The sequence below is a fragment of the Polyodon spathula genome, chromosome 2, assembly GCF_017654505.1.
Source record: "Polyodon spathula isolate WHYD16114869_AA chromosome 2, ASM1765450v1, whole genome shotgun sequence".
In the NCBI taxonomy this organism is placed as follows: domain Eukaryota; kingdom Metazoa; phylum Chordata; class Actinopteri; order Acipenseriformes; family Polyodontidae; genus Polyodon; species Polyodon spathula.
The window spans coordinates 80,637,364-80,925,721 of record NC_054535.1 but is presented as its reverse complement, the minus strand read 5'-3'; the positions used below and the strand labels follow the sequence as shown (position 1 = coordinate 80,925,721).

The window sequence follows — 288,358 nt, the reverse complement described above, 5'->3', positions numbered from 1 at the left end:
CTATTACCTTTTATGTAGTTTTTCAGAACTGCAGGACTAAAAGTACTACAATGCATTGGATACAGTGGATATGTCAGGTCCCTGAAACAGTATTTGCTCCATTTACTATTCTTAAGAATAATAGGCCTTAAGTCCTGGCCTTTCTCAATCTCCCAGATCCACCTAAATGCAAAGAATTACTGAATGAGTTATCAAAACAATGAATAAAATACAACTTGCATATTCATGAAATCTACATATGTTTTTATTTTATTCTTCAAAACTGACTCCAAATAAAATCAAGTAACAATATAATGAAATAAAGCTTTGTAAACAGGGCCGGTTTTATTAAAAGGCCTGTTCATTTATTTATTTTAATAAGATGGTTACCTTTGACCTTTGAATGACCTACCGACAATGGCATGAGTTTTTCATTTAGAAATTGAAGCTAGAAGCTGCAAAGCTACAAGTCTTGTTTTTATGTTTTCTTTTTAACACATGCATTGCTAAACTGAGATAGAACAGTTTTTAAAATAGCATCAATGAATCTAAAACTCAATGAGGAACTTCCAAATAAACCACCATGTTGCACCTGCAGTGAGGTCTGAAGGGGAGTGTGGACGGGTGGTGGGTAATTCACTGACACACGAGACAGAACAGTTGTATTTGGAACACCACCCAGGTGCCCAGTTTTATTTTCAGGACAGTTTTTACTTTTCACCGGCAGAGGGCACTGTTGTCCGTGGGCTGCCTATCAACGATGATAGACAGCACCACGGAAATACCAAAGCTGGTAAGTGAATTCACTGCAGGCGTACTCGCAGGTGCTCAAAGAAATAATAATGAAACAGAAGGCGAAAAGAACAAGGAAAAATAACACAATAATAAAACTACAAATAAAAGGTGCTACACTCGGCAGCGTTATCCCAGTCGCCGCTACCCGCACGACCCAGATCACCGACCTACTTTAGCGGCTCCCTGCCTGCTCTAAACAATGCTTTGGGGATCTGCCCAAGGGTTCCCCGCTGTCACTCTCTGCCTTGTTCATTGCTGTGTTTCTCCCAGCTGGTTTCTCGGTCCTCGACCAGCGCTTCCATATACACAGTGTATCTAAGAGGGCAGACCTGAGGAAACAGCAGAGCATTATTTTATAGGGCTAACAATCTCCTCGCCTCTCAGCCATTCAGAGTGGGGGAAAGTCCACACACCCACTTTCCCACCTCCCCGTGTCACTGCCATGACTCACAGGCGGTTGTTGGACGACTGCCGCCCTATTCCTGCAGTACTGTGAACACTCCAGCAGAGTCAGCACAGATCTCCACCTGCTACAGGGACTTTTGGTTATCTAAACATGAATTCCATTATTTCTTTTTAAATTACTTATTTTTAAATCCAAACGCATACATCACTATTGTTTAAAGTTTTAACAATGCCTAGATGTATTTGTTGCCTAATATACTTTATAGCAGAGAACGTTAGGTTACTTACCGCAACCCTGACTCAGCCTGTCCACCTCGGTGTGTTGGACCTTCAGAAAAAAAAAAAAAAAAAAAAAACTGTGTTCTCCTCCCTGTTGTTTTTTTCAACTCGCCCACCGCGGTTTCAGCCTGTGTGTCTCCCTGGTGTATTCTGCGTGCTGACCAGGTGTGTGACTACATGCGGTCAGGGTAGGCACCACTCCATTAGCTGCCCCCCCACACACACACACAGCGCTCGGTGCACTCGATGCACATGGTCTCGGTGCTCAGTACAACTCAGGTGCATGCGGTGCCTCGATGCCTTCTGCCTGTACTCTACGCTCTGCTCTGGTTGGGCATAGTCCAGGCTAGACACCCATGTCCAGTTGTTGTGATCGAGCCTGTGTGAAACAGCTCTCTCTTGAGTTTTCTGGAGTTCCCCTGCAATTTTGTTTCTGGAAGCCAGCTTACCCCTCCCCTGGAATCAGAAACTCGTGTTGCGATTGTAGTCTGCTTTTCTAACCTTACAGCGCTTGCTGGTTATGTTTGTTTTTCCTCTGCTATTGCAGCAAAAAAAAAAAAAGGAAAAAGGAAAGAAAAAGAGACGTCTGATCCTCCACTGAGCCCTGGCTCTGCCACATCCCGCTGTGGAGTTGACTCCAATGAGTTGTCTAGAAAAAATAAAGAAGTACACTTTTTCTTCCCGTCTAACACACCGCAGCTCTTTGAGCATGTGCTCCACTTTGGTATATGCTATGCGCTGCCCCATTGTGTGACTGAATGCAGTTCAGAACGATAGGTTGCGGATGCAACCCTGGTTCCCTGAAAGAGAAAATAACCATCAAGGTATGGGATATTGCCATCAGGAAGTAGGATTGGCTGAGCTTTATAGCAAAGCTGCCAATAGGCCTCCGCAAGAGCTGACATGTAAGCCCGCCCCCCTGGGAGCTTACTATATGCAGCGTGCGGAGACTCTCTTCCTCTTTTGCTCTTCAGGCCGTGAAGGCTTCCGAAGCGAACTCGCGGCTTGATGGTTATTTTCTCTTTCAGGGAAGCGGGGTTGCATCCGCAACCTATCGTTCCCTTTCAATTCGAAAATAACCATCAAGGTATGGGAACAGTGTACCCAAGCTGTCGTGAGGGAGGATTCTCAGCAATAGGACAGATTTACGTCATAATGCAACTGCGTAGGCAGTACATCTAGGCATATGCGGAGCTGCACCTCAGCGTCTATGCTCGCAATGACACCTGTCCTAATGTGGAGTATTAAACACTACGTTGGCAACCTAAGGTGCCATAGAGTGTAGTACAGATGCTCCAAATAATGGAGCAGAGGAATCCAGCACGTTTAATCTGTAAAACCTCATAAAGGTATGCAGTGTAGCCCAAATGGCTGCCGCGCAAATATCAGACACTGGCACCCCTCTAAAGAGGGTCCAGGACGTTGCCATACCCCTAGTGGAATGCGCCTTCAACTGCCCTGGCGGTGGAAGGCCTGCAGACTCATAGGCTAATTTAATAGCATCCACTATCCAGTGGGAAAGGCGTTGTTTTGACAACAACTGACCCAAGGTCTTAGAACCATGGCATATGAATAGTTGTTCTGTTTGCCTCATGGTCGTTGTACGGTCAATATAACACCTCAATGCCCGCACAGGGCAGAGCATGTGTAACCGTTGTTCCTCTGGAGAGGAAAACGGAGGAGGATGGAACACCATCAACTCGACCGGCTGGTTCATGTGGAACGGAGATATAACCTTTGGTAAAAAGGCTAGATTTGGGCGCATGGAGACCTTAGAACCGTCTCCTGCAAAGCGGATACATGAAGGATACACTGGCAGTGCATGTAACTCGCTGACGCATTTTGCTGACACTACTGACAGCAAAAATGTGGTTTTTATAGACATGAGCTTCATACCCACTGTGTGGAGAGACTCGAACGGTGCCTTGGTAAGGGCTTCTAGCACCACGTCAAGGCTCCATGACGGTAAGTTGGTCATTCTTGGAGGCCGCAAGCATCTTGCGCCTTTAAGGAACTGAGATGCCAGAAAATGACAACCTGGTGATAATCCGTCAATTCGTATGTGGCAAGCTGATATGGTGGCTAAATACACTAAGTGTAGAGGGAGACTTCCCTTCGTTTTTGAAGAAACTGTAATATCACTGCCATAGGACAAGAGATTGGGTCATAGCCCCCTGCCAGACACCAATCCTGGAACAACTACCACTTGTACGCATACTACGACCTAGTAGAGGGCACCCTAGCACTCTGGATGGTCGAAATTACTGCTGTCGAAAGCTCTAAGGCTGACAGGCGCTCCCGCTTAGGGGCCAAGCCCATAGCTGCATGAGCTTGGGGTTCGGGTGCCAAAGCCATCCTTTGGCCTGAGACAATAGGTCTGCTCGCAGGGGAAGCTCCCGCGGTTGACCGTGCAGTAACTGCACCACACTCGGGAACCATACTCTCCGAGGCCACCGAGGAGCGATCAGAATCACTGTCGTTTGCTCTACCCTGACCTTCTCTAAGAGGGTGGGGAGCATCGGAATTGGTGGAAACGCATATAGGAGGACTGGCTGCCATTCATGAGCCAGTGCGTCGACTCCTAGGGGGCTGTCAGGGTCCCTCACCGAGAACCATAGGGGGCAGTGCGTGGTCTCTCGCGAAGCGAAGAGATCTACCTGCGCTCTGCCGAACCATTCCCAGATGCGCTCTACCACCTGAGGGTAGAGACGCCATTCTCCTACGAGAGGGCCTCCTCTGGATAGGTGAACCACGCGCAGAGAGGTCAAGCGCAGCTGTACCCATAGCAACAGCCGTGCTACCATTCCGTGAAGGCGGGGGGACCGTAGTCCGCCCTGGCAGTTGATATATGCCACAACCGTGGTGTTGGCCGACCGCACCAACACGTGCTTGTCTAGAAGCACCGGCAAGAAGTGCCGGAGGGCGAGGTCCACTGCCCTGAGTTCCAGAGCATTGATGTGGACTGACCTCCAGGGTCCTGACCACACTCTGCGGGTCCCTGAGCCATTCCAGACTGCTCCCCAACCTTGGTTGGAAGCGTCGGTCGTAACCACTTTCCTCCGGAAGATAGGAGCGAGGCGAACGTCCCGGTGGATGTTTGCCGGAACTTTCCACCAGCATAGCGCTTCCCAGAAGGTTCAGGATACCGTCAACCTGCGGTGTTTGTCTCTCTGCGGATGTAACGCAAAGGCATTGAACCAGGCCTGTAGAGGTCTCTGGTGTAATAAGCCCAAGGTAAGGGCTTGTGAGGCGGCAGCCATCAAGCAGCATGCGCTGACACAGCTCCATGCTGATTGTTTCTCTCAACCTGAACAGGGAGAGACACTGTTCCAGCCAGGCAACTCTTTGTGTCGACAAGGTCGCTTCCATGGACACTGAGTCCAGATATAGACCCATGAATTCGGTCTGTTGGCTTGGCACGAGGCGGCTCTTCTCTGAATTGACCTTCAGACCCAGCTGCTGCAGATGGTCCGTAACCATCATTGTGTGCTGTGCCAGCTGCTCCTTCGACTGCACGCAGATGAGCCAGTCATCCAGATCAGTAGTCGGATGCCTTGAGCCCGCAAAGGAGCTAGAATAGCATCCATACACTTCAAAAAGGTTCGAGGAGCTAGTGACAGACCGAATGGGAGGACACAAAACTTGCACACCCTGCTCTGGAATGCGAAACGCAGATACTTCCTGTGACCCAGGCAGATGGGAACGTGAAAGTATGCATCTGTCAGGTCCACGGTGGTAAACCAGTCGCCGTGTCGGACTGACTGGATGATGTGCCTGTGCGTAAGCATCCTGAACAATAACCACCGTAGGTATCTGTGCAGTACTCGCAGATCTAAAATAGGGCGGAACCCGCCGTCCTTTTTGGGCACTAGGAAGTTTTTGGAATAGAACCCCTGGTCGATCAGAACAGGGTCTACTTGTTGAAAGGCACACTTCCTGAGCAGTGCCTGTATCTCCACATTCAGAGCTGAGGACTGAACCGAGTCCTTCACTGCAGTTACGACTACCCCCCTGAAGGGGGGAGGCTTTAACTGGAACTGAAGGATGTACCCGGTGGAAATGGTCTTGTGCACCCAGATGTCGTTGGCGCACTGTTGCCAGAACTGGAGCTGTGGAACAGTGTAAGGGTGGGTTAATAGCTGCCTGGATGTCTCAGGGCTGCTTTGGCTGAGCTCGCTCACGAGGGCCCTGGCCAGAGCCATGAGGGCGTGACCTGCCACCTCCTCTAGGGCGCCATTCTACGCACCACGGTCCAGAAGATGGGGCTGCGCGAGCTGCTGCAGCTGAAGGAGGTGTCTTCGCACCCCGCGGCCGCGGTAGGTGCTGTGGTGGTGTTCTACGCCACTGATGCTCCTGTTGGCACTTAGGCTGGAAGGGCTTCTTCGCCATCTGCTGAGATGCCTCCCGGGCTTTAGTAGAGCGCTGCAGCATCTCCTCCACCGCTGGGCCAAACGTGTGCCCCGGTGTGATGGGGGTGTCTAGTAACGGGGCCTTGTGAGGCTCTTGGACTGCCAGAGCTGCCTGCTGGCAACTACTAGAGATGCAATACTCCTGCCCTGGGCCCGAGCATTTAGCTAGGCTATCTTAACAAGGAATTGAGCGATCAACGCCAATTCCGCCCTCAGAAACGCCGAAAGGTGTTCAGGGAGGTCTTTCACCAGCGACGCCTGGTAGACTGACAGGAGGCTGGCCACATTGGACAGTCTGACTGCCTCTGTAGCCGCTGCATAGCGCTTTTTTAAATGAACCTCCATGATCCTGCACTGCCGATTAGGATGTGCAGGGTCCTTAGTTAGGCCCGAGAGCATCAGTGTTTTGACCAGGGCCGCGAAGGCAACATCGACTGGTGGAAAAGACGCCAGTCCCGCCTCACTCGCTCCCTGCATGGCAAACGTGGAAGCTTTCAGTGAAGTTGCCGGTGAAGAGGATGGAGCCCCCCAGGTGGATTGCACCTCCTTAATAAAGTAAGGAAAGGCTGGGAACGTCCTGGGCTGTGGAGACCGCACAGACGGTGACTCAAACAGCGACCTCTGAGGTAACTCTACAGCTGGCCACTCAATTCCTAAGTGGCGAATTGCTTGCTCCACCAGTGACCACAAGAGGTCATTGGTGTCCAACACCTTCAACTCAGTGTCCTGCTTTAAGTTGTGAGAGATTAGTTCGGCTTCCAAACTATCCTCCTCAACGAGAGGCTCACTTTCTGATGCATCCCTGGAGATGGCATCTGCGTCCCAAATCCCCTGGGGTTGTTGGGCGACTGGGGCGGGCAGAGCTAGTTGGACGGCTGTCAGCCCGGCCGGAGTCAGTGGTCTCTGGTGCCCTGTTAGTCAGCAACATGAGAAGTGATTGCTGACCCATCATTACATCCATAAACTGGGACATCTTGGACGTGAGCTCAGCCATGTCTGACCTGTCCCTATGGCGTCTGTCCCAGCGAGGGGAACGAGAGCGTCCCCTATGACGGGATGAAATGGAGCGAGAACGCAACCGGCTAGGGCGTTCCCTGCGAGAGAAGAGGCCTCGGTGTCGGATAGGCGGGCTACGGGAGCGAGCACGTCTATGCTCTGGGGATTTCTGACCAGCTGTAAGCTGGGGGGGCGCTCCTCGATAGCTGCAATTTTACAGGTGGTGTAGACGACAGAGGAGCAGACACCGTGCAGGACGACCCAGAGGAAAGGGAGTGGCTCCCCACTGCTTTCCTCGCCCTCTGGCAACTTAGCCTGGCAGGTGACGCAACAATGAAACCCAGACATCTCAATGGTGGGATGTGTCGTTGTGTCTTGATCAATGCGCCAAACGTCAAGGTATATGTACTGAGCGGCTAGGCATTGATGAACCGAGCGTCGAATGCCGAAGCGTCGAGCGTTCCGGTGCGTGCGCTGAGCGGCGGAGCGCCGAACATTGAGGTGTGTGCACCAAGCGCCAAGGTATTAATGCACCGAGCTTCGAGTGCGGGAGCTTCGAGCATCGAGGTGCGTGCACCGAGTATCGAAACGACGAGCGTTGAGGTGCGTGCACCGAGCTTCAAGGTATTAATGTACCGAGCGTCGAGCGCAGGAGCATTGAGCGTTGAGGTGTGTGCGCCGAGCGTCGATTTCAGGAGCATCAAGCGCTGAGGTGCATGCACCGAGCGTTGATTGCGGGAGCGTCGAAGTGTCAAGCGTCGAGGTGCGTGCACCGAGCATCGAGGCGTCGATGCGCCGAGTGTCGAACGCGGAAGCGTCGAGCTTCGAGGCGCTTGTGCCAAGCGCCAAAGCACCGAGCGTCGATGCACCAAGCATCGAGCGCCGAAGTGCCAAGTGTCGAGGTGCGTGCACCAAGTGCCGAGGCACTAAGTACAAGCGCGGAAGCGCTACTCCGAAGCGCCGAAGCGTGTGTACTGAGCATAAAGACGCTATGCACTAGACGCCGAAGCGTCAGCTGACCCGCAGAGAGGAGATGCTAAGTGCTAGTACAGTGTCTTGGTCTTAAAACACAATGGAGTTGTGCTATACTTACCTGTTGGTAAGGGGCAATGAAGTTGTCGTTGGCGGTAGTCTTCCTTATGTATTTGTATGGGAGAATTTTTATTTTTAATTTTATTTTTTTCGAGGAATTGCAGCCGCAGTGAGTGCAGATATTAGTAGTGTAGCTACCGAAGACAGCAACCACGCGGTGAGATGAACACAATCTGCGGGTGGTAGTTTTAAGACTGGCTGCAAGTAGCAGGCTAAACTCCGGGTCTGGCGAGAAGCGAGACCGAGGCTGCAAATTGCGTGGCCTTACAGGTGTCCTCTAAACTCTATTCAATGCCTGTTAGGGAAGAATAGACAAGCAAAAAAAAAACCCCCCAAAAAAAATATATATATATATGAAAGAATAAGGAAGACGAAGGGCCAACGCGGAAAGAACATGATGCCGAGGCAAAGCGTGAAAAGAAGGAGAATATAATTATAAAATTATATATATATATAGTGCTCAAACGAGCAGACACTGAAATAAACTCAGAGAAGGGGCGGTAGCCAGCTTCTCAAGCTCAAGGCTGTCAAGTACAATCAGTGAAAAGTAAATCTCACAGAGAGAACTTATGTGCTCAGAGTCCTACAAAGGCTGAAGGCAAAAGAGGAAGAGAGTCTCCGCGCGCTGCGTACAGTAAGCTCCCAGGGGGGCGGGCTTAGACGTCAGCTCGCGCGGAGGCCTATCAGCAGCTTTGCTATAAAGCTCAGCCAATTCTACTGCCTGACGGTAATATCCCATACCTTGATGGTTATTTTCGAATTGAAAGGGAACCAGGTTATCGCCGCGCTGCACACTGGTGGTCCAGTATGAGCTCATTGCGTGGGAGTCATTTAATTTATCATTTGTTGTAAGTGCAGATCCTTTGTTATGGTAAAACACTTCTTAAAAGATAAGGCACTTGGTGTTAAAATTAAGTATTTATTTAGCAAAATTTGCATTGCAAGATGTTACAATAAACTAATGAACTAACCGATCATAATCTAATTTCCTATGCAGGCATAAACAGTACAGCAATCAGCTCCCATGTTCTTTGATATTCTGATACAACTGTTAAAAGCTAGCTGATGACATTATAGGTTTAAGAATCTTCCCAAACTTGGAACATATCAGACAGTTTGTGATTATATGTTAATTACAATATACAGTAAATAAACTCTTATAATTGATATACATCACATCAATAACATTGTTTGCGAGTTGTAGCAGGGGATGTAGGTTACTGACATACTTGTTCACTAAGCCCTCCTGCTTATTTCATTGACCACTTCCAATTTAAGGAATAACGTAAACCCAACTGTACATAATTCCATTAAGGGGTCCTGGTTATACAATTTCTGGACTATTATTTTTCTTCTCAGATTCATTTTGACCTGTCTTCTTTTAAGGCTGCTGTTGTTTTTTTTTTTCCTGGTGGTGTCTTCATCTAATCTTGAGTTTATTTATAAGGATAAGAATGAAACATCCTTAATAGCTGGGCATTGAAAGATAACTGGTATGTTTAACTTCACAAAAGGTTCACTTTTAATTACAATTTGAATGCAGCAATCTCCTTTTGTCATGCATTTGGGATTGGCAACCAAAAGGTCAAGGTTTAATCAAGTAAGCTTCAAGTAGCTGTTTCACATGAAGTTCCACCTCCTGAAGACCTTGCTTTGGAATGCAAAGTTGAGCGAGTTACGTCTTCACTGAAGGCACTTTCCAGTATATTTCTGAGTGAGGTTCTAATTTTGTCCTTGAAATCCTGTCCCATGAACACATAGAGGAGAGGGTTAAGGCAACTGTTGATGTAGGCAAGGCAAATGACCAGTGGGTCAAGAATTTGAACAGTGTTTGCCAGGTCAGACATTTGAGCTGCAAATGAATACAAAACTCCAATGACATGATAAGGTATCCAGCAAATAAAAAAAGAAACTATCACTGCAAGAATGATTTTTAACATCTTACTGGATTTGGAAAACTGACTGCGTCTTACTTTCAGTGTTATCAGAGTGTAACATGTTGTGATGGTGATAAAGGGAACCAAGAATCCAAATATGAACCTGGTGCTGTGTAATACCCTTTTAATTCCCACAGTGTCTTCATGCTCACGATAAACGCATATGGTTATGTTGTTCTCCAACCAGGTTTCTCTGTAGATTAAAGTAGGTAAACACATAATCACTGCCAACAGCCAAACAATGCCACAAAGTAAATTCGCCAGCCGGACAGTTCTGTTGTTTTGGGACCACACTGGTTTAGTGACTAGAGTGCACCTATCAACACTGACCAGTGTAAGTATGAAAACACTTGCAAACATATTCAAAACAATCGCTGAAGGAATAACTTTACAGAGAGCATTGCCATATGGCCATCGATAATTCAGTGCAATGTTGACTACAGAGAAGGGTAAAGACAAGCAACAGATGAAGTCAGCAATGGCCAAATTCAAAAACCAGGTTGTGTTGACTGTTCTTTTCATCTTCAGCCCAGTTATCCAGATAACAATCCCATTGCCTGGGACACCGAGGATGAAGGTTATGCTGTAAAAGACCATAGATAAAACTTCCACAGGATAACTGACGCTTGTATCCAGTTCAGAATCAGACAAATAATCAATGTAATTTGTGTAATTGTATTCGTAATCATCCAGCTCATTCATTGTGGTTCTGTCTTCAATGGAATTCTACAAGTGGTAGCCCTGAGGAGACATCATCAAATACACGTTACATTTCTAGAGATTACATTAAGAAGATTATAATTGTGCGTATCTAATTAGATACAATTGCAAGGAGACTCCAGGATGCAGATTCTAAATGAAATAGTTTCATTGTAAAATGCAATCAGCCCTTTTCAAAACTATTTTACAATTACAAATATTTTTAGTCACAAAAAACATAGTCCAATATTCTCCAAGCTCAAACAAGAAATTCTGGAGGTTCTACTGTTGATTTCAATGGGGTGGAAGGGATCCCTAGGGGAGATGTACCCAAACCAAAGTAACAATATAAAACAAAGAAAAAAAAAAAAAAACTGTTGATAACCTTATTGAAAGCTTTTGGTTTACTGGCCTTCAGCTGGTTGTATTGATTTGTGGCGATTTAAATTGAAAAGCTGTTGTAACAAGTCTATCATTATTGACAGCTCAAAATCACCACTATCAACAGCATACTGTAAAACATAAGAACATAAGAAAGTTTACAAACGAGAGGAGGCCATTCGGCCCATCTTGCTCGTTTGGTTGTTAGTAGCTTATTGATCCCAAAATCTCATTAAGCAGCTTCTTGAAGGATCCCAGGGTGTCAGCTTCAACAACATTACTGGGGAGTTGATTCCAGACCCTCACAATTCTCTGTGTAAAAAAGTGCCTCCTATTTTCTGTTCTGAATGCCCCTTTGTCTAATCTCCATTTGTGACCCCTGGTCCTTGTTTCTTTTTTCAGGCTGAAAAAGTCCCTTGGGTCGACACTGTCAATACCTTTTTGAATTTTGAATGCTTGAATTAGGTCGCCACGTAGTCTTCTTTGTTCAACACTGAACAGATTCAGTTCTTTTAGCCTGTCTGCATATGACATGCCTTTTAAGCCCGGAATACTGGTCGCTCTTCTTTGCACTCTTTCTAGAGCAGCAATATCTTTTTTATAGCAAGGTGACCAGAACTGCACACAATATTCAAGATGAGGTCTTACTAGTGCATTGTACAGTTTTAACATTACTTGCCTATATTTAAACTCAACACTTTTCAAACAGGAAATATCAGTGTTAACTTCACTACGGGATGTCTCACTGTGGACATATTTAAAGCAATAAATATTTGCACATGTAAACTATACATAATACAATATTTAACAAGAAATATTTATAATTTAATAATACAATTTAATATTGCTAAATAGATAGATAGACAGACACACAGTGTGTGTGTGTGTGTGTGTGTGTGTGTGTGTGTGTGTGTGTGTGTGTGTGTGTATATATATATATATATATATATATATATATATATATATATATATATATATCAATTATGTATAAGTATGTAAAATGTTAAACTCAGTTAAAATAAGTTCTTATCTGGGTCTGTGAAATCAGCAATTAAAAAAAAAAGTTTCACACTCCAAGGATCTGTATGTTCCATTTTTACATCATTCGTAAATACTGAATACATACTTAAAATTACTTTTTAAAGCATTAGCATTAAGTACTTTGAACCAAATGCTACTGAGTACACTTCTTTGAGAAGACTAAGTGATAAAACACACACTGCAAAGTAAAAAAAGGATTAAATCGATAAAACCAAACAAGAATCAAGATTAAACTCCATGTTAATTCAACAGCAAATCGAGTGCACTGTTGTACCACAAAACTGCTTACTGTCTAGACTAAACCAAAATACACAGTTCATAAATCCAAACATACATTAACTGCATAAGACCAAATCGGTTTAAAAAGATTTACCAAAGTATTATAAGCTTTTTTCATTTAAAAAAATTCACGATATTTAAGTTTCTTTATGTGTGTAAAAAGTAGAATAATTTTTTCTTCACATCCCATAATCCTCTAACCAACAACATTGTTCATTTAACCAGTAAACTGAAGTACATAAAAAATGTACATTACTGGAATTCTTCCCATTGACTTACTTTATTAACCATATTTTATTACTAAATATTATATTTTCATACATATTTCCACATACAGTACCTTACACGGTTCTTCTTAAACAGCTGTTAGAGTGCAGCTGAAGTAAAAAAAAAAAAAAAAAAAAAAAAAAGTAGTTATCTGAGCAATGACTCCAGGAAGGCTCTGGTGAGCTGTTTTAATAAAAGGAAGTCTAATGCAACACTCATTTTCTACCATTGACAATTCAGTGCAATATTGACTGCCAATGGTACTTCAGATGAAATAATCAAACAAACAAACAAACAAAAAAAAATACTGTCCACAGAAAAACTGGGAACAAACTGGTTTGACAGCAGTCTCAAACATGTACACTAAGAGAAGTCGAAACCAACCGCCTGTCAGAAAAGAATATTTAAAAAGAAATATACTGTAGGTCTTACCATAAAGTTTAACAAGCAAGTTATTTGAAGATTGTTGCTTTATTTAAAAGTCTAGACAAGTTTAATAAATACAAAATTGCACAAAACAAATACTTTTTAGTTAGTCAGTTGCAAACAATATTTACTGCAGATTTTATACATGGGAGTTAACACTGAAGGTTACACTAAGGGCAATTTGAACAAAACAAAATTACATCTGTCTAGAAGGCAGTGACTTTTCATTGGGTTATGAGGTTGATGTATAGTAATCATGGTACCTCATGGGGCAAGACAGACACCAGTTTCCACAATTTTTTTTCTAAGTCTATCCTATATGGTTTATTGACAGGAACTTTAAAGGAACAGCAAACTGGTGGACAGAGGTGTAGCAGTAGCAGACCCCAGTGACTGATCTCTGCAACAAACTGGGAGGCTCCTACCACTGCAAGTGCCTGGCTAGCTGTCTGTGCAGTGGCAAAAGATTCAAAAGCTTAGTTTTGGTCCACTTAAGGCATTCAACCTGTTATAGTTACACATTTACAACACCTATTAACTACTGTAGTCTGTCCATGTTTTTTTTTTTACTGTTCTGTTATGGAAACTTGTCCTCATATTATGATCACATAAGGCTGTTAAATTATAATAAAACAGTTATCAGTTAAAGGCTACAGTTCTCCATTTAACTAGTGGTCTTAGAATTGTGTAGATTGTGTTTTCATGCCTTCAGTGGACAAGTTGTATTGCCCGTTAGAGTAGCGATAATCAATTCAAACAAAGTTGAAACTTCTTTTTTACTGATCCAACACACAGTGCTAAAATGACCAAACAAATCTTTCAGACAGTAAAACAAAAAATAAACATCTACTTGTAGTTTCTTACAGCATTTGAGTCCCCTCAAATTAACTTTTCAGGTGAGAGAAGGCTTTTTTTTTCTTTTTTTTTTAAAATAAACAGCTATTTTGAATTTAAACCTTACTTAACTAAGTCATGTCTTTATTACCACACTGTACATAAGAAAGTTTACAAATGAGAGGCCGCCACTCGGCCCATCTTGCTCGTTTGTTCGTTAGTAGCTTATTGATCCCTAGAATCTCATCAAGCAGCTTCTTGAATGATCCCAGAGTGTCAGCCTCAACAACATTACATATATTCTAGATGAGGTCTTACTAAAGCATTGTAAAGTTTTAACATTACTTCCCTTGATTGAAATTCAACCTATATAACTTTCACTACATATCCGAGCATCTTGCTGGACTTTTTTATAACTTTCCCACATTGTCCAGATAGACATTTGAGTCAACATAAACTCCTAGATCTTTTTCATAGATTGCTTCTTCAGTTTCAGTTGTACAGATGGCCACCCGTTGTTTTAGACAGCACAACATTATATTATAAAAATGTTCAAGAGGAAATGCAATTTCCTCTGCCACACACAACAGCGGCCTTGGGACAGTTTCATACTAAATGTGTATCCCCTAGAGGTATTGCGTCACCTCTGTGGCTCATTTTACAGAGTTTCTTACATGGTTATTGTATGAAATAAGGTTAAAAAATAATCATTTAGGAAGGAGGACTAGTTAAAAAAAAAAAAAAATCACAATTCTGCATGAAAGTCTGCAGAAAATCATTGGTCACAGTGCAGCCACCATCTTAATCCAAGGGGACACTAGTCTACATGTTGCTAGAAAATGTAGAATGAAATCTGTTGCTTCAGATTTCAGGGTAGACTATTCTACAGCATGTAGAAATTGCAGATAGAATGTTGGACTTAAACTTAACATACAATTACAGTTTAACAAGAACATTCTAGTGCTTCACCATCAGCACCAAACAGGCTTTTTTTGTAATTTCTACTATTAGACTATAATGCCATCACAACATTATGTTTAAAATGGTTCATAATAGTAAAGACCGCCCCCCCCCCCCCCCCCCCAAGAATATAATGTTAATAATTGTTGACTTTAAAATCAGTAAGGAGAGTGTCCCTCACAATATCCCACACAGGCATCGCATTCATTCTTTTTTTTTTTGCCAGCGAAGCAGCTAGTCACATGACTTTCTACATCACTTTCACTGGCTGATTTATTCTAAGATGTAATGTTGCTTCTACAAAACAGTGGCATAGCCACGGGTGGGCCATGGCCCATCCAAATCCGCATCTATGTAAATGCCAAGTTTATTAAAAAAATAATAATAATAAACTTCAATTGTTTGCTCCGAAGGCAGGTGTTTAAGTTTAGGACAAATAGGCTATTTTCTTTTTTTTTTTAAATGTGCATGCTTTAGCCAATCAAATCAAAGTAGAAATTGTGATGTAATATTTGGATCACATCTTCCTCTCACACAACCAATCATGTGCAAGTCACGTTTGTTGACAACTGCTTGCAAGGCAGTTGGCGTGGATCTGTTCAAAAGTCACAGACGTTTATTTTAAGGTGCATTTTTAAAGTGAGTTAGTAGCAGTGCGGTGGTCAACATGGCAAAATATATATTTTAAGAGTTTATTTTAGTAGAAAGGCTTGAGCGAACAGGATTAAGAGCTGGCCGAATGCTGACAGATAGCTTAAAATTGCTGTCATTTGAGAAGATATGTGCGGTTTTCTGGAGTGTCACAACTATATAACTGCAAGCCCTGACACTTTATTCTTTGTATGGTGGAGTGGAGACGAGAGGATACTAACTAGGCAATGGTAAGTAACTGACTGACTTTCATTGTATTTAGTAATTGCTTCAAATGTAATACTGTGTTCTCACTGGTTTGTTGACGCTGCCTGTTTAACTTTTTAAAGTACATTCACTACGAATATATGTAGTTTTGCTTTGAGTGTTCTTTTTGTTTCCGGAATTAAGCCTGTATATATTGAACGCTCATTCCCAGATACAGTGCCGTGAAAAAGTATTTGCCCCTTGTCTGATTTTCTGCATTTTTGCATATTTCTGGTCCTTGAATGTTATCAGATCTTCAACCAAAATCTAATATTAGATAAAAGGGACCATGAGTGAGCAAATAACACAAAACGTTGATACTTATTTCATTTGCTTGTTAAAGAAAGTTATGCAACACCCAATGCCCCCGTGTGAAAAAGTAATCGCCCCCTTAGACTCAATAACTGGTTACGCTACCTTTAGCAGCAATAACTGTACCAAATGCTTCCTGTAGTTATTGATCAGTCTCTCACAGCGCCGTGGAGGAATTTTGGACCACTCCTTCATGCAGAACTGCTTCAACTCAGTGACATTTGGGGGTTTTCGAGCATATACTGCTCGTTTCAGGTCCTGCCACAACATCTCAATGGGGTTTAGGTCTGGACTTTGATTAGGCCATTCCAAAAACTTTAAATTCCCATTCAACCATTCTGATGTAGACTTGCTTGTGTGTTTTGGATCATCGTCTTGCTGTATGACCCAGCTGCACTTCAGCTTCAGCTCACGGACGGATGGCCTGACATTCTCCTGTAAAATTCTCTGATACAGAGCAGAATTCATGGTTCCTTTAATGATGGCAAGTCATCCAGGTCCTGATGCAGCAAAGCATCCCCAAATCATGACACTACCACCACCAAGTTTGACCGTTGATATAAGTTTCTTACTGTGGAAAGCAGCGTTTGGTTTTCGCCAGACATAACATAAGAACATAAGAACATAAGAAAGTTTACAAATGAGAGGAGGCCATTCGGCCCATCTTGCTCGTTTGGTTGTTAGTAGCTTATTGATCCCAGAATCTCATCAAGCAGCTTCTTGAAGGATCCCAGGGTGTCAGCTTCAACATTATTACTGGGGAGTTGATTCCAGACCCTCACAATTCTCTGTGTAAAAAAGTGCCTCCTATTTTCTGTTCTGAATGCCCCTTTGTCTAATCTCCATTTGTGACCCCTGGTCCTTGTTTCTTTTTTCAGGCTGAAAAAGTCCCTTGGGTTAACACTGTCAATACCTTTTAGAATTTTGAATGCTTGAATTAGGTCGCCACGTAGTCTTCTTTGTTCAAGACTGAACAGATTCAGTTCTTTTAGCCTGTCTGCATATGACATGCCTTTTAAGTCTGGAATAATTCTGGTCGCTCTTCTTTGCACTCTTTCTAGAGCAGCAATATCTTTTTTATAGCGAGGTGACCAGAACTGCACACAATATTCAAGATGAGGTCTTACTAGTGCATTGTACAGTTTTAACATTACTTCCCTTGATTTAAATTCGACACTTTTCACAATGTATCCGAGCATCTTGTTAGCCTTTTTTATAGCTTCCCCACATTGTCTAGATGAAGACATTTCTGAGTCAACAAAAACTCCTTTTTCATAGATTCCTTCTCCAATTTCAGTATCTCCCATATGATATTTATAATGTACATTTTTATTTCCTGTGTGCAGTACCTTACATTTTTCTCTATTAAATGTCATTTGCCATGTGTCTCCCCAGTTCTGAATCTTGTCTAGATCATTTTGAATGACCTTTGGTGCTACAACAGTGTCTCCTACTTTTGTGTCATCTGCAAATTTAACAAGTTTGCTTACTATACCAGAATCTAAATCATTAATGTAGATTAGGAATAGCAGAGGACCTAATACTGATCCCTGTGGTACACCACTGGTTACCACACTCCATTCTGAGGTTTTTCCTCTAATCAGTACTTTCTGTTTTCTACATGTTAACCACTCCCTAATCCATGTACATGTGTTTCCTTGAATTCCAACTGCGTTCAGTTTGAGAATTAGTCTTTTGTGCAGGACTTTGTCAAAAGCTTTCTGGAAATCTAAATAAACCATGTCATATGCTTTGCAATTATCCATTATCGATGTTGCATCCTCAAAATAATCAAGCAAGTTAGTTAGACACGATCTCCCTTTCCTAAAACCATGTTGACCGTCTCCCAGGACCCTGTTACCATATAGGTAATTTTCCATTTTGGATCTTATTATAGTTTCCATAAGTTTGCATATAATAGAAGTCAGGCTTACTGGTCTGTAGTTACCTGGTTCAGTTTTGTTTCCCTTTTTGTGGATAACGGGGCCCATGCTGGCCAAAAAGTTCCACTTTTGATTAATTTGTCCATAGAACATTGTTCCAGAACTCTTGAGGATCAACCAGGTGCTTTTTGGCAAACTTGAGACGAGCATTCATGTTCTTCTTAATGAGCAGTGGTTTCCGCCTTGCTGCTCTGCCATGAGTCATTTTTGGTGGAGTCATGAACACTGACCTTAGCCAGGGTGAGAGAGGCCTACAGATCCCTGGATGGTGTTTTAGGGTTCTTTGTGACTTCCTGGACAATTTTACGCCTTACTCTTGGAGAGATTTTGGCAGGACAGCCACTCCTGGGAATTTTCACTACAGTCCCAAACTTTCTCCATTTGGACAATATGGCTCTGACTGTGGTTTGGTGGAGCCCCAGAGCCTTAGAAATGGCTTTGTAACCCTTTCCCAACTGAGAGACATCAACAGTTTTTTTTTCCCCAGAGGTCTTCAGGAATTTCTTTTGATCGTTTCATGATGCGCCTCTAGAACCTGTGTGGTGACAACCTCACTCTGATGGTAAGGGCCAAAGTTGGTCAGATTTATACTGGGCAGGGCTGGCCCAAATCAGGCCTGATTGTTAACCAAAGTATTCAAACAGCTGACTAACTATCCCTTTAATTGGGTTGAGTTAACTAGGGGGGCAATAACTTTCACACCTGAAGATTGCATGTTTGATTAACTTGCATACCAAACAAATGAAAGAAGCACCAAACTTTGGTGTCATTTTTTCTCTCATACTCTCTCTATATACTACTACAACCCACAAAAAGATCTGACCAAATTCAATGTGAAAAATGTGCAAAAATGCAGAAAATCAGGCAGGGGGCAAATACTTTTTCACGGCACTGTACATTGATTGGGCTTCTGCCTTTGCCACATTTCGAACCCCAATTAAGTCTGTGCGGACAACAACATTGACAGCATACCTCACATAGCAAATCACTGCCTTAGTAATGGAACTCTCTGTAGAACCGTCCAAAATAACCAACAAATATTTAGCAGTTGCCACTCTGGTTAACTGGTCTAGACGCTGGATCCTCACAATAGCGTGTACACACTCCTGTGGCTGTTTAGAATTTCTATAGGTTTTCCTCACATTTAATCCATTAGCCTCCTCCAGGTTGCACATCATTCAAAATCAGAATACGGTTGTGCATGCTTTACAAGGGTGTGAGCAGTTCTAAAAAGCACTTTTAACTTTAAAATCACAGGTGTTTCGGTGTGTAGTGGCTGTTTTGCTTTTGACTGCCTTGTTTGGCAGTCTTTGCTTTCACCAGTTGCACATAATGATTGCTTGATTTTTCATTCACTTTAAAATCGACTAACTTAAAGGTAGCCGACCAGTCACAAATATACCATTGGCTTTTGTCATACTGGACAGGGGTGCCTCGGCCATCTGGGTGTATCCAGCAAAACCTGTGCTCTCTCCACCCTGATCCTCTCTAGTGTCAGGAGTAATAGCGGTAGCGGAGGGAATGCATTCAAGAGCTCCTTTGGCCAGGGGTGAGCTAGCACGTCTACTCCTAGGGGACCCCTGTCTCTCTCCATAGAGAACCATAGGGGGCAATGAGCGGACTCGTCAGTGGAGAAGAGGTTGACTTGAGCATACAAAACCTCTCCCAAATCTGTTCCACCACCTGAAGGTGTAGTCTCCATTCCGAGCTGTCTGGAGCCCCTCTGGACAGGAGGTCTGCTGCCTTGTTGTCCACACCAGTGAACCTCCCTGATGGAACGCAAGTTACTGTGCGTCCAGGACAGGAGTCTGTGCGCTGCGTGGTGAAGGCCTAGCGACTGTAGGCTACCACTGTAATGTGCCACTGATCTCTTATTCCCCTCCAATTCCAGACCGCTCCCCAGCCTTCTGTGAGGGGAGCCGAGGGGAGAATCGAGGCACAAATTGCCACCACTCCAGTGTCTTCCAGTATTGTCTGGACACTCGCACCAGTCAGTATCGATCGTGGACCGGGTGCAAGTTGAATGTATTTACCCAGGCTTGAAGTGGGCACATGCTCAGCAGCCCTAAGGGAAGGATTCTCGAGGTGGCTGCCATCAGACCCAACAACCTTTGGAATATTCTGACCTGTAGAAGAGCATCCTCTCGGAATTGGGAGTGCGTGACTTCCAACGACCGAATCCTGTCTTCCGACAGAGAGGCAAGCATTCTCACAGAGTTCAGTTTGATCCCCAGGAACACTGTGGACTGAGATGGTATGAAGTTGCTCTTCTGTTGATGTATGGAGAGCCTTAACTTCATCACAAGATCTATGACTGGTGTGCGCCTCGGTGCTTTGGAACACGTGCAAACTAGCCAATCATCCAGATAGTTCAGGATCTGAATACCCCGCAGCCTGAGTGGAGGGAGTGTAGGACGCCAGTGAGAGGCCAAAAAGCAGCATGCAGAATTCATATGCATTGCCTTGAAAGGTGAAGCGCTGATACTTTCTGTGCGTGGGACAGATCGGGACATGGAAGTAGGTGTCTTGCAGGTCGATTGATGTGAACCAGTCGCCCAGCTGGACGGACTGGAGGATACGCTGTGCGATCAACATGTTTGAGGGACATGTTGAGGACCCTGAGGTCCAAAATAGGTCTGAAACTGCTATCCCTCTTGGGCACCAGGAAGTACCTGTAGTAGAAGTCGTTGGGAGCATCACTTGGGTTTACCAAGCGCACAGAGGGTGACTCAGAGGGAGGGCACCTGTGCCTAGACAGGGAAGGAGAGCAGTACCTGCATGGTGACCGCCTGCTTCCTGGCGAATGTCCATTCGAGCGGTGCCGCCTCAGCGCAACCACCTCGCCTCCCCTGAGGTGCCTGCGCCTCTGCACCGGTGGTGTAGAAGGGGAGGGTGACCCAGGGGGTACGGGGGAGCTCCCTGGTCACAATAGCGAGAGGGGTCCTAGAGAACCTTTGTGAAGGGCACTGGACCACAGATCTCAATCTCCCCTGACCCGAGGAGAGAGACTCCACTGCGGAGAGGGCTGCTCGCCTGTGTTTAGTTCGTTTTGAGAACTATCTGCATGGAGAGTCCAGCTCGCCTGCCAGTGCCTCGGCCGCGTGGTCTGGCCCCAAGCATCTGGCACAGGACAAATGCCCCTCCTGCCTGGGAAGCTTCGACGTACACTGGTGAAAATCAGCTGATGACTCTGTGGAGCGCACTGACATGGTGCGGGCGTCTGTGCCGAGCAACGCGTCTGTGCCGAGTATCAATTAGCTCAGGCGGGATCGGTGCCGAGTGTTTCGGCGTCGAGAAGGCGCAGCCGGTGCCGCGTAGTCAGTGCAGAGTTCAATCGGCGTCGAGTCAATGCCGCGTAGAGCGCTGTCGGTGCTGAGCAGTTGATGTTGAGTCAATCAGCATTGAGGTTGGTGCCAAGGAGAGCGCTGTCAATGCCAAATAAATCGGTACCGATAAAGAGCGTGGTCGGTGACAAGCTGTAGTCAGCGCCGAAGTTGTTCTCACCGGTGCCGAGTCAATAGAGTCGGGGTCGGTGCTCGAAGGGGTTCCAAGCCGGTGCCGAATAATCAGCGTCGATGCCGAGCTGGTGTAGCCGAGTCAATCAGCATTGGAGCTGAGGGCAAACGCAGCCGCGCTAGGAAAGCCTGAGGCTTGAGAGGGGCGCGTAGGCCCAAGCTGGAAGGTCGCTGAGGCCGAGTCAATCGGCGTAGAGGATGATGCTGCGAGCCCGTGGGGTCTCCCTACAGCACCACAACAGCTTGAACAATGGTAAAAAACTACACTAGGTAGTGAAAAAGTGAGAGTAATGGCTGCTTACCAATCTCCAAGAGGGGTCGAAACTAGCTCTAATCAGTAAACTGACACGAGACTAAGGCAACAGAACTCTCAACAAATACTCGAAAGCATAATTTTACCGTGTAATTGTGAAAAAAATTGTAGGTTAGTATCAACAAATCAGCCAATTTCAGACAAACACGCACAAGACAATCTGTAACCTGTCTCAGTGAAGTGAGAAAGAAAATGGCGATATGCTACTGTGAGGATGACCTTCTTCAGCAGGAGGTGGGAGGAACTTCCACCTCACAGCTGGGCCCTGATAGGGCAGCTTTTTTATATATGCTCAGCGATTGACGGTCAGAGAGGGCTCTTCCCATTCGGTAATGGTTGTCATTCTTTTTCAGGGAACCAGGGTTATGGTAATAACCTAACGTTTTTGTAAAATTACTTACTTCAAAAATGCCATACATTATTAATTTTATTCATCACCATGGACTAAATGCAAGCTTTCCGTATTATAAACTAAATCTACTTTTTAAACATCAAAACAAAACAGCTCAAGTGAATAGCCATTTCCTCACATTGTTTCTTTGAAACTGACCATATGAAATTGTTCTAATATTTTACACTAAATCTTATAATATGAATATGTTGGTATTAAGACAGTTAAGCAATCATCCCATAAATCTATACAGTTTAAAATACTTCAATATTTTACACGGATTAAAGCTCGACCTACCAAATAAGTGTGTTGTGTTCAAACAATCGGGCCTTTTCAAAAAAGAAATTCATAATTGAAAACTAAAACAATGTGAGAAAACTGCCGTTTTTATACGGTTTTGATGTCTAAAAAGATAACTGTTTATAATGAAAGTTCAATTATACCACGCTGATGAATAATGAATAGCATAATTAATCACACGGACAAAATTAAATAAAACGCTAATGCATTCGCATAATGCAAAATTCAGCATGACAAGGGTAGATGGAGGTTTGAGTTCTGAGTGACTGTTTTGTAAGCATTATGAATGTTTGTTCACCACTGCTACACCCCGTTAGAAAATTGGCTTTTCCTGCATTTTTTAAATGTAAGCCTGTGAACATGAGAATATATCTGTACACTTTTTTTTAGGCACTCCCTCACAGAACTACTGAGACAGACATCAACTAGGCCTCATCAGTTCTAATTCATCTTGGGCAATGGGCAAGCATTTGTTTTTAATCCTTGGTCTTTCAGCAAACAATATCTTATGATGAACTGCATAACTGAAACAGCCAGAAAGGTCCATATCAATGCTCAGCATATTGAAGAATGAAGTTGTTTAAAGATAGTGCTCATATTAAAAAAAAAAAATTGACATAAGAATGTGACAGTAGAGAAGTTCATTATGGTGCCGTAAAAGGTGAAACAACTTCTTAAATATGTATATATTAAAATGTTTAGTTTTTTGGCCATGACCTGCTATATAGACTTGTCTTTTACTATTGGAAAACAAACCTTATGATAAAAGCAATTTTACAATTAAACAGTCTGATAAAGGGTTTTGAATGAGAGGATAAAAAAAAACAACTTCTACAGCCTCTCTTCTATAAACCACGGCTGCAAAACTAATCTTCTGCGTGTTGAAAATAGCCATACCCTGTCATGTGGCTGAGGACCTACTGCCACTAAAGACTGTAAACCTCAGTGTCACACTAAATGAAAGAATACAGTGAATGACTGAGCTGCGCTATGTCACGGATAATCCTCTAAAGCACAGCAAACAATTACATTTTGGTTAAGGGAAACTTTCACGTTACTGAGTTAGCTGACAACGTGTGATACAGTATACAAGTGTAAACAATATTACAAATGCTCACCATCTAAAAATAAATACATTAAATTAAAACTTAAGAAATAACTACATTATAGTATGCCGTTTATCCTTTCACAAGCAAACTGCGTTAGCACTTTGCATTGTAGAAGGCAGGGTTTATTTATTTAGATTAAGTGATATTTATGTGCCATACACTAACTATGGAATAACTATGATAATAGTAACTGGAATTTAAGTGTGTGAAATGTAAGCCACACAACAAGACATCTAAACTGCAGATTACAAAACCTCTGACCCAGCTAATTATGTACTACACAGATAAAAATGTGAATCTTGAACAGACTGCTTAGAAATAATTACACAAAACACCAATACATACAGTAATAATTTATTTTGAAATTTTCATTTAGTCCTTTAGAGACATTACCAAATGTCTCATTATTAAAAGAGCAGCCATCACACCTCAAATGACAGAATATACAACAAGTTAACAGCATAGCAAAGGGTTTACCTACTTTCTGGTAAAATCTATTTCAGATAAAATAATCTCATCCAAGGTTTTAAGGTTACAGATAACTCCTTACTTATTCTCAGAGCACACACAAATTAGTGTAATTTGTTACACCACAGCTACCTATAGACATCATGTGACCACAGAAACTGTTACTTCAGGAGACAAACCATCAGATCAGGTCATGCAGAAGAGCAGGATGGGAAGGCTGTTTTTTTTGTTTTTTTGCAACAGGATCTCCGTTAACGTCGTTTGCATGATAGATAGACCTCCTGCCGAGTTTTCATCTTGATTTTAAAAAATCAAGTTAAAATATTAGTACAACACAGTACTTTTGAAATAGTGTTTTAATGTCTCCAAATTGTGTAGTTTTTTTTTTCTTTCGTTATTTATTCAAGCCAAACACATACAGGATCATGGCAAGGATTAATTTTAAATAGCACATGAAAAACAATCTGTACAGTACAAATATGCTTGCTTTACCAACTAAATTAATCTCATTCTGTTAACCAAGTGTACCAGCCACATCTTTATCAAATATGGCTTCCAGAACAGTTACCCTCTAGAAAATAATCCATTTATTTACACTTACTTTTTTTTTTTTTTTAAACCAACAGCCTACATAACAATTGTACCAAATTATACATTAGTAGTGATCAGATCCTAGTTAATATCACAATAAGGGTGTTTTTTTTTTTTTTTGTTTCACACAGACGTCACAAGGTATGACCCAGAAAGGCGTCTGGGGCTCTGATTTCCACTAGACTCAGCACCATCACCTTTGGAGTCTCGTTTCTTTGTGCTGCTGTTTATTGGCGTTGGAATCTGTGATGGCCGAGCAGAGCCGTTATCAGTGCTGCTCTTCCTGGGGTTGGGGTTATAATTAAAAGGTGTTACTCTTGCAGCAACAGCACCACTGGGAGAGCTGTGCTTACTTGAGTTTGTAGAACTAAAAGGAGTGCGCTCGGTAACAGGGTTTTCAGAAGTCTCTGGTGTAGCAGCAGGATAACTTGCTACTGACTTGGTCTCTGCTGACTTCTCAGGGCTTTCATGCATAATACATGAATTAAAATTATCTAATCCTGTTGTACAAACAGCCACACTGTCAATGTCTTTAGGGTCTGGATCATCAACAGTCAATTTTTCTGGCACACTGTCAATTATTGGGGGAGTATTTCCAGTTGGTGATTTCCCAGACCTGGGGTTATTAATAGGACAGTCCTCAATTCTCACCCACACATCCTCCGTCTTGGACATAGCAGGAGCCATCTGATGAACCATTAAATCAGCATCACTTCCATCAACAGACGGATTTTGGGGATTTTCACTTTCTTTGATCTTCCTCCATGTTCCTTTCAAAGGGGTATGGATTTCTTTGCTCTGCTTGCTTCCTTGAGCAAAACTTGCATGTTGCCTTTCATCTTCACTTTTTCCCTTTTCACTTGACTCAGAAGATGCAGAAAGGATGGAGGAGGAGCTCCCAGTTCTTTTCCAAGTGCTAACTCTTGGGAGAGATGAAGAGTGCTTGCTATGCTCACGCTTCCAAGTGCCGGACCTGTTAATTGGGAGTCTGGATGGGCTCTCAGAATGTGAACGGGCAATGTCATGCCTTCTCAGAGACCTCTCATCCCCATTTTCAGAAGAGTTTTGGCTTTGGGAGGATTTCCTCCAACAACTACCTTGATATGGCAAGGTTAATGACATATCTGTAAGGGATGGACTTAAAACTGGTGTGTGGGACTGGGACCTGTTGGGGGAGACTGGTCTTGATGTAGGTGACAATGACTCAAATGAGGCAGACTCTTCTAGTTTTCTCTTCAGTGTTGGACTCGGAGCTTCTTTAATAAAGGTTGACTGACGCACCAGTACAGGTCTTTCTGATCTATCAGACTCACTTCCACTTGATTTTGTTGAAGACATCCTTGACAATTCTACTTTTTTAACAGAACCTGTAGCTGCACTCTGGTTCAAGCCTTTAGAAGCGGACTCACTTCTCGGAATCCCACTAGTACTTCTTGGTAAGCAACTTTGCTTGGTTGGAGCTTGCTGGCCTAAATGCCTTCCAGGGGATGTATAAGACATTCTTCCTGAGCCTGATGACTTAGTTGATGCTGTACTTGGAGATGATGTGCGAGGCAACTGTGATAACTTGTTGGGAGGACTGATTCCATTTCTTCCAGGTGATACAGAAGTACGACCAGGTGACTGCACAGGTCTTGATAAAGGCTGTTGTGCAGGTCTAGAGGGAGTTGTATCTCTTGATCCCGACCTGGATGAGCCTTTGCTTGATCCCCCTTGAGCCCCCTGTTGTCTGTTTGCAGAGCTGGGGTCAGATTTTACAGGAGTTTTAACACCTCTTGGCAAGTTACTGGAAATTTGCCCTGTGGTCGTAGCTTTTAGAGGGGTGTTTTTTGGTGGCGTCTTCTTGGGAATTGGGCTGGTGCTGGGGGAGCTGTTTCTTATACCAGGAATATGGATCATAGTCCTTCCACGAGAGATCAAGGGAACAGGAGCCTGCTGTTTTGGTATAGAAGAAATGTCAACACTGGATCGTGCTTTACCGGTTATAAGACTTTTATAAACCTTCTTTCCTCCTTTTAAAGCCTTTGCTTGTTCCTCTTCTTTCTTTTTGGATTCCGAGGTGCTCTTCTCTCCAGGCTTTAAGATCCTTGGACCTTTATTTGAGGCAACAGGCTTCTCTTCTTGATCAGACGCAAGGTGGAAGGGAGATCCTAAAGAGATGCCCGATTTAAGAGACAATATTGAATCTGAGTCCGAAGAGGCCTGTCTGGAAAGGCTTGCAGCAGCAGCCTGATGTAAGCTACTTACAATAGAATTAGCACCTTCCTGAATAGCCTTCCAGTCAAAGGTTTCAGAATCAGGAGAGTGTGCCTGCTCTGAAATAGGACTTTGTATATCTCTTAGATCCAACGTTAAATCTGGCTCTTCTGTTAAAATCCCCCCCATATGTTTGTCATCATTTGTTGCACTGTCACCTCCATGGCTTTTGGCAGGCTGTTTTTTCTTCTTGGGCATAGCAGAACTAATACATTCTTGTAGAAGATCATCTTCTGAGTCAATGCTAAGAGAGCTAAGAGAACTGTTCCTGGAAAAGCACACTGGAGTGTCTTCAACGTTAAATGCCTTTGGAGCATAACCTGAAGCCTGGGGCCTTGATCCTTCCACCTGGGCACTTGAATTTTCTTTCTGACGATCACTTTCTTTGTTATTGTTTTCTTGGTCAATATCACTTAATGAACTGAGAGATGAATTTCTTGAAAAACACACAGGGGTGTCTTCAATAGAAAAGTTCTGCATTTTTTCATCTGTGACAGAGCCTATGTTATCTTTGGATGCCTGTGGAAACATTGCTTGTTTTTGCAACAGTGGTTTTGCAGGGCCTCTATTAGGACATGGCCTCTGGTACACTTGCGTTCTACTTGCAGGCGGGTGGTTGGAAGTTTGCTCATTAACATTTCTTGTGGATACCTTTTTATGTTCTTTTTCTTTCCTAAGTTCAGCTTTCTCTTTAGAAAAGTCTAGTTCATCATCATCAAAGTCTAATGAACTCAGTGAACCATTGCGTGAGAAACAGTAAGGGGTACCCTCTACTGGACTATAGTGATGCAGGGAATCAAAAGCAAAACTTCCACGTACACGTTCTTCGCTATTTGGAGGCTTATCACTACATTCCCTGGAATTTTTGGGATCTCGTTTTTTGGCATCCTTATTTTTATCAGAGTAAGAGCCTGAAGAAAAATTGTTAGTTGGCTTCATCACTCGAGCTCGGTATTCACTGCTTTGCGGCATTGGTTTTACTGGAGAAGTAGGTTTCTTTTTCTCAATATCTTGATGCCTTGGGTTACATGGAGATGTAGATGTCTGCTTTACCTGATCTATAATTTTCTTTACTCTGAAAGGCTTATGACTTTTACCCTTTGGCATCGCTGAACTAATACACTCAGCAAGTATGTCATCTCCTTCTGCTTTTTCTTCATCCAGAGGTAAAGAGGGAGCAGCGGAGCCTTTTACTGTATCTTTGCCATCTATGCTTCTTCCCTCCATTGGAATAGTGTCTCTTCTTTCCATGGCAGATGACACAGTAGTCTGGGTTTCAATATTAGAACTTTCAGTGTTAGCAAGCTCATTTGGAGGTGACTCTATGGTTAGGTCGCTTAGAGATGTGGCTGTAGAAAAGTTAATTGGAGTTCCCTCAACACAGTATACTCTGGGCATGTCTTCTCCATGTGTGAAATTAGCAGGCTTTTGCTGCTGTCCTCGGTTTTGAGAAGGGAGGAGTTTATATACAGGAAGCTGGCTTGGTTTTCTGGCGACAGGTGGCGGCTTTTTGTTTTTTCTTGAAGACTTGGTTGGCATGGCTGAATTTATACATTCCTCCAATATATCAATGTCGTCATCGTCAGAATCATTAAGTATATCTTTTTCAGGTTCACTGGAATTAGGTGGATTATCCTGACTCTTGTGTTCTTTTGTATCTTCCTCCTTTTCAGGCTCTCCGTTATTTCCATGATCATCTTCATGTACAGGAGGCATTATTTGCAGTGTTACATCTTTCTGAATAAAAGGCTCATCAAGGCTCAGAGCACTTAAACTTGATGAACAAGAGAAGCCATCTGGAGTGCTTTCTGTTGCAAAATGTAACAGAGTATCATTATCTGGAAGAACCTGGACTCTCTGAACAGCAGCATTTACAGCGACATGTCTTGGAGCCAACTCTCTCTCATCAGCATTATTAGGCACTTTCACTTTGTTTTTCATTTGACCTGCATGAGGTGGAGGAGGGGTCTTGCTTCTGCTTGGGGGCATTGTCTGACCCGGACTATCTGGTAGATCACTTGGACTGATAATTCCACTAACCATTCCACTGCAAGGTTCACTCTGTACAGAGCTAGCAATCGAGTGACTCTCAAAGCTATCCAAAGAACTTACTGAAGTACATCTGCTAAACATTAGAGGTGTTTCTTGTACATAATGTTCTGGAGGGCTTTTTGGCGTCTGTGCCCCACTTTTGAATGGAGATTTGGCACCAGATGAGAACTCAACAGCTTTATGCCTTGATCCATCAGAATTTGCCACATTAGAGGACTGATGTCTTTGAGCTTTCATTCTGGTATACTTAGAAGAGGACTGGTCTTCAGCCATGGGCATGTCAGCACATAAAGAACCACTAGCTTCTTTGTCAGCAATAGGTAAAGTTGGGTAGTTATTTGCAACATTCCTGTGCTGCTCACGCCCTTCCATCTCATCCTCTGCAGATGACAAAGACGATAGGGAACTGCCCCTGGAAAAACAGATTGGTGTGTCTTCAACACAGTACGTCTGTATAGTTTCTTGATTGATGGAGGGTGCCTTGCCTGTGGTAGTCTTTTGGAGTATCCGAGTTGGACCTGCTCTTGTCTGGGCTGAGGATGGGTGAAGTTGGTTTTGTTGGACAGAATTTTTGGTTGATGGACCTAAGGTGCTTCCACTGCCATGTGTTATATGATCCTTGGTTGAGTTCTGAACAGAAGTCTTTGAATGTCCATATTTTTGAGATGACGGGACTTCAGAGGAGTACTTTATACTGTAGTCAATGGGTTCAACATGGTGGTGTTCCTCACTATACTTTATTCCATAATTTGTTGGTTGATCCTCTTCATCATGTTGCTCTTCTTCTGAATACCGCTCACTATAATTGGTTGGCTTATCATCATCATAGTCATCTACCGGGCAGTGTGATGGATTCATCTTTTGTTTCATTCCATGATTAGAACCAGATCTACTTTGCTCTGAGCTGTTACAGCCTCTTTGTCTGAAAGGACCAGAACACTCTGGTTGTCCAAATCGTGACGGGAATTTCATATGCTTATCAGCAGCCTCACTACTGTTTTCTGTGTAAACTGAATACCCCTGGTTTTGAGTCCTTGATGTTTTTTGTTCGTTCCTCTTCATCTCATCTTCCACAAGATGTTTAGGTCTTGGCCACCTTTCACTTTGGCTAGGGCTTTGCCTTCCTGAATTTAATTGTTCATCTGAATATTTAAGACTGTAATTTATTGGGGTGTCCATCTCTCCATCATTGTCTTCCATATGGTTGGCACTGTGTATCTTGTGGGCTAGGTCAGCTGGATACTTTCCATAACTGCAAAACTTTCCTTCATCATTCTCGGAATAGGATTCCACTGACTGCTTCACCTGACCCCTTTTACCATACCCATCATCCTCCTCTGAATAGGATTCCACCGATGGCTTCATCTGACCCCTTTTACCATACCCATCGCTGCTGCTAACACTGTTTAGGCTATCACTTGATGCTCTATATTCCATTTTCCCATACGGAATAGGACATGTCCTACTGGGAGGCTCTTGTTTGTTAAACTGATACGGGTTAGAGTGCGTGTGAGAAGCAGATGTTTGTCTCGGGCCATTCCTTTCCTCTTGCCGACAATGCAGGTCTGCTGAAGACCCCGTACTTCTGTCATCTTGGGATATATGTATGCTCTGCACCTCTTCCATGACCTTAGCAATCTGTGCAGATGTCGTAGATATCTGCATTCCAATTCTTTTAGAAGAATTTTCTGAAGGATGGAGACCACCAGATCCTGGTATTCGCCTTTCTCTTTCAGTGCTTCTGTCTTTTTCAGCCCTAGAACTTTCTGCATTTCCCCTAGTTTCACTAGAGGCTGAGCCAGGCAGTACAGTAGTGTTCACATAAGGAGAGAGAACAGTCATATTGGTAGTATTAAAACTCTCAGACCTACACATCCCATCTTCATTGTGCCGTCCAGAGTCCAAAACATATTCACTATACACACTTTGCTTGTGTCTTTGTTTGTTTCGATGGGATGCTTTGGGGCTCAAATTGTCAATGTTATCGAAAGTTTCTGATAAATGTTGTGCATCCAGTTCTTCTATCAAAGCTTTCTGTTTTCTGACATGCAGGGAAGGTAAGCTAGATCCAGGGGACATAATGTTTGCGTCCTTATATTTAGCAGGTCGGTTGGCCATTAGGTTTCGTAAAGCAGCAGCGCTGCCCATTGCAATCATTTTGTGCTTTGAATGAATAAGGTTCTTAAGCATGCTCACAGCTCCCATGTCCCATAAGGCCTCTTGGTCCTTTACATTGCGAGCTGAAAGGTTCCATAGAGTTCCACATGCATTACTAACTATTGTTAGGCTGTGAGATTTCAAGTGTTGTAACAGTGTCTGCAGGCAGTTATTTTCTCGCAGTATCTGCCTAAAAAAAAGAAAGACAAAACACACCCTGTTTAGTGCCTTTTATAATAATAATGACATGTCTTTTCAACCCAACATGTATTATCTATATAAAAACTTTAGGACTGAAGTGAGTAACACCATAATAAGAGCCTCACAATTCAGTGAGGGAATAATATCAGTCATTTTTTATATTCTCTGTAATCAATCAGTTAAAGGCTGCACCACTGAAAGACCAATCTAGTAGTTAAGGCAGAGAATATCCTACTTTATTTTGGTTTACTGGATTAAAGATACCGGTGCATACCTATGATCTTCATTTGTAGCAATGAGACTGGACACATTTCGCAAGATGCCTCCCCCACTTTCGATGATGGCTAAAGTGTTTGTTTGACTTCTGTAGGTCAAAGTGCTAACTAAAAAGGCCAATGCACCATCCACAGCGCAGATGTCTGCCTTGTTCTCGGTGCAGTGTGCCGACAAGTTCCAAAGGGCGCTCAGTACACTTTTAAGAGTAGATTCCTTGAAAAGAAAATAAAGAAAATAAGTATACAGAACCATTTAAAATGTGTACTAAAATAAATTCCTATGCAAAATGACCACAGTAGTTAAATGGGGTTAATAAAAGCAGCACAGCCGTTACCAATATTAATACCATTAAAAGGAGGCAGAAGAAGGTCTACTGCAGGGTTACTAGGGATCTGATGTGGCCACACAAAATCACTCTGAAGAACACTGACCTGGACGGTCTTAAAATGGGATACTACTAAAATGCACAAAACTCACCTTCTTCACTTCCAGAGCACATTCCATTAGTGCTTTCACACTTCCTACTTCACGCAGAGTCGTTTTACTATTAACATCAGCACGCCAAGACAAATTCCTCAAGACACTTGCAATTACCTGCAAATGTACATATATATATATATATAAAAAAGAAATCATACACACACCAGCCAGTTTATACATAGAATATGAATGCATTCCACTTGATTTAAAACGTAAGAAAAGGTGCACCTTTTCAGGTGCAGATAGTGAAAGCCATAAATAACTTGATGGGAAAATGATGCATTCCATTATTATATGACAAAGTGAATCAAGTCAACACAATACCTGCTGTAAATCTTCACTTTCGGATTTCAGTTGTGCCACCATTGCCCTCATACAACCTTTCATCGAACACAAAGTTGCCTGTTTAATTGAACCAAATATAGTAGTGAATTTTTTTTTTTTTTTACTGAACATGAGAAAAAAAGGAAAAGATTAAAAGTGCCACCTGTATTTGTGTACCTACCTTATTTGCAACATCCCCAAATGTTAAGTTTGTAAGAGCCATTCCTGCATAACGCCTCAGAGTAACACTGTAGTGGTCATTGGTAAGACCATACATTTCACAGTCTACCTGCAACAACTCTCCTATAGCCTGCAATCCTCCTGAAATGTAAAAACAACCAATTAAGAAAAAGGAAAAAGTAGTAAAAATGTCATGTTGCACTTCTTTCCTAATATAACTTGCTGCTTGTGTAATTATCAGTGTGGAACAACAAGAAGCTTCCCCCCAATTTGTTTTTTAGAATATACTAAACATTAAGATTCACATAATACATTTACACAGAATAACCGGCTGAATAAAATGCAAACATTGTAATAGTATCTCAACAGTTTAAACAATATTCAGGGAATAAATGGTGCTTTTAGGTAGCTCTCTGCCACAGCAAGTAACAAATACGTCAAAAAAAACAAAAAACAAAAAAAACAAACTCACCATCATGAACAGCATGTACACATTATCACACAAGTGAAGTTTTTGTACAGACAAGGCCCTCCATTTTCCATAAATAAATGGACAGGCACCTCCTTATATCCCAAGATTCTGATACTCTCAAAAACCATCCTAACCAAGTTTTATCACACTCTGCGTGATGTACACACAGGCCCCTACATTATATTGGTTGCCAAGGGGTATTGCATGATGAGCAGGGGATGATAAATAGGGTTCTTACCAAGTTCATTCATAGCATGCCTGTGTTCTTCATCAAATGACAGTTTCATAAGCACACATACAGCAGGACAGATCTGATGCTCCACTGGTGATGGCACTAGGACAAATATAAAAAGAAAAATACAAATCAATAAATAAACTGACGGTAGGTCTATTGAGAAAAACGTTTAAGCATGTGTGCAATTTATGTTGTTCATTATTAAAGATGCTGAAAACTCACTGTTTTAAAGTAAGTGTTCTGTTAGTGGGATAATGACATCTGAAACTGTGACCCAATTGTAGGGGGGGGTGCATTTATGTAAACCTTAGCAAATATGTTAGTTAAACCACAGTTTTCATGAACAACTTAATTTTTTACAAGTGCTTACAATATAATATTTCAGCAGTGAGAGTGGCACAAGTTACATGTAAATTAAAATGTCATTTTCATGATGTTTTACATCACAGCAGGGTAAGCACTATTACAGCTGCAAGTTTTTACACTGTGTATAATTCCTTCGACCAGGATTCAATAACTACATAAGCAGGAACCATCTAAAAACACGTACTAGTCTAGTTCTGGCACTATTTGAAAATACTTACTTGGGTTTTTGTCCTGATCTACACCACGTTCATGTGCCTCTTGCCATTCCCAGCATGTTTCACAATAAGCACGAATCTGTTCCAACAGGTGAAGCACACGTATTTCTCTCCTCCCACGTTTGTCGTCTGGTTGCGAGTGGATGATATTATGTAGGGCTGCACTTGCCCTTGCACGGGCCTCCTTGCTTCCACGGGAATTTCCCAGCAGCACAGAGTCTTTATCATTTCCATGCAACAGCTGGATCAGCAGAGGAAGGCACCCTGACTGCCGCATTGCTATACAACTGTCCTGTGAGCTAGACATCGCTAGCAAAGTGCGGGACATATCGTCCTTATCGTGGGTACCAAGCATTGACAGCAGCGAATACACCATTTCCACCTACGGTCAGAATAAAAGGGCGTCCATAAGTAAACACAATTGCAAATTGTGGCTCAAATTAAAAAATTACGATTCACATTCACAAACATTTGAGTCAGTTTGTCTGTTCCGCTTGAGCCATGTAAACTGTACATCAGTGCTTAACTTAATTTTAATTTTTATAAAGGGGGATTTTGTAAGGTTTTTTTTTCTTACAGTGATAAGCTAGTACCAGAAAATTGGTCTTCTAAGTGAACTCGATTTTGATTTGTTGACCAAATCGGAAAGACTTTGAAACTATTTAAAATCTAAATTATGTTAGAGAAATGTTAAGTTTTAACTTAAGCGTAATACATTTATTTTTAGTTTAGGTTTGTGTATATTTTAAATGTCGTTGTATTTTAAAATATTTAAGCATGCAGTTGTGATTGTTTGTTAGTAAGTCTATCTAGAAAAAAACAGCCAAAGCACTGTTATAATTAATTTATTAGTAAAAATGCAGTGTAGCAACCTGGGGCTTGGAATCTTCGGTTACCTTGGTACCCAGGTGACTTGTCAGTCTTCGAGGGACAGAATAACTACTACTACTACTACAGCTCATATCACTGGCTGTCTCATGATCCATTCGGACACTTGAACCCTATAAGGACAAGACCGGAACACAAAAAGAAAGAATGTTAAATATTTAATCAAATGTGCATTAAAAACAAATAAGCGATTATGTCAATTATTTGCAAGCTAGCCTCTAGCCTATAGGTTGCATGTGTTACATTTTGTGAATCTTTTACCATGTTTTCTTTGGTACCAAGATTAGCATCTAGTTACATAACTAGCAGAGTTCAGCAAAACTGGGCACAACCTTACCACCTTCAGTCAAAAAATTAAATATTGACATTTACACACCACAAAAACCCTCTTAAATATATGCATAAGGAAAATTATCTGATGGAGCAAGTGTTCTATTAGCTTTGAGCAAATGGGAGTGAGAAAGACACGCTGTAAATGCTGTGCATGACGGAATAAGCTTGGAGGGGGAGAAACAGATGAACATTTTCAGTAATCGATATCCTGCTACAGTTCTGATTTGGTAGGGTTATGCAGCATTTAAAGCATTTAAGAAGGAAATTAACAGTGATGCAGGACAAGGCTGAACTAAAGTAATCTTGGAACAGAACACTGATGCCAAGAAAACTGGTTTAATGGGATGACAGTCTACTGCTTCTTTAATATATTGTAGTTTACTGAAGAGTATGATTTATAAAATATATCTTATTATGCTGTAATTAAAAGTAGATCCACATAAAGGATTCTGCGAAGTCAACACCCAGGTTTGAACGATCATCACCACCCCCAACCTTGACCTGAAAGTAGTATTTTCCATCTTGCGTGAATAGAAAAAAATGCCTAGAAGTCGTTGTTCTGTGCATTAATGATTCAGACAATTGCTTACATCAGATGACAGAGTTCGGTGGTTTCAGATCAGATGATACATACTCTGCAGTCTGACTGATTACACTTTCCTGTTAAGCTACAATCCATATTTTAGGATTTTTATTTATTTATTTTTTTTAGACAATGCAAGAGCTTATAATTCAGGCATTTTTTTTGTATTGAACATATTAATGCTACAGTGCTACTATAGTAGATGCTAGTTAATTTACTATTTCGTGTTGTGTTTTCACACTGGACCCTCCAATTTCTTAAGAGATTATGTAAACCCATTTATTTTAGTGGACTGAAAATGTCACATGTTTATACATTTTTTTTAAATGTAGCCACTTTTATTGTAGTGTTTTTCACCTACAAATGTGGTTTTGCAGTGCACACTGCAGCTTTAAAGCTTAATGTTTGTTTTGTGAATATTTGAAATGACAAAACAGTAAACATACTGCAGCAACTTTAAATTGTATTTCACTCATCAATAAATCCATTAACTGCACTTCTTGATTCCTTAGTGTGACAGTGTGCTGTGCTCTACCTTTGAATTAAGCATGCCTGTAAACGTAATCTATCCACCTAATGTTAATGCCTGTAATTTACCCAGCTACCCCCCGAACTCACACTCACTTTTGCATTAACGACAACTTTAAGCCCCCCTTGGTGTTGACTCTCTCTCTCTCTCTCTCTCTCTCTCTCTCTCTCTCTCTCTCTCTCTCTCTCTCTCTCTATCTATCTATATATATATATATATATATATATATATGCACACACACACACACGCACACACACAGTGGCTCTCAAAAGTATTCACCACCCTTGGACTTTAACATTTTAATGTGTTACAACATGGAATCGAAATGGATTTAATTAGGAGTTTTTGCCACTGATCAACATAAAAAAAAGTCCATAATGTCAAAGTGAAAAATAAAATCTACAAATTGTTCTAAATTACAAATTACAAAATAATTGATCTGCATAAGTATTCACCCCCTTGAGGTTCAAAATTTGGCAGCAATTACAGCCATGAGTCTATTTGGATAAGCCTCTACCAGCTTTGCACATCTGGACCCTCCAATTTCTGAAGAATTATGTAATTTCCCATTTATTTTAGTGGACTGAAAATGTCACATGTTTATACATTTTTTTTAAATGTAGCCACTTTTATTGTAGTGTTTTTCACCTACAAATGTGGTTTTGCAGTGCACACTGCAGCTTTAAAGCTTAATGTTTGTTTTGTGAATATTTGAAATGACAAAACAGTGAACATACTGCAGCAACTTTAAATTGTATTTCACCCATCAATAAATCCATTAACTGCACTTCTTGATTCCTTAGTGTGACAGTGTGCTGTGCTCTACCTTTGAATTAGCGTACGGAGCATTTGCCTTTAAACGCGTGATTACTATTGCACCACATGTTAATGGGTCGTGGGGGGCTTGAGTGTTGAGTGAAAACATTGCTGTTGACACTTTTGCATTAACCCCAACAGCCCCCCTTGGTGTTTGACTCTCTCTCTCTCTCTCTCTCTCTCTCTCTCTCTCTCTCTCTCTCTCTCTCTCTCTCTCTCTCTCTCTCTCTATAATATATATATACATATTATATATAGATATTATATATATTATATATATATATATATGACACACACACACAGTGGCTCTCAAAAGTATTCACATCCCTTGGATTTTTTTTCCACATTTTATTGTGTTACAACATGGAATCAAAATTGATTTAATTAGGAGTTTTTGCCACTGATCAACACAAAAAAAAGTCCATAATGTCAAAGTGAAAAATATAATCTACAAATATTTATAAATTAAATACAAATACAAAACGGAAAATAATTGAATGCATTATTCACCCCCTTGAGTCACCTTTGGCAGCAATTACAGCCATGAGTCTGTTTGGATAAGTCTCTACCAGCTTTGCACATCTGGACACTGCAATTTCTGCCCATTCTTTGCAAAATTGCTCAAGCTCCGTCAAGTTGGATGGGGACCTTTGGCAAACAGCAATTTTCAACTGTTTACATATATTCTCAATTGGATTGAGGTCTGGGCTTTGACTGGGCCACTCCAGGACATTAACCTTTTTGTTTTTAAGCCACTCCAGTGTGGCTTTGACTGTATTTTTGGGGTCATTGTCCTGCTGGAAGATGAATCTTCTCCTAAGTCCCAGGTCTCTTGCAGACTTCAGCAGGTTTTCCTCCAGGATTTCTCTGTACTTTGCTGCATCCATTTTGCCCTCTATTTTCACGAGCTTTCCAGGCCCTGATGCAGAGAAGCATCCCCATAGCATGATGCTGCCACGACCATGCTTCACGGTAGGGATGGTGTTCTCAAGATGATGTGCGGTGTCAGGCTTGCGCCAAACGTAGCACTTAGCGTTGAGGCCAAAAAGCTCTACTTTGGTCTCATCAGACCATAGAATCATCTTCCACTTGGTTTCAGAGTCTCCCACATGCATGCCTTCTGGCAAACTCTAGCTGAAATTTAATGTGAGTTTTTTTCAACAATGGCTTTGTTTTTGCCACTCTCCCATAAAGGAATATTGGAACATTCATGCAATATTGAGGGGACAAATTAAAATAATCTGTGTGGTTTTCAAGACAATTTTACTCCAGCTATAAAGCCTATTTAATATGCTTAGCTCTGTGGCCTTGATGATGCCAGACACTGTACATCAAATATGTGCCACTAACACAAAGAATTGACATTAGTCACAGTTGGATAAATCACCTCATTCAGGGTTAATTTCTAATTTCTTTTGCTCAAATTTCTATACATTTTTAGAGAAATAGGTTTAATTTCACAGAGACTGGTTTTGTGTTAAATGCTTGAATAACATAAAATATAAAGCAGTATATTAAAATATTTACTGTAATAGCCCTTAACTTACCAATTAAAAAAATAAATAAATAAATAAATAAATAAATAAAATCCCAAAACAGGTTTCTGACCACTTCAAGGGTGTTCTTTCAAAACACCCTAAATAGCAATGTCTAAACCACCACCTGTGTTATGGCAGCAGTGGTGGATGTAATATTGGTTGCAGGCAAGTTCATTCCAGGTCTTAAAATGTAAGCCACAGTAAAAATATAAAAGTGCTGACTCACAAAAGAAATTCTACAGAACCTCAGCATGCTTGAAGTTTACCATGCCAGGATTCAGACTAAGGAAAGGAAACAACTATCAGCTTGCTGCTTAACATTTATCATTTAGAGAACTCAAAGCTAAAATTAGTCAGTTTGCAAAAAATAAAACCAAACAAAAAAAACAGTGTACAAGGGAATGAAGGACTGTAGGAATGGCTTGTTGCTAAGCAGCCAAGTTACCTTGCAGCATTCACATGTATCTATTAACATACCAGTGTACATTAATCATGTAATAAAATAAAAAAAACACCACAAAACAAAAGGCAGATTGTAAATATTCCTACCTGACCACACCCTGTGGTACCCATGCCCAATTCTGCAGCTGCCTGTCCTCCCTCACTCTGTCTTTCTGCATCACGTGAAGGTGGATCATGCTTGCTCTGTGATGTCTTCTGTTAAAACAACAACTTCAGCATTCAGTAAGGAGCTCTGCATGGCATCAGCATCAGGCCGATTCTGCCAGACACGAGTGTGTTACTGGGGTGGTAATTTGCGAAAGCATCTGTTCTCTTTGTGCCTTATTCCCTATCCCCTGACCTAAATAATCAGCTGCTCAAGCTGATACATCACAGAAAGGGAAAAAAAGACAAACAGTACATTTTTGCAGGGATGTTTTGCTATCATTGCAACAAACTGCTTCGTTTTGAGCGAGAATAAAAAAAAAAAAATCCTCCCCTTTCTCTGTGCGTGCTTTTAAAGAAAGGATTGAATTATAATGCAAGAGAAGAGATGCACAAAGCTGCTGCCTATGCACTCGGTCACATGATGCAGCAACATCTCGTCAGGCAGATGTACAGCACTCAAGCTGTTATTTATAGAAGATAAAGCTACTCACACAGCATATGGTCGCATGGAAATAAAAACTCTAATATGCTGGTAAAAACAATCAGAAGCGAACAAATATATACATATTCTTCAATATCAAAAGTACAATTTAAAGTGGATGCATCTGTATGAAACTGTGAATTTTGATTTAGTAAAAAGCAACTAGACTTGGACAGGATGCTCTTGAGTCAGTTAGCCTGTTCAGGTAGAAGACACAGACATGCCTTAATGCGTCCCTTCCACGTTTTTTTTTTAAATTTTTTGTATTTTATTTTTGTTTTTTACGGAAACAAACGCTGCACGGATTAATAGAAGTGGGGCCAAATACTCGAGATGCAAAAAAATAAAAAAAATCAGCAGGCACCAATCATTTATTGCCAGTTGGAAACAAAAGTAGTAAGAGTCTGACGTAAACAGTGATGTACATTTATTTACCCTGCATTATACAGCACATTCAATTAAATTCCATTGATCTAAACAAAGCAAAAAGGGGACCCATTTACAAAATCGCCATAATTCCCAGGACACATGTTTAAATGAGATGGCATTATCCTGGTAAAACATTTTGAACAAATAAAGTGTGAACACTAACCATTAAAAGCCAGTATCAAGAAGACAGGGTTTTTTTATATTCTAAGATCCTGTGTGGATGCTTTAACTGTGACCAAACCAACTAGCTGAATCTATTTTAGTTTTCATCTCATGAAGTCAAGCCCTAAATGTTCTTGCTCAACTGTTGATCCAACATGTACTAAGGGGTGAACCACTATTTCACAGCTGCAGCGACACTGGAAACGAATTCAAAACGGTCCAATTCACCTAGCTTAGCAGCCCTGTGTCAAATTCATCCATGGCCAGTCTTGGTTTGGGGTACCGAATGTATTGTGCATAGAAGGTGAGAACTATACTGTTATATTCCAGCAGGATTTTGGGTAGAACTGGTTTAGTACACAATCAAGTTTCCAACATCAGAAATACAGTATTCATACCAATCAATTCTATGCAATTATAACATACGATGATGTTAAGTCAATGGGAATATTGGGTTTCGAATTGCTTAACTGTGACTAGTTGACAGTTAATTATTAACTACATAGATTCTATATATTACATATGTATTTATTAGAAAACAGAAGTTCTTTCCATAACACAACGAATATGATGTTTGGCTCCCACACAAACGATTAGTTTGTACTGCAGCATCCTGTTTTACAAAATAGATCTCAGATGGTCCATTCTGCCACTGACATGTAAACACTTCATACCCACCTCTGATTCAGCTGTCTGAGCCTGTAAGTGCTGTCGAATGCGAAGCATGTCTTTCTCTATTTGCTGAATTCTAGCCACTCTTGCCTGAAACAGATAAATACAGAAATGCAAATAAAAAAACAAGACAATCTATTGAACTTTCATTAAAATATTCTTCAGAATAATTTAGAATGCAAATATGGGAAATTCTAATAACAGAATGCAGAGGCATGTTGAGTTACCTGTGCACGTTTCTCCATGTCCTGGCATGTCCCAAGTTGCTCCTCCATTGCAGCTCTGATCTGCCGCGCTTCATATTCCAATTGCCTTCTTGTCATGTCCGTTTGCAGAGAAAACTGTAGACACAAAAACCGTTTTAGTACTTTAGAAATAATTAGAATTTACTTTGAATTAAAAACATGACTGATTAATGTTACTGTCCCATGTACGGTATGCTTTCCCTGCAATATCAAAATATCATTTGTATGTATTCAGATACAATGGGTGATTAATCAACTGCTCAGTGAAATCCAATTATTCATATTAATATTGGTTCTGCTTTCGATTCTCTGGTTTCGCCAAAGTTTCTAGCAAAGTACGAGTGTGTATATTCAATGTCTAATTCATTTAACAATTAAAAAGACCCAAAGTACACGGAAAGTATATCAAAGCAATTGCAACACAATGCCAGATGAGAAGTTGAATGTTATAAACATTGAATGTTGTTTGATGGGACTTTAACACCACTGACGATTTCAAATCTACAAATGTAATAGAACACAATTTTTAATAGAAACTCCCAGAGATAGAAACAGCTCTCAAGGGTTACCCATATGTTGCTTGCTGGCACAATTAGAAAGTCATTCTTGTATTGCGATGAAAATCACTATAGACAGCCATCACACTACTAAAAAAAACACTATGCCTTGCTGTTTGTCAACTGGGCTGAGATTCAGAAAAGGCACTATACAGGTTATAAAAATGCCTGCCTTTGGGTTCTTCCAAGACGTTTCTTCACACAATACATAAACAAAATCCCTCGCCTTCAACACCAAAGACACCTACTTGCTTGAATGCCTCTGCATTTTGTAACATGGGATCAAAAGCAAACCAAACTAGGCTTTTCATTTTCATCATGCAAAAATGCTCGGAAGCAGCAAACCCCTGGACACTCTGCTTGAGACAGATCTGTAGAAATACATCTATGTGACAACACATAACCTTAAAATAAAAATAAATAAATAAATAAATAAAACTGGTCACAGCTACTTACATTCTCAGTGAGCGGAAAGCTGTCAATCCTCTTTGTGAGATTCTGAAGTTGTGCATAATACCAGTCTTTTTCCTTCTCTTCCTTCTCCAGTTCAGCAAGTAATAAAGATCTTTAAAAAAAAAAAAAAAAGAGAGCCATTCATGATAAAAGTAAAATAAAAGCTATATTTAATGTACATAAAAAAAAAAACCTGCACAACTGCACAAATAGTCTTTTGTAACCATTTTCTAAAAACAGGAAAACCACAGTCTTGTGAATGCTTCCTTACAGTGTCAGTTTTGATAAAGCTCACATAAACAGTGTTCACAAAACAATAATCTAAAAAAACAAAATCCCTCATATGGTGGCGTCATTAAAAATGTAAGTGCAAAAGACTCGATAAAATGAGGTTACTGCTTGGAAAATGTTTAAACTCAATAATATTAGCATCTCTACTGCAGAGTACAAGGTTAAAGGAACGTCGCGGCTTATTACCCACCTTTCCCTGATTTAATCATTGTGGTATAATTCAACAAAGACACAAGTTTAAAATGCTTAAGGATACATTAATAGGCTATTATAATTTTAGCATTTTATTTTATTTTTTGCATACCAGAGGCAAACAAATTGTTAAAAGCAGGATCCCACTATTTCTGGTAGGCTCATATTTTCTGTTTATGCCCACGGCCATGCACTGTATTAGTGGACAACCAGAGATGAAGTCAGATGATAAGGGAGAGTGGCACGTGCCTATTCAGGATGACATGACTGGAACAAATGTCGTTTGCATACACATGAATGATTCTCAACAGCAGAGGAACAACCTTCATTCTAGTGCTTCAGGCAATCCACGTGTACAGCTGTCTGCTATAAGTGTCGAGCACAGAATTTTTTTTTTTTTTTTTTTCCTGGGGGCTGAGGGGGTGAAGAAAGAAGACTGCAGCAAAAAACAAAGGTCCTGCACAGCTGCAAAATGTGTTTAATGAAGCAGTTATTACTGCACCGTTTAATCTGATTTTGTAGGAGCCAGTACAGAGACATTTATGTAGCTTTTTAAAGTATATATTTCACGTTTTTGTTTTTCATGTATTTGTAAACGTTAAAAAAAAAAAAAAAGACAGTATTACCTATGTATTCTCTTTGATCCTTTAATAATTACAAACTAATGCCCTGGGATATGGGCCTCCTTATTTCTAGTGGGGTTCTGCTCTTACAGCTACTGTAAGTGGGACTCAAGTAGGTGAAGGGGCATGACCGCAACACTGCAGTACACAGTAAATCAGCAGCTCTGCTATCATGCAAACCTCAGGCCCTTTTACCGCTAACTCATAACATGAGGATGTGCAAGCTTCAATCATGGAAATGTATTCCTTGACACAATGCTAGTGAAATCTTCTACACTTACACAAATCTGTATATACTTCAGAGACATTCTATAAATAAAAAGCCATATAGAAATGGAGACAAACAGAAGGGCAATTTCCTTCAAACTGTGGAATAGTGTGGCTGGTCTCGGTTGTACATTTATCCATCTACTTGACTCCTAATCTTGGATATATTTATTAAAAGGAACCTATTCACTATATTCCAGACACTTCACTCTAGCTGCACTGAATACTGATCAGGCAATGATGACATTACCTTAGATACAGCGGTAGAATCAATTACCCACCATAAACACAGTGCCGCAGAGGAAACAGACCACTCTGACGTTGCAGAGCATCAAACGCTCCTCTTGTGTACAGCCAATTTACATTAAATCTGTGTCTGCTGAATAGGCAACCATTTATATTGGATTAAATATTGAAAAAAATTCACTGCGAAACTCATACCAACATGTTATTTTAATAAAGAATCTGAAGAGGTTAATTAGGGAACAGACAAAAAGCTTTTTAAGATTACAACATTCCACCTATTAAATCACTGATTTAAATATAAATACTAGAACCAAAATTATGATTATTTTTTAACTGTGTTATTATAATTTTGATTTAAAACTACCTGGCATGCTGGGCTCTGAATTCAGTGTACTTCCACAAGGAAACAGCAGAAAAATTAGCCCCACAAACAGATACACATGAAGGAGATTATATAGTGGGAAAAACTGAAAACTATCAAATACAGCTAAATACCAGGTTGCATGTGATTTAGGAGTGGACCCCCAGTGGATGGCTTTTTTCACTGCATAGCAACCCCTAAGCTCAAACCTACACCTCAGCTTGAGTAAGCATTGGTGGTAGAGTCCCTAACCGCCTCATAGCTTGAGTAGTGGTCAATATGGAGATCAATGAAGAGAGCTGAACATAGGATGGTGAAAAATATAAAGCTTACCTTTCTTTCTCTAACTCCTCCAGATACCCAGTGCTTTCCCGACTGCCATTGACCAATCCCCTTCGTGGATGGGAGCCCATGGGTACAGGGCTGCTTTCTCCTGACCGCCCCGATACCGAGCCCTCTCGACTGCCGTATGAGCGTAATGAAACCTTTGGCCTCAGTTTGACCCCAGGGAAATTAGTGGGATCCAAGTTCATCTCTGAAGAGAAATGGATAATTTACCAATGTATCTTCCTTTACTAATGTTGAACAGGGATAAAACCTGTAGATTTGAATCTTGATAAATCAAAACAATATCAGAAAACGTGGTTAAACTTCACACAGCAGCACCAGGTAAAACCAACGGCTGGTAGATACTTCACCACTCAAGAATGAGTAGAATAATCATCTGGATTCACAGACCCTTTAGCATACTCATGATCAAACAAGACTAGGGTACTTTATGTTAAGTGCACAGCTGAGGCCAATTCCTGTTTTCCATGTCCAATTCCTTTATAAAATCAGTTTCCAATTCCCATTCCCTTTTAATCAATTCCAACATATTATTGATCAAAAATGCAATGAGCAGTATGCTGTTAAAAGGAGCTTCTCACAGTGGTAACAAAATTCAATTGCAGTCACTGTTAATTAATTAAACTGGCTTCGAATTAAAGCAGTTGAACAATCAAGACCATTACTATGGTCGCTAAAATATCCTTCCAAGGAATTGGAAATTGAAATTGAAAAACAGGAATTGAACCCAACCCTGGTTAAGTGATAAACAGAGAAGAAAACAATTTCCTGCCTTTTTACAACAAAGAAACAAAACTCTGGTTCAAACCACTTGTGAAATTGCCTTAATAAATGTATTGATTTCCATAATCAAAACATAAAAAAAAAAAAAATACATACATACATACATAGCTAGTAAAACATAAAAGATAATATACTTTAAAACCCAAATGAAGAATTGATACAAAAAAGTAACACAGAGATGTAAGCATAGTCGTAGAATAGTAGATTATGTTTTTACTCATTATAAACTGAATTGATATCGGATTTCAGAATTTCATAAGGTAGAAATGACGCTGCTTCATTATAAACTTCATATTTAAAAGTAATTGCTGCAATATCCTTCCATTAAAATCCTAATATCAGCATCCACAAGGATAACTTTTTTTTTTGTGGGGGGGGGGGAATAACTGTAAGAAACCTTGTTTTTCTCTCCAGAGTTCCACCTGTATTAGATTCACTACACTACATTCCTCATAGCTTTGGCAATATTTGCATACATCTATGTTACTGTACTTCAGTCAAGCCCATAATAGCCATTTATGTTTTGCTGTTTGAAAAAAGAAAATAAAAGTAGTACAATCTGAAATATAATTTAACTCAAATAGGGGTTAACGTTAACCATTACCAAAGCTGCAAGATGATAATGTGTGTACAATAGGAAGATACAGAACACAGTGCACCAAAAAAATGTGTAGGTTTGTATGTGAAAATGCTAACGTATCCTTTCAACCCGAGACAAATAGATACTAAATGTGAGATTTAAACTCAAACTCATCAACAATATATTAACCCATCCTGTATAATACAAAATAGTCTTCTTGCTTACTGCATGTCCTGAACTATGTATTCCATATAGTTTGAAATGTACAGAAACAATAAAATCAGACACTGGCAACATACTGTAGTTTTGCATCAAACTGGGGATACAGCTGGATTAAACCCGATGGAGCAAGAAAATGCCTTTCCCCGATAATGACATTAGTTAAGAATCTCTAAAATAAAGGTTAAAAACACGAGCTCAAAGCCCTACCTTTCAGCCGCTCCAACAGGTCAATTTGCCCAGAAGACCCCATGGACTCTTCTTCAATGCTTCCTTGTAACTCTTTAAGCACCTCCTGAAGCAGGGAATGGAGCACAATCAGTATCCCTATGACCATTCTGTATCTTGCTGTATAAGGAGACAGAGCTGCATGCTGCTCTACAGCCCTATTTCACACAGCTACTGTACACCAGCCCCACTGCTAATGGCCAGCACAGCTCCCCTTTGTTCTCCCGCTCTGAAAGGAATCCCAGCTCTGTGGCTGCATTACACATATAAGTATTGGCACTAACCCACAAGAACCATTTATTCTGCAGACCGACTAACAAAAGCTTATCAGCTGGCATCCTTATTAATATCTTCAATGAAATCTCTGAATACATTCCTCTCTTGGATGACATCCCATGAGTGTTTGCCCAGAGGGTGATGCACTCTAATTTCATGATGCATCAATGCTTGTGAACAAAAATAAAGCAACCCAGGGCATAACCAAGGGCAATGTCATATCAGACCACATGGTTTGTAAAGTGGATATGTGAAAATGGATATATGGGGGGTTAGAACCTGCATCATCAGTATGTCCAGAGGTTGAAACAATGTGCACTGAAATGGTTCATTACTACGGACCACCTGCTCATAGAACACTGACAGAACGAGTTGGACGATAATTGTGAATCTGTCTCACTGCATTGACAAAATGCATTGTTTGTATTATACGGCCAGAGGTAAAACAATCAAACAACTCAGGGAAACAGCTAATTAAACATAAAGTAGGCTAAATTAAAACAATTAAAACTGCTGTGTATCAAACATTAAGACAATAACTCGGTGCACTGTTACTATACAGTAGAAACTGCATTCATGTTCCGGTGCCATATTGAGAATTGTTGTGACTGTTTTCTGGATGATACAGAAAAGCCCAACATTGCAGCATGGAGGCATAGAGCAATAAACTATCAACAAAAGTGCCATCCAACTGTCTAATTAATAAAATGGGATTAAATGGCATTTTCACCAGTCACCTTAGTAAAAGCAGACTACACCAGGCTTTCTGCTAAACAGCCAGCATTAAATAAGTGGAAGAAAAAAAGAGCCTCGCTTCTGGCTGATAAATCATAACAGCCTTACTAACCTTTTCAGATATGCATTCTCTTATTGACTATATTCCATTTTCATTTAATGCTTCAACTTGCTACAAGGTGAACACAGCAATAACTTATGACTGCTCCACTTGCAGTAAAGTACGCTGAAATGGAAAATATACCCTTATTAAGAGAGGCTGGGATACTGCAAAGGTCGGGATACACAGTGGCACCCAAGGAATGACAGACTCTTTCACATTGCATTACTGTTACAAAACTGAAATACATTTCTAGTCTGCCCTTGTCTGAGCTTCCATGCTTGTGCTATAAACAAAAAAAGTTCTTCCCCCGCAGACTGGCACTGAATTATCATTGACAGTTGACAAACAAGGATCTACTGGTGCATAATGTAATGCAAACTGAATTGGTAAAGCTCAACAAGTCAACAGTACATACTGTAATATACTATCCATATACCAAAAGATTGTAATTTGCCTAATGGAAGACTCTGGGAAGGGGAATATGGATAAACACATTCAGTAACATCACAGAACGTACAGTAATATACCACCAATAGAACCAGGTCATTCAATCCAGCCACTGTTTACTAATCATGAAGCTTAAGGCAGTTGTGTATGATAACCATGATCAGCCATTGAGTGTTACTGTATCAGAGGAGGCAGTATCTACCAGTTTCTGTTATGGGGTGAATATGAAACGTCATACAGTAACTCTAATAAAATAAGAATAAAAAACACCTGATGTGAGAGTTAGTTTTGTAAAAATCTGCAGCAGATATAATGCTCCATATCCTGACACTCCAAGGAATCGGTACAATTTGCTATATATGCTTCATAATTCAGTGGTTGTCAAGTGGTTAAGATCTGCCACTGTTTAGATAATAAACAGACCTCAATCTATTGATGTAAAAATTAAAAAATCTTCTGCTACACAGTTCATGTCCCAGAAACTATTCTGATTAGACTTCACATTCAAAGATGAAAAGAATATTGAATTTGGAGAGGCCAAAAGTTCTAAGAAATATATTCAAATTACTTAAGACTTAAGTTAAACATTCAAAGGAAATAAATACTCCAGAAGTGTTAAAGGTAGTGCCCCAGAAACAGAAAGAAGGTTTTGCCTTTAGGTGAGAGCAAAAAAAAAAGCTTTGATACATCAAATTGTTCCCCCAACTGATAGAATCACAATCAGAGCTATGAATCCTACACATGTACTGCTAATTCTTCAATCTTGTGTTTTTGCATTTGATCTCCTGCAGTCTCAGAAGATATTCAAAATGCGCTAAATCTATCTCTTTAAAGTTATTTTTGTGTGTGATGTTGATCAATACCTACAGTGCCTCCAAGACAGAGTTCAGGAATTATTTTAATGTTTTCTTTTAATATTTTTTTTTTGAAAAAGACACAGGGATAGCAGAAGATTTTCTCCCCCTCAGATTTAACAAAAGTAGCACTCCCATTTCCAAAATAAATAGAAAATGAAACCCAAATGAATGGGTAGATTGTTGCACACTTCTTCCACCTAATGTATTGCTTATTTCATATTTTTGGTCTCTGAGGACAGCTGTAATGCAATACATTACTGCTAATAATCTGGTTGTATCCCTCCATTAACACAGTGAACAAGTACAGTCAATCAAAATCATAAAGTATTTTCAATGGTCACAACTTTGTGTGAATAGATCAAACTGCAGCACTGTTGGAAGGATTTGTGAATTCAGACCTTCTGTCTTGACATCTTCACAAAAAGGTTATGGTTTGCAATATGCTCGGAGCAATGTTTGATGTGGCTCTGACTTCTACTACATTTTCCCACAGGTTACCCTGCTCTTTAATCTGTAATTCCTCTTTCCAATTTCTTTTTTCAGATTCAGTGATGAAATCACCCAGAGTTCGTTCTTTTAAAAGAAATCCAATTACTTGGAGACCATGGTGTGTTTCAGTTCCTTCTTACTGAACCCACACACACAAAAGGCATCAAAGCTTGATACATTACCTACTTTTATCCACTAATAGTTCAAAGGCTTTGTATAGATGTCAGAGAGTTTTAGTGCTAAAGTGAAATAAATTGCTCACCCCTGTAACAGACGACTGCTACTTCAGTAAATGTAAATGTTATCTCCGAAGGGCCTGCTCAGTAGGAGATGGTATTCTACAGTACAGTACAGTGCATTACATTACATGAACCTTCATAGACACTACAAACTAGGGATGCACCGAATCCAGGATTCGGGTTCGGCCCGGTGAACCGAATCCTACATCCGCCCAAACACACATCCATTTTAATAAAGCTCACAGATTAAGACAAAAAAAGCAACACACACTTCAGTTAGCCTACAGTACATGGAAATCTGCATTACAGTGCATAACAATGGAAATACTGACAGAGTAAGGTCCCACCTATCTGACGTCACTAACTTGATTGGACGACAAAAAACGCACTGTAACAAAAATAAAATACATTAATACCCAATACAGCATAGTCGTACAATTCTACCAAAACAGAAAATTATTTTGTAATGAGGGATAAACAAGTGACACGGAAAATTTCTCAATGTACAGTATTTTATCGTCCCATTATTTCATAATCTAATTCCAAACTAAATATTTTAATAAACAAATGAAAATAAAATTGCAGCTTCTAAATTTTCAATCCAGCAACATTGAGCAACATCATCATTCCTACCATAATGAAGCTTTTGCAATCACAAAAACCCATGTTCATCAGAAAAGTCATCATTCTCAGATTTTAGGTAATGTGTATTCCGATATTAAATGACAGAGATACCAGACATTTTGGTGTTTTAAAAACAAAAAATAGCACAAAGCACCCCCCAACAGAAGGCACAAACGTGATTCTCAAATGGTGTCCGACACAATCTGTTTGCATGAAACTGCTTGTCATCCCACCCAAGTCAGTAAAAATCTGCCTAATGCGAGGAAGAGACAATGGGGTTGCAGCTGCTTTCCATTAAACTAATATGACACTGCCCTGATATCCCCTTGGGCACTCCAGCTCTCACTCACGGCAAGATGACCTCTGCATCTCTGCTTGAACCCTTTATTGTAACCGGACAGCCTTAAAACAGTGCCCATTTTCACCAGATTATCAGAAAAAAACCCTTACTTCAGAAACCACATAAAAACTGAGGACGTGTGTGTTCACACTCCAGCACAAGGGTCAAAGTTGTTAGGTGATATAAACAGTCAGTTCAGTGTTTAACGTGTGCGTGTAGAGCGTAGTGTTCACTATACAGTAGTTTTTGTACACATATCGGTAAAACGTGGAAGCCCATATTGCAAGGCCAAGAACTGTAGTGATGGGTTTCAAAACCAAGGTTCTCAAGATGGACCCTTTACGCTGCCCTGACCTACACTCAAAGTGAAAAGGTTTCATCAAATTTGGGCAAGCTGTTCTGAAGATACACTGCACCAGTAGCTTTCATTTCATCAAAAGTAAATCACCATAACTTAGATTATGATTAGAACCAGATAAGGAATACCCATACCAACTACATACCAACTCAGAAAAACTTCTTAAGAGGATATACAATATGAATATCTATTGTACATCTAGATACAGTACTTAAAACTTTTGGCAAAACACTAAACAGGAGTTTACCACTACAATACCATTCAATTTTTTTCAATTTGTCAGATTTTTGTTAAGTATATGGAAAGAGCAGTATGTAATTCAATATGTTAACGTAACATTATTCAGCCGGTTTTATTCGACACATGAAGCAAAATGAGTTAATTCTTTAGGGCAGGGACACGTAACCAGCGGCAGTGTATAAATTCCATTTCACTTATGAATATACCTTAAATATTTGTCTTTTTAAACTTTGTTGACTTGCCTTTTCCAATTTTTTGGCATAAAAAGTAGCACACCATTTTAATTCGTACTGCGGAGGGTAATTGCTTCTCACCAGCTTGCCTCCAACTAATTTTACGAGTCTTCCTCTCCTTTCTCAAATGCACAAACCCGCTGCATTGAAAGAACCAATTCCCAACATAGGAGGCTTGTTGCTAGGGAAGTGACGTCACTGCCCTGTGACTTTTGCTACATTGCTGGCTGCTACAACTGAACAACTCGTTGGCTAAAATAAAAACTGCTTCAGCAAGAAGAAATTTAATTTGCTTAATGTTACCGTGCAATGTGTGTTTATGGTAACACTACAATAGTCATATTTTGTATTTGTTTTGTATATTTTGTTTGTGATGTGTATTGTGCAGTACGAAATAAAATTAACAGTAATTCTAAGGGAAATTACCTGTATGTATATGCCCATATATTGCAGCTAAGGGTTAAAATCTGATTACTCTTTAGAAATGGTTGTGCACCTTTGTTTTAGGGTGATGCAAAACTTTTTGTCATAGCTGTACAGTACAGATTGTGTGCTTTATGAAGGCTGTACATTGCATTTTGGGGTATTAATTCTTGTCCACAAACTTAGTAAGGATAAGTTTTGCAGCTGGGCTTTATTTTATTAAAATGTTTAGCCACTAGAGGGAGTGGAAAGGAACCAGTTAAGCAGAAATATATTGACTTACATAATTAAAAGGTAAAAACTGGCCAATCAGACCTGCCATCTTGGGAGTCAAAAGGTGACCTGCTTCATTGTGTTAATGGGATGTAACATTTTGAATAGGGATGGCAGGATCTGTAAGACCTATTCAATCCATTCCTTGATTGGGTTAACAGGTCTGCCGCAATTATGCACACTAGCAAGATTCCCGTATTTTTTCAGTAGCTACAGTATGACGAATAGTTAAGCCTTATGTGCACTTTGATTAACCTCCCTGAACTTGGTTTAACATTCCAGAGTACAGTACACACTGTATATATAAAAATCTTAATAATAATGATGAAATGGCTTAAGCCTGTCGGAGACTCTTACGAAACAGACGCAGCCAATATTGTGTATGCTGTTATCACAGACAGAGACACACAGTTCTTGGCAGAAAGAGGAAAACACAGCCAAAAAGCATTTAAAACTACTGCATTTTGAGCTATCTAATTAACATACATTTTGCTTAAATTATTTTACATAAATGCAGGAGATTATCTCTGTCATACAGCACCAGAACTTGGTCAAACATAAGGAAATGCTGCATGTGGTTTAATAACGTTGATTACAAAGCTTCAACTGTAATTTGTCTCCACATAAGCCTCCCTCCTTAACACTTATGTTTCTCTAACTTTCAAAAGCATAATGTCCAGATATAGAATATAAAGAATTTAGGACATATTTTATAAGAGTGATTGTACCCTAGCTACAGTGGGTAACAGTGTTTTAAGAATAAGGTTTTCTGTACTACAGCCTGTAGTTGACAGTTTATGCCAATAATAAAAAAGAATAAATAAATCAAATAAAATACAATTACCAATTTGTCTACAAATATGCCCCTGACCTTGTGAGAACCCCTAAAAACTGCTGCGACGCACATGCTAAAGAACAGCCAAAGGAATTAACACGGTTGCACATGTATGTGCAAACCAGCAACAAATGCATTTAATTAGAACATAACCAACAACACCGATATAACTGGATAATGGAAATAGCTTCTCCTCTTTCCAGTCCCACACACTACCACCCTCTCGACAGTAATCTGCCCTACACTGCGATCCATCAAGGTCATACCAAAGCAGCCTGGATATGCAGTGGTGTAATTATACAGTACATTTAAGATGTTAAAAGTAAATCTGGTTTACAAATACTGCAGCTTAAAAGGGAAAAGAGAGTGCTTTAATCCTGTGCACTGCTTACCAGTCTGACCAAAGCCAGCCTAAACATTTGCTAAACAAATACACATATTAAGACCAAAAAAGGGTTCAGTATCTGGATATCTTTAAACTGTGCCTATCACTTGTTAAATAAACTACTGTCGCCAGCAAACGCAAATATACCTGTATCATAATGTGTCATGATAAACTGTTGACTGCAGATACAGGTAACCTAACCTATAATAATATTATTTTATGCTTCATGTAAAAGCCGTACAATTTATCTACGTGCGTACTATTAAATACAACAAAATTGTGGAATATCCCAGCATAGCACTAGGATTAAGAACCTAGGCATCACAAGAAAATGTTGGATACAAGAAAATGTCTGCATAGAAGGCAAAAAAAAATGCACCTTAGTATATTTGCAATCGTCATTAGTAATATTCAGCGGAATACAAATAGCCTCCGGTGTACAACATTGTCTTTCTTCCAGCATGACTAATAACCAGCAATCAATAACTACTGCAGCTGAATCAAGTTTGGCCCTAGACAAAGGGTGTTGGAGGGGGAAAAAACTTGGCTTTAATGGTTGCTACAAGACACCATGATTTGACCCTGCTTCCCGAGATGGGCGTACACGGTCGACTCCTCTAGCAGGACATTACAATGCTAGGATGGATTGCTCGATCTGGTAGCCAAGGAACTGTCTTCATAAAATCGCCTGAATCATTGCAATGACTTTCACGGCACTAAGTGATTTGAGGAGAGCATTTGGCTGGCATTCAGTTTTTCCTTGTAATTTCAAGGCCATTGGAAACGAAATGTTACATGACATCAGTCTGATGTAGCTTTCCAAAATAACCAATTAAAGAGGCCACTACATATTCTGAACTAAAGGTAAAAATGGAAGCGTGAAAGACACTTCACTGCAAAAGAAACAACGAAACATTTATTGTAGTCTTATTGCAACTATTTACAGGCAATAAAAAAAAAAATGTAATTTGATATAATTTTAGCCCAATTTACTCCAAAGTCCTGTCCTAGAAGGGGGGCTACAACACCAGTTTATGTTGCTATTAAGCTTCCTTATAATGCTTTACAAAATTAAATGTACTGCATAAAACAGTAAAGGCACTGCATGCATTCAGAAAGTGGATGAACAGTACTGCCTAATTTTTGTCTGTATATTTTCAAAAGGCTTCACTATAGATCACAGAGGAGCAACTGGCCTACCAATAATTCACAGATTGATTTTTGATTGATTGATAATACTCCAAGTCTGAAGTGTCTTTTTCAACGTGGAAGACGGATTGCTATTGGGGGGGTGGGCTTGAGAGCTTGTTTGGGAAGCATGTATGTTGTAAAAGGAAATGCAGCACTGACAAATCATTCTGTGATTCTTCTGGGAGAGCCCCCCTAATTAGACAGCTGCAGCAGACATTAAACAGTAGTAATTTCCAACACTTCATAAATAAATAGAATGCTTAAAAACCAAAACACATGGAAGTTACTCACTAACAAAAGGATGCCACAAGACTTTCTTTATTCATTCACTTATTTCACTATTTATTTATTTTTATAGCAGATTGAAACATGAATGCAATGTTGTGATTTTAAAAGGGTCTATTTTAAAGTCAGTGAATGATAAAGTACACTTTGCAACATGACACAAAGCCACCAGATTACGTTATATTTTTCATCTTTGGAACTACAAGTTACTTTTAGATAATTTCCGGTACTGTTGATGAGTCAACACATTGTGCCTGAACAGAAGCATTTTGCACAAAAACTAAACCATCTGTTAATAACCTACAGATGTATGCGAGTGTAGGGATTTGGGCACAATATAATACAGGAAAACTAAGATACGTGAGACCATGACAGACATCACCTCCTTTGCTAAGAATATTTAAGTCAAGGTCTATTTTACAAATATACACTTAAAATCGTTAGTGGTTCTTTTTTTTTTTTTTTTTTTTGCAACTACAAATAAATCATTCAATTAAATGCCATGAGATTTTGGGACAGCATTTATTTTGATCCCTCAAGCTTTTCTGCATCAGTTCTCCAGCTCTGATAACAAAAGCCTCCACTTAGGCAACGCCTTGTCTGACAAATTCAGGCCTGTGAAGCAGCTCCTCTCAATGCAGTGTGCTTTCCCTATTACCCATCGGTTGCCGTAACAACTGTAGTCAAGTCTGCACAACCTTTTGTTGTAGCAGCTGCACTAAATACAGCATAATTTATTTTATTTTTTTCAATGTGATCCACTAGATATTGAAATGTAACTGTCAATTGAAAAAGGGAGCTTTGAGGTATTGTATGTAGTTGTTTTCTCCAATTCTGATGCACTGTGAGGAGAGTGCAGCAAGAGAGAACACAACTGCTGAAAAGACTATCCTTTAAAATATCTGCTCGACAGCTTAATACAATGTTGTCACGTCAAAGAGCCACATTTTCATTATCCTCCTACTAAGAGTATTTTAGACATGTCCTTAACAAGTCAGTCTGGAAATCCTACACTATTATCAAGACACAAAATGGCTGTTGAAAAACTGTTACATGCTGTTATAAGCTTCAGAATTGATATTTGATATTTAAATTCTAAAGCAGGAAAAAGATTAAAGGCTGAACTAAAGCACAGCACATACAATTACTGACCAGCATCGCCTTGTTGTAATTTACAGAACAGGATAATCCCAGAATTGTGTGGGACAAATCTCGCTATCCTCAAAGCACATGATACACAGAAATACCCAGTTTATTATTTTCACTCAGACAAGGTTGTCCCTGATGCGCTCTGAATCCACAGTTAATACTTTCTATCCATTTTCAATATCTCAGGAGAAAATCCCACATCAGGAATTGTTCTGTTTCAAATTCACACAAAAAACCACACCTACTAATTTAAAAAGTCATTAAGGTTAGTTTCCTGCTTTTGTAGGGTGTCCAGTTTTAGTATAATATTTCCTAAACCTAAATACATGGTTATATTGACTGGTGCCTGATTGTTCTTTTTCAATTGGTTCGATGATATGTTACGTTCTAATACACTATATAAGATATGTAAAACAGTGTGTTGAATGTCTAGTACTTATTACAAAAATAACAATAAAACTAAAAGCACATCTGACCCATTGAAGATAAACAGGTGTGAAATAATAAGAATGCTGAGGAAATAGTCCAATTTAACAATTCCTGTCATATACAGGTTTCAAGAACAAGACTACTTCTAAAATATATACAACATGCAGCCTTTCCATAAACAAAGTTGTGGCAAAGTGGTTTTTAGTGCACAGGTGTAGAGGTGACGCAGTGCTCAGTAACAACAATCCAGCAACAGTTCAAATGTGAAAAATGAAGCTTTATTATTTGCTTTTAAATAATAATACTGACTCTACAAAGCAATGTGAAATGTCAGTAAAACCACAGGGTTCAGTCCTGAAATAATTATAACACACACGGTCAAGAATCCCAGCAGTGAGTGCTCCTTGCGTAAGTGGCGAATTATGCAGTAACAGTAGTGCAGTGTGTTCCGGGGGTGGTGCTGGCTGATTAGCGACAGCTCCCGGATAGTTTAGCCGTCTAACAGTGACAAATACAATTATTAATAGACCGACAAAAACTCTCACAGTTTAAATCACAGTATGTTTTTGACAGGTATTTTCAATAACCGTAACAAAGGAACAGATTGCTTTGCCACATATCCTGATATCCATTCAGTCCCGCCCCTTTGGTAGCGAGTGCAATCATGTCTCCTCCAATCCATGACTGACACATAACCTACAACAGTAAGGTGCAGACTTCTAGTATTGTGGCATCTCCCCCTTTTTGGATGGCCGACTTCTGACTGACCCTGGAATGAATTGTCAACCCATCCAATCCAGGGCACACTGTTCCTATTGTACTGTGCCCTCACAGGTCGAGAGGGAGATTGTTGACTCTGATTCATTCGCTCTCTGTCACACAAATCTATGCACAAGTTTACAAAGAAGCTGTTTGTTTAAAATTCACTGATTTAAATTTAAACTGTGTACAGTAGGCAACATGTTTTTGATTGTCTTTTTAAACAGTGCAATAAACAAAATATATACTGATGACCTACAAACAGATGAAAAGTAAAGGATTGCAATAAGGATCATTTCAGCATTCAAAAAACGTTCAATCATGTTCCCTCACTGCAGCAACGCAGCTCCAGAGAACTGAAGATTCAGTGGGCGCCCTCCATTCACACAACCGAACCAATTTCCTCATTTAAACCCAGGAATTAGTGTCTTCTGCAAGTCAAGCAAAAGTTGGGATAAATAGGATAAATTGTTGAAAAAGTGTTGAAAATATCAGTGATACACTACAACCCATTTAGTATTCATATCCTTTTAAGCCAGGCTAAAAATGTAGTACCCACCAAAATTCCAGTCGTGAAGGAAATGAAGAACTAAACTTACAGCGATCCAAGTTTGCAGTGCAACAACGAAAAGAAACAATCATGTTACTAATAATATCATTCTGTGGTTTGGAAAGGACACTGGATTCTCAGAGGCACTTGGTAGCAGTTATGGAAAAGTTTGTGGGAAAACTGCTCTAACTGCAATGTGTGACCTGTCTGGGGACAGGTACACACATACCTGTTAACATTGAGTATTCAAAATAAGGTCGCTTTTGTGAAATCTTAGTGACCTAAATTTAAAAAAGGAAAAATATCAACACAGAAAAAACACCATGACATGCTTCACAATCAAATTCTCCCAGTGATTCTTATTGTACTGTAGTTGTAGGTGGCTGATCTGGCAGCAGCCAATACAGTAAACTATCATCACACAACAAACCTAAAGGCTGAGTTTGGTACTTCACATTGACCTTGTCAAAGGTCGAGCTATGGCTCCTACTTTGTAACATGAAAAATAGCTCAATTCAATAAATCCATCATAAAAAATATATAGATTTAAAAAATCCAAAATACACAACAATATGGTACTGCAACATGATTCATTACACTGCACATGTTGTGGATCAACAATACCACTGTCAGTAACATTTAATTGTTAACTATCTTCTATTTTAAATAAACACACTATTGCTGTATATAAACATGTTATCAATCAATCTGAATTTCTAAAGCAATGTTAATGCTGAAATTGTAATAGAAACGCTTATCTTTCATTATGTGTGTGACTTTTAGACTTTCCTGCAGAATAATTTGCAATATTTGAGTCTGAGAACATGTCTACTACAGATTTGCTGAACAAGTCACGACATGCAAAGGTCTCTGCATATGCAACTTTCTTGGTCTCCATTTTTCCTTTGGCAACAGATGTTATTGAAGCGCTGGTTTTCTGAGCGGTGCTGGGGGCTTTTGTGATCTCATGCTTACCACACATCATTCTTGCTCCCACATGTCACTGTTAAAATCAATCCTGCACAGTTTACAGAAAGTATGTTGTTTTCCAACATTGCGTAGGATTATGTAAGGATATGTTGTGGTCCAATAAGCTTGATATATGGATCAGTATTTGTTTTTTTAGGTCTGTCCCGGGAGTCGTCCAGAAGACGTGTACAAAAAATGGGATAGTCCCGGCAAATAAGGGAGAGTTGACAGGTCTGTTAACACAGGAGCTAGGCAAGAAACAGAAAACCTTGAAGCAATGATCCAGGATAGGTGGTGTTATATCAAGGAGATACTGCCCCTAGCAATCCACTTAACTAGGGAAAAAAAAAAATCAAGCTTGAAATATCAACATCTTGCTCAACTGGCCACAAAATACCTGATTATGCCAGGTACTGTACATCTGTTCGCTCTTTTCAACAGCTGGAAACACTGCATATAAAAACTGTGCCGCCTTGGATCCAGAGCCAGTCAACGGGCTTGTATTCCTGGCAAACAACAAGTAAACTGTGCACATTGAAGAACACTGAATGTATATTGATAGCGCTTCTTTGGGGTTTCAAAATTTACTATTAAACCTGGGAATAAAGTTTTACTATGCTTTTTTCAAACTGGACTGCATGCCACCTGAGTTACCTGATTGATGACCACGCAAGTCAATGCAAGTACAATTATCAATATTTTTTCGAACAATTATATTGTGTGAGCCCAATTAATCGATTGCTATTCGGAGGCTTAACTGACATACCTACCACATGCCCATGCTTTACCAGGTGAGCCACTCGGGGACCAGTCATGGCAGTATTACTTAAAAAACAAAACTTGTCTGTCACAGGCATCAATTTATTCATAAATGATAGGTCTGCAATATAAGGCTTTCTGATTAAATGTGCTGCTGAAGAAGTCCATGATATATCATTCCTGTTGATCATCCAGATTCAATCTTTACTTGATAAAGAACCTTTTGACGTAAGAATATCTAACAGCCACCATAAATTTCACTTACGAAACATTTATTGTCCAGAAGAATCTCCTACAGCAGGGGTGCCCAATCCTGGTCCTGGAAGGCCGGGGTCCATTAAGTAATTTAGAGTACAGTTGGAATGAAAACCAGGAGGGACATTGGCCATCTAGGACCAGGAGTGGACACGCCTGTACTACAGCATAATTACAGCAAGCCACTCTTACCAAAAGCCAAGACAGTGGGTAATCTAATTATTTCCTTTGTTGGTTAAACTACAGCAGTTCTGAAAAAAGTCTGGTCAAGTGTTTTTTTTTTTTTTTTTTTTTTTTTTTTATAAATATTTGTGCAGCCCCTCACTAGCCCCGTTTTGCTGCCATGAAAAAAAAAAAAACACACTTGTTTCACATAATTCTACCTTTAATATGCTACTGTTCAGGTTTGGGGAATTTTGATAAGATGTCATGGCATTTAAACTAGTTACTTTCTTTTAAACTAAATCTCTGCACTAAATGTGATAGTGGATCCAATGCATTTATTCTTTTTAAATAAAACAAAGGGAGTCAATCTTTAAGGTATTGCAGTATCAGGATTAAATAAGTCAACAGTACAGTAACTTCTGTTAAGTAAAATATTCTATAAAATATTAATACATAGTTGTTTAACCATGCATGCTTTTTCGTTAGGTTTCTTACAGTTATACCACAAGGAACAAATCATTTTAAAGCTCTGCGGCACTTGCAAATAAAATGTGATGTTGAAAATACAGCATCATAACTTATTTTATGGCTCCATTAAGGTTATTTATAAACCAGCAAAACCTTCTGAAATTCAATGTTTTAACAGCATTACATTATATTTTGTGTAAGTCTACCTTCATGTTTGATGCCTCTCTCTCGAGTTTGGTCAGGTGATTTGAGTTGTCCTCAAGATCTTGACGAAGATTCGAGTTTTCCATTTTAAGTGCCTCCACTTGCTTTAGCAGCTGGTCATAAGAAGCTGCAGCCATCCTGGACTACTTCTTGACCTAATCAAGAGAAAACAGCATTGTAATTTCAGTTAGATTCTCTAGATACAAACATTGTACATTAGATGTATTTATATTAGATGTACAGATAAAATTAATCAAATTCTTATGGAAAAAAAGTCTTGTGTCTGCTACAGATCTCAGGAGTTAAATTTTGCGTCTAGCCCCTTTATGTATCATAATTAAAAGCATGTGTAACTCCTGACCAATATTATCTCAAGTAGTTCTTAAGTATTTAAGTAAATGCTTTCAACCTAACTACACCGATCACTAAAGTAATAAATGACTTCACTGAACAGTGCACAAAGACAGCTTGCATACATAAACAAGTAATAATGTACTGTAGAAATTAATAACCAGGGTGCTGGGACAAATATTTATTCAAATAATCTTTCAATACACATTAACCTATTCAAATATTCTTCTATTTTTTTTTCAAATTACCTTCCAAAACAGACAAATGTTCGTCTATATACAGGTGAATGAGTTTTATTCAAAATTAGGTGTCAGGGAGTTGGAGAGTTACTTGCGCCAGAAGCATCACAATTTTAATTAACCACACAACCCCAAGGCATTAGTAATATATTTCGCCAGGGTGATTAATTACATAAATGCCGAACGCCAAGGCGTCTTCCCACTTGCATCCTAATCCAGACTCCTGGATCAGCCTTATAAATGAGTCAGTGTTGTCAGCTCTAACACTCACGATGATTGCCAAATGTTTCAGAAAATTGATTTGGATAAAGAATCATCAAGTGAATGTTTGGCTCAATGTGACTGTCATCCCTTGCAGTATATTATCAGAAAATGTATTCCATTTCCGCCAACATCTATTTAATACAGAAAGATTCAATGTACATGTCTATCTGGATATTGAACTCCTTTCCCCAATCCTACAGAAATATTCTAGGTGTCCATAATCGGTACTGAATGCTAAAGATTTACCCTTTTCCCCAGTAGTTATCTGTATTATTTTAGTTTTATTGTAATAAGGGATGCAGGGGTGCTGGAACTAGGGGTGCGAAAGCACCCCTTGGCTTTGCATGGCTTCCATCATATACAGGGGTAACAGTTTCGTTCAATGGATTTTAGCATCCCCACTTTAAAAACTGTTCCAGTGCCACCACCGGGATTCAACAGTTATGATTATCCCAAACCAAAATTGACATCAAGGTTTTTTTGCACCAGAAAAAGCAATGGCAATTTCAGCATTATGCCAGCAGGCATTTTGGGGAGCTTATCGCACACTTTTCTGCATGTAGCCCAGGGCTTCCCAAGCCTGGTCCTGGGGACCCCATGACTCTTCTTGCTTTTCATTCAAACTGAGGTCTCAATTACTTAACTAACCCCTTAACTGAACTAATAATCTTGCTTAACTAGACCTTTTTAATCGTTCTCAGCTCCTAAAAAGTTAGAGATCAAGTTACTTATAAAATGTTACATTGCTAACTTGAAAGCTATAACTTTTTATGAGCTGAAAAACAATTAAAAAGTTCTAATTACCAAATTATTAGCTTAATTAAAGGTTCAGTTGGAATGAAAACCAGAAGACTCATGGGGTACCCGGGACCAGGGTTGGTAAGCCCTGATGTAGACACTTCATATGAATTTAATTTTAATATGTTAGCATAAATCAAAAGTTATGACATGACTATCCTGATAGACTGTGACAACCCTCAGTATGATTTGTTGATGAAAGGTACTGGTGCTACTAGCACTGCAGGCATTCGCAAGCACTCAGCCTGCATACCCTAACATTTTCTAACATTCAAGGTGGTCAAACTGTAACTGGTTCTATTTTAGGGTAGTCTGTTGCTTTTCATGCAGGTGTATGTTTTACTGTACTGATGAAAGGGTTGCAAAGATGTAGCTTCTCTGTTGAATATATGCAAACCAAAATGAAGCATATCAAGTTGTGAGACTTGGTTGCACTACTATATTTAACATACATTTTTAAAAGCTATGTTCAAATGTACAGCAACAGTAGTAAAAGCTGTGCATATCAGAAAATCCAATAGACCAGGGGTCTCCAGGACTGGTGTCCCTCCTGATTTTAATTGAACTAATTAAGCTTCTAAAGTAATTTAGGGTACAGTTGGAACAAAAGCCAGGAGGGACAGCAGCCCTCCAGGACCAGGATTGGAGACCCCTGCAATAGACTAACCTTAAAATGTCCTCTGGACACCATGTTGTATCAAGGCTCCCCGCACACTGAGTGTGTTATTTTTCTGCATCAGCGGTATTCTCATCAATAAACCCATTACCTGTACCTCAAAATAAATTAATGTACAGTTCAAATTAACTACTGAAATGAGCAGCCACTCATAAAATCGCATTTCAGGCAGGGTGTTTCTGATGAATCACACAACTGCAGATACTGGTCCCTGCATGCTTGGATGCACAATGATAACATATTTTAGTTAACCACTGAGCTAGTGGTTAACTAAAATTCCACAACTGGTCTAGAAGGCAGCTGAGCCCCCATTCAGAAATGCTTCCCCTAGGGTTTTTTTAAAATATATGCAAGAACACCATATAGAGAAAAAAGATATTGAAAAACAACCTAAACTGAATGTATTTTCTGATTGCTGTTACTGAGAGGATTGTGTGGTATTAAGCACAAGAGGTGAATCTTGCACCAATTAAAGTGTCAAACAAGTTTAACAATTACTGTAATGTAACTACCTCACTGTAGGTCACTAGAACAGCATACAGATGACAGAAAAATTAGTATAACACTATTTGAGTTCCAATAATTAATTACTGTAAAAGGTCAGACCCAACAGATAATAATCTGGTTGGAATCATAGTTCCTAAACCAGCTATAAGAAATCAACATACCAATAAAGCCAAAAATAAACACAGTATACTGGAATACACAATCTTTTCATTATTAATCTGATTTAAATGTTGCTGTATGGATAAAATAGCATGCACATAAATAGACAACAATTACCCTCCAAGAAAAATAAGTTCCAAGTGCAATATTAACTAGACCAGTGGCTCTCAATCTGTGGTCCACCGACTTCCTTCAGGTAGACTGTGGAAAGGTTACATAAACCTCCTCCATGGCCAGCACACCGCTTATATAACAGCGCCTATCAGGCTGCACTGCACACATGATTGAGTGATTGCATACTTCCCGTTGAAAGTGGGGGTACAGTAGACCAGTCAGTTCGTAAGTTTGGTGTTCGTAACTCTGGGGTTCTATTGTATACAGACAAGGAGGCAAAGACAAAGCTTACTATCCACGCATTACAAAAATACATTACTGGCACTTTTAAATGCTTGCACACAAGCCCTGGACACACTGCCTGATGCGATCAATAGCAACACGATTCTTCAGTTGCATCAGGCAGCGCATTATGCTTTGCAATGAGATTTTACAGCATCGGCCGATCGATCGCAAAGTTTAAACATGGTTAATATTTTGCAATGCGATTCACTCGCATCCGGCAGTGGGTTACATTCACTCGCAAGTCTCAGTCAGCAACCAATGGGTTCACCGCGTTCAGTCATGTGACTGGAGACAGACATGCATGTATTCTCTCTCTATGTGCTTCTTATTGCGACGTCACATCCACAGTTATCGTTGCTAGGTGGTTCCAAACAAACAGGGGAGTCTATAGCAAAAATAACTGGTGCGTTTTAAAACGTGTAAAATTGTATATAGTCAGAGGTCGTTTTTTAATATAAATTAAACTATAGCTAGTAAACAGCATGGTTTAGTGTTTTGCAGCAGACTACAACACCATTCAGAAACAGGAAACAAAAATGTAGTCCGAACACCGTTGTCATCTGCCAGCCATATCTGTAAAACACTGAACAATTCAAGGATGAAAATAACATGCCCATTTCATAGCAATTTGAGCCATTCCAGATTTTATGGTAACTTTAATCATTCAGACACAGTTAAGCTTGTTACTAACTAATTTATCTAACTAATTTATCTATTATCCAGGCCTCTTCTTCGCAATAAACTATTGTAAATCTGCTTTGCGATAAGAAATATCAATTTAACAAAGGCTTTCCACTCAAATCACGTTAATATTGCTTTCGTTCAGGGGCAACTAAAATACCTGTCCTAACCCAGTTTCCAAGGACTACTTTCAACATGAGCTTAAACGGTAACCACTTTATGGGACACTACACCTTTAAATAAAAACACATTTCAACTTTTGCATAAAAAAGGCTTTTGCTTATTTAAACAAAAACACTGAACATTTATTTAAAATATTCTGAGGTAATGTGTCCATACAGAGAACAACAAAGTGAAACTGTTAAACTGTACTGCAGAATAATAAATCAATGTCAGCTATTCACATCATTTTCATTAATATTATCTAGTACTAGTATTCTTGTTTAAAAATTGTTTTTTAAATCATTGTATATCAAAACAATAAAGACTGAGAGTCAATTTAGCGGGAAACTTACTTCAGAATTGTAGGTTTTAGACTTTGTGAGCGGCAAAAATATTGAAAGCGCTATATTGTTTGGAACCAGATATACACCATCTCTAAGGAAGTGAGTGACGAAAGCACTAAAGAGCATTGTATGCATGTATGCATGCAAGTATGTATGCATGCATTTATATATATATATATATATATATATATATATATATATATATATATATATATATATATATATATATATATACACACACACACACACACACACACACACACACACACACACAAGGTATTCCATTGGTTTCTATATGATTTCTGTGCCGATATCTTTTGAAAACAAGCCCTGACAGCCCCATAAGCGTTGTACTTTAACTATTAGACAAAACATTTACAGAATACACTACTTAAATTCTGGTGCTATAACCATGATAAATTTATTACTAATAGCATTTAATTCAATTATACCAAATTATGTTTTTATTTACATTGATGGGAAAACAATGTGTTCATATTAAACATTTGGGAGACATTACGCATTGAAGCATATAATCCTTTTTTTTTTTTTTTTACCTCTGTAAATTTGTTATGAAAAGTAAACCAGAACCATTCTTTGGAACTCCAATTTAAAAATAACTTTGCTCAGAGACACAGGCCATTGCATTAAAACAAAGAAAGGTAAGTCTACAGTTATTCTTAATATTAGTGTTTTCTTTTTCTTTTTGTCTTTTTTTATGTGCTTATTTTTCAGTTAGCTATACTGTTTATTGTGTGGTCCGCTGAGATTTAAAAAATAAAAAAATAAAAAAATCAGGTTGTCCATGAACAAAAAAGTTTGAGAACCACTGAACTAGACAATTAACTTTTGCGCAACGTAAAGTAACATCCAACATATTGACTTGCCAGAAGATCTCTGCCCCTAGGGCACAGTGAGGGTCATGAGGTGACACCATTAAAGCATGTCTGCACCAATGACAGCCTCTATAAAAAAAAAAAGATACCTAATGCCCAGAGGGGTAGTTGGTCTGCAGTTTTCACTACCAAACACTGGCTTTTCGTGGCCAATTTATCATACTTGTGACAAAAGAAATAAGGCACAAACACTGCTGCTGGTTATTCACCTAAAGTTTAGCTACTGTCCTTCAGTTACAACAGCAGGTCACCCCAAATCAGTACATGTTAGGATTGTTACATGGCAAGTATATGAAATGTAGATGTACTGTAAGAATGTACTGTAGGCATCACAACTGCATGCCAGCAACAATGTATTGCCAATTCTAAACTGGACTATTTTCAGGATGTGATGCCCTGATTAAATATTCCAGTGCACAGGGTTATTCATTTTTTTTTATGTTTATTGAAACTTCAGCTGGGGCACAAGGTTAAAAGCACATAGAACATTACTTTATCGTTCTACAGCATCTACTGGCTGAGTTTTTTATTAGTAGGCTAGTGAATATCAAAAAAAAGAAAAATGAATAATGTATAATAATAAAATGGACCCAGACAAGATTCTTTGTGGAAACAGATCTTAGGAAGGTTGAACACAATACGTCTTATTCATTAAAAGAAACATTTTATGGGGATTAATTCACATTTTGATCTTGAGAGAATGTGGGGGTACTATGTCTATATTAGGATATGTCAAGAAATAATAATGGTAATAAACTGAAGCTGCCTTTGTTAGTCACCAGATGCCTCCGAATCAAGTTTAGAAACAGACAAAGCCACTGTAAACAGACTGAAGAGTCATACATTTACTGTAATGTATAAATGAAGAGCATTGTTTTAAACCGGACTGAAACAGACTACTGTATTAAAGCCAATGTCCTTATCTAATTGATCATTCAAGAACAGTAGAGGCCACTTATGACTCATTTATGTCACTGCATGGACCTAGGCTTTATTTTTAAATTAATAGGAAGAGTTTCCACCTCACTGGTTGCAAAACAAGTAAAACCAAAGTGTCATGCACTACATAAAACATGCATTGTATTTAATACAAGGGGAAGAAAAACAAAACATTTTGGGGAAACATTTTTTGACAATCCATGTTTTTGTACAGCTTTACATAGCAGAACCAGACGATGTATGTATTTAAATAAAAAACTCTCTAACTCAGCACTACAAAACACTGATCTTGAGGGGGGAGGGGCAGATTCAAACTGGGTTGGGTTTGAAGTACAGTATACCGACAGAGCGAAGGGACAAAGGTACCCAGGAACTGGCCATTCTTATCAAATAATGGTTTGTTTCATGTACAGTTAACCGCCTTATACTATGTCAAAGGTTGCTGGATCAAAAGATTAAAATCACTGCAAATTTGTTCTTCATTTCAGTGATTACAGAATAGACAGTACTAGCCAAAAATATAGCTGCCTATTTTTTTTTTTTTTATATTATTGCAAGCAATTTAAGGAGCAAAAATTATAAAAGGTGTTTTAAATATAAGCCCGGGGAAATAAATAAAATTATTATTATATATATATATATATATATATATATATATATATATATATATATATATATATATATATATATATATATATATATATATATATATATATATAGATATATAGATATATATATAGATAGATATATAGATAGATATATATATATATATATAGATAGATAGATAGATAGAAATGAAAACTGATTAAGACAACAAGTGTCCTGTATTAATTTAATAATTTTAAATCAACACTGAATGAATGTGTGTGTGTGTGTGTGTGTACATACATACATTGAAATACAACTGCAACAGCAACCAGACAAATACATCAAAATCTGAGAAAAAAAGGTTTGAACACATGGTTATAAGACTCTAGATACAATTCAGTTATTTTTTTGTACAAAGCAATGAGCTCTCTTATTATATGGCCTAATTAACACAGTCAACACTGCTGCCAACAAAGGGTTGGGGGGGTCTGACTGCTTCATACATTATTTATTAAGATTTCCCTCAGCATTCAGTTTAAGTGCACATTGGAGCTCAGCTATTGTCATGTTAATAATTAGAAAAAAAAAAAAAAAAAACACTACGCCCATTCCTTTTTAAACTGTTCTCTTTCCCAATTTGCAAACCCTGCAAACAATATTTTTAAATCGGCAATGTTCTCCTCCTGGTAAGAGGATTCCATCTTGTACCATCAAACCCATTTTTAAATCAATTTCAGTAGCCAGCAATGCAGCACACTGGCTCGTTGCTCTGCAGTTCTGACACCAAAAAACTGCAGTCAACTGCAAACGAGGGACACCACAAAAGACACGGCATGCAACTGTTCAATTAGATACATTTGGCAGTCAACCAATATATATATATATATCTTCCATTATTATTTCCAAGATTTTTATGTTTTTACAAAGGCTTGTCACATTCTTCACAGATTCCACTGTGAAAGCATAAAAACCTATATGAATCTGGTTTGTTCCAGCCTTTACATTACAGAAACCAAAACCAAGGAAGTGTACATTTTAGTACTATGCAGGTTACCTTAAACACATTTTGTTTCATATCCAGTGTCTACAGCAGTTAATTTTTCCAAAAGCACAAAGCATGTCTATTCTGCCTTCCCTGCTACTAGATAAAAGAGGAGATACATGGAACCCTCCCTCCTCTTTTTAGATCCAGCGTACACAAAAAGAAAAGGCTTAGCCTGCAAAATATTCTAAACAACCTTATTTCTTAACAGTCTGCAATTAAAAATCATTCAAATCCTCATATAAAAAAAAAAACAAATCAAAACGCCAAGTGAAAAAAAAAAACCTACCCCATTTCTGTACCACTGTCAACCTCCATTCCATCTCCTTTCCCTGTGTTAAAGCACAAGCAAATACAGCCATTCAAGTCACATGTCCCCCCAATGGGCCAATCAGCTGGCAGTCAATCTGCTACAGTACTGGGTGATTTGGCCTGCTTCCAGCGGATTACACAGCTGCTTCCCGTAGTCAATTAAATACCCGTCTGGAAGTGGTATAAGCCGCTTGCTCCGGCAGATAACTGGCATGAGGCCAATAGGTCCGAGCAACCCAAAGGTCATGCCAGCTGTCACCAGGCCTCGGAAGTGACAGCTGAACAAGAGAGTAAAAAAATAAATAAATAAAAACCAAAAAAAAGAAGTCTGAAACACATGGCTGCTGTAATAAGCACTGAAATCACCTACCAATCACAAAGGCCCCTTAATCTGCTTTTATATTGGTCAAACTGCTTCTTAAACAGTTGAATTTCACATAATAAAAGCTTGTCTATTTTATTAACACATTTTTAAAAAGACTCTGGAAACTGATTATATTAAAAAAAAAAAAAAATACAAACCAGGGATATTTGTGATATCACTGCAGGTGGCAGAAAAAAATATGCAGGTGGCATATTTGTAGGTGGCAGAAAAAAAGGGAAAAAGCAGGCTATATCTATCAAATTAGACCCATATTGTGCATACCTCCTAATAAAGCCCAGGGCCAGATGTGTCAGGGCAGCAAGAACCATAATAATAAAATTAATAAATACATACATTACCGGTCAAAAGTTTTAGAACACCCCCATTTTTCCAGTTTTTATTGAAATTTAAGCAGATCAAGTCAAGTGAATAACCTGAAATGGTACAAAGGTAAGCAGTAAACTGCCAGAGGTTAAAAAAAAAAAAAGTTTAGGTTACCAAAAACTGAAAAATAATGTACATTTCAGAGTTATACAAGAAGGCCTTTTTCAGGGTACAAGTAATGGGTTAACAACTTACAGCTGTTCTGCAGCAATGGAAGTAAATTAAGCCTTGAAAGTTGATGCTAACAATTTCTACAGGTGTCCCAACTTTTGTTGATTACTTACAAACCTTGTCTGTATAAAAGCAGTGTTGAAACAGACTGTCTTACTACACCCTCTTAAGCAATATTTGGATAGTGTTGTACTGCAGGAAGTAGTATATTGCTATCATAATGGCAAGAAAAAGGCAATTAACAAAGGAAGATGGACAGACCATTATAACCCTTAAATGTGTAGGTCTTTCCTATAGAGAAACTGCAAAGAAAGCCAAGGTGTCAGCGAGTACAGTTCCCTACAACATCAAAAGGCACTTGGAAACTGGAGGAAACTCTGACAGGAAGAGGTCTGGCAGACCCAAAGCCACAACAGAATCAGAAGGCAAGTTTCTGAGAGTCAACAGCTTGCATAATAGGCGGCTCACAGGACAACAGCTTCAAGCACAGCTTAACACTGGTCGAAGTAAGCAAGTCTCAGTTTCAACTGTGAAGAGAAGACTTCGAGCTGCAGGTTTGACAGGTCAAGTGGCAGTAAGAAAGCCATTGCCAAGATGGCAAAATAAGAAAAAGAGGCTTGCCTGGGCCATGAAGCACTGCCAGTGGACTACTGAAGACTGGAAATCTTCGGTTCATCACGCAGGGTTTTTGTACACCGTCCAGTAGGCGAAAGGATGGTTCCTCGGTGTGTGACACCAACTGTCAAACATGGAGGAGGAAGCATGATGGTCTGGGGCCCTTTTGCTGGATCCAGTCGGCGACTTGCACAGAGTGAGTGGCACCCTGAACCAAAACGGCTACCACAGCATTTTGCAGCGCCATGCAATACCCTCTGGTATACACCTAGTTGGTCAGGGGTCCATCCTACAGCAAGATAATGACCCAAAACATACCTCCAGGCTATGTCAGAATTACCTTAGAAGAAAAGAACAAGACTGTAGGCTTCAAATCATGGAATGGCCAGCACAGACTCCAGATTGAAACCCCATCGAGCTGGTTTAGGATGAACTGGACAGAAGGGTGAAAGCAAAGCAACCTACAAATGCAACACATTTGCGGGAACTTCTGCAACAGTGTTGGGAAGAACTTTCCGAACAATATTTGATTTCCATTGTAGAAAGAATGTGTTCGGCTGTTATATCTGTAAAAGGTGGCTACTTTGAGGAGTTAAAAATTTTGACTAAATTTTGTTAAACAAAACGATTCCATGATTTCTTTTTTTATCTCCAATTGTTTATTTGTTCTGTGCTTTAATTTCAGAGTACATTGAGACATTAAACTGTGTAAATTTCAATAAAAACTGGAAAAATGGAGGTGTTCAAAAACTTGACTGGTAGTGCACATAAAATAATTACAAGCCACAATACAGTGAAGCACCAACGCTTTCCTCTTGTAAAATGGAGGCTGCCTGCTGCATTTGCTAAATTTTTACAAACTGTTACAAAACAGGCTGCTGGTTTTTCATTTTACATTAAATGTGTTGTTTCCATTTTAATAGTCTTGAGGTATAAATCTGATAGATAGCTTCTTGTGTACTTAATTTTACATGCTGCTCTAGAAAGAGTGCAAAGAAAAGCGACCACAATTATTCAGAGTTTAAAAGGCATGTCATATGCAGACAGGCTAAAAGAATTGAATCTATTCAGTCTTGAACAAAGAAGACTACGCGGCGACCTAATTCAAGCATTCAAAATTCTAAAAGGTATTGACAGTGTCGACCCAAGGGACTTTTTCGACCTGAAAAAATAAACAAGGACCAGGGGTCACAAATGGAGATTAGAGAAAGGGGCATTCAGAACAAAAAATAGGAGGCACTTTTTTACACAGAGAATCGTGAGGGTCTGGAATCAACTCCCCAGTAATGTTGTTGAAGCTGACACCCTGGGATCCTTCAAGAAGCTGCTTGATGAGATTTTGGGATCAATAAGCTACTAACAACCAAACAAGCAAGATGGGCCAAATGGCCTTCTCTCGTTTGTAAACTTTCTTATGTTCCTATGTTGTCCTCAATACCACCCAATGTAAGACATTACAAATGAAGTTCCAATCACTGGGTTACTGTGAAAATATGCCCATAGATTCAGTAAGTTAGTTGTATTTATCTCATGGAGAATGCCAAGTTAAACCATAGTTGGTGGCCTTATGAATACTGAATAGTTTCTCATGGGTTCATCTAAAAGCCCCACCAAATACTTGGATGCTTGGACGTCTCATTAAAGAAAAATAACATTGTACCTTTTACATGCAAATAAGGCTGCCTTCAAATTAAAAAAAAAAAAACTGCTTCAGAGAGGAAGCAGAAACGTTTCCCAGTTGCAATACGTCCCATTCAATCCTTCCCTTTAATTTCGTGCACACTTCCGAATTTATGTGGGAAAATCTTTTATGGATCTGATCCAGGTCTCAAGTTCTTGGCAAACAGAAAACAACCACTTAGTTTGTAAGGTATTTTCAGCTGGGAATCCTTTTAAAGGCTCCATAATTTATTGTGTGATTTAAACTTTTTATTTTTAAATAAGAAAACACTTACTACTATATACAATACCAATGTTAGGACTCAAAATAATTGCCTTTCAAAAGGAAGCACAGTACCTCCAAAAAAAGACAACAACAAATCTATCAAAGGAACCTGCCCTGAAAGTGCCCCCTTCCGCTTTTCTGGAGATAAAGAACTGCGATTTCTAATTTAATCTCCAATTCTTGCCTGGTAATTTTTCAAGAAGGACCAAGATAAATTAGGTTACTCCTGGGTTGCTACCAAGTTATCATCTTCTAATTAACTAACAATACAATTTGGCTATCAATCTTCATATCTGATAACAAATGCTTTTACATGTCAAGTTATATGAAAGTGTTCTTATCGATCAAGGGCACAGAGGAATGACTTCCAAAGCCCTGAAATAGTTAAAATCTTGAGTTGAGGCAGCACCAGTAAAAAACACAACCAAACAACTGCACAACTAAAGCCTTTTTTATCAGTCCTGGTGTGTTTCTACTTACATTAATGTAAGGTCACCTCTTCTGCAGTATAAACAACTAAATAAACTGGTTAAAAAATACTTAATATAATCAACATGGCATCAGTTACAAAAAATTATATAGTCCTTCAGTACTTTGTTGCAAGAAATATGTCTCTATTAGAGATCATACTGTACAGTCAGTGGTTACTGTAACATATGATTCTCAAGAATGTAAAGTAAGTACTCATGTTGTATACATGTGGTGTGGCGACACCAAGGGGAGGCAAGAGGTGGGAGGGGCCACACCTGAAATGTGTCAGCCTCCCCTTCCACCTCTCCTAAAACTTTCACTAACAAACTACATATCCCACAGTACAATGCCTTCAGTTACAAATATGGTAACAAGAAAAAAACAACCTAACAACATTTACCAATCACAGGCTAGCTCTGTTGTTGTTGTAGCCAAACAAATAAGCTACTTGAAGCGTAAACACCTCGCCCAGCTACAAAATCCACCTGAAAACCTCATTGGAGGCAACCATTAAGACAGGTGCCTATAATATTAAACAAACTGTTTAATACCTGTACAAATGTAACTTAATGTACTTCTTTATCTGTATCTATTTATATGTTCTTGTTTAAGCTATTATTTACAATAATAACTTATTTCAAGTTAAAATTAATAATGTAATGTAATTAATTTGCAGTCAGTGTGATACCTTGATGAAAAAAAATTCACTTAACCATAAAATTAAAAAAAATAAAAATTACAAAAACCTCCCTCCCCGTTACTTGTATTAATGGTTGTAAATTTATGCACACAGAAATGTGCTGATAAAATGCTTTGGATCAGAATTAAGATGAATTAATTAACTAAGAACAGAATTAAGAGCACCGGTATTAATGGTAGAACTCAGAACCCCTTTCTTCGCGAAACTCACTCAGAATGATTATATCAAGGCAGCACAAAAATGTACATTACATATGAATTGGCATAGTTCATTTTCTCATTTAAGAAAGAGAGGGCAGCACGTTGTAATGGTTTTACGTTTAAAAAAAAAAAACAGTTGAGTTTTATTTAAAAAAAAAAAAAAAAAAAAAAAACCTTAGAAACCACAATTGCTGGGTCAGTGTGGTTTGTTATTTCACGAAAGCTATTGAAAGTTGAATACTGCATTAAACTGCAAGCTCTTAAGGGTGCCCGTATTAATAACATGTAGACTGCATTACGTTTTATATGGAATAACTAGGTCAGCATGATTAATGAGTAAATAACTATGTTGATTTTAACAATATTTTAACACGTTTACTACTTTAGACGTGTTCTACACGTTTAAGGATTGTAGAAACAGTATTTGTTAAAATGTATTCTTAAAAACTATGTAATTAAGTAGTTCCATGAAATTCACACCATTCACTTGTAGAATTTAGAATACACATCAAAAGACAAAGTAACTTTATATATTTTGTTTTTAAATCTTTCACCTATTTATTTCATGACAGTGTTCATGTGAGAGTCATTTTCCTTATGTGTGTGAGTTTATTTATCTGTAATTACAGAGTGGTATAGGACAGAAACAGGTGAGGTGTAACTCAGGATAGAGAGGTAGTGTGAGAAGACAGAATAACCTATGAGACTGCATACAAGTCATATACAATGAGCCGCCTGATTCATGACTTTTTAAAAGCAAACGCCCCAAAATCTGATTCTGAATAAGGTGCTGTTGCCACAGCATCAAATGCTCCAACTATACAAACTGACCAAAATGTAAGTAGTGAAGATGATGATGTAGACATAAGTGATTCAATCCCTTCCTCACAGGAAATAGAGAGCCAATCTCAAGTTTCTAACTTCAAAGAAACATGGCAGACAGAACTACCTGGAACTTCTGATATTTCACAGGCAATATGTATCATTTATTTGCACTGAAAAATATTACATTGGTCTGCCACCCCTCCGCCTCCCCTCTTTCAGAGTCCTGGACTCACCACTGGTGTTGTGGTATTAATATTGCACCACAGAACAAAGCTTTAAAAGGCCACATTCTGCACTAATTTGCATTTTTCAAAAATTATCATTATCTCAAATTTTCATATACAGATAATCTTTAAAGAAACTAAATTGATGCTTTTGCAGATTATGCTATATGGGAGGCTTTGACTTACAGCCAACCCCCCCAACCCCCCCCAAAGAGATTAAAGTAAATGAAAGTAATGCTGGATTTTTTTCTCTTTTCAATCATTTCATAAATCACACTTTCACAAAAATCTTTATGCAACATAAGCCCGATTTGCACAAGACTAAAAATCACCCAGGGTTTTCAATTAGTTTGACGGTATGTGGCACTTAATAGGTAGTAGGGGGCAGAGATCTCATCGTGGCACATAGGGCTGATGAGGCAAGAGTGTGGGAGCATCAAGGCCACTGTAATACAACACTGGCTGAAATTGTGGGTGGAATCGGTGACCGCACCTTTAATTGTGTTTAGTTGTAATATGGGAAACAGCATGCTGCAGCTCCCATGATCAGCATTAGTCAAGTCCTGATCTGAACACAGACAGCTCTTACTATCACGTTACTGTTTATTTTTCAGTAAAAACAAGTTTAAAAATTGCAGTGTGTTCACTCTGTTATTTTAGATATTAAATACACAGCAAGCACACAAGCATTTTAGATTTTTTCATTAGCACAATCTTACCCCTTTCACAAAGACGGGGTATGATGACTCAGCATTGGCACTGATGCTGCATTTTGGTCTGTGCTAACTGCTTACCGTCAGACAGCCATCATATTTTATGCTGTCTCAAACACTTCACGAGGCAGTTCAACGACAGCATTGAACTGTCTGTGTGAAATGGTTTGCCGGTACTGAAGCGCTATGGTGGATTGAAAGTCAACATCCTACGTGACTGTATATAGGATGCAGCTGTTTAGCCAGGTACTCAAATGTTTCTCTTCCCATGCTGAAAATGTTTTTTCCCCACTCACTATACGAAAATCTTGGGAGCGTGTGGTTCCAAAATACATCACCATGTTGGTGTTCCACTACCCACAGTTCTCACACACGTTTGGTCACTATCCCAACTGTTGTATGAAACTGGGGTTACTGTATTCTGCTGGTGTTAATAACATACAGCACCTCTCTGCACTTAAGCATTTGTATATCAGTGGACAAGGTTTCAGCTGAAATCCCATCATTCCTTTCTTCTTAAAGGCACACAGACTTTATACATGAACCCCCAATAGCCCTGACAAGCACCTGGGTACATATTTTTTACGATTTCACTACAAAAGGAATACACTTTTTTTTTTTTTGGGGGGGGGTGCATATGTAGAGCGATAATGTAATAGAGTGTATTACAGTAGGATAATATGACAAAATGAATTGAATGATAACACCTGAAAATAATCTTAATATAGCCAGCGCAAATATAGTATCAGGCGGTGGATCGTACCGGTATTATGGGTGAACAGTATGTTACTGTTTCCAAATTCTCTGCTTCAACTAACACTACAATATCCAGATCACACTTTTCTGCCAGATTCTTCTGGTATTACTATAGCTACTATTATCTTATCACAGTATGTCTTAATTTGATAAAGCATTCTGCTTTTTTTTTCAATTAGATGACACTTCCTGATTTTAATGGGGTTCTACTTGAAAGCCAGAGTTTCCCTTATGCAGTAAAATGAGCAATTGTATTGTAAGTCAATGGAACCAAAATGGGCAGTCATGTCTTGCACATAACCTTCAATCTGGAGCTTAATGCAGTTTGTTGTTTACATATTTTTTATATTTTATTTCCACATCTTTTACTAATAAAAAACAACAGCACTTGGCCAACTACATGCCATTACTTGTAATGTCATTTGTAAATTAGACTGGGGCCAGTACAACAGTAATTAATATATTTAAATGTTGCCAATTAGTCACAATTGTGACATTCTACAATACTTGAAATACCTACTGGTCAAAACCATGTATTTGTGCGTGAATAAATGTATGTATGTATGTATTAGGGGTGTTAATCATTTAGAGTTGAAATGTCAGTAAAGTGTCAAGCATTTATGATCTTGCATAATCGTTTAAACTTTGTCAAAAATGTGCAGGTCAAATATTAACAAGAGGGTGTCTGCAAATAATGGCTACTCAGAGTTTTTGTTTGTTGTCTACTTCCTGTCTTTGTCATGTATCATCATTGACACTGGATATTCACTTCCCAATGGCCAGCATGCTTTTGGTCACATGACTAGCAATGTCCTCTTCTTCAGGAGCTTGGAATAAGCAAAGCCCAGTCTGGGCATATTGCAAATAAAAGGGAGACCAAAAGGTAAAATGTAGACTGTGCTCTGCAGAGCTGTTACAGCAGCAGTACAGGATCAATGTTAAAGCACATGAAAACAAGGTATCCTGCACATACAATGTCTGCTTCTACTACTGGTGCTGGATCTAGCATGGAGGAGGTGGGGCCCAGACAAACAATGCAAGTGTATCCTAGTGCTAGGAAATGCGATACAACTCAGGGTGAAAACATAACATGGTTGACTACTGAGATGATTGCAACTGACATGCAACCCATTTCAATTGTAGGGGACACCGGAATCAACCTGTTAATGTTTTTGTTGAGCCAGATTACAGAATGCCGTTGTTTTTTTTTTTGGGGGGGGGGGGGGGGGGGGTTTGCAGCCTATACTGAGGGAGATGCAGGTTTAGTTTGTTCTGCTATTCTGGGACCGAGACTCGAGAGATGTTTAATACGTTGTTGGTTTTTTTTTTTTGTTTGTTTGTTGGTTTTTTTTTTAAAGAGGAAGATTGCTTCCACTTTGTTTATTTTTTGGTCTTTTTTTTTCCTACTGCTGCCAGTCAGACAAGCACAAAACCTATTGCTATCAGTAAAGGACTTCTTCTTTTTGGAAAATTGATCCTGCAAGGGCTCTAGATGACATGGACCGCACACAGCAGTGGCTCACACACACACGCACACACACACACACAACCAAAACTAGTGGTATGGTCCCTCCCTGGAACAACACAGGTAACGTGATGGCAAAGGACCAGGCAAAACCAGACAAACAAAGGAGACAAAACAAAAGTCTTGCCGACCTGAACTGACAGGGTCACTACAATATATTTAACTTACGCTCACAAAGAGATATTTACATTATTTCTGAGTACTCAAGTAATAAATTAGTGCTCAAGTAATTATAATTATTTAGAGCAGTCGAATGTGCTCAGTGTATGGCCAGTAAGATTCACTGTTGCGCGATAAGAAGCAGCAATTCCTGCCGGTTTCCCATTCCCCTACTGAACAAACTGAAAAAAACAAGTGCTTTAAACTGTTACAATATCGCTAATAAAATAATTTAAAAAAAGGATTACCTTTTATATCCTACTGCATGTCAAAAATGCATTTTGACCCTGATGGTGGTGGGTGCTGCCTGCAGCTGATCCATGAACACGTCTACTGCAACATTAGGGCTAGGATAAAGGAGTAATTGGTACTTCCTCAGCTTGTCTTCTAATTAAAGTGAGACCACAGTAAATTAGTTAGCAAGCATTTGTTTAAAAAAAAAAAAAAGGGGGCACAAATGGAGAAATGTAAAAATGCATTTAACAGCCAGCAAGGAATGCCAATTACTGTAACTATTTCACAATCAAGCCTTATGACTCAGGGATCTGCCACGGCATTTAGAACCAAAACTGACAGTGCAAAATTATTTTATATATATATATAAAATTCATTATTTTCTTGTAAAAATCTAACATCACTTAGCTATGATGTCAAAATACATCAGTGGTTTCTTTTTAGTTTCCAATTCCCTATTTAGTTTGGATCAACAATCTTATTTTAAGTACAGTACTGGAAGATGTAAAAAAGTGGATCTTGTCTTGAGGTAACTGCACTCCCGAATAAATAAACATGTAATAGGCTTCAAGAACACTTTCAGTAATGCAAGTTTCTTACATCACCTGGACTTTGACGAAACTCAAAAAACAGCATGGCAACTGGAGCAAGACACTGTTAAATGAAAGAGGAGTTTCTTTAAAACATCTCATTCATTAACAACAAGGCAATATAACTTAGAAGGATGTTTTTCCCCTCCATTGTATATACTTTGTAAATAAAAAGTTAGGAGTACAACTAGCTGTCTACAGACAGTATCGAACTGTCAGAGTTCATGCAAAGTAACATGTTACAACAGCCTTGTGTTAGATCAGAATAATCTTGCATGTATGTATTTTGGGCCAGTTATTATTTTCTCTCACTTGCGACCATTTTAGTCGCAGTCCGGAGCACTGTAAAGGTTGCTACCGTTGTCTCCTTTGGCCCCAGGCTGTACTGCACACATGAGAATCGCAACATTATACCTCTTTGACAAGCATTCATGTTAACAAATGAATGTGTTTTGTCATAACACACACAATTTTAAGTTCTCTTGTTACTGTACATCAAAATGCTGTATTACAGTGTGTGTGTGTGTATATATATATATATATACACACACACACACACACACACACAAACATTTAGCTTGTTTGTTCTACATGCATCCCTGTCCATTTACAGTGCATCAGTTAACAAATGAACCATTCAACACAGCAAAAAATTACTGCTGAATCACTGTCTCCTCCAGCCTCATAACTAAATATTTGGAAGTTTTTCAGGAGCTGACTTTGGTTTCCAGAGCAGGCTAGTGGGTCTGAATTCTATCAGCATACTATCCTACAGAATATTGTAATGGTCACCTGTATGTTACTGTCAATGCATACTTCAGCCCCTCCCCCCCCCCCCCCCCCCCACCCCACCCCACAGAAATGCTTAATTGCCATGTAAAATGCATTTCTTCATCACCCTGGAGAATCATTTGAGCAAAGCTACCGTAATATTAATGTAAAACTATACTGAAGGCATCATTCATATTGGAATAGTTCTTTATAAATTTATTACTGAGTATGGGATAAGACCTTTTTAATATTGTTGACATGTGTTATTGTTATAGAATACAGTTTAATCATCCAGTTATACAGCAGTAGCAGTAATTTAGCTTTGACTTGAATTCCAGAGAAGCTCTGCACGTATATATGAAATGGGAGCAGTGCTTTGTTGGAAGAGTCATTTAGGGAACTTGAAGCAGAGGTTGATTTAGAAAACAACAAGCACCAATTGTGGAAATCAGTTTGGGTATCAAAGTGCTTCCAAAGCATTTGAACAACATATGTTTCTGTCCGCATAAATGCCTGTCAAAAACAAAAGCTTTTCCGTTACTAAGGTAACTAGCAGCTGAATGGCTAGCTGCATACTGCTGGTGTGCTAGAGAGAGAGAGAGAGAGAGGCCGACAGGAGGCTGAAATTACTGAGATGGGAGAAAGAGGCACAGAATGAGGAGTAGGGTAGGGAACTTGAATGAAGAAAAGAATAGATGCCGGAAAAAAGGAGGAATCAAAAAAGGAGATTAAAGGAAAGGAATAAGGCAGAATTAAGGAAAAAATATAAAGTCTGACACTGGACCTGACAACATGTGATGGCTTTTCATTTCATTGAGTCATCAACAAAATGAGAAAAGTAAATCATCATGACCTATATCCACCACATGTAAAGGTAACATTAGTTTTACTGTACATAAGTAGTAGGACCGTACAAGACACTCACTTCTGTTAAAATATTTGACTTGTTACACTCCTAGTCACACACTAGGAGTGTAACATATGCACTATATGCCAATCACCGCAACTGCACAACAGATCATGTATCTATTTCCTGATTTACAGGTCAGTAAACTAAAAATTAATTCTGTTTTAAGCACAGTACTCTATTTGTATATGCTGTTGTGTGTGTTTAAACTGACATTATTTAAGCTGTTGGTGCCCAAAATTATATTTTAAAAATGCCCCAAGTACTCTTGCCAGTAATTAACTGCATTTATTTTAAAGATTACAAACTGTCATTGGGCTGCATTAACAATAAATTAATAGCTGCTACATGGTGAAATACAAAAATAAAAGGCAAGGATGATATCCCACAATAATACCCACTTCCTAAATTTCTCACATGACTCATGAGTTATCCACAAGATTCAAAAGAAAGGCTCAAATTGCCACTGACTAATTCGGGTTCTGATGTGAATCTAACACTGCAGCATAATATCACTGATGTAATAAACTAAACATTTATAGCTCAAGTTATCTCTCAGTGTTTTTCTCCCTGTGTGAGTGTGCTTGTAGTACAATACAGTGTACTTAGAGTCAAATCAATCTGTAAGCTTTAACATTTTTTGTAAGTTTGAATACTTGAAATTAGATCATTCTTGAAGTACTTTCATAAATATTTGCTACTCGAAAAAAAAATCTTTAATACATTATTTCATTTGTAAAGAAAATGTCAGCATGAGCTGGTTACATCCAGGAAACACTTAAGGGACCATGACAACACAACTGCAAACCCACAAAGCTTTGCTCTGCCTTTCTTTAGACTACAGGCACCGTATTCTAAATTCCCACCCTTACTCATTACACTATGACAAGCCCAATAAAAAATTAGCCTGTATATTCATACAGCCTTATGTACAAAATGACTGCCCATAAAGTATACTGGGCAAATTAAACCAGCTGAATGCTTCCTGGAAAGATGAAAGGACATGGCCTTTACTGACCCATAACACACACCCAGTTCCCCATAAATGGTGATACTTCTTTGCCTAAGAAAATTACAAATCAGATTAGTATAATCTGACCAACTTCAAACCGTGTGGGAAGCTTTTAAAAAATTATAAAAGAAAGTGAACTGTGTTTATACCTCCATGCCTTACTTGTTGTCACTTGCAACAGAATACTTGATAACATATTTTAAATAAGACCACTGTACCTCCAAACCAATCAGTCAGAGCCAAACAACACTTATAAAGATCTGTTTACTTTTGGACAGCACTGTCTTAATGTCCACTTACAGTAACTGTCGAGATTAAAGTGACAAGTAGCGATCTATAGTAGCATTTAGTAAACTGAACAAACACCTGACAGTAAGTACAATACTGAATTCAGAATGCTTCATAGATCACTGGATAATACCTTTGTGATATTTTGATATGAGCACATACCTACTCAGCAAAAATAATGTAATCATTGCTATAGTTGTGTGTGTGTTTGAGAGAACAGTACACTAAAAAAAAATAAACAAATCTCTCTCTTCAAGAGCATATTCAATGAGAGTAATATCCACAAACCAGGACGATAATTGTTCAATCTTCATATGATGCACTCAAGTCCTTTGTCAAATGGGAACACGCAGTGACGCCAAGTTCGCCACATATTACGAACAAAGAATAAAGTACAATTAATAATACAGCACATGTACAGTGCAGAATGCTACTTGTTGCAATCTACAACATAGTATTTCAAAATATAATTGCCCAATATACACAATGGTTTTGGAAAAAGTAAATTACTATTTGAATATGTTGGCTTCATATGCACATAGCCACACAAAAGTTTAATCCGGCTTGTACAGTCAGTACACTGATGCAAGTTCTGTGTTCTACAAAGTCGCATTCCTTGACGTCAATAGCTGAATCTGGGCATTGCTTAAATACAGACACTGGGTACTTAGTCCTGTAACTCAGATATACTGCCCCTAATCTATTAATAATCACTTTCCTCTTAGGGGCAACGTGTGTAGAAAACAATCCCAATTATCACATGCTACAGCTGATTATGTACAAAACTTTCAGGTTTTCCCTTGTTGTTGAAGTGCAGTCCGCATTGTATCGTAACACTTGTTGGGATGTTTATCGTTTTTCTTTTGAAACGGTCAACACGTTCTACAACCATGTTTTTCTGTTGTTTTTTTGTTTTTTTAATCACTAAATCAGTCATATTGACTGTAACGTTCCTAAGGGTTATTGACAACTTTCCGTACACTTCACAACAGTTGAAAGTTGTTTAGCCAATCATAGGTAAGCAAGCAAAATAGTATTAGGAGCCATTAAGTATCAACACTTCCAAATAGCCTGAAAAATTACATGTTGTTCAATAACAAAACTAACGGGAGTAACTTGCGAGTCTGCTACTGGGTTCCACACTGGACTGAATAGTATTGTAACAAACAAACAAAATCACATTTATACTCACACTTACCTGAAACAACATTCAGCCCTTCCCGTAGTCTAACTTTGTTTCTCGCTCCTGAAAAGTACGTTAAACAAAAGTTGTGTGTCTTAATTTGTGCCGCACATCCTGTTTCCAATGTTCTCTTTTCCTGAACAAACGTTTTTCAATTTTTCCCTTTGTGTCTCCCACCGTTTCTTTCTTTTCAGTCACTACAATCCTTTCCTATGCTACGCCATATTGTCTCGTCCTGCAGTCCCTGGTCGCGCAGGCGCAAAACAAGCTGTTACTGTTACAGCTGCAGAGAGGGCTGTTCCACTTCCAAATGCCAACCTGCTCTGTGTGGAGTCCTTGCAGTGGCTGTCCTGGAGCTGCACCAGTAACTGTGAACGCACAGATACACTATGTCCGACAGAGTGGTACGCCGTTATCCAGATGCAATGCGTCCACAAAGAAGTTTCTGGCTTATGTTTTAAACTTACCAAACACGCATTTAAGGTGTTTAAAGATAATAAAAGGCCAGTGTCTCTTCATACTCCCTTTCATTATATATATAATGAAAGCGAGTATGAAGAGACACTGGCCTTTTATTATCTTTAAACACCTTAGATACGTGTTTATATATAAATACAGGTATGATATCCCTGAGCATTAACACAGTCATAAGAACATAAGAACATAAGAAAGTTTACAAACGAGAGGAGGCCATTCGGCCCATCTTGCTCGTTTGGTTGTTAGTAGCTTATTGATCCCAAAATCTCATCAAGCAGCTTAGACTGCTGTGGGATGTTCTGCCACTCTTCCTGTGCAGCTGTAGCCAGCTAGCGACGGTTGGCTGGCCGTGGTTGTCTCCTGTGGATGGCACTGGCAATTTACTCCCACATATATTCCATTGGACTCAGGAGAAAAAGCTGGCCACGGCAAGACCTCAATATTGTTGTTTTGAAGTCGTGCAATTGTAATCCTAGCATTGTGTGGTCTTGCATTGTCATGCTGGAAAATTGACACTTCCTGATTGGCTTGCAGGAAAAACTGGAAAAACTGTTGCCTCGAGGCTTTGTCAATGTATCTCTTAGCAGTAAGGTTGCCCTCAATCTGCACCAAAGGCGTTCTTGTGTTAAAGAATTCCTCCCCACATCATCACACTTCCACCGCCCCACCGGTTGACTTGAACAACGGAATAGTCAGCATAACGCTCACCATGACGTGGTGGGCAGGTGTGGTGTCCTTCTAATCTTCCAGGACCAGGCCTCTCCTTCACAGAGCCGATTTCCTGGTTTCTCTGGATTAGTCTGCTAATTGTAGCAGAACATCTCATTCTCCAGGCAAATTCTTTCACAGACAGGCAGTCTTCAATCATGTCGATATCTTTCGCTGTTCTTGTGTTAATTAAAATCATGTCTTTTCGAATGGCTATTTATACAGATTCTTAATCATCTCATTTTGGCAATTTTAACTCAACTCAAATATCAAACACTGAGCACAGTATTTTGTTATCCCAAGGAACAATGCTACTCAAACAATCAACAAACCTGTCTGCTCACTATTTAAAATGTAAATAACATTATGTATGTGCCCAATGAGATGTTGATATAAAATTTACTGTTGCGTTTTCATTGTGCATCAGTATACACATTGGTCATTCAACCTTTTCATCCCAAGACCATATTTTGGATAAAATAAACTGATTTTACTCAAACTAATGAATGCATCATAAAGTATTAGATAATTCATATTCACATGCTCTAGAAAACAATTCACTATAAAGCATTTAAAGTGAAAATAGTACTGTCCCTAAATCCGTTGTTGCTGAGGAAATCTTCCAGTAAAAAGTAATGGATTATCAGTAAAAAGTAATGGATTATCCCACAAATAACAAGATCTTCAACATGTGACCTTATCATCAGAAAGAAAACGTGGGAAAACACTGGCAGGCATGTCAAAAGCAAATTTTCACATCTTTTTTAAAGCTAACCTGTCTTAAAGTACATAGGATACTTTATTAGTGTCAACCATGTTACATGAAGTATATCTGAAAACTTACATTTTTCCAAAATTAAGCCCTTTACCAGAAGCACATGTGCCCCCATTCTATTTACCACATGGGACATTAAGGCCAAATTCTGATATCTACGTCAATCCTGTTACTCATCAACTCTGTTCAGATTAACTCTAATTACACTATGTAACACAATTTTTGTTCCTGGGTAGTAAGTGTTATTTCCTAATTGCTTATGCCTCAAAAGTATAGAAAATGGCTATTATTCCCCACAAACTTTGCTTTTGTGACCAGGACAGTGATATTTTGAAATTTACCTATTTCCAATGAGAAAAAATGGCAAATTTTTCACATAAAGTCAGAAAAAAAACAACATATGAATCCAAATTAACATGTATTTTTACTAAAGTAATACAAAAATGACTACAAAAGATTTAGAAGTGAGTAGTTTTTTGAGATTTACGATTATACTGTAAATCACTTTCACGAATCAGCCCCCAAATGTAGTCTCCCATCATGTTCTCATTATACTCTCCTTGGTAGAGGCGTTCAAAGTCCAGTATATCCTGGTGGAAGCGCTCGCCTTGCTCCTCCGAGTACACTCCCATGTTCTCCTTGAATTTATCAAGATGAGCATCAAGGATATGGACTTTGAGGGAGATCCTACAGCCCATTGTGCCGTAGTTCTTCACCAGAGTCTCAACCAGCTCCACATAGTTTTCGGCCTTGTGATTGCCCAGGAAGCCCCGAACCACTGCAACAAAGCTGTTCCAAGCCGCTTTCTCCTTACTAGTGAGCTTCTTGGGGAATTCATTGCACTCCAGGATCTTCATTATCTCTGGTCTGACGAAGACACCGGCTTTGACCTTTGCCTCAGACAGCTTAGGGAAGAAGTCTTGAAGGTACTTGAAGGCTGCCTACTCCTTATCTAGAGCTCTGACAAATTGTTTCATAAGGCCCAATTTGATGTGCAGTGGTGGCATCAGCACCTTCCAGAGGTCCACCAGTGGCTCCCACTTGACGTTGTTCCTCCCCACAGAGAACTCGGTCTGCTGTGGCCAGTCCCGCCTATGGTAGTGCGCCTTGGTGTCCCTGCTGTCCCAAAGGCAAAGATAGCAGGGAAAATTGGCAAAACCGCCTTGGAGACCCATCAGGAATGCCAACATTGCAACCACTTGATGCCATCTCAGAAAAATGCAGATTTGTATCCACTTAGGCATCTGGAACTAAACTGAACTGGTGGGCTTAAGGCCCCTGTATTTATACTACTATTTATATTACTGGAAAGTCCTAGAAAGTTCTAGAAGTTACTCCAAGTTTACTCAGCACTGAATCTATCTGGAATGTTCTGGAAAATAGGTAAATTTCAAAATATCACTGTCCTGGTCACAAAAGCAAAGTTTGTGGGGAATAATAGCCATTTTCTATACTTTTGAGGCATAAGCAATTAGGAAATAACACTTACTACACAGGAACCAAAAAAAAAAAAAAATTGTTACACGGTGTTATTTTATTGCATATAAAATGTTTTCCATTTTCTAAATTCAATTTTAAAGTAGGTAACAACTCTAGAGAGCTCAGATGAGGTTCCCCAGCCAGGACCTTCAAGGTTATGCTACATTGTGAATAAATACATAAAGCATGCATTTTTAAATTTTAATATCATTTATTATAATAATAAGTTATAATAATGTACAATATATTATATTTATATATAATATATATATATATATATATATATATATATATATATATATATATATATATATATATATATATAATGCATGGGGTAGTGCGTGATATGAGAACTTAATGCCCACCTCGGAGTGGGATGCTTGGATAAACCATCCCACCCCTCAGATGAGCATTAAATTCTCATGCATTAGTCTCTCTATATTACATGGGTAGTAGCTATATTTACACAATTTAAAAACACACACACACATTTCCTCACTTTTGGTGAAAAAGCCTTGATCATCGTTGCAAATACATCTTAAAAATTGTGAACAGGGAATCGAGTCACAGAAAGTCTTTGGGTGTGAGTGAGGAGTCATACTGCAGATATGAATGATAATATTATATACATATATATATATATATATATATATATATATATATATATATATATATATATATATATATTATATATAATTATCTGAACCTCTATGATAATAAAATTATCTGAACCTCTATGTGTATTTTTTAACTGTAACTTTCTGTAACAGTTAAAAAATACACACACTTGATCGAGATGGACAGTTGGCCAATTTACTATTAAACCCACTTTTACCAGGAAGTCACAAATACTTTAACCTCAAAATTCACATGATCTGTGGTGTTTATCTTCTATATTTAGCAGGAAAGGCGGTGTCCCAAACTAGAAGCTGTGTCCTGTTTACAAGTCCAGCACACACCCGGTATGTGAGGTGGAAATGAGGCAGAAGGGGGAAGTTGTCTCGAAGGTCAGGCTCCCAGAAAGTCAGTGAGCTGGAAATTTAAAGCAGGAACTTATAGCATCAAGTTTTGTTTTCAGCTACCACATATTGCTTCATAAAATATGAAAACCCACATACACACTTTCAACATAAAACTTTTTAGTTTTTTTTTTTATATTTTCTAAATGATTAAGTATTTCCTGTAAATGTTAACAGTATAACTATTGCTGCCATTCTTGATCACAATGGGTAACTACATATCCTTATTTATTTACTTTCTTCTTATAATGTTTATAATGTCTTGATAGAAAAAGACAATCTGAAATAAAGTTATTGCTGTCATTTTTTTCATAGTCCCGTAAATGTCTTTGATTCTAACATTAAATAATCCTGCCAGTTTTTTTCCAAAACCCTTTTTTTTTTATCTGCACAACTGACTGATATTTTGAATCCTGTTTTCTGTTATTAACAGTTCAATCCAGCAATTTCTTTTCAATCCAATCTTTCAATCTCTTTTTGCCTCCCCCCCATGTGATGTGTGGGCTTGTCTTTTCCTTTGCTTTATAATTTTTTGGTGTTTTATTTAATCTGTTAGATTGTCATATTCCAGTTATGCTTGTACCGCTATTGTCACATTTTTATTCGCTTCTGTTGCCAGGCAGCTCTTCTTGTTAGTGTGATCCTTCAGTCTGAGATCAATATGCATTCGGAGCACAACACCATGTCTCACATTACTAATCTACATTGTTCTGTCAAACAACTCTCTTTCCTGCATCTGACGTCATCTGGTCATTATTATGCAAATAGGTGAACAAACCTCTGAAATAAAGGGACAAAGTGGGGGTGGGGTGCAGCAAAAAGGTTTTAATTTAGATTTTGTCATGCAAGCTCAGAGTGCTCTAATGACTGGTTTCACAAACCCTGATTACCACTGATCCTAATGTTACCTTAGGTAAGGTTGTCTAAGTGTTAATCTGTGTCTGTGAAACTAGCCATGTTTTAATTACAACCATAAACCTGCAATGGCAAATGCAAATTTCCTGCTAAAGGTTGCTTTCTCAAAATGCACCTCTGCGTTTGCACTTTTTTCGAAGACCGGCATTCATTTAAAACTGACATATTGTAATAGTACAAAGACAAAATTTTAATGAGAGGTAACAAAAATAAATAATTTGACTAAATTCACATAGGTTAGTGTTAACAGTATGTGCCACTCAAATAATAAGAACCTATATGGTTTATTTTTTAACCTTATGAAGTAAACTTTAAATACATCCCAGCTTGTTTAAAATACCAATGAAGTGGGATTACTGAGTTCTCCTTTGACTTAAATTTTATGAAAATTGAACCTCTTTGGAAGACGTTTTGCTCTGACACTGAAAGAAATCCTGTGGTGTTCCTTGTAGGGGGAGCATAAGGGGAGGGATTTAAGTCAGACACTGAACAATTAGTGTCCTACTATGGCCATGTAGCCCCCTGGGATAATGTTTTAGTTTACTGGGGTGGGGAAGATATCAGGTTTCCCTACAGGGATCCATCTTCTGATCTTGTAAAATGGTGTGTGTGTGTGTGTGTGTGTGCGTGTGTGTGTGTTGTATTAGGCATTTGAATGTATTCTCTTGATTGCTTTTCATATTGATATACTCAGGTGGAGACCAAGTCATTTAAGGTCAGGTACATATCAATTAACTGATGCCATAAACGCTCAACATTTATAAGAGATGAGAGAGAGAAATAGTAAGTTCTCACAGACCAACAATATGATGAGTATTAGGGAATTCAATGTCTGGAAATGCTTCAATCTTTTAGGGTTCACTACTACTTGTATTATAAGTGTGGTTCTTATCACATTCTCTCTGGTTTATCAACACTTCTATGTTCTTCTCATAGTCCTTGGTGATTACAAATCAATCAAAAGATGTTCTATATGATATTATGGGAAATGCTGCAGAATGCAAAAACACAAGCAATGTACATAAACAAGAACAGACAACAACAAGGCCAAGCACAAGGATGCAATGGGGATCTATGCTTAAGATAGACATTTCTCTAATAGACATTTCTTTATTAATCATAAGCTGTAGAAAACAAAACAGAATCAACAGAGGCAAATATAATGGCTGATGATGAGGCCTCACATACTTTTAAGAGAATCAGTCAGAGGACACAGGCAATGCCTGTGTAAAATGAATCCCTGCACAGATGGAGGCAGCCCTGATTTCAGTGAGATGACTAGCAAGAAAGGAAATCCTTTCCCTGTGAGAGGAAGTGAGTGAAATAAGGCAGACAAGGCAGGAGGGCGTAGTTTTGAGTTCAGATCAGTCAAATGGGCTTGGTGGTCTCAACCTTAACATTAGTCCACTTCATGAAACTACCACAACAGTTGACACAATTCAGCACAATTCAACATAGTGACTGTGGTGAGCATTTAGGTCAGAATTAAGGTGTGTTCGCAAAGCAAAGCTGCTGCAGCTGTTTCTTTTGGTATATCATCTTCACATCCTTTGTGGTCAGCAACCAGGCTTGTCCAAAGATATGCAGCACTCCAGAAATCAAATTAGTTTTATTTTCAGATTTTAAAAGTTTGTGTCAGTAGTTCAAAGCTCAGGCAGATAAGCAGTTTGTGTGGCTATGCAAGTTAAGAGTTTTAAAAGTGGGGTACTGTTTTTGTAGATGAAGAAAGAATACCAGGACAGTGTACAGTAGCAGTTAAGTAGGAATTCAGCTGCCTAATAAACCGCATTGGACCTGAAAGAGCCTTGGTGTGTGTGTGTGTGTGTGTGTGTGTGTGTGTGTGTGTGTGTGTGTGTGTGTGTGTGTGTGTGTGTGTGTGTGTGTGTGTGTGAGTCCACTCCGATGATCGCTACACTGGTCGCTACACTGGCGCTACATGCTAACCCCATGCTGGGATGAGGAAACAGAAGCCTTGAGGTTGAAGACTGAATGCCAGATACGAACACTTGAAGAAGAGGTCGTGCTGAAGAGCTCCAGGTGATGCAATGGAAGCAGCGGATGAGAGGAAAGATTCACTGTCCATTCTGCACCTCCGAAAACACGCAGAGGCAAATTCTTGCCACCACAGGAAAATGCCAACCAAGTGTTCCACCCCAGGAGAGGCGAAGAAGACAGCAGCCAGACTGGCTGCCTCAGGAAAAGTGACAAAAACGGCGGTGGCATTGAAGGGGACAGCAGCGAGCAGCTCCAGTACAATTGGATCTGCTGGAATCGCAACCCATTCTAGACTCCGTGGGATGGCGGACTGGAGTTTACCTGCTGCTCCCACCTCCTCCGCCAGAGGGAGAGAAGCCGGAGCTGCCTCAGCCTCTACTGCCAGAGGGATTGGAGCAGGAGCTGCCTCTGTCTCCACTGCCAGAGGGATTGGAGCAGGAGCTGCCTCTGTCTCCACTGCCAGAGGGATTGGAGCAGGAGCTGCCTCTGTCTCCACTGCCAGAGGGATTGGAGCAGGAGTTGCCTCTGCCTCCATCGCCTGGAGTTGCCTGTCCCACATGACCTGGGGATGCCTGTTCGTCAGCGTTCGGGGATGCCACACCGTCACCTCCCAGATGTCTTTCAATGCTGTTGCCGCCTCTGCAGCCAGGAGGCCGGATCCCATTCCCTGCTGATCCTTTGTTGCTGACCCTAGGTTATTTGTTGCCTCTGTTTCTGTGCGAGGAGAACGACTGGGACTTCTGGTGTTTTTTTTGTTTTTTTGGGGGGGGTGGGGGGGGGGGGGGGGGTGGCTGATGTGGCCGTGTGTTTTTTCAGCTGTCTCTTCAGGATGTCAAAAACCATACAAAGGATAGGAAGCTGAGTGTAATATCCACCCCCAGCTTCCTATGTGTATTATTGTGAAAATACAATTAGCAATAAGAACACTGTTGTTAGTTAGTCCAGTTACTAACAGTGTGTAGGGTGCTCTAATTACATTTTATCGTGTTTACTGTGAGACCTTCGTGGCCTGAAGTGATAATATGTTTGTTTTTGTTTTTGTTAGATTTTTCTTGGCACAATTTGACACCATTGGCAATCTTTGCTTGAGAAGGAGCCAAGTCTGAATGACAGAAGGGAAACATGATACAAATAATGGAATTTTAGCAATTGAAATTATCGTGGCTAAGAATTCTTAGACCACCCACTTAGGTTTAATGGGTACAATTTAAAGCTGTGTTGTCCCACAATCCAGATCAGTTTTATATCAAAAAATGATTGTTGGTTGACTGTTTATTACATTGTCCTGTTTGTTTAAAGGTTATTTCAGTATGATCATATGAACAAGAGAAAAAAAATGGATTTCTTTCTTTTATTGCAATAGTGTAATAATAATAATAATAATAATAATAATAATAATAATAATAATAATAATAATAATAATTATTATTATTATTATTATTATTACAGGAAACATGCACAATGCAGATTGTTTTCAACATGAGCTTATAAAGTAACAACCTTGAGCCAATAAACTGTGCTATTGATCTGGGTTGACAACAGTTAGCAAATCTAAACATTAAACAAGTATTCTGTAACTTAAAACATATCACAACGATCTAAGAACTTGTTAAGCTTAGTAGCCAGTCCCTCATGATCAATAACAATAATCTTTATTTTTATATAGCACCTTTCATAGCGGACCACCATCACAAAGCACTTTACAAGATATGAAACTAGGTTTTGTGAATTATGCATCAGCTGCAGAGTCACTTACAACAACATCTCACCTGAAAGACAGAGCACAAAGAGATTAATGACTTGCTCAGAGCCACACAATGAGACAATGGCTGTGCTAGGATTTGAATCAGGGACTTCCTCGTTACAAGCCCATTTCTTTAATCACTGGACCACACAGCCTCTCAATAGTATTTTTTCAACTAGTACTGTAAAATAGTTGTCAACCATGCTCCTTTATCTGAAATTTACTGCATTCTAATAATTATATTTATATATTTAATGATTTATATATTTAATGACTTTATAATCCATACATTTCAAAATGTCTCAATTCATCCACCCCTGCCTGCTTTGAATAATATGCTATGATGATCGACTAATGTGTGATTAATAGCGCCATCAAGTGGTGCTATTATGCTATTACATTTGTGTAAAAAGTTTCTAATCTTAATCTTTATTTGGATCATCCCACGCTAAGGTAGCTAAAAATGTTATTTTCTAAAAAATTTTACCAAATGTTCTAAATACAACTCCCTTTGTTGCCAGAAAGTATATTTTTATTTATCTGCTTTTGTTATCTAACTTTTATTTTAAAAATTCCATTGTTAAATTGTTGCTGATTCATATATAAAATGTTTATTTAGAAATGGTAGTGCTTGCAGTTGCCAGTAGATGGCAGGTTTGCCAGGTTTGCATGGTTGAACAGGCAAAATAAAAAAGATGACACTGTATTTCTTAACAGTTATATTAAGAATAATAAGAATTAAGAATTTCATATGGTAATAATGTTTTTCATGTGATATAAATCCGACTACAGTACAGCTGTTACAATAACTACAGCAGGATTGGTTCTGGTGGCTTCTTTCACCAAGTTCATTGAAAAATAAATATAGTTACAAATAAAATAGCATCCCATTTGAGTTTTTAGAAAAGGTTATGCAAAAATAAATATTATTGAGACACTGAGAAAAAATATCAAATGAAAACAAAAGCAAAACTGTTGTTTTAAACCTACTGTTGACCTACTTCTTCGCAGCATAAAATGTAGACCTCCACAAGACTGCTTTAGTCTGGTTCTCTAATGGTAACCCTGATTATACTCTAAACTGAACTATAATTGTTTCTAAAAGTTATCTCTCTCTCTCTCTCTCTCTCTCTCTCTCTCTCTCTCTCTATATATATATATATATATATATATATATATATATATATATATATATATATATATGTGTGTGTGTGTGTGTGTGTGTGTGTGTGTGTGTGTGTGTGGTTGATGCCTTTTTTCTTTGTCAGCTTTCTATTCTTGCACATACCTGGACATGTCTGGAGACTGTAAATATGATTCTCACCTTGATGTTGCAGGACTTGCAGCTACAGACTTACATTAGCATTTATTGGTAGCTCTTATCTACCAGACAAACATTGTTGCTCAGGAGTCAATGTCAGCCAGTCTTTATTCTTGTTCTACAGGGTGAACATGTTGAAGACATGGCATTGTTAACATCTCAGTATGTGCAACTAGACTATCCCAAGGCTGTGTATGGGATTTCATCAGTATATCCAAACAAGGCAGAGCTGTATAAAAGACTAGGAAAAACTATTTTTAATTTTTAATGAATAAATGAATACATATAATGCAATATATAAGTATATGTTTATAAAAGATATGTGTATATATGTAGTATATGTTATGATAATATAATCTATTTTCAAAAGCACAGGTTTAATGCATGAAGAACTTTTATATGATATACTATTATTTCTGATGTTTCTGTCACAGAGTTTGCAGTTTATCATTGATGATGGGATATCTGAATAGGGAGCACAGCATCTCTCAATGAAAATCTGAAAATGGCAAAGCTATAACCTCCCATGCAGCTGACGAAGCCCTGGTCTCCTATTCTTTGTACCATGAGTCATTTATAAATGTTGGAGTGCAGATTGGTTTCCTGCTGATACCACTGTGTTACAGGAGTGGCTCATAATATCATTCTGTGTATGAAATTAACAGAATTGAAATATGCAGAGGGGCGCCCTAAGCCATTCTTTGTGTCTACTTGGTTTCTGGTCACAAATTCCCCCACATGTGATTTATCTCCACCATCGCTGAATGGATCCTTTGGTGCAGGAAGCCAGACATTTTCGGGTGCTCTGACTCCTAGGACAGAAAACAGTCCATCTCATAAATTCAGCCAACAAGTCTCTGAACTTTGATCTGAAGACCCAGCCTGTGACTGACTTGTACAGAGATAACGTTTTCTGATAATTTAATATTACTACTCTAGTGTTTGCCTTGGTGTGGGAGTCCGCTGCGTAAGAATCCTAAAAGTATTTGTAATCAAATCTCTAACTAGTAGTTGTTGCAACTTTACTTTTTCCTTTATTTATTTTTTATTTCTAATAAAACTGTTCCTTTATACTCACTAGAAGCGTTGTCTCATTATTTCAATAAACGTGGGTTCTACATCATTTGAATTCAAATGAGGTATTATAGTATTACAACTTAAACTAGTCCAAATACAGATATAGCTTGCACACTACAGTGTAGAATTATTTTTGAACATTTTATGCAGTGAAAATTAGAGTTTGCCATGCAAGGTAGCTGACACTTACAGATTGCATATTCTGAAAAGATAAGTGGAATAGAAAAGCTCATTAACTGTCAACTTGTTCTGCAAGGATAAAGGTTATACTCAGGGTCATTCATACAGCAATAATGATCATCTAAGTATGTTTACAAGTAAGTATTACTCATGCAGTTTTATTAGAATGCATTTCTCTGAAACTGTTGTATACCTTATACAAATTTAAAAAGCAAAGATTAATGAGTAGCACCATACTACTTTCACCTCAATCAAATGCATATCATACACTGAATAAATATGTGATGCTTCATTTATAGAAAAAAAGGGAACCAAACCTTCAAATGGCACTGAACCCTTTAGATGCACATTCAAGTGTTGCTTGACATGGTTATGGCATCTGGGTTTATATTTGTTTGGTTGGCAAAGTGGACAGTGGTACAGTGTGCAGCACTTGGTACTCTGTTTCAGCTCAGGCAACTCTCCTCCTTTAATAGCTGTAATATGTTACTGAAATATAAAGAGCAAACAGGAATTTAATCTATATCCATGTACAGTATCTACACAGAGAATGGATGATCTGTAGCTAAGGTGACATCAGGAATTGTGGAAAAAAATCGAGGATTTTACTATATCAGAGAACTAACAACAATGTATTACTAATTACATTGTCAGGGTATTTATTTGTACAATTGTTCTACATCTTTTTTTAATCAATTTTCATTCTTCAAACACTTTACTTTTGACATCTATTTAATTAATTTTTACACACAAAGACCTCTGCTGAACCTTCTCTTTACGCTGCTGATGGAGGTGGTCAGATAATGTCCTGCAGGTCTGGGCAATGCTGGTCATTAAGGGCTGGTGTCCCTCCTGGCTTTTGTTCCAAATATAACTTAAATTACTTCAGTGGGCTAATTATTAGTCCAATTAATTAATTTCAGGCACAGTTGGAACAAAAGCCAGAAGGGACACCAGCCCTCAAGGACCAGGATTGCCCACCCCTGAGTCTTGAAGTCTGAGCCTTATTTACTTGAGATCATTTATAGCAGCTATAGTGACTGCCTACATAATACATACTGTACACACATAAACACATATATTAAAATGGGCTACCTCCTGTGACCAGGATGGCTTTGCAAGGGTGAAACAGATATCAAAACAGTGAAGGTCGGGGCAAAACTGAAGTGCAACAGCGCTCAGTGTTTTATTAAATAAACAATAAAACAAACAGTTTGAACAAAACAAGACACAAACAAAAGGGCACGTTGGCCAAACAAATAAACAAACAAACAAACAAATAATAAACAAGTATCGTGCTGGTTTTCACTATAGCAATTGTCTACTCTTTTCAACAGACTCGTGTCTCTCTTCTGACACACTCCAGCCTGACGCAGACAGCTGCAGGCTTTTATACAGGTGACCATCTCCCGATTAGCAACAATTAGAGAGAACGCCACGTCGCCAGAGCCCCCAGAAGGGAACTCTGCGTCCCCAGAGCCCCCAGGAGAGAACGCCGTGTTGCTAGAGCCCCCAGGAGAGAAAGCTGTGTCACCAGAGCCCCCAGGAGGGAACTCTGTGTCGCCAGAGCCCCCAGGAGAGAACTATGTGTTGCCAGAGCCCCCAGGAGAGAACTATGTGTTGCCAGAGCCCCCAGGAGAGAACTCTGTGTTGCCAGAGTCCCCCGGAGGGAAAGGCATGTTGCCAGAGCCCCCAGGAGAGAACTCCGCGTCGCAAGAGCTCCAGGTAGAGAGTCCAGTGTCGCTGCCCAAGAGAGAGTACCCTAGAGTATTATTCAACATATGGGACTGAATTAAATTTACTCTACTTGTCTCACGCTCTTCTTCTCTATTTGCTGAAATAAAACAGTACCGTTTGTGGGTTTCTTTTTTTACAATGTTGCGCCTATCCCATTGCGTCATTGTAGGGGTGGACTTAGTGTGTTCGCGCCTGGATGATTGAAATGGGGCGCGTACCGCCTGCAGCGATACCTGTCTCAAAGCCTTTGGACATCCTGGACAGGCGTTAAAAAACAGGTGTTTTTGTGATTTTGTTTAATCTTTTTCTTCTCCCCGACAGATGGCAGAAGCGTATCGTCCCCGTTTGCGTTGCCTTAGGTGGAAAGTCCATTGAAGGCGGAGTCACGGGAGGGGAGAAGGCGGGGGTTTGAGATCCGTCACCAGGGAGACGGACACAGCTACAGAGCAGCAGATTGGCAGAAATACGGGAGCACTGTTTCATGCTCATACTTCCAAAAGGACAAGGAAACTGTATCACCTGGACCGAAACAAACTCTTACACTTGGAGAAAGAATTGTGGACTGAAATAAACACACAAGCGTGAAAGAATATAAGAAGAAAAGTGTTCGAATACCGACCCTCGGGGGTAAATTAGAGCGAGAACACATGTGCTTATGACTTGAGGACATCACACTGTTTCTGAGAAACTCATCACAGATGTAGAAGTAATAATAGCCCCAGACCACACCAGGAGACCGCAGTCACGGTCTTCATGTGAGCTTAACCCCTGTAAAAAAGAAGGAAAACCCTAGGGGAACAATAATGCATTTTCTTTTGTAATGACGTTCTATTTATTACATTTGAAGCTAAAGTCAAACCAAACTTGGTTTGTTTTCCAATACCCTACTACAAAAATAAAGGGTGAAAAAACACATTCATCGCACAGCCAAAACAAAGACCTTTGGAATATTTCAGAACGACAAGGTAAGACAAAGCAATAGTTGTTACTGCATTGAAGGCAGCATTCACTTTGTTCAAGTAGGTTTAATACAGTTGCATGTTTAAAACGAGTGGAAAAAGGCAAAATTAGTATATCGGTTCTGTGTTTTTATGCACCACGGAATTTACGTGTACCAACAGTATGTGGTTTCCTGATATGTACCTCTAAATATCATAGATTTGAAACTATTAGCTTAATTTCGTAATATTACTTTATGTGTTCAGCATACTGTATTACATTTACAGGGTAACGTAACATCGTGTGTTAGAAGTTTGTTTATCATGTATTTTACAGATTTGGCCGAATAATTTAGAGAGTGAGATACACACGAAGAGGGGGATATTGAATTATTTCTTATTTAATTGCTGGAATTTTTAATTTTTTTTTTTACATACATTATTTCGATGAATGCACATTTGTCACCCAATCTTCCGTGATTCATTGGATTGGAAATATTTCTATTTTCGTAAGGTGCCGCTTCTTCTACTAGTTTGGATCTTTAAGACCCCGGAACTAAGCCGGCATGGGTTGTTTCTGTGCTGCTCAAGAGGAGTTTTACTGCGAAGTTCTCCTTTTGGATGAAACCAAGTTGACATTAACCACCCAGCAGCAGGGGATAAAGGTAAGAATAAACTGACACCCTAGTGCAAACTCCTGTCAATCGAAGGGTCTTTTCCTGACGGGCTCTATCGGGATTTCCTATTTACACTGATGAATAAAAGCTCAGCCTTTTGATTTAGCTTGCTATTTACTGTTACACCCCCACGAAAACTCGAGAATGTGCCATTACCCTTATTACGAATAGCGTAATTACGAAATTATTACGAAATAGCGTTTTCTGGGTATCACTTAGTAACGATTTGATGAAGTGCCCTAATTTAATGTTGCAAAATAACATAACAGCACAGGAAGTTACTTTAACGGTAAAATGAGAAACGTATACATGCGTGTTTCAGATTCACTTTTATATAAATGTTATTCTTTGCTAATGTATTTATTTACGATATTGTGTTACATTTATACATGTTTCTGAATGCATTTTTGGATGATGCTTGTACAAAGTCTATGGTTGTTTGATAAAGAAATTCGCAGTACACATTCTTGAGAGGTTCTGTGGTGCTCTCAGCTCGGATAATTTTTTGTTATTTAGCTTTTTTTTATTACTTACATTAATTAGGGATTCTGGTCCTCAAGCTGCTACCATTCATCACCACTGACTACAGATATATTGTGTAATATGAAATTCACCTATTAATCTTAAACATTGCTGTCAGATTATCTTTTGATCGTTGTAATGTTCAGCAATGCAATTTCACATGCACGCTGCTATAAAAATACATTCTGGCCATTTTATATTAACACTGGCTGTAAATCTAGCAGAAGGAGACAGATATGGTTTGATCATCAGATGCTCATTGCATTCATTATCCTTTGTACAGCAATTGCTTTTTTTAAATACACAGATATCAGAACACACACACACACACGTAATATTTTTAATTGCTGAAAATATCAGCTCTATGTATGATTCCCTTTAAATGTTATTAATATAACATAAGAACATTTATGAACGAGAGAAGGCCATTTGGCCATCAATGCTTGCCCGGTTTTGAGTTGATGTTTGATCTCATCCCGTGATTCAGCATCAACAACATGTGTATGTGTAGGTAACACATTCCAGACCCACACCACTAAAGAAGTGTCTCCTACCCTCTGGTGAAAAAGGGAAACCACCAAGCCCCTAAAAGGTGACATGACTTGCTCCTGCAAGTAGTCGTGGCAAGCAGGTATCAATGAAAGGGGTACTGCTGTTCCTAATTCCCGACAGCAACAAACCTGACTAGCACCAGGGTCTACTCTTTGAAAAAGTGTGCACAAAAAGCAAAATTGTTGCATCATAAGCCCGTTAGAGCACAAGCAGTGTAATTATTTAAATTATCTAAACACAAGCGGTGTAATTTTGTGTCTTGTTAGTGAACATCTGTACATGAAGCATGGTTCATTGTAAGTACAGCATTTTGGTTTAGTAAATAGCATTGTGAACCTGTGAAAAAAATGTTTTTACTTTAAAGCTCATCAGTAAAAACCTATGCATGTCTAGTACATAGTGTCTGTATGCTAGTTGGTTAAAACACATTTTTAAATACCTGTGTCATTTATAGTCATTAAAATATCAAATTAATGATGTCATCAATACCGTACAATGCAATACAGTGTAAAAACAAGTGCAGCGATTTCCATGAACCTTGAAGAGTTTAACACATACAGGAAAGACTTGTAATTTATTCAAGAAGTGTGTTCTTTGATGTTAGTTTATTACTGGTGAAAGATTAAATGTCTTTTCATGCTTCTAGTCAGAATATTAAAATATAACATAAACAGTCCTATGGAACCAAATTTGGCAAAACTACACAGGGAGTAATTAGATCATGTCATTTAGCAACTCTTTTTAAACTGTGCTTAACAGAGAGTGATTGATTGTATATCTTTGATTGATTATAGTTTCACTAACTGCTTAATTAAACATTCCAGTGTGAACACATTTCTGGTTCAGTGTAGCAGTCGAGCCTCTGTTTAAACACTACTGAAGGGCTTATAGATAAGAAAACTATTTTATGTAGTCAGTTTATCAATTTCTGCACAGTACTGTAATATGGGTTAAACACAAGTCAGTAAATAGCAGATTTCTGCTTACACCTTTTATAAAAGAATATGTTTAAAATATTATTTTCTGTATTAGGTCTAGCCAGTAGTGGGCTGTGAGCATTATTGCTATGTGTGGATTTTTTTGTTGTTGTAGGCAGGAAATATAGAATTGGTACAGCATATTGTATGTACGCAGTTATAACAAAATGCACCTTTTCACCTCTATGTAAAATTATCTTTTAAAATGACGATCATATATCTGAAATTGGTCAGTAAGGTATAAAGAGTGCTTTGCAGATGAGCTCAGCTATTCAGGACTCTGCAGGGAATTGTGAATACAGTGACACTGTCTTCCCTGATGTGTGCCAAATTAATTACTGAAAACACTATGACACAGAGACAAAAATGAATTACCGGCAACTGTTTTACTAGCTCTTAGTCAACCTGAGTTTCATGCATCACACATACATGGTTTGAATGCAGATCTGCAAATATAAGAAATACATCTACTTTTTATTTTCACATGCTGACCTGATTGGCTTGGTGCAGATGTTGACTGATATTCTTATGGTGGGGATAATGTGGTTTTCTATGTAAAGCAGAAGTTATTTGTAAAGAAAAAATACAAAACACAAGAACATTTTGTTCTTTAATTATGGATGTTGATATTCAACCATAGCTGTATGGAAGCCGATATTACTTTTTTTATATATATATTATATATATATATATATATATATATATATATATATATATATATATATATATATATATATATATATAAAACTCTGTTAGCAAAACCTATTCAAGACCACAATAAAATACCGCACACAAGTGACCTTTTTTTTTTTTTTTTTTTTTTTTTACCAACTTTACTGGTTTACAATGGCACTATGTATCCCTCCTTGTGGAAGGTTGAACTAGCTGAATAACTGGTGAGAGCTATTGAACTGTGCACTACTCTTCAAATTCTAGAATATTACACTATATGTCAACTGCACCAGTCAGACATTTTTTTTTTCTTAAATCAACACACATTCATGCAGCCGCTTAGAAGCGATCATGGTAACAGGAACATTCAAAATGCCCCTACAAATTCCCCTAGGGGAGTGATAACAGCTTCCAAGTCTCATTAATACAACCTTTACTGGAGTCCTAGAGACACAGTAGAGTACACAATTATGAATCTGCCTGCAGCGTTCCCAAGAGAAGCTGGATGCTGAAAGGACACTCTACAGTACAGGAGCAAAATGAGCAGACATGGAAAGATGTAAACCACTGCCAGCAGTAACCAATGCAAAACAGATACCAACAGAAAAGGTTTCTGATTTATTTAATTTTTCCAATAGTGCTGCACTTCCGTGGAGTACTGTTGCAATGCCAACAATATGCAGCTTGGATCATGGGCAGTATACCAACTGCTCATGTGTACTGCTACAGTACTATGGCTGTCTGGTGGTCACAGTTGCTTTTAAAAGTGATTCAGAGTGAATACCCTCTATATAAATATCCGATTATTTAAGTTTGATGAGAATTCAATAAAAAATAGCTTACCAAAGATGACCGTCTTTGTGTGTGTGTGTGTGTGTGTGTGTGTGTGTGTGTGTGTGTGTGTGTGTGTGTGTGTGTGGTTACCATTGCATAATTTAGTTCAATGGTGCACAACTCAGGTCATGGAGGGCCAGTGTCCCTCCTGGTTTTTGTTCTAACCATACCCTAAATTAGTTAATTGGACCAATTAAGCTTCTAGTAAGGTCCAATAAAGTACTTCAGGGTGCAGTTGGAATAAAAACATGTTGAGGCACCGGCCCTCTAGGACCGAGTGGTGCACCATTCAACCACATTTCAATCTCAACCACATTTCAATTTCTGCTTTAAAAAAAACAAACAAAAAAAAACAAGTAGGGATTCCATGGTTTTTGCTATAACAGTGGTGTATAGTAATTCTTGTAATACAATGGTTGAAACAATGAGATCTTAACATCTGTTGTGTTTTGTACAATGCAAAGAGTTAACTTGGTATCTAGCCATACAGAAAACCTTCCTCTGAGTTGTGCTGTTGACAGGCATTTACTTTCAATATGAGCTTCTTTTGGGTTTTCAAAATAGGAGACAATCAGATCAGCACATATTAGCTGGATATACTGATTATATATTTTAGCCTGCTAGCTGCTGCCTGATGATGATAACATATCACCAGAACCCTACTGTCACTTGCATGTGATTTGTCAGCTATTTTGTTTCTGATGACAGACGAATGTATGAATGGATTATATTCAAATTTGCAAGTTCTATCGGTATCAGGATTGTAGAGATAAACAAAAAAACACATTGAATTGATGTGCTGTTTCAACGACAGAGAATTGTGTGCAATTGTGCATTAACTGTCTCATTCTTTGTTGTGGTTTACTTGACTGTCGGGTGACTTTGTATGCTAACAAATGAAACAATGTAAACAGTAACGTCTTGTTGTCTCGCCCAAGTATAATTACCTGTTTGTCATCACAATGTTATTTGGTGATGTCAAGGTCTGGTTAGTCTTGTAATGTGTATTTGAAAGAAAGCATGTTTAAAAGAGTACACATTGTTCCTTATTGGTTAATTTGTTAAAAAAAAATGTATTGAGAAATTGAGGGTTCCTCTTTACTGACAGTGACCTGAGCATGGCAAGCCCATAGTTACCAATTGAACCAAATGAGACCTCACTCTGTTACATTGTTTAACCTTTTCAGTGCCCCTTGTCTTTTTACAGTCTTTGTGTACAAATAGTGAGAGGTCTCAATATAAATATACAGTCCTATTAAAATGAAAGTTGTAACGATATGTACCCTAAGTGTGTCCTTTTTAATAATGTTTCCTTCTTTATGGAGGTTTGCAGTCCCTGCTTTTTTTCTGCTGTCTGTTTCAGAAAACAATGCTCACAGTAAGTGCATAGTAACAATATAATTGATTATATATTTAACTGTGCTGTTGTTGATTACAACCCTCAACCATCCTCTATTTATGAAATTCTGTCCAAAATCTATATCTAAAGCTACAGTTTTTTTTTTTTTTTTTTTTTTAATCTTAGGTATCAATATTTTAATGTCATGTCACTTTAATAGTTCAATGTAAAATTGCAACTTTTACAGTGGCACTGTCTGTGTCTGAGGGGTAACATGCTATTTAGTGTGACTAGTTTAAGATTTTTTTTTTTACATTGAAAGTAACTGTGACTATTACAGTTAACCAATCTTCAATAATGTATTTAAAATTACTGGTGATTGAACATGCAAGGGGTATATGATGGTCCCAGCCAGCCACGCCTGGATGCAGAGGCTCATAACAGCACACAACGGCAATGCACTCAGCCACTGGGAGGATGTTCTTAATCTTTGTTGAATAACTATCTTCCAGGCATTAGCTGTTATATGTGTCTTAGTCTTCAGGTCCTGTGCCAGGTAACATAAAAGCTTCTCTCTCCTCTGTTCGCCAGAAGTCGTTGTGACCCTTTTGTGCAAACAGTAGTGACCCCTTCCTTCTGTCAGCTGTTTGCTGCTGCATTTCTGAAACAAACATGTTTCCCTGTGTCATTAACCTCCTGCAGTTCTGTTCTCTCTGCACAAAAGGCTGTTGGAAAGATCAGGTGGCCCATTCCCTTTTAATTGTTAATGATAACACGAACAGATGGACCAGTCTGTACCTTGTAGAATTGTGCAGGCATCAGTTCTGTGTAGGCCAGATAAAAATACAATAAATTAAAGCCTGAATATTTTATTTAATTGACAGTTTGTTTGTTTTTCTCCACCACCTTGTTGGCACAATAACCAACAGGGCAGGTTAGATTAGACTTTTACAGAGCTGTGTTGTGAATTAAACACATTAACAATTACCACTAGCTATTATATTGATCAGAAGAGACTTCTGAAATATCTCTCGTGTTTAGATGCAGTAACTGCTAGACCTGAAAAGGTAATACTTAAAGAATAATTAGCTTCACATTCCATTTTCATATATACAGTCAGCACTCGCACGTCCGACCCTATACAATTTTGACTTCAGTGACAGTTAAACGCGTGTTACGCATATCTGATTATTTAATTTTGGTCCAACTCTTGTCCGTTTTTTTCAGGGAACATCAAAAAGGTACAATATCAAAATTACATATCTGAAAGGACTGTGTTTTAAAATAAGTAAGCTTCCATTTTGATGTACTGTATTGATTTTGTTGGTACAGTACTATCTTTTCTACAGAAGAAGTATTTAAATTCAGAACAATATGATTCTGCAAATATCACTTGCCAAAAGAGATGACATGTGGACTGTAATACAATACATACAATCCGGTACAAATTGTAGCAGTATGTAAAATTCCCCGTTAACGACTCAACAGCAAAATATAAATGTTACCCGTACAACGCAAAAGGTAATGCAATTTAGCAAAATATTAAAAAAAAAAAAAAAAAAAAAAACACAACAGTTTCCAGAATTAAAACAGTATCCAAAGTCAGTATTCAAACTTGCAGAGTATCATGTTCGATAAGGCCCTAATGTCACAGTTCACTTGCAAATGAAAATGCACAAAAACAACTAAAGATTGCAGATTTAAAGAAAAATACAGCACAGTATCTAAAACAGTTTAATGATTAACTGTCACAGTAGCTTGTCTCTTTGCTTTGTTTTGGTTGCATTTTCATCAGGTGAAACTGGAGGAAGCGCTCTGTAGCTGTACAATAAAAACAGACTGATTTGGTACGCAGAGAGGAAAAAAACGGGCTGTGACAGATATTCAGATACATTGTAACATTAAAGAGATGGGCTTTGTATCAGAAAACTGGTGAAAGAATCTGACAACTAGAAAAATATTTATTAAATTGAATTAAACTGAATATTTAAGTAATTGCAATTACATTCAGAGTGATTGGAAATGTTGTAAAGGGGTAAGTAAATCAATATATGAAAATTCTTAGTCAAATAATTGCATTTGGATGTCACAGCATAGCGAACTTCACAATATTGATTGATTGTAGGTTAAAGGCAACCTCACACACTTTTGTGGAACCAAAACTTGTAAATTGTACTGTTGCATACAGTGCAAAATGGTTATTAACTATACACTAAAGTGATTTCTAAAGGTCAAGAATTCTTATTGCACTAAACAGTCAGTCCTATTCAAAAGCATTTCAAGCTGATTCATATTTTCATGCATCACAAAAATCATTTGTATAGATTTGCCCAAAGATCCACCCCCTAATCTAAACAGTGATGTCTGTTAATACTGGTATTGTTTAAATCATTTGAAAATGCAGAATTTCAATAACAGTACATTGTTTGGTAGCATATGTTATGAAGACATCTTTTGAATACTGATATTCATGATATTTCAGTTTTCAAAGAGATTACCAAGGAAAATGCCCAGTTGTACAGATGTTATGGAGCCTTTATGAAGGTTTTATGAATCCTACATAAAATATACATTTTGATGCAACTAAGTTTCATGTACTGTGAACAAAATCAGTGTTTCCATACTATAAATGTAATACTCCAGTACAGCAGAAACAGTAGACTAAAACTTTTATTTGAACATTTTGATCAAAAGAAATACAACTTCAGTATAGCTGGCTTCTGTGAGTTCAAGGAACTTTTGTGAGGAGCTCATTTGTTGCTCATTTACTCTTTGCATGATTGTCAATACATGTAAATCTTTCCACATTTTAATAATTTAATGTGCATGATAATGTCAGTGACTTACTAGTGACCACCATGATATCAAAAGCCCCAGCAGTCTAGCCGTATCTTTTGGGCAGTGGCTTATTGTGATGGTGGAGGTGGCTCACATTGACTGAAAATGTGTGATCACAGCACTCAGCAGGGGACAGGCAGAGGCAGCATAAAGTGAAACTGCACTGCTTTTTAATTTTAATATGTATTCCTTGTGTGATGTAAAAGAAAAAAGCCTTTTTCCTTTCTGCTTTAATCCTTTAAACAATAAAAGTCATGTTGTGCAATGGCATATTTTTCTTTTTGTTCTGCTTACTCGATAAATATTAATCAATGAGAAGTAGCCTCAATTCTCTTCCTTGTCGGCATTGTCACCTTGCAGAGCAGGCGCCATGGATCGGGGTGCCAGTCAGGGGAGTAGTGCTGTGGGATCAGCACGGAGCTTTTGCTCCTATTAATATATGGAGGTAGATATACATGTGTGTAACCCATACAAATAAGCAAAGAATACAACTGTAAGAAACCACTGAGAGATAAATAATGAAAAAGTTTGGCTAGTAGGAAAAATGCCTAGACTGATCCCTAAATGACACCTGTGCATTTTACAAACTAAACACAAGGGGTGGGCTGGACCTGGTTTGGCTCACTGATATAATAAGGAAAACCTCTGGCTTAGTCAATATTTACAGCATTCTCTCCCATGGCCTTTGTGAAATCTGGTTCACGGAATTGTTTTCAGTGTTTATCTGGAATTTGCCGCAAAAAAATAACAACATTTCTGACGCTATTACTGAGAGGTGCACTATTTTAAACTTATGTGAACTAGAAACGGGGACAGTGGTTCCTTTGAAGGTTCAGTAAAACTGTGATTTTCAGATTATAAAACCCTCATGTTGACAAAATAACACAAACATGCAGCTGACAAACAGTAGTGGGGCATTTCTCACCCTTAAAGTGTTTGTATATTTTTCCCGCAGACACTTCTTTTCTCGAATTTCAGAAATAATTTCTAATAATAAAAACAGTTTCAGCAAAGGCTACATCTGTTTTCCTGTCACCATTTTTATCTTAGTTTTTTCACATTTTCATGGTATGTTGAAAATCTATTTTTCTGTTTCACTCAAAAGGTCACCTTTAACTCACCAAAGAAAAGTTTATAAGCATTAACAATCAATACTAAATACTGGTCTTAAAAGTTAAGAGTGATTAGAAATCACCCATTAATGTAAATTATATGTGGACATTGTAAAGCAATGATGAATGTATTAAATTCACGTTGCAAATTTACATGTGATTTAATACATGTTCAATACTTTGACGTGGGACTTTCTACTTGGCAGGAGTAGTATTGTTACCTGCCAGATAGACAACTAGAAATTAGGTAATTTAATAGTCAGTTATGTATGTAATCCCTTAAATTGTACCTGGACAGACATACAGTATAACAGTTTGAAAAAAAAACAAAACTGTTCCTTCTGAAGCAAATCTCTATACATTGTGGTTTAACCAAAACCCTTCCTAGCCAAGCTTTGTTTTATTTACAGTACTGAACCATGTAATGTGCAAGCAGAGGTGAGCTATTGTACCTTTATGTCCATGACCCAAAGTTGCCCTTAGCAGACTGACAGCAAGGTATTTCTCCCCAAAGTGTAAATAGGCTGTAAGAATGGAATGTTTGAGGAAGGTTAAAGGTCATGGGTACGACTGTGTTTGGTTTTGTACCCTGGGCTTACAGTAATGCTATGGGCTAACACTGGCAGAACACTGGCTTTAGTATTGATGTGCTGTAGCATTATGAATTGATTTAGTCACAGAATGTGTTCGTGCACCACTTCAGAGATTCCAGAACTAACAGTTCTTATTTGCTCAGTCACAAGCAAATATTTTTCACATTCTTTGATAAGATGCCTTTTTAATGCAATGGCTTCCATATTATTATGCTTTACATTTTTTGTAAATGTGTTTATATATGTTAAATGTTTGTGATGTATACGCCTTACCTCAGGCGTCGTTTAATCATATTACCCTTAATTTGAATGGTTTTATATTATATTCACGTTACTCCTGTGAACTTTTTCGTGACTAGATTATGGGGTCTCAATGCCCTGTTATAGGTAGAATGTTAATTGTGTCAGTGCAAAAGTTAGAAAACAACTAACTGAAACTGCAGTTAAAGGGATTAGTGGGGCTGAAGGAATGTATGTGCAAGTTGTCTTTTGCTAGGGAGTTTCTCAAGCGTTGGATACATTGAGATTCTTTTTCTATAAGGCTCAGTAAATTTGGCAAAACTTATTTTTGTACTTGTCTGTGAGTTCTGGTTAATAATGACTTCCTCATAAATAACCCAAGTATTCCCCATTGGAATTTTGTAACGTTTAAGCTGAAAATCCCCCAAAATGTAAAGATTATTATTATTTTTTTTATTTTACATGACATTGGTGGGGATTCACTGGGAATCAGGTATGACTACACACCATGTCAGTATGTAAACTACAACTGGTATGTTTCTGCATCTGTCCAATATTTTATAGTATGGGGAATAACTTCATATTATATTTTCCATGTGATAAGTCATCATTAGGTTTATTATGTCTTCTTAATTCATGAGTAAACTATGGTTAGAAAAACTACATTCCCTCTAGCCGATCGCCACGTCACCACAGGCGAAACGTTTTCCCATGTGGCTCAACTGTTTTTCACCAAGTTCGCCACGGTGGCGAAGGCTTTGAAAAATGTACTTGTGTAAGACTGCCAGCACGATTACTTTCAGCGTGTGCTGGTAGGTGAATCAATACAGACTGTTTTAGTTTGATTTCATTTTGCCAAATGAAAGCCCTTTAGCTTGTTCACGTAAAATGTACCACAAACGTTGTGTTTGGCAGGAGAACAGAGGTTCTAATTAGAAACAGTCAGCGGACAGTGCTGCTTGTAAATTTATTATTATTTTTTTTAAAACATGACATCCAAACAGACACATTCTTATGGAATCCCATTTCCGTCACCAAAAAAACAAACAATAATGAAATACATTTAAAATTTCCATTATAAGGTTGACATGCTGTCTCATTGTTATAGTAAGTCAAAATTACGAGGTAGTAAGTCGAAATAACGAGATAGTGAGTCAAAATAACGAAATCCTAAGTCAAAATAACGAGATAGTAAGTCAAAATAACAAGATAGTAAGTCAAAATAATGAGATAGTATGTTAACCTTATAATGGAAATTTAAAATGTATTTTGTTTTTGTTTTTTTTTTAGGTGGCGGAAATGGGCTTCCATAAATTCTTGACATTTAAAAAAAAAAAAAAAAAAATGTGGACAAATTATCAGAATCATGTTCCCAAAAATGTAGGCATGCCCAAGAAATACCAACCATGTACACACAACTAAAGTATGACCATGATACTAGTCACAGGGAGATGAAGCAGTCATGGTTTCAGACATATCCTCTAGCCCTGAAAGAAACTGTTCACAGATGGCAAGCCAGAAACACGCAGCTTCAAAAGCTTTAAAATGTGTTGAAAGATATTTTGGAAATAGTAAGAGTGGATTCGAAATAATTTATTATTTTAAAAAGAAGAATTAGTCTCACTATGATATATTGAGTTTTAATGTCAGAATCGGTGCAATATTACTGTCAGTAGTCCCAGATGAAAGAACACGGTAAAAAAACAAGTTTTTAAACACAGTAGTGGCTGTACAGTCCTACTAATATTATTAGTCACATTAGTACAAGCTTGTGCAACTTGAGCTGCTTTTGGTCAGGTAGGCATTAATATTAACATGCACTTATAGCACTGTCCTGCATTGGAAAGAATACCACGTCACAGTCAAATTAATGTAAAGGATTATGCAGTACAAACCGCAAACGCAGTCTCTGCAAACCTATTCAGAATTTAGGAAATCTGTAATGATGTTTTTTCATGTCGGACTAAGTTTGGCATTTATTAAATGGGAATCAGAGTTATAGTGCACTTTCAATATACTGCTTATGTGTATTATAAAGTGGAGGGTCTGGCATTTAAATATCTACATATTTTCAAATAAAATACATGTCTTTTCGCCTTGTGAAACAGTGTGTTTAACTTGTTTTACAGTATTGTTAAGTGACTTAAGTTTTTCCAGTGTGGCTAAAACATGTTAAGCTGCTTTAGCCACAGTGGCTACCTAATTAAAGTCTTAGAGGGAACGTAGGATAATACTGACTAACCTATAACCCTCTCGCTTTTTAGGCCCCTACTTTGAAGCAAGTGTAAAGTCATAGAGGAATACAAAATAGGGTAAAAAAAAAAGCAAGAAACTACTCAGAACAACAGCAAGTACATCTGTTTCCATTACAGATATGTACTGTATGTAAATAAAATAGAACTGGCGTTTGATTTAAACATTGGTTTTGTTAGAAAAAGCTTAACTAGATATTGGGAATTATAAATCATTTACTGTAGCTAAGTATGCATTTAAAACACTAACCTAAATAATACTGTTTTGTCTGCTTCTCATAATCACCACCCGTGCTTTGTTTTCTTCCAAGCCAATTTTCGGTTTTAATATGTCATTAACTTCTTGCTATAATCAAATCCATTATGCGCGCACACATTTTGCATTGTCCCTCTGCAGTCTCATTCTTGGACTTGCCTATGACCTGATCAGAAAGCAGATGTGTGTAAAACAATGAGGATATCTTGTGCTAATTTCCTTTTCATTTATTATTCTTCCTGGAGGGAAAACTGCCCTTTCCTCTGGAGAAAGTAATCCTGTTCACACATAAACAGGATCCAAAGGCTATGGTTGGCAATACAGTATGGAGCTGCCCTAAAGGGGGATGGTTTAAATGGAAAGTTTAATGGGCAGAGTACTGAAAGTGTCCATTATCTTTACTGTTTCTGAAGCACTTGTTTCTGCATGATTTAATTGATTCAGTCTGTCAATGCACGGCAGTTGTTAAAACAGTCTTCAGTGCATTATCAAATCCTGTCAGAACACTGCACCAGATTTAACTGAGCCAGAGAAGCAAGGCTCTAATGATTGAGTGGAAAAGGTATAATAAGTAAATAATATGCAACATGACATACAGCTATAGAATTAACACATTTTGCTTCATGAAGTTGAATGAAACCTGCTGAATAGTGTTATGTTAACTAACAATATTGAATTACATACCACTTTGTAGTTTTCCATATACTTCACGAAAAAAACAGACAAAAAGTAGACGAATGTGACATTTCGACATGAAATACTGTACTACTATGATGGGTTTGCAATATCATTTTGTAGTTTCTTTGATAAAAGAGCTAAATTATGTTCATATATTTTTGTTTGTTTGTTTGTTTTACTTGTATCTCAGTCTTTATAATACAAAACTTTTGGCCAGAGCTGTACACTCAGGAGGAGATTTTGTAAATTACAGTAGGCCTACAACTTCAGTTATTTATCATCATTGTCTTGTTTTGTGGCAATCCCTTGATGATGGAAGTAGACAACTGATCCTTTTCAGACACACTTTAGATCCTAGACTATGTGTGAATGCACATCCTATTTTATAGATTCCTAGAACTGTTATTTTCTGCATTTTTTAGGAATTATTAGTAAACAAGCACACTATTTTCTATTATATTCACTTTTGTGTTGACATTTGAGTATTATAAATCATGTCCCCATCAGAACCTGTCATTAGTAACTAAACTTCTAAAGCAGCTAACACATGGCCTGCTCTGCCATTGATGCAACAATCTTAAAATCATAAGAGAAAAAGGTATACATTTTTTTCCCCAAATCAAACTGCAGTCTGGTATCTTTGATATGGGTAAGTCTGATTTCCACTAGACTATTGCAGTAACTTTGAACGCATAAAGTCAGTAAGAACCAGAAAGCAGCAGGAACTTTTCATTTATAGCCTGTTCCCCAAGATACCTGCATATTACAAATGGAAGTGTAAAGAACAAGAAAAGAAATAAAAAAACATAAACTCTTCACCTGAAGAAAAAGGGGACCACTGATAACATACATTGTGCAAATGAAAAGTAAGAAAACAGTAACAATTTTTTTTTAAAACCTTGGTTACTACCCTGTGAAGGGCTGTATAGCTGTATATTCTTTTTTTCTAAGACTCTTTTGTAAGCTAGGAGTTTCATGGTGTCTTGGGATCCTCTAGGCATGTCTTTTGTCAAGTAAGTAATGCGAATTGTAATGGGATTCTATTCTCTGTGCTGTGGATGTGGTGCAGGATATGTGTATTGAATATTAACTCAGTGATAAAAGCAAACATTACTAGGGATTCTGGGGTATTGAATTTAAGCTGTGGATGAAATTATGTTTTTAATGTTTTATTTATGTTTGGGGTCAAGAGAAAAGTGTTTAAAAGAGAAATAATTCTGATGTAATTAATATAAAAATGATTAGAATGCGTTTAGAGACAGGAACTTCTCTTTGATCTGCAGATTTTTAAATTGTTTTTATTTGTGGTATGATTAAACAGGCGAATATGTATATTACATATAAAAAATGTTACAGTCTGTATTGCAGTCTTTCTTGCGCTTGGATATAGATCGGGTTACAGAATATAATATATTTTGACATTTAAGATCCTTAGGAAACAGCATGTTTTGACTCAGAACTAAGTTTTTGTGACAGAACTTTTCTTTCTCACTTTAGTTAATGTGATATCACTAATTTTACTGCATGTCCTATCTGGAGATAAACATTTTTGTAAGCTACATGGCACTGCCAATTTATGGGGGCCAAAATAATGGTTTCATTTTTAATCATTAATTTTGAACTTTTTGAATTTTGAACAATATACAGATTAATATTATCGGTTGCAACAACACTTGATAGAAAAAAATAATAATAATAATTGAGTCTATTTAAGGTTGATTTGAAACACTATAGGTTTGATTCCATTCCAATATAATACCATTGAATTGGCCGCATTCACACTGGGTCAGTTTCAAACAGACTTGGTCTGGTTTGTTTGAAACAATGTATCAGTGTGCTTGTTGTTCACACCTATCTGTGAGCAAAGGGGCAGAGTTCGTTTTTATGTATGCAAGCTATAAAGTTAGTTTTTTTGGTCATTTTCGATTTTTCTTTTTTTTCGGACTGAGTTAGTTTTTGTTCACAATGCAGTTTGCAAGTGCACTCATTTTGTTTATATGGTCTGTGAACCGGATGTTTACAATATCCTGCAAAGTATCTTGAAAGATGGCTGAAGTATTGCTCAATTTTTTAATAGCATGTTTTAAATTCTTACATATTGTTGTGGAAGAAAGCAGGGGATTGAGGGAGCACTTCGCTAATTTAATTAATACAAGTGTTGAATGACGTGCAGTAGGAGAATAGTACAGTATTTAATTACATAGCACTGTTCTCCTACTGCAGGCAATTTGAGAAAGGAAAATATATTTGACTATTTTTGTGAGTTTTTTCCAGTTGTCAACTTGAATTTTGGTGTCTGACAAAATTTATATTAGAGCTTTAGTTTCTTGCACTGTCTATGTAATTAGGGTTCAAGGAGGCAGTGTGGTCCAGTGGTTAAAGTCCAGTGCTTCTAACCAGAAGGTCAGACCGGTTCAAATCCCACCTCTGCCACTGACTGACTCACTGTGTGACCCTGAGCAAGTCACTTACCTCCTTGTGCGCCATCCTGCGGACGAGATGTTAAATCAATGTCCTATTGGATAAGTGACTCTGCATATAATGCACAGTTCACAGCCTACCTCTGTAAAGTGCTTTGTGATGGTGGTTCACTATGAAAGGCGCTATATAAAAATAAAGACATTATATTATTATTTTTATTATTACCAGATTTGCAGAGTGAAAAACAGGGACTTTTTTTTTTCTTCAATTCACTGATGCTATACCAACTCTGAAGCCATTAAAATAACAGTATATAATAACACAATAATAGTTAAACATTGGGTGTATTTATTGTGGATGATAATAACTAATTATTTTCTTTATATTGTCATCTCAAAATTATAATTTAGTATTACCATTTAAACATGATAAACATAATCAGAATGATTAAGCAAATAATCCATGATTGTTTATTTAATTTTTTAACCGAATAATCTTTGTTTGACTAAGTAAGATATGTTTCCGCATTCTTGTCTTTCAAGCTTTACCATGCCGATCACCCACTCTGTCTGGATGTTTACGATCTTTTAGATTATTGTTAAATCATTCCTGGTCAGACGCCCTGCACATTAGAATGTGTGTTTTGTGTCTGGCAGCCATCTTGTCTCAGGATTGGGGGAACAGCCTGTAACCGAGATGGCCACCTTGTTTCTGGCACTAATGGCAGTGGAGTTTTAATTGTCGAAAATACGTTGGCGGCATTGAGTGTTACTACTGCATTATCAGAATTATACTCCTTTTCCAGGATTGAGCACTTTAAGTGTACAAAGTTTATCAGTGTCTTCCTTATATTAAAAATAATTATACATTTTCTTAATCATTAACACTGAATTTCCAAGTTGTTGTTATTATTATTATTATTATTATTATTATTATTATTATTATTATTATTATTATTATTATTTATTTTTTTACTGCCTGTTTTGTCACAAAAAAAAATTTAATGTGCCATGCTTAGGAGGTGAGTAATGATTACAGAGTGATTGTGAGAGTAATGATTAGACAGTGCGGTGCTGTGAAATGCAGGAAAGAACAAAAATGTAGCACTCCGATGGTGATACAGAGTCGTAATCGGCATGATGGAATGTCAGTGTGGTTCAGTTTTGCATATCATGTGAAATATTTCTGGAGGCGCTCCTGGTTAGAAAAGAGTGTAATGTGGCCAGGTCTTCATTGATTTATTGATTGTCAATTAGCCCCTGGCCACATGGTTTAAAAAGGGAGCAAGTAAATGTGTGCTTGGCGCAGTGGAGAAGAGAGAGAGACAAGGTCAGAGAGCAGCAGGTTGTGCTCTCTGCCTATGCTCCATGATAACCATAGCTTGAATACTGCTTTTGGAGTGTTTTGATTTGGATTAATTGTTTAAACCTTTTGTTTGTTTGATAAAGAATACAAGTGTGCGAGGATCCCGACCACTAGGGAACTGTTCCACGACATCTATTTATGATTAGTAGATGTTGGTGTAGTGTTTGTATATTCTGTGTGCTGCACTTTCTTTATAGTGTTCCACCTTTGTCTTTTGTGTTAGTTTTTCTGGCATTTGTAGTTTGTTTGCAGTATTGGAGGGATCTGCAGGCTCGAACAAAGGTCATACTATTAGTGTTTCACTGTCTTTCAAATATATTTTCCTTTTTGATTAGGCCCATAATTTCCATCTGTCTGTACCCTGATATCGAAGCATACACTGCCATCACCATCTGGGTGGATTAACCATGTCTGATCCTGAAATGTATTTAACTACATAACTAACGTCATCAGACATCTAAAAAGGGCTTAATAAAGGGGGTCACTCTAAAACGTAGAACCTAACCTGCCTTTTACAAATTGGTAGTTAATTTCCAAGATCCCCTTTGTTAAGTAAAAGTCCAAACATGAAAATCTCTGAACATTTAGCAGTCATTGGTGGTACTGTAGGTCTTTTCTGTTAGTATCAGGTTCTACTTTTTTTTTTTTTTAAATTCTATTTTTTCCCAAAGGCTCTGGTCAATAGGGGATAGAATGAGAGTCTACAAGCAAGCTGCAAGCTACTTACAGAAGCAGCTCTGAAGCTGGGGAGCTGTAGAACAAAGAATGAAAAGCGCTGCCATCCCAGGAAAGCAGTTCCAGTATCTGGCAGCTGTCTTTTCAAAAACGAAGCACTAGTGGCATAGAATTCCAGGGAACCCAAGATATACTGAAGTGTAAAGATAAAATGGTGTTTACCCTTGGAATGCTGATTTGTGGAACATACACACATTTCTTCTATATAATAGGAAATCTAGGAAAATGTTCTTGTTTGATGGACCTTTTGACAACTGAAAATTGTAAGTCAGTGTGACAGGGTAGCTTCTCAGCCCAGACTGGCTACCAGCAGGAAATAGACCCAGAGACAGAAAATTGATTTTCGAGCGCTGTTGCACACTTCATTAAACAACAAAAAAAAAAAAACTAAATAAAAAAAGGGGTGAACAAACAAAACACAGCCAAAATAAAGGGTCAAACAAAAGGAATAACACACCTGTAGGCTGGACATTAGCCTGCAAAACCAAGTTGCAACAGCACAAAAATTACTGCATGCATGCACACAACAAATACACCTTCAACAAACAATGGCTCTGTGGTTCCTTTTATACATGTGGCCACTCCCCAATTAGCATCAATTGCCTAATTGGGAATGGCCACACCTGTGATTGCTGACGAACAGATTTAACCCCATCCCTACCAGCCTTACATTCCTACACACACACCATTTACAGCAGTAGGACTTCTTCCCTGCCACATTCAGACTTGGGATTTCCACTCTGCTGTAACAATGCACATTTTCCATGAATGCATTCTGTATCAGGATCATTTCTTACTGCCAGATTATGTAAATCAGCAAAGACTGACAAAAGAGAGGGAAAAAGAAAACCAGAGTTTGGCAGTTTGGTTTGGAAGTGTGAGTGAATTAGCATTTGGGAATTTATTCTGATACCATTTAGCTAATGCATGAGCAACATTTAACAAAATACTTTATCTTAAGGCTTTAGACAGGTGTGAAAGGGTCTCCTAGGCAGGTGGAAAGGTTTAAAATGTAAGCAAGCAGTTTTGTAAATTAGACCACCCCATGTAGAACACTTTGTCAACAATCTGTATTTTGGCATTCTATATCGACCACATTACCAGTTTAAGGCAGTGGTGTACTTAAAATGTTCAATCTTCCTACTGATAGTGTAAGATTAAGCTTGTTTACAATGTTGTTATCTACTGTGACCAAGATGGCCTTATATCGGGTTCGTGCCCCTGTAAACATGACCCAGAAACTGAAACTTTATTTTTCGGCACTTTATTTGCACACTTATTTTAAACAACAAAATAATCAAAAAACAAAATAAACACCTAGCTCTTCCAAGCCCTTACTATATATTTACGCAGGTTCCCTGACTAGCGTGCAGGACAGCTAAGCTGTTTACCTGGCATAAAATACAAAAACACACAGTACCTTCTTTTTCTTTATTTGGCTGTTTCTCCTTCAGCCAGGCTGCACAGGGCTGTTTCTCTGTTAGCCTTTCAACAGCCCAGAATGAACTAACTCTGGGGATTATATGCCCCACAGAAACAGCTATAGCTGTAATTTTAATAATAGTGAGACCGACTGCCAAAACAATTACCAATTAATAATTAAACAATTAACACAAATTAAACACTTTAAGATGGCACTTTAACCCTGTCCCTGCCACAAAATATGCATATTTATACTTGTAGGGCCCCTGCCCTGCCACACTACATACCTGCTTTAATGTCTTATCCCACTTGAGTGATCCCTGTAGGCAAACACTACAATTCCATTAGTATTTAGCAATGCAAGACTTGTTCTTACACTGAACGGATTTTACTCTAGACATGTCCAGCTTTGTTTTCTGCAGTGGCTCACCTTTTTATTTCTCTGGAGTAAATTACTTAGAAAAGCATTTTAGAATGTATAGTTGATTTAGAAAGTAAAACCTACTGCATTAGGATGGTTTTCAATCAAATATAAATTCCTATTTACAAATAGATTCTGAGTTTCTTAGTTACCGATTTCCTATTCAGTTTTACATAGTGAATAACAAAATTTGGGATCTTGCAGTCATTCAAATCCAATCACAAAGTGACTGAGTGAATGACTGTTAAATTATGCCATCTTTTTTTCAAATTAAAGTATTTCAAAGCATACAAAGTGTAGCATTTTTACTAGTTTAGTAAAAAAGAACTGTGCTTTAGACAGGAGGATTGTAGTATACAAGAAGTGCGTTTCATACAAGGGATTTAACCAAAGATTGCTCAGACTGGCTTAATATACCTGGTGTAATATAATTGTCTTTGTATTTGAGTCAGGTCTCATAAAGAAAGTGCATTCATCAACCATATTACATTGGGGTTTTACTCTAATTTATTCTTAATGTCAGTACGGTTGACGTCACCTCCTTTTGAAAAATCATATCTGAGATACCTCTCTGAAGTCAATTCAACTGCAAAGTAAATTCAAAATAGTGACATCACAATCAGCCACTTACCTCAGCCATATAGGTCTTTTAATAATAATAAAAAAGGTTAAATAAAAGGTATTGTTTATATAATATCCAGTACTACTACTTTGGTAGTCGATCCTTACGAAATGAGTGTGTGGTTAGTCTGTAGTTGATGATGTACAATATGACCTAAATTGACTACTTTTAGATGTAGTTGGCTTGGCTCATAAATTAACATCCTATAGGCTAGATCAATATTGAGTGGGCAGTGTTGTTGCCCCCAGATGGAACTCAGGCTGCAGTATGAATACAATCAATATCCTTGATAACAGATGGAAAGCCTAGGTATGAAACAAATTTTTCTTCTGGTGTACAGTTGAAGGAAACTTGATGTAATTACAACCATAAGCCAGTGCCAGTGATGAAGCTTCTATGTCAGCATCAAGGTGTGGTGGGAGTCAGTTTAATTGCAACACATATTGGTGCAAGAAATCAGTTTTAACAAAGCTTTGGCGAGTGAATTAAATAAAAATAATGTGATAAATCAATGATGTGAGCCAGGTAGCTTTTTTATGGGACTGTTTTTGTCTTGATTTTTGTTTTAGAAGCAGGGCAAACAAGGCTCTAGTTCCACTACATATACGTACTGTACATCAGTACTGCATTAGTACAAATTAGGTTAGGCTCTTGTCTTAATGGCACAGATTGACCTGTAAGCACAGCTTTGAACACCACTTATACAGTATATAAGAACTTTTTTTGTTTGTTTGTTTGTACTGTTGGTATATTGGCTTTGGAAAGCAAGCACCCTGGTTCTGGCAGACACACAGTGCATACAGATATGCTTGCACCCACAGAAATTCATAAATTTAATCAAACGTACAGCCAGTGTGATTATAAATCACCCTGCAAGAATGAGGTATCACCATAAAGGCATGTCAGTAACAAGAAAAACCGAAAAATGAAATCCTGATTAATAGCAGCCCTCAGACTTACCCTTCCACAGCTATATGAATAAGGCTCAGTCAGGCTTACCTGGAAGTTTGTACTTTTGTTTCTGAAAGAGCTCCCTTTGTACAATGTGTATAATGCTAGCCTGGGCATTGTAATGACAGCTTAGGATGTGATGCTGAGACCATTTGTTTAGCTATTTTGATTTGAAATTATTTTTTTTACAGACAGATTTATTCTAATAATTAGCCTGATGTGGCAGGGTACCCCGCCTTGTGCATGTTTTGTGTTTTATGTTGTCTGTTATATGTATTATTGTAGTGGTGCACGGAGTGTGGGTTATGTAGCACATGTGATGTAAAATATATATTTGTATTTAGCACAGGGATTGCACAATCACTTCACATGCAGATTAAAGTGGGTATTTGTATGGGTGCACAGGGAGTGCACAATTAGTTCATGTGCAGACTGTGCTAAGATTCAATTGAAGGATTAATTAGCAATTGGGTCTTGGTACAGCTGCATAAAAGAGTGAGAGTTTCACACACACAGGGTTAGGTGTACAGTGAGGAGGTACGGGAGAGAGAGGAGAGAAAACGACACAAAAGATAACTGCTACTCTTGCTGAAATATCTCAGCATGATACTTGTTTGTTTAATGCTCGATGTGTTTTGTTTGTCTGTCCATTTTGGCCATCGTGCCTTTTGTTTTTAGTGTTTTGTTTTGTGTTTTTAAACATTTTATTTAATAAATCTGTAATGACAGCGCATTTACTCTCAGTACTGTGTCTCTGCACTTCCTGGTCTGACATCACCCTAAAGCTATCCTGTTCACACCTGGTGTAAGTGCAGCCGCCTGGGTACTATAATGAAGTTTATCCTCTCTGACAGCAGGAACTAGACTCTTATTTGTTTAACATTGTCGACGTCTCTGTTAGATATGGCAGCTATATATATAGCAGATATGCTATATTTTATGACTTATCACAAAGATTTCAGCCAAAGCAGCATCCCATGTAGCATTGGATAACACCTTTATTGGCTGGTCTCAACCTGATCCTGACCTGTTCAACATGTTCTTCAGCGGCCTCCAAGCAAACGCTTGTGGTGTATGCGCTTCCACCACTCACTCTACATCCCTCTGCCCCAAAGCTGCCTCCTTATCAGTTTCATTAACTCCTCTCCCCTTCTGAACACTCCTCCCCACTTCAGGAACCACCTTTCCGCCGTTAACCCTATCCACTCATCATTTCTTCAGTTCTCAAAGATATCCATGGAAGACCCATTAAATTCTCCGTTGGCAAACAGTTGTGTAATAACTTTAATTCTTCATTCTGCCCAGCAAACAAACAGTGCCATTTCCTTCGTATGTGCAGTTATTGCAGTGATGCCCCTTCCCTTTCCATCTTCCCGCTTTCCTCTGAATGACAATCAACCATCCTTATTGCTCCTACCACCACACCGCCCCCCCCCCCAAACTGGAACTCACTCAATCCTTCCAGATCACTTTATTCCTCGAGGCAGGACCGTCATATCTTGCTTCCTTGTTCTGTCTACTACAGTAAAAATCTCAACGCTCAAACTAATATATCTTCAGAGGCTCTGAAAGACATCACAACGTGGTCCTCCCTCCTGCAGCACCTTTCTCTGTTTAACGACAAGTCAATTTCTGCCCCCCATGCCCTCTTAGTACATACTGACACTTCCTCCTTCAGTTTCGCCGGTCTTTTTCTTAATCAACGGTTCTCCAGCACTTGTCCTCTATAAATCGAAATCTCCCCCTCCACAGCTTAAACCCACAGCCCTCCTCCAGCTATTTCCTATTGTCATCGCAGTCTATCTTCGGGGCCCCTACTGGCAAATAAATCAGTACAAATTAAAAAAAAAAACATCTTATCTCTTTCTCATTTACAGGACTCACAGTTCAGATGCCTGGCTCCCCCATCTCATCTTTTCCCCTTACCTGATATTCATCCACGCCTTTGCAATCTCCTCGCTTCAGCTCGAGAATATATGGCCGTCGCCCTCACTCCATCCACCCGCTCCTCCTACGCAACAGGCTGGTCTATCTTGACAACCTTCTGCAAGCAAAATCAGATCTTCACCTTTCAACCAGGATTTCAGCAACCTCAGCAGCTAACGTTAATGTCAATCAGTATTTAATCAAAAAAATGGGGCACTGCAGTAGAATCTTACATCCGCTCAACCCTCTGCTACAGTGCCTATAGAAAGTCTACAGCCCCTTGAACTTTTTTCACATTTTGTTGTGTCAGTGCCTCAGAGTTTCATGCATTTAAATGAGGATTTTCCACTTATCTACACACCATACAAGGGGAAAAAAGTTTTTATTGAGAAAAAAATATATATATTAAAAATACAAAACTGAAAGATCATGTTGGGATAGGTCTCTACCAACTTTGCACACTTAGATTTGGCAATATTTGACCATTCTTCTTTACAAAACTGTTTAAACTCCTTCAAATTCCTTGGGGAGCGTTGATGGACAGCACTCTTCAAGTCATGCCACAAATTTTTGATTGGATTTAGGTCGCGGCTCTGACTGGGCCACTCAAGGACATTTACCTTTTTGTTCCTTGGTCACTCCAGTGTAACTTTGGCTGTGTGCTTTGGGTTGTTGTCATGCTGAAAGGTGAACTTCCATCCCAGTTTCAGCTTTCTTGCAGAGGGCAGCAGCTTTTCCTCAAATTTCTCTGTACTTTGCTCCATTCATTTTCCCTTCTATCCTGACAAGTGCCCCAGTCCCTGCCGATGAGAAACATCCCCATAACACGATGCTGCCATCACCATGCTTCACAGTAGGGATGGTGTTCTTTGGGTGATGTGCTGTGTTGGGTTTGGGCCAAACATAACGCTTTGCATTTAGGCCAAAAAGTTCCATTTTAGTTTCGTCAGACTACAAAACTTTTTGCCACATGACTACAGAATCTCCTGGGTGTTTTTTTGCATACTTCAAACAGGATTCAAGGTAGGCTTTCTTGAGTAATGGCTTCCTTCTTACCACCCTACCTTACAGGCCAGATTTGTGGAGTGCTTGGATATTGTTGTCACATGCACACTTTGACCAGTCTTGGCCATAAAAGCCTGTAGCTCTTGCAAAGTTGCCATTGGCCTGTTGGTAGCCTCTCAGATCAGTCTCCTTCTTGCTCGGTCATCCAGTTTGGAGGGACGGCCTGATCTAGGCAGGGTCTTGGTGGTGCCTTACACCTTCGACTTCTTAATAATCATTTTGACCGTGCTCTAAGGGATATTCAAGGCCTTTAATATTTTTCTTATGCCTATCCCATGCCCATGTGCCTTTCAACAACTTTGTCCCGGAGTTCTTTTGAAAGCACCTTGGTGCTCATGGTTGTGTCCTTGCTTTGAAATGCACTACCCAGCAGGAACTGCTGAATTTATCCTGCAATCATGTGAATCACTACAATTTAACACAGGTGGAGGCCACTTAAATTGGTGTGCGATTTTGAAGCGATTTGTTACACCTGAGTTAATTTAGGATTGCTATTACAAAGGGGTGTACACTTATCCAACCAAGCTATTTCAGTTTTTATTTTTAATTAATTTTCTTCAAATTTCTAGAATATTTTTTTCACTTGGAAGTTGTGGGGTAGGATGTGTAGAGAAATGAAAAAAAAAAAAAAAAAAAATATATATATATATATATATATATATATATATATATATATATATAATAATATATATATATATATATATATATATATATATATATAAGTGCATTTAAATTCCAGCTTTCCTTTGCATTGGTGGTGCAGTTGTGGGAGCAAGTGAAGCTCACTTACCAACCTTAACCTTCCTGGCCTCATCCTCCGCCAGGAAGGTTCTCTGCGAGCTATCCTAGCTCTTTCGTTTTCTCGTTCTCTCCCACTCTAGTTCCCCTTGGGGGAAATAACGGTTGCTTCCCAGCCACCATGTGGGCGGCTCTCTGGGAGCCGAGGGGAAATTCCAAAGTTACATCTCCTATTTTTAATTTGTGATGTTCTTACTCCACACAGCCCTTCTTATTGTTCCGTGAAGTGCCTTTTGTGTGACACATGCACTGGATAAAATAAACAGATGAACTGCAAGTATTACATTTCCTGGAGATGCAGTGTAACCCTACCTGGATAATGGGTTTAATCTGTAATGGTTGGGTAGCCCTGACCATTAAATCTAACACGTTAGGTGTAACTCTTGTGCATGTGACACTGATGTGGCAGCATCCTTTTGTGCATCTCATTTTTTAAGAGCTTCTGATAACTAGCTGCAAGATGATGCTCATTCAACAGTATGATAGTGTTTTTTGGAGGAAATAATTATACTGGATCTAAACTCATCTTTTTGGATTAAAATAATTATAACAATTTATATATAGCATGTATCAGTCGTGATGTAAAAAGCTGTTCGATTTAGAGCTCGTGCTTGGATTGTTCAAAGCCTGTTAACATGCTTGAGCCAATACAGATTACTGTATTAACATTTTAAAATAGTAAGTTAGTGAGTGCTTTTCTTTTTGTAATATAATTTTCATGATAGACTTAGCGGAAGCTCATAACCACTTTAGGCATATGTGGCAAAGTGCCCACCCCTTGTTTTTATGTATTTATTTATTTATGTATTTATTTATGGTTATTGTTTGCATTTGTATTATTATGATTATTATTATTATTATAGGGTTGTGTATTTATATGCAGTCGGACAAATCCATCCGTCCTTATTCTTATTACATAAGACCGGCAGACAAGAAAAAAAAATAGCATAGCTATATCACATTATATTGTGATTAAATGGGTATATTTTGTGACAACTGCTAATAATAATAATAATAATAATAATAATAATAATAATAATAATATACATATGATGTGTAGAATGACTTTCATTAGTGTTTCAGCACTCTACAGGTGTATATAATACATTCTTTCACAATGTGTGGCAAAGCGTAAGCCTTGCACAGTGAAATATGTAGTTTATTGTATGTTTTTGTGTTAATTGTTACAATTGATTTAATTGTTTAGCTGCTGTGGCGCTCCGCTGGGGACGATTACCGGTCTGCGTGGAGCAGCAGCTGAAAGCAATCAGCTGTTCCAGCAGGCAGGTGGGCGTGTCTCAACAGAGCGTCAAGATAAAAGCATGGCGATCGCTGTGATCGGGGCTGCTGCAAGGCCTGCCGTTTTCACGGCACCTTTTGAGTTATAGTTTGGGGTATTGTGTTTTATTTTGCACTTTTTGTACGGTTTACTGTATTTGTCCTCTGTGCGTTACCATCGCTGGTAACGTCACATGACCGCCTTTATTTTACTTTCACTTTCTTTTTGTTGTTAATAAATCCTGCGCGCCTGTGCCGGCGTTTCAACACCAACCTCAGTCTCTCTGTATGCTTGAACAGCGGCGACCCACACGCGTGACCCGAGGAAGACCCTGTCACATATGGTGTCGGAAGTGGATTCCGCTGCATCCTGCCGAAGCAAGGCTAGATGGCTACAGAGAGACAGGAGGAGCAAACCCCTGAAATTTTTTGGGGGGGACAAGGGCAGACCGCAGGTAACCCTGAGGGGCTGCTGAAGGAGAGGGATGGAGCCGCTGTCCTTAAAGGCACTGTGAAGGAGCCGAGACATCCTGCCCGAACGCCAGAGAGGCCGAGGAGGGTCCGTTCCCGAGAGCTGCAGAAGGAGGAGTTCCGGTCCTGGAAGCTGGCGAGGGAGGAGGAGAGAATGCCTGCCCGGACGCCAGCGGGAGGAACTGCCTGCCGAGCGTCAGCGAAGGAGGACCTGTCGTTTGTGGGGGATCGTCACAGAAGGAGGCGGGTCAATCCTCTGGAGAGGAGCCCCGTGAAGGGACACTGGGTTTAGGGGGTAATAATTGTGGGTGTATTGTTGTTAATTATTGGTATGTGGATAGTGGTTGTATGTGTGTGCATGTTTATTGTTTAGCGATGCTAACGTTGGAGCCAGGTGTCTGGTATGATGGTATGGAGGTTGCGCCTGGCTCTAATGTTCCCTCCCACCGACCCTTGTGTTTTTTTGTTTTGTCGAATGGACCCCTATGGGTTCCATTCTGAGCGGGAGGATATGTGGCAAAGCGTAAGCCTTGCACAGTGAAATATGTAGTTTATTGTATGTTTTTGTGTTAATTGTTTACAATTGATTTAATTGTTTAGCTGCTGTGGCGCTCCGCTGGGGACGATTACCGGTCTGCGTGGAGCAGCAGCTGAAAGCAATCAGCTGTTCCAGCAGGCAGGTGGGCGTGTCTCAACAGAGCGTCAAGATAAAAGCATGGCGATCGCTGTGATCGGGGCTGCTGCAAGGCCTGCCGTTTTCACGGCACCTTTTGAGTTATAGTTTGGGGTATTGTGTTTTATTTTGCACTTTTTGTACGGTTTACTGTATTTGTCCTCTGTGCGTTACCATCGCTGGTAACGTCACATGACCGCCTTTATTTTACTTTCACTTTCTTGTGTTGTTAATAAATCCTGCGCGCCTGTGCCGGCGTTTCAACACCAACCTCAGTCTCTCTGTATGCTTGAACAGCGGCGACCCACACGCATGTGACCCGTGGAAGACCCTGTCATACAATGACATTGATTTTATTACAAAGTCCAGACTATATTGTCGGCTATATTGTATTGATTTCAATATGCCGCATAAACTGTGGGTCTGGCAGTTGAAGAAGCAAGTGCTCATAACTTGTTAATTTTTACGATTCTGCAGCTGAAACACTGTATGGGTATTTAATTCAAATATTTAATAACACTTAAGAACAGACAAGCACGATATTCACATACACAACATTGCTGCTACTGTATATCTAGTTTAAAAAAAAAAGTTTGCTAGCAGCAACCTCTAAACCAGCAGACACATGTGACTCATTTGTGACTGCTGAAGTAGTTAATGATTTGAGTCATATTCAATTACTTTTGTAATAAGAAAGTGGGGAAAGCTGTCAATTTAAATGTTTGTGAATAGGGTTGATTATTGTGTTGCCCTTGGGCCCACGTTGACTTTCAGTAAAGTGGCCCTACTCAGATTTCCCATGAGGGAGATTGCTCTACGTCATTTAAGTTTTATTTCTGTTACAAATGAGAATTAGACTCTGGTTATTGCCAGGAACCCAAAAGGTCAGCAAAAAGGTCATTAATTGCCTCAGGTAAATGTCAGCTGATACATTCGATTCTGCTGCAGCTGAATTGTGAAATAAATACTTAATGTGTTGAACACATGATGCTCCAAATTCAGAAACTACAGTTAAAATGGCATTCTGTACCTATGTCTAATTGTTCTGTACATATAGGAGGTGCACTGTATTGTAAGATTAAGGCAAAAAACTTTTTTTCAAGGGAAAGGGGTGGACAGTTTTTATTAGATGCAGTACGGTAGCTGGGTACTGCATTTAATGCTTGGTTAAACTCTGTAGGATTTATTTTAGAATCTGAATTACTGCCATGAATTCAGGAACAATGCAGTGCTTACAAATCCAGTGTTGATCATGTTTAATAGTTGTATTGTTTTAATGATTCTGAATCCAGTTACCAGGTCTCGTATGATCGTATGATAGTTCTTGCATGACTGAAACCAGTTTTCCACAGTTATTGAATTTGTACTTTGATATTACACTTCTTTGTTGGAGTATATTGGAACATGGTGTAACAAGTTCATGACTCAGGCATCAGAAGGCTTTGAAAGAACAGTGTAGAACAACCCCTGTGAACCTGGTAAAATAGGCCGAACGTACCTCTGGTTTTCCAGTTGTTTCAGTATATCATAGACATAGCTATATACACTGAATTTACACTCCTGGTAAACACTTCTTCATGAGAAATGATATGGGTCTGACCCACTTGCCAGATTTCTGAATAATACAGGAGTCTGTTGTACTGTGTGGGGGTTAGTATTGAAGATTTCAAAACAAAAGCCAGTTTGACGATCGGGCACACCTTTATTGTTGGCTTCCTTTCAGTCATTTAATAGCTGTGGCTGTAGCTTGAGTACCTCTTAATGCTGGGTTGCATCCACCTTGCCTGATGTCACAAAGCTGCAATTTTAACATTATCACTGTAATTTATGCCAAGCCTGAGGGAATAGAGAGGTGCTGTCACATTGAATTGTATATTAGTTAGTCTGATGTAACTCGCCCAAAATAAGGCATTTTGAAAAAGGTCCCTAAATTAGTTGAGACACCATGAACATGTTTTTTTTTTACTTATTTTCTACAGTATATTGTCCTTTTTTTTCTACACTTGCAATTTTTACACCATAGAAAAAAAATCTCCCATTTTAATATGTAATATGTGAGAGACATTCCCTGCAACAAATAACCTGAACTGTACTTTATTATATGGTGTAGACTATATCACTGTGTTTTAATATTTATGATTCCCATTATATTTTCAATATACCTCATGTATGATATTGGAAATAAAATGATAATGCAATACATGATGGACAATTTGAATAAACAGATTTCACATTATGTTGTAAAATATTGTACCGATATTTCATTCAATCAAACAACTGCCATTGTGAAGAAGAGTGTATTTCATAATATATTTTAAGTGCCTTTCTGATACATTTCAGATATGTTGGACTATATTTTTCAGGGCATAGGGCAATATTACATTGCTTTTTAAGTAAAGTATATTCCAATATTTGTTTTTAAAAGGAACCATGTTGATGGCTGTATGCTTCGAGGACGCAATAGTCATTAAAGAGATAAAATAAACAAATCTGCAAGGACTCATTCTGAAAACATTTTGATTCTTTAAGATGCTTATTTCTGGAGATAGTGGCTTTTCTAAGTAAAAGGTTCTAGAAGTTACTCCAAGTTTACTCAGCACTGAATCTATCTGGAATGTTCTGGAAAATAGGTAAATTTCAAAATATCACTGTCCTGGTTACAAAAGCAAAGTCTGTGGGGAATAATAGCCATTTTCGATACTTTTGAGGCATAAGCAATTAGGAAATAACACTTACTACCCAGGAACCAAAAAAAATAATTTGTTACACAGTGTTATATAGCGGATTTTTATTGGACCCTGACACCTCGAGATATGTATATGTATATATATATATATATATATATATATATATATATAGACGGGAGGGGGGCGTTGACTCAGGCAGGGGCGAAATTACAGCCATTATTAACATTAGATTAACATTAGACAGATTACGTTTAAAATTAGGCATGCCTAAAAAGGTACCTTCAAAGGTAGAGCACAGCACACAGTAATGCTACAGAATCAAGTAGTATATAACATATATTATGATTAGTGAAATACAATTCAGAGTTTCTGTCGACTGTTTTGTCATTTTAGATATTTTCACAAAACAAACATTAAGCTGAAAAACCAAATTTGTAGGTGAAAAATGCTAGAATAAAAGTCACTGCATTTAGAAAATATATAAACACGTGAAATTTTCATTCCACTAAAATAAATGGCTTTACATAATCTCTGTAAGTAAGCAATTGGAGTGTCCAGTGTGAAAACACAACATGAAATAATAAATTAACTAACATTCAAAGTAGCACTATAGCATTAAAATGTTCAATACAAAAAAATGCCTGAATTACAAGCTCTTGCAGTGTCTAAAAAAATAATGGTAATAATATGGATTGTAGTGTAACAACAGGAATGCATAATCAATCAGACTACGTAGTCTGTATCATCTGAACCTCATCTATTCATATGCAATATTTCCCCTCAGGCATTATTTGCGCGTTGCTTATTAAAAAAACGGAAATTAATGGTGAAAATTGGGGTGTTGACTCGGCCGAGTCCGGGTGTGTGTGTGTGTGTCTGTATATACGTGTGTATATATATATATATATCATATATATATATATATATATATATATATATATATATATATTAAAGGTACTGGATTTGGCATCTGGTGCGATCCGGCACAAATTAACCCCTGGTTGTGGGTGACAGCTAATGAAGGGAGTTAAAATGAAAATAATGACTGTCCTGTATTGCCTGCTGATCAGGGGACTGTGCTGTCACAGCAATTATCTATCATAGGGATGAAGAAAGATCTGGAGTGGGAACAGCAGGGGGTAGTGAAGCATCAAACTGAATGTGCATGGATAATAAAGGCACCGTAGTTGACAAAAGTGACCTTCTTGCATCAGTGTACAGCTATGGACAAAGAATTTTAGGATTGTCCCTAATTTATATATATATATATATATATATATATATATATATATATATATATATATATATATATGAACATAACTTAGATATTTTATTTAACATCACTTATCAAAGAAACTGCAAAATGATATCACAAAAGTCTGCCGGAAGCCATAATAGTAGTACAGTATTTATGTCAGAGCAGAATGTAATTCAATATGTTAACGTAACATTATTCAGCAGTATTTTATAGGTTTTACATTGATAGAAATTAGCCTATTTTAGTAACACAAACCAGGCAACATCGCTGTCACTGTTTTTATAGATTGATTAGCAGGTTACGCAGCTTTTTCATAAGTGCCTGTAGCTAACGTGGTTGTACCTTGGCATACAACTTATGAGTCACAACAGTTTTGGTTCCTCCACCCACCTGGCAGATGTTCCTTGGATCTCACCTCAAAGCAACAATAAAGCCAATCGTAAACATTTTGAGGAATGGGATACAGGGGCGGGGGGCACCTTTGGTGTGAAGGACATTCAACCCCTAAGTGGTGCCCCAGGAGTTGTGGCTGTATCATGTACTGCACAGTGTGTGTTCAGTTCCCAGGCAATCCCAACACAGGTGAGAGCTCTGCTTATTGATAACAGTACCAGATATAGGAGGTTATGGGAAATATTGTGACATCAAAAGCCTAATTAAAATAACATTAATAAAATAGTTATGAAATAAAATATGGAAGCACTTTTGGTTGCTTGGTAGCAAGTTAAATTTATTAAATTTTTCCATTCCAGTATGTTCTTGAAAAGGGTTACACGTCATTCGTTTTGTTTTTTCAGCCAAGTTTCTCTGCGTTTGCGGTAACAGCTCCCACGTTATGCAAGTCTTTACAAAACTGTTTGGAATGCAATTATAGAAACGAGATGGAAGGAACACTTTCTAATGAGGAGTGGCATAAGTAGTAAATCCTTTTTAGGCTTGCATAATGATAAGATTCAATAGGGAAGCATGTCAAAATATGGAAACATTACCACTAAACATACTTTACATTTTTTGACACCCCCAATCCTCTGCACACATGCTGCTGTATAATGACACCTCAAACCTCAAGACAAGTACTTAAGTAAAGGTGAGAAAACTAGAAAAGACAAACTTGATTAGTTGCATATAAAACAAATGCATTATGCCGCCTCTGTACTTCATTTTAAGTGACATTTTATCCAAGTTGTACACGTCTCATTAAACCTCTTCAAAAATGTAATGGAAATAGGTGACCAAGAGTGGCTCATCTGGTAAAAGTACAGCCACGTGGTGTGCAGGAGGAGTCAAACAGTTAGCGCAGTGCAGGTTCACATCCTGCATTGGCTCTGGCGCTCCCACGTCTTAGGGAGGCAAAACCAGCAGGGACTTTCTCTTCATCATGCTGCAACAAACCTTACCGGCCAGGTGCCTTGTGAGCTCTGGAGAACTAAAGGTTCAGTGGGCATCCTCTTGAGCTCTCTAGGCACCTGGCCATTGAGGTTTTTGGGAAATCGCTGCAGTGAGAAAACATAATTGGCCATTCTAAATTAGTGAGAAAATCAGGTCTAAAATAATTGGTCAAAAAAAAAGAAACATTGTAAAGTAAATATCAGCCTTGTTAGAAAACAAGCCCTCAGTAAACTTAAAGCAAGTCAAGACATTGAATGGTTTACCAAATGCATTTCTTGTAACAATATTCCTATACCAAAAAATATTTGAATAGGATATCTTCTTCACTAAAGCAATAAAGATGTCTCATGTGTATCCAAGACTTTGGTTTTATGTCTTTTCCAAAAGACTGAGCCTGCAGCAGAAAGGAACCCACACAGTGTTACCAGATGAGCATCTTATGGCCTTTGAGGACAGTATGCCACTAATGCAAGCTGCTTCTGCAGAAGGCAATAGAATTACTCAGTGCAGTCAGAGTCAAATGTTAACAATTCCATTGCTGTTGTAGAACCGCCTCCGCAGAATTCTATAAATACAGGCCTACACAATTCTAAAGTACATCATTCTACTTTCAAATAGCATTCCATTTCATCTTTTTTTTTGCCACTGAATCACTAAAAATAAAGAAGCGTTATTGGTTACAGGTTCAATTATACTCCCAGTAGACTCATATATGATATGATATGATGGTTAGTCTTTAGAAAAAAACTTTGTTGATGTAGCTTTCATATATGCTTTTTAAATTTAAAAGAATGACTTCTGCCAGCCAACAAACTTGACTGAGTCGCAATGCAAACCTGATGAGATGCATAACTGGTGGTGCTAACTTTCTAAACTTACAGGGGTTCTCATTAATAAACATCCTTGTTGGGGATATTTGAGGAATTCCATCTTCAATTTTTCATATTTCAGAAACCGTTTCAGACGGCAACGTCATATTTCTGTACTGTTTTGTGAATAAGGCCCTTTGCTTCATGCGTGGTACTCAACTGTGTTTTTTTTTATGATTTTATCATGCAGAAGGAATTGCTGACAAAGCAATAAATGTGCTACAGTACCTTTACCTAGACCATTTTGAGATCATGTGGTGTTTGTTTCTTCTGTTTGGTACACTGCTGCATTGTATGATTCTCTCAGTCAAGTTTCATTGCCAGTACTGTGTAGTAAAAATAATCAGTTTTTATTGCTTATATTCTTATAACCTTGTGCCTCGTAAACCACACGCTTTTGTTCTCTGTTCCAGTTTTCTGTCCTAAACAATGGGTCCTGATGAGCCAATTAATGTGGATTACAAATCTAAGTCTAATATTCTAATATTTAGTCTTCTAATATTTCTGTACAGTTTGTCAGTGCATTGAAACAGACTAGCAATGTCTAGCATTGTCTTTCTAGACCTCACTGATTCCTTTCCAGTGCCTGCAGGACCTCAAGGTTGATCTCACACATTTGCATTTGAGTGTGACATTCTTTTTAATCACATACACACATAAAGCTGTTAAGTGTGGCAAGGCTGGGAGGCCTTTGTTTTATGGACTAACCTTAATAACACCAATTTTAGCTGCAATACTTCTTTCTTCCATCTACTGACAAAGTATAATTCTCCATGTGACATTCAATGCCACATTACTGATTAGATTGCCTGTGGTTACAGTCATACATTCTAATCACTGTGCAGAGAGATGGTTTGTTTGTGTTGCAACAGTACTTTTCCCTAAGGACTTCAAAATGCATGCTTCTCTCTGTTTTAATGGGCAATGCACTTGCAGTGCCAAAACAGGGCAATAAGTCTGGGAGGCAAGAATTAATAGGAACTGGTCTTCCTCTGTTGTGCTGCTTTTGAAAGCCTTTCCAGAAGGGGGAAGATACTTAGGTATTTTTTAAAGAGTAATGGGAATCACAACCAGGTTTCGCTCTACTGATATTTTTCCCTTTAAGTTTGGTATTCTATGGGTCCTATTCACAGAGCTTTTATTCAAGGGTTATTAAAAAAAACCTGTTAAAGTCTGTTCTTCTGAATAAAAATTGTTTGATCATCTGAAAACTGTTCTAGACTGCTGTTGGCCTCTTTGACAACAGTCTATGTAAGTTTCATAAATATCAAACTTTATATTCATAAAAAGATAATTAAAGCTTTGTGAATTATTATTATTATTATTATTATTATTATTATTATTATTATTATTATTATTATTATTAATATTATTATTAATAATAATAATAATAATAATAATAATAATAATACCAGATATAAAAAAACAACAAATGACCTTGGTATACCTAGTATTGATATTACATTGTTTATTTTTTAAGAGAACACTAAACACCCAAGGACAAATGTAATCCGATTCCCTTATTTGTGATCAATCAGTGGGTGTTTCTAGTATTGCTCAGCAACCCTTTCCACTTTGCAGAGATAACAGACTGTTGAGTTTAAAAAACAGGGTTCAATATTATGTGAAAAAAGTTTTTAGCAATTGTTTTCAATTTTATGATTTAAAATCAACTAAACCTAAAATGTATGCTTAGTTTTGCATAAAATACCCCATATACTAAATTATTTTCCAGTATCTAGTAAATTATGTTACTTGTTTTAAGGTTCTCTCTCTCTCTCTCTCTCTCTCTCTCTCTCTCTCTCTCTCTCTCTCTCTCTCTCTCTCTCTCTCTCTCTCTCGGACACTGCCTAGAACAAGTTGCTCTGTTTAAATACCAGCCTGTTAATTCCAGGCAGGTGACACTAAATAAATTATTTAAATCAATTAGAATAAATAATTATGCCTGTGGCTGTGCAAACACAGCCACACACATACATTTCCCTGGCAAGGACAGACATTAACCCTATCCCTGCCAACCACGAACACATTTTTCCCAGGCAGGAAAATAAACAGAAAATAAAATGTACATAATAAACAGTAGTAGACAGCTTCCGCATCCAGCGCTCAAAGAATATTACTGACGTTTGCAGAGCCTATAGAGATGTTCTAGTAATAAAATAATGATGTGGATCGCATTATTGAGGAGTTTGGTGTAAAACGAGTGATCGGGAGAGGTTTTATCTTTATGCACTTCTATAAAGAGGTATGTGAAAAATACAGCGAACAAGGGGTGGTGCTTGGCTGGAGATGTGGTATTGATGTCCTTTTGCCATGCATTGCCTTTTAAACTTGTTTTACTCTGAAAAAAGATAATGTAAACAACGTGTGTAAAATAAACAGCGTGTATGAAAATAAATAATTATTATTATTTTTGATGTTGCCAGGTTTCTCTTACTGGAAATACAGAAAGGGCTCTCTCACAGTGTCTGAGTAAAAAGAGTTAAAGGGCCAGGTCACTGGCGGGATATTTAACATTGAGCGGACCCTATAGAGTTCAAAAAGTAGCTTGTGTGGTCACTACCGCATGCCACAAGGAAAAGATTCAGAACTTTACATAAATGTGTATATTAGGTGAAAACACAGGAGTGAAAAAAATATTACTGTATCAATAGTCATTACAGCTGGGTTAAACCAACAGATAAGGAACCAAGATTAAAAGTTTCCCTTTCAACTGATTGTGGAGTCAAACCCACAGCAATTACAGAAATGCAATCATTATCCCATTTTGGGTTTTACTGAAATAGTAGGTGATGTTTGTCTTAATCAAGTCTCACTAAAACCCACATTAATCAGAACACTGGAATCTATGCACAAGGACCCCAGGGAAGACAAAAGAACAGAGAACTAACTAGACGAGAGAAATTTGTTGATAAAAGGATGCTCACTAGAAAGAAGATGCATATTCACAGTCTGATGACAGTAAACAGTTACAGTGGCTGTCAAAAGTATTCACCCCCATTGGACTTTTCCACATTTTATTGTATTACAATATGGAATCAAAATGGATTTAATTAGGAGTTTTGCCACTGATCAACACAAACAAGTCCATATTGTCAAAGTGAAAAATACAATCTACAAATTATTCTAAATTAATTACAAATACAAAACAGAAAATAACTGATTGCATAAGTATTCACCCCCTTGAGTCAATATTTGGTAGAGATACCTCTGGCAGCAATTATAGCCTATATAGTCTATTTGGATAAGTCTACCAGCTTTGCACATCTGGACACTGCAATTTTTGCCCATTCTTCTTTGCAAAATTGCTCAAGCTTCGTCAAGTTGGATGGGGACCTTTGATGAACAGCAATTTTCAACTCTTTCCAAATATTCTCAATTGGATTGAGGTCCGAGCTTTAACTGGGCCACTCCAGGACATTGACCTTTTTGTTTTTAAGCCACTCCAGTGTGGCTTTGGCTGTATGTTTGGGGTCATTGTCCTGCTGGAAGATGAATCTTAAGCCAATTCCAAGGTCTCTTGTAGACTTCAGCAGGTTTTCCTCCAGGATTTCTCTGTACTTTGCTGCATCCATTTTGCCCTCTATCTTCACAAGCTTTCCAGGCCCTGACACAGAGAAGCATCCCCATAGCATGATGCTGCCACCACCATGCTTCATAGTAGGGATGGTGTTCTCAGGATGATGTTTGGTGTTAGGATTGCTCCAAGCATAGCGCTTAGCGTTGAGGCCAAAAAGCTCTATTTTTTGGTCTCATCAAACCATAGAATCTTCTTCCACTTGGTCTCAGAGACTCCCACATGCCTTCTGGCAAACTCTAGCCGAGCTTTGATGCGAGTTTTTTTCAATAATGGCTTTCTTTTTGCCACTCTCCATAAAGGCCAGTTTTGTGAAGCACCCGGGCTATTGTTGCCGTATGCACAGTGTCTCCCAGCTCAGCCGTGGAAGACTGTAACTCCTTTAGAGTTGCCATAGGCCTCTTGGTGGCCTCCCTGACTAGTGCCCTTCTCGTCCAGATACTCAGTTCTAGCTTGTTCTAGACAGATTCACAGTTGTGCCATATTCTCTCCATTTCTTAATAACGGACTCTACTGTGCTCCGGGGGATATTCAATGCCTTGGAAATGTTCCTATATCCTACCCCTGATTGGTGCTTTTGAAGAATCTTATTCCTGATTTGCTTTGAATGTTCCTTCGTCTTCATGATGTAGTTTTTGTTAGGAAATGTACTAACCAACTGTGGGACCTCCCAGAGACAGGTGTATTTAACCTGAAATCACGTTTAACACCTTAATTGTGCACAGGTGGACTCCATTCAACTAATTATGTGCCTTCTAAATACAATTGGTTGTACCAGAGCTTATTTAAGTGTGTCATAGCAAAGGGGGTGAATACTTATGCAATCAGTTATTTTCTGTTTTATATTTGTAATTAATTTGGAAAAAAAATGTAGATTTTTTTTTCACTTTGACATTATGGGCTTTTTTTGTGTTGATCAGTGGCAAAATCTCCTAATTAAACCCATTTTGATTCCATGTTGTAACACAATAAAATGGGGAAAAGTCCAAGGGGGGTGGATAGTAGTGAATGAATGCCATTTCAGTCTGATGGCATTTGAGCACATTATACTGGATTTCTACCACAAACTAATTTAGTTTCTCAATTTAAAAACGTATTTAGCTAAACATGTATTCATACACCAGTCAAACATATTTGTGTGTGTGTTTATATATATATAGGTATCCCCATCTTTGCAACCTCTTTGATGAAAGTGCCATGTTATGTGACACCTGTTTTTTTTAAAAACATCTCAAAGTATTTAATAAAAGTCTTAACACTTTTCAGTTTTGAATTTTTTTTATTACGATATTAAGTATATCAAATGTTCATGGTTGACTGAAACTGCTTCAGAGCTGCAGAAAACAACTTGGATCAGAGCATTCTAAATGGAGCATTTGGAAATCAAAGCAATCTGCGTATGATGATCAGCATACAGTACTCAAACAACTTTCTGATCCCATGAAGCCCATCACTTTTTCATGAATTCTTGTTATTTCTACTGACAGCCTGTGACAGGCTGGCGAGTGGATAGAGGCCCAGAGACAGACTGCAGTTCAAAAAAATAATACTTTTATTATAAATAAACACAAAATAAAAGGGCACAAGGGCCAAAACAAAGATATTCAAACACATATAACAAAGCACAACTTACAAAATAAAGGTTTCCAGGATGGGCAATGCCTTCACTGGACCAGAAGATTCACAAAAACACAAAACAGCAAACAAAAAAAAAAAAAATAGCAAGCACAACCATCCACTTGCTTCCTCAGCTCCCTCCTCTCCCTAATGGGAAGCTGAGGCCTCTTTTTATGTCAGGTGGCTGGGTGCTGATTGATCATTAATTACTCCAATCAACCCCAGCCACCTGAACACAATAAACCCAGGCAGGTAGGGGAATTTAACCCCATCCCTGCCAATCTATATAGGGCAGAGCTCTGCTCTGCCACACAGCAGTGATCTGTGCTAGTGCAAGTTGTATTTTTTATGGCTTTCTCAATGTTTGCACACAAGGAAATACCAGCTCATTGTGTTATTGTTTTTTCAAGCACAACTAGAAGTGAGTGCCATTTGGCTTTTACTCTCAGAATAAAATTAAATAAAACTTGAATAACATTTTAGCTTCTCAAGTGCTCTATTTCCATAGTGCCACACAATACACTTGGAACGAAAAGAGCCTTTTAACTATACGCATACCAAAAATGACCTTTTCTTTCAAATCCCGGATAATTACTAAGAGGTGAGGGATGTCCACTTTAGTTTAAGAGTCTGCTGCTCACTGTTTTTTGTTTATTGATGGGTAGCTTTCTGAAACAGATTAAATAGTAGGATAGGCATAAGCATGGGTGCCTTTAGATTAGGTCATGGGTTAAATTCCTAGAGAATGTTGACTTAGACTCTGTTCACACTACTGTGCTGGCCTGGGGCCGCCTCAGGGCCACCTCATATTTAGGTATGCAACCCTGTTCAGATTTGCAATTTAATTCACCTTTGCGTGTAAAATGTAGCCAATTGTTTTTTGGTTTTTTTTAAAGGAACGATAGCCTGCACTCAGAATGGAAGAGCTACTGAAATACACAGTAATGCTTGATTTGTAGCAGATGTTATTTTATATATATATATATATATATATATATATATATATATATATATTTTTTTTTTTTTTCAATATAGCACAGTAGAACCTGGAAGTATATTATATATTATATTATAATATATAAATTTATATCAGGTGAATCCGATCATATTATATATATAATATAATATATAACAGCAACTTGCTAGTGTTCACAGGTATAAATATTTATTTTTGTAATGGATACTTCACTCAGATTGCAAATAATGACTAATGACTAACAGGTTGATATACAAGGACTGACATTCACCAGTCCAGCACACGACTGACCACCTAATACTACTGCTCCCTCCTAAGGAAAGCCATGGCATTAGATAATAATTAAATGTTCAATAACCGGATACACCTGGAATCATTTTGTACAAAAATAAACTTATTTTAACAGTCATTGCATTTACAATAAACATGCATATTTATTTGTTATATGTATTTGTTTAACTTGCATGAATACTATCTTTGTTTACAAACATTGTTAAACTGTTCTATTGTTTACTCGTTATTGTCATTGTCGTTACTATTTTCTAGTCTCTAACCATTACCAGTAAAGACTGAACATTAGCATTACCCCTTCTCTTGGAAGATTACCGAACATATGGCTATAACAAAGTCTTCTTTGAAGGAAGTGCCCTAACCTAAATACAGCAATACACCGTCAAACAAAATGCATAATACATAATAAGCGACTGCTCTATCACTAGTAGAATAACATTAACAATAATAATCACAATAACAGAAATATTACAGCAAAAATACAAATTGTTACACTTTCAAATTCTATGCAAGTTACAGCTTACCAGTGCCATTAATAAATAAAACAAACTTTTTTTTTTTTTTTTACTTCAGATATTACAAACAGTTCTGTATTGTCAAAAAAAAAAAAAAGTCAACTCTGATTGTCGTGAGACGCTGGCGTTGAGCACAGAAAAGAATCCCAAGTTTGCTGCTGTTTACGTTTCCTTTCATTCAATTTATGTTTAGTGCTCCCTTGTGTTCTACAATGGCCTGCCTATGAGTGTAATCTACATCCTTGCTGCATGAAGTACAAAACAGCACATGACCATCGATTGATGTGAAATTCGTCCTTGCCAAACTCGTTGATCTGATCTTCAGGGGTGATTGTTATTGTTTGAGACATCTTTAAAAAGCTCTGGGTACTGACTGAAGTCTCATTCAACACTGAACTTGAATACCGAAAGCAGTTTTATTAGACAGGCATGTTTATGTAAATTTAAAGCAAAGTTGCCTGTGTTAATGTTTATATATTATACCTGTATTGATTTGGTTATTATCAAACAAATAAAAAAAAGCCTTGCTTGTTTTTTGCCCCTCCCCAAATGTAAAACAACAAAATCTCCAACATAATTTTCCATGTTATCATAGAAAATCCGTGTTTTTCCTTGTTATTCCGCATCAAACTGATTCCTGTGATCTCTGCTACTGAGCTACATAATCAAATTGATAATGTGATACGAAAAAGCGTCCGTAAGTCTGCTTTGCTTTTATATATATGTAAAGGCCGGCCCTAGTACCAGATTGTATGCCCTGGGCCACATCGAAACAGTGGCCTAAATCTAGGCCAGCGCTGGACTGCCTGTTCTTTTTTGGAGCTTTCACATATGAGAAAAGCCGGCCCTGAGACAAATTGCAAGTGTGAATGGGGTCTTAGAAAAGAAAACTTACAAAATAATACAAGGCACATTGACTGCCTGTTTATACGGTCCTGACTTCATTGATCCGTCTGCAACAAAGAGGTGCCACCAGCAGTAAAATTATTATGGGTACTTAATACTATATGTGCAGTTTTCCCACTTTACCCTGACAATATATCTCAGGCCTGCCCTGTCAGGACCACCCAATACAATCAACAATATAATCCCTGTGTCCATCTATCCTTGAATTCTTTGAATGACAGCCAACAAATACCATTTTTTGTGATGTTTTCGTGCAGTCCGCATGGAAGTTCACTAGAACCTGCTTCATGCAGATCCACAGTAATCCGGACTGATATTTTTCAGTCACTTTAAACCTGGACTGCAGACAACCTGGAATTGTAGAGTTAAAAGGCTTCACTCGGTGTCAGAATCCGTTGAGACAGACAACCCCCTTTATACAGATACCATTTTGAGACTTGGAGGGTCTGTGCGTTTGTCATCTGGACAAAGTTTACATTTAATGATGCTTTTTTGTCAGTCAGATATTTGAGAATGAATGGAAATGGGTTAAGCTAGCATTTTCCAAGTTTATTGGGGACAGCAGTGCACATCACAAGCCACATTTCCATTCTTGGGTATTTCAACCATTTAACCCTTTCATAGATGAAATATTGAAAATAGTTGAAAAAAATAGTTTTGGATACATAATAAATGTTCAGCAAGAAGTTTACCATTGGCATAATGTACATTGTGCTGACAAAGCAACATGTTTATGGATATATTCTGTACATTTTAGAATGGAGAGATACAACGTGAATCCAGAGAGGACACAGCAAGTCTAATAGATCTGAATCCCCTTCTGAACAACGCTGAGTGTGCTGTTTATTTGCACCACACACAGCAAACAAAGCCTTGGTATGTTTCTAAAGGAACTCTTTAAATTCTTTCCCACAGAAGTCAACGAAGGGGTTGGTTGTCCTGGACTACGTATTCAGTCATGTAAACTTGGCGGAGACAGATTACTTTGGACTGCGTTTTTGTGACAGGAGTCATCAGACGGTAGGTGGATGAAAATGGATTGATGCACAATTGCTTTCACATTCATATTTAAATGTAGGCATTTAAAATACGTACATTGCGTTAGGTTTTCATTATATACTTGCATTTTTATGGGGTCTGAATAACACTTAGAGGAGTTATTCTAGCTTTGTAAACAGCAGAAGCAATTGAGTGGCTTCCGTAAGCCTGGCTCAGAATTTGCTAAGCAGGATTGCACAACATTTAGATGCGTTGTGCAAAGTGTGACACTAAAGTGTTGGTAGAAGACTTATTTCCTTCGCCTCCAGGCAGTCTCAAAGGTCAGACAGAGTGCAGAGCTGTGAACGCACAGAATTTCTTGACGGCTTGCAGCATCAACATTACTGGTGGATATTACCTTTGTGACTGTGCCGTGGAAATCCATTGTTCCAGGACATCACTGTAACATTACAACATAGATGTGCAAATAATACTTCTTATTCTCTTTTCTTAAAGTTAAAATGTGTTAGACACGCATTGCCATCCAATATCACACCCAAGACAACCCAAATCAAAAGATAAGACTAACTTAGTAGAAGATCTTCAATTAAAGCTAATGTGTGTTCAGGTGATAAGCAGGTACGCTTATTTACAAAGTTTCTCTACTACTCCATTAGGCTTGCAAAGGTAAACCTCTTGGTCCTACCAGCTAGTTCCTAATACATCTGGTTCTTAATGCCCAGCGGGGAACTCAATTAAGGCTACCCTCATGGTCTACAATACATTTAATTAAAATGGTTTTATCGCAAGCTTTCTGTTTCAAGTGTTTTTGTTTTGTTTTTTAACCAGGCTTTTATAATAATAGTTAGGCATGCCATACACATGTGTGATTATTCCTCAAAGGTTACGGCTTTAGAAAAATGCAGCAATCCTCGTTAAAGGGTTGTCCTTCCAGTGCAAGTTTGTGGCCCACAGATGGGAGATTGTAAAACCCACATTTAAGCAGCTTGGGTCAGACTGATCAAAATCTTTACTCCACAGTGCAATTTCAAACCTGTTATAAAGATACACTTCAGCCTAGACTACAAATATTTAGATATTTAATTAAACATTGCTTGAAATGTATTTGTACATATAACACAATGTATAAATGACTGTATAAAACAGATGTCATGCAAAGGAAACCAAAGCATCAGTGACATGCGAAATAAATAACATACATTCTTCTATATAGAAAAGTGTTTTGTGCCTTTCTAAATTAGGTTTATTAGAGATTTTCTTTTTCTGTAATATGTTATTTGTTATACTTTTGTTTTCCAACTACGGTAATTAAACATTTGAATAGTTAAATATTCGTTTACATTTTGAAAGACTAGCCATACATGGAAACATGCAAACATTCCATGTTTGTCCCAGCACTACTTCAGCCCTTTGTGTACTGTACAGTACGACAGTCCAGTTTATATGATTACTAAACTAATTTTAAATTGTAGACCCAAGGCTAGGTAAGACCTTAATTCTTCACCTGCCTTAAATTTATCAAACAAACATTACAGAATCTGCAAATTATCAGAGTAAAATGATGCACCTGGTTCTAGGTTGCAGAGGTTTTTGTGTGAGCAACAGCTGATGTACAATTAATTATCTGTTTGATCTGCAAACTCATTTGCTAAACAAACCTTCAAATGACACGTGTTATAGTGACTCAAGCACCACTTGACCTTCTCTACCCTTTGCATGTGATCCTGATCACAGTCTGCACGCAATTAAATTATGAACCATTTAACTGTTAAGTGACACAAGCTCAGCAGTAAAATAAAAATAAAAATTAAAAAAACTGCAGAAGACAATTAGACAATTAAAAAAGAGTACTTTTGAGACTCTTGTAACATTTTGAGCCCCATTGTTTGATTTTGTTGTTGATTTTGATAATGATTTCATCCCAAAAGTATATGGCTCCACATTTATTTCATTACTTCATAACCCAGATTATAATAGGGAGTACATGCTCAACAGCTATTTTTTTTTACACAATGTAGACACAGTCGGATGTTTTGAAACAGCCTTTTATGGAAAAAAAAAATAATTCTGACTTACAAAACGGGGAGTGCATGATAAACACTACCATTAGTCTAGACCAGGGGTTCTCAAAGTGGGGGTCGTGACCCCTCGGAGGGCCGCGAGGTTATTACATGGGGGTCACCAGTACATGCACAAAACAGAGTGCAGCTGCTATAAAAATATATAAATCTAGCGTTTATATCAAATTACATCACACTCATTTCGACGCAATGTAGTGGATTTACTTAAAAAACACACTGGCGCTTGTTTGTTGCCATGAGACAGAAGGCGGGACTGAGACAACATTAGAGGGCTTGATTGTTCAGAAGCTGAAGAGCTGCATTAAACTGCAGACCTATCAGAGCTCTGAAATGGCAAAAGTGTTAAACCACAGACAAATCAGAAAACTAATAGTAATACTAATAGTCAGACACAGCAGTACACATACTTTCTACTGAAAACAATGGCCACCTCTATTGCTAAAACTGCTAAAAAGCAAAATTAGTTTGAGTCTTATATTAAACATGGTTTTACTAGCATCGTTACCTCTGGTATTGAAAAACCGCAATCTGTCATTTGCTGCAAAGTTTTGTCTGCTGAGTCGATGTAACCATGCAAACTGCAGTGACATCTTGATACCAGACACCCTGAGCATAAAAATCAAACTCTGGATTTTTTTAAACGCCAAGAAGAAGCAACAGAGAAAGCCAGGCTTGATGCAGATGGAAGTTTCCGACAGCAAATGTCCTCAGCTGTGGAGGCCTCTTATGCTGTGTTGCTACAAATCGCCCGTGCCAAGAAGCCTCATACGATAGGTGAGGAGCTTGTTCTGCCAGCATGCAAAGACACTGTCTCTTGTGTTTGGCAGTGATACTGCCAAAAAGCTTAATATGCTTTGTTTGTCAAATGATACTGTGAAACGCAGGACATGCGAGATGTCTGAAAATATCAAAGACCAAGTTGTGCATGAAATTAAACATTCTGTGTTTGGTATATTCAGCCTGCAACTTGATGAAACTACCAATGTTATTAACTATGCTCAATTGATAGCCTTCGTACGGTATGTTAATGCTTGGGATGTTAAGGATGAATTCCTATTCTGTGAACAACCTGAAACAACCACAAAAGCGCAGAACATTTGCAAGAAGGTGAATTCCTTTCTCGAAAGCAATGGGATTGAGTGGAAAAATCTATGTGGTATATGTCAAGCCATGGTGGGTGCGCGGTCTGGCTTTCAGCAGAAGGTAAGATGCATGTCACCCAATGTGATTGCCACTCATTGCAGAATCCATCGTCAAGTCCTAGCTGCAAAGACATTGCCAATGTGCCTTAATGCTATGATGGATGTTATAATACAAGCGGTGAACTTCATTAAAACGCATGCTTTGAGTAGTCGTATCTTTCGAGAGCTCTGCAACGAAATGTGTGGTGAGTTCTGCTTTACCACACTCAAGTCCGATGGCTTTAGGGACAGGTATTAAAGCACGTTTTTGATGGCGGAGTTTTTCCTGCAAAAAGAGAAACAAGAGCTGAACAAAAAGTTAAATGACAAGAAATGGCTTCTCTGCTTGGCATATCTGGTGGATATCTTTGATAGCCTTAATGACCGCAACCTGACACTTTAGGGAAAATGTTCAATATAATAGACCTGACTAATATAATCAGAGCCTTCCAGATGAAGTTGGATCTGTGGCACAGTAAGTTGGACATAGACAGATATGGCATGTTTCCGACACTCCTCATTCAGCGAGTCAACATTGACCAAGGTCTCAAGTCAGCTATCAGTGAACATCTGAGAGCCCTTCACCTAGAGTTCTCACACTACTTCCCAGCGCTACCAAAAGCACTTCATACCCTGGTGAAGAACCCTTTCAGTTTGATGGCTGAGCAGTTACCTACTGAGGATATTCACACACAGGAACAGTTTATCAACATGAACAATAATGATGGTGTGAAAGCAAAATTCACACAGCTGCCTTTAAACCAGTTCTGGTGTTCAGTTGAAAGTGAATACCTCCTGGTGATTGAAATGGCCCTGAGGTTCCTTCTGCTCTTTCCCACTACCTACAAATGCGAGAGTGGATTCTCCAGCCTTCTCACAATAAAGACAAAATCCCGAAACCGGCTTGATGTGAAGGATGACATCAGATGTGCCCTTTCCAACACACTGTCAAGAATACAACTTCTTGTGTCAAAGAAACAGCATCATCCATCCCACTGACTGCTTGCTGCTTATGGTGAGTAATAACTATTTTTAAATTACTGTTTTAACTATTTTTAAATGAACTTTTCTGCATATAAAAATAATTTGATTAAAAACAAATGTGTTTGTCTTATTTTAAAAGCTGTGAGAAAAGATAAATTAATTGTAAACACTAAGGTTATATATGTAACATTTAAAATAAAACAATTATTTTTAATTTTCATAAGGGGGTCGCACTCGGAGACTTGCTGTGTGAAAGGGGTCAACAATACAAAAAGTTTGAGAACCACTGGTCTGACTACCCTCTCAGCAAAAGTGCATTGTTTTTAAAAACTCTGAACATATCTTAACTTTATTATGAACTGAAAATGGTTGGCTGCCTAAGGTGGGTTAGAGACCCTTTTGCTATTCCTTTTGCTATTCCTACGTACCCTATGTTGCTGTGCCTGGCACTTCTCATTGTTGGTGATTTCTTTAACATTGATTTTGCCATTAACGTCGGTAAGAAAACATAAAGCCCTTTCATCCACATGTCCATTTCCATTCTTGCCCCATTATGGGCAGTACAGTTTGTAATGGGCAATAATCCCTTATGTAATGTCCCACTTTCAGCAAAGAGCCAAGCAGGAGGAGGTCATCCCAGACAAAGGGGGCAATTTAATACACATTACTGAGCGATAAAGAACTGCAAGTGGGGTCACAGGGCACGCAGAGAATGAGAAATTGCTGCAGAGCTAAAGGAACAGCTCTGCCACCCCGAGTCAGCAGAGATATTTTTAACTCTCACTGTATTTATTTAAAATATAACGTTTTATTTCATTCGTTTTTTCCCATTCTCATTTCAGTTTTTAGTACCACCAGTAAGATTGAACAACAAAACAATGAAACTCGTTTTGAACGGGAACATTTTTGTATAACTAAAAAAGTAAAACAAGCAGCATAATAAATCAGAAAGACTAGAGTTCATATTGTATTTTAAAAAATTGTGTTCCTTGCTTTCTTGCCTTGCTAACCTCCCTGATAGAGGTATTGATCTAAATCTGTACATCCATCTAACAAGTATATATTATGTCCACCTGGGTGAGAGAGATTAAGGGCTGCTTCTTGATGAACATTATTTGTCAGGCTATATTTGGCTTGGCTCTAGGTAGTGCAGTAAGCGATCTTTTATAGTCAAAAGATGCGTCTGGTGGGTCCTGGAGGTTTTTAAGAAAACACACAGAGGCTGGTTTTAGACAGGGAGAGACACACTTTATTGTTTATTTTTAGCCTAAACAGGTGGTTAAGCAGCTTACTGTCCTTAGTAATTAGCGGGCCCAAATGGACGCAACAGTCACCGATGTATGTGCAACTCCAATATCACCTTCTGCTCTCCATCCTACAGTATTTGTTAAACCCTGCCCCTCTCAATCTCTGGTGATGTATTTGATTCCATCCCAATCACGCACACCACACCTCGAAAAATCACCCATGCTCAGCCTTTAAGTGATAGACAAACAACCCAATGATAGGACGTAAAACAGAGGGCTTTCCCAATTGTCCACTTGCTACAGCCACACTGACCATATCTGTGACTGTAAACATTATACTGTAGGTGGTACCCTGTGGCACGCTCCAGTAACAACCTCTTGATTTAATATAATATAATTTACACTAGGTACACTTTAAGAATACCATTTTTTACCTACAGGTGATGAAAAGTTGGAGAAACGGGACAAGTGATGGATTAAAATATATATTCTAGACGATGTCAATCTGATTATCGCTGGGCAGGGTTTCATTTCTGCATGGCAGTCTTTAGTTAATGTAATATAATGTGCAATATGACAGCTGCATGGTTGATGATTCTTTGAATCTCTGCACATATGACACTTTGATTAGATTAGTGCATCTATTTATTTGACTTTATTAAAAGCTTGAAACATGAACCCCTTTTGTCAGGCAATCTGTACCATAATATTGTGAGAATGCAATCATTTATACCATATCCCATCAATATGTTACACGGCCCATAAATTGTTTAACTGAAGTGCACTTCTCTGTTTGTCAGGTCAGACCCAGTTAAATTGTATTAATATAACACTAGTATTCACTGAATTACACCAGCTTGAATAATTTAATTAGTACAAATATGATGTGGTTTAAGAATCCAATTCACTTTTGTTATTATTTGTCATGCAGAATATTCTCCTAATCTTGTTTTCTATATTTAGTAGGGGTTAAAAAAAAAAACTTAATGGTTTTGATTAGCCTTTTCTTTCTTTAGCCAGTTTTGATGGGTTTTGTGCATTCCATTTGATGATCCAGTGAGGCTTTCTTTTATTATAAACAAGTATAATGATCAATGTTTGGATCTGCTTCATCTTCATCTTTATGCAGTAGGTACAGTAGCACTGAACACTAAAGCTTTCCATTTAAAAACAAGGCACTTGGAGAGTTTTTTTTCAAGTACTCAACTAGAATATGTGGCATAATAGAGGGCCTCATTTTCACTGAGATTTATCAAAGCATTTTTGCACTTGTGCTTGTTAATATTTGTGCTTTAAAAGACAGTTTACCATCTCAAATACATGCTAATTCAGTCCCGGACTATATAATTTTAAGAAGATAAGGTCTATATTCATAAGGCTCCAGTATTAAATCAGGCTACTATATTTGTGCAATTGTATATTTAGTATATCTGTGTGACAGAGAAAGATTGAATCTTGGTTATAAATCTCCCTCCCAATCTGTGAGAGCTCTGTGTAAAGGGAACAGAGTGCCCCGGACTGGATGGTCTGACAATTCATTCCAGGGAAAGGTGGAAGACAGCCATCTAGAAAGGGGGCGGAGGTATGGTACACCAAGTCATCGCCCCAGACGGGAAGTGATGTGACCTCCACTAATTGGAAGAAAAATCAAAGGGGATGTGACTGACGGTACAAAAGGGGTCATGGCTAAACGATCCGTTCCTTTGTTATGGTTGAGAGGGAACTGTTGAAGGAAAATAAAAAGTAACCGTGAGCGTTTAGTGTTTGTTTGTTTTGTCATTTCTAATTGTACTCGTTTGTTCTTATTATACGGCTAACACATATCGGGAGCTGTCGCTTAAGGCCAGCACCAACCTGGACAACACTTCACTGTGCACAAATAAATTGTATTTCAGCACTTGGACATTAGCACTTACTCTGTACTTGTAATCATGTTTGTGTCTTTGTGTGTATTTATACCGTGTTTATTATTTCAGGACTGTAACCTGTGGTAATAAAACAATGCAATACACTTTACTGTGTATTGCCTGGGATTATTATTCACGGTCGCCATGACCAGGATTAAAAACGGAACCAATAAAGAATTGTTTGGACCGTGGACTTTGTTGTCTGACATCTGTTACGCATTGCATTACTTCTACACCTGCGCACTGCAAACCACTTTGCCACAATCTGTCAGAGTGTGTCATGCACATATGCAATGATAATCTACATGTGTACAGTGCTCCCCCTTTATAACATTGTAGTCGGGAGCCATAGTTAAGAGACCGTGCAGTTTGTGTTCCGACTTATAACGAAAATACTAGTGTTAGTATAATGGCATTCTGGGGTAAATGGGAGCCGTGACCTTATCGACTTGTAACCTGTTCCGCAGTATAAAGGGCCGCCTTGTAAAGGGGGAGCGCTGTATATTATTTTTTTGTAATTAAAATCTAAAACACAGAGAGGTTTCTAATTGAAATGACAAAAAAAAGATACATAAAAAAACCTGGATTGCTGCTTTTGACCTTTCCTCTCGTCACACTGAAACAACGTTGTATCATATTGACCCTGTTCTTTCTACATGGCCAGTGTACTGCACAAGCAGCTCCATGACAACACCTGCTAACACAGTAACGTGATTATTTCCCTGCAGGTGTAATCAGATGTTAAAGACATGTCTCCTGCACTGGGCCACCTTGACATTGTCGTGTCAGCCTTTGTCTTGTTTCAGTTTTGCAAGCTACAAAACATTCCTGCAAAAAAAGCCTTTTTAAGTCAGCCCTTTGTCAGTACAAGTCATGAAATGAAATGCAGAAGGTCTTTCCTGTCAACTTTCATATTCTCCCTGCAAGTGAAATCTGGAATAAAAAAATGTGATACCTGTCTTAAATGAAAGTATTCTCACAATAGTCTTACATTTGAATTATATAAATACTAATTGTATAAATATTCCTACTCCATCAGGACTGAAGGAGGATTGTGACCAGAAAGTTTTACAAGATTTATCTCTATGATTTGTGTTTTAGCTACATCTCAATTAATGTATGTGTTTGTTGCTATATAATTAGAGGGCTTTAGAGAACTTTTTGAAGAAAATAGTCAACTCCACCCTTCTCTATTTGACAGTACATTGAGTCACACAGTAAACATAAAAATGAAATAGCTGTATTAGAAAGGCAAGTATATAGCTGTATTAAAAACGCCTGGCTCTAGTGTTTCATTTGTAAGACATAGTTTTATGTAAAACGACGGAAACTGCTAATTTTAGCAATGCCTGCAGGTTCACCTAATAACCAGTACTTTTAGGGACAAATGTAGTTTAAGTGCTAATACTTGCAAGTAAGTTGTGTCTTGATATATTTGTAACTTAACAATTTTAGTTTTGCATTTGCTTTCAGAAAACATGTGAATTTTAGGCAGGAGCAAAACACTAGTCAAAAAAAAAAAAATTATAATTATTCTTTAATAGCTAACGGTAAGTATATTTTTACTTGTGATTGGCACCACTGGGACCAATCAACTGTCAAAGAGCTGGCATTAAAGCCTATACTGTATTACCAGTTCAGCATAACATTTATTTTTTTATTATTTCTTACTGATCCTTCGGGGAACCATTTTAGTTAATTATTTAATACAGTGGTGTCAAGATGAATATATTAGTTTTAGTTAATGTGCCCTAATGTGCCTGAAAGAATTTGAATTATTCTGACAACAAGATGACATTTTGGTTCAAGATTATATCCCATATATGTCTGGGTGGTAGGATTTCTTCTTTACAGCTGGGAGATGTTCTGTTAAAATAATTTCAACCTTTCCAACAGATACCTGCTTTTCAGCCAGGATTCTTAAATTTTATAAAGCAGTCAGATTCCCAGACCTCGCTGGTGCCTGCTGCTACTTAATTAGCAAGCTGGAGATTTCCTTGCTAGCTGCACTAACAACATAAAGTGTACTGTGCATTCTCTTCTACTGGGTTTATTTGAAACACTCCTATTCAGCATGAGGGGGGCTGTCCCTACACAGTGGTGTTCCTAATAAATCTGGACAGCTGGGATCCGTTTCATAAAAGTCCTGCGATTGCGATGTAGTTGCAATGAGGTTGCGATGTCACAAAGGTCGGCGTTGCATGCGTTTCATAAAGCTCTTTGCAAGTGCCATCACTTGCGATCACTCTTTTGCGATATGCGATGAGTGAAATCAATAACTCGGTAATCAATTTTAAGGCACAGTGATGATTAGGTAAATACACAATGGCAGGGTTGCAAAGGAAAGCTATTTTTTTAAAGAATACTTGTCCATTCTATTCGGCAAGTTTTCTAGAAGTTTAAATCATAAAGGGAAAAAAAAGTTGCATGTGATCACTGTAGCCGAAATAAGAAAGAAATGAATAGATGTAGTGAGCAGAACAAAATTAAAAGAAGGGAGATGAAAAGGCTTTAAAGTTGATGGAGGAAAACCAAAATACCTCACTCGACAGATTTGGAGCTGTGTAGAAGAGACAGGCTGTACTTTGAAGTTTTATACATACATATGTAAGGAAAGTCCTTCAGCTAGGAAAACCAAACTTAAATACCTCACACTTCGACAGGATTTGGGCGTTGTGTTAGCAGAGACAGCTGTACTTTGAATTTAGTTTTATACATACATATTGTAAGGAAAAAAAAAGGAAACGCTGTGCAGTAAATGTATTTAAATAAAAAGTTTACGGATCTGTGTTTGCTTTTCTTGCTGAAAATGGGCTTTTGGCCAAAAGGTATGTAGCCAGCAAAGAACACTCGCTACCGTGACACTTGTATTAGTCTTTATTAGGGAGCATGCCTGATAATCAAGCTGCGTTTAGCCTCATTATTTAAACTTGAGGGCAGGTAATAACATCCATGTGGCTGCTGCAACAAAGCTTAGTTTGTATACTTTTAATGCTTTATCTGAATACAGAAAGATACAAAAAAAAATTCTACAAATTGCTATCTGGAAGTAACCAAAGACACACAGTTGGTTTGAATGTGCACGTGTTGTTTTGAGTCATATTTTCTGAATATTTCCCATATTTCCAAACCAGGCTCTACAAATCTTTTACTACTGGGGTTTCAGAGTTTAGTGCTAACAGCAACCGAGGCAGGAATCTTGAAGTTTGGGTTGTTAGGTGAACCAGGATCCAAATACTAAACTCCTGGAACTTGTGGTAACCTGCTGAACACTCCTGCTCCCTAATTGCTGCTGCAAGTCCTTTATGAGCCCCATTCCACAGCCATTACATTGAGTCTCTCGGTTGTTATGCTTATGTTAACATGTCATAACATTTATCTCCAGCACCTTGTGTCTGACATTAGCATATTATTTGGTGACGCCTTTTTAGTTTTGATCTGCAGTATGCAAGCAGTCCCACTGATTTAAAGGCATTGTTTTCCAAAATGTTATCAAATATAAATACTGTATTTTTTTTAAAGCTTTCTGTTTTTTTATTGTTTTTTTTTTTTTTTTTTTAATACAGTATTGGCTGGACCCTGCAAAGACCCTTGCTGAGCACAAAGAGTTAATAAACAGTGAGTTTGTTCTGAACATTAGTCTGTAACACTTTATTCTTGGTGGGTTATGCAGAACTTAGAAATGCAGAACTTACCAATTGTGGTTTTAATAATGTAGGTATACAGCATATACAGTGTATTCATATAATAACACACCCTTAATTTCAGACATGATATTAAAGTAGCTTCAAGTGTAATTTTTTTTTTACATCTCCATTTTCATGATGTTTGACATCATTCTGAGGGACTGAAAAATAATAATAATAACTGTACTTAAAAGTAATTTTCAAGCAGTTACCATTTTTGTAATAAAAATTGCAATATCACATGTGCTGCAGCAATATTAGGTGCATGTATTTACCAGTATGTATTATTTGAGTAACAAGAACAGTACAGTTAAGTATTTACTCAGTAGAAACAGTAATTGTGTAAACGTGTGGTCAAACAGATGTTTTATGCTTTCTTAGCAGGACCACCCTATACTCTGTACTTTGGTGTAAAATTTTATGCAGATGACCCCTGTAAACTTAAAGAAGAAATAACGAGGTGAAGTATTAATAAAATATTATATTCAACCATTTGCATTTCATTTTAATACAATCGTTTGGTGTTTTAAAAGTAATCTGTATTGTTGTTTCCATAGCCTCTTTAGGCATGTTAGTGTCTATATAGTAATGTTACTGTATCAGATATTCAAGGTAAGTATGAAGCCAGTAGGATTCTAATGTTATATTGCTCTGTTTTTTTTTTTACCCGCATTGTGTATTTAAAAAAATTCATTATTGCATTCTCTACTAGGTATCAGTTTCTCCTGCAAGTCAAACAAGATGTCCTTCAAGGCCGCCTGCCCTGCCCTTTCAATATCGCGGCACAACTGGGTGCTTATGCCATCCAGTGTAGGTGTATATTATATTATGACATTAAACCCTGTGAAAGATGAAATTGCTCTGCTAGTTTGCTTGTGACTTATGATGCACTCCCATATGAAAAGATGTGTAAGAGTTATGCATGCTGCATACCTTTAGTTGTAAAATACGTAGTGATTAGCTGATATGTTTACATGACAAGGGTACAAGAAAGGGTTCCACTGTCTAAGCTGAGCACTCCCTGATTTCATATGACACTATCATGTATGGATGCCTGAGATACAAATTCAGAAGCACACGTAAGACACTAATCATTTACTCAACTCAGCTTGTGATATTAGACACCGATCTGCATTAATCCATCCCGGTTTTATGTTGCGGTGATTACAACAGCTTAGTTGGTGTCATGAATGGGTTGAAACAAACTCCTTGACTGTCGTCAGCAGTTTTGGTGTGTGTAGTTCAGCCTGCTGTTTAACCACATGGGAAATGACTACAATATGAATGTGTTTTTTCTTTATCCTTCTTACCAGCTGAACTTGGAGATTATGATCCCTATAAACACACAGCAGGCTATGTCTCAGAATATCGCTTTGTCCCAGATCAGAAAGAGGAACTCGAGGAAGCAATTGAACGGATTCACAAAACTATAACGTAAGAAATATTTGACATGTAAAGGTCTTATCTGGCTTTTAATCTCAACCACATTTGTAATTGACATAAGAGTATTGGATATTTAAACTACCATGTTAATCCAGTCAAACATCTGCTTTTTAATCTGTAGCTGTATTTTGTAATAAAGCTAAAATAGATATATATAAGTTCAATACTTTCACCGAAAACGAATACCAGAAGTTAACGGTCTAATGATATCCGAATCTATATATATATATATATAATATATATATGATAGATATTATATATAATATATATATAATATATATATATATCTATGCATTTTTGTATAGATACTTATTTTAAATGTGAAACTTTCCAGAAGACTACTGATAGGTCAATGTAAGTTAGTTATTATGTACAATGGGTTATGCTGTTCAAATAGGTTTTGTCACGGTTACCAAATTATGTAGATAAATAAAGAAGCTACTGGTGATTAGTAAGGGACAAAGACGTCTGCAGCATTATAATTTCTGAAAGGTCACTCATTATGGACAAGAAGTCAGGTATAAACAAGCTGTAGCAACAAGAATAGTGCCCATTTTAAGGACACGCCTTTACAAATAAGATACCTTTTCTGAAGATTTTCATTGAACTTGTTAATGTGGCCTTTAAAATGACAGAAACTGAATTCCAGTCTTTATTTTCAACTATTAGTGGGAGTAATGTGATTCCAATACCAAAGGATACTAGACATGTTCATAATAATATAGCAGCTTTTGAACCCTTAAGCTAAAACCAGGATCCAAGTGTAATTCAATCTGTTCATTTTATGCTATTCAAAGACCCTGTCAAAGAATTACAATGGTGACCTGTACTCACCCTTCTCACCTGTTAGGCATGCTAAAAAAAAAGGATTTTGAAAAAATAGATTAGTGGCATGGTGACAAGACTAGTATGAATGGCCTCTGTTGTGCTGGTATTACCACATACACTCTAGCCAAGTGATTAACCGAAATTCCGAGACAGTGAGGGATTTTGCATGGCCCTGTTTGTTTGTGGTTTCTCCATTGTCTCAGATTATCAATAATCACTTTCATATTTGTGGATACAGAATGCTCATTATGTTATAACAGACCACTGTGGAGTAACCAAGTATGATGCATCAGCTGGCAAACTGCACAAAAAATAAATAAAAATAAATAAAAAACAACATCATAGATTTATACTGTGTTGAAAATCTAAAAAGGAAAAGTAGGTTAACAGCCAAGGTTGTGCTGGTTAATTATTCTTAAAAAAAAGCTGTACAGCCAGACTGCTAATGTGTATTTTCAACTTTGCAAAAACCTTCACTTGTCTGTTTTGTAGAACAGTCTATGCTGGCCACTAGCTGGGGGCTGTATACTTCTGCAAAGCAGAAAGGTGGCTTACTTACAGAATAGGGTGTTTTTTTAAGGGAGTTGTTTAGTTATCCCATATTAAACCTGTAGGTCCCACATCTTTCAAGCAGTGTATGATTACATTAAGTATGCATCTTATTTTTTTAAATAGACAAAAATGTTTTCGCAGTCAGATTATATAGCAAATGTATATAGAACTGGGCTGTAGACCTGGGCTGTTTGACAAGAGTGGACCTTATTTGTGTCTCATCTGAAGGACAGCAGTCCCAGTTTGTTGATATATCAAATTTAGTGATTCTTTGATCTCACTTTCTATAATTACATTCTCTTTCTATATTGTCCTTTAACTCTTAATTGACATTTGACTTTGAGAAATGCATATGGCATTTCCATTAAATTGGGATAATGTGCCTTAAATGAAGCCCCCCCCCCCCCCCCCTCCCTTATTTTTTCCCCACAAAAATTCACATAATCCACTCTCTAGAAGAACACAGCTGTGATTTTGCAAGGTACTCTTGCAGTTTTATCATGATTTTACTCTTTGCACATTACTGCACTTGCCTATAATTTAGAATAGTTTAGTACACTTGGCAATGCTTTTACCGTAATAAACTTTTATTTTCCTTGCTCTCAGGTTTCCTGAACTCAGATCTCAGAATTCTGTAGTACTTGGTATGCAACCTGAGATTCAGCAGAGATGAACAGAGCCCTGGTGGAAGCTGCACTAGTTTTCTCGGGGGCCGCTTTAGCTTTGCCAATTTCTGATGATGTTAGAAGAAGGCGTGCCATTTCTCATGTTAAGATGACATATTCCACTTTGTACTTAGCCACCCAATCTAGAGCCGATGTCAAGAACTGATTAAAAGGTTAATTTTGTTTGAGCCCCCAAGCGCCTGGGTATTGACATAAATAACTTCTTTGCTGTTTTATTGTTTTATGTTAGTTCAAAAAATGCTTAAACTGTTACTTTCTATGTACATTTTAGATACAAGGAATTACTTTCCACATAGCTGAAGACAAATGACTTCCGAAAGCTGTTTAGGGTTTACACACTTGGCACTGGAAGATTTTTCAGTGGAGTTTTCTGAAATGTAATATGCAGGGTGACAGCTTATAATAGACGGAAAAGACAGATTGTGTTCACAGCAGATTATCCTTGTAACAAACCACAACAAATATTTAATACAATGCATAAAATAAACCTAAATAAGTATATAAAATATCGAGAAAGTTAATAGCAGTCTCAAATTAATTAATTGGCGCTTTTTTTTTTTTTTCAAGCCATTGCATATGCTGTGGATAATAGCCAAATGCATACTTGTGGTTTGTGTAAACATTTGTTCAGGCTTGGTTATGGATTTCTTTGTGTTAACAAATAATTGCTTAGATACCCATAGTTATTTTGCTAGTATATTACAAAATGTAATGCCAAGAGCTTGCGATTAAGAAGATTAGCTTGAAAATGATAAAGCTTAGCTATCCCAAACAAACGTGATACCTATATAATTATATAAAAACCAGTAGTGAAAGTGAAATTGACTTCCTTTACTGGAATGGATGGTGAAACAATGAATGAGATGGTCACACAGGACTCTTTATTATTGTTAGACTTTGCAATTATTATTATAATTTTTTTATGTGGTAACAATTTCCTGTCAAATAAAAGGGATCAGGTCTGCAGTGATATATTTATTTGCCTCCTATCAACATTTACATTATTACTGAGTGTCTAATTCAATTATCAGAGCTTTTTCACTGACTCTGGCAATTGTAGGTTTTTGTTTAAAATCAAAAAAGGCAAATATGAGGCATCCACCCGTAATATTTTTTGTACTGACACGTCGAACCACCTTGTAACAACCACTCATTGAAAGTGGTCTTTGTCGACAGGTGTTCTTAATAGCTAGCTTAGCACGGCAAATGTGTTTAACAGGGATTCTTTTGAGTGGTCACTAGATAATCCTTTATAAGTAATATTTAATACAGGTTTGACTATATACAAATATATAAACATCAGTTTCTTTTCATCTTTACTGCTCTGTGTTTTATTGTTATAATGTCTTTAAAAAAACTTTGAGTTATGCATTCACCTCAGTAATAGGTTTATAGGTGCAATATACAATGTGCATTATGTTAATGATAGCATAGTAACAGTTGGTACGCCTTGTTCACAGTGAGCACCCTTGAGGTCTGAGTATGTCTGTCAATCAGTCTATCACACTCTACATAGTGACCACGATAATTGCTTTTCCCCAAACTTCTATCATAACTCTCGGTCTCCTATACATCTTTCAGATTGAATCTGGGTATAATGTGATAAACCGATAGACACCTACACATCAATGCAGTCCAAGATTATGGGGACCTGCTCTATGTCTGTGCGTGGGTTTAATCCTTGTAGAGCTAAAATTGAACAGTTTTAAAAAGCCACTAAACTGCAAATAGATTAACCCCATAAACTTTATTTTTTTTCAGAGGTCAAGTTCCTGCAGAGGCTGAGGCTCATTATTTAAGAGTCGCTAAAACACTGGATATGTATGGAGTGGACCTCCACCCTGTCTTTGTAAGCCATTCCATTGCGGAAAAATTATTTGAAGTTAACAGCAAAACCATACAGGAAAATGGCAAAAAGGAATGTGTCTATACATGACTGTAGAATCCTAGCAATTAGTCTAGTTACATGAGTAGCAGTTTGCGTCGGTCAGAATTGATGGTTTTGTTTACCTACAGAGAATTCTGGGCAGTAATTAAAACACTGATGTTGAGTTGAAAGTTTTAAGTTAATATATATCATCTAAAAGTAATTGCTCAATAAAGACTTTCCTTGATTAATGTTTACATTCCAGGGAGAAAACCAGTCCGAATATTTTTTAGGGTTAACACCAATCGGAGTTGTTGTGTACAAGAATAAAAATCAAGTGGGAAAGTATTTCTGGTAAGTGTATTTATTTGCAGTACTATTCAAATACCTTTTGGCTTGATTTTATTTTTCATATGAATTGTATTTTTTTTTTAATTTCAGGCCAAGAATTACAAAGGTTCATTTCAAGGAAACGCAGTTTGAACTCCGGGTGCTGGGAAAAGATGTAAGATTTTTTTTTTTTTCCTTCAAAACAGGTTGGAATGAAAATTCCTGAATAAATAATTTTCTAAATAGTGTGAAATTGTCTATGTTTGATAGTGTTATCACTTATATCCTAAATACAATAGGCTACATGGAAATCCATTTAGCAACTATGAGGAAAATGAACTATGCTACAATTGAATTGTAGTAGTGTGTGTGTGTGTGTGTGTGTGTGTGTGTGTGTGTGTGTGTGTGTGTGTGTGTGTGTGTGTGTGTGTGTATAGTTCAAAAACTAAGGGAGCATTTACAGAAAAACAGATTGGAGATATTTGTATTTTTGTATGGCATGCAAACAATTTTTGTTGAAACCACTTTTTTCTCTTTCTGATCAATGATGCGCTAAAAATAAAAGAAGAACAAGAAAAAACAAGAAACACATCATAAAACAATGCACTCCATCACTCTTCAGCTTCTTCCTCTTATCTAGTTTATTAACACCTTGATTTTGTGTAAACTTTAATTGCTGTGGCTCCATAGACACATTTGGAAATTAGACAGTTCCAAAAACATTTTGTAGGGTATTTCTACCTATTAGTACACATTAGCCGGTAATCAGCAAACCCATATATGGTTATGATGTGATTCAGTTATATGGCTCATCGTTCCATATAAACTAGTACAGGCCTTGTACAGTTTGCACTTATCTAATAACAATTTGAAAATAGACTTTGATACGATTGCCATGGAGGATTTGAGCTGTGCATATTCAAAGACGAGAAAAATCAGCTGTGCACCTTACTCACAAACAAACTAATCTTATCCACTGATGCAGTTTGATAGCAAATTAATTACTTTGGGAGTAAGGTAAACAAAAATCCTACAATAGTGTGTGTGAAGAAAGCAATAAACGTATTGAAAACCCCTGCCTTATATGCACTATTTGGTTAAAAAATGTTTACTAAACATTACAGTATATGGTTATGGTGTTTGCCGATGCTTCCTAGTTTGTACTGAACCAGGTCTGACAGCTGAAAAACGATTAATCAATTGTTAAGAGGTAGATGATTTGAACAGGCCTTAGTAAAGGGACTATTGGAATAAAGACTAAGTGCTTGTGACTTTAGCAACAGAATAGGGGTTTCCCCTTGACTACTTGGAGAACTGCCCTTGCTGAGGTGAGGCTGAACTGATTGACCTCCAAGGCTGGGAAGCAAAGAACTTCCCCCAAGGGCAACATAAGGTAGGATGGAGGACAAACTAAGGTCTCCCTGGCTTAATGAGACATCTAATTGAGAGAGGTCAGACTTGGTGCATGGCAAACAAAAGAGCTGGAAAAGAGAATAAAGAAATAAACATGCAAAGAGGGCCAGGGATCCCCCCAGCTGCAAGAGCTGTATTCGATAGGTTGTGTCAATAACTAGCTCAAAATTTGGGAGCAAGCTTTGCTCTCTGAAGGGGGAGATTGGTTGCAAATGAACAGATTTAAGCAGGAGAATGAAAAAATAAATGTAGTTAGTTTTTTGGCTGGGAGTCCCATCTTACCAGCGGTAACCTTGCTCTCGGAGGGCGAGACGACGTTGTCAGCCTCTAAGGTTGGGAAGTGAGCTAATGATTAATTCCAGATTTTCAATTTTTTTTTTTTTTTTTTTTTTTATTAAAACTAATTAACCACTCGGCTGAGAGGCCCCCCCTTTTTGTGTGGGAGGAAACCTCTGGTGATCGTTGCCGAGAGATGGCCCCCACTCCGGGCATGCTAGCAATACTTTGTTGAGCGGAAATAATATTAAGGAGAGTAGAGCAAATGTAAGATTGTTTTATTAAGGACTGGTTGATTTTAACTTTGGCTGCTGATGTTGCTGCACTGAATGAATGGGATGAATGGGAGAATATGATTGGGGAGGAAGAACAGCTTTAGAATGAGCTGAAGACAGAAGATTGCAAATATATGAATTTAGTTGAAAACCAGTTAACTGAATGGGTAGAAGGAAAGGTTGAGCGGAGGGAGCTGGATGTCTGAATTGAGTGTTCTCAAGGAAGGCTGTGGATTTAAGCTGAGAAGGGAGATTTTTTATTTCTGGTGGCCAGACATTTAAGAACCGTTGATTTAGAAAAATTCCACCAAAACCGATAGAAGAAGCATCCGCATTGAGTGAGAGGTTGTGGGGTGCAGAAATTAAGTAGTTGTAAAACAGAGCAAGGTCGTTCTAGTGCTGTAGGAGAGAGGACCGCATCCTAATGTCTTTACAGGCTTCAGCTGTAATATTAATGTGAGAGTTTAGATTTTTAGCTGAGATTTTTTTTAAACGTCCTACCTTAAGAAATGATGCAAACTGCAAAATTGAAATGTCCCAGGAGTGAAATAAGGTTCAGTTTAGAAATGGAATGGTGGATCTCCAAGAGAGAAGAGAGACCTGAGTTCTAAGAGTGCTTCAGCTGGAGGGGCTGATGGAGGAGATATAAGGAGAAGGTCGTCCAATAAGTGCAGCAGAAAGGGGATGCGATTAATATTGAGTAGAATCCAGCAGAGGGCTTAGAGTGAGTCAAAGATCTTAGGGCTGCTGCGGCATCCAAAAGTTAGTCTAATAGCAATGTAGAATTGCCCTCTCCAACAGATACCAAAAAGTTAACAGAGAAGGGAGTTGATGCATGACTTTGAAGGTGTCGGAAATGTCTGCTTTAGCTAACCAGGAACCCCATTCTGATATTTTGATGGAATGGGTAGCTTCAGATATGGTGATGTAATGAAGTGAAAACTGTTCTGAGGGAATGGGAGAATTAATGCTGCTGATAGAAGAGCCCTGAGGGGCAGAGAGGTCTATGATGAGGCTCTTCTTGCCTGACATTTTTCTTGTAGCTACTCCAAAAGGATTGAGGCATAATTGAGGGAAGGGAGGGGCTGAAAACGGGCCCTCCATGAATCCCTTTGAGATCTCGGAATTGTTGAGAGATTTGACGACTTCTGGCTCTTTTCTAGCAGATTGGAGGTTTTTTACAAGTAACAGAAGAAGAAGGAATGGATTTTAAACCAATAGAAAAACCATTAGTAAGGCCAGAAGTTATATAATTAACAAAAACACGAACAGGGAGATATTGAAGAGCAATCGAAAGAGTCGGGATGCTGAAGCAGGTAGAGGCGATTAATAATGATGAATGTCATTTAGGTGAAAGAGGGCAGTGTCTGCCACTGGAGTATTTGATGGGCCTTCCATGAGAATCTTGTTGAAAAAGCAGACGGAGCTGAAGAGTGAATAGGAGAAACTGCAGAGGCACGATTCCTAAAAGAAGGAGTGTTGTTGTGAGAAATGGAATGGGCGGTGGAAGCACAAACTCTGCAAGTGTTGGCATGGAAACCACTGAAGAATCTAAAAAGAGATCAGGATCGGGTTGAGACCAGCCAATCAGTGTATTGTCCAAAAGCTTTATGATACAGGTGTTTTAGTGAGATGACACAAGGGAGGAGCCCCAGCTCCAGCCCCCTTAAATACACACACACACACACACACACACACACACACACACACACACACACACACACACACACACACACACACACACACACATTGCTCAGGGCTCAGTTTTTTATTTTTCTTAAAAATATTTCCCAACATAAAACCAATGTCACCTTACAATAATTGATTCTGAGTTTCAGTGTTTAAAAATAAAATATCAAACAGAAGGAAATTTCAATGTACCATTTGTAATTCGGTAATATGAGAGAATTGATCCGGGGTCTGAATACTTTTGCAAGTCACTGTATATACCATATTTCCTTGAGTATAAGTCGAGAAATTTAACCACAAAACAAAATCCTGAAGTTGGGTGGGTCGACTAATACACAACTGAAACAAAAAAAAACCTTGTCAGCAAACCTTTAATGTCTGCAAACATCATGGCCAGTGTGTGGTTAATACAATCCCTGTCTGTACCTAGCAGGGTTTAGGACCCAGGGGAGCCCTGTGCAGGCATGCATTCAGAGGCTTGCTCACTGCCGCTTGTTTGTTATTTTTCTTTATCAGTAGCTTGTATTAGCGCTTGAAAAGAAAGAAAGTCTGGTTAAGATCAGGTTAACTTAGTTCAAAGAGAACAGACTCGTTCTGTTTCACTGAGCATGCTTTTATGATTCACTACACTGCCACTGTGTACCTGCATTGCCATGTCAATCTTTCCCTTGTGGATTACAAACTAATGAAGATTTAATTTGGACGCTAAAACTCAGAAGATCTCATTGCTACACTTCTCTCAAATGGGTGAGATAAACACAGTTTAATCAAATGCGCATATTTTTTTCTACTGAGCTTGTAGCCCACATGTTTTTTTGTTTTTTTTTGTTATACTGGATGATTGCTTTAAACAAATGGAACATTGCAACCTTATTGTCAATAAATTCGTGGGTGATGAAGTTTAAATGCACGCTGTCCAGTTAATATTATTCATTCTGAATGAATTGTTTGTTGTGGTTGTTGCATTGAATTGCATGCGCTTATATATAGCACAGTAACTAGTTCTAATTTCTGGGAATGTACAGGTAGTGGAAAAAAAATGGAAACACCTGGGTAAATGAGGGACACCAAGTATATTGAAAGCAAGGGTTTCCACACAGGTGGTAATTAAGCAAGCAACATTCCAGCATGCTTAGGGTCATGTATAAAAATGCTGGACAGGCCTGGTTGCCTATAATTATGGCTAGCATGGCTGCAAGAGGAGACCTCGGTGACTTTGATAGAGGGGTGATATATGGGGTGCGTTTAGCAGAAGCTTTAGTGACCAAGACAGCTCAACTTGCTGATGTTTCACAAGCAACGGTGTCTAAGGTGATGTCGGCATGGAACTCCATGGGAAAGACCTCATCAGCAAAGGGCAACAGTGGGCGGAAGCGCATACTCCAGGATCGTCATATCCGTGCATTAATTCGAAGTTCAAGGCAAAACAGGCAAGCAACTGCAGATCAATTTACTACAAATTTCAACCTGGGACGCAAGCAGCCAGTTTCATCAAAAACGGTCTGCCGAGAACTCCACAGAGCGGGATACCATAGTCGGATTGCAGTGCACAAACCGCTCATCACACCTGGCAATGCATGTTTGCAAGTCCAGTGGTGCAAAGAGCACAGGTAATGGACTACCGAGCAGTGGAGAAATGTGGTATGGTCAGATGAATCGTCCTTCACCATGTTCTCGACAAATGGACGAGTGCATGTGTGGCGCCAACCTAAAGAACTCTACTCTATTTCCAACAGTGAAGGGTTCTGGTGGTTCCGTAATGTTGTGGGGTGCATTTTCCTGGCATGGTTTGGGTGCCCTTAGAAGGCATGGTCAATGCTAATCGTTACTTAATGGTACTGAGTGGTCATCTTCACCCCATGTTGCAGCATTTCTTTCCTGCCGGGGGGAGGGGGGTGTCTTTCAGGATGACAGTGCCCCCATCCACAGAGCACGTGTGTTCGCCCAATGGTTTGATGAGCATGACACTGATTTTATCCATATGTCATGGCCTTCTCAGTCACCAGATCTGAACCCAATTGAGCATTTATGGGATATTCTGGAACAACGCCTGAGACAGCGTTTTCCACCTCCATCAACCAGGCGTGAGTTGATTGACTTTCTCGTGGAAGAATGGTGCCTCATCCCTCCTGAAGGTAGACTCTATGCACGGCGCATACAGGCCATACTGGCTGCATGTGGTGGCCCAACGCCCTATTAAGTGACTTCACATTGGTGATTCAATTCAAATGCGTCTAATTTCTCTTAAATCAAAAAGCAACCATCTCAAGATTGGCGAAAATGATTTTGTAACATTGTCTATATATTGTGGCAAAGTGCCCTGCCTTTGGGCTATTTATTTGTGTTGTATGTTACGTGTAATGTGTTAATGTTGGTGTATAGTCATTGGTACACAGGTTATAAATGGGTCTGTGTAACACGAGTGGTTTAAAATATATAGTTGTATTTAGGCACGAGGCTTGCACAGCACTTTACGTGCAGGTAAAATGTAATAATATGCAAGCACAGGGAATTGCACTTTATTAATTCACGTGCAGTTGTACCGAGACTCCAATTAAACGATTGATTAGCAATTGAGTCTCGGTACAGCTGCATAAAAGCAGCATGTTTTAAATCACTCTGGGTTGTGTGTTTGGGAGTGGAGAACGGGAGAGAGAGAGAGGAGAAACATAAAGTAAACAATATCAATTGCTGTGAGTGATGGAAGGACCAGCACCATACTTGTTTTGTGTAGCATTAGTCCACCCTGTTTTGTTAGTGTCTACTCGTTTTGTTTGTCTATACATATATTTAGAAAAACTAACGCCTGAAGTGCACTATAACAGCAGTATCGATTTCAGGAGTTACATTTTGTTTTCTGTTTCACCAAACTTACCATCTGTTTCAATAACAAATTAATAATTAATCAATAACAAAATAAAAATAAAAATATATACCCTAATCTCACCCTCACCATGGGGGCCTCGACTTTTACACAAGGTCGACTTTTACTCGAGTGAATACGGTAATTTAAATCCTTGCTTTAGCCGATTTAGATTATGCTACCTCTTCAAAAAAAATGACCATTTGCTTGTTGTATGTTACAGTTCTTTAGCAGCAAGTTCAAGAATAGGTTAGTATTCTCCAAAAAAACAGCACTGCTGAACAGTCTGTGTATTGACTGAAGCAGTTCTGTGCTACTAGTTTAAAAATAAACATCCAGAACTAATTGCATGGTCAGATACTGAAGATTCCAGACAATACATCAAAGACAATAAGGGAATAAAAGGCAAACTCATATTCCGCAGAACAACACACAGACAATACACTGGATAAATGTTTAAAGATGTATACCACTTGGAAATCATCAACATGGCAATTCACCTTCAATGATCCAAAAAACTGACTTTGTGGGATGATTACTCTGCTCCAGGAAAGATCTTATTTTAGTAATGAAATGACCGGATTTAGATCCTCTGTTATTCATATTAATTCAATAGGCCCTTAGATATTAGTAAAACTATGTCAGATTGTTGAGGAAATGAGTAATGCCTTCTCTGGTGCATCCTTGAGGGCGTATTATTTTTTAATTTTGCAGTATGTATTCAAAAATTAATAGTGAATATTTAAGTATTCCAGATCATTGAACAATGCATTTTTCATTAAAAAAGAGTATGCAGCTATAGCTTTATCTTCAGACAGGCATGTGAAATATTGAACAAGTGCCACATCGAAATGACTGATTCAGGGGTAAAGGTTTGTAGATAAATAGTGCTTAGTAAGGCATGTCATTTAATTTACGAAGCAGGCAATTAATATCAAATCCAAGACTTAAGTTTGCCTCAGTGATTTTTGACATGCCGTGCTAGGTGAGGACAGAGTATTGAAGATTCATACTTTTTTTTTTTTTTAAAAGAAATTATTTAAGCCTTTTGAATCAACCTGATGTTCTCAGGGAAATATTCATTGCTTATTAACCTGCAGAAATCCACTGCAGTCTAGGAATTTATCCTAAATTGCCTTAGCTGTTATTTCCAGGAATAACCACAGTACTCCCAAGCATTTTCACTGTGCAATACTCTGTGTTTTAGAAGTGTAAAGTTTAAAATAATAGTACGCTTTCAGAAAAATTAGAATGCGTCTAGCTTTGGCATAGCACTGCATGTGGTAGGGTTGTTATAATTTTTTTGAAGAAATGTTACTGCCCTTGACAATGGCTTGCAATCTGTGGAAATCAGACCGTACTTCGCAAACCCTTGTTTTAAATGTCATGCTTTTGTTTTTCAGTGCAATGAGACATCTTTCTTTTTTGAAGCACCAAATAAAACAGCTTGTAAACACCTCTGGAAATGCTGTGTAGAATACCACACATTCTTTAGGTAAGCAAAACAGAATCTCACAACATGCAGTACTTCATTAATCCCAGCTGTTATTTTAAATGCTACTGGCACTGAAAATGCTCACGAGAATAAAGTGTTATTTGTGATGTTTATTTTATTAAATTATGGAACCTTTTTTGCACATGAGCATACTAATATTCTAACCATGTGTTCATGAGAAACAGCTACAACCATGACTTAATAAGTTCAAGCTGTGCCACAACTGCATAACACTGCAGCAATCTGGCATCACATGTTATCTTCACAAGCTACTGTGCAGGTTACATTAAAGATGCAGAAATTAAAACCCCATTGAGATATCATTATAATAAGAATGTACAATCCTGGAGAAACTTTAGCAGAGAATATAGCACACCACAAGAAGACTAACCATGGCAACACAAGCATTTTGGAAGAAATACTGAGCAGTGCACAGTGGCCCTGATACAGTAGAACTCTGGTACAGAAGGGTACCATGGTACTGCAATATATTACCAGTGTGTACAGGTACATGACATTGTGTTACAGTTAGTTTGCCAAAATATAAAAAATATTATCGCCACAGTACCATTCTAACAATGGCTAATACTGTACCTGCCAAGTGTCTTTCATAAACCAGTCACCACAAAGCTCTGTACAGAACAGAGCTAAATTATTAAAACAATGGAGCCCAAAGCCAATCCTAAATTAATTAGCTTTCCTCAATTTTCAAAAAACTAAATAGTCCCTTGCTGCAGTCAGAATCTTTGATGCCTGTATTTTATTGGGGCTGACAGATTGCCTTAGGCTCTTAAGAATTGTGTTAGAACAAAGGAAAGGCACTGTACTTAGATAACAATAATCATGTTTTGACAAATGATAGAAATATTTGATCATATACCTCCTGATTGTTTTTGATGTTTTTTTTTTTCAGAATGCCAGAACATGATTCCAACTCCTTGACAAGAAAGTTAACAAAGTTTGGTTCCCTTGGATCGAAACATCGATACAGGTAATGAGAATTAATTTCCCTTAACTTTTTTAATTAAACTTGTTCTTAAAATAACAGTTTACTCAAGTTAGTATGAAATGCAGTGTTTAATGCTTTGAAATGTTTGTGATATTCTATGTTATCGTAACATAGCAATGTAAAAATACAATTTCATACTTTCTTGCTCATTTATTATTGATAACTGATACCCAGGAAACCTGTTATCATTCATGAGATGTGGCTGGCTTACACTTATGGTTGTCATAGAAACAACTTTGATAAAAGAAAGTAAACTGCATGTATGAAAGATACACTGCAAAGTATGTCTGTTGTGAGATGTCAGCATGGATTTTCCACTTCCCTTATTTTGTGTTCCTTGTTGCTTGTTAAAATGTTCTTTTATTTGCTTTAGAGTTGAATGGAATAATTAGATACATTGTAACACTATTAACACTTCCATGAGTCAGTATTTTTCTCCAGCTATTTAATTGACTAAGGCCCTCAGCATTAATGTTTCTCATCCTTGTAAGAGCACAGTCTGGCAGTATCTTAGATACTTAGATTGAAATACAAACTGTATTAACACACTGTAGCTGGCCAAAAGCCCTGCTTGCGTAGATAGTGTGTATGGGAATGTAAGGTTGGTAAGGATGGGGTTAAATCTGTCCCTGCCAAGAATCACAGGTGTGGCCATTCTCCAATTAGGCACTTGAATGTTAATTGAAGAATGGCTGCCTGTATAAAAGGGGAAGAAAGCCTTTGTTTGGTGCTACATATGGTGTGAGATGTGAGATCACCCCCCTAGAGGCAGAGGAGTTAGAGCAGGAGCAGAGGCAGCAGGAAACTGAAGGGGCCTTAATATCCAGGGTTTGGGCACCACAAAGAGGAGTGCCCATATGAAGAGCCCCGCTTTGTGATGGTGTACACGAGGGATGAGGTGGAGTACCCAGAAGAGTGGCTTGGCCTAAAGACCCAAGACCAGCTACTTGCCATAAAGCCAGAGACTGGCCCCTCTGCCTCCCAAGACAGAGGTTTGGACGCGCTCCCCTCACCTGCCTCAAAGACCAAGGTTGGTGCCTCACCTGCGGGGAGTTCAGGCACTTGGTGCTATGCTGCCCCCTCCAACATCAGGAGGAGCTACCTGCCAGTAGTGCCCGAAAAAGGAGAAACGACCAGCCAGAAAGAGGAAGAAGGGGAGGGGCGGCCTCTCCTGGAGGCAAGCAAAGGGGGAAGAGCAGTTGCCACCTCCAGAGCAAGAGAGGGAGGAGCCATTGCCATTTCAAGTGCCAAAGGTGGAGGGGACACTGCCTTCTCCAGTACCAAGGGGGTGGGGGGTTTGGGGGAGGCCGCCGTCTCCAGAGTCAATGGGGAAGGGGCTTCTAATGGCTCCAGACTCATAAGGTCAAACACTAGGCCAACCTCAGCAACCGCTACATCTGCTGCTGGCAGCGTCACCACTGCCAGAGTGCCCCACGCCTCCTCCAGCATCGCCACTGCCAGAGTGCCCCACGCCTCCTCCAGCATAGCCACTGCCAGAGTGCCCCACGCCTCCTCCAGCATCGCCACTGCCAGAGTGCCCCACGCCTCCTCCAGCATCGCCACTGCCAGAGTGCCCCACGCCTCCTCCAGCATCGCCACTGCCATAGTGCCCCACGCCTCCTCTAGCATCGCCACTGCAATAGTGCCCCACTCTTCCTCTAGCATCGCCACTGCAATAGTGCCCCACTCTTCCTCTAGCATCGCCACTGCCATAGTGCCCCACGCCTTCTCCAACATCGCCACTGCCATAGTGCCCCACGCCTCCTCCAGCATCACCACTGCAATAGTGCCCCACGCCTCCTCCAGCATCGCCACTGCCAGAGTGCCCCACGCCTCCTCCAGCATCGCCACTGCCAGAGTTCCCCTTTCAGAAGACCCAGGCCCACCTCAGCTGAAGGATGTTTCACTGAACAGAATGAAGAAAAAAACAATGTTTGTGCATTCAAGTTCCATGGTTTATTTATTATTGTTGAGAAAGCGATTCACTTCTACCACCTGTACTAACTGAAAAAATAGACATGAAATACCAAATTAGAGGTGATTATTAACATTATAAACAGATTATATATTTACAGGGTGATTAGAAAGTAAGTTTCCCACATCAATGATATGGTGCGTTGACGTGGTAAACTTGCTTTCTAATCACCCTGTTTATTGTTTCATTTTTATTTTACGGCAGTTTGTTCTAAAATTTTCAAGAATCCTATTTCTGGTTGAGTAGGACCAACCTACTTATGGTTTGGGCATAGAGGCACACTGATTTTTGGATCATTGCACTGGGACTGGCGTGACTAAAAATAATTAGAGAACCTATCTGCATACCAAACAATTTTCATCTTGCTATGTACAACAACCCTAAACTACTATATAAGTGGACATTCATTTTAGAGTAAACTAGGGTGAATATGATTTTGATTTTGTGAGCTTTACCAAAAGGGTTCATTCATATTTACTGAAACTCCAGTACATATGAACTAAGGTATGTTGGGTGCAATAGTAATAGTACTTTAATATGTTTTATTTGGAACAACAGAAAAGAAGCTTGGAGATTTGCCAAATCGCAGACATAACCTGCAGTAACTTTGCTGAAACGTGAATAGGAAATCAGATGATGAAAGGATTTAGTATTGCAAGTGTTTGCTTTGGTATGACATAAGTCTAAACAGCCACAGTCTCGGTTATGTGCAATATATTACTATATGTGCCCAATTCATTCATTCCAAGACAGGCCACCAAGGAGTAAAGAACTTGTTTAAATATTTGTATTATACAAGACCTTGCTCTGCCAAGCTCCTGTTATATAACTTTAAGGCAACTAATTCTACACATTCAAGCAGTTTTCAACGTGTGAAAAGTTCCAACAACATTTTTTTTAAGCTTGTTTTCAGCAACTTTTACAACCAGCTTAAACATGTTTCAAAAACTGGGTGCTTCAGCAGTTGCCAATCCACAAAAGTGGTTCTGCTGATCCGTATTCACTAAAGGGTGAACCCTACTAATATATTGGTATTCATTTAGCTAAGCAAACCTGTTTGCTGTTATTACAAATCTATTTGAATTTTTCCTGGTTTTCACTGGAGCATATTCATAAGTTTGGCAGTAGGGTAAAAAATATGTTTAAAAAAGAAAGAAAGGAGTATGCAGCATTTGATTCCAGTATGTTGTTTTCATCTCATTTGATCTTTGCGTGACAGGTACCTGTGAGATTCCCTGACTAGTGACTTTTTCAGGTCAACTTTCCAGTTCCCCCAGGGTAAACATTGCAACACCAACTGCAGTACACCTGCAGGTGTAGTCAAGATAAAAGGGGTTTAAAACGTTTCCGCTGAGAATAAGAATTTGACTTTTTGCTTGTATTTGGATTTTAGAAGATGTTATTACTATCCTAAAATATAAGAGCTCTCTTTATGCATTCATCTTTGAGTGAGTAGAAAAATATCCACATGACTGTTGTCAAACATTATTCTGTATTCTCACAAGTCAATTCATAAAGGCTTTATGGATGTATTGATTACTGTGTAATCAAATAGACATTAACCTGACAAGCTCGTTCCTATCTTTGGTACATCACTGGTCTGAGCCCTATGGGTGGATTCACCACGCACAGACTCCTAGTATTTACAATTGCCTCTTTTTCATACTGTTTAGCGGGAAGACAGCTGTGCAAATGAGCAGACATCAGTCTATTGAGCTGCCACGGCCAGACTTACAAGTACAAAGAACTCGCAGCAAAACATACCCAAAAAGGACTGCTCAGACTCAACAAGCAGGTAAACCAGTAAGAGTAAGCCCTTTTAGTGTGTAGTTTCCATATAGTAATGTGTAGCCAAAACTGTACCACTGGTAAATATGTAATGCCTTGTTTTATCTGTCGTGAAAAGAGCATAGAAAATATTCTGTGTAAAATACAACAAAAATGTTCTTTAAAATTGGTGCTTTATTACCAACAATAACAAAGATTCTATTTAATGCTGGGTTTGGTTGTATTTACTCAGTGTTTACAGCTATCAGAGGAAGATTATTAGATAGACTGCTTTTTATGTAATTGTTGGCTGCACTTAATGTTTATATCTATATCGCGGGTGTCGGGGTCCACTATAAATCTGCTATATATTGAGGGCCATGATATTGTAAGAGACCCATAGAAAAACAAATAGGCTAACAAATACTGTACAACCACTCCCTCGTTTTATCAAGATTGTAAGCGTCCAGTATAAATCCTTACGCAACCTGCTTTTTTTCATTTTTCATATAGAAAGCAGCACACCATTTTAATTCATACGCGGAGGGTAATTGCTTGTCATCAACTTGAGTATCCAATTAATTTCATGAGTCTTCCTCTCAAATGCACAAGCCAGCTGCATTGAAATTATCCATTCCCAACAACAACATAGGAGGCTTGTTGCTAAGGAGCTGACGTCACTGCCTTGTGGCTTTTGCTAATGCGTTGCAGCCACACGTGATCAGCTCGTTGGCTAAAATAAAAACCGCTTCAGCAAGTAGATATTTAATTTGCTTTGTGTTATTGTGCAATACTTGTGTATATGATAACAGTGCGATAGTAATGCTTTGTTTTTAATTGTTTTGTATATTGTTGTTTGAAATGTGCAGTAGAAATAAAACGAACAGTAATTCTAAGTGCCTATATATATTGCAGCTAAGGCATATGCAGTTAGATAGTAAAAATGGGAGCCAACTCCAGGACTGCGATATATCGGAATCCACAGTATAGTATATATATATGACTTGTTAAATATAAATATAAATATAATATATATATATATATATATATATATATATATATATATATATATATATATATATATATATATATATATATATATTTTTGTGTGGTTGAATAATTGTTTTTGTCACTACACGATGTCAGCTTCAGCTTGTAAATGAAATCTGTGAATAAGAGAACAAAGGTGCTAGGAAGGTTGTTCCAAAATGTTTCACCAAACCATTATTTCTTACATACAAACCTGTTATAACCAAGATATAATATCACCAAACCCATATTTCCATTACTGAAGGGAAATTAAAGATCACACAACAATAATTTAAAGTTGAGACAAGATCTTTTGGCACCATTAAGACTCAACTTGACAAAGTTTTGAGAAACAATTAGATACAACGATTACATTTGTTGTTCCAGGACTTATTTTATATATGTTATCAATGTAAATCATTATTGGAATGAGACAATAGGAAAAATATTTCAAAGAAGACAGGTGAAAATCTCAACATGCAGATGCAGAGAAAAGACCTGCAGTGATGCATTACTCCTCTTTGTGGACTGCTGTGTTCAAGGCTGTATAGCACTCTGGTTTAGATGCTAGATTGATTGATGCTAGGCGTGGTAAACCTGTCATTATTTGCATCACAAAAGAATTCCAGTTAACTGAGAATTTGAGGCAACACAGAAAAAAAAATGCTAATAGTAAAGTGTGAATAGAACATTTTTTGATGCTGTCTAGACTACATTTACAAGTTGGTTAGTCAAATGCTAAGAATGCTTTGGTGATCCATGTACACAGCTGAGGATCAAGCAAAATGTATAGGGTTACATTGTAAATGTGACCTATAGAAAGCTGTGCATGAGAAGATAAATGCTTTGCATTCATTTTGTTTCAGGACTTAACAATGGGAATCGAACTGACACAAAGACTGAGAACGGAAAAAGCGAAGCAACTACTAAGATTATTGCCCCTTCTCCAGTAAAAAGGTAAAGAAAAAATAAGTCTACACTGATATGTTGCTTTGGAGGCAGTAACACATTTCTACGAAGTTACAATCTGTGACAGACTGTCAGTGTTAAAGTGGTTAAAGGTTGTGCCAGTCAGGCATTTCCATTTGCTAGAATTCTGTATTCTCACACCACGTTCCGTTTTGACAGAAATACATGGTGTAGCAAGCATATATTTATTTTTTAAAACATGATATCTGCTACTACATCAGATTAAAGAAATATGTTTATTTTCTTGTCTTGCTTTCAGCTAGTCTGATACAGTTTAATGTCATAGGTTATTTCCCCTCTGTAGTGTCTTTGGGGCAAATATAGTAGTGGTGGCAAAGCATCTCAGTCAATGGGGGAGCAGTTGAAATGGCATGAAATGGTAAGGGACAGTTTAACTCTCCCTGTGAAATGACCATGGTAGTGCGAGCCTACCTCAAAGTAAGGCTTGCAAACAGAATGAAAATACACGTTCCCTGTTTTTCTTTTAATACTGCACATTTGATACCAACACAGCCAATGGAAGTGTAAGGTAAGATTGATGTCAATAATTGTGTTAGCTACAACCAATTTAATAGAATTGCTACTGATTTGCCCTCCTGATTGAATTTTAGTGTTTATATTCACCACGAGTGCTCTTAAATGCTATAAAAAATTTTAAAAAATGATTTTTATTTTTCAAGTTCAAAAATAACAAAACCAGACAGCAGTCCTGAAACACAGCGTAGGAAAACCAGTGCACCCTGGGATGAGAACGGGCCACAGAGGTGAGATTACACAGATATAGCACCTGTATATATGTCAGCTTGTACCGCTTGCAGTTTCAGAGACATAGGCCAAGACATGATTGTGTCTCTGTTCTAAACCTTTTCTTGCTGTGTTTTACCTCAGACCTTGGATCAATAGGGAACAGCCATGTAATTATATAATAATCTCCAGCAACTGTAATAAATTCTCAGAACATATCCTCATTCACACAAGTTAGACTTGCTACACGTACTCTTGTTATCCCTCGTTAAAAGGAGGCCCTTTATACCGCAGTATCTGGCAGTATGGTCATAGCTCCATTTGGCCCATAATGCTATTATACTGACACTTGTATTAAGGTGGAACACAAATTGCCCTGCCTCTTACCTGTGGCTCCCGACTGCAGCATTACAAAAGGGGTGCACTGTATATGCGTCACATTTACCTTTCTGTTGTTGTAGTAACGGCAGGTACACATTATATTTTAGTCAAAAAATGTTTTGGTCTCAACATTTGAGTTATATAAGCTGTGTGTAAGGCAACATATTTGCATACAGTTTTTATTTTAATGTTCAGCGGTTTGCTTGTCTATATCATTTTTACACAGCAAGTATATTTCCTATTTGTGTGAAATTATACATTAAATAACATACAGAATTGTGTGACTGTGGGTAAGCAGCAGAGCGACACTTGACAGCACCATATTACCATTTCTTTAAACACTGCATTGCATTTTCAAATGTGACCTAGCAATTAACAATTTAACAGATGCAAATGTGGCGAATGTTAAAGTTGTATGAGCTCTGCAGGCACATGTGCTGAAACAATGAAGTAAGTGACAAACACTTCCAGAGACCTCTGTATCTGTCTGTCACTCCAACTAGTGTACTGTAGAGGAACACACACCGCGGTCAGCTGTAAAAAGCAACAAAAGAAAAAAAATAACAGAAACAGTAATCATAAGTGAATTTAAGTGGCAGACAAGCTGAAAGAAGTGGGTATTGTCTGAGATTGGACTGGAATACTAGTTAGCTGGATTCCCTGGGGGATTCCAAAGCCCCAGATGGTGGAGGACCAGCCTGAACCAAGTGAAATGAAAGTGATAAATAAATAATGAGACGCAACTTCATTAAACAAGAATGATTGTACATTATAGGCTGTTTATCTCCATCCTCGTGCTCACATCCAGCAAAGTTATACAGTTAACAACCCATTGCCACATTGGGCCAGAATGATCAAGGTCTTTATGCCAAAGTTCAGTTTGAGCCATTTTTGGTTATGGATAATAAATATGTTCACGTTACAAAACTTTTAACAAAGACAATCTGAACACCTTTTGATTCTGTAATAATACCGAGTCAGTTTTTCCTCAAAAATGACCTTGATACATTTGGACCTATTTGTTTGATGAAAATCACGCACAATTTTACAATTCCTGATACATGTTTTATATACATTAGTACCAGATTACAGATTTATCAGATTTACATTTTAATCATAGCTGACTTTCATGGATATCCACCCTTTCGCTATTGATTAACATCAATGAGATTAAACAGTAATTTTGTAAATCAGTACCAAGAGCCTTCTACACCCAACAGTACTTTAATATGATAATCTTCCTTGAGCTAAAGAGTGTGGTATGTTGTTCGGTATTTTGATTTTATATGGTTAACACCTCAAAATCAATTTCCTTCAGTGCGGTTATAAATATACAGTATAGTGATGTTTTTTGGCAGAGAAAACAACATCAAGATAGGAGAGGGCTTCAGAATTGTACCGACTTTGTCGATGGAGCTCACAGATAAGCAGAATAAGAAACAAAATAAACAATACCTCAGTATACCATTGCAGTGTTCTGAAATGAAGGGATTATTTGAATTATATGTATAAATAAGCTATTTATTTTGCCTTTTTAAGTGGTTTATATAATTCTCCAAATGAGCGAAACAAATCACCCAAATTTCCAAACCCACGAAGACGGACCCCTTCTGGTGGAAATGAAAATGAAGCTGTGCAGCCTGCGAGACGAAGGTAGCAATACACTCCTTGTTTTACTTGTGGCATTTAGTCCTGTATGCACTGTACTCATGGGCTGTTTACTAGGACCAGTGCATTGTGGAATTAAGCACCAAGAATTAGCACATTGTTGTGGCATTTTTATAAACAATTTGCAGATGTAATATGTTTATGGTCCAAACCATTACGTTTATAATGACTTTAATACCACAAATACATGTTAGGAATAGTTGCCAATTACACCCTAATACATTTTGAACAGTCTACTGAATAATGCACAAATAAACTAAAACTAGCTTGAAAAATGCTTTGTGGATAAAGACCACTTCTTTAACTTTCTACTTTTGTCTGTCTAGCTTTCTTTTACTAATGGTTTAATCCTTTAGTAACCACCCATTGTTATATTTTTGTTGTATCTTGTTAAAAAAGCCTAGTTATATGACATAGTTTTGCATTCAAAATTGGTTAATAAATCTGTTTCATAGTAATAATCACTGAGAGAATGTCACTTGTGAATCTTTACATTCAGATTTGAACTGTCCTGATTCTCAGATGACAAAAGGCATTGGAATTTCTTTGTTCAAGCACTGCTGTTGCAGTATCTTCACTCCCTCTAGTGGTAGCACACAAGCCTAACGTGTAACAACGTTGGTTGTTAATGTTTAGGTAATACATTAGTCAATAAATTCCGAATTGCACAAGTCATTATGATTACAATGTCATCCTTCGTTCTCTTATAGGTTATTTTAGCTTTATGTGAAGGGCAAGACACTGTTTAGGTCACATTGTGACTGTATGACTCATGTTATCTAATAGCCTGGGGGGTAGATGAGTGACTGAATAACAGAACAATTATCTTGTTATTGTTAAATGTCCTATCCCCTTTATCATTGTTACTTTTCCTGGCTTTCTGTAATGCTCTCTGTACTGGGCTAAGTGTCCTATGAAAAGGAACTCTGTCCACCAAAGCCAGCATTGGAGAAACAAAAGCAGCAGGCCACCACCTGGAAGAGTGCTGACTTGTACCTTCTTAAAAATGAACTGTTCAACTGCACAACGATAAGGAGGTCGAAGGTTGGAAAACTGGATTTAAAAGCTTAGGGACAAACCCTTTTCCTGAATGCTAAAGAGACAGAATTGCTCGCTAGTAAAAGGTTACTGGCTGATCCAATATTAAAAAAGTACAGTACGATTGTACATTGTTTGTAAATCATTGTCTTACATAGATCCCCTTTGAGGAGCAACAATGCTTTGGATCATCATAGAAATCTATTTTTGGAACTTACCTAGTGCACTTGCTTGTGCTTGTGTCGGGTCATTTACCCAAAGAAAAAAATCTGAACCTAATATGCAAAGTATTACTGGATATACATCAACTCGAAATGTGTGTAACACATTTCCACTTACAGTAATTTGAAGCAATTTACCACAGATAATGTGCTTAAAAATGGGCTTAAAGAGCACTAGCAAAAGCAGTAGTTTTATACCAGTGGTATAACATCATTACATTGTACTGTACCTTACTGGCGCTGAATTAATTGTATTATACATTATAATTTTTTTTTTATTTTTGAAAATTGGAGTTTCAACAAAGTAACAAAAATCTGAAGAATATAGTTAAACTACAGACTAAACACATCGTAGACTAATTTAAAATCACATAAAATCACAATTTGAAGTATGTTGTATCTGTTTTACATTTTAATGCATCTGGACTGCAAATGCTTTTAATAAGAGCCAATTTTCTAGCTACCATAGAAAATTAAATTCAATGTTGTCTCTTTGTGGTGTAATCTTAGAAAAGTGTTTACAGTTAATAAATAAACACCAATAATCTCACACGTACTGAAATAAACTCATGTTTTTCTTATTTTAACAGGAAAGGCCAAAATAATGATGATACAGATTTAAAACACAGAAGAAGGTATGTTTATTCATTTCCATTACTGTAAGTACGTATTTATATGAGTGAAATGCTATATCCCCTGTGAATGTAAAAAAGCTGAAGCAGCGCATTATAAGACCTTGCTTAAAAATCACATGCAAGATTTATGAAAACATGAGCCCATATAAATCTCATTTGCACTATTATGTTTGTCACAGCTGTAAAAAAAAAAAAAAAAGGTTATGATAGATGTGCCAAATTGGTGCTTCAAACAGCAGTGGATGCTGCAAAGCAAACACAAAAACAGAAAAACAAATATAAACACACAAAAAAAGATGTGGTTATGATATCTCATTGTTATAAAACATGTTTCTATTTTTATTTTTTGCAATGGATGTTCTCTTGTATAAGCCTATGTAGCAGGCTGTAGGACAAAAGAATATAGATTTTTCTGGTCTAGAGTCTGCATCCAAGACATCCCAGGGAAACACCCCTGTGATTGGTTAGTAAGCACTTGCATCCTGGGAGAGTGGTAGAGAAAATGGAACATTTTGGCCCTTGTCATCAGTGCTTCTCAGTGTCAGTTGTGTAGAATAGTGCAGCTGTAACAGAGATGTCCCAATTACCCCATAAAAGAATTGCTAATCCAAAACGAGAAGTTATTGAAATGATTACTGAACCCTAGCAATGCCCAATTCTGTGATTTGCACACCCTTTCAGGTATGTCAGCTGCCAAGCATTTTTGCTGTTAGATCTCCACTGGTTTCAAACTGATTGATTGATCTGGAGATAACACATCTGTATAGTGAAGACCTAGGTCAAATAACAGCCCAGGGCAGTACTGTAGTTAAGTAAGCAGACAATGCTGGTAGCGTACATATCATTAGTGCTCTGGGGGATTCTATTGTTCATGCTTATCCTTTAAGGAATTTGCTTTTGTTTTGTAGCAAGACAGGTATATAGAAACACAGCATTATCCCAAGCAACACACATTGTACTGTATTATCTGCTCTAGTGTTGAACAAAGTGTTTTAGGCGCATAATACTGCATGCCTCACCAAAAACTGATTTTACACATTAAAGGAGATCCGCTTAATTGATACATACTTTTGCAAGTATAATATTTCAAATCACCAACTACAAATGACTTTGCCTTCTATTTAATTGGTCTAGTGTATAGCCAAGGAAACACTGCAGTTTGTGGTGGAAGACAAAACCATTAGTCATAACAGAGTGTTACAAGCCTATTTAGAGAAACCAGTGCGAACATTGGAAAACCATTGACAGGTCAGGTTGCATTGCAAGGATATTTCACTGAGAAACTGAAACTGACAACTATACCCGATCCACAATACATTTATGGTGTTAAGGTAAAATATAAAAAACTATGTCAAGTATTGAAGGCGGCACTAACCAAAACCATTGTCTCTACTTGACTTGGTTTCTTATAAGTTTTACCCTAGAATCTCTGGTGTTAGACTAACCAACTAGTACAATTCAGTTTTAAGAAGAATTGATTCTTAATGAACTGATTCATTAAGCCTCTGTTTCTCATCAGGTCACGTTCCCGTGGAAACACCAGCAGCGGGAGTGAGTCAGAAAATTCCAACAGGGATCATCGAAAAAAAAGAAATAGGTATTATGAATCTGCTACCTGCATCCCATTTCATTGAGCTTGGAACCAAGCCAAGGGTGTCTTAGTTATTTCCCTATAACACTGCTGTGAACAGGATGTCTTTGCTGGTGACTTCAGTCCAGGAAATGAATGCACTACACACTTTCAATTGCGGGGCAAAACTGGAATGCAATTGCACTCAGCTTTTATTAAACAACAATATTGAACAAAACAAGGTTTCCAATACATGAGTAGATGTTAAAACTTCATGCTGATTTGAACTCAGGTCTCACCAAGATAAGCACCAACTAAGACGAAGCTTTCCATCTGCATCTCCATCCATTTGCGTTTCTTTCCATTTGAGATTTTCTTCTTCCTGGTGTTGATGGCTAAAGTGTAGTGCTGGCTCCAGGGATCAGCTTATTTTGCCTCCCCAGGGCATCAGCACACACAATGGCTGCGATGCTGGCTCTGGGGATCAGCCACAGTGCGGTCTCCCCAGTACATCAGCATGACAACCGTCAGGATTGAGCTAAGTAGGGTACATCTCTGGGGTCTTCAAGTGGGCACCTTCCATCCTTGGTGTTTCGTTGACTAGCCCACGACACCTCAAGAGTGCTCAACAGTGATTCTGGCGTCCCAGCATCACCCCCCTCCTTTTCCCACTCAGCTTAGCCCAGCTTACTTACCTGTACATCAGCGTTTTTCTTTCTTTCTATTGTGCTTGAAATCCCCAGCCAGAATCTTTCCGTCTCAACCACAGCCAGTTGCTGCTCCTTTCTGCTGCTTCTTCACTGTGCAACAAATCTCTTGGCCACTGAACCCAACATTTCTGAGAAAAGAAGTTGTAGAGTGTGCCACAAATCCTCAACAACCCACCTCCACTGGGTAAACCCGGACTCTCCATCCTCGCTGTTCCACTTAAGCAGCTGGTTGAGCATAGTGAAGTTTCTTCTTCTCATACACCTCATCCAGAACATCCTCCCATGGCACAGTTAACTCTACCAGCTGAACAAGGCGTGCTGATCCAGACCACAAGACAATGTCTGGTTGAAGGTTAGTGGTGGCAATCTCAGGTGGAAAAATAAGCCGTCCTTGGCTAAGACCCATCTTACATCCTGTGGGCTGTGGGCTTGCCTGTAAGCTGCCCAGAGCTGTGTTGTCCTCCAACACTGTAACTCTGGGTTGGCTCCATGGCGGGCCTGCAGAGTGAAAAAAGTCAGCTGACAGCACACGCTTCAGAGGGCAGCTTGTGTTCGTCTTCACCGTTCCCGAGTCAGCCCAGGGGTGGTAGTGGTGAACTGCGCTTAAAAATACAATTGGTTATATCAAATTAGAAGAAAATGTGGTCATATCAATTGCCGACTATTAAATTATAATAATTAAAAAAAAATTAAAAAATTGTAAAAATGAGTTGATTAAGAATATGTATAAATAATCATTCGATAAGACATGATTTCAGTTAAATCAAGAACAGCGAAAGATATGACCGCGCCACGCTTGAATATTTAAGACTGCCTGGTTGCTATCAGCATGATTGAATGCGACCTGTCTGTGAGAGAAGTTGCCCGGAGAATGAGATGTTCTGCTTTAACAATCAGCAGACTAGTCCAGAGAAATCAGGAAACCAGCTTTGTGCGGGTCACCACACTGGCTCACGACCGTTATGCTGACTGTTGCTTTGTTCAAGCCAACCGGTGGGGCAGTGGAAGAGTGATTATGTGGGGAGGAATCTCCTTTAACACAAGAACGCCTTTGGTGCAGGTTTAGGGCAACCTTACTGCTCAGCGATACACTGACGAAGTTCCTGAGGCAACAGTTTTTCCATTCCTGCAGGCCAATCCGAAAATGTTGATTTTCCAGCAGGACAATGCAAAACCACACAGTGCTAGGATTACAGTTGCACGACTTCAAGAAGACAATATCGAGGTCTTGCCGTAGCCAGCTTGTTCTCCTGACCTGAATCCAATAGAATATCTGTGGACCAAATTGCTAATGCCATCCAAAGAAGACAACCACGACCAGCCAACCGACACCAGCTGGCGGCAGCTGCACAGAAAGAGTGGCGGAACTTCCCACAGCAGTCTGTCTAGAGGCTGATCAGGTTTATGTGTCATCTCTGTGAGGATTGTGTTAATGCTCAGGGAGGTCATACCCGATACTAACTTTGTAATGTTTTCATTTTTACAGTGTGTCACGTTTCTTGCTGAAAACTTTGTTCACATTTTCTGTGATTTTGTATCTATGTTTAAAATATTTGATAAATTCCATTAGACCTGAGTGTTGCATTTCTTTTGTGCATCAGTATAGAAGAGATTGAGTGAAGCCTGGGAGCGCACTTATTTTTGACAACATAATTAGCCATTTATTGACCACAATACATCATGAATCACACATGTAGCTTTTGGCTGCCAGACAATTCTAACAGATGCTATTTCTAAAGGGATGCCTATTTTTGTCAGATGGTTCTAAGAGTGAAGTATAGTATTAGCAGATTAACTATTCTGTTTCTATTCTGTTACTTTGCTTCACATTCTGCAGCAGTAGTTTCTAAAAAATCTATATTGTGAGTTAAACAAACAAATGACACTTCACTTTTGTTAGACCAGCAAGAAATTCCTTTCCTGGCCAGAATAGGCTCGGTATCCCCAGGAGTCCTACAACAAAGAGAGGAAGGGGTTTGGTGGTTATAAGTGTACATGTTTTGCATAAACTAGGAACTCCATCAGTGTTGCATGTCAAGGTTTGGGGTTTTCTGTTTTTTTTTGTTATATTTATATATAACACTTTTTATAAGTAGTTGTGTGAAAATGATTTAAGTCTAGATAAGATTTGCACATCACCATGGAAGCATTAACGCTTTAGCGAGGTGTAATACATGCTAACAGTTTGTTGCTATATAGGTCACGCCAGGAAAATGAAATGGTGGATTCAGCGCCTCAGTGGGAAGCTGTGTTGCGACAGCAGAAGGAGAGGTCTCAGAATGACCCGAACTACAGGCGTTCCAGACACCGGTCACGATCGTAAGTGCTTTTCCATGTATCTATATTTTGTTTCATGCAAACTACTTAACAGCATTAATATTCCTAGTAAAGTGTACATGTTTTATAGAATGCACCTGCCTTAAGTAAACACAGTGATAGCCCCATAGTACAATTAGTCCAAAGAAGCACTTGGTCTCTTTGTTTCATTATCATTATTTTCCATGTGTAGTACATTTATATATAAAAAAGGGTCTTGTCTTGTATCTTGTTACCCTTTTTGGTTCACTGGAATTACCGTAATGTGTGTTTCTACTTCACTGCTATGAAAACAAAGTTCTTAGAATCAATTAATGGAATGAAATTAAAAGGGATTTTCAACCTGACAGTGATGGCTGTGCCCTGCTTTTCAATGACTCCTGAAATAAGTTTAACAAAAGAGGATTGTGATTACAGATGTGCACAGAATATTTATTTCAAGTTAGCACACATTTTTCCAGACAATTTTAATTTCAAGTGGATAATATGTTACAGTAGCTAAAAACATTTCACATAAATAATTAGAAACAAGACAGGACAGCTGTATGTGACAAATTATTACAAATCCATGTATAACCACTCTGACCTCCTTATAAAGTGTCGCTTGTATCGTACAACACCCTGTATAATATCTCTCTCTCTCTCTCTCTCTCTCTCTCTCTCTCTCTCTCTCTCTCTCTCTCTCTCTCTCTCTCTCTCTATATATATATATATATATATATATATATATATATATATATATATATATTATATGAACTATAATCTAGAATGCAAGATATTGATTTTTGTAACTATATCATTTTGTATAACCCGTAAATGAGGTGAAACAAAACTAAGAAGAAATCTTCTGTATTTCCCCCCTATTCTTTAGTGTTTATGAGTCACCCTGTATCTCCAAAGTTTCTCCACTTTGTACGCCTCCAGAGAGCAAAGCCAGTTTTACTTCACTTATTTTACATATAAACCCCTTCAGTACTTCAGAGTGGTTATTGAATGTTAGTTCTTTAAAATGTTTTACTTAGTGTGAGGTCTAGGTTAAAATAGAAAAGCCTTGCCAGAGGATACTGCATATGCTGATTAAAATTCCAATAATATTTAAACCACATTGTTTTTCATATTAGTAGTTCACTAATTGACACTAAATCATGGCCATGGACACTATGATTTAACAACACTATAAAATATTAATTGCCTTATTCTTTTCACGCAAGATTATATTTTTGGCACATTCCACTTTTTCAATTCTTTCCAAATTGCATTTCGCTATTTGAAAACAGCTTTTCAGGAAAGTGCATTTTCAGTGTCTTCGAAGTCAGATTGTTTAGTAGTTTGATCATACAGGCTGATACTACTCAGTTATAAAAAGTAGATGCGAATGTTGGATCTACAGTGGCTTGCAGAACTATTTACCCCCCTATAAAGTTTTCTCATTTTGTTGGCACCTGAGCGTACTCCAAGACACTTTCAAATTACACTTTACATGTAGAATCTACACAAACTACTCTGCATTGATAAAGTTAAATGCATATAGAATATAAGTAAATAAGATTTACAGAAAAAAAAACAGATTAATCTCAGTTGCATAAGTATTCAACCCCTTTGCTACTGCAGCCCTAAATCAGCTCAGGTGCAAATGATTTGTTTGAAAGGTCACATAATTAGTGAAATGGTTTCAGCCTGTGTGTACTCAAAGTGGTTTAACTTGTAGATAATTTCCCTCAGGTATATATAGACTTTCAAGCTGCAACTCACATAGTGATCCAGCAAAGCAACCATGAAGACCAAAGAGCTTTCAAAACAAAAATCAGGGATAAAGTGGTAGAGAAGCACAGAGTAGGAGAAGGGTACAAGAAAATTTCAAAAGGTGCCGATTATCCCTCTCAGCACAGTGAAGTCCATCATTAAGAAGTGGAAGATGCATGATACCACCCAGACACTACCCAGATCAGGTTGCTGTCCCAAAGTGAGCAGCAGGGCAAGCAGGAAACTGGTTTGGGGTGTCACTGTAAAGCCAGCAATGACCTTGAGAGATTGTAAAGTTCTGTGTCTGAGATGGGAGTCAGTATTCACACATCAACAATAAGCCGGTCCCTACACAAAGCTGGCCTGTATGGATGGATGGCAATAAAGAAGCCAGTACTCATAAAGCCTCATCTTAAAGCACATATGGAGTTTGTGAAAAAGCATGTAGATGATACTGCAGACATGTGGAAAAGGGTTTTGTGGTCAGACGAGACAAAAATTTAACTTTTCGGTCTAAATTCCAAGTGTTGCGTCTGGCGGAGGCCCAACACTGCACATCACCCAGTCAATGCCATTCCAACTATCAAGCATGGTGGTGGCAGCATCATGTTATGGGGATGCTTCTCTTCAGCAGGGACTGGGAAACTTGTCAGGATAGAGGGAAGAATGAATGGTGAAAATTACAGGCGAATCCTTGAGGAAAACCTGTCTGAGTCAGCCAAGAGAAACTGGGGAGGAAATTCACAATGACCCGAAGCACAAAGCTAAAACCACACTGGAGTGGTTGAACAAGAAGAGAATTAATGTTCTTGAGTGGCCCAGTCAAAGTCCTGACTTGAATACAATTGAAAATTTATGGCGAGACTTGAAGATTGCAGTCCATCCCCAACAAACTTATCAAAACTGGAGCAATTTTCCCGTGAAGAATGGGCAAAAATGTCCATCCTACTGTGCACAGCTAATAGAGACCTATCCAAAAAGACTCATAGCAGTAATTGCTGCAAAAGGTGCTTCTACTAAGTACTGACTTAAGGGGCTGAATACTTGTGCAACCAGTAAATTTCATTTTGTACATTTTCTTTGAAAGTTTTGCTGACATTTAACCTCCTCCTCATATAACACTGTTCAGTTTAACCACTACAGCTTTGAGTAAAAAAAAAAAAATTAGTTTGAAAAACTGCAAAAATTATTTACAATTCAACAAAATGTGACATTTATTGGTAGGGGGTGAATACCTGTGCAAACCACTGTAGCTCTGGTAACCTGGGATATTCACAGCCACAACTAATTGCAACTAAACTGTTTGGGTTTTTTTCTGCCAGATTAGGTTTATAAAATATGCTAGAGATAATAACCCGGTTCATAGCCTAATTCTCAGAAGCAATTTAGACTTCAGGTTATACACATATGCAAATTAAGTTTGCATGCACCCTAATTGTAGACCTAGGTCTAAACCAAAAAATAAATGTAGAAACTCCTATTTTACCAAGCTTATTTAATAATCCCATTTATTTTTCTTGTAGGAGAAGCCCTGATGTTCAAGCTAAAGAAGAACTATGGAAACATATTAAGTGAGTGAACATCAAACATGTTTTTATGTAGCCTATACCAATGTGTTTATGTATATTCTGTGCGTTCTAGTGAGGGGAGCTTAAATTAATTTATTTTTTGAACAACCCCACCAATGAGAAACTCAAATTGTACTTGTTTTATTTATTGATTGGATATTTGCTGCCACCTAGCTCTGATTTCAGGAGTTGCGTTTCTGCTGGTTAGCAAAAAAGAGAACGGAAGACTAAGTAGACCAGTTAAAACTCTGTGACGTTGTTGTTGTTGTTATTATTACTATTATTATTTACATTGTTATTGTTTGCAGGAAAGAACTTGTAGATCCATCTGGTTTAACTGAAGAGCAGTTAAAGGAAATCCCTTACAAGAAAGTAGAGTGAGTATTTTTTTTGGGGGGGGGGGGAGGAATCTGAATTTTGGAATTTTAAATGAATTGAGTATATAATGATTTCTCTTCTCCTCTTAGAACCCAAGGTGACCCTGTCAAGATCAGACACTCCCATTCACCGAGGAGCTTCCGACAGCACAGGCGCTCCCAGTGCTCTGACGGAGAGAGATCTGTGCTTTCAGAAGTAAAGTAAGTGGGATTAAGTGCTTTAGCTGTAAAATAACTGCCGCTTAACTTTATAGTTAAACCACTTTTAATTTAGTTTTTACCTTGGGGCACAGTAAATAAGATTTTTGTCAAAGTTCAATATGCAACAAATGGCTTGATGTACATGAATGCATACTTTTGTGTCCCAACATCAGCCTTCTGAGTAGTTTGTTATTACTTTTATATGCTTATTATGTTAATTGCCAATTCACAATAAACTGTGTTATCATGTCTTAACCCTAATTTTTATTGTCAAATATTGCTTTCAGAAATCATTATTATAGATTGGCTTCTGTCTGTTTAAGTGTAGTTATGAGAGGCGTCAGGAACCAAAGTTTTGGGCCATGTTACGGTAAAATAAATAACTATGGTGTGTGTCTGAAAGCAGTCCCTGTTGAGAGTTATCCTAACACTGGATAGTGATATCAGTCATGTTGAATTACCCCACTGCTGCTGTTGCTGACATGCAACACTACTTTACCTCATTTAGCTCAAGGACTGACCTGGTTCCTCCATTACCTGTTACTCACACGGCTGATTCCCAGGGCCTCAGAGGTCCTCCCTCCCAACAGGTCAGTTAATCATCTAAATATGTTACTTCTGAATATGTGTGTGGACCTTTACAGCTGTTTGGATTATTATGAAATGGAAAAATACACAAGCATGTGCTTTGTATTGTAAATAACTTTTGAGCAGATGTCATCACTTTCTATCTCACAACCAATCGCTTAGTAAGAAACCTGATAGACGACTATACAGCACCTCATCACATTGCACAAATTAAGCTGTGAATTTGAGTAGTTTATTAATGTACATGTATCAGTTTTATATTTTGTGGATTTACCCTCATATAACAACTTGCTTCTTGTAGAAGACTGCCAGCTAGTATTTGGATCATTTTAACCACATTATAAAGTTAACCACATTATAAACCTCCTCTTTGTTTCCAGAACCCTATTACAACTCACAATGTCAGTCCTATTTCAACATAAAACTGGTTTGATATTGTGATTTATTGGGGCCAGCTCTTATTTTACTCAGCCCCTGGTGGTATAAATGAGGGACTGCATTGTATAACTGCTGCTGCTGTTTGGAGGGAAACTGTTTGTTTTGTTTGTTTTTTTTTTTTCACAGAAGAAAAATGGATCTAAAGATAACCTTTCAGAAGGCACTGAGCTGGATGTAAAATGCAGCACAAAGGTTGTGAAAATAGTTCACACAGCAAGGCTGAAAGCAGAAACGTGACCTCCACCCATATCCTACCTGAGGAGTATTTAAAACACATCTGATGTTGCTTGAAACCGAAAATGTGAATGTTACCAGGATCCCGTCTCTACCGCAATCCCAGGGAGGAGTTAAATTAAACAAATTGTAAATAAGAGGCTTTAACACCGCCGTTCATCACGTTATTGAACATTTTATTTCACTGGTTCTTCAGCAAACTGTTGATCTATACATCTGATTCTTGCATGGTAATAGAGGACATTTAAGAGCCAGTTATTTCAATGTTTTTGGCTGCTTCACCATTCCATGGATATTTTCCTGGCAAGTTTATTCTAATTTGTTGACAGTGGATACAAGAATAAACAGGACCACTTTAATGTTGCGTATGTGCCGTTACCTCCAAGCTCATTGACCTCCATTTTATACAGTATTTAACTGTGTGTACCTAGTAGCTACGTAAAATAAACTTGTACATTTGTAATGTGTTTATTTTTCCTGTGTTAAGGATCTAGTTATAAGTTCCCTTACTTTTTGTGATGAATTTTAAGCATCCCAGTGGAGAGCTTGAATGAGTCCAGAACTCCCTGCTGCCTCCAACTGCTAGTATCTCATAAACCGCTTCAATGTCAAATTTTCAGCTGAAAAATCGAATGGTAGATTTCATTCTGACCTTTGACTTAAGACAACTGCTGTATGTGACTTTTAGCGTCTCAAATAATAAGACCAACAGATTCGATAGACTGCTTTCATATTTGGTGCATTTCAATCACGGTTACAAAACAGTAAATAACCCTTATGTGCCATTCATTTCACAAAGCTGCCATTGTAACAGCCTCATATTTGCAGTTATATAATGTGTTGGTGACCATGACATTGTCCTACTTGAAATCACGTGACTTTTTGTTATGTAGTGGCAGTACACTTTGAGTTAATGTCTTTGTCAGGTACAGTTGTATCATTTGATTTTCTCAATTGAGTTGAATTACTGTTGTCCAGTTAAAAATAACCCTACTGATGTAACCTCTGGCCATATCAATGATACAGACCACATCATTTGACAGTGTCTGTATTGTTAGTACACAGCTCTAGATCATTACTTTAAATTAAGTTCAATTACAAGTGCTGTATTGTTTTATCCTTTGGTCACATCAATGACACAGATCACTCACTTTCAGTGTCTTTACAGTTGTTGCATAATGATTCTGTAGTTTTTTCCACTATAAATGAACCCTGTCATATTGTTTTGACCTCTGGACATACAAATGATTGAGATGCTTTGTTTTTGAACTCCTATTTTTTGTTCTGTCTTTTTGCAATGATCAACAACCAGGACTAATTTATCCAGTTTACACTTATTTCTCTCCACACTTTTAAACTTTCTTGTAAGTTTCACATTTCTATTGTGCAGTGCTGGTTGTAACGTGATAACCCAAGACAATGTCTCTCAATGTGCTACTGTTGGACAGAAACCATGGAAGACACAGTACAGAATGGAAACTTGGACAATTGTATGTAAAAACATTAAAATAAAAGTAAAACCTGTTTCCTTTTTAAGCTACAACAAAGACTGAAAAGGGACATTTAAAATGAATGATTTAGCTGTAGACTGCAGTAACAAGCAACACTGAAAAAAAAGAGACAAGTTACTTTATTTCATTTTTTATTGACAAGATGATTAAAGCTTGAAATTATGTTGCACTGCAGCAATCAATTCCCATCCACCTAATATCTGATCAATTACAAGGCCTCCAGAAAGGTGACTGTCAAACCTGAAAGAAAAAAACAAAAGTAAATTTCACATGGCACAATTACTGTTGCCTACTGATGCAGTAAAGTGGTATGGCAGATTATGCACTAGAATAAATACATACATTAAAAATAGCTCTCTGGCCACATACCAAAATCTCATGTTTTAAACATTCAACTCACTCACTCAGAATATAGTGATATTAGGCCATGCAGTATGTGTTTCTTTTGCCATGAATAAAGTAGAGGGTGTATATTCCCAAAGCTCAAGATAAACACAGCAAAAGGACTTTTTGTCTGCCTTTTTTGACACTCCATTCATAAAAGGAAATATGAACAGGCAACACAAAGGCAAGTTATTACATAAGGCTAATCTCATATTAAAAGTTACAATAAAAGGCTGTGCAATGAAGACTTAAGCCCCAGTCATGTGGTTAGTTCTGGTAGGTCTTAAAAGCTTTATGTCCTTCTTTTAAAACCCTACCACCCAAAAAATACTCTGGGACTTGACATTCTTATTTTATATAATTTGGCTTTTATTGGAAAGCATCAGGTAGACATTTCACTCTGTGAAAGTGTTTAAATTATACACATTTACCAGCAGCTTACCTCCATGTGTGATCCCAGGAACAAGAAGTGCAATTCATCACAACTAACCATTGGACATTACCTGCAAAATGTAATTCCGATCAACACACAGCAAAAGTAAAAAATTGAACTTTGATATCTGAAAAACATCTGTATTCTTGTCCTTGCTGGGTAACTTAGTACAAGGTACACCATTGAGTACCTTGAGAAAAGCCTATGCAAGATTCACTGTATGCCTTGTTTGACACCTCATTCATCTGGAAAACGCAATGAACGGGCAACACAAAGGCAAGCATTACAGGGCTTTGTATTTATGAGTATTTAAGTCAAACAGCAAACCTACAACAAACTCATGTAAATGCCTTTGCATTGTCCTGTTAGTGGAAATACAATGAAAACATGCATGTACTGCAAGAATTCAAATGAATGGAACCTAGCTGCAATAACTGCTATTTCACTTTTTAAACATGTGTATTAGCCAAGACTGAACATATTTCAATTGTCGTATTTTAGTTAGAAACACAACACATCATTTTACATACCTTCGCTAGTAAGAATCACATTTTGAATTCAGTCAAATCACTGCATCAACACCATGCCTAAGAGGGGACAAAGTATCCAAAATGTAATTAGCAGATACATTTATTTATATTTTTACACACACACACACACATTTATATATATATATATATATATATATATATATATATATATTATTGCTACTTACAATTTGATTTACAACAACATAACTGTTGAAAGGTCACTGTCCTTGCTAGGTAACTTGGAACAAGACACACAGTTCAGTTCCTGAAGGAAAGCCTACTCAGGAATCACTGTATGCCTTGTTAGACGCCTCATTCATCTGGAAAATGCAATGAATGGACAACACAAAGGCTTTAAAAGGGGTTTCATAAATCTATTAACTGTAATTATCATAATCAATATTAAACCATGCTCACATTTGCTGAATAAAAGGAAATCTGCATTCACAGGTCTGGTTCCAAACCTGAGTTCAGCTGACTGTGCCAACAGGACCATTACTTTGGTGTTGTCCACATAACATACATCAGCATTAACCCTTTAACTGCTCCAGCAGCTGGAACACACATTTTTTAAAAAGTTTAAGCAGCACAAACACCTATGACAATATTAAAAAGTATCCCTCCTCGTTTTAATATGTTTCCCTTCCTGACAAATCTAAATTAATTCTGGTAAGGAACCATACTAGAATATTGTTTTTTCTTTACATACATATGTGACTAATTTAACAGTACATAACTCTGTTTATTGTAGTTGTTTATTTACCTGTAACAAAAACGGAGGCAGACGGGCATGAGTTGCCATGAAGCAAATTACAAAATAAAAGTTTGCAATGTACTTGTTACTTTTTCCACAGATGCTACAAAGTGAGAAAATTGCGCATTTGATAATTGGTGACGTTAAACACTGATGCTGTCTCCCAATGTCTGCACAAGAACATTTTTTTCAAGGCTTTCTCACGTGACCCGCAGTGCAGAAACACGTGGAATGTTTATAACACTTCTATCTACTAAACAAATTAAGATTAAATATTTTAGCAATTAATGCTTTAAACCTTATTATTAGTATTCATTTTTACAAGTGATATTTCTGCCCCTAAACAAACTCCATACGGCATGGCTTCAGTTTGCTACAGAGCTAGGCCTAAAAATCGGGTTATTCCTAAAGTGATCTGTACTGTAGGCATGCAAACATCACAAAGTTGTTTAGCGTTTCTATAAACTACATCATCTTAGTTACTGTTCCATTTCAACTTCTCTAATCGCTGCTGTGAAGTAGTATTTGAATGATTTTGACTCACGATGCAACTCACCCAGATTCCGTGTAGAATATGAAACCAAAGGCACTCGACAGGAAGTGACATCGATATGACAGATTATCCGGTGCAGCACCAAAACATCCAATCAGAGTCTAAGGCGGAGTATCACTAAAACGTCACGTCTGCTGGACAAATTGCGAATAAAGTTTCTCTGGTCTGTCTCGCACAACTTTAAATTTAAAAAGGCTTGGCATGACAAATAAAATAAGTACTTAAACAACAAACACCAATACAACACAATAGAAACAGATGACCCCCCCCTGTCCGCTTAATTTTGATAGAGATCGTGCAGATTAATAACACTGCGAGACAAAGCATTATACGAACGGGACGTACACATGTGTCTTTGCTTGTAACAGATGTACTTGTGGTGGTTCAGTACAATAACAATTACTAATCACACATGCCAGGTGTGTTATTTTATTTCACATACAGTACTTAACTGTACAGACTAACTTCCGGTAGACTTTTGCGATATCATTTTGTAGTTTTTTTGATTACATGTTGTTAAATAAAATATGTAAATGTAGGTTTTTTTTTTTTTTTTATTATGTCTCAATCCTAAAATTAGGTGATGCAAAACGTGTGGCCGTAGCTGTACTACTGATAATAATATTGTCAAATATTGTCAAATAGTAATATAGTGTACCCCAACACATCTTGGACTATTTTAAAAGCTTTTTTTTTAAGTACACTGATAAGCTGATGAACATGTGTTTTTAATTGACTAATTTAAATGTTTTGGATAAAAAAAAAAATCCCTACTTTAAATTGTGTTCAAGTAGCCTTTTTTCATTCAGTGTTTATTGCACAACATATCACACTGATAAACAAGCAGTACCGTGTAAGGATTAAAATAATACAGGCAGTCCTCGCACTTGAGACACAATTGATTCCTGAAAGTTGCGTTGTAAGTCGAAGCACATTTTCCCATAGGAACAATGTTATAAATTGAGGTTACGTTCCTGACTCTTCAGCCAGATAATATAGTTTTACAAAAAATGACCCGTTATATTGTACTCATGCAAATATTTATTTAACTCTTTACACTCAGCCCAGTAATTATGCGCATATTATTGAGACATCTACCTGGCTTCTTTAAAAGTACAGACTCGGGGCTTTTCAATGACAAATTCAGTGTGTATGCGGTACTCCTAGCAGGAAATACGATCGCCTGAAGTTAAGCCCTTCATCATGTGACAGAGTTCACAGACTAGGTTTTGTTTTGAGGCAATTGCTCTTATCAGTCATTGTTAACAGCATATACATTTAAAAAAATTCTCGACTAAGTAATGTAGACCACGGCAGGTACTGCAGTTCGGACACCGAGCATGCGCACATGACGCATGGCGCGGGTCTCGCCGTGTTGTAAATGCGGTATCGATGTCGTAAAGTCGAAGCAGGGTAATAATGCAAGAGTCGTAAGTCGAGGATCGCCTGTAATTAATATTTAAGCAGATTACATGCCACAGCTTTGTAATTGTATAATTGATGCACTTGATCCCTTTATTACCTACGTTTATAAGGCAGTCTTACTAAGATTATTAAAATAGATTTGTTTATTGTTTTGAAGGGGCTTTCATCTGCTTCAGGTTACTTTCTGTGTGTCTGTAATATAGGTCGGCCGGTGGCTCACAAAACCTAACATTCTACTACTATATTACTTACTTGTTAATATAAATAACATTAATACAAAAATGTACATATTTGACCTATTTTACATTTTGCTGTAAAAATGTTTATACAGCTGCTAGCTGCAAACCCTTATTAATTCCAATACAATTATTTATGTGATTCTCTATTGGAATTCTTCTCTTTTGTAGTTGTTGTTGCTGTTCACATTTTTTCTTTACAGAAGAATATAGCGCCCGTTTAGACACACGAGAAGGCAGCCCCCATACAACAATTCAATTCATCTATTGATTAATAAATACCAACAGTGCATTAGGAAAAAACGCATGTGAATGTGTTGCATTTAAACCAATACTAGATTCATAACCATTGTTTCCTTTTATTACACACACTTGCCATGCTTGTTTGGGTAATAGTCATCAAATGTTTGTGCCCGTTTGGTAGCTCAATATTTATGGATATTGGAATACAGTTACAGGGATATTGGAAGGTGGTATGGTGGTAGAGGTTGGATGCATTGTGGAATGTAACTGGGCCCATTCTTTAACTTTTTGAGATGTACAAAAGAAAAGCAACGTTATCTGAAGCATGTTGATGATAAGAATTCCTGCTGAAGCTGTTATTATTCTGACAGGAAGTAGTTACAGCTGACAAGGAAGAGCAGCGCAAGAGCCACTTTAATGCAACATTTAAAAGCATTTGACCTCACCAGGAGGAAAGAGAGAGAGAGAGAGAGAGAGAGAGAGAGAGAGAGAGAGAGAGAGGGAGAGAGAGAGCAATATGGCTAAGTGAGGATATTAAAAGGATCTCTTAAGAATTGTTATAACTATCCCTGCCAGGCAGAGCATTTGTACGTGCAGATGTGTGAGCACTTGCAACATACTGTATCATCTTCATAGGGGATGTCATCATCAGCGGTTGGGGATAATAACGACTAATTACTTGAAAAACAACCAAAGTCAGTATAGATTGGTTACAACCAACCTGTACTTTCATAATTTAAATATATTACAAGAAATGATTTATCTTGAAGAGATCAACTTCATACAAGAGTATGTGTTTAAAGAACTTATTTAGACATGTCCATAAAACAGTACCCTATTTGTTCTCATGCGTGGCCCACATTATTGCTTTTTCAATTTAGTTTTGTCAGCAACACTTCATGATGTAATCCTCCAGTGATAATGAACATGCATTGAAACACATTGATAAAAACAGCTGACTAATGATATATCCTGTCTGGAATAACATAGCCACTTAACTATAGATAGATAAATAAACAGGGAATTTGGAGCTTACCTTGGATAGATTTTAAATGTAGCATGTTTGGTGTGAGCTGTAGACTGAACTATTCAATCCTCAGGCTTTTTACATGGCCTGTCACATACAGTGGGGTCCATCTAGTTTAAGGGTTGCTTGTGACCTGGCACCACGATAATACATGAACTCATTCAATAAGATGGTTTGAACCAATAAGATGCTTTGAACCACATTGCTTAATGTATTATCCATCATAATTTCCAAAATGAAATGTGCTTAAAGCAATGAAGCCAGAAAAATGATGTTGTGTTCTACACTGAACATTTTACAAAAAAGTTATCAGTAAAGTTAATGGTTCATATTTTCAAGCTTCTGGACTTGTTGAAAAGCTGACCAATAAGAAACAAAGCCAGTATGAGAAATGCTTTATTTGGACTGGCTGAGCTTGAACAATATTTATCCTGGAAAACAGATATTTTATTATTAGCAGTACTGCGCTGTATGCCAAAACACATGTGCCTCATGTCTGTGAAAAGATGTAGCAGCTGCATGTGATGGGTAACCCAGTCCTTAAATCTTTGTTGTATACTGTGTGGAAGGCTCTTTGCTTTGCACCTCTGATAGTATCATGCAGACATTTCTATTTCAATTATTTTTCATGGCAGCTAACCAACCTTCTGTTGCCAATTGCACTCATTCCCCTTCTGAATAGGCTGTGGAATAGCTAGGAGAGTGGTGCCAAGTACAGAGCATGCCAAGTTAAACTGGAGAACTGTACTTCAGCATTTTGGCAGAATAATAATTTTAAAAAACAGTTCATACTGGTTTTTAATATCAGCAAAAATATTCTACACCATTTTTCAATATATAGTACTGTAAAGGGTTTTAAAAACAAGACAAGGGACAAAGGATATCCTATTTGTAGTGATGCTAAGAGATTGTTTTATCTCTATCGCTACACGTATTTTTTATATATACAGCTTAGTTTATTCTTAACACTGGGTTATTCAAGGACACTGAGCTTTTGGAAGTTTATCAAGGTGTGGCTGGTTTAAAATGTCTGCTGGCTGCTATTTATATAAAGTAAGGACTTGTGTGTTGGTAGTTCTAATTCTCTACAGAAAGACTATGGTAATACCTATTAAGTAAAGAAACATAAAAACATAAGAAAGTTTACAAATGAGAGGGGGCCATTCAGCCCTTCTTGCTCGTTTGGTATTTAGTAACTTATTGATCCCAAAATCTCATCAAGCAGCTTCTTGAAGAATCCCAGGGTGTCAGCTTCCACATCATTACTGGGGAGTTGGTTCCAGACTCCCACGATTATAACTGCTACCTTAAAATAAGGATTACAAACCATAAAACCTTAAATCTTCACAACTGGCAGTGGTACAGCATCATTTTATATCATGCTCTAAGATCCCACAAAATATTGTAGATGTTTCATTCTACATTTGTTTTCTGAAAGGAGAAAACATCATTCAAGTTACAAAATTCACTCTTGCTCGTTCTATCTATCTATATGTATTAACAAGATTGCTAGTACAGGAAAGAATATGGAAATAGCATAGGGATTTTGATCCCACAATCAGTATGGAGAGGAAGTGTCAGGGAGACTGTTCCTGGAGCGGGACGATCCTTTCTAGTGGAGTAGTGCTCGGCCACTGTTTTGTCAGCTAGTACTTTCTGGTTGTTTTTTTAACCGTGTTTTGTTTATTAAACCCCACACCAGGGCAGCCACTGCTACGTGACACTGCAATTTGAACACTGTGTAAATAACTGTAAATAAATAAAACCTGGATGTCTGTGTTGGCGTGTCAACTGCAATCCTTCTGACTCTCTCACAGTTGATTCCCACCCCCCTATTACAGGCATTTAAAATACTAATGCAGCAAAACTGGAAATTAGGACTGAGCCCGGACCTGGGTTTGTATTTGAATTTGTAACAAGTAATTACCTTATCCAAATATGTAGGTAACATCCTTTTTTTTTTTTTTTTTGTTCCACAGCAAACAAAATACAACAGTGTACTTGTAGATTTAAGAATTTAAATGTAAGAGCCCTGTTATTACAGTGTAACTGGACAGACAGTGAGACTGGACTCGACAACTCAATAGCAAATTGAACAAGGAGATGCAGTACTGTGCTAGTCAGACTACATCATTGTTCAAATGTGTATAGTCTCTTCCGTTTATTCAGTTGCTGCCAATATGATGATTCTTAACATCTGCTTATGTTGAGGAACAAGCTGTAAAATAACAATTTTATAAGGTTCATCAACCTCGAACAATGCTAAATCAGGAGTACTCACAAATAGCCACTGGGTCATGAGTGAATATTAATGTATGCTTATCTCTGAAAATGAATAACTGCCATATTGAAAAGCTTGGCAGTAATACATATCAACTTTTAAATAAGGGCTATTTATGTTCTTTTGCCAATTGAATGTGCCCATAGTTCCCAAGTAGTTTTCCTTTGCATTACACATCCAGCATAACCCTTCTTTGTGCTGAACTGCTTTAACTCGTACCAAATGATGTGTAATGATTTAATTGGTGCACAATGACAGCTTCTACAGTATGGGCAATGTAAGATTGAACCTCAGTGGGTTTTTATTTTTAACATGCCAGTGGTATCACAGTAAAAATGTGAACTTCCCTTAATCTGCAAAGTATCTGCAAATCTGCACATATACAGTATTTTAATTTGAATTAATTATTGTTTAGTTAGTCCAATAAAAGGTATCATATCTCCTTCTCTTTGTCTGTCATCTATGGACTGATACAGCTACCATTTAATCTGTCAGCACATAAGGGAAATCCTTGGCACTGACTAAACAATCCTCTGATACTAAATATTGTTTACCAGATTGAGAAACCATTGTATGAGCTGAATGGCTTTACACAGGTAATCATTAAGAATGCTATGGGAGACACAATAAGGTTAATCAATAAAAATGTTCTCCTGTTGGAGATTTTAAGACCATCTGATGCTGAATTCAAGCAGCACATGGTACAAAAGCAACACATTTACTGCCCACCTTTTTATGTTAGAATGATATGGCTCATGCTTTTTCCAATTAAAAAAATCTGCAATCAGATACTCTGATCATATTATTTTTTTAAATAATTTTATTGTTTGATACAGTCTGCCTATGAGTGAGGGGCAGTAGGGAATAACTGTCCTACAGCCAAAAAGTTGGGGGATTTCTGATGTCAGAAAAGGCCAAGGCTGTGAATCAGACTTAAGGCACTAACATCTTGCCTTAATTAGAGATGGAAACCTAGAAGTAGAAACCTAGACTAGACATCAGAGCTAAACAATTACACACTGGGCTCCAATTGAATATGTTTAAACAATGTTGTGTGACTCACTCACCTTATACTTCTATACAGAAACAAACTGATGGGGGCTAGTCACCTCACAAACTGCACTAGCCTTGTGTCACAGCTGAGTCAACTTTACCACAGGCTGAACCCACAACACCTAAATCATAAGGGGCCTGGGTTAACCACAAGACCATTTCATTATTTAGCTGGCTTAAGAACTAAAGATATTTTTCAATAATAAATATTTCTCCCACCATGTCAATAAACCGCAAAGGAAAATACAAATAATCTGTGTTCCAACTGTGTCATGAAAATGCTGTTTTCTGAAAATCAAAATACTATCCGTGTTCGTGTAACAGGGTCAAAAATGCCTTTTATCTTTCAATGATTTATTTTGTATAGAACAGTTTTATTGTGATCATTTGACTTTTTGGTTTGTATCTCTTTAAATCAGCTTCTTCACTCCACTCTCGCTGGAATGCATCTTGCTGAGTAGCGCACTTATTGAATAATTGACAGTTTTAAAAACAATTAAATTTTTCATAAAAAAGAAAATAATGTATATCAGCAGCTTCATGTGATCTAGAAACAAGGGGGGCATATCATCAGGTCTCAGCTTGTTTGATTGATCCATCTTTTTCTAAACAGCAAGATAAAGGACTTGTTGCCTTTGTGTTATAAAATGCTGATGATGTTGTTGATTTAACTAAGTTTTTTTCAGCAGCTGTTCAAACACATATAACTGATTTAATGTTACAAACATACCCCTAACCTGTTCTGGTATGTATTTATAGTTTTACAGTATATACAAGAAACTGCATAAGATCCTAACCGTAATTCTAACCCTAGCCCTAACTAATTCTAACCTGTGACAGGCTGGTGAGTGGATAGAGGCCCAGAGACAGTCTGCAGTTCAAAAATAAAATTATAAATAAACACAAAATAAAAGTGCACAAGGGCAAAATAAAGGGATTTAAACACAAAAAAAACAGTACAAAAAACAAACTTACAAAAAGAAAGGTTTCCAGGCTGGGCAATGCCTTCACCAGATGGCGCATTCACAAATCACAAAACCCACAAACACCAACCTGCTTCCTCAGCTCCCTCCTCCTAAATGAGAAGCAGAGGCCTCCTTTTATGTCAGGTAGCTGGGCGCTGATTGATCGTTAATTAACCTAATCAACTAATCAACCCCAGCTACCTGAACATAATAAACCCAGGCAGGTAGGGGAAATTAACCCCATCCCTGCCAATTTAAAAAGGACAGAGCTCTGCTCTGCCACAAACCCCTAACCATTATAATAAAAAAACTCACATTGGCGAAGCACCAAATTTCAGCTTTAACATTGATTGATATGTGTACATGGATTTTATTAACTTTTTACAAAATGTTTACATCCTGTAACATATTGATGTTCCTATAATTCAGAAATTCCAGATGTGCAAAAACCGGGAAAACGTGTATCAACTGATAATAACATAGACATTCATTGGCATTGCATTGGTGTGTCTGGAGTTGTCTAGCTAACAAAACCGTGCCTGGTTACTCAGGTTCCAAAATATTAAAGCATGTCACATTAATCAAAGAAACAGTTTTGGTCAGGAATAACAACCATAATGAGCAACCAGATGTGAATCATCTGCTTGTATCACAGTAAGAATGCCTTAAAAAAAAGAAAAAAAAACATTTATAAAATAGGCAAGAACAGAGGAGGCAAGTTCAAAAAGTGTTACAACCTGTCCGAATATATCACCATTCCAGCACGACTGGGAACAACTTTGTCGAACCTGTCTGTATCATTCACTTGCAAAGCAGTTAGCATTGGTTTGGGGGGTGCAATTTTGTATGTGTAATAACACATTTCAAGGTGTTCAAATATGGTCCACAATCTACATTTGATATTGGACCATATTTGAACATATTGTCATATTTGTATTGCTTTCTTCTAAGTCTATAGTGCTATTATTTTACGCTGCAGTACTATAATATCTGTAGCAACTGCAATATATTTATTACAAAAAACCCTGCCTGTTGAGAAGTTATGTATTTATCTTTTTACCACTCTGTGAAAAAAATAAAGCAGGTTATTATATTATTTTACAGTTAAAGCAGCACAAGTATCAGATTATGCATTGTGGGACTATTTTGCTCATTTCAGGTAGGATTGATTACACTATGTAACACAATTTTTGTTCCTGGGTAGTAAGTGTTATTTCCTAATTGCTTATGCCTCAAAAGTATAGAAAATGGCTATTATTCCCCACAAACTTTGCTTTTGTGATATATTTTGACAGTGATATTTTGAAATTTACCTATTTCCAATGAGAAATAGAATTTGTGTCTTTTCGTTCACGTAAAGTCAGAAAACAACAACATATGAATCCAAATTAACATGTATTTATACTAAAGTAATACAAAAATGACTACAAAAGATTTAGAAGTGAGTAGGTTTTCGAGATTTATGATTATACTGTAAATCACTTTCACGAATCAGCCCCCAAATGTAGTCTCCCATCATGTTCTCGTTATACTGTCCTTGGTAGAGGCGTTCAAAGTCCAGTATATTCTAGTGGAAGCGCTCGCCTTGCTCCTCCGAGTACGCTCCCATGTTCTCCTTGAATTTATCAAGATAGATGAGCATCAAGGATATGGACTTTGAGGGACATCCTACAGCCCATTGTGCTGTAGTTCTTCACCAGAGTCTCAACCAGCTCCACATAGTTTTCGGCCTTGTGATTGCCCAGGAAGCCCCGAACCACTGCGACAAAGCTGTTCCAAGCCGCTTTCTCCTTACTAGTGAGCTTCTTGGGGAATTCATTGCACTCCAGAATCTTCTTTATCTGTAGTCTGACGAAGACACCGGCTTTGACCTTTTCCTCAGACAGCTTAGGGAAGAAGTCTTGAAGGTACTTGAAGGCTGCCGACTCCTTATCTAGAGCTCTGACAAATTGTTTCATAAGGCCCAATTTGATGTGCAGTGGTGGCATCAGCACCTTCCGGGGGTCCACCAGTGGCTCCCACTTGACGTTGTTCCTCCCCACAGAGAACTCGGTCCGCTGTGACCAGTCCCGCCTGTGGTAGTGCGCCTTGGTGTCCCTGTTGTCCCAAAGGCAAAGATAGCAGGGAAAATTGATAAAACTGCCTTGGAGACCCATCAGGAATGCCACCATTGCAGCCACTTGATGCCATCTCAGAAAAATGCAGATATGTATCCACTTAGGCAGCTGGAACTAAACTGAACTGGTGGGCTTAAGGCCCCTGTATTTATACTACTATTTATATTACTGGAAAGTTCTAGAAAGTTCTAGAAGTTACTCCAAGTTTACTCAGCACTGAATCTATCTGGAATGTTCTGGAAAATAGGTAAATTTCAAAATATCACTGTCCTGGTCACAAAAGCAAAGTTTGTGGGGAATAATAGTCATTTTTTTATACTTTTGAGGCATAAGCAATTAGGAAATAACACTTACTACCCAGGAACCAAAAAAAAAATAAAAAAATTGTTACACGGTGTTAGAGCAAAGACAAACACTTCACAAACTGAAAATCATATCCAGTAATTTGTGTTTAATTATTGTTTAATTCATGGAAACTGGCCTGATTAGTTTCACAGATATTGTTTACCCAGTTACAGAGAACTAAACAAGCCAAATTTCTCGGAACTGTGAACTCGAATTTCGGTTAAAGAGACTGGACCACTTGAGACTTAAGTCATCGTCTATGACAAATGTCACGTCGTTTCAAACAGTTGGGGGAGGGGGGGGGGGGGGGGGGGGGGGGGGGGGGGGTTGACCTTAAATTTTCAAATGACATACTAAACTTATGACTCCAGGGACCTATCGAGCTCTCACGGTGTAGTTAAGAGGATCCTGGGTTGCTTTTCCACTGCCGAGTAGTGCTACTGACATCACAAGCAACAAGAGTTGTTATTAATTATTGTTATTAATTAACTCAGTTTGCCAAAAGATGCACAAACAAATGCTGTTCAAAACTCAATAGACCAGCAGAACAGTTGTATCTTTCACCACTATAATTTGTAAATATATTTAGAAATTTCTTTATTATCCACAAATCTTACTAATTATATCCATTAAAGTTCAATTAGTTCTGTTGAAGTGGATGGAAAGTTGTTGTTTTTTCTAGTTTATTTATATATAAAATATATATATTCAAATATTTATATATTCAAAGATGAGAAATTTGGTAGAATACCGGTGGTTTATGTCTATTTGCTTCAAATCGTCAGAAATTTGGGCATAAACTTTTTCATTTCTGATGCATAACTCCAGGTCTTCCTGAACTCTTCTATCTGCCCACAGAGAAACTAGAGCCTGCACTTCCTTAGCATCCCAAGGCTGTACTTTTCTCTCATCACACTCGCTGTTCACCACGTTTGCTGTTTTTCTTTCTGGAGTGCATTGACTGATGCAACGTAATGACGAAAATCTTTAACCACGCTCCTCGTCCGGCTTGGCTCCCAGCCAGACTCAGATGCCTTGTGAGGCTAGAGTTTCAATGTTTGGGTCTCGTTGGGCTTAACAAATAGCCAGTGGAGAACTGCCCCTACCCGTACCCCTCACTGGTCAGATATACCAGTGGAGAAGGGGTAATACAGGCCTATAGCTCTTACATTGACTCAACTGAAAAAACTACAATATCAGAGAGTTATACTAGTTAATACATACAGGAATAACATGAAAAAAATCCAACCAGTCAGACATATAACCCTCTTTATTCCATTTGCAAGACGTTTAAGTACAGCAAAATGTGTAATTGGTACTTTTATCATTTATTGCAGGGGTCTCCAACCCTGGTCCTGGAAAGCCCCTATCCAGCAGGTTTTTATATCCTCGGTGGATAAAGATCTGGAACACATGTTAATCTTGATTAATTAAGCCAATAATTGGTGCAATTAAGAAACAGAGATTGGTTAAAACAAAAACCAGCAGTCACAGTAGCTCTCCGGGACCAGGGTTGGAGACCCCTGCTTTATTGTATTATAAGCTCTGGACTTTGCATGAGTTGTATTTCCAGTACAAGACATCTGTTCTCTCTATAATAATAATAATAATAATAATAATAATAATAATAATAATAATAATAATAATAATAATAATAATTCACGTCCTCTTCTTCAAGCAACAAAACGTAAATCGGAAGACCTGCACGTGTAAATAGTGTGTGCTTGTTGTCTCACTAAATAAAGATTAATTATTTTGAATTTAAGTTTGGCAGGGATGGGGTTAATACTATCTCTGCCAGATACACGTGGGGAATGTGGCCCGGAGCTTGCTTGAATAATTGATGGTTAATCAAGCCCTGTCACATGCTATATAAAGGGAGCCAGAGCGTTTTTGTTTTTTGTTGGAGGTGACTTAGAGGTGTTCAGTGGAGGAGACCTGAGATAAGGGGAATGCCTAGCCTGAACAGTAGTGTTGTGAATCTAGTGTGGTTTTGTTTAACCCTTTAATTTGTACCTGTGTTTTGTTTGTTCCTGCTTGTTTTGTCAATAAACATGTGCAGCTCAGTCACTGCAGCTTTCCAGCCATTCATTCCTGATGCCACAATCAGCAACGCATTATTATTTGTTCAAAGATCTGTACATATTCCACAAGGCCTGAACATTTGAAGCATGTTAAGTCTATGAAATTAAGCAAATACTATACACAAGAAATTATGAAGTCAACAGTTTAGACTTGTTGGTAATGTGCAACTAAATATTAATGCTTGGATTCACTTAAGCAGTGTTTCAGATTCTTTCAAGTAATAATCAGTTGTAGATAGTTCACTCATTTGCAGCTTGATTGAATCTGTATAGTACCATATAATCAATCAGACATGGTATCGAAAAGATCAAAGCATGGCCTCTGTGGCTTGTGAGGTCTTTGACACACGCTGTCCCTTTCATGAAGAAGCAAAGGACCTTTCCAACAGCACATATGCATTCTTGCATCCAGGATAGTCTGATATACATGGATATGTGACTGGTTTTTGGTGACAGTAAAAGACATTGTAAGAAAATCTGCTTGCTAAGTAATTTCATTATAACAATATTCGAGAGACATGCACAGCCTAGCATGCACTTCACTGAAATAATCCACATGCCTCAATCATGTACAACACCTAATGATACAGTTTAGTAGAAAAGTGAATTCCTCTGTGCTCATCTCAGCAAATGGTAAGGTCTTTATTAAATCTATGTTTATATTGAATGTGGCACTGGAATAAAAAAAATATATATATATAACTAATTAAATTAAGTTATTCTGATTTCAGCTAATTAGCAAAGAGTTTGTAGTTTTATTTTTCAGCTAGTCTTTTAAAACAGCTTGGTGTAAGAACCCAACAGCCTTACCATATATTCAATCTGGGGGGGAAATTGAAATGGGAAACCGAAGTTACATTTTAACAATGTAAAACTGCATTGGCAGCTTACAAAGGAAGTACAGCTTCAAAAACTTTTTTTTTTTTTTTTTTACCTTCAGTGAATGTCATCAGAGTCCCAAATCTGGATGACAATGATTTTTTCAAAAGCCAAAATATGAAATATTTGTCTCCACAAGAGGGGCTGGAAAGTGCCTCAACTACTAAAGATAGTGTAACAACATATTTTATATTTGTATGGAGCAAGGATTACAAATCTCATTATTTTCTGTATCTTTCTAAGTGCTGTTTTGAATAAGGGTTATACAAACTAAAGAATTCAGTGCTTTTACCTTCACTGCTCAATCGTACCAGGGAACAATGCTGAAACTTGTCAGACTTGACTTTTTCTTATAGTTTTATCTCAGAGTATATGATGGGATGTTTAAAGTCATGGATGAATTACCATTGCATAAAAAGATTGGTGATATTCAAGAAGAAACATACCATAACACTGAAGAAGCATTAACCAAAATTATTGTATACTTTTATTTTTAAATACAAAACTGCCCAAACTAAAAGCAAGTACCAATCACCTGTAGCACACATCCATTTGTTTCATCTGAACATGTTGTTCCATTTTACACTAAAATATAATGGTGTTTGTTTACTGCAGTACATTTTGCCTGGTTGTCTTATGTAGTCCACATAAAACAGACCTGTTTTATGCTGCTCAATAAACGTGTCACAAAACAAAAACAAAAAAACAAAAAACGACATTTCTGACCTGTCTGGATCCCGTTAAAGTTAGTATCTATAATTTTATATCATATATATATATATATATATATATGATATATATATATATATATATATATATATATATATATATATATATATATATTCAATTAATTGAACATTATCTAAAAATTGCTTACCAATTACATTATCCAACTTAGTTTTCCTATTGATGATGCTGGCCCTTTTTTTGGATTTTTGCAATCTTTTCCGCAGAAAAGAGGGGGGTGTTTCTGGTTTATTTTGCGTGTGCCAGTGTGTAAGTGTGCCTCAAATGAATGAAATTCGAAGCTGATATACTGTATGTATTGTACATTTTGACCTCAAACGCCGTCTACACACCGAGTACAGTATGTGACTGCTTTGACGAAGTATTGGCAAACGTTCAAAATTCTGCACCACTTTGGCTCGAGTTCACGTATATGGCTCAGATAACCAGGACAAAAACGATTGACTGGCAGTAGATTTGACCAATCAACGGTGAAAGGAGCTCCTCTTGCCGTTCTTTATTGGACCGGTAAAGTAAATGATTTCCCAATCGGTTTATAAAGTGGGCAGAGCTGTGTTAACAAACGAGGTTGATGTGCGTGCCTGTTTTCTGATTGGTGCAGGCTGTCTGCTCCTCCAGACATTGGAGGGACCTTGAGTTGCTGACTGTTGCAGAGTTAGCAGTCTGGCTCTGCCGCAGAAGACCCTGGCTTAAAGCCAGCACGCATCAGAATTAGCTCATTGTTAAGAATATACAGCACACAGTCTATTAGAGTCCCAGCCTTGGAGAGGAATGCGCTTTCCAAGGCTGGGCTCCTTTTTTAGGAGTGCAGTGATTTTTTAGATGACTTCTACTTGTCCCTTTTTACACCAGTCGTATTGTATTGCACGTGTAGATAGGCAAGCAAGTGGAAGGGAGCAGAGGCTTTTTGTCTGCAAGTGTAAGTATAACATTAAAATGCAACGCGAGTTTTTTAGTCACTTTTCAGTGCGAGTGCTCAGCTGTAATCTGAAAACGGTTTGCAATATATTTCGGTTTGCGCATAGTTTTTTTTTTTTGTCGTCTGTGCAGTTCACATATGACGTGTGTGTATGTTGTATATCATTTCAAATGATGAGTATGCTTTGCAAAAGTAACTGCACGGGTTATGAATAAAATGGAGTAGAACGGCTTTGGTGTATGCCTTCTTGGTTGCAGCTTTCTGGAAACTGAATTGACTCCAAATGTACTCGGCTTAAAATACGTGCACTTTGCGTTTATTTTATTTATGTATTTATTTATTGCACTGTACGTTGCCTAGGCACTGTGCTTGTGTTTGTATATACAAAATACCCATGCTTTTTATGTATCCTTCAAAATTATTTAAGTTTTCATATTACTTTGTTTCTTGTTCTATACAAGAATAGTTTTTTTTTAAAAAAAGTGTTTCGCACAGCTTTTTACAGTTCCTTTGCCCGTTAATTTGAATGTTTGTTTCCATTCGTCGATTTAAAAAAAAAAAAAACGGAAACGTATACAAACAATATTCGACTGTACAGTCAGTACATAATTAACTATTCGTCTTTGTTTTGCATGGTGTCCTTAAGTCGGGTTCAGTCTAACAAAATTAGTCTAGTGTATCGACTTAACGCTTAAAAAAAGGTTGCTGCAAAATGTATTTTACTATATGCACATTTTTATGGTAGAGGCAAATAAAAATCAATTTCACATGTATTGGAACCTGCTAAATTTAGAACATCATAGACAGGAACCGTGGTTCAAGGGATTCCTTTGTCCTAAATTTAGACAAGACGAATGGAGTCATGCATACCCTTTCAGTACCGGAGTATTTATTTTAGGTTTCCTTTTTAGCTTTATTCTGAATTCACAGACTGGAAATTGACAGCGATTAACTTATAAGTGTTAACATGTCTCTGTAGTTCTTAAATATATCATTCATTGTGGTTTTTAATACGTGTCTGAAAAAATATATTTTGTGCCTCCATTGTCTTGTAGTGTGCTGCTTTTGGTGGCTGGAGGGACTGCAATTCCACCATCCCTGCAGAAAAATAAAATAATGGTAAGAGCTAAAAAAAATTATGGTAACAAAGAAATACTTTTGGTCCATGAACAAAGACAAAGCCTGGAAAAAGACAAAAGGTTTTGGCATGTGTATAAATTATGTATATTTGTGTTCTTTGGAATGTAAAAATTATTTATGCTTAAACAGATCTGTCAGATGTCCGGCAAGTTTTACATTTTTGGGAGGGGGGAGTAATGGCTTTTAGACTTTCACTCCTACAATGTGAATGTGAGTACTTGAGAGTATCTCAATATGGGCACCCTTACCTTAATTTTTGTATTGTACCTAGCTCACTGTTTTTGTTTGATTTACTTGATCCTTTTGGTGTTAAATTAAAGCATTATTTTTCTCAACTACTGGCCAAATGGTGTCATCTGTCATTGTACCCTCATGTCCCTAATTTAAAACTGTATAGGAAACAGAAACTGTGGCGTGTGCTAGGAAGTTACTTTAAACTGGATAACACCTGATAAACTTTATAAATAGTTCTATTCATGTGTGTGCCTTTTTAATTGGAGATTCAGCTAATGCAGATAACTAATTTTAGTTGGGCATAAAAGACCATTTATTCTCTGTCAGCAGATACTTGGGTAGGTGAAGTGAGAGCAGGTATAGAGTTTCTATCTTCACTAGCTACTGGCAACCCCATACAGTATTTGGATAGTTTTAGCTTGGGTAAGTGATGTGTTTGCCAAAAACGGGTTGACTAGAAGTATTAAAGAAATTGTTTAACAGGAAAGTGTTTTGGTAAGACTTTGGTATTTATTTTTAATCAGAAAATATTCAATAACCCTTTGTGTGTGTGTGTGTGTGTGTGTGTGTATATGTATATATGTGTATATGTGTATGTATATATATATATATATATATATATATATATATATATATATTACTGAAATTTATACAAACATTGTAAAGTTTGTCTGTCTTGCTATAGCAAAATAAATCAATTAGATTGCCATACGACACAGATATCTGGCTTATGGGTCTATGTGAGCAGGATAAGGAATGCATTTTTGCAGAGTTCACCTTATGTGAACTATCAGCTCTTGTTTCTTTCTTGGCCTCATCCCAAAAGACTTGGCACACCCTGACTTTGGGTATGTTACTGAGCTGGCGGGTGGATAAAGCACAGTTCAGGCATGTGTTAGTAATAGACCTAAGATGTATGTGTTTCAGGTTAAATACTTCATCATAAAATGTAGAAACAAAGAAACTTATTACAGTACACTACACAGAAGTAGGCAGACAAAGTATATTTTAGTGCTAGTTTGTTTCAGTTTTATCTGTTTAATTTGCTGCCTAATTAATATGTGCTAGAAAAAAAAAAAAAAAGGAATCAATCAGTAATAAAAGCTTAATTCTGTCTGTGGCAGTATTTTTTATTTATTTATTTTATTTATTTTTTTTTTTTTATGAGATCTTTTGTAAAATCTGTTTTTGTTCAGTGTAGCTGAGTGTTTCTCTCAAAAAATGAATTAGCGGTCCCGTACAGCTCAATATAAAAGCTGTTAAGCTTGAATCTGTAAAGCCCACCTTGGCCTGGTGTTTTCTGTGGCGCCTATTCAACTGTGTTGTGGAACTATGGGGTCTGTGTGTCTGGAAAGCAGCAGCCTTGCCAATTAAAGGAAATCTGCCAGACATTTGGAAGCTGGCCAGGTGTTTGTCTTTAACTTTTGTCAAAACAACAGTTAGGATAATTTGTAGTGAAAGGTATCTCAGTGACTCATGAATTATTACTTTTAAAGTCATTGAGCATCTGACCTGCAGGCCTTTAAGCATTAATGTCTGACACAGCAGTCATTACTGAAAGATAATTGACTGTATTGACCAGGTGTCATGTACACGAGGCTTAATTGACAAAACACAAAAACCTTCCAATATATAGTAGCTTTGAGATGCACAATCGGGTGTACATTATTCCTGCTATAAACTGTACACATGTTTCTGTGTATGGGGATATTTTTAGATGGGCAGGTTTCAAGACTCTGAAGTCCCGGTAGCTTTCCAGGAATGATTAGTTTATCATCTACAGTGCCATTGAAAATTGGCATGGAACTTCAATGGAATTCCCTTTACTGTAGCTTGTTTTCACACTTTGCTCTTGAACGCACCTAGGACCACGCCTGCAAGAGAAGATAGACTGATCCAGCTGGCTCTGCGGTGCTCACATGAGCCGAGACTTCAGTTGTTTTTCTACTGGACTGCAAAATTAAGTAGCAGAGTGAATGTAATAAAAGAACATTAAGATGCTGATATATTTCTTTGAATAAATGTAAAGAAAACAAATATACTTTTATAGTGGTAAGAAGTCTGACATTTGTTTACCAATTCAATCTTATGCAACTGATAAAATACATTCTTGATTATCGTAACACAAAGTTTGCTTAGATGTTTCAGTCAAATTATCTTTTATTCAGTCGACAGCTTGGACTGTAAATTTCTTTCCAAAATCAAACTGGGGTTGCTGCTGGCTCCATCTGCAGTCTAAAATTATATTTTTAATTTTTTTTTTAGAGGAGAAGGCAGACTTTCAGAGGATAAGGTTTTGCTCCATTCTGATTATATACAAAACAGAATGCAGTCTGAATATAGCTTCCTTAGAATGATACAATACACCACAACTAATGTAGCTCATCATCGTTCACTGCAGTGCAAACAAAAGAACAGCCTTGGCAGCAAGAGATCTGGGCTGAAGAGAGTTATTCCTTGACATTAGTAGTCCACTAAGACACTTTTATCCCCTTGAACCTTCAAAAGAAAAAAAAGCATGCATCTGCTAAAGAGAAAATGAAAGGAGTAGGTGAGCTATAATGGCAGAGCTGTCACAGGGCTAGCAAAGGTGTTTGGAACAGAGACAGACACAAGACTGAGGCGGCAAGAGAGGACGGCAAGACACTGTCAACTCCAGACACCAGAGAGGCAACAGTAGAGATCCTAGAAGGCTGAGCCCAGGAGAGAGTGCCCTATGGAGCGAAACAGTGTTGTGTTTGAAGAACTGACACTCGGCAAGACGAGTTCCCCAAGAGACCTTGGAGCAGTCATGGTCCAAGAGTAGGCAGGTGTACCCACACTGGTAAAAAGGTTGTTGCATGACATGACGTCTGTTTGGTAGGAAATCAGCCTGCACAGAGCTCAGGTGCTTTGCCTGTTTTTTTTGCAGAGTGCGCTGACGTTAATCTTTTAAGGAAAGGATGCTCCATCTTGTCCATTTCTAGATGACTGAACAATCAGAATAAATTGTAATATTTGTCAGTTGATGGCAGAAAGATTTCCTCAATCTGGTGCTTGAAGATTAAAGCTGCATCCTCATTGGACGTGAGCGAATAATTTAGAAGTCACTGCAGTCAAATGGGAGTGTCCATACCAGCAGCGAGCGACAATTTTGAGAAAATTTTGCATCTCTAAAATGGAAACTGTTTCTGTTTTTTTTTCTTTTTCCGTTACACGACTGGAATGAAAGTGACCAATCGGAAGCAAGGTTAATACCCTAGACACATGTCAAACACACGCTTCAAAATAATGGACGCAAGAAGTTAATCTATAAGGTGCAGCAGTATCCATTATTATATAATTGCAAATTGAACAACTACAAAGAGATCCAGAAGAAAGACAGTGCCTGGGTGGCTTGCAGGTGGTGCATTTAGCAGCTCCGAGAAATTATTCTGTCCGATTATGCAAGTTGCATAAAAAAATAGGTTTATTAATAAGCAAAAATAAACAGGAGCATACATGCAGTCAACATATCCAGCTCTTAAATGAAAAATGTAAACTTTTGCTTGCTTTTAAAAATGACACAAAAAAGGTCCTCCATTCACACAACTTGAACATGCAACCTCATTTTAACCTATGGCTTTTTTTTGGTTTGTTTGTTTGCTTGTATGATAAGTAAGTTTTGTTCACTAAATTGTTCTGTGGCACAAGTCCATGACAAGAAGTTGTTATTTACATACGCATAAAGCAAAGTTTTGTGGAGATATGCCAAACAAACATATTTTTTATATGTTTTAAAAGGAATAACTAAATAAAAGTAAATAATAATAAAGGTTAGTGGTGACCTGTGCATAATAACACAGATTTAATTATTATTAATAATAGTAATAGTAATAATAACGGACATGGTGATTATGTAGTACACAACTACAGTAATAATAATAATAATAATTTTGCACTTTAAAATACTTTAAAAAGTTAATAAACAAAGGATCAAAGAAGGAATTTTTTAAGAAACAGTTGAGATTGCAGTGATTTGTATATGTAAGTGTATAACAAGAAAATAATTTTGTTGAAAATATCTTTTTTTTTATCAGCTGGAGATATAACAGGCTTCAAATCGGACTACTGCTACTACTAGTACCACCTTGCTTTTTTATACCACGAAAAATATATATATATATATATTATATATATATATATATATATATATATATATAATATATACTCTATACCTACAAGATATCTATAAGATTTTACAAGACAAACCTTTATTTTACAACGGAGTTGCCAGAGGTCAGGGCGGTAACCTGTTATCTAAACAAGACCTGGACATCTCTGTTATGTCCAATAGGAATGCATGGGCGGGGTCGTGTATTTATTTCCAGTCTTTTGGATCGTTTCCAAGGCGCGTCTGGTGTGGATTGACATTCGGCGACTTCGCTCGCTCGTGTCCAGTGTGGATGCAGCTTAAGTCGGTTTGTTTATTCAGGACAATACCCTGTTGGAAATAAATATGTCTATGTTGGGATCAAAACAAAAAACAGAGTAGTGTTTATGTACATGGTATCAGTGAGAAAGTAGCAGTCAAGGTCAGTTGAAGCCTAGCCTACCAAAATAAGGGACTCTTTTTTTATCAGTCCTCGCTGTGAACCTCAACATTAGCCTTAACTGGTCATTCTGTGAGCTCTTCTGCCATTCTGATTTCATACAGCTGAATTAAGAGGCATTTAGTGGTGGTTTCTTTGTGGACCCTTTACTCTTTCTCAAAGACTCAGAATGGTAGCCTTAATAAAAATGACCATCACGTAATCTATTCTTGGATCCAATTCAAACTTCCGTCCCAAAAGGTGAAACAGACTGACTTGTGGCAGGTGGCTGGTCTACTCTACTGGGCATATGCATTTCAATGCAAGAATATCCAAAAGATCAATTCACATGGGTGCTTTTATCAAGGGAGGCATCTAATCTGAGTCTACAAAATAGTTGACAAATGCTACATATTGAGGGTTACAGATGACCCTAATTCTTATCACTTGGCATGAACAGTGCAACATTTTTTACTTTTTATATGGTACATTTTGTGTACAACTGCAGCTGCTACAACACTGGCCCCAAACTTACTGTACACGTAAAACTGTGTCTTAATGATTGCAGTGGTTAATAACTAAGATTATTCACAGATTATTACTTCTAGGTAGAACTCATTGTAGTTGGTTCTTAGGGGCTCTTTAAAAAGCTACTTTAAAAACAAGAATACTGAAACAGCCATGGTGGTTTGCGTAATACTGTTAAAAGCCTCTAATACACGTGCCTGAGCGTCAGCTTTTGTGATAAATAGTAAGTAGGCAAGTGAAGACTGACTGTTGAGACAACTGTCAACCGTGTTCCCTGTCAAAATTCAGTGTCCCAGACCAAATGAGTAACAGTGGCTTTGCATGTGACAGCTCTGTCTTTACAAAGTGTTTCCTGTTTATACCCCTGTAGCTGGGGGGGGATCTGTGCTGACTCTGCTGGCGTGTTCACAGGGCTGCAGGAAGAAGGCGACAGTCGTCCAACAACCGCCTGTGAGTCATGGCAGTGACACAGGGAGGTGGGAAATTGGGTGTGTGGACTTTCCCCCTCTCTGAGTGGCTGAGAGGCGAGTCTTGGGAGATTGTTCTCCCTATAAATTAACGCTCTGTTGTTTCCTCAGGTCTGCCCTGTTAAACGCGTCGAGAGTGCGGAAGCGCTGGTCCACGACCGAGAACCAGTGGGAGAGAAAGAAACGGAGGTTCAGAGCGAGACATTGAGGGCGGGGAACCCTTGGGCAGACCCCTGATTAGTATATCAGAGCAGGCTAGTGAGCCGGCAGTGTAGGACGGTGATCCGGGTCGCACGGGCAGGGGCAACCGGCATATCGCTGCAAAGTGCAGCACCTTTTCTTTGTAGTTTTGTTACTGTTTTATTTTCCCTGTTTCTTTGTGCCTTCTGTTTTGAATTATTGTTTCGAAGCACCTGCAAGGGCGCCGGTATTGTGTACCATCGCTTGGTATGCCCGTGGTTCTGTTTACCATCGTTGGTAAATCAGAACACAGACCCACAGCGCCATCTGCGGGATTAAAGAAAAAATAGCACCCTGAAATAAAACTGGGAACCTGTGCGGTGTTGCCAAATTCACCTGTATGTCTCCTGTGTCAGTGAATTACCCACCATCCTTCCACACGTGGTGTCAGCAGTGGGAATCACTGGCACTGCCCCAAGCAGTGCATTTACAGAAGGAGCAGACTGGCAATGGATGCTACCCAGTTTGCCGTGATGATGGACCTCCTGCGACAGACGCTCACCACGGCAGTGCAGGGGGCAGCTAGACCCGCAGCTCCAGACCACTCCCTACAGAGACCCACCAAAATGACGGCCGAGGATCGACCTGACGCCTACTTGGATGTGTTCGAGGCCATGGTGATCTCTGCTGGGTGGCCCCAAGCCCAGTGAGCTAGCTGTTTGTTGCCCCAGCTCACCGGGGAGGCTCAAGCAGCTGCGAGGACGCTGTCCCCAGAGCACATGCTGGATTACCGCTGCTGAAGGCAGCCATCCTGAGTCGTGTGGGAGCCACCCCGGAGGACTACCGCAAGAAATTACGGGAGGAGCAGATTGCGGCGGGGGAGCACCCCCGAGCTATTGTCCACCGGCTAAAAGATTACGCGGTCACCAAAGCCAGGTTGGTGGAGCTGGTCGTGGTGGAGCGGTTTCTGGAGTGTCTGGCCCCAGGACCTCGACTATGGGTCCAGCGACAGGCACCAGATACTCTGGATCGGGCGGTCGAACTGGCGGAATAGTACCAGGCGGCGGAGCCAACGCCTGCAAGACCGTCTGGGAGGAGCGCGGCCACCGGATCGACCCCTCAACTGGCCCCGGAGAGGGCGAGGGGACTCGGGGGAAGGGATAGTTCAGGATTTGGTCGGGGGGTGTCGGCCGGAGCTCCTGGCCTGGGAACTGGGGCAGGGTGGGGATACCCACGGGCTGCTGCAGTGTCGGACCGGCGTCTCGCGCGGATGCCTTATCGGCGAGCCCCTTTTATGGCTCCAGTGTTTCCCCCTTTTGCCAAAACTTTGTGGAGAGAAACCAGCCCACCGAGGTGTTGGATGTGCAGGGAGGTGGGCCACCTCGCCCGGAACTGCCTCGTGATGGAGTGTGACCTCAGCCGACCAAGTAGGCATGTTCAATTACCTCAGTCACTTCAGCACACAGGTTTTGTTATTCCTGTGACAGTGGATGGTACAAAAACCCAGGCTCTCCTGGATTCAGGGTGTGGTCAGTCTCTAGTACAGGAGAGCCTAATCTCACCGGGGCATAAACGTATATTGGGACGGGTGCATATTAAATGTATTCATGGGGATGCCCGCTCCTGTCCCAAGATCAATGTGTATGACTATTGGCCAGCAGGTGACGCAGGTGCAGGTAGGATTATGTCCTCGATTGCCGGTACCAGTAGTTCTGGGACGGGACTGTGAGGAGTTTAAAGATTGGTTGACTGCCCTGACAGCCCCGTCCTCTTTATTGGCGAAGAAAGAGGAAGTAATTGGAGAGATTTTTCCCTTTCGTGATCCAGAATGGTTTTGCCATAAATTTAAACCCCGTAAAACTAAATGGGAGCGCCGGATCGCTAAGAATGAGGGCTGGCAATGGAGAGAGTCGGAGAAGTTTCAGGTGGGGGCGGTTGGTGAAGAGTCCGGGGGGGAGGTCGTGGAGCCAGCGCAGGGGTCTGGCTCGGCTGCCTCTGCTCAGGATCGACCTGACCCCGAGTTGGAAGCCATGGGAGCTGATTTCTTAGCTCGCTCCCGTGACTTCCGACTCGAGCAAGGGCGTGACGACGTGCTGGGCAGGCTCTTTGACCAAGCGGCGGTGGTTAATGGTCGGGTGGTCGAGCCCAGACGTGCCGCCACGTACCCCCACTTTGAAATTGATCGAGACCTGCTGTACTGTGTTGATAAATTACCCCAGACCAGTGAAGTGCGTCATCAGTTGCTCGTTCCTCAGCCCTTTAAGGAGGATTTGTTGCAGCTGGTTCACGCTATTCCCCTGTTTGGTCATTTGGGAAGGAATAATACTAAAGCAAGGCTTGTGTAACGGTTCTTCTGGCTGGGGCTGGATGGCGATGTCAAGCGGCTTTGTGAGCGTTGTGGGGAATGTCAGAAGGCCAGCCCTAGAGCCGTTCCATGAGCCCCACTGGTGCCTTTGCCCCTAGTGGAAGCTCCGTTTGTGCGTATTGGGATGGACATAGTTGGGCCATTACTGAGGAGCGCGGCAGGGTACACCCACCTGCTTGTCATTCTGGATTACGCCACGCGTTATCCAGAGGCTATTCCCCTCCGATCTATGTCCGCTAAGTCCGTTGCCAACGAGCTTGTAAAGGTTTTTTCCCGGGTGGGGATTCCCAAGGAGATACTAACCAATCAAGGCACCAATTTTATGTCCCGGCTAATCCGCGGAACATGTAAACTTTTGGGAATTAAGACCATTAGGACCTCAGTGTTTCATCCTCAGACCGATAGTTTGGTGGAACGCTTTAATAAGACCCTTAAGAGCATGTTGCGCAGGTTTATTCGTAGTGATGTGCGTTACTGGGACCAGCTGATTCCTCCCCTTCTCTTTGCGATCAGAGAGGTTCCCCAGGCTTCCACGGGGTTGTCACCATTCGAGCTGTTGTTTGGGCGGAGACCCCGGGGCGTGCTCGATCTGGTCAGAGAGATGTGGGAGGAGCAGCAGGACAATTCGACCAATACCGTCCGGTATGTGTTGGACCTGCGCAAGCGTCTTGAGTCAGGCGCATGACAATTTGCAGCAGGCATAGCACAGACAGGAGACACAATATAACCGAGGAGCCCGGTTGCGCACATTTCAGCTGGGGGATAAGGTACTTCTCTTATTGCCCAGTTCTGAGTCGAAACTCTTGGCTAAGTGGCAAGGACCCTTTGAGGTTACACGCCAGGTTGGGAAGGTGGACTATGAGATCTGCCAGCCGGAGCGACGGACAGAGAAACATATTTATCATATCAACCTCTTAAAGCCTTGGTTGCAACCAGAGGTGTTGTTAGTGGCGCATGCAGATGACGTCACGGACCTGGGACCTGATCTTTCTGTGTTGGCAAGAAAAGGATCGGTACAGATTGTTGAGAATCTGACACCAACGCAGAAATGTCAGGCTCACGGTCTGGTGGCGGAGTTTCCTGACGTTTTCTCTTCCGTCCCGGGGCAGACTCGAGTAGCCCATCATCACATTGATATTGAGCGCGGGGGCGCTAGTTCGTCAGAGGCCGTACCGTATACCTGAGCGTAAAGGACAGGTAATAATAGCGGAAATTGATGAAATGCTGAGACTGGGGGTAATAGAAGAGTCCCAAAGTGACTGGAACAGTCCGATCGTTTTAGTCGATAAGTCAGACGGGTCAACTCGATTTTGCATTGATTTCAGACGAATCAATGAGAAATCGAAATTTGACGCTTATCCGATGCCCCGGGTAGATGAGTTGCTGGAGTGTCTAGGCACAGCTCATTTTATGACGACACTGGATTTAACGAAGGGGTACTGGCAGATACCCCTGACTGTGGAATCTAGAGAGAGGACGGCTTTTCGACTCCCTTCGGGTTGTACCAATTTAGGACCATGCCCTTTGGGTTGCAAGGAGCACCCGCCACTTTCCAGCGGATGATGGATCGCATCTTGCGGCCCCATCAGCAGTACGCCGCTGCTTACATAGATGACGTGGTTATCCACAGTGAGGATTGGCCGAGTCATCTGTGTAAGGTAGCGGCGGTGCTGCAATCCTTGCGGGAGGCGGGGCTCACTGCTAACCCAAAGAAATGTGCCATTGGGAAGAGTGAGTCGGAGTATTTGGGGTATTGATAGGGGGTGGCCAGATCAGACCGCTGGTTGCTAAGGTGAAAGCCTTGGCTGACTGGCCGGTTCCTCCAACCAAAACCCAGGTGCGCTCTTTCCTGGGACTAGCGGGTTATTATAGAAAGTTCATCCCGAGCTTCGCTACGCTCGCTGCTCTCTTGACAGACCTCATCCGGAAGGCTGCCCCAAATACGGTTCAGTGGACGGAGTCGTGCCAGAGGGCCTTTCTCGCCTTGAAGCGGAGGCTGTGTAGTGAGCCAGTACTATGCAGCCCGGATTTTGGTAAGAGGTTCACCCTGCAGACGGATGCTTAAGAGACAGGTCTCGGGGCAGTGTTGTCGCAGGAGGTTCGGGGAAGCGAGCACCCAGTCCTGTACATCAGCAAGAAGCTCCTTCCCCGCGAGAAAAATTATAGTACCATCGAGAAGGAGTGTCTTGCCGTAAAATGGGCAGTCGAGTCACTCCGGTACTACCTCCTGGGGCGACACTTCATCCTGGTTACAGATCATGCCCCCTTAGCATGGCTTCACCGGATGAAAGATAACAACGCCAGAATCACACGGTGGTACTTGGCCTTGCAGCCCTATGCCTTCAGGGTAGTCCACCGAGCAGGAAAGCTGCATCAAAACGCAGACTTTCTCTCACGGGAAGGCATGGGGGTGTAGGATTTTTGAATGAACCGGTGGTGTCATTCTGAGGGGAAGGATATGTTGCTGTGCTGTGCTGACTCTGCTGGCGTGTTCACAGGGCTGCAGGAAGAGGGCGGCAGTCGTCCAACAACCGCCTGTGAGTCATGGCAGTGACACAGGGAGGTGGGAAAGTGGGTGTGTGGAATTTTCCCCTCTCTGAATGGCTGAGAGGCGAGTCTTGGGAGATTGTTAGCCCTATAAATTAACGCTCTGTTGTTTCCTCAGGTCTGCCCTGTTAAACGCGCCAAGAGTGCGGAAGCGCTGGTCCACGACCGAGAACCAGTGGGAGAGAAAGAAACGGAGGTTCAGAGCGAGACATTGAGGGCGGGGAACCCTTGGGCAGACCCCTGATTAGTATATCAGAGCAAGCTAGTGAGCCAGCAGTGTAGGACAGTGATCCGGGTCGCACGGGCAGCGGCAACTGGGATATCGCTGCAAAGTGCAGCACCTTTTCTTTGTAGTTTTGTTACTGTTTTATTTTCCCTGTTTCTTTGTGCCTTCTGTTTTGAATTATTGTTTCGAAGCACCTGCAAGGGCGCCGGTATTGTGTACCATCGCTTGGTATGCCCTTGGTTCTGTTTACCATCATTGGTAAATCAGAACACAGACCTACAGCGCCATCTGCGGGATTAAAGAAAAAATAGCACCCTGAAATAAAACTGGGCGCCTGTGCGGTGTTGCCATTCACCTGTCTATCTCCTGTGTCAGTGAATTACCCACCACCCTTCCACAACCCCCTTGAACTTTTTTCATATTTTGTCAGTGCCTCATATTTTCATGCATTTAAGTTAGGATTTTTTCCACTTATCTACACACCATACTCCACACTATTAAGGGGAAAAAAGTTTTTTTTGAGAAAAAAATAATATATTAAAAATACAAAACTGAAAGATCATAATTGAATAAGTCTCCACCCCCTTTAGTTAATACTTGGTAGAAGCACCTTTGGCAGCAATTACAGCTGTGAGTCTGTTCGGATAGGTCTCTACCAACTTTGCACACCTAGATTTGGCAGTGTTTGACCATCTTTCCAAAACTGTTCAAGCTCTGTCAAGTGCCTTAGGGAACATTGATGGACAGCAATCTTAAGTCATGCCACAAATTTTCGATTGGAATTAGGTCGGGGCTCTGACTGGGCCACTCATGGACATTTACCTTTTTTGTTCCTTAGCCACTCCAGTGTAGCTTTGGCTGTGTGCTTTGGGTTGTTGTCATGCTGAAAGGTGAACTTCCGGCCCAGTTTCAGCTTTCTTGCAGAGGGCAGCAGGTTTTCCTGAAGGACTTCTCTGTACTTTGCTCCATTCATTTTCCCTTCTATCCTGACAAGTGCCCCAGTCCCTGCCGATGAGAAACATCCCCATAACATGCTGCTGCCATCACCATGCTTCACAGTAGGGATGGTGTTCTTTGGGTGATGCGCTGTGTTGGATTTGCGCAAACTTAACACTTTTTGCATTTAGGCCAAAAAGTTCCATTTTAGTTTCGTCAGACCACAAAACTTTTTGCAACATGGCTAGAGAATCTCCCGAGTGTTTTTCTGCATACTTCAAACGGGATTCAAGGTGGGCTTTCTTGAGTAGTGGCTTCCTTCTTGGCACCCTACCATACAGGCCAGATTTGTGGAGTGCTTGGGATATTGTTGTCACATGCGCACTTTGACCAGTCTAGGCCATAAAAGCCTATAGGTCTTGTAAAGTTGCCATTGGCCTCTTGGTAGCCTCTCTGATCAGTCTCCTTCTTGCTCAGGGTCTTGGTGGTGCCATACACCTTCCACTTCTTAATAATCGTCTTGACCATGCTACAAGAGATATTCAAGGCCTTTGATACTTTTTTATACCTATCCTCTGATCTGTGCCTTTCAACAACTTTGTCCCGGAGTTCTTTTGAAAGTGCCTTGGTGCTCATGGTGGAGTCTTTGCTTTGAAATGCACTACCCAGCAGAACTGGAACTGCTGAATTTATCCTGAAATCATGTGAATCACTACAGTTTAACACAGGTGGTGGCCACTTAACTTGGTGTGCGATTTTGAAGGCGATTGGTTGCACCTGAGCTAATTTAGAATTGCTATTACAAGGGGGGTAGACACTTATCCAACCAAGCTATTTCAGTTTTTATTTTTAATTAATTTTCTCCACATTTCTAGAATATTTTTTTCACTTGGAAGTTGTGGGAAAAAAAAACAAAAAAAAAACTTTTAATGCATTTTAATTCCAGGTATAAGGCAACAAAATGTGAACATTTTGAAAGGGGGTGTAGATTTTGTATAGGCACTGTATGCTGCTTTGTTTATCATTTTGGCACATGATAGTACAGGTCTATATCCCAACATACAAGTCATGTGTTTATTAGCAACATTATTTGCCTCTTCTAACAGTACTTGTACTTGTTGTGTTCGCTGCATGCTGTTCTGGAGCTCCTCCAACTGGGTCCATGGCAAATTGTCCTGGCCTTAACTCCTAACACTACTCACAGAATCACTGACAAATACCTTGCAGCAGTACCTTCGTGGCTAAAGTAAAATTGTTAGCATACTTTATTCTATGTGCAGACTGGTACTCAACTTTTTACTTTTTCAAAGGTGTTTCTTCAGCATTATTAACACATTTTACAAATTGTTCGCTTTAACTGCCGTATGCAACAGTTTATTAGATTACAACAGTTCCTTACAAAATTAAACAAACAAAAAATGTTTTTGATCGTTAGGTCTGTAAACAGTTTTCAATGGCTTGTTTAGCTTTCGAGAAAAAAAAAAATACTGCTTCTATAATTTACAATCTATTTAACAAAGCAAAACACAAAATCATGATTCTAATCATTTCTGTGCCAGTGATAAGAATGAATATATTATAGTAAAGTTACCATATAAATCCTATCAAAAAGCAGTGTCTTGTTAAATTGTAATTGCAGATGATTACACAACTTGCAGACGTACTGTTCTGAGGAGGGTATACCAGTACGCTCCCCCAGTGATCGTTTTTATAGGAGTGTTTTAACTAGGTATGCAAGTTAAAACACATACTGTATTTAAATACTGTATGTTACTAAACATAAACATGGACATTCAGTACCTCTGTCTCCCCATTACTTCCATTAACCCTTTAAGGTACAATTTACACACGTGTCGCCCAAAAATAATTATGCTAACTTTATTTTTCCAATGAGGTGCAGTTTAAGATTTACTGACAGGTTGGATCTGGTCATCCAAATAGTCAATTTCCATCTGATGCTTGAGTCACTCTCAGATGGACCAGTAGCAAAAGAAAAGGCTTATAACCAGTAGGTCCCTAGTTCAAATCCTGGCTCACTTACTGTGTGATCCTGAGCAAGTCACTCACACGTCTTAAAAACACTGCATTTGTAACTGATCCCTCAGCAAACACATTTTTTCATATGGTACTGCACAACACTAGGTTAAAGAAATCTATGTTTGCAGGCCAAGCTTTTGGGCCTATTTTGCACTTCCTATGTTTCACCTCGAGGATGAAATTGTCCCCACTCCTTCACTGGCTTTTTTCCTGTCAATAACCAATAAGCTGCTTCTCCTGTTGACTGACATGCATTCAGCCAGTAACATGCTTTGACACAGAAGATACTGCTGGGGTGAAATGTCCAAGGAAGTAAAGCAGTAACAGACTTCCTGGAAGGCAAGGGAACTGACAGCTGTAGTGTCCACATTTAAGACCTGTGCAGCTAATGAAAGTGCAACTGGGTGTTTATGGAATTATTTTGTTTTCTACAATTACTTAAATAGCTAGTGGGAGGTTTTCTGGGGGTTTTTTGGGGGGGGGGGGGTTGAGGGAGTGGTTTGTTATAAAAGTCTAACTGTTCCTATAAGCATTACAAGCTTCCACAGAAACACACAAACATCCAACAAGAAAATGTATTTAAAAAAAAACATTCACACTGCACAGGCAGCTCCTGCACATAAACACAGACTTGTATACCTGGTGCATTACTATTATTTTTATTACATGTTATAACATCGGAAACATTTTCTTACTTAAGGTGACCATATGGCTCCATGTTCAGCAGGGACAGCTCAGGCTTTTCAACTTGCAACCCAATGCATTCTGGTATGTTTTACCTGTCTCAGGTACCATCCTTATCTTTAAGTGAAGCAGGACAACGCTTACCAGAATGCATTGGGTTATAAGTTGAAAAGCCTGAAATGTCCCAAACTGTCCCTCTGAACACAGAGCCTTATGATCACCTTATTCTTACTCCATAGCCCAGACTATTTCAATCTTTAAATCCGACTTTAAGAATTTCTAGATCTAGTTCAAAAAGCGTATATGCTTTGGTCACAACCTGTTTTAACAGGCCAGTGGTTCTCAATCTGTGGTCTGCCGGCTCCCTTCAGGTGGTCTGTGGAAAGGTTAAATAATTACAGAAAGGCAGAGAAGCATATGAGAGAGATCCCATTGCAAATACAAAATACCTACTGTATACTTGTATTTTCTAATATTATATGGTTCTTTATTTCTATCTTTTTATTTTATTTATCTTTATAATAATAATAATAATAATAATAATAATAATAATAATAAAAATGCTTTTTCTTGATAGGATGATTTCAAGGTCCCCTCCCAAGCAGGGACGCAAGGGCAGCAAAAAGACAAAAATCTTCATTCCTGTCTCCTGGTGAAGACCATCTACCAGAAAACAAAAATGATGACCTCTGAATTATTCCTGAACCATGTAACTTCCATTTGTATTGATTTGGTCTTTGGGTATAGATGATTTCTTAAAAAAATATGGGTTGCTTTTTTTTTTTTTTTTTTATTTTTTTTGTTTTATATATATATAAATAGTAAGTTAGGCATATTTGGGACTCTGAGCCTTTGTGATGTCTATTTTGCAGTGGTCAGTTGAAACAAAAAGCAAATCCAAACCGTTCAGACAGACTTGAGCTACAATAGCCACATTGTGAGTCCATGTTTACAAACACTACAGGTGGGCTGAGAGGCCTTTTTATGCTGGAGCATCATGTCTTCCATTTCTACACCACAAACACCCGTACAGTTTATCTGTTTCACTGAGGCAGAGAGTCCCCTGTTTTCATTTAGACATTAATAGGCTTGTTAGTTTAGTAGGTTTTTCTCATTAAGTTGCCTGTATACCTCCATATGTTAACCATATACATGTTGATGTTTAAAAGTAGTTGTAGAAATGCATTGTTTCCTTGTGGTAAGTGATTGAGGTGCTGCCATGGGAATGAGACACTGATGAATGGTGCTATTTTGGACTTTCACTATGCTCCTTGGTAAGGTAGCTCTGATTGTTTATTTTATTTTAAATTGTTAACATTTTATTTCCATGTTTTAAAGTGTTTGTGCTTTGTTGCCTGGTTGTTGTTCCTTGATCTGGATTGACTATTTTTTCCTGTCTGTGTGGCTTTCTTATTGAGTTTTTTAAAAATAAGAAACAAGTCAGACGGAAGACTTGGCCCATGATTTACTGGGAGGGAACAACTATAAAACTGCAACGTTAACTAAGTTCCCCCATATTTTAAATCTCTTAAGAGTTGAGACGTCATTATTAGATGCTCTCCTTTAAATCCAAGCACTGCTCACTGGGTTTTTTGTTTTTAATATATTGAAAGATTATGTATAACATGAAAATATAGATGTCCAACCACACCAAATGTGGCACTTTTTTTTACGAAATGAAAATATTTTCAATTATAAGAAACCATGCAGTGCTAAGTTACTGAAATAATTAATAAAATGCTTTTAAAAACCACGATCTCACTTAAAAGAAGGTCATAAAAAACAGCTTGAAGCAACAGTATTTTTTACATGCTTGTTGTCCTTAAAATTATACTAATGAAACAACATTATCGATTTATTGATATTTTGGGTATTCTTAAAGCTTTTTAGAAATAAGGAGTTAAGGGCATATTTGTGCTGGGCTTTCACAGGTGACGACATAGTCAGTTTAGCATTTTCTGTTTTGTTTTTAAAATACAGAAATCCGCTTAAGATGGCTGTGTCTTTCCCCTCCCCATGCTTAAGTGACACCAGCCATAGTTCCCTACCAGTTTAGAAATATTTTAGTTCAAGGCACATACTGTACTGTACAATATGTGGCTTAAAATGTGACATAATGAATAGTTAATGCTAACCAGTTGTAATGTCTGTTGGGTGACCATATTGCTCCAAGTTTACCAGGACAGTTTGTTTTTTGACTGACATTCCAAAGCAGTCAAGTACTTTTTGCCTACAGGACCAGAATGCATTGGGATATCCCAAGCTGTTCCTGTGAACTTGGAGTCACTTAGTAACGCTAAACAAAGCCTGTTGTGGTCATTGTCAACATTATCACTGATCCCTTTCTTTCTTTACTGAAGATATTTTTATTCTTTGTTGAATTTGAACCTCTGCTTCCTGCTACCTGCTACCTGCTATGTGTTGAAGGTCAGCTGAGTGGTCTCATCAGTTCCATGGTCCCACTCTCACCCTTGTAACAGGGGTTGTGAAACTAACACAGGACAAGTTTAAACAAACAAACAAACAAAAATGAATAAAAGTAACCTTTAGCTTAAAAAGGTGGGTCAGCCATAATGTTAATAATTCAAATTCATGGTAAGAAACTCAAATTTAAAAGCCTTGATGCCAGTCATTCATTTTGGCCAGTTTATTTTGGAAACTCACAGACATACAATAAATAATTTGTAAATGTTTAAAACGTAACAGTCATACTTATTTGCAGTTTTGTATTTGCTTGCTTTTAGTTCATTCCATCTGTAATGCAATGTGGTTACAGTCTGAAACCCCCTATAGCTTTGTACTTCTATTGTTCTAGATTATTCCTTTACAATGCAAGCCTTGAGATATATTCTAACCTGGCTAAGCTTCTGAATTTAAATCTGGTGCATGGATTTTTCTTTTTTCTTAGTAATTATTATTATTATTATTATATTATTATTATTATTATTATTATTATTATTATTTATTTTATTATACAGGCAAGAAAAAATAGATAACTAATAAATTTGTTATAGCCAAAAAAATGCAAGAAATTAACGTCCACAATAGCAATTATGATTATATGAGATAGTTTTAGGCAGTTCAGGCATATTATGCTGAGGTATATCTGGAACTGTACAGTTGATAATCTGCAGTTGTCTTTTTTATGTTAGACTAGGAATTTCAGCTGTGTTGTATATAGCCAGAGACAGTTTTAGGCAGTTCAGGCATTTATATGCTGAGGTATATCTGGAACTGTACAGTTGATAATGCTAGCTTTTGTAATAATGTGATCTTTAATAATGCATTACAAGTATCCTGTGTATTTTGGCTTTTTTAGTAGTACTTAAATAAATATGCAAGCTCTTAAAAAAGGGTTGTTTCAAGTTTATTCTTTTTCATCATTTAACATGTTAAATGATTGACTGCACGTTGCTGTTTTATACCACAGTATACTGGTGTTAGAGTTAAAAATGTAAATGTATTTGACACCCAATCAATTCAATTTCTGCTTTTCATTTTTGTTTGTAATGAAAGAAAAACGCTTTTACCAACGACTACCAGAAAAGCCATGGAAAGGTAATCAGAATTATTATTGGTACTTTTAGTACAATTACTTTTTAAAGTCACAAGTACAACTTGTAATTACATTGGAATACATTTCTGGATCCTCAAAACCAGCGGTCCAGATAATTACGCATATCTGCTGTTTTTACACGTTAAAAAATCTGAAATACACACTACATTTAAATTCAATGCTTGTCTGCCTCCCTTAAAACTTCCACTAACAATTACATCTCCCAGAATACAGTTACTAGGAAACTGTACCCAAGAAAAGCCAACCCAACAAACATTATCCACTATCTGGCTATCCCTGTTTTCTTTGCAGCCAGTCGCAGTAAGAATAAGAAACATTTGAAGCTACTTTACGACAACAATTGTTATCAAAAGTGACTAATTACAAATCTAGCGATTTCCAGGACAGTCATCTGAGAATTTCAGAGATATAAAATCGCCAAAACATTTAGATTATCCTATATTAGCAACATCCTTTTAGAATCATTGTCGGTCCTTTTAGAATCATTGTCAAGGTAATTAAAATGAAATCCAGTATCTCCCCACCCCATTTGAATATACTGGGAAAGTCAATGCGTCATTTGCTTAGCAACGGCCTTAACAACGACGAGCCTAGTTCTAAACTAACAATATGGTATTGCCAGTTGTAAAGTTAGTTTGAAGTTCAATATTCGCAACCATACCACCTCAGATGGAAGTGTTCTGTCTAGACGATTTTCCGTCTTATTAAAAATATTTTGGGAACTGTGAAAAATTTGTGTGTGTTTTTAGAATGTGTACTGTAGCAATGGCGGGTGTTGGCGAGCTGAGAGTTAATTTCGTAAGCTAAAAAGGAGTCTCAGATTGAGCCGCCTGGCTGCACCCTATGGTTCCAGACCAGTGAGAGAATTGTGTGGGACATGGTTTTTACCCTCCTAAACCTGGGATACCATTTGTGTGTAGATAATTTCTACACAGGAATCCCTTTGTTTAGGGCCTTGTACACATCCCAAACAATGACTTATGGCACAATAAGACCAAACAACCAAGAAACAGAGGTGTGGCAAAACTAGCGCTCTGCACTGTGAGGAACTGCTGGCAATGAAATATACAGATAAATAAAAGGATGTGTACCTCCTTACCACCGTCCATGGTGAGGGAACCATAGCAGTTCCTATGTGAGGTGTAGGCATGCACACAAAGAAGCCGATGTGTGTCGTGAACTACAATAAAAACATGGTAGGCGTGGATAAGTCTGACCAGATGCTGGAGCTGTACAATGCTGCTAGGAAGACCACTACATGGTATAAGAAGCTTGGCATGTACATGGTCCAGATTTATTTGTACAACAGCCATGTAGTGTACGGTATGGTTCCAGAGAATCTGTTCACTTTTCTGGACTTTCAGACCTCTGTGATCTCAAGCCTCCTGTCTGATGCACAACAAATGCCAGAGACTGAAAGAGTGGAAACAGTAGCAATACTTAATGAATGACATTTTATACGGATACTGCCACAGTCTGAGAAAAAAGCCAAGCCACAGAAAAGGTCATGTTACCCATTTCTAAAATCCTTATTTTGTGCAGTTTTAAAACATGTATACTTATGTCAGGGTATCTCATTCTTTAGCGGCGTACTGGGCACATTAAATTTGGGTGGGTGTTATGGATCGTGGGCTGCATATTTCGAAGTGGAAAATTCAAGGTTGCTTGGTGTCTGTCTAGAGCAAATAAACCCCCCAAAACCAACGAAAAGATGTACGCATTGGCACAGGCGCATCCAGAAGCTTAAAAGTTTCTTAAGCTTAAAAGGATTTTAGGGACTAAATGTGATGCAGATCTAATACATTTTATGAAAAAGTAGCATTTTGTTTACAATAATAGCTGTATATTGTGGTCACATGACCAAGTAAACCACAAAAACTTGGCACCCATAGAAACTTCAGAGTCTGGCAATATATATAGTTTGCCAGGGGTATCTGAAAATGAACTTGTATTTTATAATTCTCTATCTGCTGGCTGTATTCAATTACAGTGGTGCACAAACTTTTAAGTGCCACCCACTTTTTTAGCATACATTTTGTTGCCCTCCAAAACCCCCCATATTAAAATGTTAGACCTTAACATTATTTTTTAACAGGTGTGTTTTTTTTTCCTTATTTTGTGTAAATCGCATATTTTTTCCTTTTGGAGTGATTTCCAATTGGAGTGATTGTCAACGGCTCATTTGAAAGGTAAGAACTTGGTCAGAGCTCTTCTGCTTGCATCAGCGTTTTGGCCAGTGACTTCCCTTTTTCCAGTTAAGATACAATTAAAATTTTCTTAAAAAAAAAATAAAAGGTAAGTATTTAAAATTATTAATATTCTACATCATACTTTTTTGTGTTTACAGTAAAAATTGGGTTTATACAGTTTTAATGGTTCTGTAAAACATCGACAAATACTGTACATTTTATTGGGGACTGCAGTAAATTGTTTCCAAGTTGTCAGTTTTTGTAAATTGTACTGCTGAAAATGTAAGATTCCGATTTTGTAATCTGCGTTAGTTCGGTGTTAGTATTTTCACAAAACAATTCCTACAGTAAATGCGCTATTAGAATTGAAATTTGCATTTAAACGTCAACTATACACAGGCAAATATCAGCACTAAACATGATTATTTTATGTCAGAACAAAATGTTCAAGTCGTGGGTTGTGATTTTCTCAAGTACTCTTAGAACACGCTGGTATTTTTCTCATTACTGATGCAAGAATAGCGTAGCTATGGAAACGTATTGCTGACCCCTAAAAAGAATGCTTTCGTTATTACAGACAGTGCTGTCATCAAAAAAAATCTTAAAACAAGAAGTGCTGTGACTTAAAAATAAATAAATAATAATTTTCCCTGATTACCCACTGAAATCATTTAGTTACAGCTGAACTTTACCAATGGTCTTAAAATCAAATAACTTGTACTGTGGAGAATGTATTTATGTATTTATTTGACAGGAACAACGTACAATTTTTAACATGATGTTATAAGATGTATTGCACTCAGATTTAGCTATGAACTAATTTTCATTGTAAAATATTAAAGTCAGATATACTTGAAGTAGCACTGTTCTTGTTGGCAGAAATTGGTAAACATGGGAAATGGTTATGCACCTAAATTTCATCTAACAGGGCTTTGTAGTAAACCAAGACACAATTAAGGCATGTTTACACAGAAGCAAATTGCCAGGTCTGTGCTGGCATTGATGTGGTTCACTGTGTAAATGGGAAATGCTGGTAAAAAGTAGTCACGCTTTATGTCGGCACTGAGCCACCTTTCGAGGTGGCTCAGAGACGGCTATGTGCCAGTACAGAAACTGTTTTTTCTCAGTGTAAACTGCAATGCCGCCATTGGCACCGCATTTTGCGTTCAAGTAAACACAATTTCCTGTTCTGCCACGTGTTGATTGAATCCAACAAAATGACAAGTGACCAAGGCAGTAATTGGTCTGAAAAAGAAGAAAGGGAACTTTTGACCATCAGAGCGGAAGTGATAAATGTACAGCGTGATGGAATTGAGATGCTAATATATTCCACAATAGTAGAAAAGTTAATGACATGCAGTGTAATAAGAAGCAAGTGATGGCTAAATTCTCTCTCTATGTCTTCCAATCTTTTCATTGTTTTGATCACGGTACTGAACACTAGCAAATTATGTTAATGCAAGAATATCCACCTTCTGTGTAAATGGAGATAAGCCGCCAAATTGCCGACAGTGAACCGGCAATATTGTTGTGTGTAAATGGTGAATTTAGAAACAAAAGGAGGCATCAGTGCGGGCGCGGATCCTGGATTTTCTGTAGGAACACGGCTTTAGATTCAAATACTTGTCTTTCTCTAATTGTTGGACTGGTTACACTCATGTTTTTTTATTGGTCAAATTGAGGTCTGATGTAGGGTGGGATTACTGGCCGGAATCGTGAAAGACTTGCATTTTCATTGGTCAAAATTATTATCATTTTTTTTGGTTGACAACATTCTTGTTTTGAGGAAGATAAAAAAGTGGGTTTTTTTTGTGACAGCACTTTTTTTAATAAAGAAAAATATAGGCCTCCTCTCACTTTCAGGATTTTCAATCCCTGGCGCCTCTGCTTCAATGCACTGATGATCCTTACACAGCCAACTTAAATATCAGAAGCATGTGAAGTGTTAGGGCTTCTCTAAAGCTGACCTGCTACATGACTCGTCATTAAAGGTAATGAAAAATGACAAAACAAGCTTTGCGTTTTGGTCTCTGACCAAAAATACCCAAAAATAAAGTCCGCTGCTTTGAAGGTGTTTTCATCATCTGGATCCACATATTGCTGTGAAAGTGCTTTATCCTCAATGAAGCAAGTGAAATTTTCGGTTTGCTGTAATGGTTCCCTTCAATTAAAAAATAACCATATAGTATGGGATATCACCCACAGGCAGTAGGATTTAGCTGAGTTTATTTCAAAGCTGCTGATAGGCTGGTGCATGCACTGACGTCTAAGCCCGCCCCTTGTCGGCTTAGAATACCCTGTGCACGCAGCATCACGTTCTTCTTTGCTTTCAGCCAGGTAGGTATAAGCACGTAAGTATTCCTGAGGTGTGACCTCCAAAACGGACCAGCTTACCGTCGTGGAGCCTTGATGTGGTGCTGGAAGCCCTTACCAAGACCCCATTTGAGCCTCTCCACAATGTGGAGTTGAAGCTCCTGTCTGTGAAAACCCCATTTTTACTAGCTGTGGTTTCAGCTAAGAGGGTGAGTGAGTTACACGCACTATCAGTGCATCCCTCTTGTACTCGCTTCGCAGGAGACGGGTCTAGGGTCTCCATGCGTCCTAATCCAGCATTCTTGCCGAAGGTTATATCTCCGGCCCATGTTAACCAGTCGTTGGAGTTGATGGCGTTCTATCCTCCCCCTTTCTCTTCCCTAGAGGAAGAATGGTTACGCACGCTCTGCCCAGTGTGGACATTACAGTGTTATATTGACCGTACATGAGGCGTGAGGCAGACACAGCAGTTGTTTGTGTGTCATCTCCAAGACCTTGGGGCAGACATTATCAAAGCAACGTCTTTCCCACTGGATAGTGGATGCTATTAAGTTAGCATATGAATCTGCAGACCTTCTGCCGCCAGGGCAGTTGAAGGTGCATTCCACTAGGGGGATGGTGACTTCCTGGGCCCTCTTCAGAGGTGTGCCCGTGTCTGAGATTTGCACTACAGCCAGTTGGGCTACACCGCATACATTTATGAGGTTCTACAGGTTGGACGTGCTGGGTTTCTCTGCTCCATCATTCGGATCATCTGTGTTAGACTCTCTCATGCCGCACAATATGGACATGTAGAGCGATTAGTATTCTTGGTAGTGACAATTCTACCTTCGGACAGGCGTCATTTCGAGCATAGACGCTGAGGCGCTGCTCCACACATACGTTGATGGACGCCTATGCAGTTGCGTTATGACGTAAGACTGTTCTGCTGCCGCACTTTCTCCCTCGCGATGGCTTGTTTACACTATTCCCATTCTTCATGGTTATTTTCGAATTGAAAGGGAACGATAGGTTGTAGATGCAACCCCGGTTCCCTGAAAGAGAAAATAACCATCAAGCCGTGTGGTCGTTTCGGAAGCCTTCGTGGCCTGAAGCAAAGGAGAACTTGATGCTGCGTGCACTGGGTATTCTAAGCAGACAAGGGGGCAGGCTTAGACGTCAGTGCATGCACCAGCCTATTGGCAGCTTTGACATAACCTCAGCTAAATCCTACCGCCTGTGGGCGATATCCCATACTTGATGGTTATTTTCTCTTTCAGGGAACCGGGGTTGCATCCGCAACCTATCGTTTTTAATAGTTTGCATGTGCTCAATGAACACTGACTGATGATCAGATGGGAATCTTCTAATGAGATGGCAGATGGTTTGTGTTTGAATTGGTTGCCATTGCTTATTAAGCACATCAGTGACCTTTTCACATGTCTGTTGACAAGGGTTTCTGCTGAGAAAAGGTATTTTTGAAACACCTCTGGTACAGTATTTTCAACAAGATGCATTCCCTAAATCCAGATACAGACAGACTACTTGCAAATGGTCTCATAAGGAAGTGGTCAAACTGCCATTACTGGTCATATGTGACTTTAAATGTTTATCTCTGTTACAGATGATCCTCAAAACAACCATCTTTTCCTACTCAGCAAACTCTTTGGCATTTCTCGTGATAATAACACAAAACATTGTAACAGCCCTAGTTGTTTTGCTGAGTATATCCCCAGGCCAATAGAGTTCCTGTGGTTAAGCTTCTGTCTGAAGTACAGTGAGCCCAATGGTCCTGCATGCTTAATAATTTCCATGTGCTACACAGGCAGCCCAGAAACAAATAATTAGCCATAAACGATATACATGCTGTATTAAAACAGTGGATTTGTTTGTCCAATTCTTAAAAGAATGCCTTTCTTTGTCTAATGATAATATATTTTTCATTTTAAATGCTTATCAAACAACATTTCCAAATGCCTTTGCACCACTTTGCTCATTTGAGCACTTCCTCTTATCTTGTACGTGTCTGTCTTCTTTCTTCTTTAATACATCCCCCCTCTTTTTCATTTCTAGAGTGGAAAAATGTAACGACCAGGAAAGTCCTACAGAACAAAATAGAGTTATCAGACTGGAATGAAAGCTGAGCTAGAGTGCTAAATGCCAAACCTTCATTTTTTATGAAAACTTTACTTCCAAACTAAACAGTCTTATACACATATAGTCATTACCCAGTACCATGCTTATCAATGGTCCTGATATAATTAAAACAGCAAGATTGATATATTTACCATTCTCATCCATTGTGTTGATTCATTAATTTAAAATGGAAATAAATAGTCATGGTGATAAAATAAGAAGTCACTTAAATTCTACCTAACTTAATTGATGTGGAACCATGTGAACTATATATATATATGTGTTTATAGCATAGCTGAAATATACAGCAGCCTACTTGAGGCTGTGTTTGTATTCATAGTTGAATTGACTGTCACAATTTCCTTAATCCATTAGTGCATGACAATGCTACCTCGAGGTGGAAGTATCTTAACAATCGTGAATAATAAAGTTTAATGTATCAAAGTATTACACCCATCGCAGTATTTGTGGGAATTTCCACAAATAGAACTCCCTCTATGCACACTGCTATCTCATCCTACTGGAGTCTAACAGTATTTTCCACCACCACAAAATGTGTTCTGTAAGCTGAGGGTCTTGCCTCCAAAAATACCCTTTAGAGTCAATTAGGTCCATTGTGGTTTTCTGAGATCCAGCAACAAGGAGGATCAGATTATAAAAGCTTTTAACTTTAAATTGTTATGCATTTTTGTTTTAAAACAGAAAACATAACCATTAAATTAACAAACCAAAAATAAACATTTCTGACATTTAGGTGCTCCTGCCCTGCACAGGAAGTGTTTATTTTGTGTGTGTGTGTGCTTGTGTAAATATTGTAAATAGTATTGTGTTTATTAGTGTAAATAATTGTGGGATTATTTGTATGAATGTTTAATGGAGAACCTGACTGTCTGTGTGGAGCAGTCTACCTGCTGTGTTTGGTTGAGGGGAGAAGCAGTGTGTGATGACCAGCTGCTGATTCCTAAACGTGGTCCAGCTGAGCGTCGCAAATAAAAGGGTCCATGTTACACATCTCAGGGCTGCTGAAAAGCTGTAGGATCCAGAGTTCTGTGCAGGTAAAGGACTGGGAAGGAAAACACAGTGATCAGCTCTGAAAATGACAGTGTTGATTGGGTTTGCTCTAGGAGCAGCTGCCAGCTACTGTGTTTATATCCGAGGCTGGGGTTGGGTGAACTGCCTGAGGAATATGGAGTATTTTGGGGATATTAATCCCCTTTCACACTGGCACTCCTACCTGGGTCCTGACCCAGGTTCTGGCTATGCGGGTCACAATCCTGTGTCGTGTGAAACCAGGTACTTGGGTCTGACCTGGGTTGACCCAGGTCAGCGACCTGTCAGCATTTTCGCATGTACTCTTTTTATTGATATATATGCTCTGAGCACACTCTTAAACTCAGGGGAGATGTTCGAGGAGGACAGAGATGTTTTAAACTCCTGTAGTGGTTTTGTTCGTGGACTGGGCGAGCTCTATGTCCAGACAACTTTTTAATATTCAAGAAAATCACACAGACTCATTTAATTTGAAGTTTTATGAATCAGAGCATTGTTAGTACTTTCAGTTTATTAAATGCTTTAAATATTGGATTGGTTGGTTGCTCAGACCACCATAAATCCCAAGTAAAAAGCAGTCTGGGTGATCCAATGCTTTACAGGTTTAACAGCATTAGTACTTCAATACCGTAATACAAATATGGTTATCATATATTTAGCCATCAGGCTATGCATGCATAATGCTAAAAACGCCCACCAGTAAATTCTAGAACATTTTATTTATTTATATATATATATATATATATATATATATATATATATATATATATATACACATACACACACACACACACACACACACACACACACACACACACACACACACACACACACACATATATATATATATATATATATATATATATATATATATATATATATATATATATATATATATATATATATACACACAGTGCCCATAGAAAGTCTACATCCCTTTTCAAAATGTTCACCTTTTGTTGCCTTATAGCCTGGAATTAAAATGTATGAAAATACTTTTTTTTTTTTTTGTCTACACATCCTGCCCCTCAACTTCTAAGTGAAAAAAATATTCTAGAAATGTGTAGAAAGTTAATTTAAAATAAAAACTGAAATAACTTGGGTGGATAAGTGTCCAGCCCCTTGTAATAGCAATCCAAAATTGGCTCAGATGTAACCAATCACCTTCAAAATCACACACCAAGTTAAGTGGCCTACATTTGTGTTAAATTGTAGTGATTCACATGATTTCAGGATAAATTCAGCAGTTCCTATAGGTTCCCTCTGCTGGGTTGTGCATTTCAAAGCAAAGACTCAACCATGAGCACCAAGGCGCTTTCAAAAGAACTCTGGGACAAAGTTATTGAAAGGCACAGATCAGGGGATGGGTATAAAAAAATATCAAAGGCCTTGAATATCCCTTGGAGCGCAGGAAAGACGATTATTAAGAAGTGGAAGGTGTATGACACAACCATGTTATACAGGTGTGTACAGGTCTTTATGGCCTAGACTAGTCAAAGTGTGCATGTGACAACAATATCCCAAGCACTCCACAAATCTGGCCTGTATGGTAAAGTGGCAAGAAGGAAGCCATTACTCAAGAAAGCCTACCTTGAATCCCGTTTGAAGTATGCAAAAAACACTCGGGAGATTCTGTAGCCGTGTGGCAAAAAGTTTTGTGGTCTGACGAAACTAAAATTGAACTTTTTGGCCTAAATGCAAAGTGTTATGTTTGACGCAAACACAGCGCATCACCCAAAGAACACCATCCCTACTGTGAAGCATGGTGGTGGCAGCATCATGTTATGGGGATGTTTCTCATTGGCAGAGACTGGGGCACTTGTCTGGATCAAAGGAAAAATGAATAGAGCAAAGTACAGAAAAAGTCCTTAAGGAGAACCTGCTGGCCTCTGCAAGAAAGCTGAAACTGGGATGGAAGTTCCCCTTTCAGCATGACAATGACCCAAAGCACACAGCCAAATCTGCACTGGAGTGGCTAAAGAACAAAAAGTAAATGTCCCTGAGTGGCACAATCAGAGCCCTGATCTAAATCCAATCGAAAATTTGTGGCATGACTTGAAGATTGCTGTCCATCAACGCTCCCCAAGGAACTTGACAGAGCTTGAACAGTTTAGTAAAGAAGAATGGTCAAATATTGCCAAATCTAGGTGTGCAAAGGGTTGGAGACCCTATTATGATCTTCAAGCGTTTGTGTTTATATATATATATATATATATATATATATATATATATATATATATATATATATATATATATTTTTTTCAATAAAAACTTTTTTTCCCCTTAACAGTGTGGAGTTGTGTAGATAAGTGGAAAAAAAATCCACATTTAAATGTATGAAACTCTGAGGCACTGACACAACAAAATGTGAAAAAAGGTTCAAGGGGGTGTAGACTTTCTATAGGCACTGTGTGTGTGTGTGTGTGTATATTTCACTTAAGACTAAAACATCATTTCTATACTCTATAGCAATGCATCAATATAAAAGAGGTATTCAATTCAAATATATGCTTACCTTCCATATATATATGCTTCTCTTCAAAAGGTAGACTTGACTGACCAAACAGCAATCAGGGTCTCAGAGCATGGATCACACAACTTGTAGTTAATAAGTTTTACCTTGGTTTTTATAGGATTTTCTCTCCATTGAATCCTTCAGGAGTCGCAATTAAATCTGATCATCAATCAGCCTATCTTTGAGTTAATGATATTTTCTAGAATGATCTGGTCAACTCTGTTTTCAAAATTAACTGAATGTGAGCTCATGGTTCACTATCTTCCACCCCTCCTTTCCCTAAAAATAAGGTGAACTGGAGTTCACAGGGTCCTTGCTACTAAATACAATACAAGTATATGTGTATATATGAGAGATGTTTTTAATACGTAACACCAGATCTATTTAATTCCATTAACCCCTTAGCTGCATATTATGTTACCTTTTCAGTGTATTGTCAATGGGTCAGTTTAACTTCATATACAAATGTGTGTTAACAAAGTGTAGAACAAAAAGACTGTAGGCTTTATCACAAGCTTCTGAATAAGACTACAGTGGTCAGTTCAGTTATTTCCATTTAAATATAAGCTATAATAAAACAGGTTAAATATAATAGCCTTATATTAACTTGTACCATGCTTGGACTAAGCTTGACCTCGCTCTCGGTTTCTAAAAATTTGCCTGCACAAGTAGATTTCAGACATCCTGTTTACTTGCCAAGGCTAGTGTTTTAATTAATATGAAAGTCCAATGAAAGCACTTTTCCAAATTCACAGCATGAAGTCATTTTTTGTCCGATTTAAGAGACGCCTGGACCGGTATCTTTTCAGATAATACAAAAAAGCATCCATCTTAATTTTTATAACTAAGCTCTCATTATTTTCTTCTACTATAATGAGATACATACTCCTGTCTTTCTTAAAGCACCTTTAAGAAAGACAGGAATATGGTTATCATTCAAGGTTGGCAAATCCCGCTTTAAAGAGCCAACATCAAATCCTGCTTTGAGGTGCCAAAGACTAAGCCTTATCTTTTGAATGTCTAATGCCCTTCCAGAATTATACTGTGTGCCTGAGACAAACATCTACAGAAAAACCGCCAACCCTAAAATTATTTATTTTATGCTCAAACTTTACAGCTTTTTCTGCAAATAATTAACTCTGTTTATTACTGAAGTAAATTCTTTATATAAACTAAACATGTATATTCATTGGTTTAATTGATATTGTAATGTCTAAAATAAACTTTTTGTTTAGTTGGAGAAATTTAACTAACTCTTAAATTGATTTAATTAAACGAACCAAATGTTTCTTAACATGTATTTACAATATTGTCAACACCATGCTTCTGTTATAATAAACTTTTACTATATTCTTTCAACAGTTTAACTTTAAATGGCATTGTAATAAGTATTTCTAATTCAGTTACTTCTGTATAACAGCTGCTCCTAGAAATAGTAATATTATTTTACTCTGTTGATCTGTTATGAAGTAATTTAAGCTTTCAATGGAAGGTCCGGTTATTTACATCTAAATACAGGCCACTGTTAACATATTAGAATGGTATAGTGTTATAGTGACTGAACTAAGTCTGACCTTCTTCACTGTTCGTACAAAATCCAGTCAAAGCAGGTTTTAAGACAACCTGCTTTTTGCCAATTTTAGGGTTGATTAATATGAAACACTATCGTAAGCATTTTTTAGTACTCATTATTTCTAACCAATATCCAACTTAACGTTTTAACACATCCTATGTTTTCCATTCCCATCTCTTCCTGCCAGGCTCTAATTAATTTCTGTTATATATAGAAAATGATTATTGTAAAATAAACACCTATCTTCTGTAATCCAAAAGTAACGTTACTTAATAGTAATGAGATCACTCATTGTAGAGAAGATCTTGGCTTTTAAATCGCTGACCATCAAAAATCCCCAATGAGTCATTTTCAACACTGTCTGTACTACAAGCTAGTGAGAACGAGGTTACAAACCAGTTCACTGTATATGTAAAGTTACAGTTTATACTTTAAATGATTTTATAACATGTAGTTCTAATTCAGGTGTGTCAATATAGCAATCTTATAAACTGCAATTCTATTTTACTTCACTGATATTCAATTGCTTCTGGCACATTACTGTGCTCCATAGATTCTGCCATTCTACTCTTGCTGGATCAGAATGTTTTGAGACTCTGAGTCTAATTAACAAAGATCCTTTTGCCTGATAAGGGAGGTTTGGCTTTCAGTAGGCCAGTCTGACCTTCAGTGCAATGAGCTTCTTCTCACAGGCCTTACAATGATCTCCTAATAATATTTTCTACTATTTTTTAATTCTTTAAAACACATTACAGTCATTACAATATTTGTTGCAGTTTCACAAATGTTCAATTTGTATCCCAAGAATCAGCCTGTTATCAGTAGCTGTGACAGTCTTGGGTCAGTTTCTGCTCTCAGTGAGTCACTTTCCGCTCACAGGTGTGGGTGATTTTTTAAAAAGCCTCTTTAAAAGCCTGATACCTGCAAAAACTTAAATCTTGTTAGCTGGGCTCCCATCTCTACATTCTCATTCCCATTGTCAGTGTGCAAACACATTTTAACTGAATCTGGGTCCATCAAAGAACCGCACACCCTTGCAACCAAGGCCTTCCATGCAAAAGGATCTAATGACTTATAGCACAAAAGGAACATGACAGACCCACCTCAGGATGTGGGTCGACATGCTTTGACCTGGTTTGAGCGAGACAAAATGCATGATGGCTGTTCGTAAGCCGACGAAATAACAAACAGCCACGCCTGTGTGGTTTCACTTCGGCAAGGAAAGTTTCTGTTTATTCTGTTTAGACATATTTTGTTGCCTGAGATACACCATGGGCCAGATTGCAGCAGGAATGAAGAAACATTTGGGCAGACAGTTCAATCCAGAGAAGCTTGGATGGAAGCGTCCATAACAAGCTGCTTCTGGGGCATTGATACGCGCATTGTGTACTTGCATCTGTCACCCAGGTCGACCCTGCTTTATCAAAAGGAGTGTGAAATCAAGTAGCCAACCCACATGACATTGGGTCCTGACCCAGGTAGGTTCTGACCCTGGTAGAATATGCCAGTGTGAAAGGGGCAAATCCCACAGTACAGCAGAATCAGGTGTAGGCGGGACCTTTACTTGTTATCGGAATAGCACTCGTCATATTTACTGCAACTTTTGTTTGTAGTTTTTGTACTGTGTTTTATTTAGAGTTTTGTATGCCAGGCCATATGCCCCACGCAAGCTACCATTGTTGGTAGCAACGCGTGTGGTTCCTCTAATCTGTGTGTGTGTGTGTGTGTGTGTGTGTGTGTGTGTGTGTAAATCAAACCGCTAGACCTGATCACCCACCACAGTAACAAAACCCCCTGTTACAGGTGCTGTAAGTTGCCTACAGTTGGTTCTTATTAAAGTAGGTTTAGAATACTTAAAACACAGTTGAGTACATGGCCCTGATAACCATATTCTAAGACACAGGGGCCCTATCTGTAGTACCGTTCAAATAATTACTTTAGTCTTAGAAGATTTGCTTCAGACTTGCTCCTAAATAGGGTCTCTGGACTGTAATCCCATTTTGAGTGCAGCACCCCATATTTCACTGCACTTCTTCCATCTCACAGATTTTGATGCTGTTTTCCAATAAACTGCACTTGTGGAATGTGAAACAAATTATGGTATTTAAAAAAGTGTATGTAGCCCTTTCAATCAAGAGCAAAATGGCGTGGGAAGGAAGACTAGGAACTAAACTTTAATGTCTGTTGGGATCTGACTGTGCCAGACATATAAATACTTGAGAACAATAAAGCAGTCCTTTGAATATATAAGGCAAAAATCGAAAGGCTGTTTTTTTTTTATTATTATTATTTTATATTCTTTTAGCTTAAGGCTTGTTCTATAATTGTGTTTTTATGCTGAGTATTTGTGGGGGGTTGGCGGCGAGGTTTGTAATGAGAACTTTGGGGCTCAAGGATGAATATTCCTCTATTTCCTTTACCATGGCACACTGCAGTGCTTTTAGATGGGACCAACCCATAAAAGAGCTGTTGGGTATCTTAGAGCATTTTATCATTATAATGCCATAAGGTATTACAAGCAGCCAAGGTAAGGTAGCAAAACAAAAAATAAAGCAGTACAACCTGTGCTGCTCCAAATGCAACACAAGTCTATCTACCGTTCAAGCACACTGCAGCCCACTTATGTGTACTACCTATTTTTAATGATTATTCACATATAGAGGTTGGTTATTTGTGATACCCATTGTTATTAGAAAATACATATTATAATATATTATTGTACTAGTAACTCTACAGTTCTATTTATCGTTTCTTTGAGGATTCACTTAATCCAGTCCAACAATGAAATACTTGAGTAAGAACACTGTCACAGGACCATCAGTTTATACCGTATTTTACTTAAATGTACAGTAAATGGTAAACAATGCACAGTGATGCACATTCACAAAATGTCCCTTTATCTTTCAAGAATTAAATGGAAGCAATTGTTACTTTAAATGCTGTCTGTACATTGCAGACAATATGCCATTGTGAAAACTGGATTCATTTATACAGGTGGTCCTTCACACATGTAATTTTATCTGAAAATGTAACATAAATCTTTATCAACATACCTTTAACAAATGCTGTTTTCTTTTAGCACATCATAGTCCTTTACAGTCTCTTAATGAAAGTCTTTTTTCAATTTTAGTGTGGGAATGTGTTGAAAGCACTCACGTTCCTGAAACTGCTCGTGTAGATACTGCTATACAGTAAAAGGGGAATATACACTTAAAATATTACACGTAAACATAGAAAAAATAATGATGCAGCATTAGTAATGGTTTGGGATCTTGAAATTGAATACACAGGATATAAACTTAAGTGGGGTACCGGTAGACTGTATTGCCTGAGGTAGCTGAATACTATTTGTAAGCTATCTTTAATTGTTTCGAGACAAGCTTCACCAGTACTGTATGCACCAATAACAGCATGAGTTATGAGGAATATGGCTTAACCAGATGCTGAGGACCCATACAGCTGATAAAATTATTGAGACAATTTTATTACCAGAACACTTAGTACACATGCAGTATATTTGATTGAATACATATCATTACAAATATTTACTCCAAGAAAACCACACACCTCAAAATGTATTGTTCCTGGATCTGGATCCAGTGTGACCTGGACCAAATCCACTTCTTTAAATAGATGTGTTAAACTTTATATGTGATTTTACTTAGATTCTTTTGGTAATGGCCCCTTTTACCCTAAATGAAGTTTAAATCTTGGGAAGGAAGGATTACCCCCTACACACATTACGAAAACCAATTCTGACCTATTAGAGCAATTGCAGCCCTTTTAAGGCAGCCACCCATTGGTACTATGTTATGAATGATGTACTGCCTCATCCATCAAGTAGGCCCGATGGACCCTCACGTCAAGCTGATTTGAAATCTTTGCTGATTTCTGTATTGTTGAGTTTTGTCCTGATCTACTGAATTATGGTTTTAATTTTTTTTTTTTTAGAACAGATCAGAAACTTTATGTACCTACCAGGCTATCAGCTAAACTACAAATTCAATTACATTTTACGTTTGTTTGTATTTGAACACAAGAGGGTTTTCTATAAAAATATTTTAATAGTATAGATATTAGAATATATAGAATATTTAATAAATAGTATATTGAGATCATCATACTAAACAAGGCTATCAAATATGTTCGAATGGTATTGGTTGAATCCAGTAGTTAGCAAACTGAGGTCTTCTGCAATTCAAAGATTATTTTCACTGAAGAAGAAGAGTTAGAAATGCAATGGCCTTGTTAGGTTTAAAAAAAAAAAAAAAAAAGATTGTGCTGTTTATCATTTTTACATTTCAGTCATGTTGTTACCCAATAGAGCAGGTCCACACAATTTGTAAATGTGGTTAGAAAATAAAACCTTTTTACTAACATAAAAAAAGACAAAAGTTACAGGTGGCTGCAGAAAAATAGAATTAGGTTCTAATTGTGTATGTAATAAGAACAACTGTTTGTATTCCCTTTTTAAATGGTGCAGGTGCTGTGCGAGTTGAAGAGAAGGTTTTGGAGTGTTGCCCTTGCTGTTTGGATGATTCCATGACCACTCAACAGATTTCCAGATGGCACAGTATCTTTCTGCAGCATGCTGTTATAATGTTCTACGTGGATGGCATCCTGCTCTGTGATGATGCTCTTTTTCACACTGTCAAGCACAGAGAAATGTGTCACTGTGTGGGGAGGTTTTAGTAGGTGGTAGAGCTGAAGATCTCCACTGGATTGAGGGTGAAGTATTATTTATTAAAACCATAGCATTCTGCTGTGACACGCACAAACTGGTTCGTTTTCCATAAGAAGACAACATGCAACATTTAAAACATGCTGCCAAAATTCAACATGACATTGTATAGGACCACCATAGACAACTAGATTTGTCTTTAGCTAATCTCCTTTGTGCAGTTATTGACTTGAATGTAAGATGAGCACTATCTCTGGCTGCTGCAAACTATTTAGGATTTAAATGCCCGCAAAGTAGATAAAAATGACCTTTTTTTATCAAAATCATTACACATGTTATGTGAAAGGAGTACAAATGAGGCCCAAAGAACCTTCAGTTCAACTACAGTAGAAAACAACCACTGTTAGAGCACAATGAACATATCAGAACCATGGATACTCCAGTTAGGTGCAATACATTATTGTAGCCCTCTTACTGCAGTTAGATATAGTGGTGTGGTCTTGTGGGTAAATACTTGCTGTCTTTTGTGGATTTGGCATGGATTGGGTAAAAAACCTTGTCAACTCCCCTCCAACTGAGCAACCACACCAACATATGAGACTTTTTTTTAAATTAATGACTTAGATTCTAGTATAGTAAACAAACTTGTTAAATTTGCAGACAACACACAAATAGGAGGAGTGGCAAACAATGTTGCAGCAGCAAAGGTCATTCAAAATGATCTAGACAGCATTTTGAACTGGGCAGACAAATGGCAAATTATATTTAATAGAGAAAAGTGTAAGGTACTGCACGCAGGCTGTAAAAATGTGCATTATAAATACCATATGGGAGATACTGAAATTGAAGAAGGAATCTATGAAAAAGACCTAGGAGTTTATGTTGACTCAGAAATGTCTTCATCTAGACAATGTGGGGAAGCTATAAAAAATGCCAACAAATGCTCAGATATATAGTGAAAAGTGTTGAAGTGGGAAGTAATGTTAAAACTTTACAATGCAATAGTGAGACCTTATCTAGAATATTGTGTTCAGTTCTGGTCACCTCACGAAAAAAAGGATATTGCTGCTCTAGGAAGAGTGCAAAGAAGAGCTACCAGAATTATTCCAGGTTTAAAAGGCATGTCATATGCAGACAGGCTAAAATAATTTAATCTGTCTTGAACAAAGAAGACTACGCGGCGATCTAATTTAGGCATTCAAAAGTCGACCGAAGGGACCTTTTCGACCTGAAAAAAGAAACAAGGACCAGGGATCACAAATGAAGATTAGATAAAGGGGCATTCAGAACAGAAAATAGGAGGCACTTTTTTACACAGAATTGTGGGATACTGGAAACAACTCCCCAATAATGTTGTTGAAGCTGACACCCTGGGATCCTTCAAGAAGCTGCTTGATGAGATTCTTGGATCAATAAGCTACTAACAACCAAACAAGCAGCACTTATATCACTGATTGTAGCATTTGATAAGTGCTGTCTAAAATGTGCTTCTGGAAGAATGTTCACGATTGGTTGGCATTATGCTGCATTAATATTTGACTGAACAAACTATTGAAATAGGATGGTAACATTTGTTTGGCACAGGGGGTGACAATAAATGAGTGGTTTAACACTGCCTTGCACGTTCAGTACCATTAGCAGTTTGTGCTCAGTACTGTGCCAATTTACACATTGCACATTGAACACAAATTGTAAGTGTTATCTGAGGGAGGACAGGCTCTGCTGACACAATTTTTCTGCAGCTTTCCAAAGGCAATCCAGCTGGAACTGTACTAGTTCTGGCTCGAAAACTTGTTACACTCATGTACTGTATGTGCACACAACAAACACATCCTCCCCCCTTTATTGTTCACTAAAGAAAAAAACAATTGTTACAGCTGTGTGAGCTGCAAATAACAAAGCAATCCTCCCACAGTAACTGCAACATTGTACTGTTGATTAGCAATGAACTATGAAGCAAACCCTAAAGGCTTCAGATGTGATGGCTATCACTTCAAAAAATGAAGCAAACACTAGTATATACAGTACTTAAGAGCTCAATGTGCCAGTCCATTCATGTAAAAAGAAAAATATTTTTTAAAATACAAACACAATTGTTGTTGTTGTTAGTTTTAATCAACACAATAGTAAAGCTGTGCTGTTGTTCTTAGTTGTACATTTATTTTAATATTTTCAGGTAGTGTAGTAGCACTTTAGATTTAGATTAAATTAATTGTAATTACATTGTAATAACTGTGTAACTACTACCACGTGTTTCTGCGTTTACATGGTAACTACTGTGTAGTTACATTAGGGTGACCACCCATCCCCTAATTGGGTGGGACAGTCCCGAAATGTAAATATCAAGTCCCGGTCCCGGGCTTAATGCCTCCAGGACAGCATTTATCCCAAATTCATAGACACAGTGCAATCTTACAGTTTAGCATTACAGTCAAACCATAGTATATCTGTTTATAGTGCATCATAGCACCACCCCTGCCGCATTATTTTGTAATGCCTTACAGTCGCTCGCTCGCCAGTTAAAACAAAAAAAACATGTATGGATAAATCCAGGCACTCCTCCAGAACCCTTTCACATTGTAAGCACAACTGAGCCACACAACATCTCATCTCATGCCGATAACGACTCTGCATCACCAGGCTGTAAAGTGTTTCAGTCAGAGTGCTGCATTTCTGTTCTATCCTGAGTTTCTCTTTTTAAAAATGAATAAACACAGCACGCTGCCATGGAGACAGAATAGCAACTACAGTGACAGCCAAATAGTCCACAACAATAAAAGCTCCAAATAAATCTATTTGAAATACAGACTAACTCATAAATATTTTATGCTGGTTCCATTTCTAATAATTTTACACTCACAATCATTACAACTAATCATTACTTGCCTGCCCGGTCTTCGGGGGCAACAGTAAAAAAAAAGCAGTCTAAAAAATATGTAAATATACCCCAGCATAAGAAATGGAAGATGTCCCGTTTTTGCATTTTGAAAAGGTGGTCACCCTAAGTTACATCAGCATTGCCTTAGGAACATTTTGTTTCCCAATGTAATTACATAGAACACCATTTTCCAGTCCATTTCTGTGTAATTATATTCTTGTTACACCATGTAATAGAAGGACCAACTGATCATGTGCAACGCGGAGGCACCAAATGATGGATAACATGATTTTAGATATAGCAGCATGGGTCACAAAGTTATCCAATAACTGTGTAAGATTCTCTTCTTTTGTGTTAATCAAGTAGTCTGGATACAGAGTTCTTAAAAGTAGTAAAGTTTTTATTATAAAAACAGCACATAGCAAGACAGCCCAAACACAGCTATAACAGTAAGTCACAGAGTCCTCGTTATATGTTATTGAGTCCTCTCTCCGGTCTCAGTTTGGTGTTAATCTGAACTGCAGAGAAGCGTTTCCTTAATGGCGTCAGCAGATGTTCTTTTCTCAGCTTATATTGCTTCATAGATTTTGCTAGGATGATACATGATGCAATACAACTTTCAAGCACACCTAGTTAACATCTGCTTTGCCTCAAAGTCAGCAGAAATTAGATAACAAGAAGATGCACTAAGCACAGGATAAATCACAGAAGGATCTGGACACCAAGAAAAACTCCTGCACATCCACCATTACATAAACCTAGATAATCTTCTATAACTTTCCACTGAGGCCCAGCACAGGTAAGGGTGTGTTGCTAATCTTATGTGTCTGAGATCCTGAGGATCAGGCACACACAGAGTTTCAATCATTTCACACTTTTTACCTTTTTAAGGGTACATATAACTGTAAAAAAAAACTTATAACTGTATTCATTTAAAAAGTTTAAAATGGTAAATTTGCAGATTACCATGTTTTCCACCTGCTTAAAATTTGCATTTATTGTTCTTTACTGTTCTTTGCTTTGGGCAGCATCAATACTGAAGTTACAGAATAAAACGAATAAGCTTTGTAAGATTCGATACAAAGCTCACAGATAAAACGAGAACTCAGAAGTGAATGCAGGCTCATACTGCTCTTGGAGATTTTGATGAACATTTTAATTGACCTAAAAATTAGTCATTCTGTTACCCACATTTTGTTTCTTATCTTATGTCATTGTGACGCTGAGAGCCGACAGGATGCTATCTTTGACAAGACGCAACAAATGCTGCTGCTATTACATCAATTAAGAGTTCATATATATGATAATCACCACACAGAACTAAGTATCTTCTGTTGTTAGGTACCTTTGTGATTTTACAGTGTTTAATAACTAAGAATTTGCCCCTAAGTTACAGCTGTATAACAGGCCTCTGTGTCCTTTTGCTATCATGTTCATTTCTCTAAATCTGCCTACAATTGACTGAGCAAGGGAACCCTTTTTACATGATGGATAGCCAAATACAGTCCAGAAAAAAAATAATGTATGGGCAGCTTCTGGTTTTAAAGGGGGTTTGGTGTACATTAGGGGATGGTCTGAAGGTTAAGCTTCTGATTACTTTTTGTATTCTTAGGATATTAAATGTAAGCTCTAAGACCCTGTAGGTACTTGCTTTGTCAGGATTTTTTGGTTTAATGATTCCTGTACAGTAAGATGGGCTAACACTACACAATATAACCTGAGATTCTTGATAATTATTTTTAGTTAGGGTTTCAAGATCTGTCTTTTGTTCAATTGCCATGTGTATCACATTCTTTGCTATAGTGCCCACATTACCCACTTCCACAAACATACACAATGTGGAAATGGTCAAATTAAATTACTTTAATTGTTGCAACTACAGTACAGTTAAATTGCAGTTTATTCACAGTCTGCTTTGGTCTTTATATATATATATATATACAAATGAAATAGACACATTTGCAAAGCATATTTTAGTTTTTTTTATGATTTACTTGGATGATTTAAATACAATTTCAGTGTTACTATTGCTGCCACCTTGTGGTATGAATATAAAATACATTAAGCACAGAGGATAGTAAATGTCTTTATTGTTGAAATGCATGAGTTCAGAGGTTGCATGACTGAATGACTTGAATGGAATAAGTAAGTCTGTTCAATGCCTGGTTGGGTTCCAGGCGTGTAGAACACCAAGAGATGTACAATATCTCAATACTGGAGCACCAAAATGATTGAAAATATCATAAATAAACTAAATGTAAACAAATCTATTCAAATGTTTTGTTTTGTTTTTTTCTGAAATAATGATACCTTTATTTCAAATTAATTTGTGCCATTTTAAACGTTTAGTATCAAAACCAATACAGATGTTCCAGTATGTGTATGTTTTGTTTTTTTTTAATGTATGTATTTATTTATGTATTTATTTATTTATTTAATCCAAGATGGTGAATTGAATCCCAAAGGAAGACAGCCATAACAGTTCCAGGAGTTCTATTTAATCCTTTAATACTGATCTCTCAGACCCATGGCTCACTCCCAGTACCAACGTAAATAAATGACTCCTCCAGCATATCTCAGAATCCAGAATGCTTGAATTTTCCGTCCTGGGCTGTCCCCAAGTGGCACTCTCAGTAAAAGCGCAACCACAGGGTGAGTCATTCGGCTTAGGTTTGTACGCTTGCTGTGTGAAGTCGGCAGTCTTCGCTGGGGATTCCGAAGGAAGTGTTGCGTTGGCTCTGGCGCCCAGTGCGCTCAGAGCAGACACCTGCAGGCTGGCCTTTCTCCTCCAGAGGTCGCTGAAATCCGCTCTCGAGTTCCTGGGTGTAAAAGAGGAAGCTGGCTCAGTCGTGGGATCGGAGGACACCCACTGAACCTTTAAGTCTCCTGAGTCTGTGTGGAATTGCTGCGGTGAGGGGAAAAGATTATTGGACATTCCAAATTGGGGAGAAAATCAGGGGTAAAATAATTGGCCACACTAAATAAAAAATGATTTGCCATCCTGGAAATCACATGATTGAGAAAAAAAAAACAACAAAAAAAACCAGCAAGTTGATGTTTATTATTATACTTTAAAGCAGCAAATATTGTTATACTGTTACTTTCTGTTACTGAGTCACTTCCTGTGATGTAGGTCACATTGTTTATTTGCAGCTAGGCAGAAACTGACAGGATTAAAAAAAATAGTAATAATAAAAAAGAACACCATAAGAAAAGGTGATAATGAATCGGTGCTAATAAGAATAGAAGAACATGTGTTGTAAAAGATTATTACAATTTTAATTTGGGAGAAGTAGTCCACATGATAATCTCCCTTGGAATTAGAAAAACAGCATGTGCATCAGTAAATGTGCACAATGCTAATTGCATAGGGACATTTTTCTTTATGATGAGAAGGAAAAAAATAGGAAGCAGCTGCACAACCTTCACCGGGAATTGTGCTCCATGCTATTACACAAGAGCAGGCACTGCCACTGTGCCATTCATTAACCCTCTTCCGCTGTGGTTTGAATTGGAAAGTCTGACAAAGACACTATCCTTACACATCCTACAGTCTTGAAAATCACATCTAGTTTGAAACAATCATTATTATTTGTTTTTAAGTGCCTGGTCTTCCGCTATGGTTTAATTTTTTTTTTTTATGAAGCCATTTACTGTGTAGATTTTAGAACATGCTCATTACCTGTTAAGAATATATTTTTCTAACAAAAATTACATTTGTTTTGATTATAAATCTTAATCAACCCTTGCTGAAAATTCCAGCATTTACCAGTTTTAACATTTGTTAAGTTCTTATAATCTGGTTGCGCTGGTTTTCAACTGGCCAAGCTGCAATAATCAAATTATTGAAACTGCAATAATCAAATTCATTTATTCAGAGAACTGGGAGGTTTAGAGTTCTTGCTTAAATGTGACTATGATGTTTCAAGACTTCCAATAAGTGAATGAAACTATTACAAACAGGCATTGCTATAATGGAAAGTGGTCTTTTTTCACAATTCACACCTCACAACTCAATGCTATGGAATAATAGAGTGATCAAAATAAACAAGAAATCAGTGTTTAAAAATGAATGGCTTAATAAAAATGTTAGATTTGTCAGAGATTTACTGGATGCTCAGGGGTTAAATCTATCTTATAATGATTTTCTACGCAAATGAAACCTCTTAATTACTAATAAACAAATAAATACAATTATTAAATCCATACCCAATGCTTTAATACTCCTCACTAGAAGTTCACTTCAGTATTTTGAAGTTAATCCTACTTACCCAACCTTATTGATGAATTAATTTCTAAATAATAAATGTAATAACAAATGGCTCTGTGATGCTCTAAATATGGCGCTATTTAATGACTTCAAATCAAAGTACAAGTATGACAACACTGATCAGGTAAGCCTTCAATAGCCTTCTATTTAACCTGCCTGTGGCAGAGCAAAGCTCTGCCCTTTAAATTGGCAGGGATGGGGTTAACTTCCCCTGCCTGCCTGGGTTTATTATGTTCAGGTGGCTGGGGTTGATTAGTTGATTAGGTTGATTAACGATCAATCAGCGCCCAGCCACCTGATATAAAAGGAGGCCTCTGCTTCTCATTTGGGGAAGGGAGCTGAGGAAGCAGGTTGGGGTTTTTTGGGTTGTTTAGAAAGTTTGAATCCAGTGAAGGCATTGCCCAGCCTGGAAACTGTTATTTTTGTAAGTTTTGCTTTTTATCTTTTTTGTGTTTAAATTGCTTTGTTTTGGCCCTTGTGCCCTTTCATTTTGTGTTTATTTATAATAATAGTTATTTTTTTGAACTGCAGTCTGTCTCTGGGCCTCTATCCACTCGCCAGCCTGCCACACTGCCCAATTCCTTCAAAAGCTAAAGCAACTCACTGTAAAATCATTAGCTCTATCTATCTAGCGAGATTTAGTTTTGAAAGTAACTCTTGTTTGTTTTGTTTATTATCTAATATTGAATCTTTACAACACTTATTTTTTTCCTTCCAGTTCTGGAATGGAATTCATACTTGGTTGTCAATAAAAATGTCAGAACTACCAAATGTGATGTGTGATGACATTATATGGTATTTTGTAATAGTGACCATTTATTTATTGTAAATCTTATTATTTTGTCAGCAAATGTGTTTATTGACAAATATAAATGGGGAGGCTGAAGCCTTCGGTCATAGCCTTTACTCATGAGATAAAACTTTATGTAAAATCTCAAATTCTAAACTAGCATGTAAGTGATTTGATAACCCAATGCCTCTTTGTTTAATGAGGTTAAATAATTTACAATTGCTTCATGTTATGCCTCTCCCTAACATAATGCAATCTGAATGTAATGTATCAACCCCTGTAATGTCTATTGCATTTCTTCTTTGTTCTCGTGTTCCTTTCCACTATGTACCTCGTTTCTATTGTCATTTATGCACTGACAAAACTAAAAATATATATATTTATTTATTTTAAAAGAGACTGGAATAATGTTTCAAGGAAGAAAAAAAAAAATTTGCGGTAAGCGCACACAATTCATAAAACAAACGTGACTGAGATCACGTGGTTCACAATTACCCCGTATGCAGACAGAACATCTGAGCCCTTTGTCCAGTAGCCCTGTCATCTGTGATCTCATTTACAGCGCCGTGAGCCTGCCCCTGATTGATTTACCAATCCTGTTCTAGTATTCGGGTTCAGATCAGACAGTTATTGCCACGACACCAATCAACAGCAACAGAGCTTTTGCAATTGTTATCAAATTCCATATTGGAAATAAAGGGGCGTGTCTTTGCTACTGGTTGGTTGTTTTTGAAGTCCGTCACATCTGGTGACATTTTAGGACCTTGCCTGCTGTCAAGTCAATAAAAAGGAAAAAAAATACAACCGGCAAAACAGCAGCATAGGACCAGGCGTGTATTAATCAAAGGTATGTACAAACATACATTCACTTCATATTTTCAGCGTCGAGTGGTTGTATTGCATAGTAATAATATTTTTTATTTAATATGTGATATATTTATTTTGTGTTATTGTATTATTAATAACGAGTTATTTTAGTTCCCGCCACGTGTAGATCAATGGTTAGAAATGTAAACAGTCACAAATCTTGTGTACAGTGTAAGTCTCAGTTATGTAAACCATGCAAGATTGTATTTTGGGAGACTTACAGCTGTGGCCAGAATTTTTGCATCACCCTATAGAATTAACAAATTGCTTCATAAAGTTGAATGAAACCTGCGGAATAATGTTACCTTAACATATTGAATTACACACCGATTTGTAGTTTTTCATATACTTAACGAAAAACTGACAAAAACTGAAAAATACGACATTTCGAAGTCTAACATGACATACTGTATTGTGATTATGGCTTCCGATATACTTAGATATAATAGTGTAGTTTCTTTCTTTGCATGATGTTAAATAAAAGGTCTAAATTATGTTCATACCGTTTTTTTTTTCTTTAATTATGTCTCAATCTGAAAATTCTAGGTGATGCAAAGCTATATCTTTGTACACTACATCTCTCTATGCGTGCCACGGCCATATAATACTAGTAGTTGCTGTATCCTTGTAGTCACTTGTTTTGCCTCTTGTCTAAAAATAGTGCTGTTTTTAACAGAAATCCCCGTCGCATCACCCAGCGCAGGGACATCCCTCGTTAGACAACTGTGTTTTTTTTTTTGTAAACTGAAAGTGGCAGCTAACTGCTTATCAAAGCAAATACAGACCTGTAATTCCAGCTGTCTAGGTAGAATGTTGTTCCAGCAGTTATTAATAATACACAGTATATTGCATTTAATTCTCCCTTTATGTTTCCTTTATTCCAGTCGTCCAAGTGTAAATGTTATTAAAACTATTTCACCAATCAAGATACTGTATGTAAATTCTGAGTCATAGGCACACAGGCACACAGGTCCACTAGTTCCTTATTGTTAAACTCCCTTGAGGGGACTGGAGTCATTTGTGTGCTGACTTGCATGATCTGGGTTTTTACAATTTCCTGTTTTCTTAGCAGCTTTATTTTAGAAGAGTTATGTAGATACTGTATTTCAGTTCAACTTCAATCTGAAATAAAGCAGGCATATCTTTTAACTGTAGCATACCGATGATTTATTTGTGCATTTATTTTTTATGTTCATTACAGTTCGCAATGTTTATTGGCAAGAATCCTGGGAACAGTTTTGCTCAAAATAACAACAGAAACACATCCCAATACAAAATTGCATTTTTGTCCCCATTAATAAAGGTTGTTTTTTTTTACCTATAGGTTTGTAAGAGTGCCTTGGTTTTTGGTGATTTGCCTGATGGATTAATTTGAATCTACACGAAAACAATGGACTTATATGTATTTTTTCACCAACATTCTTATAAAATAAGTAGGTCCAGTCAACCGACTCAACTTCAAGTGTTTTATGTGTATGACACATTTGCGTTAAAAATGGTGGATATGTTGGTCAGCATGCAACAACCAGTTGTCTATATATTGTTTTGTTTATTCATTTTGGGTCCTTCCAGGCCAACACCATTATACACTGTGTCATAATTTGATGTCAGTAATGAAGTCTTTGAACAAGGAAAAATAACCAAACACGAATGACTGCTTATCATTTTGTGCTGTCTGTTTTATATGCAGGTCAAAGGGTAAACATGGGAAGTTTACCTGATGCTAGCGTTCTTTCTGCACAGATTCATAATACCCTCATCAGCTACCACAACATTGGAGAGGAGGAGTGGAGAGTCGCAAAGAAAACAGTAAGTACCTCTGCTACAATGAAGAGAAGTACTGAGGCAGGCTCCAATTAATAAAGAGTTCAATGGCATCATTAATTACAGTGGCAGTGTGTCTTTAGTGGACCTAGTTATCCATGTCAGTGTTTTGATTTCTTGCTGCTCCTTTACTGTGGGAGATGACAGTTCATGACTGATTAGGACCTAGATGGGCTTTCTCATGTGCCCCATTCCAGGGCATGAAGTTAAGGTTATGAAGAGCAAGGCAATGTTGCCTTAATTGGGCGTGAAAATTCAGGGGCACCAAAGCAGTTCCAGGGGGCAGAAAGGCAAAATACAAATCCAGTCCAATCCATACGCATTCATAAAACAGCAACAAAATAAATACTGCGAGCCTATTATGTTGATGAAATTTGAATTCAAATAAAATTTAAATAAACACAAATCAATGTTTTCTGAGTGATTCCCACACTAATTATTACAAGAATAAAATATATGCCACATTTCTATTGTAAAAATAAAATGGTATAGAAAATTTAATTTAAAAACATAAACTTTCATAATGAAAAAATACAACGGGTAAATATTGAGGGTATTTTACAAACGTCTGTCACCCTGTTAACAAGAGCTAAATATAGAGCTTGTCTGTGTACAATAATTAAAGCTTTTTAAAAACCCTGTATGCCATGTGTTTCATAATGCGTTCTTTCAATGCATTTCTGAATGCTAAGAATAGTATTCTTTCAGAAATCGAGATTTTCATGGAGAATTGGATATTATTATTACAAGGCACTGGTTCAAATTCATGGAAATCATGAAATCCATGCTCACCATGAAGAAATACAGCCTTGGTGATACAACAGCACAAATAAAAGATGTTAGTGAAGGGAAAGTTAAAATAGATGGATTTCCAGGCAAACTGACGATTTACCCATGGCTGGAGTTTAATAACGATATATTAGTTGTTTGGTCTGCAGTGTCTGGGTTACTAGTTTGCTAACCGCTTAGACCTGTGCAACCTGTGCGGCTTTGAAAAAAACAGGAAATAGAAACTTTGTCATGCAATAGAGAATGCTCTGCATCACAGTGATGAACAGCTAGATGTGCATAATGTTAGATGTTTATAGACTTTATATAGTTTCACAGTTCTTGAAATGTACAGTTGCAAAGGATTTACAGTTTGTTGTGGTGCATTGCAGGACGCTCCATTCAGGAAATAAATGCGTAGTTTTCGAGATTTACAATTATACTGTAAATATAGTATAATCGTAAATCTCGAAAAACTACTCACTTCTAAATCTTTTGTCGTCATCTTTGTATTATTTTAGTATAAATACATGTTAATTTGGATTCATATGTTGTTTTTTTCTGACTTTATGTGAACGAAAAGACACACATTTGCCCATTTTCCCATTGGAAATAGTGATATGTTGAAATATCACTGTCCTGGTCACAAAAGCAAAGTTTGTGGGGAATAATAGCCATTTTCTATACTTTTGAGACATAAGCAATTAGGAAATAACACTTACTACCCAGGAACAAAAATTGTGTTACATAGTGTAATCTTCAAACTCTCAGCTATTTGAAAGGTAAAATATGATTTGTCATGTTAACCTTTATGTGTGTTTCAGGGTGTGGTGTTAGGCCCATGCTTCCTATCATCTTCTTCCACCACTTAAATCTATTCTATTTAAACCCTAGTCACCTTCACCTAGTTGTCTTTGTGTTTTTTCGTTTCCTCCTCCTCACTCCTCTAGAATCTCATACCGCCTTTGCATCAGTCTCTTCTGGGGGGTTAGTGATTACACTTTCTCCAACCCTTTCTTAAGCGTCGCTTCATTTACCTCAAAGAGGAGGGTTCTCCATGAGTCAGAGCCTTCATGAGCCTCTCCATATATCATGTAACCTCAAAGAAATGTGCCTTTCTTTGTATGTCGGGTCACCTCGAAGACGGTGACCCCCCTCCTGTTTGTCGGGTCTCCTCAGCGACGGAACCCCCCCCTACTGCATATGTTGGGTCATTGAAGAGTCAGAACCTCTTTTATGTGTTAATATTACTAATCAATGTTTTTCTTTCTGGTTAGCAAGCCTCTTCGTATGTCGGTTCATCTCAGAGACGGTGACCCCTCTTCATTTATCGGGTTTCCTCAATAATGGATCCCCTCTTATATGCGTAGGGCCTATGAAGGAAGGAGGCTCTCTTTATATATTATACATTACTAACTTTATGTCTTTAAACATCACAGCATGTTTGAACTGATACATAAGCCGAAAGTCACGTTATATCAGTCAGACCTCAAACAGGTAGAATGTTCACCGGAGTGGAAGGGTTATAGGATTGGTTTCTAAACTACATTACCCAGAAGAACGGCGATGGTGCTTGATTAATACGTTGTGGTTCCCTATATGGCCATTGGATAAACATAAATAATTTTGTTTTGTGGGTGTTTCAGTGGGCGCGGTCGGTTTCACGGCACAAAATTGTATTAAAAATAATTGTCAATTTATAGCTTTACAAACCTACTGCCAACCACACGAGATTACGTTGCTTTTTAAAAAAACAAATACATTGCTAAACTGCTACATATAAAATAGCTTAAAGGTTTTTGTAATTTTTATTATGTTAAATATTGTTCCTAGAGCTGGCGGTCAAACTTTACTGGGTCCCTACTGTAGACAAAGGCAATATAATAGTATTGTTGCACTTGTATATTACTGTGTGTAACCGATGAGGGTTTGTGAATTTAAAAGGATTTTTGTACTCTACTCTATATTTTTGCTTTGAGGTTTTATTTTTTTATTTTCATTTGTAGCCTATGTGCGAGACTTCTGCAGTTTAGAGTTTTCAGGACCTTGCGTGACTGCCTAAAAATCTACGGTTTTTCTAGCAACAGAACATGGTGACAAAAGAAGAAAAAAAGTATTTGTGACAGGCAAAGTATAATGGTAAAACTTGTTGCCCCTCACACAATTCTTTTGTCCCGGGCGTCGGGTGATATGAATTGCGCACTCCTGGTTTGGAAAATGATTATGGTAAATGTATTTAAGGCATTCCCAGCCTATTGGTTGTTGATTTCTGTGTCTGTACTCATTTCAGATTTTGCTTAGTAATGGTTCCATTTAAAATCGTTGTGCCATTTCAAAAACAAATATCTAACTGTGGCAGAGCAGAGCTCTGCCCTTTATAGATTGGCAGGGATGGGGTTAAATTCTCCTGCCTGCCTGGGTTTATTGTGTTCAGGTGGCTGGGGTTGATTGGAGTAATTAACGATCAGTCAGCATCCAGCCACCTGACATAAAAGGAGGCCTCAGCTTCCCATTAGGGGGAGGAGGGAGCTGAGGAAGCAAGCTAATGGTTGGACTTGCTGGTTTTTGGTTTGCTGTTTTGTGTTTTTTGAATTTTCTGTGTGAAGGCATCGGCCAGCCTGGAAACCTTTTCCGTAAATTTTGCTTTGTGTTTTTTTCTGTATAAATACCTTTGTTTTGGCCCTTGTGCCCTTTTATTTTGTGCTTATTTATAATAAAAGTATTATTTCTTTGAACTGCAGTCTGTCTCTGGGCCTCTGTCCACTCGCCAGCCTGTCACTAGCCCTATCGATGCAGTTTGCTTAGCAACTCGACTTCTCTATTTGTATTAGTGTTCACAAAACAAATGGTTTTTCAATAATCCTGCTAGATAATGTGCTTGGCAGAAATGCCCATGCATATACACACAACAAAACCTTGCATCTCCACATTGCTGAGAGGAAAGACGGCATGTTAGAATTACATTAACCAAAATGAATGCTTTAAACAGTGAATTGTGAAGCCTGTCTTTATAATGTATCCAAACAGGGATTAATAGAAAGCATGTGTCACTCTCTTTATCCTTGTTGGCAAAGGCAGGCATATTTCCAGCCAGGTTTTAAATTACTTACAGTTGCTTTTCTCTGAAATTGAATTGAGTTCCCTAGTTCGAATGAGGACAAAGTCATAACTCACCTGACTGTCTAATGCACGTACAGTGTTTAATAAGCAGCTTAGTGGTAATAGAGAACTAAACAGTATGCTGCAGACAGGATTGCAGATTTTGAGTCATTTATTTGTTCAGGGGCAACCAGCAATCACAACAGTGCAGTATCAGTGTTCTTAAAGGAGTGTCTTGAACCAATATGACTTGCATTTTTGTTTAAAAGTGATGTGGTACCACTGCCAGTGACAGATATAGAGGTTTAGTGTTTCTTGGCACATAAGGTTTAAACTGATCACTGGGATATATTACTACACCTGAGCTGCCTCTTTTAAAATAAATCCATCTAAATAGGGACATTTAATCATATTAAATGGGCTATGTTGCCAAACCTCCCTCATTAGGGTGGGTGAAGCATGCGGCTGGCAGTTCTATGGAGAACGCTCTGCTGCTCATTAACTTTGCTGTTTTCAACTTGTTGGATAATTGAATACTAATTGTTATTAATATTATTTAGTCATTTAGTAGAACCTCATGTTAACAATAAGGCCCTTTCTTTAACCACTGGAGGCTGGACCACCAAGCCTCCTAACCAGTGAAGCGCAATCTTTCTGCATTTTTTAGAAGTACAGTATAAATGCTCCGGTAAATATAAATGATCACAATACTGACACTTTGATGGTTTTTGTTTTATTTATTAGGTGCAGCTGCATTTTAGTAACAGCGATAGCGGCGGGTTGAATTTGTTTTCAGTGTTTGATGAATTGGATACATTTCTTACTTTCAAAAAAAAAGAAAGGAAGAAAATGCAAGAGTCTACAGAAAGTGCAAAGCGACAGAAAGTTATACCGAATTCCTTGGGATAATTTTTATGTTGGCTTTAATAAAAACTTTACTATTGTTAGTAGTTATGGTTATTTTTATTTGTTGTGCCATTCAGTAATTCAAAATTGTAAAGGGGTACTTGAGCTGAAACCACCAGACAGTTTCAAAAAAGGTTGAAAACCCCTCCACTGAAGCATTGCCTGTAGTGTACCATGGAGTGGTTATGAAAATCTAAATCTTAACGGAGGACGGAAGCGTGCTGAATTTTTCTCCGGGGTTGGGGTGCTATTTTACCTGTTTAAACAGTATTTTAATCTGACGCCAAATTATCCGTCAAGCACGGCCCCATTGTATAAAAATTCGGTTAGTAGGACAGAGTGCCGGCTAGAAAGGAGCGGACCTAGGATAGAAGAGCAGGCGAGACCCACTCTAGTAGCAGACCAGCGAAGCTGGACATGGAAAGTGGTCACTGACTGAGGGCGGCGAGGCCGACACGAGCCCAGGGGCGAAGGACCCAGCAACCGAAGACAGGATACAGAAAGTGGTCACTGACTAAGGGCGGCGATGCCGACACGAACTCAGGGCTGACGGACCTAGCAACCGAAGACAGGAAACAAGTGGTCACTGACTGAGGGCGGAGATGCTGACACGAGCTCAGAGCTGAAGGTCTAGCAACTGGATACGGGATACAAAAATGGTCACTGACTGAGGGCAGCGATGCCGACACGCTCAGGGCCGACGGACCTAGCAACCGAAAACATATATGAGGGTTATGACTCGTGGAGCCACCCCTCAGAGGAAGATGGTCCCGGAAGACTGGGACACGAAAGGAGATAGAGAGGGAGAGGTACCCAGCATCTGAGACTTCTGTAAAGGGGCGCTCGTTAGACCCCCAATTGGCCGAGACTTCACGTGCCTGGGACCTGAGATAAGAAAAGGCATAGAGATTAGTATGGGACTCGAGCATGAGTAGCCACGTCCCGAACTGAGACAGAGTATAGAACGCCTTGAGTGAGGCAAGATAAGCGCAGGAGCTGCGAAAGAACAGAGTGTGGCTGGGGGTCCGCTCTGACTCACACGGTGAGAACCCCCCTGAAGGTCAAGGGTTAGCTGAAGCCATGCCCTGAGGTCGGGGAAGTGAGGTCATTTGCCCCCCAAAGGATGGACCCCCGGCACTCCACCAAATCACCCACACCGTGAGACAAACAAAAGAGCACGTGCCAGCGCATAACATAAACAAAAGACTAGAAGGACAAACGGGACAAACAGGAGAATGGTTAGTAAATTTATTAGGATATGACTATGTGTATACCTGCTGCTCAGTGAAGAGGAAAAAAACCCTTGAAGCTAATTAGGGGAAAACCTCTAGTGGCTCCGGTAGACAGGCAGCCCCCACTTCAGGCATACTAGCAATTTTGGAATGGGCTGCAACTATGTCAGAGGGAGATGAATGAACATAAGAATCCACTGCAGAAGAGGACCAGCTCCCCATGGTCTTGATCAGCTCTGATTGATGCTGGCCCTTGCATCTGGAGGTGGCTGCACCGATACGGAAGGAATGGGGTGAATAGAGCTGAGGAGGGAGGCCTGTCCTGGAGAGGAGGGTGGAGAGGTGGGTTGAGAACCAGTGACGAGTGACGATAGATTGGGAAGAATTGATGAATAGAGGGTCCGGGGGGGTGGGGGGGGGTTCCTGCATGAGATATATATTGACATTGCTGAAAAAGGGCAGAGAGCAGTCTTGGTCCTTGAAAGCTGAATGAACTGACCCCGCCGGAGTTGGTCTGTCTTGGAAGTGAGCAGCCGAATAGGAAAATAGGAGTTGGAAATAGAAGAGAGGTCACATAAACGAATATCCACCAAGGGGAAGCAAGAAGCTGAGGGAACTGTGAATTCGGAGCTTCTGAGAAAGCCAAGAAGGCTGTGAGGCAGATGGTCTCCATGAGTAGATCCTCGTAGGGGGAGAAGCAGCCTTTCCGAAGAGTAGAGATGATTCTAGCATTTTTAGAAGGAGCAGCAACTATATCAGGGAAGGATGAATGAATGTAGGAATCCACTGCAGAGGAGGACCAGTTCCCCCACATTCGTGATCAGGCTGGGGGGGGGAAAGGGGAGAGTCGGGGGGGGGGGGGGGCCTCTGGAGGAGAGTGTGGAGAGGAGGGAGGTCTGCTCAGAGAAGAGGGTGGAGAGGAGGGAGGCCTGCTCTGGAGGAGAGGGTGGAGTTGAGGAGGGAGGCCTACTCACGAGACGAGGGTGGACAGGAAGGAGGCCTGCTTGGGGGGCAGGGGCGGAGGAATGGAGGGAGGTCTGCTGGAGACGAGGCGAGTGATGATAGGAGTGAGAGGAATCAATGAACAGATGGTCTGAGGAGGGGAGTGGGGGGGGGGGGTCCTGCTGTGGTGATACCTTGAAAAGGGAGATAGGGAACTTGATACTTGACGTGTGAGTGGACCGACTGCGCTGAATTGATCCGTCCTGAGGTACGCAGCCAAGTTATGGAGTAAGCATGGAAGGTGGCCGAGAGGCAGCTGATCTCCATGTGTTAATCATAGTAGGTGGCTTTTCAGAAGAGTGGAAATTAGCAAATGGAGAATATATTTTGATATAGACAGACGGGAAGGTGAGGCAGGGGGAAAGCTCTTAAGATTGCCTTAGAGTCCCACAGACAGAATGCTGAATATGGAGAGACTGGAGGGAGTTGGAGAGAATCCCTAGCACGGACCATGAGAGCCAGGTTTTGATTGAAGGGCTATGATTATTCGAATCTGGGTACAGGGGATTGAAGACGCTGAGCAGGCTGTAGAATAGGAGCTTGAACAAGGTGGAGGGCTGCAGACATGTAATGCTGAGCAGATTGAAAGGGGGTTACGGAGAGTAGGTTTCAGTTAAATAGCATCTGGAGAAGCTGAGGATTCAGGATGGGGGTTGTGGAATCAAATGGGACCAACTGACTGAACTTGGATACCGAAAGTAGGGGCAGAAGAAGAGCTGGAACTGAGGGCTGAGGTGGTAGCTGGACTGAACAAACATGAATCGGCTACTGGGGAAGCACGGCTCCTTTGCGCCCCATGTTCTAGAAATGAGAGCAAAGATGAGATGCCGCCTTTCTGTGTGTTAGTTAGTTAATACAGGATCGATCAGCGGTTTGCTACTATCATGTCTGCTTGAAATGGAAAAGGTAAACTCACATTCAGAGATTTGGGTTTCGCAACGCCAGTTATTCTCTTAATAGTGGAAATCCTTAACTCATAATCAAGACAGATTTCCAGTCTCGTACCACATCTCAAACCAAGTATTAATGCTGTAACATTTGGGAGGAATAGGATTGCTGAAGAAGTGCCCCGTATTTTGATTGTGGGAATACTGCCACGATCTGCGTATTGGAGGAAGGCTGGAGCATTGTTGGCTCTGGAGAAGTGCAGCTGGAGACTTCAACAGTAAACTAGAGCAACTTTGCAGCTGCGGTAGTGAACAGATCTGAAGAGGGAGTGGAGATCTGCTGTAGTGAGGAGCAATTAACAGTAGAGGGCGGGATCTGCTGAACAGAGCAGAGGTCTGAGGAAGAAAACAATGGAGTGCTGTCAGTAGTGTGCAGAGGCCCAGCTGTGAGAACAGAGATTTGCTGAAGCAGCGATCTGGAATAGAGGCGGAGGACTACCATCGGTAGAGTGCGGTGGTCTGCTGCAGAGAGTAGGGATCTGCTGAATGCAGTAGATATTGGTCTTTTGGTGTTAAGGCCGATTTAGATGGAGCCAGAGATGGGGCTGCTTTTTGGGCAGAGATGAAGATTGCAGAGATCTGAGACCGCTGCAGAACCAGAGAGTATGAAAAATATGTTGCTCCGAGGGATCTGCAAAACCTATTGATTGGTCGGAAGCAGTTTATTGTCTATTGGGAGTAGGAAGACATTGACTGAAACATTGATAAGTCGTAGGACATGGTTCCATGACTGACTAGTGGCTCGCGTTGATGAAATGATGACTTTTGATGAAGCTGGTCAGACTGGAGGAGCAGCGCCAGATGAGAAAACATGAATCTGAGAACAGGAATAAGTCACAGGAATGGATGCGTGATGCAGGAAAGCATGACGTTACTATGATGGTAGATACTGAGCATCTGAAACAGCTGAGTAAGGTTGCTTCATGACCAGGTCCTTAAAGAGGGGAACTGTTGAAATTGGAGAATGTCAGTTGCTACAAAAGGTTGAGGAGGAAGTCTCCTGTAAATCCCTCAGAATGACAACAGACTGCGGGGATGTGTAGAAAAGCTGGAGCATGTGAGTTTCACAGTGATAGCAAAGAGATAGCAGAGACTGTATAAAAATTTGTATAAAATTTGTGGTGTTACACTGCCATCTAGCGGTTATGATTAGAATTAACCATTGGCTTGAGTGAAGCCTAGAATACTTGGTTATTGTGATTAAAATCCTTGTCGGTGTAGAACAACAATTGCGTACTCTTTTAGATTTTAATATCTTCGTTACATGTTTTAGGACAGTCAGTCATGTATATGAATACGTTAACGCAGTATTTAGATGTCACAATTCGGCAAGTTGAATGAGCCCTCGCAGGTTGTAAAAGCCCAGCAGCAAGCAAGGCAGAAAATTGCAGTACTGAAGTACGGAGCTCGCAGTGCAGATTAAGCTGCCTGGTCGCCATGGTTACTTACCACTCCCCGCAGTCACGCAATGAGGGCGTTGCCGTGGTAGCCACGGACTGAGAAGCGCTGGTGGAAAAGTTGCAAAACAGCAGTGTTGTTGAATCTTGTTGTGACGAGTCGAAAGCACAAGCCGCCACACGGCGAAACGGAGCACGAAATTGAATGGACAGGTCCCTAAAACGTTGAACGAAGCCAATAGAAGTTCAGGGCAGGATCCCATGAAGGAACTGGCTCTGGGAGCAGAGGAGGGGCGCTTGATTGCAAGCGAAGAGTAAAGGAATGTTCAGCTGACAGATCTTTATGGTGGATTAAATAGAGGAGCAATGGCAAGGCAAACGCAGATGACAGGAATGTCGATGTCTTGTTGAAGGAGCTTTAGAGATTTTAGTGGAGGGCCAGTTTGTCTAATGAAGACGCGGACGAGATGAGAAATGGAGCTGCGGTTTGAACGGTGCTGTTGCTGGGCTGGAGGCTGGAAAGAGCAGGAAGACTAACGCTGGAGCTCCTGCAGCCGAACGGAGAAGCTGAATGATGAGAAACAGCACCGGACCAGGTAGGAAAATATTTGATAATATCTTGGGAGCGATGCGCAGAGAATTGACCTCCAGTGAAAGGCAACGAAGTGTAGATTAGCAGAGAAACACGAAAAGACGGCGTCTGAGCGTGTGCTACAAAATGAAACGCTAGATAGTAAAGGTGCAAGTGATCAGGGCTTAAATAGTAAATAGGAATTAATTGACAGGAAATTGGAAACCCCCTTGCTACACGCCTCCTGAACTTACGCAAGCTAACATATAAACCATTCTAGATTTTTTGGGGTTACATTTTCAAAGGTGACTAAAGGGTTTAATGGAGTGTGCTGTTATCAGGATATCCCACGGATATCATGACTGCTCATTCTCAGGATATCCCACGGATATCAGGACTGCTCAGTCCCAGACCTCCTTTTGGCGCCTCCTCAAGACACACCTGTTTAGACAGCACTTGTAAACCTCACAACTCTCCACTATACTGGACTATATGGCACCCAATTGTACCACTACTTGCATCAGCTTGCACTTGCACTCAGCTGCTCCATATTTCACCATATTCTACTACTGCTGTTAATTATAACTACTTCCTGTATCTTGGGTCACAAAGACGGCTGTAGTGGGTGACGTCAGACCAGAACCAGGAACCAACACAAAATAAACAGAGAGGTGGAGTTTGGTGAAGCTGAGCTCTTTGTGGCGCTCAGCATTTAATAATTAAACAAACAGAAAATAAAAGGTTGAAAGACAAACAAAACACAGGACACGGCACTTTAGCCAAAATAAAGAAACAAACAAAACGGACTACGCAGACAAACACGGTGAGCTGATATTTTAACTTTAACTGTTCTTGCTACCTCCATCTCCAATCCCATTCTCCACTCACCGAACACACTTACCCCGAGTGAGTGAAAACATGCTGCTTTTATGCAGACTAGATTGCTAATCAATCATTCAATTGTAGTCTTGGTACAACTGCACGTGAATTTATAAAAGTGCAATTCCCTGTGCTCACATATTATTACATTTTACCTGCACGTGAAGTGCTGTGCAATCCTTATGCCTAAATACAAATATACATTTTAAACACTTGTGTTACACAGACCCATTTATATCCCGTGTACCAATGACTATACGCCAACATTAACCCGCAACATACAACACAAATGAATAGCCCAGGGGTGGGGCACTTTGCCACAATCTTATATTTGACTTTACTCTTCTAGGTATCCGTATTCACGTTGTTTGTAATTGCTCTTATTGAAATCATTCTCTTCCATTCATCATACCTACTGTTGCTCATACTGGACTTTACTCATATAAGCAAATATTTATAATAGAAGTTAACTGCTCTTAGTTGAACTCTCTCTTTCATGTAATTATTTACTGTATTCTATTTTATTTTATTTTTTTGCTCATATTTGAATTTGATCTTTTGTTACTGATTTTATTGTACTTTGTAGCTGCTCTTATCTGAAATGTGATACTTTACAATGCAATATTTTGTAATGTAATACTTTGAACTGTTTATTTTGTAACAGTTGTAAGTCGCCCTGGATAAGGGTGTCTGTTAATGAATACATAATAATAATAATAATAATAATAATAATAATAATAATAATAATAATAATGTAACTCATGCTTTTATGAGGGGTCAAGGGTAAAAGAGATTTAAAAAAAAAAAAACTTCAAATAGATGTGCCTTAAACTCTTGTGTGTTTTTACATTTTCCTGTCAGATTTTTTATTTTTATTTTTCACTGGAGTTAATAAGAAGATTCAGCAGATTCACATTGAAATGTCACCCTCAGTAAAACTACAATACATGGAACTTTTTAGGAAACATTTAACCTGTATAAGCAGTTACTGTACTTTTTGTTTCTTATTTAATATAATTTAATGCACCATTCTGCGTAACAATTTATAACAAAGCATTTTAGTTTAGTATGATGGTAACAGGGATTCAAGTAATTGTACAATTACATCTGAGGTAATCAGAAGTGTTGATAGCATTCTAGCTGGTAGAATAATGTTTGAAAGATTATTGTAATTTACATAGCAATATTTAAAATAAATAAATGTAAACTTTTTTCTTTTTTTCCCCAGAAAGATGTAACTGTATGGAGGAAGCCATCTGAAGAATTCAATGGATTTCTGTATGTTGTTTTTTAAAATGTACTAATAATTGTTATGTTTCTTTGTTATTTTGCACGGTTACAAATTATAATTGGCTTCCTTGATTAAAAAGAGTGAACATTATGCTGTTGTGAAAACTGTTTAAGCTACTGATAGAACACCCAGGTGGTGCATGCATAAGCACTGCATAATATGATATAGGCAGTACAACATTAGGGTCATGTCTAGTCCTGCTTCCTTGTCCTCCTGAACAAATCCAATATTTTGAATGCTTAATTGTATTGTATAAAGTAGTTATTTGTTGCTACATCACACAAAGGGAATAATAGTTTTCACTTGCCATATTTAAATGTGTTTCTTTTCATAGTTATAAAACTGAAGGGATTGTGAACGAAACCCCCAACAGGATTGTGGATTACATTCGCCCTGGTCCTTACCGGCTAGACTGGGACAGTTTGATGACCTCTATGGACATTGTTGAAAAGTTTGACCAGGTGAGATTATATAATATGAACAATAAGTAAAATACTGCTAAATTTCTACAGGGAAGGTAAAATTATTGTCAGTTACTGGCTGAAAGGAACATTTGTTCCCGGATTAGCTCTTTTGCTGGCATTCATTTCTAATGTTATTAGTAATATCTACCTGATATGCTTAACAGTTATGTATAGGGCCCTACCAAGTTCACGGTACATTTTTATAAATTTCACGGTCATAACATTTTAAAAAATCACAAATTTCACGGTTTCAGTTGATTGAATGTCGCGGTTTCAGTTGTTTGAATTTCACGGTTTCAGCTGTTTGAATGTCACGGTTTCAGCTGTTTGAATGTCACGGTTTCAGCTGTTTGAATGTCACGGTTTCAGTTGTTTGAATATCACGGTTTCAGCTGTTTGAATGTCACGGTTTCAGTTGTTTGAATGTCACGGTTTCAGCTGTTTGAATGTCACGGTTTCAGTTGTTTGAATGTCACGGTTTCAGCTGTTTGAATGTCACGGTTTCAGCTGTTTGAATGTCACGGTTTCAGCTGTTTGAATGTCACGGTTTCAGCTGTTTGAATGTCACGGTTTCAGCTGTTTGAATGTCACGGTTTCAGCTGTTTGAATGTCACGGTTTCAGCTGTTTAAATCTTATATTTCTTGCGGTGTAACAAAGTTTGAGTTAAAAACAGCAAAAGTTAACAAAAGCATGTGACTAACAAAGTAGAAACGCTAAAAGAAAATAAACCCGAAATCCAGAGCATCACTCTATGATTCTAGTGTTTCTGTTGTTGTTATTATTTTAAAAAAACAAAAACTGTTCTGGTTTTAAATGTCGTCGTATGCAACAGTAACTCAAAAACTATTCTGAAATGCTGTTGCTCTTCATTCCCTGTCTCTGCGGTGTAAGTATTTAGACACATCGCTCTCAGCATCCACGGAATTTGTTGGAATTGATAGACAGCGGGAGCGGGGTGGGTCTGTAGCTGGACCATATATCCGGACAAAAAGTCTCTGAAATTACTGATGTATTTATTTATTTATTGTCCTGATGTGTTTTTTGTTTTTTTGGGGTTTTTTTTTGTATTTGTGCTCATATTACTACTTGGCATATTATTTTACTTGATCCGCTGCAGTAATGATTGTAGCACTTTTTGATTTATTTTGGACACTCATTTTAAAATGTAGGTCTAATTTGACTCTCCTGACGGTACGACCAATTTGAGATCCGTAGGTCCTACCGAACCCACCCCTGATGCCCGTGTCTACCAATCAGTGAGTAGAGTCCAGTTATCGGCTGTTGTTAAGTGTCAATCAATAAACCATGTCCTATTCATGATGAGCTTTCTTTTTTAAACTGAAACTAGCTAACAATCGCATCAGGAACCTGTAACGGTACATATAACTGCATTGGATTTTACTATAGTGTAAAAGTACACAAAAGACTAGATTTCACGGTCTGTGACGCATTGAATTTGGTAGGGCCCTGGTTGTGTACAAAGCCTCAGGGTGTGTACATGCTTGAGTAATGGGACACTATATTTTTTATATATTTTATTTCTCATTATAAATATTAGCCATTTGTTCAGTTGTGCACAAAATGACCTGGAGGGGGAAGGGAACAGTGCTACTCTCTATTCTGACAAGTCAGGCAAAGTTCATTTGTTTTCCCATTACGGCAACATAGAAATACATATTTAGCCAATTTCAATCCTATATTCCTTTTTTTTTTTCAGAAACATTTCGCAATGTATTTGCTGTCCTGATGTTTAATTGATTTGCCTGGCTCATAACTTGCTGTACATGTAAGAGCCACCCATCTAACTGAAATGCTGTTTCTGCATCAGGGCTGTTGTATGATGCGCTACACCACAGCAGGGCAGCTCTGGAACATCATTGCTCCAAGGGAATTCATTGACTTCTCCTGCACTGCAAATTATGAGGATGGACTCCTGTCTTGTGGTGAGTGTTGCAGCCAACAGTCATTTGCCTACTGGGATACAATAAACAATCAAGCTGTTTTTGTGCAAGTAAAACTAAGGGAAAAAATGTCTTAATGTGATTAATTGCAATACCTGGCAACAATCCCATTTGATTGAAATAAAAAAGCGAAGGAACAGTAATACAGTACATGACGAATTTCACATTTCAAGCACTGCCAGGGACCAATAAGAACATAAGAAAGTTTACAAATGAGAGGAGACCATTCGGCCCATCTTGCTCATTTGGTTGTTAGTAGCTTATTTATCCTAGAATCTCATCAAGCAGCTTCTTGAAGGATCCCAGGGTGTCAGCTTCAACAAGTGACCCCTTGTGACCCCTAGTCCTTGTTTCTTTTTTCAGGCCGAAAAAGCCCCTTGGGTCGACATTGTCAATACCTTTTAGAGTTTTGAATGCTTGAATTTATTTGCCACGTAGTCTTCTTTGTTCAAGGCTGAATAGAGAAAATTATTTTAGCTGCATATGACATGTCTTTTAAACTCAGAGTAATTCTGGTCGCTTTTCTTTGCACTCTTTCTAGAGCAGCAATATCCTTTTTATGCAAAGAGTAATAAATCATTTGGCTAGATTATATTTTTATTTGAAATAATCCTCTGTATTTTCTAAAAGGAGTGCTTTGTAATTAAATCAGGAACATGTCCTGCATCATTTTTAATCTTTGTGTTTCATCTAATGTAACTTAATATTTCTGTTTGACAGTCATGCAGCTATATCATCTTTATCCGAGCTGCTGCATTGTTCACTGAATGAACCCTTCATACTGGGGTTGCAATGTGTAACATGAAATGCGCTTGTGCTTTTTATGAAGGTGTAAGCATCGAATATGGCGAGGCAGGGCAGAGCTGTGTCCGCGGGTTCAATCACCCATGTGGCTGGTTCTGTGTTCCACAGAAAGACAATGCAGACCACAGCCTCCTGACCGGCTACATACAGACTGATCTCCGAGGGATGCTGCCACAGTCCGCAGTGGATTCTGCCATGGCCAGCACTCTGGTTAATTTCTACACAGACTTGAGAAAGGTGTTGAGAATGTAGTTTGTAATGTTCTACACTCTTTAAAGGAGCATAACCCATGGCAATGCAAAACAGCTCAGGGTAGGTCATACAAACCTAGTAGATGTTTTTCAGTGTTTGATATACTGCTCTATGGATATCATTTCATGTGTGCATGTGTCCTGTTTGATAGAAGCCTTTGGTTCAGACAGGTTTCTAGTAAGATTTTAATTGAAAATTGAAATGTGATCCATATATTCTTTTTGTGAAGATTTCTATAATAGAAGTCAGTATGAAGACATAAGTTCCCTCAGACAACGCCTCCTGGTTTAAGGCCAAAGTCTGTGGAGAGATTTCCACATCTGCAGTTTAAAATTCAGGACTTCTTGATTAGTCATCAGAATGTATGACGTTGTTCTAATACTGCTGATAAGTGATGGTTCAAAGTATACATTTTGTTTTACCCACACAAAACCATTGTGCATTCTGTTTATCCATTTCAATAGTATTTTTTTTTAAACAGCCTTTTCTGCATGTAAAAATTGGCTTGCTAGATGTTGCATCTAGAATAGGAACCAGTCATACTAATCTCACACATAGTTACTGTGGGTAGAGACTATGGTTTTTACTGTTATGGATTCTTAGACATTCTCTCATAAGAACATTTTATTTATATATATATATATATATATATATATATATATATATAAAAAGGGGGTGTTAGGTAAGGAGACTACAACAGAGGGTGCAAAATATTTAATGGGGCTGGCTCAGGAAAGAAAAGTAATCATTTGCATTGGCGTATTTAGAAAATGGTTTGACAGATTACTGAATCTAATATTTATGGTGTGCATGCTTGTGAGTTCAGTGGTGTTTTATTTTGTTTTCTGCACCAACTTAGTTCAGGTGTTAAAGTGCAAGTAGGATTGTAGCACAGATTGCAACCAAAGTGACAGAGACAATGTTGACTTCCAATAATACGCACTGATTTAACACTCCTAATTTTCAGGTCATGATAAAGTGTATGTTAGTAAAACATGCAAGTACCTACGATAACCCTCACTCACTCCTGTTCTGCTGTTTTGATGCTGGGATACTGTGGCTCACTTGCTGGAAATACAGGTTTTAAAATCAGAAACCCAATATTTTATATTATTTTTGGGACAAGCCAAAAGAAAAAAAGTTAAAAAAAAAAAAGCAGAGGGATCAAGGAAGGGCTATTTTACTCAAGGCGAGTAGTGTTGAGTGGTGTTAGGGTTATAGAAGCTGTGATCACAGATCAGAACAGGGGGGACATGTGCATTTACAGTATATTCCAGTACATCAAAGGGCATTAAATGGTAATTACTCCAAAATGCAGAAAGCTTGAATGTAAAGTTCAGCTTCTGCTTCCAGAACATGAATGCTGTAGTCATACAGTGCTAAAATAATTAAAATACTTTATTGTGAAAAATAATTATACTAAAAGACATATACTGAAGGGTAACATATGAAACCCTTTGTTCCAGATTGTCACTTTCAACACTTTTTCTTCTTTCAAAAACCAGCAATAAAGACAGCATTTTCAATTTAGGGCAGCTATAGTACGCACACATAAAGACTCTTAAGTTTGGTGCTAACTTTGTACTGGAGAAAGGTATAGTTAATCTGGTCCACAAATGCAATGCTGATGAGCATTTCTTGTATTTAAAATATGTATGTACTGTAAAGAAACATTTCTGTATATGTACCCAAGCCTTGGACTTTTTAACCAGGAAAATGTCATTTTCAGTGTGAAATTGTACTAAGTTTGAGTGTATGTATAACATGAAACTTTTTTTCTCTTAAGTAGGTTGGTGTCTCCATGTATTCAATCAGTCGTTTTCAAGTTTAAATGCATCAAAAAACTGAAGTCTCTATTTTGAAGCAAGTGCAAAGGCAAATTACTGTAACTTTAATAGGCTATGCTGCCACACTAACATAAGATTATCCCTGCTGTACAGCTGTCTTTTTACATTTTTATAATTGTTAGGCTTTTTTCCCCAATATTATTTCAATAATTGCCCAATGATTTTGCAATATTTCGTTCTTGTTACCCGTTTGTTTAGCCCACCCAATTTACACCTGTTGTCCTCTTAATTAGTGATATGCTACAAACAAACCAGTTTTTTCATTGCTGTTTTTATATTGCAAACTTGAACTGTTAAACCTTCGCACGACATCCGATGGTTTAAAAAAATCATTTTAAAAGCACAATTAATATTCTCTGCTATGACCCGCTGGCTGCTAATATGGTGTTCTTGAGCACACACATTTTTTACAGCATTGTGGTAAAATGTGATAGGAGTTTGGGCATTCAAAGTTTTACTGCAGGTTTAGTTAGGCCTGCCTAGACCATGTCCAATTTACTGGTAGTTCAGGTGGGCCTAATAAGCCTCAGTGTTAAACCTGGCACAAAGACATTGCAATGGGAGTGTTACTGCCATCCTGTGTTTGTTTTGTTGATTGATTTATTTATATGTACAAATTATTATTCAAGATTTGTTTTGTTTTTTTTGTACAGAAACAACACCAGTCTGACCTGGTCATGCAGGTTGTTTATCGGCCAAAAAAGATGTACCGATAGCTTCAATAAAGGGACGCTTTACATATAATACCTATGTTAATTCAATGAAAAAGTAATTTTAATATTCTGGAAAAAACTGACTGGAAGGAATGGGGTTAAATCCTACCCCAGCCAACAATCACAGGTGTGCATGCTAACTGGGGAGTGGCCGGCCATCTGCCTATGTTGTATTGTTTGTGTAACCCTTTTCTTTTGGCCCTTGTTCCCTGTTTATTTTATTCCTGTTTTGTGTTTAATAAATGTGCGCTTGCACTTTAGACTGCAGCTTCTGTCTCCGAGTCTCTAATTCCTGCTGGTAACAGCTCGGGCCACAGTGCTGTCCTGTCACACTGACATCTTCTGCTGCCAACCACTCACATTTAATCTGTTACTCATTAAATCTTAGTCATTTAAAACTCTATTGCATAGCAATTTGAACCATTACAGCTTTTTCTAGAGCAGTTTGGGCTACGTGGACTTTTCCGTACAGTACAGGCTTTGCAAAATCTGGAATTGTTGAATGTAACTGGAGGTTGGTCCTAAAATGTACATTTTCCTGTGCAGTTTACACTATATCTTTAAGTCAAAGTTTAACCCTAAGCTTAAGGCTTGTGCATCTTTCCATTTTTACATCCAATGTAAAAACAGAAGTAAACACTGCTTATAGACCTCATAACATTTGTAACAATAAATACTTTATGTGTTTTCATTCCAGTGTAATACTTGCTTTTGAAAGTTTTGACTGTTAAAACATACCTTTTTATTATATATAAATAATTAAAATACAGTGCATTATATAAAGACAGTCTCAGGGATTTGTTGTATAAGTGTTCCCCATGCAAAACAGTGCCCCCAGCGTTAAAGACATGCACAGAGTCTTGTTTGAGTCGCTTTATGGAAATCAAAGTGGTCGGTCAAAGACGAGAAAATGCAATTACACCCCGACCATGGCATTACCTGAAGACTATAGGAATAAAGAATAAACAAACATACCAGCAAATAAGTTGCGCAGAACACAAGGCTAGCTCTTCACCCATTTACCAGGTTGGTTGTTAATATTATGCATTTAAAAAAAAGCTGCCTGAATTTTGTGACATTCAGCCCATTAGCCATAATAAATACAGGTATATCATAAAATATATATATATACAAGTTGAGGAACAGCAGAGTGGTACATTTTTAAAAAGACCCAGAATAAAAGCAGTGCAGTCCATTGAAGCAAATGTATTTGCCATGATTGCTAAACATTAAAATTATGTTGTACTGGACCTGCAGTGCCTTGCAACTCTTAGTTCTGCAGTAAAATAAATGGGGGAGCTTGTTAAAAATGGAAAATTGGACATATTTGAGGTTTTCATACAAAATGCCTAAACAAGCTCTAAATATCTTGAAGTAGAACATAACGACAATTCCATTTATCTCTCCAAATCAGCTAAATACAATGCTGTAGATCAGATCTAGTCTTTTTGTGCAAACCATGTTTTTCACACAGCTCTTTACAGTATCAGTGTAATAAGCTATTAACTAATATTTGTTGTCACTAATAAAATGTACAAACCAGTGAAGGTACAATAAGGCATTCTCTTTACAAGATCAAGAATTAGTACAATTGCATGGCCATTCGGAATAATAATTCATTTTCCATCTCCTGTAGTTAATGGAATGTATTTTGCATATAAATCTAACACACTACAGTTCTGTAAACATTTTGAAATACTAAACTACCCAAAGCAATTTCCCATACCGTACAACGCATCAGCCAGCAAGAATCATTGAATGCTTACTATATAGAGATACAATGCTGTCTACAATATATATATATATATATTGTAGACAGCATTAGTGATGCACAATGAAAACGCAGCAGTCTTAAGTTTTACAGCAATAGCTCATCGGGCACATACATGTTATTTACATTTTAAATTGTGAGCAGATGGGTTTGTTGATTGTTTGAGTAGTATTGTAACAAAATACTGAGCTCAAGTTATGTGATTTCATAAAAACACCAGGTGCTCTCTATTTGAGTTGAGTTACAATTGCCAAAATGAGTTGATTAAGAATCTGTACAAATAGCAATTCGAAAAGACATGATTTTAATTAACACGAGAACAGCAAAAGATGCGACCATGCCTGCTTGAGTAATGAAGATCGCCTGGCTGCTATCGGCATGATTGAAGGTGGCCTGTCTGAGAGAAGTTGCCCAGAGAATGAGACGTTCTGCTTCAACAAATCAGCAGACTAATCCAGAGAAACCAGGAAAGGGGATCTGTGAGGGACAGGCCACGTCCTGGAAGATAGAGGTCTATGTGTCAGCGCTGCCAGGATTGTGTTAATGCTCTGGGAAGTCATACCCGATACTAACTTTGTAATGTTTTCAATTTGACAGTGTGTCACGTTTCATACTGAAAAATTATCATGATTCTTTGATCTGTATTTTTGTTCACATTTTCTGTGATTTTGTTTGATATCTATGTTTAAAATATTTGATTAGATCCATTAAACCTGATGTTGCGTTTCTTTTGTGTTTCAGTATATTCATTGTAAACATACTATTAAAATACAAGCATTCTAATAAGCACAAATTAAAGACCCATCACCTGTTAAAATCCAGAAGCAGCCTACAAATAAATAAACAAATGCAAGGAATATCTGGTCCAAGTGTGTTTTTAAACACTTGGCATTTCATAACATTGTGCCCATTCACATGTCACATTGGCAGTCTCATGCTTGTTATTTTTGTTTGTTGACAAAGCATCCACATGCATTAGAAAATAAGTGTCACACTTGTGAATTGTCACAATTCCAAACCTGTTCATTGGTGTGACCACAAGTGTGTGATCTAAAAAAAAAAAAAAAAAAAAAAAAAAAAAAAACAATGCCACTTTTCCAAAACGTTCAAAGTCTCAAGCAGTTATAATGACAGGTTCAGGAGGCCTTTCTGAGGCAGGGGTTGTCAGGGAGACCTATAAGCCCTCCTTCTCTGTCTGTGCTGGTTCCCTTGGCTGCTGGGACTCGGCTTCGTTCCCTTGAAAGGGCGAGTGATTGCGGTTGTTCTTGTTGCTGTCATGGCTGCCGTGACTTCCTGCGCTTCCAAGGCGGGTTGATGCTACGACAGCTTTTACCGCAGCCTGAAGAGAAACAGACACAACACGTATAACAAAAGGGTATCAACGTTTCTGAAGGTATTTTCAATTGTTGGAAAGGTTAGCAATGGCCAGCCCTGGTTGAGTTAGTAGGATGCTGTTTTTTTTTTTTACCTAGTTAAGCTGGTTCAGCTCTTGGTTGTAAAATTCAAGTACTTCTCGTTCATTACAGCCAGCTTCTTCAGGGTAACTTCTTCACTTCACACAAGTATCCAAGTTACAACTTGTATAATAGATAAAGCTGTGAAACTGATTACGTGTATCCATTTACCATTGCTTTGATTTGTACTAGATAGACCTAAGATTGTGCAGATACTTATGACCTGGTTTTTAGGATTAAACATACAAAAAAGTAAAATTGCAGTGGGCCAAATTAAGTCTTTACTGCATGAAGGATTGTCACAGAGACAGCCGAAATGGGCGGCGTCAGAACCAGGAAAAGAAATGAACACAAAGACAGATGATGTGAAATGATGGGGATGCTTGCTTGCGCCGGTTTATTATAAATAAAAGGTTTAACAAACACGAAAACACAGGACACGGCACTGGTAGCCAAAATAAACAGAAACAAAAACGGACTAAACTTAACAAAACGGTGCACGGACAGACACTGACAAACACGGTGATTTCTGAACACACACGTATCGTGCTGGTCCCACCAGCACGCAATAGCAATTGTAATTATCACTCTCCTACTCTCTCTCCCGTTCTCCACTCACCGAACACCTAACCGCGAGTGGGTGAAAACATGCTGTTTTTAAGCAGCTGTACCTAGACTCGATTGCTAATCAATCATTCAATTGGAGTCTCGGTACAACCGCACGTGAATTAATAAAGTGCAATTCCCCGTGCTCACATATTACATTTTACTTGCACGTGAAGTCCTGTGCAATCCTCATGCCTAAATACAAATATACATTTTAAACACTCAGGTTACGCAGACCCGTTTATATCCCGTGTACCAATGACTATACACCAACATTTAAACACACCACACGCAACACATAACAGATAATATACACAGGGGAGGGCACTTTGTCACAAGGATGTACGGATATCTATACAGTAAATGCTCATTTTAGGAACAGGACTGATCCTTCTGTTTTTAAATGCTTGCAATAGCTTTGATTTGAAGTGAAACTGCATTCATACTTTATCCACCTGCCAGCTCATTAAGTTTTTACTGTACCTTTAGCTTGCGGCGGGCATTGAACTCCTGCAGTTTCTTCTGTGCATTGTCCATGTGTGCAAAGTTCACTGCCGTCCCTGTCACCCAGGGGTGCTGCAGGGTCTGGAAAGTGCTGAGCCGCTTTTTAGGGTCCTGGACGATCAGTTTCCTCACCTGCAGTAAAGAAAACACATAGTGAAAATCCTCAAACCATTAAAAAAAATTATTTATATAGTGGATTCTTCAAATCGCAAGTAGATTATATATAACAATTAGGCAGAATCAGTACACTTCACTGTAGTCTGATCTTATAGTTTCACTTTAACCTAACATTCTAGTCTCGTACCCGCTCTCGTCATCTCGAAATGCCAGGGGACTGACCACAGCAATGCTCACATTGTATTTGAAATACTAGTATACGCTGAATTAACAAACAAACAAAAAAACAAGAACCAAAATAAAAATTGTTTAAATGATCTACAATCATCACAGCTCAGTTGACAGCACAGCTCAGATCACTGACCACATACAACTGAAGAACCTCCTCAATAAACTGAGGGCTGGAACAGCGATAGTGTACAAGAAAGCACTGCAGCAGCACAAGGAACACAATAGCAGACTTGAAAAATATTACATTAACATATTACTGTTGGGTGATAATGTAATAGTGATATGGAGTAACAAGGACTACAACCAAAGCAGCACTTGAACGCTTGCATAATGTCAGATTATCAAGGGATGACATTTTCGGAATGACTAATAGCACTAGCGTGACTTAAAGATACAGCCATACAAAACCACCTAACCTTTCACTTGAGCGGATTTCACAAGCAAGTTATCATGTGCCACAAACACAACACTTATGACAAGACAATGACCAGGGGAAATGGTCACCTACTGTATAGTAAAATAAATAAATAAATAAATAAATAAAAATAACATCACTGTGTTACAGTTGAATACAAACCATTTGGGTTGCTAGGCTTATTTTAACTTTAAAATACCATAGTTATACATACATACTGCAGCTCTGCAACAACTCTCATCAAGTACACTTTAAGACTAGGAATGGTTATTTTGTTTTGGTGAAAGACAGATGCAGAAGTCTCTTTTTAAAGAGCCCTATGTACAGTGCAAACGAACCGAAGAAACAGTCCTGAAAAATAATATATTAAAGAAAGGGAGTGAATGAGCATGACTGTATATACTAGAACAGCATTTTATTAATGAATGAAGAGATCAAGCATACAGTACATATGTTCGGACTCACCAGATCTTTGGCGTTTAGGGACACATCATCCCACCAGGGGGAGACAAAGTCATATTCACAGTTTAAAATCTTCTTGAACATGTATTGATCTCCCCTTTCGTCATAGAACGGTTCAAACCCGCAAAGCCTTGCAAAGTGAAAGAAAACAAAACAAATCTTCAATGACTCGTGTTTCTCTGTAGCTGACGGCAATAGGAACTTACACTTGTCTCTTCCTGTTAATCTATCACCAAGGGTTGCAAACCAGATGCACTGCAGCTGCACATTTTACATTGTATGTTGTACTAAATTAGACATGAGCTGAATCAAATACAGTCAACTTGCTATGAAAACCACTCATGCCCTATAATACAGGTCTAACTAGTTACAAAGGCTAAATGCTTTGTCTGTAGGAACCCTACAGTAAGTATTCATGGAGAGAGTCAGTAAATGGTTTTAATTTACACATTAGAAGGGTTTGACAATCCTGATTAAATAGCATACAGTATTGTGGAAGCTTTGTTGTTTTTTATTTAGTAAGAAAGAAAACCAAATGTTAAAACATTTGTATACATTTAATAACCCAAAAAGGAAAGAGTCATGTTTCACATTGAGCAACTGCTATAGTCTGTAGTTCCCATTTTAATGTGGAGTAAATTCAGAGGTTTTTAGGTTTATTTATTTATTTAAAAAATTTCAGTACAGCACAGCCATAACAATGTCATCAAAGCTCCACTTCAGTTCCTGTCAATGGATGCTCAATGAGCATCAGCCCACAAGGCAGGTTAGCAAATCTGACAGCACGCATTTATGTAAAATTATTTCTGCTGTAAACTGCAATTACTGTTCATTAAGCGTCCTGTTTAAAAACATATTTAAAAGCTTTTTTACATTTGCATTCTGGTTTCAACCGCAATCCATTTTCTACATCTTATTTGCATTAGCAGCATTTTTACTGGATCCCCTTAACAGCGTACTATTTCAGTGGCTCCCTTTTTCTTTTTTAAATATATGTTGTCTCTTCATTGGAGTGACACAGTGCTACAGCACATGAAGTGAACTAACAGAGAAATGTTGCAGTTACTTTACTTTGTTGACTTTGAAACAGTGTAAAGTATAGAAGCATATGTATATAAAACAATATTAATTGCAAGCAGAATTTCACAATTACATTTATGCCCCCAATGAGCCCAAAACCCTCTTAATACAGAACCAAGAATAACAATCCATATTTAAATGACCTGAAACAAGAGGGGATTTTTTCTATTAGCTGCATGGAAACCACTGTTATGAATTGTGTCACTTTATTAACAGAAGTCACTATTTATAAAATCGAATTGTTTTTCTCGAGCAAAACCAGCCGAAAATCCAGCTTAGCCTACATAGTGCAATCTGCTCTACAGTGCATGAATCGGTTACAACAGTAAGCTAAATGAACACAAATGTAATTAGGTTTAATGTGTCAGAAGGAAAAATAAGTTGACAAATAATAAACACACACAGAACCGATTATCTCCCTACGGTATGTTTATCAGTGTAGCTAAATTATTTATGGAGAGTGTAACTGCAGAAAGGTTGTGCAAAAATTGTTAGCTCCCATACACATTTTCTGGTATGCAGTATGTTTTTACTACGATGTTGAAAATGAATGCACTTAGTTAGAATATACTTATGTTATAAACCTATTGTGCTGAATTTGTCAAAAGCAATTATTTTTGTCTTTTCATTGCTTCATCTTGTGGAGTTACTTACAGTAGTGCTGTAGTTAAAGTCTACCACTAGAGGCCACTCATGAGTTGTTAAAATCTAACAGGCTTTAGAAGATCATAACACACAATACCATCACATCTCTTATATAAACTGTATTTACCACACCAAATGGTTAATTCCTGCCACATACATTTCTGGATTAGACTGCATATTGCATCAACAGCAACAGTAGATGAATCCCTTTAAAGTATAGCACAACATGCCATGACCACCGCATTGCTCTATAGAAAAAAAATGAATAGTTTCTCATTTGAATGTCTTAGTACTGACAGCTATTGAGTACGGCACTATGGGAAACTACATTTTTTGTGAAGCGAATGGTGGGCAGGTTAATGATGGTAGCAATGCTCCAACTGATCAATAACTCAGGGCAAAAAAAGCACAGAAATATAACTTTCTATTCTAACAGAACATAATTGTCTACTTGCTATATACAACTGTGCTATTGTTTTCTGTGAATTTTTTTTTTTTAAGTGGATTTATTTCCCACCCGCAAATCTCTAATAGCTAGTAAGGCTTCACCACAGATGATTTTAAACTGTGTTTGATGTTTTTGTTTAAAACAGTCCAGACGGACCTGCGTCTATAGGTCTATTGTTGAGCCCAATTGCTACCTAATGAAAACAGGCATTCTCATTCAAATCCCTCTTTAATTCCACGCTTTGCCAAGAACTGACCTTGGCATCCCTGCAGCTATTGGAAAAACAGCACTTTAGATGCGTCACACATACAGCATATGGAGCTAGCAACAGTACTGAGTTTCTCACTGCAGATATAGAAGCTGCTCACAGATTCTGAACGTCACTCACAAACAGTATACAGTGGAGCTATGAACAAGGAAAGGTAGATCTGTGTGTTTGGTTATGTATACACTAGTCGTTCCTAGATATTAAAGGGAAGTAGTATCCTGCAATGAGGAAAAAAAACTAACTTGGCAGCATTCCTGGACACTGGGAAGTGGGAGGTATGGTGGTGCTCTGTTGTGGGCACATAGTGTCTATAGACATGGTATGATAAGCAGTGCACACTATCTAATCACACTGCTCTTTAGCACACCCCTGGCATACTCATAACCTAGTCCTTGTAGCCTTTCCACATAAAGCTTGGACATGTACAACAACACATCAACTACATTATTTTAACATTAGATGTAGGCATATACACTTGATTGACTATGTAATTTTACAGTGAACAGGACTTTGTATTTATTTATTCTTAAAAATATGCTTTTTTTTTTTTTTTTTTTTTTTAAACCAGCATGACTACCTGGACATCTGAAAACTGGCTCTGATCATCTTAAATAGTTTACAATTATTATTGCTTTATAAAGATAGTAAATTAGTGTGAAAAGTATACAAAAGTATGATTCTGTCCCTGTATTTGTAAATACTTCACTCACAGTATATAGGTTATCACTCCTACAGACCACATGTCAACCTCTGGCCCGTAAGCAGTGCCTCGCAAAATTTCAGGAGCTGAAAGAACACAAAACACATTGCTTTACAACTGCAGCATTTCTTACCTTTTTCATGCATACTAAGTTTAAAGCACATTTTCAGAACACAATAACAGGAATTAAGAGTTAGGCATTCTAATGACACACAGGGCTATATTTTCAAAGCTATATACTCCAAATTGTATTTCATAAAATGTGTTTCTGAAAGGGAAAAATAAAAAAAACATTTATTAATGGTCACCTGCTCTTACGAGCCACAAAATGACAGAACTGATTGAAATTCAGGCAGAATCAGATAAGCTGCCATGTGAACAACCAGACATACCCATCCACCTTGGTGACGGCTAAATTCAGATTTCACTGTGCAGTTTATTACTATGAACCAATTTTACAATGTATTGGATTTATGTATGACACACGTTGGATAGAGGCATAAACTGCATATTGATAAACTAACAGATTTTGAAGGGTTTTCCTGCTGAAGCGTAAGACACACCACAGTCCAGGAAACCACAGAAAAGATTTGCACCCATCAGTAACAACTAAACTGGCTGGGTAGCCACACACAAAAAACACTAAGAACCCACATGTAAAATGAAAGAGTTGAATTGATTTTACCCTCCTAATATTAGGATATGACAAAGACATTGAGACAGGGAGTAGAAAATAATACAATGTGTTGTTTTTTTGTTTTTTTCCCATGCAGCATTACTCTTCCTGGTACTTCATCACTGTCATGTCTCCTTTTGTTTCCATAGTTACAAATAGCCAGGAGTTCACAGTTCTGACAAGCACTTATATCATAATGCAGCCAACGGCTCTCATTACCTCCTCCTATCATGCAACAGCTTGTTATCTTCTCAATCCAATTAGGCACTACTTTTTGTTCGCTGGACTATTGTCAATATCTCTCATCTTGTTTACAAAATGTTGATGACTACATTAGGGGAACAAATGTGTCCCTTCCCACCCCCAACCAATAAATCCAAAACAAAAATGTGTTCCTTATCAAAAATTATTATTATTGTCAGTTTTTCTAAATTCATTAGCTGGAAAGAAATATATATATATATATATAATATATATATATATATATATATATATATATATATATATATATATATATATATATATATATATATATATATATTATAAAAAGATAGACGCCAGGCCTGAAGGAACTGATTTCCGAATTGTCTTATCTACTGCACTCAGAATCTATTCTCTCTATTAAAACAGTCACTGTCTCCCTAATCCGCAGCATAAAGAAGTCTTGAACCCTTTCCAAGAGATTGCTGCAACAAGAAGATACCACCCTTGTATAAATGACAACTGGTAGCTGAAGTATAGCATGATAGTGTTAAAAGGCAGTGTGATTTAATGCTTAAAGCAAAGTAACAAAACTCCAGAGATGCTGCTCGTAATGCTTAGTTAGACCACCTAACTCACTGGATAGCACAGGGCATGTCACTCCTGATGGTTCAATTCTCCCATCTACTGTATATACAAGCCAGACAAGAACAATTTCAATGTGTAGCACACATGTTGGTGTTAATGGGATCACATGATTCATGTGTTAATCCTCTTTGAATGCAAGTTGCATTCTATGTTGTTAGTTAATTTTAGTCACCATTGGTAGGACAGCAGAACTGCCAGAACTGTATCAAGACATTGCAGATTCTGATACTCTATTAATAAATCACAACAGACAGGATACTGACAGTCATGATAACTCACCTATAATCACTAAGTTCGGACTCATATAAAATGTTATTAAGCCCATTGATCTTTTTAGTTTCTTAAAAAAAAAAAAGAAAATGTAAATACTGCTTTGATTTGTTTAGGCGCAGTGTGCCCTGTATGCAAATACCCAGAAAAAAACCCATCCCCATGTTGATTATAAACAGAAACTATAGACCTGCTGGAAAGACAGCAGCAAGATTAAACCTACCACAATATCCAGGGGTTCCACAGACAGTCTTCATTGTGACCTGGTCATCCACGATTTTAGACAGGCCAAAATCAGCTGTAAAAACAAACATGTATTAGGTTTGGATGCTGTCCTTCTGTTTTTCATAATAGAAAATGCTGCGCACTTTTCAAAAAGGCTGCATCATGCAATATATTATAATACATGATAGATTAATTAGGTACAGTTAAAAGTCTCCTCTGTTCATTTTACAGTTGAATTTTCAGTTTCTACTATATTTAGTGGGTTGAAGTATAACAAATACCCAGCACCAGTCATAATGCACTTTCGGCTCTCAATTTATTTTAGCAGGTACCAGTAAAAACACAATTTAATAGAACAAGGAATATATTGGTTTCAATTTCTGAAAACCATTTTGCACAAAACAGAGTCGGACTAAAATTAGAACCACCTGCTGCAACACCATCAATAGCGTGTAGGGCCATCATGGGCGGTCAGAACAGATTCCTCAATAAAAACACAAATAAATACTATTCTAGGGCCCAATTCACAAAGATTTAAGATTTTCAAAAGTCTGCTCGTGAATAAAACACAATTTGATATTCATTAAACTATGGCTTCTTTAACAACAGTCTAGAACAATTTTATGAATATCAAACTCTACTGTATTTGTTTGAAGTCTTTTAACTAATTAAAACTTGGCTAAAACGGACTTCAACAGAAACATGAAGCTTTACAGCAATACATGTCAGGAACGCCTTTTGTGTAACAAATGAATCAGTCAGGTGAGGGCAAAATCATACACAAAAAGGAGTTCTACGTGTCGCTGGTGTTTCCAATTTTATCAATCGCCTTCATAAAGACATTGAAAGCCATACCTATCTTGAGTGGTGCGTCAGGAGCCGAGGTGGCATATAAAAGGTTCTCAGGCTTGAGATCGCGATGGACGACTCCGTTTTCATGCAGGTACTATACAGAGGGAAAAGAACAGGACCATAAAATGAACACAGTCAATGAAATCAAACGTTTATGTTTAGATAGCTTGTTCCGTGATGATTTCCTCTTAGCAGCTGTTAATGAAGAACTTTTCAGGTGTGACACGTCTGTGGCAGTATAAAATCTTTATCAGGCTTTGTCACAAAACTCTAAAATGAAGCCTGGATGTAGCCAGAATTCTTAAACAAATACACCTTTCCCTTGGGTTCCGACTTGAAATGTTACATAAACATTAAAAACTTGAAAGTGGTCTACATGCATTAGTTTTGTTAATACTTGGATTTTCCATAGCATGGCATTGATCAAACTCAGTTTTACCAGCTTTGTACTGTAGTTTTGCATCTGTAAACCCCTGTATTGATGTACAGTATATTTACAACTATGACCAAATGTTTTGCATCGCCCTATAGAATTATCAAATTTTGCTTCATAAAGTCGAATGAAACCTGCTGAACAATGTTACGTTAGCATACTGAATTACCACTTTGTATTTTTCCATATAATGAAAATGTGACATTTCAAAATCTATTATCAAATACGGTACTACTATTATGACTTCCGGTAGACTTTTGCAATATCATTTTGTAGTTTCTTTAATTACATGATGTTAAATTTAAAAAATAAATAAATAAATAAATAAAACAAACAAACATTAAGTCACGGTACCATCTGGAATCATTAGTTCTAGTGATAGAAGACAAAGTTACCACTACTGAGATATATAATTTTCTGTGGCTGATTAACAGCTTTTAAGCTGCTATGCTGGAGAGTTTTTAATTTCTTATGTTTAAGATGTTTTTCTCAGTCTGAGGTTAATGCTCCAGGTTTTTAGAGAAACTCTTAAAACGACAGACAAGCCTTTATAATTCTTCTTTTCTGAAAATGTCATTTTCACATGCTGCATAAATAGAATAAATGCATAGTGAATAAAAACATGCAAGCTGCTTTTGAGCATGGGGACATTATTTGCTTCAAAACTAAACAAACGTAACAAAGATTAATTACAGTACTAATACAGTGTTGCTATGTTTACTAAAAGCCATCTCCACGCAAAGCGTTAAAAAACAAAAAATCAAAACAAATGGTAAATGTACAATAACCTGCAATTGATGGCTTCTTTCTTAACTTTTGAAGTCCCTGCCTCCCTAGTTCTGCTTTCTTAATATCTCTGACACAGTACTCTGTGCTCTTGCTTGATATTGCCAACACAACCAATAAGAAGCTTGCTTTGTTTAATTCAAATGCATTTAAAAGCTAAAAAAAAAAAAAGGTTGATAGTGTCAGCAAACATGATTACTATTATATAAACACATTGCACAAAAAAAAAGATTAAACGGTTTCTTAACTGGTGTATTGAATTGTCACTGCTACACAGCACACTGACAAGCCCACACAGCTCGCCTCTCAAAGGGAAATGCACCAAAAGGCTGATTGCCACAATGCTTGCTTTCTGTTTCCATTGCAGATGCTGCAATTGTTGCCAATGTCATTAATCTTGTAGCCTACTTTTAATATTTATTTATTTAGCAAGGCGGTTAATTGATCAGGTTGGATAAGTGGCTTACTATATGTCTTACATAGTAACGATGACCCTATCTGCACTCTGTAAGGAGTTATTAGCAAGTTTGGTCCATGTTGGCCATCTTGGATTGACAGAAACTCACCATTTTAATAACTTTTGATGCTCGGTTTAATAAGATCCCTGGGAAGTTTCAGCTCAATCAGTCTAGCGGTTCTGGAGGAGTTAAAATGCTAAAATGCAGAATCCAAAAATGGCGACTACATGTCACGTCACGTGATGTGTGTCAATGCACACCCCATCCTCAACATATTTGTGAAGTTTGAGGGCAATAGCAGCAATGGTTTTTGTTGTTTTGGTGTCTTCAAAATGAGTTAACAAAAATGCAAAATCCAATATGGCTACCAAACTATGTTACCTATTCGCGACATTTTTTTTCAGGGTCAACTAGCCACAGTCATGTACCACCATACTAAACTGCGAGTGATTTCCTGCAAAGGTTTTTGCTTTATGGGCTGTTAAAGTCCTTGGCAGACGATAAGAAATAACAACAGTGATAATCCTATCATGACAGGTCAAAGGTCACGGGCAATGACTGTTTCTGATTGAACACACATGGGTTCCTATATGTGTTCCATTGTAACAGTTGCCCTATCTGTATTCTATAAGGAGTTATCGACTACTTTCACTTTTGACCTCTGATCTCAGAAACATGGCCGCCATTGACGAAAACTTTTTCTTTGAATAACTTAAAAATTGACCATTCATAAACATGTACCTCAAGTTTCAGAGCTCTACCATAAGAAGTTTTGGAGAAGAGTTTTGAAAATGACCAAATTTTGCAAAAATCCAACATGGCTGCCAAACCATGTGACCTACGTGGTGCGCCTTTGAAAAACTGCTTAGCACCTTGACATGTTTAAAAGATAAACCTCATCAGAAGGAAGGCTGTTTTCTGTAGTGCCAGAATTATTAATCAGTAAATGAACATGAAAATGTATTTAAGAAACATATCACTGCTTATTCACACATTTAAATAAACAAAATGAAATGACTCTTGGCCACAAAAAACACTATGAAAAGCCTGCTTTGTCAGTTAATTTTTTTTAATTTTTTTTTACTGTTAACTTTAAATGAGAAAGGGGGTTACAAAATTGTTCTCATTATCTCCTAGAATTAAAATCTACATTTATGTTTTTCCCCAGACACAGTTTTAACTCAACTTATAATAGTGTTTGACATTGCCCTTGAATATGTGGGACACATTTTGAGTTATCTGAGATAGTCTGACATGATTTTCAAGGTAATTGCTTATTCTTTGACATAATTTTAGATTTTATGGTCTACATAAGAAATGGGTGAAGTCTGGTACTTTTCAGTGCAAATCAAAGTCTGAAGATTCAAGTCTGAACGGACACCTTTCTGACAGCTATGGCTCCAACAGTTGTAGTTGTCAGTTGCAAAGTTGAAGCAATAACATGTCAACTATTCTGAGAGCAACATGTCATCTACAGTTAGTTGCTTCAACATGTCTTAGAAAAAAAAGTCTGTTCAGTGGTCTTGTGTTCAATCCAGAACTAGGTTGGTCTACAGTTTGCATCACTAATTAATTTGCATTGCCTATACTAGCAGGGGAAAAAGAAAAGAAATAAATAATATATATATATTATTATATATATATATATATATATATATATATATATATATATATATATATATGGATCTTATTTATACATCAAATAGTTTAACAAATAGTGGAGTAGTTTAGAATCATTACTGCATCACATTATTTCCGATATTTTCCACTTTGAAATGCTAAGTTATATGCTTATTGATCCCCACACCCACCCTCGTGATGCACTTGACCCATAGAACTGGCAACCAGCCTATGCACTCTCACCCTTAGTCAAACTGGCCTTGCACTTGAATTGATCCGCTTCCATGTTTCGTTACAATGCTGGACCAAATCAGTGCAGTCACCCACATTTACATTGGGTATATCTAGCATGGGACACATTTTCGTTATCCCACTTCAGATATTTAATCCCACTTCAGTGGAATAACATGAATGGGATAACATAACTGGAATAACATGCTTACCAGTTTCGAATGTGTCGTTGTTTAAACTCCAATCCAGTGGTGTACTGACGAAATTCAGGACGGAGATGCGTTTTAGTAGTTACCGATACGTGTTTTATAACTTTAAAATGAATGAGATAATTTCAAATTGACTTCAGTCAAGAAATACCATCGACCTATCTGCCTGCATCTGAATTATCTGAATAGCCTGTAGCCCCTTCATGAACACAGGTAATGACTGGAAACAATAGAGAGGCTGCAGATTGACAGACAAGGTCAAAGTTCAATCTAAAAAGACGGTTGCAAAGAGAACATAAACAAGGTTTGAAATGAATCCACGTCAAAGCATAGTCTGTTGACAATGAAAGTAAAGTAGATCCGCCAAGTCAAATTCCTGAATTGATTTAATTTACAACGTGTAGACATTTTATTGCTATTTATTTAAAACATATACTTGGTGGTATAAACAGAAAACTGAATGACCGTTCGTGGAATTCGGTTTTTATTTGCCTTAGGAGGTTGTCCTTACATTAGCTATTTACATTTACTGGGACATCCTCCTGTGGAGAATAAAAACTGGTACAATGAACGATCATTCAGTATCCTATATGTGTCTACTGTAAGAAACAAATGAAGTTTTCCAGACCTCATTAGTCAAGTAGATAAACATCTTAGTTCAGTACACAGGTGAAGAAATTAGATGAAACATTTGTCCACTTTGACAACTTACAAAGTTGACCTAATGCTTTGGTTGAGCACTTGGAAGTTAGAAATACTAAATCTTAATAACTAAAAATATTACTTTATAACATGGTTTGTTTTTTGTTGGTTGTTTTTTTGCATTGGGAATTCAAATAGACTCCCCCTTAAAAATGACAAACAAGGAAAACATGGAGACCAAAAGTAAACAGCTGCTGGAAAGATCTTAAACTCTGCATTTAGGAAAGAGCAAATAGGCTTACTTTTACATCATTTTCATTTCCCTATACATCAAGCATGCAATAAAAAAATAAGGTTTGTCAGAAGGCCGAGTTGCTTTGACAGGGGTATTTTTAAGTTCACTAAATCTTGAATTTCTGAATAAAATATTCTCTTTTGTGGATTGCTACATGATTAGACTGGGCTCTTGAATCTGGAAGTACTGTGTAAATAAACTTAAACAGGCTGCTTCTTTTTTGACAGTTCAGAAACCAGATGGTGTGATACTAATGAGCATGTCCATGCTTTCCTCCAAGCTTAAGATTTTCTTTTTTTTAATGCAACATCTGTCTCAGGCTAATGCTGTTGCTGTTGCCAGCAGATACAGGGCTTGCACACCTGCACTATGTAGTGTACACTTTTGTGCAGACAGGTGGAACTTTCAAGCCTGAAGTATTTGTTAGCCAAACGGCATGTAATCTGTGATATATAGTATGTAAAAAAAGCTCCATCATCCTGTTGCAAGTTCTAGTTTAAATTAAACGTCATTAAACACTTATCATAACAAAAGCATTGATTAAAAGAAAATGATAATGCCAGAAGGATTACAATAAGCTTACATTTCAAATGTACCAAACTAAGGTACATTTTAGGCTTTTATGATTTACCACCATTTCCAGCACACCAGTTGCATTGAAACAAAATCAATGGGACAAGCAGCAGATAGGCCTGTCAGTTTCATTATGCTTTCCAGTCGAGGCACTGTAAATGACTGAAACACTGGTTGTGTTTACAACAACCTTTGGTACTCAAAACTGTAGAATTTTGATTCCATCATTCCGCCATCGTACTGTAGTTTTCTAGATTTTGGAAATGCGAAATGAGGGGATAGGCTGGTGGCATTTTGGTACAGATAACATCGTTCCATGGTTCAAAAACGTGTCAAATTCAAGGGACATTGAAGAATCAAGGACCTTCTCTCCTCTAATCGAATTGCAAGTCTCCTGTTAAGTAATGCTAGAGTTATGAATGATTAATCTAAAATATGGTTAGTTTCCGATTACTAAAAAAAACACAGAAACCAACTTTGAACGATTAATAAACTGCACAATTTCAATCGATTATTATACTACAAAACTTCACGTCTTCTTCATGGTCACGCATCATAAAAGTTACTTTCATATTCCAGCCACTTTTGATTCCAGCGGTTTGCGTCAGGCAACCACTGAAGCTGCTCTCACTCTAGGGTCTGTTGTCCAAGGGAACCTCGAGACCCGTCCTCCTGTTAAAGCATACAAAATGGCGTCACAAACAAAAACATACAGGGAGCATAGCATATCTGAACTCTTCGTTATAAATACTTCTCAGCGAAAGGTGAGAGTGCTGAAATACTGCAAGTTCATAAACACAAACTATTTTTATTTTCTTTAGACATTTATCAATAATCTTATTAATGACGTTTCGTTTCGCAAGAGAAACCCAAGGTTACTGTATTGTTTTACTGGGATGTTCAATTGAATTCGTATCTGTTACTGTCGACTCAGTTTCTCATTTTAGTTTATTCAGCGAGGCAGGTTAAGATTTTTTTGATTTTTTTTTTTTTAAATAAGAAACAAAAATGTTTTAAATTTCTATTTCTTGTATTACGTTTCATTTAACAATGAGATGAGTAATTATTAAATGAAATGTAATATAAGAAAGAATGGCAAAATTAATAATTACAATTATTTTTATAATATTTTGTTTCAGGTTGCCATTCTTTCTTTAGTAGTGACTTCAATATAATGCAAACTGTGTGCTTTGAGGGTTTTATAGTGCTGTTGAAAAAAGTTATTGAAGTTTTACTGTAGTTTTTTAATAAAAGAGAAACATTTAATCAGGAGCCTTTGTGACTTTTTCCCCCTAAGAATGATATTAGAATAATCGATTAATCGTAATTATTTTCAAATATCGAACAGATAATCGAATCGACTTGTAAAAGTGATAATCGCTCATCACTTTTCACACAACTTCAGAACAACTAACACAGAGCCAATGAAACTTGGTATCAAAAGGCAACCTGGGAAAGGACACAGAGCTACACCATTCCTTCCCACAACTGTCAAAAGCACAATATTAGAGATTTCATTTCTCTGAATAAATTACAAATACAGTATAGACAAGATATACACTCCTCCAGATTGTTTCTGGTAAAACCACTGAAATGTCAGAAGCAAAATGAACTCTCAGTGTTGAAAACCATATTAATAACCCCTCCTTAATTACCATAAAACGATGCTGGCGCAGTACTTGGAAGTTTGTTGTAAACCCATGTCATAATAAAAAAGGCAGGGTCAGGTGGATTTTTTTTTCAGGAACAGTAACGCTACAATCACAGCAGGCAACCTCTATTTTTGTTGTATCCAAAGTGTGAATAATTCTAACTGAGCTGCTTTTAATTGTAACAGTTTACACAGCCTGCTATATAACATGAGAAATAAACCATGTTGATTAATTGTATTGCAACATCCTCATTGGATGCCTTTATATTTCAACACAACTCCATGTTTAATGCTCCAAATGATTAACAATCTGTTGATTCAGTTGCCGTCGCTTAAACTTAGATGCTTTGTGCAGTTTGATTTTCAGTTCCTTGTTTTTTTTTAGTAATTGTGTCCAACTCAATTTTTTTATTTATACCGTTTATGGCCTCTTTGCAGTTACCGGTGTTAATGAAGGGGCTACCGGCTCTCTGGATAAGTCAGACGCAGACATTTCGGTAGCTGGCATTTCTAGGCTAAACTCATTCTGAAGGAAATTGGACACTAGAAATTAGAAATTATTTCAGACATTTTAAAGTTGTTATACGTACCAGTGGCAGTATTGTTTGAACTACCGAAGCTCTATCCTGAATTTCAGCAATACAGCTATGGCCAAAGTTTTGTACCAATAGAATCAACAAATTTCACTTCATAAAGTTGAATGAAGCCTGCTGAATAAAGTTACGTTAACAGATTGACTTACATATCACTTTGTAGTTTTCCATAACAAAAAACAGAAAATGTGACATTTCGAAGTCTAACATGAAATACTGTACTACAACTATGGCTTCCGGTAGACTTTTGCGAAATCATTTTGTAGCTTAATTGATTTCATGATGTTAAATAAAATATCTAAATTATGTTAAATGA

General features: G+C 38.3%; 5 protein-coding genes, 2 long non-coding RNA genes and 3 other non-coding genes across 23 annotated transcripts in view; 3 read left to right on the top strand and 7 right to left on the bottom strand.

The window, feature by feature from the left end:
• Window positions 1-8,955: 8,955 nt before the first annotated feature.
• Window positions 8,956-10,729, bottom strand: LOC121328378 (C3a anaphylatoxin chemotactic receptor-like). Its single transcript, XM_041273013.1, has one exon. It carries the CDS (start codon window positions 10,592-10,594, stop codon window positions 9,563-9,565), a length of 1,032 nt encoding a protein of 343 aa, XP_041128947.1. The 5' UTR covers window positions 10,595-10,729; the 3' UTR covers window positions 8,956-9,562.
• Window positions 10,730-24,739: 14,010 nt separating this feature from the next.
• Window positions 24,740-82,975, bottom strand: LOC121301941 (adenomatous polyposis coli protein-like). 5 transcript variants are annotated; one of them, XM_041231684.1, is made up of 17 exons: window positions 82,715-82,975; window positions 77,963-78,101; window positions 60,308-60,460; window positions 46,248-46,332; window positions 44,441-44,642; window positions 42,131-42,239; window positions 41,100-41,213; window positions 40,879-40,962; window positions 39,069-39,176; window positions 34,705-34,833; window positions 33,836-34,214; window positions 33,255-33,350; window positions 32,546-32,685; window positions 32,365-32,442; window positions 32,038-32,154; window positions 31,559-31,773; window positions 24,740-31,273 (listed from the first exon to the last, which is right to left on the bottom strand). In XM_041231684.1, exons 3-17 carry the CDS (start codon window positions 60,440-60,442, stop codon window positions 24,742-24,744), a joined length of 8,523 nt encoding a protein of 2,840 aa, XP_041087618.1. In that variant the 5' UTR covers window positions 60,443-60,460; window positions 77,963-78,101; window positions 82,715-82,975; the 3' UTR covers window positions 24,740-24,741. The 5 variants fall into 5 exon arrangements, with proteins under 5 accessions (XP_041087618.1, XP_041087609.1, XP_041087635.1 ...); XM_041231675.1 differs by lacking the exon at window positions 77,963-78,101; XM_041231701.1 differs by lacking the exon at window positions 77,963-78,101 and having other exon boundaries at window positions 34,729-34,833.
• Window positions 82,976-96,588: 13,613 nt separating this feature from the next.
• On the top strand, window positions 96,589-187,373 carry LOC121301900 (band 4.1-like protein 4A). 4 transcript variants are annotated; one of them, XM_041231621.1, is made up of 24 exons: window positions 96,589-97,091; window positions 97,579-97,729; window positions 139,755-139,859; window positions 150,805-150,856; window positions 151,309-151,384; window positions 151,637-151,734; window positions 152,238-152,358; window positions 156,195-156,282; window positions 156,566-156,654; window positions 156,742-156,805; window positions 164,550-164,641; window positions 165,555-165,632; window positions 169,299-169,420; window positions 171,288-171,378; window positions 172,071-172,154; window positions 174,055-174,168; window positions 176,033-176,077; window positions 177,597-177,674; window positions 180,557-180,676; window positions 183,940-183,987; window positions 184,293-184,361; window positions 184,452-184,562; window positions 185,071-185,152; window positions 185,715-187,373. In XM_041231621.1, the coding sequence occupies exons 2-24, from the start codon at window positions 97,631-97,633 to the stop codon at window positions 185,823-185,825; spliced, it is 2,037 nt and encodes a 678-aa protein (XP_041087555.1). In that variant the 5' UTR covers window positions 96,589-97,091; window positions 97,579-97,630; the 3' UTR covers window positions 185,826-187,373. The 4 variants fall into 4 exon arrangements, with proteins under 4 accessions (XP_041087555.1, XP_041087548.1, XP_041087571.1 ...); XM_041231614.1 differs by having other exon boundaries at window positions 151,306-151,384; XM_041231637.1 differs by lacking the exon at window positions 139,755-139,859 and having other exon boundaries at window positions 151,306-151,384.
• A 64-nt stretch (window positions 187,374-187,437) lies between these two features.
• On the bottom strand, window positions 187,438-190,037 carry LOC121301923. 6 transcript variants are annotated; one of them, XR_005947663.1, is made up of 5 exons: window positions 189,991-190,036; window positions 188,866-189,234; window positions 188,681-188,737; window positions 188,160-188,220; window positions 187,438-187,573 (listed from the first exon to the last, which is right to left on the bottom strand). It is a non-coding gene; the product is annotated as an uncharacterized LOC121301923 (long non-coding RNA). The 6 variants fall into 6 exon arrangements; XR_005947662.1 differs by having other exon boundaries at window positions 188,866-189,000; window positions 189,098-190,030; XR_005947664.1 differs by having other exon boundaries at window positions 189,979-190,016.
• LOC121307315 lies at window positions 187,768-187,904 on the bottom strand. Its single transcript, XR_005948310.1, has one exon. It is a non-coding gene; the product is annotated as a small nucleolar RNA SNORA13 (small nucleolar RNA).
• On the bottom strand, window positions 188,295-188,429 carry LOC121307319. Its single transcript, XR_005948311.1, has one exon. It is a non-coding gene; the product is annotated as a small nucleolar RNA SNORA13 (small nucleolar RNA).
• Window positions 188,900-189,034, bottom strand: LOC121307326. Its single transcript, XR_005948312.1, has one exon. It is a non-coding gene; the product is annotated as a small nucleolar RNA SNORA13 (small nucleolar RNA).
• Window positions 190,038-204,031: 13,994 nt separating the features above from the next.
• LOC121301895 lies at window positions 204,032-221,591 on the top strand. Its single transcript, XR_005947659.1, has 3 exons — window positions 204,032-204,308; window positions 205,364-205,427; window positions 220,780-221,591. It is a non-coding gene; the product is annotated as an uncharacterized LOC121301895 (long non-coding RNA).
• Window positions 221,592-248,897: 27,306 nt separating this feature from the next.
• Window positions 248,898-270,933, top strand: LOC121301887 (stAR-related lipid transfer protein 4-like). 2 transcript variants are annotated; one of them, XM_041231583.1, is made up of 6 exons: window positions 248,898-249,000; window positions 250,711-250,829; window positions 262,874-262,923; window positions 263,271-263,397; window positions 265,230-265,344; window positions 266,192-270,933. In XM_041231583.1, exons 2-6 carry the CDS (start codon window positions 250,725-250,727, stop codon window positions 266,416-266,418), a joined length of 624 nt encoding a protein of 207 aa, XP_041087517.1. In that variant the 5' UTR covers window positions 248,898-249,000; window positions 250,711-250,724; the 3' UTR covers window positions 266,419-270,933. The 2 variants fall into 2 exon arrangements, with proteins under 2 accessions (XP_041087517.1, XP_041087526.1); XM_041231592.1 differs by lacking the exon at window positions 248,898-249,000 and adding an exon at window positions 250,136-250,323.
• Window positions 270,934-271,422: 489 nt separating this feature from the next.
• Window positions 271,423-288,358, bottom strand: part of LOC121301879 (calcium/calmodulin-dependent protein kinase type IV-like) — a 94,371-nt gene continuing 77,435 nt past the window's right edge. The window contains exons 6-11 of the mRNA XM_041231570.1: window positions 280,555-280,645; window positions 279,698-279,772; window positions 277,690-277,765; window positions 274,542-274,668; window positions 273,293-273,445; window positions 271,423-272,088 (exon numbers count right to left, since the gene is read on the bottom strand). Of these exons, the coding sequence (XP_041087504.1) occupies window positions 271,924-272,088; window positions 273,293-273,445; window positions 274,542-274,668; window positions 277,690-277,765; window positions 279,698-279,772; window positions 280,555-280,645 (687 nt within the window). The 3' untranslated portion in view covers window positions 271,423-271,923. The remainder of the gene's footprint in view (window positions 272,089-273,292; window positions 273,446-274,541; window positions 274,669-277,689; window positions 277,766-279,697; window positions 279,773-280,554; window positions 280,646-288,358) is intronic.

Coding starts and splice junctions, on each gene's coding strand:
- LOC121328378 (XM_041273013.1), bottom strand. CDS start 10,594: ATGAATGAGCTGGATGATTACGAATACAATTACACAAATTACATTGAT.
- LOC121301941 (XM_041231684.1), bottom strand. CDS start 60,442: ATGGCTGCAGCTTCTTATGACCAGCTGCTAAAGCAAGTGGAGGCACTT. Junction 34,215..34,704: donor CCGAAGATTCCAAGCCCCAG/GTTGCTACACTG, acceptor TTCTGACCGTAG/GTGGAAATGGTGTATTCGCT. Junction 32,443..32,545: donor TTGGGGATGTTGCAAATAAG/GTAGGTACACAA, acceptor TCAATTAAACAG/GCAACTTTGTGTTCGATGAA.
- LOC121301900 (XM_041231614.1), top strand. CDS start 97,631: ATGGGTTGTTTCTGTGCTGCTCAAGAGGAGTTTTACTGCGAAGTTCTC. Junction 156,655..156,741: donor CAAGTGGGAAAGTATTTCTG/GTAAGTGTATTT, acceptor TTTTAATTTCAG/GCCAAGAATTACAAAGGTTC. Junction 184,362..184,451: donor ATCCCTTACAAGAAAGTAGA/GTGAGTATTTTT, acceptor TTCTCCTCTTAG/AACCCAAGGTGACCCTGTCA.
- LOC121301887 (XM_041231583.1), top strand. CDS start 250,725: ATGGGAAGTTTACCTGATGCTAGCGTTCTTTCTGCACAGATTCATAAT. Junction 263,398..265,229: donor TTGTTGAAAAGTTTGACCAG/GTGAGATTATAT, acceptor TTTCTGCATCAG/GGCTGTTGTATGATGCGCTA. Junction 265,345..266,191: donor GGATGGACTCCTGTCTTGTG/GTGAGTGTTGCA, acceptor CTTTTTATGAAG/GTGTAAGCATCGAATATGGC.